The 288,358-nt window shown below is 33.2% G+C and overlaps 2 protein-coding genes and 2 long non-coding RNA genes across 8 annotated transcripts; 2 read left to right on the forward strand and 2 right to left on the reverse strand.

Moving 5' to 3' along the window:
* Positions 1-35,686: 35,686 nt before the first annotated feature.
* Positions 35,687-150,234, reverse strand: LOC143222834 (BCL11 transcription factor A-like). 3 transcript variants are annotated; one of them, XM_076449916.1, is made up of 3 exons: positions 148,832-150,234; positions 52,587-53,057; positions 35,687-42,190 (listed from the first exon to the last, which is right to left on the reverse strand). In XM_076449916.1, the coding sequence occupies exons 1-3, from the start codon at positions 148,881-148,883 to the stop codon at positions 40,092-40,094; spliced, it is 2,622 nt and encodes an 873-aa protein (XP_076306031.1). In that variant the 5' UTR covers positions 148,884-150,234; the 3' UTR covers positions 35,687-40,091. The 3 variants fall into 3 exon arrangements, with proteins under 3 accessions (XP_076306031.1, XP_076306032.1, XP_076306033.1); XM_076449917.1 differs by lacking the exon at positions 148,832-150,234 and adding an exon at positions 91,755-91,884; XM_076449918.1 differs by lacking the exon at positions 52,587-53,057 and having other exon boundaries at positions 148,832-149,402.
* Positions 86,850-92,471, forward strand: LOC143222836 (uncharacterized). Its single transcript, XR_013012527.1, has 3 exons — positions 86,850-86,963; positions 91,762-92,072; positions 92,203-92,471. It is a non-coding gene; the product is annotated as an uncharacterized LOC143222836 (long non-coding RNA).
* On the forward strand, positions 127,080-147,815 carry LOC143222835 (uncharacterized). The gene is made up of 3 exons (XR_013012526.1): positions 127,080-127,308; positions 139,970-140,011; positions 147,545-147,815. It is a non-coding gene; the product is annotated as an uncharacterized LOC143222835 (long non-coding RNA).
* Positions 150,235-214,034: 63,800 nt separating the features above from the next.
* Positions 214,035-263,667, reverse strand: LOC143222837 (uncharacterized). 3 transcript variants are annotated; one of them, XM_076449919.1, is made up of 4 exons: positions 263,446-263,667; positions 261,518-261,615; positions 220,081-220,210; positions 214,035-219,388 (listed from the first exon to the last, which is right to left on the reverse strand). In XM_076449919.1, coding segments are annotated over exons 1-4 (324 nt in total). In that variant the 5' UTR covers positions 263,447-263,667; the 3' UTR covers positions 214,035-219,293. The 3 variants fall into 3 exon arrangements, with proteins under 3 accessions (XP_076306034.1, XP_076306036.1, XP_076306035.1); XM_076449921.1 differs by lacking the exons at positions 261,518-261,615; positions 263,446-263,667 and adding an exon at positions 243,837-243,921; XM_076449920.1 differs by lacking the exons at positions 261,518-261,615; positions 263,446-263,667 and adding an exon at positions 243,791-243,892.
* Between the last annotated feature and the right edge of the window lie 24,691 nt (positions 263,668-288,358).

Below are 288,358 nucleotides of genomic sequence, written 5' to 3' on the forward strand. Positions count from 1 at the left end.
AAACTTTTGTATATAAACCATTATTTGCAATAACTATTTCTAATAAGCGTTTTTTTAAATTGTATTGTTTTTATATTAAAATGCATTTATGTTAAGAAAGAAAATTGTGTGTATCAATCTTGTTGGTAAATATCATAGCTGTTTTACACATCGATATTCATTTAACTTCTCAACTCAAATTAAAACTTCTGGCTATTTGAAATGGTAATACCTAACATCCAGAACATAAGAAATCAAAAACTCGTTAAAGATAAATTATAATATGAAACAGATGCTATGTTATTTGGAAACATATTTTTTTATATGTCTTAGAATATTGGTGTTAAACTTCTATAGGCTGTAGCAGACAACTTTGTGATAATACACAGTGATGGTGTTTAGGTTGTGCAGAATAGATCCTATTATAGGATTAATATTTGCTTGGGAAGAAGATACAAGACTAGTATTATCTGTATTACAGCTGGAGATAGTGAGGAAACTTCATGCAGGGATTTCATAAACAACTATGACGTATTAAGTCATATGAAAAAGAAAGACATTTAATAGTAATGTTACCACCAACGTTGGTTATAGTGTACAATACATGCATCACAGCTTTACCTGTAAAGGTAAACCACAACTAAAAATTACAGAATAAGATAGTAATATTGTGCATAATTTAATTAACGGATGCGAACAGCAGTCACATATAGATATTCACTGATGAGAAGTCTAATTACAGTTGCTGTCAAAAACAAGAAAAATATCTTCTTTTCATAGATATTTCGTTATTATAATGTTATTTTACGACTGAGAACCTAAATTTCGGTGACTACATGGTTAATGTATATCATTTTTAACATGAGACATTGTGTTGTTTTAGTTCTGACTGAGACAACACATTAAAAATTCAGTTAAATCAATTATTTTATTGAATTCCTTAACTTCAGAAACCTAGATTTAAGCGAAAAAGTGATTTTTATGTACTTCAGGAGATATCTGTTTTATAATTTATAGTAGCCATCTTGAACTCCATATTAACTATCTCAATTCCCCAAAAGTAACAAAGTGATATCCCATAAATGTGAAATCAGAGCCCTTGAACCATATAAAATTGGTCATAGAATATTTGGTTTCGGGAAAGAGATGCCATCCGGTGTGGTGTATGCAATTAATTTAAATGAGTTTAAGAGGGAGTTTAATAAATGCTTAAATGATAAAAGTTGGTTATAAGGTTGCTCGTTTTTAAGGGTTTATTTTAATTTAGTGGACAGGACAGCATAGATGGACTAAAAGGTCTCTTTGTGTCTTAATGTTATGTTATATATTATTATTTGCTAATGAAGGCAAAATTTACGTCTTCCTTTAAAAGAAGAAAAACGTACTGTAAGCTACTTAAAATAGAGATGACGACATGTTCAAAAGGTTAAAGGAAGTGGGCAGCAATGCGGAATTTGTTTGCCTCTGCAAAAGTGAGAGTCATAAAATTTACACATTAAAAAAATTCTTGAACGAATTTAGAATGAGCAAAGAAGTACTTGCCAAAAAGAACCTGACTTTTTACTTGAATACCAGGAAAATAACACCCACACAAAGTAACAAAACAAGGACTAACTACTGTGTTTGTAATAATCAGATTGACTTTCAGTACATTATTTCTTTAAAAAAAAACTCACTGTTTGATGAAACTTCAGGCCTACTAAAACTTGCTTAGTAGTTGGGCTTTAAAAATTTCTTTGAACCCCAGTTTACTGTTTTGGTACTAAAATTCGACTGAAGAGACTCATTTGATGAAAGCTTGTCAAACAATTTCAAATATTACATCGCTCCTTTCAAGAACTGTCTGGAACATTTCTTTTTGAGATATAATTATCAAAGTATTCAACAGTTATTTGTAATCGTCAACTATAAGATGGAAATGTAAAAGTGGCACTGATAACTATAACTAGAGAAACCAAACTTCACGTTAAAATGGAGGGATTCTTTGTTTTTTTCTGACGATAAAACTATGTTTCAAAATTTCATTGCGACTCCCTTTACCAAAGAAGCGAATATTTTGTCAGTTTCTAGTTACGCTAGTGGGTACATTATAGAAAATTGGTGATACTGGAGTATTTGAATAAACAAAGTGACACATGTGGAGAAATATCCCTGCCAAATAAAAAAATAGATCTTTGTATTAGTCTATACGTGTTGAATTGTTTGAAGTATGGCGCAGTATTGTTATTATCAAATAATGCAAATGTTTTAATAATTCTCATTCATTTTATAGTGCAGTTATAAGTCCTAGGCCACATACATATTGTTTAGTCGCGTACTGAATTTAAAAAAAAAACACTTCTGCATGTTATAACAAAGAGTGTTAAAGTGTTCATTTTTTGTACAGGTAAAATGGTTTATTGTACAGTTGCTTTTGTTGCAAATATCAGAAAGTTGTATTACAACGATATTCTTTTCATTTCCAATATATAAATAAAGCAATATCCCTAGTGGGGGAATTAGGTGGTGGAAAGGTGTTTAGGACCATCTCATACGTACTTATGATAGTTTTAAATGAAGTTTGATTCAAATGTTTTAGTTGTGCTTCATGAGACTTTGACTACACAACCGATAAAAAATAAAAGATAAACTACATGTTGCAGTTTTATCTGAGTTAAGGAATAATAGAGACAAATGTTCTAGTTGTTAAATATTTATGAAAAATTGTTTCATTGTTTGCCTATTTCATACATTGATAAAAATTAAAAAGGAACAACTACATAACATTTGTACTATTGCCGCGTTCTGTATTAATAACAACATTAAGAATAATATTTTGAGCAATATAGCTTTTAGTACTAAATGTATAAATTATTTAATCCTTATAAATAAGACATAGGACCATAAAAACTGAAAATTACTTATGAGTGACATATAGGTCACTAAAATTAACTAAATAGATTTATTTTTATTTACTCATATTATTTCGTTTGAATAGTTTATTAATAAGAAATAAATCATAATTTGGGGATTTTTTAATGTTATATTCATGTAAAAATTGTCCCTTACAATTCATTCCAATGTTATTAGTAGATATATGACAGCTACTATTTCTACAGAGTACTAGTCATGCAAAATGCAGATGAAATACGTAGACCACAAAAGTTCTTTTAATAGATAAAGTTATCAGAGACTAGTTATAGTAGTGACCAAATTATTAGAGAATAAAACAAAATTGGAAAGTGCCTCAAAATATTTCTTTTTTTTAAAAATTAGTTGTTTAACTAATGCTATTTTTTCGGCTTAACAAAGGTATATTTATTTGATTTTTAAATAGACCACTCACAGTCCTTTAATGAAAAGAACAACAACAAAAATCTGATTTATGTTAAATAATTTCACCATATTTCAGAAGTAGCTGATAGAAAAGCAAATATTTCTATAAAGAACAAATATAAACACACACAAGAAGACTCGAGAACAGTCGTTTGCACTCTAGATCTTTGACAAATTTATTTCGTACGAAAGCTTCACAAATAAATTAAGTTTAAATTCAATTTAATCCTATATTTAATAGTATTATATGAGGCAAACACTGATATTAACAATCTGTTGACTTGGCTTTAGGGACATAAATATCAAGAAATACGAGTCATACATGCAGAGGTTAACTTGGCATATACTTCATAATTAGAGGTTTCACATGAGATCGTTCTTGGGCCTGATCCATCTCAATATGTTTGGATTGAGGTGATTGTTATCTGATATCATAAAAATTTTAAACCTACTAACGCAAGAAACCTTTGCAATTGCTAACGTATGCCCTAAAGGCCAATATTTAGTTCCGCTAGCGTCTAGACGTCGCTGAGAAATGTTAGTTTTATCCATGCATTGCACTAATCTTCAACTGATCTTTTAATTCTCAGACGTTTTCAGCTTTTGGCGTTTTCCACTGAAGAACCAGACTTTTTAGATAGGTCAGATATGTTACTGTTGAATGATCTAAAATTGGTGGATGGAAGAAAAAAAAAATGATACGGATTACGTTTCAAATTTCCATTATTTACTTCTCGTGCTTTGAGATATAAGGTGCAATTACCAGTTGATGATCAGAAGTCTTTAGATTCTAAGTTTTTGAACGTATGAAAGCTGTGGGAGAAATTACAGAAGCGTGGCCACCAGCTAGAACTTCTGGGCATGAATGTGGAGTTAATGTGACTAGTGGCATTTTTTGGTTTTAGTAATTACTGTCAGCGTAGATGAAGAAACTCACATAGCAAATTCACTGATAACAAATACTGATAGAATTATGTACGTTTGTTGTTAATCAAAAAGTTACATAATGGGCTAATTTGGAGATTGCTCCCCACATGTAATGAAACCAGATTTGTTTGCGTTATAGGACCTCGGGCTTGTCGCTGAGCCACAGAGAAGCCACTAAAATAATAAACACTTCAATGACATTTTCATGCAACACTCCCTTTTAAATTTCTTAAACAATGCATTCCATATTATTCTGCTTTAAATAATATTGTAGGGACGTACAACCCAAAATTACTGGTTCGAATCTACATAGTGAACATAGAGCGAATAGCCTATGTTATAACTTTGTGCTGAAACAAACTGTTTTAAAAATCATTCCATGTATTTCCTTTTAGATCACGAATGATACTGTTACGTTCGATTACACTTCTAATACTTGATTAATTCAGTATATTAATTTTGTAGCAATACGCTGCCTTTACGCATGCAAGTGGTAACTGTAATTTGGAGATTTAGCACATTTTTTTTCCTTTGTTACTTTTCCTTTTGGATAATTTCAGAACATTTAAAAACAGGATACTGAAATACTCTTTATATGATGCCTTTTAACCTAAGTAGAAATCTGTTTGAGGCAAAAATATTTGAAATTTCCGTAAGTCGCTTGAGCCATACATGACATGGGTTACCATTTCGATCAATAATCTTTTGACATTCACGATTAAGATCAATTTCAACTGATTTGAATCATTTTAGGAATACACCCTTCAAAACAACTGACGGATAGTCACAGTTTCTGTATCATTCTAGCTATTGAAAGACACGATTACTGAGACCAGCATGGCCAGGTGGTTAAGGCACTCAACTCGTAATTTGAGGGTCACGGGTTAGATTCTCCATCACACCAAACATGCTCGCCTTCTCAGCCTTGGAGATGTTATAATGTGACGGTAAATCCCACTATTTGTTGGTAAAAGACTAGCCCAATAGTTGGCAGTGGGTGATGATGACTAGCTGCCTTCCCTCTAGTCTTGCACTACTAAATTAGGGACAACTAGCGCAGATAGCCCTCGTGTAGCTTTACGCGAAATTCAAAATAAATAAACAAACATACACGATCACTATATTAAATAGAGCTAAAATAACTCCTGAAAACATGAATATATGTACATTTTACTTGTCTGCAAAAGTAGAGCGTGTTTTTATTGAGCAGTTTGGGCAACAATAGAGTGCATTAAGAGATCTACATTGCCAGTGAAACGTGGTAGAACTCCACCAAAGACACTGGTCTTTACATAATGACTAACAAGATCACAAAGTGTAATTATCTGGATTACATGAACCAAATTCAGATTACAATGGTATTCAGATGCTCTGATTTCCTAATGGCAAGTGCCAATGTTCGTAGCATTCATTATATTCTAGGACAGGTAAAGCATATAGTAAATAAAACTCGAAATGTTAAAGCCCGTATGTGAAAGAAGACAAAATATTTTCAATTCTATAATAATGCAGTAATTAAAACACTGGAACTTTGCCAGACTGGCCAGCTTCTTTACTCGGTACTAGTAAACATCTAATGACAATTCTAGATTCTTCTGCTTAAGATACAGAAAGAAGTAAGAGCAAAGATATATTGTAATGTTAAATCATAACGAAAGTTGTTAATGTAATATCATACAAAATTAAATTATCTACATCACACTCTACTTTTGAAGGAGATACACTCAGACTCTCGACAACTAGTATGAGTCTTTAAACTGTGTTTGAGTACGATCTCCACTTCAGAGTATCAGTGATAGAACTCAGAGTTAAAAGAAATAAATTCCTTTGGTAAAGCATTATTCAATATTAAGATAAGTCAGGAAAATTTTCAGGCTTTGGTTTTCCTAGACAACAGGTAAATAACACTTCACAAAAAATCAACTATTTATAAACATGTACTTACATTAAAGTAATTGATTTTTTTGTGTTAAAATTCGTATTACTTCTTAAGTGAAAAGGTAAAATCGTTTTAGCAGGTAGATAGATAAATGTCTTACAAATGTAGAAACTAAAAACGTATCTTGAAATAAGGTACATACTGTTGTTGTATTAATTAATATATGTATGTCTAATTACGGGTTTGTAACGCAATATTTTGATTTCATAGCCTCTGTAGGCAATAAACCACAGTCTTTAGACAAGTTATCGTGGACAGTAAACCCAGACAGAGTTCTAGTAACCATCCACATATTTGTTAAAAGTAAAAGGTCTGAAAATAATCAACGTAATTTCAAGTTTAAAACACTAATATACAGTGGTACCTCGGTTCTCGAACTTTATCCGTTTCAGAAGGCTGTTCGAAAACCATAAAAATGTCAGGTAACTCTCCTTCTGGTGTTATTTCTCTTTTCTGTCTCTTTGCACCGCTACAACCTGCTTGAGACTCCTGGACCGATTTCTCACTAAAAACTTGTCTAATGAGGTTTGTTTCTGCCTAGCACCCTCCCCATGTCTCACCACACACTTGGTATGCCACTTCTCTTCCTAAATTTTTCAAACCACCTCCTACTAGCCTTAAAGGCATCACTTGCATCAGCACTCGTTCCAGGGGTGTTTTTAGGAGGTCAGCATGCAACTGCTTTGCTTTCTCACAAATGATGGTCTCATAAATGCTATCACCAGCTAACTGTTTTTCGTTTACCCAAATCAACAACAGTTTTTCTACCGCTTCCATTGTTTGTGATCTTTGTTTCGTAAGCACTGTCACTCCTTTTGCAACATCAGCTCCTTTGATGAACTCTTTATTTTTCCGTATGGTGCAGATTGCAGACTTTGCCATACCAAACTGTGTAGCAAGGTCAGACATGCAAACACCACTCTCATACGTCGCTGTGAGATCTTTTTCACCTCAATTGTGGCCCTAACAACTTTTTATTTTTGGTTTGCTGCTTTCATTATCCTTCTTTGACCCCATGGTGGCTTATTTAATCAAAATATTTAAAAAACAACAACTACAAAAACACAAAGAAAAACGAGAACGTTCACAAAAGATTTAAGCGGGGGTGTGGACTGAGTGACAGGTGCGGGTAAAATGTTTTGGGCAAGCTTGGCGTGGGCCGAAAATGGTCAAAGGGTTGTTCATTTCATCAGTCGAGTTATTTCGGGAGTTCGGACCAGGACAGCTTGGTTCGGGAACCGAGTTGATGTTCGACAACCGAATTGTTCAAGAAGGGAGTCGTTCGAGAACCGAGGTACTACTGTATTTGATATAGTATCAGGAAAATTATATCCTTTAAAAACTGACTCAGTACAGAGCTCATGAAACCGGATGGAACACAAACACAGTTGCAGTCGAATCACTATGTATAAAACCTAGTTGTTATAATAACAGTTGTTTGGGTATGAATGTCCTTTCTAAGCTAGCAATGCACGATTATAATTAATTATTCTTGTTATAAAATAATGGAGAAGGCAGACGAACATTATTATAAAGTCTTCTTTTGGAAAAAAACCCTAAGAAGTTGAAAAAATATAATAAGCCTAATAACAATGCTTTATGACAAGAATGATTTATTATTATCGTGTTACAAAAAGTTTAGCTTTTATGTCATTGTTCATTAATTTTATTGTCCTTCACTAATTATTTTTTGTGTGTTTTGTTTGTTTCAAAATTTAGACAGCATTGCTGTGGAAGGTTAAGTGAGAAGCAATAAGAATGATTCTGGCAGGGCATATTTAGAAAGCTTATATTCACGAGTTTTTTCAGTGCAAAGGAAAAAGGTAAAACTGTAGAAAGAATTTATAGAGTTAGTTTGAAGTATCTTTATTATATTAAATGAAAATAATGTGCAAAATCAGACGTTAACTCTTTGAAAAAGCCGAACACACCCCTTGTTCAGGCAGCTTTTGTTTTTAAAGTAGTAAAAGTGCAGAGTGAGTTTCTTTCAAACGTTTAAAGCAATTTTTTATACAAGTTTAAGAAAGTCTTTTTCTGTGAATTAGTTTGGTTTGTTTTTCACGTAAAGAAATGGCTTTAATGAACCTAACTACCCCTACCAAGTTGTTCATATCGGTTATTTTAGATTATTGTTGTGTAGTGTAACAACTGGTGCACTTGTATGAATATAGTTAAATCCATGCTGAGCCATTGCAAGTGGATTCAAGTATTACAAGTGGATGACGATGTTAACTCATTCCTCCTTTTCGAGATGTCAGTTAATAGCAGGTTAAACCCCAGCAAACAGCTGGTACCCATCATACGTCTGGGTGGGCTGAAACAAGTGGGATAAAGTATATTACTTTAGAACACAACACAACGACCTCCAACTCGCAGCCACCTGATTACGAGATTAAAGTAACAAGAATAATCCTGGCAGAACTTATTTAGAATAATAAGTTCATAAGCTTTTTCAGTGGAAGTGATAAATATGATACTGTAAAAGGAATCGATAGGTTAATTCGAAGCATTTTCATTATATTAAATGAGCAACGCTGCTTCTTCTATGTGATAGAGTGTGGTAGAAGTGAAAAATAGGTACATTAAGATATATTGGTGTACAGATTCTGATTATATGTTTAAACAGTTCCACTTAATGATCTCACTTGTTGTCATGACGACATAAAAATAGTATTTTGAAAATAGTACTTGCATCGTCCCCCCTTCCATTGGCACATCGGTGTGTGCGGAGACTTAAAACGCTAGGCACAGGGTTTCGATACACGTGGTGGGCAGAGCACAGATAACCCATTGTGTTGCTTTGTGCTTATCTTCAAATAAACAAATAAAGAAGATGCACCATTCTAGGTGCATATTATATGATGTGTCCTGATATTAGGCACTATGGGAATCCACTTTATACATGTAAAATATGTTTTGAAACTCTTTCTGTACCTCTGGAAAGCCACAACATGGTTATTAATAAATTCAAATACTTGCATGTACGGGAAAAAGATACTGTACTTTCCTTACTAACGTTTGTAATCCAAAATGTATGTGAACACTTAATACATATAACATGTAATGCTTGTATATACAAGTTCAATCATGAAATTTATAGTTTAATGGTGGATATAAAAATTGTATTATCATAAACATATGACACATGTTTGCTTCATTTACTATCATTCTTTAGATTAGCTATTGATCTATTTTCTTAGTAGGTAAAAATAAAACTGAAGAATATAATTTTAACAATATGTCATAAAATGTCCAGATAAAAATAAGGTGTCTGTTTTGTTGCGTTTGTTCTTTCACTTTTCCTTCTCTGCATATAAATCAAGAGTAAAAAGGAAAACTGTTTAGGCTAACAATTATACAATTGTGGAAATCTTTTACTGTAGATCAGAAATATAAGTGAGAAATGTTTATAATGTTACTTAAGCAGTACATCAATTTTGTGCTAATATATTGGTAGCACAGTGTCGAACAAGAAGCTCATGGATGCTAGTTTTGAACGTAGTCTGAATACACTCTGGAGAGGTTCATCACACTTGCTGTCTTGTATGGTAAAAATTAATTCATGTTGATAGGTGAAGCTCCAAACTGCGTTAAGTAAACATTTAGCAGTACAATATAACCACAAGATTTATTAAATAACGAGTTTATTCAATAAATACCAAATAAACATTACATGTTCATAACATGATCAGGAAGTTATGGCACTCGACTAGTAATCTGAGAGTCAGGAGTTCGAATCCCCGTCTTACCAAACATGTTTACCCTTTTAGCCGTGGGAACGTTATATTGTTACGGTCAATCCCATTATTCGTTGGTAAAAGAGTAGCTCAAGAGTTGGTGGTGAGTAGTGATGACTAGCCACCTTCTCTCTAGACATACACTACTAAATTAGGGACGGCTAGCGAAATTTAAAAGAACAAACAAAATATTCATTAAAATGTTTGCTGGTAAATCACGGGCCTTTTTTGGGATAATTTATCCCTAATTTAAATTATTTGTTTTACCAATATAGAATTCTCCATAATTTATACGTTATAAAAGATATATTTCGTTTTGATAATTGCATTTAAATCAGTTATTTGTTTTGATAGTTTTTATGTAGCCAAAATTACATAAACTACAGTTTTCTTTTTTCACAAATGAAAATACCTTCTCTAGAAAAATCTCTTTAATTAGATTTGTTCAATAATCTATACACATTTTTAGATTGCTTCTTGTTTTCTTGAAAAAAGAATTTTATATTTCAAGAAATATTTCAGTTTTTTTATCTACTACTTGTTTTAACTGTGTATTAACAAATGGAATATTAATATTTGGAGAATGAGTCACAACAAAGGGTATAACATTCTCTTTGAATGTTTTTTTTATTTTATTAAGTTATTCTCGGCAAATTTCAGAATTTCTTAATGTAGCTATTTCCTGATGCTGACACTGCGTTTAGCTTTGCGCTAAATTAAGGTATGTTTTTCTTATACAGCAGGACTGTATTTTTCTTATAGCAAAGCCACATCAGGCTATCTGCCGAGCCCACCGAGGGGAATCGAACCCCTGATTTTAGCGTCGTAAATCCGGAAACATACCGCTGTACTAGCGGAGAGCCCGCTAAATTAAAAAAACCAACAACAAACGATACTGTTTTTGTTTTGTTTTGAATTTCGCGCAAAGCTACTCGAGGGCTATCTGCGCCAGCTGTCCCTAATTTAGCAGTGTAAGACTAGAGAGAAGGCAGCTACTTATCACCACCTACTTGGACTACTCTTTTACCAGTAAATAGTGTGATTAATCATAACATTATAATGTCCCCACGGCTGAAAGGGCGGAATATTTTGTGAGACGGAGACTTGAACCCTCGACACTCAGTTTACGAGTCGAGCTCCCTGACCGCCTAGTCCTGCTGGAACAAGATGTTTTATTAAACTAACATCTGGACGGTCACATTCTCTGCTTTCATATGTCTGCTGCTGAAAATATGAAAAGGTTTGTTTTGTTTGTTTAAATAAAAATTTCTTTGAAATCTTCTAAAGGGTTATCTGTATATAACTTGAAGAACTCACTACCAACTCTCTTGTCAGACTGAATAGTGTAATTTTTCTGTCTGTTTTAGTAATGTGTTCATGGCCTCAAAATGCAAAGCTTATTTTTGCTGTAATTGGTCACAAAATATAAATAAGCTGTAAATAAAGTGTTTTACAAAGCATCTCTTGTACAGAAATTCTAAATTTGTACAAACAATACACCCCTTGCGTATAGATTTTGGATCTGTATAATCAGTACGTTCCTTCTGCATAATTTATAGATCGGTATAAATAATACACTATTTTCAAAAGCTTGAAAGTTTGCATAAACAGTATATTCTTTGCCTATAACTTATGGATTTGTATGGAATTTACATAGTATTAAACAAATCAATGCAAACTACAATGCCCGCTGGAACTTACGTGCTCAGTGGGTGACGGTGGAAAGACACTGTTTATTTTATACCATCAGTTAACATGAAATATACAAGAAACCTTATTAAGTGTTACCTCGTTACTTTGAAAACTCTGAAGTGATTATAATGTTTATATATATACATGTATATAAACTTAACACAGTCGACAGATGTTAATGTATTATATCTCATTATAAATGTTGTTAATAGGGAAGGAAACTTGAATTAAAACATTATTGGTTGGTCAGAACTTACTAATTCTATGTGTTTCATGAAATTTTGTAGTTTGAAACCAACGGATGCCTGCTATAAAGCTTTTTAATTAACAATTGTCTTCTCCTACGATCAACAGATGTTTCATTGTTTGTTGTTTTTGGAATCCGGTTTTTAGCGTCGTGAGTCTTCTGACTCCCCGTTGGCCCAGTAGAATGTACAGCAATAAAAAATAGAAGAAAAACCCCAGTTCCATTGTTTGCTGCACACGTGGTCTGAAATTCTTGGTTTAACTCAGTAATATATGAGTTTTAACATCATTTCACCACGGTGATCTGACTTTCGTATCAGAAAGAATGACCTCCTTATTTAGGACTAATGACTATCAGTTTGTTTGAATTAAATACGATCAAGCATTTAACACTACTATACTCGAAACTGTTAACAAATGAGATCCGTAAAGTGACTGCCTAGATACACATGAACTCATCTATACATTTATTTCTCTTTGTGTAAGTATTCCGTTTCTAGCTGAGATAATTTATTATACACTTGAACATAAAACGGTAGAATTCAGCTAAGAAAACCAACACTTATACATAATATTTTTCTTTAGAATGGTGTAAATGAAATGTGATTCTACTATAAACATTAACTATATTACAGACCACCACCTTTAAACGCACAAAGTACGAAGAGCGTGAACATTTGCTACCCAGAGTTTGGACGCAACAGCATGAGAACATTTAACCTTCATCTTTCACTACTCATTCAAGCTGTTTGTAGACTCAGAGATCAGGACGAGATTCTCTGAGTCATGCTCGCCCTACCTTCAAGATAAAAAAATTTAGTTTTTTCACATAAAACTACCTGTTATATTTGTCCCTTCAAGTCGTCACATTTCTGAGGCTGACTTCTTTTCTGTTTGTCTTTTCTTTTCCATTATTTAAACTTTTATTTCAAGTACATGATCTTTACCAAACTTACTAACTGGTTTTATTGGTGACCTGGACAAAAATGATTGTCTCAAGTTTGTTTCATACGTTGTTTTCATACATTAACATAAATAATCAGAAAAAAAACTGACGGCTTTGAAACTCTACAAACCAAAAAATAGGATATTTAAGTTAATTAACTGATGAAAAAGTGATATAACTTTACTAAATAATTACAAGAAAAGTAATATTGTCGAATGTTTATACTAGTCGTAATACATTTTATTTTTTATTTAGGTTTTTTTTTAATCTTGCGCAAAGCTACTCGAGGGATATCTGCGCTAGCCGTTCCTAATTTAGCAGTGTAAGACTAGAGGGAAGGCAGCTAGTCATTACTACCCACTGCCAACTCTTGGGCTACTTTTTTACCAACGAATAGTGGGAGTGACCGTCACATTATAACGCCCCCACGGCTGAAAGGGCGAGCATGTTTTGGTGCGACGGGGATTCGAACGCGCAACCCTCGGATTACGAGGCGAACGCCTTAATGTGCTTGGCCATGCCGGGCCCTTTGTGAAATATTTGTTCTCTAGAGCTATCAATATTACTAAAACTAGATATTTGGTAAAATAATGCTCATTTTCTATCATATTTTATTTTCTGCACTATTCAACTCCAGCTTTATGAGTTGTTTATTACATTTTACTCAATAAGAAATCTATAAAGAAAGTTTCTAAACTCTTCATTTAATTAAACGTTACATTTATGAGCAAAGTCTATTTACTTCAAGATTATTATACAGTAGTTTATTTTCCTTCAACACAAAAGTTTAAAGATACCAGAATTGTTATACGCAAAGTTTAATGTTTGTTCCATACTGGCTTATATATAGGAACCGCAATAATAGTAGACTCGCCTATCAGGTAAGTGATTAGCCTTCTACAGTAGACTAGCCTAGCAGGTAAGTGATTAGCCTTCTGCAGTAGATTAGCCTAGCAGGTAAGTGATTAGCCTTCTTCAGTAGACTAGCTTAGCAGGTAAGTAATTAGTCTTCCGCACATTCCTTTCAAGTTACCGATTTCTTTTGATCTATGAGAATTGAAATTTTTAATGTTTAGGGTTGAAGGTACGGAGATTACTGGATCAATGAGAATTCAAACTATAACAAGAACTAACGCGAGCATATAAAGACTTTATTGGATGAAACAGCCATAAGCCTCGCGCCACGCTTAACGTCACGCGATAGCTAAAAATTGTTTCAGATATATATATTTTTTTTAAATATAGCCTGAATCATAAGCTGGCTCAAATAGATCTAAATATAATAACATTATCTTGTAACAGCTAGATTGTGGAAGACGTAGTGTATTTATTTGCATTATAGAGAAAAAAACAACTATAAATAGACTGATGGGTATACTGAGAGTGAGCTCACCATACGTGCTTCCATCTTATCTCAATCACGTACCTTACCATAGGTAGCGTCGTTAACCATTGGCTCAATTGAATAATGATATCACGATCTAGGTGTTTATGTGATGATGAATCTTTCAGTAGATTATGTAACATTGCACAATGTATCTGAGAATGGCTGGTATGAATATTAACACTTTTTCTTATAAAGCCGTCCGAAGATACATTTTTACTTCAAGTGGGTTTTTCGTCATCACGAATAATATTGTACAATGTTCCATTCTCAATTGCCCCCCGCTAGTACAGCGGTATATCTACGGATTTACAACGCAAAATTAGGCGTTCGATTCCCCTCGGTGGGCTCAGCAGATAGCCCGATGTGGCAATAAGAAACACACACACACCCTCCTCAAACGACACTCAATTTCAGATCGTATTAGCTAGATAGAAAATATGGATTTACGTTCTAAATCAACAGACTTTTAATAAATTACATCAAATGCCAATTTGAATACAAAGAAAAATACTGTAAATAATTATCAGAACCAATGGACCCGGATTTTATCTCCCTGTATTAGGGAATGTTACAGCATTTATTATTCTATTTTTCAGAGTATTAACAATTAACCAAGCAGTAAAATAAGTTCATTAGAGTTACTCTTATAAGCTAGTATTTGTACTGAACAAGTTGGTTTTGAAAGTCCCTTATGTAGCTTTGTGTTTAACAATAAACAAAATATTTCATATACTTAAACTGCGACGAAAGAAGTGAATAATTCATTAGAAACTTTCCAGACGTGAGAAGTACAATTCCATTTTTATTAAATTTTCCTTTTTTGTACTTCAATGAACATTTGTTGTCGTCTTCGCTAAAAATATTCCTAAGAACTGATTATTGAGAGTGAAGCTGCGTGTACAGTAATTCGACCTTTAAATGTCTACTTCCAACATGGTCGTCGACTTTGAAAAGATTAATGTTCTCTGCAAAAACAGATTCATAAAACTGAAAATAAGATAATGTAGGCGTAAAACAATCGTCAGATTAAAAGTCACGTAGAGGTTATCACAGCAGTAATACTCCCAAGTGGAATAAACTGCGGCAATTGCTGTATGGCACCTGAGAATAAATTCCTGAAAAACGATTTTAGGAGAAGAATATGTTAAAATGATTGTCATTTATTTAGGTAGCAGTTGAGATTTCTATTGCAGCAAATAGAAAAACGCTGACCTACGTATGCAGATACACATCCTAAGACCTGGTCGTCTAGAGAAAACTGTTGTAAGCATTCATTGATCAAAAATATTTACGAAATGTAAAAATGAATTTGTCCTCTTGTTATATATATATGTGTACCATGATATTATACCAAGTACTCTTAGGATAATAATACGCACTCATATATTTTAGTTACACTTAAAATGTAAAATTATAAGCGGGGAATATTACTATACTTGCTATAGAAACCTCTATTTCAAGGAGAATGTTATGAAAATTGATCTTCGATAGATATTAATTAAAGTAATATAATAGTATTGTTTGATCTTGATATAGTATATAGTGTTAGCTCAAAATCGAGAATAGTATTGTGTTTGGTTATTGTTATCTTTGTGTAAAGGCACACAATAGGTTATTTGCGCTCTGGCCACATCTGAAAATCAGTCGCCGAATTTCAGCTTTACAAGCCCACGAAATTCACTGCTGACCTTCCGGTGACTAGATTCAGAACCTCCTCTAGCCCAATGCAAAAATTGAAATCTGATTTTTAGCGTCACAAGCCCTCAGAATTACCGCTGAGTCCCCGAGAGGCCGTTTGGGTGAAAATATATTTATCAAACAACTAACATTTGGAAAGAAGATACATTGTTCCATAATGCCGATGGTGTAGATATAATGATAAAACACTTTTATTCTATACAACAGTGTCAAAAGTGTTTCAATTATTTCAAAATAGAAAAAATAATTGGTTGAATGAAAACTTTATTATTTTCAACGATGATTCATTCTAGTACATCAGATGTTCGGTTCACTTTTAATATTTTGTTTGTTCTTAAGCACAAAGCTGCTTAATGGCTTATCTTCGTTGTCTACAACGAATCTAGAATTTTGCCTTTATAAGCTTCAGTGAACTTTAAGGAATATTGACAGAGAGCTCATTAGGAACAAATACAACCACGTTTTGTTTCAGCAACTTTTGTTGAGAGTAACGTAACTGGTATTCTTTTGTATGCCAATTATAATCCCATTGAGGTAGCTTCAGTAACTGGGTATTATTTGTAAAGTTTATAAACTAAATAACTCGTGTTATTCAAGAAGTTTACGAAAAGCTAAAACAGACATTTGAAAAGTGAAATTATGAACTTTAAAACCTAATTAAGATGTGAATACAATTCTCAATTCTGTCAATACCTGTATTATCTTACGATGACTTTAGACAGCTCCTTCACTCACACTTCCAGGCTATATATACTCTCTACGTATATATTAATGACATATAAAAATCCTGCACAATGTTCTATGACAGGAAAAGTATCAATATATACGTAGATCACTTTGCCATAAAAGAAATCGATATTTACATATTCAATTCTTGGTATGGCTTGAAGTGTTCATGCACAAGAATAGATACTGTCATTAACCCTATAACGATATCCATATAACGTTCTATATTGTTTACAAGCCTTGCTTTTAACTAAAAACATCACTGATACTTCATGTTAAAACCTGATGGCAAATAGACTTTATTTATTACCAAGAACACATGACTTAACGTTATCTGATTCGAAGATGGAATTTCAATTCAATAAATTATAGATCCCAATAACCGCTTTTGAGCAATGTATCACAGATAACGAGGTGGATGGATATACGCGACATCTATCGACGTTTATCGATCGATTCATGTCTCTACGAAACAAATTTCAATATTTGATGTTTTCTAACATGTATTGACAATTTAGAACCATTGTATATTGTTGTATTGATTGTGCATCTTCATAACATAATGACAGCATAAGAAGGAAGCGTAAAAATTGCGTTAAACACAAGATCTGAGATACACTTTATTTCGTTTCAACAAAATTTCATGAGATGACAAAAAACAAACAACAGAAGAATATACGTTTAAAACACATAGTACAATAAATGTAGGTTGTGTTTTAAAGTTATATGTCGGCTTAACGAACCTCGCCCAATACACACAACTTGTGTTAAATGATTTACATCCACTTTTAAAATCATCCGCACGTGAATCGTTTATTCGTTCATGATGTAACAGTAGGATTATATATGTACGAGGGAAAACATCAAATCTTATATTGGTGTCAAAAAATCAATAACTCATCATTAGTGTTCCATATTAGTATGAAATAGAAATCCATATCGTTTATGTACCAGTTTAGGCGGTACTACCCGTGGCGATCCCTCATCTGCAACTATAAAATTGAACGCCCGTTTTATTTTACCGTGGCATGTGATGAAACAAGATGCCAACTAATATCCTGTATAATTGATACAGCTAACGTTATGTTGATAAACATGTGCGGGGTTGTGAAAGATATGAGTTCCGGTTCCTACTCTCTTATCTATTAATTATTAAAATTATTAACACTTAGTTATTCCGTGCGCAATGCACTAAATGCAATAAGTAAACGAAAGGTAAAATAGCTTAATAACAAACGAAACGTAATTTTTTCGTTTTTCAAGCGCACTTTATGTTACGGTGTATGTATACATAAAACTTATGTAATCAAATACCTGATACCGTGTCTGATTGTGAAGTCATATATATGTTTTTATAAACGTTCCTGGCTTCTAATACAAAGCATCAATTAATTGTATTATAAACAAAGGTCTTCTGGTACATGTGTTAGTAATAGAGAGTGAAAGTAATTCAAACCATTTGGTAGGCAGAAATGCAATGTTTGTTGGTAAAGTACGAATATAGCTTCTGGCTGTTATCACAGAAAATTTCGAATATGGTCGTACATAAACTATAGGTAATGAAAATTAACTCACTATTAGTCCAGACTTTAATCTACTTCTGGCTTAGTCACTGCACTTATTTGTATATAAGAAATTTGAAACTTAACACCGGGATTGTCTGGTTTGAAAATATCTATATTTAGTTTGCTTGTATTTAGTGACCTAAAAACTTGATGTTCTGTAGTATTAAAGAAATATCTAGATCTCGATTATTCGTATTTACTGCTTTGAGAATTTTTTTCTTCACTGATATGAAAACCCCAAGGGTCATCTCTTTGCGGTGGATATTCCTGGTCTGTAACAGTTGATTTATGTGATTAATTAGCGATTTGCAACTTTTAAATGTTATGTCATTTTATTTTACAGCAGCTTGGTGAAGTTTTCATTGAGGATTAGCGATAAAAAATCTCAGAGTAAGTTTATCGTACTTTTAAAACGTCTTCTCAAGAAATGGTAAGGCAGCAGTGAGTTCATTGTTTTACAAATGCTGGGAATTTTTTAACTTTAGTGACTATTTGACTATTAGTGAAATTAAGTTTTTACTTCAACCAATTGTTAAATTTTTCCCGTTTTCCTAAGCGCTGCAACATTTGCGATTCATTGTGTTTTATACTGAACCATTTTGGCGAAGTCATGGATCGTTTTGGTGTACTTATCCGTTTGGATGTAAATATGTGTGATTTATTTATGCACTGTCAGTTGGTAATCATCACCCCCTCCGAATGTTCAACGTCTCTTACTGACCATTCACGTGAGTAGAATGACCAAGTTCCAAACAACTTCCTAACTGACGCTCGTCCACGTAAACTATTGGGTACTTAAAGTTATTGATTAAGCGCTTGAAATAGATTACCTGTTATGATTGGCTAAGACAACTATAGTAACCCCTCCTTCCGAAAAAATTATCATGTTCGTCGGAGAACAACATATAAAATAAAAATATACTATTCAGTGGGTTTCTGGTTTCGTTTTATAATTTTCAAAGTTACACAATACTGATGAAATATTCAAGGAATGATGGTTTGTCAAGATCAAACACGTAAATATGCAACTTATTTAGTTTGTGTTCCAACACAGTAATTAATAAACTACAAATGTGTTCCACTTCTGTAGATGACTTGATAGTTTTAGTTAATTCTTTAACTAACGATTGTAAGTGTATTGACAAATGTTGCATCTCTTTCCATGTTAAGACTTCATACACATTTAAAAGTTATTAATTTTATTGATAAAGAATACATATAATTAATACATATAATACATATAAAAAGCTAATTAACAGACACGTATTTTTGCACACACATTTCTTGTTTCCAAAATTTACAATAAATATAAAGTATCTTACAGCCACATGTTACAAAACTCAATTTCCAAAAATTGTAACACGTTTGGCTTGCAGATTACCAAAGATTGGTTTTCATGTTACCCACCAATTTGGCTAACGTGAAAAGTACTTCATTAAACGCTAAAATCTATTGTTCCTTTAGTTTCAACATGCTTACATGTTCCTACTTTTTAGTTTGTTTCTTGGCATCATTGTGTCACTTCATTATTCAGAAATGTTTTACAATATATTATAAAAATTATAATTCATATACCTTCTGTAAAAAGTTTATGGATAGTAGAATAGTTTGATATTAAATGTTCGAATATTAACCACAAACATTTCTGTATTATTTTGATTAACCAATGCCAGCATTAGCTTTGGTTGCTTCCACGCTATTTGTTGCCATTATCTTGAAGTAGGTAATGTTGTGCAGCTGCCTTCTGTCTAATACATATGTTAGAAACGACTGTATGCAGTGGTCTTTTAATAATTTAATACGAACAAACAATGAAGGCTAGATAAAAAAAAGATATGTTTTTAAAGTAATTATGGAATGAATATTGTTTAAACATACATATTCAGCTATTCTATGGTTATTATACTGTTAGAATCATACCAAATAAACTGTTGTTTCCACCTCTCACATAACGGAGAAGATTAATTTAAAACAGCTGACCTAATTATCAGCTAGTCTTGTGATTTCTTTAACTCAGTGAATGCCGTATACTTATAGAACACTCATATTCTAAGTATGGAAGTCATAAAATAAACTGTTATAACAGAGAATTATATACATATCTACAGATGTAATATATAAAATGAAAGGACGGGATATAAGCAAGATGTTACATCATAAGGAACAAAAGCGTTTAGAACAGCACGACCTAAGTTTCTAATGATAAACACTTATTTATGAAGTAAACAAATATTTTCTTCACAGCGTGAAGAAGCAACAATGTGAAAGATTATAACAGAACATATATATTTATATATAAATCAACAAGGAGCACAGAAAGTTTTTACACATTGTATTGCACATCAATACTTTGGTATTCTATAGTGCTGGCAACAAGAATTACATTTTTCTTTCAACTTAAAACGCCGAGTTTTCAGATCACGAACAATATCAGTATTGAAAAGACATTTCTTGCAAAGATGGAACTTGTTTGTTTTTTTGTCTGATCTGCTTCTGCTTAAAATAATAACATGACCTATTTATCACTCGGTAATTATATTTGGAGTTGTACCGAAAAGGGTAAATATGGATTCACCTCGCTGGATCCGTATTGCTATAACACTGAGACACAAGAACATTTTGACTTAAGGGAAAAATCGATAAATTTGTTTTGTTGTGCAAAACCTGCTTTTCACGATAAAAATATTGTGTTAAATAAAGTCATTTGGTGAATGCAGTCAGACTGACTAATGCTATTCTTCATGTTGTTCGGTAATGACCATGTTTATTGGTATTATTTTTTTATTTTACAAGACGTTTTGGTCTAAGTCATCATCAAACCCTCGTGAGGTAATGGAAAGGAACGTGGTAAAAGCAACTTACAAGATTGCAGCTAGCTTCTAGTCTGTAAGAAGGTGTTAGACATTGTAGAAACTAATTTTAAACATATAACTAGTATTGGCTTCAACCCAGTTCATCACATATTCAAACCACGAGAGCAATACAAACTGTTGAAGACATTAAGTAGTTGCTAAAAAGTCTAGGCTCACCCTATTTCACTTGTACTCCGAGAAATATGTATTTTGTTGTGCGTTTTGTTGAATATTTTAATAGTCACTGACTTATTATAAAAGGGTGAGACCGATTTGGTGTGTTTGCCAGTTTTAACCAACTTTCTAACTAGACTAAAAAACAAACAGCTACATAATATATAATTATTTTTATTTATATGCCCCCCATCATTAGCGCATCGTTTTGTCAAGGGTTATATTGCTAGAAACCGGGTTTCAATACGAGTGATTAAATTACCGATTACCCATTGTAAAGCTTTGTTTTTAACTTCAAGCAAATATTTATTTGTATTTAACAGTAAATGTTTAACTTGTTTTGGAATTAAAATAAATACATTACTAGTATCTTTCTCACTTTAAAAGCATTCATCAAGTGACAGTCAATTGTTCAATGCCATCACCAGTGAAGTATTTTATAACAAACGAAAACAACAAAACCTATGTAATTCATTCTCGGTAATACTGCCAGTATTAAAACATATATTTTATAAGTTTTTGAAATTTTCAGATATTTATTTCTATTATAGATATAATTTGATCATATACGGTTTAAACTAAACCCAGTTGATTGATCCCACATGTATGACAACAGGAAAAAAAATGAAGTAAAGAAATGAAAGTGAGAGAATGAGTGCACCGAAAAGTGAGAAAACAAGGTAGGAATGGGCATGATATAATGAATATTCCTCTGTACAATCTTACAAGAAGGCGTGTTTAACATCCTGGCCATGCCTACTGTATTCATTTTTTCTATTCTGTATACAATAAAGCTAGTTGGGTTGAACATATCAGACTTAGTTATGCTTATAATACAATGATTAGAAATTTCTTTAATCGAATTATTTGAGGCAGTACATGTATTCTAAAGTCCGATATTAGTAGGAAATAGACATTTATGTGAAACGATAACTTCTATATAGTTTGTTCCTTACAACTTGTCTCTCGTTTTGCAATTGTATGAGAAGGAAACAGGATTTTGTTTATTAACTATATAGATGGATTAAAATAGTTGTTACTGTAGAAGAATCATAGACACACTTTTAAATGTGTGTATAAGTTCTATAATATCATAGATTATATTAAAATGCAAAGGTAAAATATCCTAAGAGGTTTCTGTGTATCTATGTAACGCACTTATTAGTGTTTATGTTAAAGTGGAAGAATCAAAGACACTTTTATATGTACCAATCACTTGTATAATATCATGAACACAGGAAAACGAAGTAGGCATCTATCGGATGTTGGACAGGCTCCCTTATGAAATTGTACAGAGGAAGTTTTATTACACTGTACCCATTCCTACCTTGTTTCCTCACATTTTTGTGAACCAATTCCTGCACTTCCATTTTTTTAAATCGTTTCTTTACTTGTTTGAGCTTATTTGTCACACAAAGTGACACGGTATTAGACATCATTCATTCGTGTTGATATCCTTTATGTAATCGTCAGTGTGAAAGTGCACCAAAATATTATGGTATGTGCAAATAATTGTACGTGTGTGGTGTGTGCATTCTCTTCATCTTTGATGTATGTACGCATGTTGAATATGCCTGTGCGCTGCACACACTGGATGGTGTGCAGTGTCATTTAGGTGATGTCGTGCGAGCTGTGGTTGTGTGCATATGTTAAGGGTTGACAAGTTAGTTAAGATATTTTATCCAATACTTCACGTTAGCACTAGCACATGGTCTCTGTGCTAATGTTCTATTTGGTGCACTATAGTAAGTCTGTTTGTGACACAGTTAGAATCGTTCAACAGAGTCAGACAGTCAATGAGACTGAGAAATTTTTGGTTTGGCTAATCTTTGTATCTGCTCAGCTGACTTTCTGAAGTGGTTCTATGACTTGTAATTTTGTATGTTGTTTGTTTAGTTCCTAAGGGTGTTCTCAAATATTTTTTAAAGATTTATTTATTTGCAAAGGCGTATAAGATAAACAGTTTGTATCGGATGTGTTGTATATCTGCCCCATTCCTAGTATAAGTACTGAATTTCTGAGTTCGTTAGAATAAAATAAAGAGATTTGACAAAATTTCAAATACAAGTAAAAATGTGTATTCTTTCATCAACAAAGTATGTGTACTTTTCATTACTGATCAGGCTATCATCATCTACCAAACTATTTAATTTCAATGTTCCTTAAACTACGGGTAACGTGGCCCGTCATGTCCAAACGTGTTAAGGCGTTCGTAATCCGAGGGTCGCGGGTTCGAATCCCGGTAGCCGTGGCGCGTTATAATGTGACAGTCAATCCCACTATTCGTTGGTAAAAGAGTAGCCCAAGAGTTGGCAGTGGGTGGTGATGACTAGCTGCCTTTCCTCTAGCCTTACGCTGCCAAATTAGGGACGGCTAGAGCAGATAGCCTTCGAGTAGCTTTGTGCGAAATTCAAAACAAACAAACAAATACGGGTAACGTAGGGTTCGATCAAATAGACTTGTATTATCCACTTATTTAGTTATTTTCGTTAAAAAATAGAACCTTTAATCTTGAGATACCACTTGAGCTACCATTGCTTACACGGCTGTCCATCTTCTTCCATAATATGTAGAATATTAGCAATTATTCTATGGACAGAACAGTGTAAAATGACGAGTACCAACTATACAGCAAATCAGTAGTCAATGGATTACGATAAATGCACAAATAACCAAGTTATAATCCCTCAAAAGTTCTTTAACTTCAAATACGTTACACGTTACGATTTCATATAGCCTGAACCTGGGATAAATTGAAAAAAATTAAACTTAGAAGTTAACTAATTGTCGATATGTATCCGGTTTATGATATTTGCCAACAAGATGGATACATGCAGTTTTCTTTTTTAAAACGAGTATATTTTAATACAAAAATAATACAATTTATAATAACGATCATTACAAATAATTATTTATATACAAGAGTTTAACAAACGTACAAACATGATTGATTTTTCTATCCGATCCGGAACTTCCTTGATATCCTTTCAATGGTTCACGACTTTATTCTGATTCTGTGAGTGATATCTTCTGGACGTAGCTGGAGAACAATCTCTTCATTTATCTTTTTTTATCTTTCATTTACAGTAATCAAGCTTGTGCTACTGTCCCAGAAATCTACCATTGATTTGGCTGCTTCTATATTTGGCAGGAATACCAACACTTGCAGAAGAATTAGATACCCCTGAGAATACTGGGCTAACCATCAAATCTTCTGGTGCAACCTGCTTGTGGTCGAGTCCGATTTGAGATCCAGTAGCTTCCTAGGGTTCTCTCAACATTGTTTATTACCTGTTATTGGTTCTTCTGTACCCGCTGAACCGATGGCCAGAAGTCAATAGCCTTGTTTACCTTGCTGCTTTGCAAAGTGTTGAAAGTTCACTCCTCCTATTTAGGATGATGTCTAATCAGAGACATTATTTGCATAAGCTATGACGTATAAATCATGGGAGAAATGAAATACCCTTGCCCATTACCTGGATATCAGTGTTGTTGCGCCTCACTGCAAGGATGTATAGATGATTGTTTAATCTTTGACTGGGCTTGAAATTGGCAGAGCAAAGTTGCTTGGATAGGAAAGTTTGTTCAACGTGAAGGCACAACAGCTACCTATCATTTACAGCTGGTTCAAAGTGACTACTTCATATCTTGAGATCTATTTGATGTATTGCTTTATTTTCCATTGGGTCTCAAAGTTGTACTCTACTCAAGTGGTTGATGGAGACAATTGCTAAACTAACACCTAGGCATTTTATAGCCTATTTCAGAGTCCAGCTATTCCAAGCAGCAATAACCTCCCTGAAGTTCTTTATAAAATGGTTTGTGCCATATTTCTATGTTAAGAGATTTGCTTCACCTCACCCATGGGAACAAGGCAAAAATCTTCCTTTACAATTTCCTGTTTTTCACGTGATTTATACGTTCTTAAAATCATGATCACAAGATGGTAAACAAGAAGTCACCATCTGCTACTTGTTCATTGGCTTTGCATGATCCTAGGTAGGTTCTCTTTCTGATCCATGGTCACTTAGATAGTATACCTCCTGGCTCAGAGTCTTCTCAGTGACCCATGGTTTATTACGTTTATCGGTTGGTGTCTACTGTTTCCCTTACTGATGAGAAAGTTCCTGTTGAGCGAAATTGTCCATCCAACTGCACATCTAGTCTTTCTTTAGTAGTCTTGGATAAATTTGGTTCCTCTTGACGGATAAGTTATCTACATTTTATACACACCACCCCATATGATCGCTGATGTTGTGTGGCGTCTGAAAATTTTGAAATCGTATAGGGTGGTCTGTATAGAATTTAGAGAACTTATGAGGAACCATATTTATTCAAGACTACTAACAAAAGACTAGATGTGCGGTTGGATGGACATTTTCTGTGTCTTCAGAGTATGAAAAGGTGTTCTAGGAGCAACAAGCTGCTTCTTCTTTTTTTGGATAAGGAAATGTCGGAATTACCCAGAAAAACCATCAATAACCACATGAATGAAAATTCTCATTCAAACTTAGGGAACGCTATAATATAATGATAAAACCTGAAGCACACTGCTGTATATTATCTTACTTACTTCACATTCAATATTAAATCCATGCCTTCCAATAGGCAGAACTGTTGTGACCTCAATAAAATAAGAAGGAAGAAAGCCTGCTAGGACAACATCAACATAACGACTTTCTTGACTACATGCTACGTGAAAACTGCACATTTGCAGAATAAAATGAGACATTTAGAATAATACTGCAGTGAATAAGAAAAGTAGAAACTCAAGACATGTTAGAATTGATAACGTGCCGTCATAGCTGATAGAGCAAGGAGTGATCAGCGATATTTCACGCTTCACACTTTGAACCATCGGATCCGCAGTTTAAACTTTCTAAACGCTTATATAAAAAAACACGATTTGAAACAAAAATTCATAGAAACACAACAAACTCAAGACCACATCTTAATTGAAAATCCGCACATTCCGTACAATAGAAACCGTGGTCTTTGAAATGTATCAAGCAAGTAGCATTCAGTATATACATTGTAAACAGTTTAGACGTTGAATTTAGATGAATAATTTCTGAAAGTTTTGTTAAAAAAAGACAACTATCTGGAAGAATTTGTTAGAAAGATAAACGACACATCCAAAAGATATGTGTCAAACAAACAAAAGATACAAATTTCAGAGATGAAACAAACTTTATCTTTGTGATCACTATTTCTTCAGCAAAATCTAATTGAATTACGTAAACGACTCAATATGAAACAGTGCACTGGCATAATATCGTAGTCATGCAAAAGCCAGGTATTAAAATCATCTTATTACTAACAATTATCATACTGAAAATAAAAACAACTACAAAGCTAAATAAATATTGTGTGTGTGTTTCTTAGAGCAAAGTCACTTTGGGCTATCTGCTAAGTCCACTGAATATGTATTGTATTCAACTGATTTTACTAACAATACAAAGTTATCGCCATCTACAAATCTGTCCTCACTATCACGACTCTGTAATTTTTTTTTTTAATTCAATTGCCTTTTAATTTCTGTTACCTGATTATGACTTTATACTAGGAGTTGAAACGCTGTAATTATTGAAAAAGAAGTTGCTTACTGCAAAATTTTTTGCTACTTTATTTTGAATTAATTATATAGATGTTGATCCATTAGTTTATCAACTATATAAACTTGTTTTATGAGTTAGTGTCTATCTTACATTTCTTTCCTATGTTCTTCTAGTGGACGAAACTACAACAATGTTATTATGCTTGTTTTAATAGGTACCTGAGTCACTATAGTATTTTGCAAATTTCTGAATAAATATTAATTACTTCTTTAACATTGTAAGTAGTTTTTCATACCTACAGGTCTCAACACATAAAAATAGACTATTAATCTGAAACACTATTAAGTATTAGCAGAGCTAAATAATTCAGTCATGTTTAATTTAACTGTCTTTTTGCTTACAGGTATTTGCAAATAACCATTTGAGATGAAATATTTATTTAAATTAAAGTACTTTTGGAATTTTTACTCTTAGTTTAAGCCTAAAAAATTGTTATCTCAAAAAATAAAAAAGCAAGCATATTAAAACTTTATTCTGATAAGCTGATTTACTTAAATAAATTTTCCATGTGCTTCATTTTACTAATTTACACCAACTTCATAGCTGGTCGTAATAAGTTATTATCAATTACATTGATTTAATAATTACTTATATCTAATGACATTGATTTAATAATTACTTGTAACTTATATCTAATCGTCAAAACACACTTCCAATAAAAAAATAAACACCAGTGAAAATGTTTCTCTTTTTAGGCTGACACAAAATTTTTCGAAACTTTTTATGAAAGTATATAACACAAAAGTATATAACACAATTTCCGTATTTCTGTTTGTAATAAAAATTACAACACTTGGTATATCTGTGTTTCCAGTAGTAGTTTCAATGTAATATAGCATTTTGATTACGATTCTTTGTCATTAATATTGAAACAATTATAGTTAAATTATATGTCTTCTTATGCAACGTTTTATAACTTATTGGAAATTGTCAAATGACAAGAGAGATAATAAATACAAAATTAGCAAAAGATGTCTTATTATAAATGTTTTATTTATATTAAGTACAGATCTTTGTAAATTTACATGAACAATACTTTTGGTCGTTGTTGAAACGCTTTTAGATACAGTAGGCTGCTTAGCGAGTTGAATTTTTTCTTTCAACGATAATATTTGTGATCTCTGTCAACACATTCTGGTTGGTGAGTATATAGTTGGTGAGTATATTGAATAAAGAACGTTCCTTAACTTGTAACAATAATATATCTGATCGTTCTTCAGTTGTGTTCAGAGTTACAATGTTACTAAGTAAGTAAAATGTTTTTATTTTTATAACAATATTCCTTAGTATTTGCTAGAACCTGTCGAGACATACTGTGTTATTCTTTAAGTTCTAACGTATCCAAAAAACTACAGTAATAACATTTCTTTAGGTCTGTAGATAAGAACAACTAAGTCATCAAATATTTTTTCCCTGTTTTGTGAAAATTTGTTTGCACGATTACGATTTCTTACAAAAATCTTCTATTTATCGTCATTCTAAACTTGATCAAATTTTTAGTAGTAACAGATTCTGCAAAATTTGTATTTCTGTCATGTCTGCGTACTTTCGAATTATCTGAGTCAAAAAACATTGTTTGAAATTTTCTGTCGTGAAAAATGATATTTTATTTCTTATTTATTTCACATTTAAATATTAAATATTTCATTGGTGCTCAATAAAACCACTCTAATGGCCTTAAAAAAAAAGGCGTTCTTTTTAGTTGTCGGTGTTTCAAAAGATAGATAAGCGGGTCAACAGTACCCACAACCAACTCTTGAGCTATTCTTATATGACTACAGATTTGACCGTCAACCTTACAGCACGCTAACACCTTCTCTCCTACCCCACGAAAAATCGGAACGCATTTTCCGGCGACAAACCCCAAGCTATGAACGACCCCTCATATTCACAGTCCAAGCACACTAGCAAGACGTTATAGGTCATTCAAAGTAGATGAAAGGTTCAATAGGTGGCAGAAAACCGGTTTGGTCCTCTCTGTTTCTAAAGGAGTATAACCTAAATCCCTGTGAAACGCAATCGCTAATATTGTATTTGTGCGTAGTTGCGTATTATTGCATAAACTTATGAATATCCTATCATGTTTTTGTATATCGAAGTATGACACTTCGTTTGTTCCATAACTTTTTCTAAAAATGCCATCGGAAATTATCGATTGAAACGACCACGAGCATGTGTCATATAAAGGAAATCTGAACATTTTACACATAAAGGAAATCTAAACGTTTTACACATAAAGGAAATCTGAACATTTTACACATAAAGGAAATCTAAACGTTTTACACATAAAGGAAATCTGAACATTTTACACATAAAGGAAATCTAAACATTTTACACATAAAGGAAATCTAAACGTTTTACACATAAAGGAAATCTGAACGTTTTACACATAAAGGAAATCTGAACGTTTTACACATAAAGGAAATCTGAACATTTTACACATAAAGGAAATCTGAACATTTTACATATAAAGGAAATCTGAACATTTTATATATAAAGGAAATCTGAACGTTTTACACATAAAGGAAATTTGAACATTTTACACATAAAGGAAATCTGAACATTTTACATATAAAGGAAATCTGAACATTTTACGTATAAAGGAAATCTGAACATTTTACATATAAAGGAAATTTGAACGTTTTACATATAAAGGAAATCTAAACGTTTTACACATAAAGGAAATTTGAACATTTTACACATAAAGGAAATCTGAACATTTTACATATAAAGGAAATCTGAACATTTTACGTATAAAGGAAGTCTGAACATTTTACATATAAAGGAAATCTGAACGTTTTACATATAAAGGAAATTTGAACGTTTTACACATAAAGGAAATCTGAACGTTTTACAGATAAAGGAAAGCTGAACGTTTTACACATAAAGGAAATCTGAACATTTTACATATAAAGGAAATCTGAACGTTTTACATATAAAGGAAATCTGAACGTTTTACATATAAAGGAAACCTGAACGTTTTACATATAAAGGAAATTTGAATGTTTTACACATAAAGGAAATCTGAACGTTTTACATATAAAGAAACAGCGAAGCTTGAATAAAACGTCAGCGATATCAAGACATGATTTATTAAAAACTAAAACGAAACAAGTTATTTGAACGTATAATGTGAGAGTGGGTAAGATAAACACCTTAAAAATGGAAAATACTTGGCCTGCTTGTTATTGCAACTGGAATAAGCAGCAACCTGAATATTTAAAAGGGCCAACTTGGAAGAATTGTAGCAATACCCAATGATTTGTCGATCCTGTATACGGAATCAATAGAATGTTACTCTGTTCTTATAATTGAGTTGGTAACACTAACTTATATGCACATAAAGTTATGCTATCAAAGAATTGAAAGAAGATATTTTGTAAGTTTAGCCTTTGTAATAATACAGTGACATATTTTTATAACATCCACACACACATACAGAGGATACTTTATGATATTCTAAAGCTGTTGGTGTATCTTATGACATTATAAATGAAACGAACTGATACGGTTTCGGGTTTATTTTCTTTAAAGTGTTAGAACCTTTCTGTTATATACGACTAGTGTAGGTTGTCCTCGTGTAGCTTTGCCCAAAATTACAAAATAACAAGGAAACAAAGTAAAACACTTTATTACTCCTAGTTTATCGAATCTAGATTTATCAATTCAGTTTTGTAACACAAATAATTATATTAGATAGTGCCTGACATATTGCTTTTCATGAAACCTAATTGTATAAACTAAATAAGTACATACTTTACATAAATTATTGTAAATTTTACTATTTTTTTTTCTACAGTGCCCATTTAGTATGATATTAAGTTATTATCAACTTCTAATCAAAGAATTTCATAGATCCTAACTAAATATTGCCTCAAATTCTATTATGACCGATATAATATAGTATTTATACTTATAATGATTAGAATGTGTTATTCACCAATTGAATAATTTGAACAATAATCCTAAACTTGGATACTCTAAGAGATTTAGATTGCTTTTAGATCCATATAGTAAGGTCCTTTATTTTTACTGTTGAAAATACATATTGGAGGATTCAAATTTGGTAGGCTTTGGTTTCTTGTGATTTTTGACTGGTTGTTATACGTGTATATATATATATATTCGTTCCATAATAAATTGAACACATTAGTACGTTTCTAATTCACATTTCAGTAACGAGTTAAGAGCGTTGCTTAAATTGCAAACATTTGCGATTATTAAAATTTCCAAAGACCAGTTTGTTTGTTTTACAGCAAAGCTACATGGGCTATTAACTGTGTTAATCGTGAGGTATCTAACTCCAGATTTTAAAGTTGTAAGTCCTTAAACCAACGAATAATGGGAATGACCGTAAATGTATAACGAATTCGACCCTAAGTTCACGAATCAAGGGCACTAACAATCTGGCCAAGCCGGGCCACACCGAGTAAGGGTTTACACATGTTAAAATAATAAAAGAGAACTTTATAACAGAAGCTACCAAAGCTAAATGTTTTATTATTTATACTCATTTTAAGCTAATAATATTAGTTAATATTTTTATTATATTTTCTAAGAAGAACAACTTGTAGATTCCAATTATTTAATGCAGTACTAATAGAAAGGAGAGTAAACGTATTTTTCTGTTCAATTTGCAGACTTTGATTGAGTAAGATGTGACATTTCAAATGTAAATGAAAAACAACGTTAATACGGAAAGTTTTTGAATACTATTTTTGTTTTATTTTTTGCAGGTATTGACGTGTGTAAAGAATGTGCAAACTTATAGAAATCGATTAACTGAAACGTAAGCTTGAGGAGGGCTGCACTTAGACTTAAATACCACAGGTGATGGGGTGTTACAGTCTGTGGTCAATAGATTATAGTAGATACCAGATCACAGGAGAACACATTCGAAAACTACACCAGGGTCACATAAGGACTACAGGTGAGGTAGAACGGCCGATGTCTGCGGAATTTAGCGGTTAGTAACCTAACCATCAGGATTAGGTGACTCAGAACGAGTTTCAGGAAGTTAACGAAGTATATGTATCATGTTTAATGGTCAGAAAAGGCTTCACGAGGTTGTAATCATGTCAAGAATACCAGCTAGAGCTCTTGTACTAACCCAAAGGAGCTGAATAGTCCTGCTAGCATTTGCATAGAAACATGTCACTTAGATCTTCAAAAATGATCTCTTTTGAGGTATATATCCTGATTTTTAATTTCGTTCGTTTGTTTTTCTAGCATTAAATATTTTCACTGCACATTAGCCCTGAATGCCAAAGAAGTAAAATTTATTCAGTTTATCCTTTCAACTCTCTGAGCAGAAAGACCAAATCAAAATGTGCTTTCTCATCATTGTATGGTCTTTTCTTTATCCGTAGAAAACTACAAGGTAAATTATGTAAATAGGATAAACAGTCCCAGTTTATGTAAAATTTGATGTAAAATTTACCTTGTGCAAATATTATAATATTGTTCTTATAACAACATTATGTCAAATAAAACTAATAACTATCGTTAATATTGTAATATTGTTTTCGTTACAGTATATCAAAGGAAATTAATTACTACTGTTAATATTTTAATATTGTCTTATAACAATGTCATATAAAACTAATCACTATTCATAATATTGTAATATTGTTTTCATTACAATATGTTAAAGTAAGCTAATGACTATTGTTCAGCATACTTATAAAGAAAAGTCTGACAAGTTTAATCAAGTATAACATGTACTATGTTGTAGTACAAGCACTTACTGCAAAGACTATGCTTGTTATGGTTGAAATATTTTTGTTTAACTTGTATGTGATGTTTGTTCAATGTTGTTATATGCGTTTCAACACTTTTGGTGTGGTGTAAGAGCCCCAACATGAAAATAGTGTGTTTAATCATTCAACCATGCCCTAAAACTATGTGTTGTTTTTAAAGCATTCGATGAAAGGCTCACATATAAATTTTGAAATAGAGAGTGGAACTTCATATGTGTTCCTTGAACCCAAGAAGTAGATGTGAATGCTCAAACCACATATTGTTGTTTTGAATTAAACATAAAGCTACACAACGGATTATCCGTACTATGCCCATCATGGGTATCGAAACCCAGTGTCTAACGTTATAAGTCAGCAAACATACAGCTGTGCCACATGGGGGACTAAATAATATATAGAAGGCTGAGTACTTTATATTAAAACGATTTTAAATATGTAAATCAGAAACTCACAACATAATCATAGTTGATATCAGAACTAAGTGTGACATTGTTTAAAGGTTACATGGGTAATGTGATGCCACTGAAATTGGTCAATCTTTGCAAGAGTATGTATCAGAACTACACTTTGGCATTGTTTGGAGGTTACATAGGTAACGTGATGTCACCAAAACCCGATCTTTGTTTTGAAAAGTATAAAACAGCTCTTTCTGACGTAAAATATTTATACACTGAAATAATAAAGATGTCTTTAATTTGGAGACAAAATTTTCCACAAAGGGACATTCCTAGAATTTAATAACATTGGAAAATAAGATAAAATGTATAAACTTGTGCATCAGGACCATCCACAAAGAGAATTGCAACAAGTCGTATCCTTGCCGTGGTAAGCAAATTGCAGTGTATTTTAACAGCTGAGAATCCACGAACCTAAAGATCAATGGCAAATGTCATTCATAAGCTCCAGATAATATAATGAAGAAAATAGCGACACAATTCACAAATGCAGGAGTTGTTTATATGACATAGAATACTCGATACAACTGGACTCTGAATCTAATGTTCTTGCTATTCAATTCCAAGACATATCAGTAAAAAAAAACAATCACTGGACGCATCACGTAGGTATTCTTGTTTGACTTGACTGTTGAAACGAACCCTGTAAAAATATCATCCTAGTATACCATACAATTTATGGAAACTCCACATGAAAAATGGATGTGTGTGAGCTTTGAACATAACACCTCTACGGTAGAGCTGTTTGCTTTACAAACTACGCTAGAGGGCTATCGCCAAGTCGTGCGGGCGTCAATTAGATCATGACTGGACATGGTGTCAAGAACTGTCAGCATTTAGTATAGCTTCAAAATTATTTTACTATAATGTACTCAACCTCTACATCCATACGTAATTCCTTTTACATCAAATAAGAAATAAGTTTTTTAGCATGTATATGTGATATATGGGCATATAATATATTTTCTGTCTTTCTTATTGACATAAATTTTCAATTTGTTTGTGTTATTTAGTTTCTGTACTATAGACGTGGAAATACAGTATCGATAAAGTCTTTTGAGATGACCTTGTTACAGATGTTTTGCTTCTTTGTAGTAAGATGGATATCATCCGGGTTAAAAGATTTGACACTGAAATAGTCTTTACTGCCCCATTATAATGTTGATTGAATGCAACTGCAAACCAAAACTGTTAGGAAACTCAGGTTACGAGGTGACACCATCGACTGGACATAGAAAGTAAGCTTAACTGTTGAATTTTTACGTTTTCTTTTTTCAGTTTTCATCGTGACTAATTCGGCAGGTTTTCACCTGGAGGCGCTGAAAGCTGAAGAGCTACTCACTGATCAAGAAGAGGCGATCGTCCATTTGTGTATACAAGCACGCACACTGTTTTATTTATTATTTCTAAGCAAACCTTTTTTTTATAATTCTTTATACGTTTCTCGTAAGTATATTTGTTTCTCTGTTGTTAAACACAAAGCCACACAATGGGCTGTTTGTATCTAAGTCCGGAGAGCTCTCAAGTTAAATTAGTCAAGTTATTAACTACAGAACATTTCCCTTATTTCGTGATGGAATCTGTTGTTATTGCGGGTTTACCTGTGTGATACGTGTTACTAAATACGATTCTACCAGAAAATTCCACACGTTCAAACTAAAAAAGTTTTCCTGTGAATCATATATTTATTTAGAAAGGAAATTTAGAAATGTTATTTCAAATACGGATTGATTCTGCAAATTTTTTGAATTTATTTTCCGTTTAGCAACTTTGTTTCACAAATTGTGTTTAAAAGAAGTTTTTAAAAGATTATAATTTAGTTTAATGGCAAAAATGAACACGAGTCAGAACTATAGACACTTCAAATTGAAGGATATCACGTGAGGCCAATGTAATGTATACCAAACTTACATGAAAAACGATGATTGAAATTGATTGTTTTCAAATCCCAGAAGGCAGAAATAGAATGCTAAAAGTGTAGAGTGATAATAAATCTTAAAGTAAGAGACAAACGTTCTTCCATGAGAATATTATCATAAAATAGGATATTCTTCAGTATAGGACGTATTGAACACAGCAGAATTTTAAAGACAAAATCTAATAAGCGATGTGGATCTTGAGTTCTAACTAATTCAGAAGAGCTTTCCATATCTCGAAGCCTTTTAAAAGTAAGATCATTCACGCACCGCTTAGTCACTTTTATTCATTAAATATGTCAGTACACTAGTGAGACAGTTTTTACTCGGCACCTACGAAATTTTCAGCACTGAAGACAAAAAAAATGATTGCTCGAGTTTCACAAGCCGCATATTTTTTGATAACTTCTTTCAAAAATAAAGAAAAATTCCCTAAGTGAAAACTTGTAAGAAAGTTCCAATGTCGGAATGCACTTTTATATTTCCAACTAGAAAGATTAATTATAAACAGTAACATCTTTGCTATTTTGATATTTTCTTTATTTTGTGAGGCCACTGTAACAGTTTAAGAAAGAAACAGGCTTAGTGGTAAGTATAACTGACAAGAATTATATCTCACAGTTTGACAAGTTATTTTAGTACAAAAAATTATTTGCTAACTTTTTATTTTCTTGTACCAACAATTGTTGAAATTATTGTCTAAGTAATGTAAAAAAATGAAAAATAAAACATTCCAAAGAAGGCACATGGAAAAATTGACATTTCACCACAATTTTTTAATTTATAACTTCATAAATAAAATTTATCTTCACAACACATTAACATACATGAAAAACACATTCCATAAGTTGAAAAACCAAATATAATTACTGACCAACAGGAGAGAAAAAATAAACAAATGATGACACGGGATTTGACAAACCATAGCAACACTCCTGTAATGTGATATATAACAATATGGAAACGGAGAAAATGTAAAATGTACTATATAAGAAATCATTAATACTGTTACAAATCAAAAGTCGCTTAGTTGTGCCAACCACACACATTAAACACAACAATGACGTAAAAGCTACACGTAGAAATCACTTGATGTAAAAACAGATAAAATAGATTACAACAGAGAGAATAACAATTCTAGAAATACTAATCAAAAGGCAGAAATAACATTCATCACCAATATATTAAGAGTTCATAGTTTTAATGTCACTGGATTCAGTGATTATTTAGGTTGAGCAGATGTTTGTAGCAGAAATGGAGATGCTTTTGTTCACATAAGAAATCATTTCAGTTTCGTTACCTTTGTTAAAACTTGCATCAATTATGAAGATCTGAACAGCTGCGGTTAACAAAATAGTTGATAATTCACTGGTTTACAACACACTCCAATAATAAGCTTTATATTTGTGTGCCTTAACGCTTCAAGTACATTTCATCAACTAGAACTGAGGCACAGAAGATAGTTACATCTGGGCTTCTTCACAAAATAAGTTTATAAACTGTGATATGTTGCTATTGGATCTTACAACAAGATCTATACATACAGGATCATGACTTAACTTCAGCGAATGGGAACAATTTAAAGTAACAACACACACTCTACAAAATACTTCAACAAACTTTCTGTAATCACAGTATCGTTTTGTTTTGAGAAAAACAATTAAATAAGAAAATGGGGCAGAGAATTTAAGGAGGTCAATCAAACACTATTCAATTGTACGTTAAAGCTATGAAGGCGAGAGTAAGGGAGTGACAACTTGTAGACAGTAAATCCTAATTACTTTCCTTGATTAATTGACAACGTATTGCTGTATTCAAAATAATAAAATTAAACCGGACAGATGTTAAGAAAAAAAAGACGCAATAAGAAACAACATGGATATAATCTTAATAAGGTATGTGCACAATAAAGATAAAACAAATACAAAACATGTTTTTGTTAGTCCATATATATATAATATCATGTTCTATTATTTCTACAATGTGTTGAAAGGCACTAAATATCTTAAATTTCGTAAATCTACAGTTCAGAAAGTTCTCATGTCATACTAAGTTGTGAAAAAATCAATCTTCATTGTTGCTTTGTTAAAATTAAGCTGACTTAGTACAAAAACCTAAAAACGTAAGAAATCTGACAATGACACAAAATGTTTTTATACAATACATTCAGAAAATAACTGACGTTCATCCTGCTCGGTGATTTTTTTCTCCCCATGATGATACCGATTGTTTGTCGTAAATCGCTAAGATGTGTTGCACTAAAATATTCCCAAAACCGAAGAACCAACCAACCCTCCAGTAAACAGCACGCATTAAGCTTTACTTACAATACCAAAGGCCAAATCGTTGTCCATCTAAGTTGTTGCGGACCACTGGTATGCAAGCACAAAGAGAAACCAGTTAGATTTACATATGAATATTGTTTGTTTTCTCGAAAATCCATAGACAAACAAGTTGAATGTGACGAATCAGCAACATTTCCGCCGAGGGGTGGTTTTGAAACAGCGACCTATATCACCTGTGCAGTTTAGGAATCATTGTTTGTTTGGCTTGTAGAACAAAAGTCGTATGTTGGTTTGGTTTGAATTTCACGCAAAGCTACACGAGGGCTATCTGCACTAGCTGTCCCTAATTTAGCAGTGTAAGACTAGAGGGAAGGCAGCTAGTCATCACTACCCATCGCCAACTCTTGAGCTACTCTTTTACCAAGGAAGAGTGGGATTTACCATCACATTATAACGCCCCCACAACTGAAAGGGAGAGCGTGCTTGGTGTGACGAGAATTTGAAACCGCGAGCTTTATATGATGCAAACAGGTGGAATTCTATAAACCACAATCAGAATTTGGAATTGTCTCTTCATTAGCAATAAAAACTAAAATAACAGTTATGTGTGTGTACAAATGCACATTAAAACTATTTTCGTATACTTAAAAGTCAAAGAACAATAGCAACTTACATTTTTTTCTAAAACTTCACAAAACACAACACTAACCCAAAAACAACTCTTGTTGTGAGTCAAGCTATTGTGTAACTAAACAATCCAATTGTATTTCATCGATTATAATTTAAAAAGTGTTATTATCATTAAAAGTGACTAGTGAATTTGGTCTTAAAATTGTCATTTAACACTAAAAAAACCTTTAGCCTCCCATATCACCATGTCATGATAAATAAAAATATGATTACGTTTCAGTTTGAATTAACCTGAACAAACGTGCAAGACTTATAATTCATACTCTAGAATGAAATATATTGGAAACAAATTATCTACCAACTGAGAACTAACTAATTAGTTGAATTGTTTCAGGTTACAGCTCTGCAACTACTCGATAGGCTTAAAATAAACAATTAATTCATATTAAACAGCAAAACCAATCGAAAAGTAAATACTGTTGAGCCATTGACATTTACTATTTGTACTTTTAAATGTTATTTTAACAAAAACTATTTTAAAGTCAGGAACTTAATAATAATATAAGATTTTTTTTTATAAATTTAAGACGCTGAGACGCGATACTTTACCACATAAATACCAATTTTTACAGACTTAAAAGGAATATAGAGATATAAGTGAAATACGAGATTATCATAAATGTATGGAAATACACCCAGAAAATATAATTAATGCAAAATTTCATGTTTATTAAACCTATTGTGATGGTTTATAAAGGTATTATTGATACATAGTATTTTTAACTGTTAAGCTAAGAAATTATTTACAAAAATGTATACATAAAGTGTTACTACCGTCATTATAAAACTCAAAATGCTGACTTTTCTAAGGCTACTGAATATCATTTACGGACAACTGTCAAATATTACAGAAAAACTGAAAGTGCAGCTGAAAAGGTCATCAAACTGTGAAGTGGAAACACAAATAGTTGTTTTGAATTAAGCACAAAGCTACACAATGGGCTATCAGTTCTCTGCCCACCACGAGTATCAAAATCCGATTTTTAGCGTTGTAGACATACTGCTATGCCACTGGGGGGCAGCACAAAAAGACGTGGACTCTTTTTGGTCTTCAACTGATCAACTCCATGGCTTCCGATACTAAGATATTTAGTATTAATTAAACTTTATCTCCAACTATGATTACAGTTTTGACGAGGTAAATGCTGATAGAATAAAGATAAACATAAACATTTACATATACATTGAGTCAATTACTAACGGAAGGCAGTGAGTGCTACGGTTTTGAGATGACATTCTACATCTATTTTTACACTAGTTTTCAAGTTCCAACATGACAAAATTGAAGATTAACATCACTTAGAACGAAAACAATAGTTTTGTGCTGCATTTGAGAAGAGATCGTCTGTGTTTTTTATGTAATTAGTTAGATTTAACATTTATACGAGATTTGTAACCCGTAACATCTAGGCACTTGCTTAAATCATGGGGTAGCTGAATCCCTGCTACTTACGAAGGATATCGCATTGTGTACCCCGATTATGCAAACATTCACATGCAATGACATGACAGGAGTGGACAATTAAGGTATTATATTTTTCACAACTACAAAACGCTACCCTATTTTCTGAATCTCAGTAACTCTAGGTTAAATTGTTAGTTTACGACATTAGCCTGATTGTTAAGTATAGAAAAATTGAACAATAAGTGGATGTTGTCGTTCTACTTGTCAAACCGGAAATTACAGCTTTTAACTTTTGTGGCTTGGCTAAAGTCATATATATATATATACACACACGCATATATATATATATACTAAATACTTGTTTGCCAAATGTTAAATTATACTTTGACACTGCAACGAACTGACAAAGGAGTTAAACAAGTCTACGCATAATAATACTAAAAGTACTGAAAACAAAATATTTGTCTGAGCTTCAAAGCACTTTGCTTTATCGAAAGTGTTATAATAGATACACCTTTTTCAACTGAATGTGATGATTTAATAATTCTGTTTTAAATCCTATAAAAACAATAATGTAGTTTTCTCTACGAGGAACAGCTTGCTAAAAAAATTAGCCAATTCGGAACATAGCTCTTATTAGTTGTCTTGATTTCTCTTTTCCTTTATTTTTGGTAAGAAGACTGAACAGTATTCAGATTATTTCTATACATTAATTCGCTGGTTTGTAGAAAATAAAACTGAAATTTTACCGAAAATTTATTTAGAACGATTTACACGCTTTTACGAGGTTTCTCTGGAATCTAAATTCCTACCATTCATTTGTCCACGAGCGTGATCTCTATCTTCTAATACATCCGAATTGTTATTGTCCCTAGAACCCGTATCCTTTTCTGTTAGGAAAGCGCGTTGGTTGACTACACATTTTCTCATATGTTTCTCTAAAGTGCTGGATACCGAAAAAGGCATTCCGCAAAAGCGACATCTGAACACATCTTTTCCCATCCTACCGTGAGTTTTCATGTGTCGAGTCAGTTTGGAGCTCTGTGTGCATGCGTAATCGCACATTGTGCATTTATACGGTTTTTCGCCAGTGTGAGACCGCTTGTGCACTGTTAGGTTGCTGCAGTTCTTGAATACTTTTCCACAGTATTCGCAAGTATCATTTCTACTTTTCTCTTTAATTTTGGAAAAAATGGTAGTAGTTGGATTACTAGCTCCTGGAAGAATGGGCATCGTCGATATCAAGGCACTTTCACTGGATGATCTTTGATGAGATTTTGAAGATGTTATACTTTCAAGTAAAATGTCACTACGATTGGAGGTTACAGAGGGTAGCCAAAGTCCTGCAAATAAATTTTCTCTCTGGTGATATCTAAGATCAAGCTTCAGTCGTTTGTTGTCATCAAAATGGCTGCTAAAGGCAGGCAAAATACCTTGGTCTAAGTTTAGTGAAGCTTCATTGAATATGTTATTGGCTTTTTCCCTAGATGATTGATTCAGCCCATTTTCAGGTGGAACAAAAGGTTTTCCTAGAGAATATTTTTCTACAGGAGCAGAAGACGACCTTTCTTTCTTTAGGGATAATCTTCTAAACTTGTTTTCTTCCAAAGCTTGCTTATAGGCTTCATTATATTGCTGAATATTGCTAAGTCCAATTTTTTTCATGACTTCTCCGAGTAGAGATTTCTCCTCCTCAGGTGTGGTGGATTGTTCACTGTTTGAATTATTTTTGCCATTTACGTTTCCAACAGAAAGAATGGATGAAAACTTTGTAGTCCTCTTGGTTGTTAAGTCTTCTGCCACTATCTCTTCAAAATTGTCTTCTTTTAACTCTTCCTCATCTTCTAGTTCTTCAGTCTCGTTTTCATCTTGTTTCTCATATCCATCCTCGTCTTTTCCACCATTGTTTGGTCCAATAATTTTTGCATCCGAATTTGGAGTGGACATTTTTGAGCAGACACTGGTGTCTTTTGATGAATCTGGAAAAGGTTGCTTATGGGTTTTCATGTGTCGTTTCAGTTTACTAGCTCGAGTACAAGTATGGCCACAAATGTAACAATCGAATTGTTTCTCGCCTGCTTGAGATCTGCGATTTACATTGAGATTGCTCTGAAACTGGAGAGTTTTGTCACATATATTAGGAGACTTACATTTAGATGATTCTGAATTATCAAAAGCTTTTTGACTTGAGTTAGGTGTAAGGACTTGAGGTAAGAACGGGTTGAACATAGCCTGTGGAGTGTTTGAAGGAGTTGATTGGTGAGAGGAGGGCTGATTGGAAATCACAGAGTTGGAAAATAATGAGTTAACTTTTTGTGAAGTGTCTGGATTTGGGCTTGTTGCGCCTGCTAATTGTCTGAGTCTTTGAGAATAAAAATCAATATGTGGTTCAAATCCTAACCCTACATGTGGTCTTGGTGGAGTATGCAAACGAGTTTTAGTATACGAACGAAATGATTCAAAATGACTCCGACTTAATTCTGCAACATGGTTCAATCTGTAATATTCATCACTAAGTAAGCTCATTTGAAAGCCATGACTAGACGGATGGGGAAAATATTTGGGAGAGTTGATTGCAGGTCCAAACTGTCGTTCACCTAGTGGTATACGAGGCAACTGGAGGCTTAAGTATGGAACAATATTTAGGTCGTTTGCATGAGAAACTGATTGCTCTTGAAATATAGTGGATATAGGTGAAGAAGAAGTGTTTGAAGAAGAAACTGATCCTTGTGCCGGTTTCGGAACCTTTGTTAAGTGTTTGTCTTTATTGTTCATCTCTTCGTAAATCACTAAGCCGTGGATTCTCTGTACGTGTTGGACCAGAAGCCAAGCTGATGAAAAGTTCTGTTTGCAAGTTGAGCATACGTGGCTCGTCGGTTCTGAAAAGAAAGAAAAAGAGAAAATGAGACTTCTACCTAAGTTGTTACATCCCCAGTTCCTCAAGAATTATGAAAATGACAATCACTTGGGAGAAAACTAGCAGTTTCATTAACCAGTAGTTTATGTCTTGATAAGACAAAATTAATTTCATTTCCAATAAGTATCAGTAATCCAGAAAGTGATGATAAACAAAGTACAAACAATAAACTGTCTCCCATACTTTTTCTGACAAACCTTCAGCAATATGTAAAGGGAAACAAAATAGTTTCGCATCTGATATCACTTGAGTTTGCAAAAGTTTGCAAAATATATATCTACAAGAAAAAGGACCCATGTGAATTACGTCTATTATAATTTTTATGCTAACCTGAAGGGATCGAAATATTTTTCGAATTGGGACATACGTGTCAGGAAAGGTAAAAGGAACTCTAGATTACTTCTTTATCCACCGACGTTCGTTAGTAAAGAGTAGTCCAAAAGTCGGCGACAAGTTGTATTGCTTAGATGCCTTCCCTGCAGTCTATCACTTCAAAATTATGTATGGCTAGTGCATATAGCTCTCCAGTAACACTGCGCGAAGTTCAACAAAAAACCAAAGTAGTCAACAAAATCTACCACGAGTCAAATTTTGCAATAAGTATTATATATATCGTGCTCTATTTCAGTTACTATTTTAAATTACCACTTGTAATATTTATTATTACCTCTTACAATCTTTGTTTTGTTTCGTTTTGAATTTCGCGCAAAGCTACTCGAGGGCTAACTGCGCTAGCAGTCCTTAATTTAGCAATATGAGACCAGAGGGAAGGCAGCTAGTCATCACCATCTACCACCAAATTTTGGGCTACTCTTTTACCAACGAATAGTGGGATTGACCGTCACATTATAAGACCCTACGGCTGAAAGGGCTAGCAAGATTGGTGTGACGTGGATTCGAACCCGTGACCCTCAGATTACGAGTAGAGTGCCTTAACCACCTGGTCATACTGGGCTCTCTTCCAATCTAATCTTATGTATGCAATGTATATTTGTACACATATATGTTGGTTCTTGAATTTCGCGCAAAGCTACACGAGTGATATCTGCGCTAACCCATGCCCAATTTTGAGATGTAAGACTGGAGGGAAGGCTCATCACCATTCACCTCCAATTTTCAGACTACTCTTTTACCGACGAATAGTGATTTTAATCGTCAGAATATAACGCCTTACGATGGAGAATTTGAACTCGTGACCCTCAGATTACTAGTCGAGGGCCCTAATCACCTAGCCATGTTTGGACCGTCTATACATATATAATTTATATGCACATTGTAGTGAAATATAGAAGACACGTATACTGTACATATATTTCCGTAGTACTTTTACATTTCCTGTTACATCTGCTCCCTTTTATATCGCTGTATCATATAAGTTGTATATAATGCACTTCAATGATGTATCTTTACCTAATCGTGTATATACATAAGCCAGTTGTTTTTTGTTAACGCTCCATTTTTCTGTGTCACTTTGCAACAAAAATACGTCCTGTTATTGTTATCTTAATTATGTATATAATGCATCGAATGTTCGTGGAAAATTCCACTTTTTTGAATACCCTTACTTTTTATTTTATGCACGTGCATAGCTTGATGTAGACATTTCAAAATTCGTGGCCAGTTTTTAACACATCTAATTTAGAACGTAGTTACCATAATTTGTATTTATTAAGTTTACGTCAAGTTTTAAGTTTTATTATTACGTTTTTATATAAAACGTTGTGTTTTCTTTTTTCTTCCAAATGTATTGCCATTAGTTTTAATTAATGATATTGCTTGAAATTCATTATTAGGTTTAAACTTTGAAATAGAATTTTGATAATCTTATTTTAGCAGTAAAACCCTAATTTTTAGGTTATGTGACGTAATTTAAAAATTACCTTCTGGTTCGTGTGAAATAAAAAAAAAACATGGGTTTGTTAAATTCTGTGCTTATTGCTTATCACTGAGGTACTTGAATAAGACAACTTCATGAAATAGATAAACCTTATATTCCAACAATTTCCTCTGGGGCGTTATGCGTCAAGGTTTTGATTGTAATATTACGCTAGTGAGGCCTTGGACTTTTACCGTATAAAACTGTTTATTACTAACTCGAATAACTGGGGCTGCGCACATGGTCTTGGGATGAAGATATAATCTCAATATGTAATAATTTTTAATATATCTAATATATGAATAAGCTAGTTGTCATATTTGAGTGTGTAATACTATTATTATGAGTCATTTTTTAAAATTAACTTTGCATCATTCTTATTATTAATTTTGAAAATGTACTTGATTTTTTATTTTCCTCAACGTATGATTGTTTTTCTTTTATATATGATGAAAAAGGAAGATTAGTAAACTCAACTCGCTGAAGGGTGCTAATCCTTTTTTGTTTTGTTTTAATACAACCATAAACATTACAAGTCGGGCAAAGTTAATAATATAATATCTCGTTCTTACACAGTGCACCATTCTTGTTGCACTTTCTAAGAGTGGATAATTGCATTTCTTTTCTTTTTTTTTTTTGGAGATTTTATGAGTTGGACAAAGGAACTTTTATCATTCCAAAAGCTTGTGGTTTGGTTTGTTTGGAATTTCGCGCAAAGCTACACAAGGGTTGTTGAGCTAGCCGTCCCTAATTTAGTAGTGTAAGACTAGAGGGAAGGCAGCTAGTCGTCACCACCAACAGCCAACTCCTGGGCTATTTTTTTACCAACGAAAAGTGGGATTGATCATCACATTATAACGCTCCTACGGCTGAAAAGGCGAGCATGTTTGGTGTAACTGGAATTCGAACTCGCGACACTCAGATTACGAGTCGAGTGACTTTACCACCTGGCCATGCCGGGCCCCAAAAGCTTGTGACATAATAAACATTTTCATTTCTCTTCAATGAACGTACAATTTAGTTTTGGAACATTTTTCGTTACTATTAATTATTAAACATGACTGTTCTGTCAGTCTGCTAGTATTTAAGTCTAAGTCACTGTATCTATTTCTATGCCTCCCAGTGGCATAGCGGAATGTCTGCTAACTTATACCACTAGAAAACGGGTTTCGATACCCGTGGCGTGGAGAGAACAAATAGATTTGTTCTTAATAACAAAGGACAACATCAACATAATGTACAACACAAACCTTCCCCGAAAACACTGAGATGTGTCCAAAAATGCAGCAAAGAATCCGAACAAAGTACTTCTGGTGTAATATAATATAAACTAAACGTGTTACCTGTTTTTCTATCTTCAGTTTGAAATTAGGCTTCTGTTATACATCAATCAAAATCTGTGTAACCAATGTCGTAAAAGTAGAGGCCATCAAAGTAGACTAGCACCATTGTATTATATAATAGCATGCTCAGTGTTTTACCGACTTTCATAGCTAAATTAAATTCGCTTAATTATATGCGAAAACTTAAAACCTCACCTTTAATCGCTTCTGTCAAGCCTTAGTTTTCTTCTGATTATTTGTAGTTCTCATCTCAAACCAGTCTTTTTGAAATGGGATATTCATTATCAGCGAGTAATTGTTTGTTTAAGCTACACAAACACTACCTGCACAAAGCTATCGCGAGTTTTAAATTGGTAGTCTGAAAAAAAAGAGTTAGTCGACATTAATCACTGCTAATTATCGTACTAATCATGCTGTAAAAGTAGCCTCACTCTTATATATCCCTCACTCTACTAGGGACGTGCTTCAGTTTCGTCGCTTATCACCTTATAAATTCGTAGTCTCTCTTAATAATTTAAAACAATAGGTTAAAATACGCTTTGTTTCCTTAGGATTTCGTGTTTGTTTTCTGTTTTAAACTTCGAAATTCTGATATTAAGCATTTTCGAAGACATTTATTCTTCGGATGGAACTATATTGGCCATACATGGATCTAGTTAATTTATTACTGCATGATATTTCATAGAACTATTATTCCAGACAAGCTCAGATACCGTACATAGAAGAATTAATGTAACTAGAAAGTTTTCACCCGTTCTATAACGCTCTCGTCACTACACTGGAACACAGTTATGTTGCTGCATCTAGAAATAGTCTTGTAACATTACTTTACAATGGTCGTCAAACTCTATCTAAAATATATTGAGAATATTAATTCTGAAAACTGTTTTGTAGGAGAATATAAATCAAGCATATTTGGTGCGACTTGGATTTGAACCCGCTATTCTAAGGTGTCGACTAGAGCGTTTGTTTGTTTGTTTGTTTTGGAATTTCGCACAAAGTTACACGAGGGCTATCTGTGCTAGTCGTCCCTAATTTAGCAGTGTAAGACTAGAGGGAAAGCAGCTAGCCATCACCACCCACCGCCAACTCTTGGGCTACTCTTTTACCAACGAATAGTGGGATTGACCGTCACATTATACACCCCCACGACTGGGAGGGCGAGCATGTTTAGCGCGACGCGGGCGCGAATCCGCGACCCTCGGATTACGAGTCGCACGCCTTACGCGTTTGACCATGCCAGGCCACACGACTAGAGCGCCCCTTATCGTCTAATCATGCGGGTTCTTATAAATATTCCGTAACAGTTTTGATAAATAGTCAAGTTATAAGAAATGTTTGGTTGTTCATTTTATTCAATTCACCTTAAAATAGGCCAGTTCACACCTGGATTGTTTTAAGTATCTATAATATCTTCAAACGATACTTCCAGATTTTAGCATTACTTTAGAACTTTTTTAATACATGACTGTGTAAAGTGTGTTTTGACAATGGACACTGCCTTAAATGTCTCTACGCTCAGATCTGGTTTTTCGCCGCTCAAAAATGAGACTTAGAGAGTCTGATGCTGGAATAGTAAGGGTTACAACAGTGAGTAATTCAAATAGCATCTTACATTTGTGATTCGATGTAAATGACAGTTTGATGTCTTTATCAAAAAACCGGGACGTTTTGTACACTGGAACAAACTACCATAAAACAGAACTGTACCAGTAAACCCGGAACATATGGCCACCATATATATAAGGCCAAAATTATACGATTATGAAGTATTGTGTAATACATTTGTTTTTCCTAATTTGTGTTTATAGTATTAAAGTAGTTTTTACTGATGATTGTATTATTTATGTATAGATTCTAATAACTACAAACACCATTTACTAAATATCTATTGGAAATATTAGAGGAAATAAAGCACCATTTTGAAATACTTTTCACTGTAAAAGTCTCACCATACCTAAAACAGATCAGAGGGGTAGAACTGACATTGGGTATTTTAAAATCTCGGGTTGGGGCTTAGAAATCAAGTCAAGGATCACAACAAAGGTACATAACCTTACCTGTTGAAAATCTGTAAATGGCTTACAGCAATTTTCCGACATCACCCATACGTTATTTCCAACTTTTTTTATGTTGGTAATAGACCAAACATATCTGTGATAAGTTGTTGTCATCAGACAAATTTTTTTTTGTCCCATATAAGAGGACAATGTTTGGCCAGTACCGAAATAGTAACCTGCATTTTCTGGGTTTATGAATGTAATTTCGTAGGAAATTTTGTTAAATGAATCATTACAGTTGTACCAAAGCTTTACTTTACTTGATGTAATTAGCTTACAGAGAAGCAAAACTATTTAAATTCATAATGGTTTAGGAAAGTTCTAGGCGTTTTTGTTTTTGGTCTACTCACAGAACATAAAAGGCAACAGAACTAAAGGAAGGTTCATACTTTCCGGTGAAACTGTCTGGATATCATCCTCCTCACCTTAACAGCGTTAAAATGATAGTACATCATACGATCTAGTAACTGCTTAATTTAATACCAAATCTGCAGGAAAACTGTCTTATTTTTAGGTAGTGCTTTTGATAAGCAGATCTTCCTGTTTTAAAAGTGAACTTGGAAATATCAGGTTTTTAATCAGAAAGTGTTTTTTTAGTTCCATGAAGTACATTTATTTCCAACTTACGATAGTATAGTATTTATTTACTAAGAATTAGTTTGTTAGTAAATTAATTCACTTACTTTTTGCAGTAGTAGTTTTATCATGAGAAGATTATTATGTTAAGACTAACAGCTTTGTGTGAAGTCCTATATGCCAGAAAACCGAAACCTATTTATAGTTGCGGAGAAGATGAAATGTCGCTAATCATGACAAGTTGAAGCGTTCTTGGTGGAACATGTTGTACACGTGGCTTAATGTAATTAAATAACCATTACGTTGTTAGGCAATATAAAATTTAACGTGATACATTAAGATCCTTCTGATGCTATTATCACAAAAAATAAAGAAATGCGATTCATTTTATTACTTATACGTTCAAACTAAATTGCTATGGAATTTTTATCCCATCATTTTGTCTGGAAATTGAAATGGCAGTCGTTGATTCCCAAACGAGAGTCGTAAAGTGTTGGAATGTTGAAAGCATCTAAAAAAAAACTCATTTTACGTTTCTCTTTATTGAATTTGATACAGTACTTTTTATAAAGGCAAAAAAGCTCAAAAATGGCATCTTTTCGAACTTTGTGCTTTTAAAATCTTTTTTATATTGTCTGTCTACAAGTAACTAAAATATTTAAAACATTTACTACACTATATAACATGTTATCAGCCGGAATTTAACATTATGTATTGCAGTTAATAGAAATAAATATTAAGAAGAAAAAAGATAAACGTGGTGGACTTTTAGAACATTTTTACCACATCTGTGAAATAAATATTAAGAAGAAAAAAGATAAACGTGGTGGACTTTTAGAACATTTTTACCACATCTGTGAACACATAGTGTGTTAAGTATGAAGATTTTAAACCGGGTTGACTTGGCTCGGTCTAGCTTATTTTAAATCTAGTGCAAAGCTACAGGAGGGCTATCTGCGCTAGCCATCCCTTATTTAGCAGTATAAGACAGACAGCTAGTCATCATTACCCACCACCTACTCTTAGACTACTTTATTACCATGTGATTGACCATCACATTAAAATGACAATATAGTTGAAAGAAGAAGCATGTTTGATGGTACGGGAATTTGAACCTGCGATCCTCGGATTGCGAATCGAGAATCCGTGGTTAGCACATCACATTGTATAGCTTTGCACTTAACAACAAACAAAGAAACAAGCAAAACCACATATATATTTTCGTGTGAGAATAACCTGTATGATATAGTATTTTTTCCTGGTACTCTCAAATAATATACCCCTTTTATTGATTTTTTTTAAAATAAAGTTGTAAGATTAATGGTTAGTTGGAATAGCGTCCAGTAAAAATGGCGTCGGTTATAATGATTCCAGTAACTAATGTGAAGTGAAGAAAAAATAGCACATTTAAAAAAATGTAACAAAAGTGTTGATAAGAATAACTACGTTAAAATTATAATCACACGTCTTTGTTTCTTTTCTGTAGTAGCAGTGCCACATTTTTCTGATATGGAGAATATATGTCGTATCACTACATAATTATGATTGGTCAGAGAACATATTCTTTGAAAAGGAAAATTAACAGTATCTTTTAAAATTATATCAGTTATATAATATCACGCTTGTTTAATCAAATTAATTGTTTCGTAGATTAGATATTCACTCAAGTGTATTCTAAGAACTCATGAATGAAATAAGAAAAGAATATGTTATGTTAACCGAACTATACCTGCCATATCTATTACCGATGTGGCCTATCTCTCAGTTCCGTGGTTTGTTAGACCAGTTTGGATATTATAGACGTATTGGCAGTGTAGGCACTTATATATTAAATGCTCATTAGCTACTTCAAACTCAATAATAAACAAATATTGGGACTTGTATGATACATAACAACTCGTCAGGTGCACATAAAAAAACATTATCTGATAAATAATACGTGTAAAAGAACAAATTAATATAATTTTGGGTTCGTTATTTTTGGAACAAATTCACATTTGAGTTTTACTTTCATTGAGCCAATCAAACTATGCTACATAACCTAGTTTATAATGTGCTCAAATCACTGATTATCACGAATGGTAATGATATACTAACTTATCTCTAGCGGAAGAACATTATCACCGGTAACACTCAGGTGAGAGGACGGTTTTTCACAAGCTAATTAGATGTGCTGTAGTCATTATAGTGTTCATAAACATAACCTCGTAAAAATAAAGCACCTTCACACTAGAGATACTAAAGCGTTAATAACCTCATAACCTTGTATAGTTTGTACATAAAGTACAGTTCGTGATAGAGTCATTAAAACGTTAGTGAGTCATAACCTTACAAAAAAAAGTACGTTCATGCTAGAGTTACTAAAATGATAATAAATCATAAGCTTGTAAACATAAAACATAGCTTGTGCTAGAGCCATTTAATTGTTAATAAATCATAAATTAATAAAGGTAAAGCAGAGTTCATGATAAAATCATTAAAATGTTAATAAACCGCACGCTTATGAAAGTAAAGCACATTTCATGTTAGAGTTGTAAAAATGTTAATAAAGCATACCTCGTGAAAGTAAAGCACAACTCTTGCTAGAGTCATTAAAATGTTATTGAACTATATCCTCATAACCCTGTAAAAGTATAGGTGGGTTGTTCGCGTGGGTTACACAATCGTCCAAGTAAAAAAAGAAGAGAAATATTAATAGTTTTCATTTTTAGTCGTATTTGCCTTTTACTTTATAGGAATAAGAATGAACAATGAAGAAACGAATACTACTTTGAAGAATGAATCCAGAATTTACGTAAAATGGTTAAAACAGAAGTAGACAAAAGTGAATGATTCATGAATAGCCCAATAGCTATTCAATGACCCAAGAACCTTATCTTGAAGGCAGTGTTTCGTCAATTATCTTATTAAAAACAAATGAAAAACTCAGGTGAAAACTTCGAATTTATAGACTGAATAGACATGCTAAGGCTGTAAAGTATAAACTGTAGATATCATTAGTTCTGTTAACCTTTTAAAATAATGAAATGACTATTCTATATTAATCAGCTTGTTAGTGTGTATGCATGTTCAGCTAACTCTTCATAATTTCTAGAGCTAGTAGAACCAAATTCGGTAAAGAGACTCTAGGTGGCCTAGGTGGGTGTTCTTATCAATATGGAGGTATTAAGGGAGGTTAAAACAGTCCCAAAATGTCCTTCAGGTATAATGGAGGCTTAATAATAGGTTTTAAGGTCGTTGAACTAGAATGTGGAATTAGCTTGTGTGTTCCTGTTTTACTTCGGAAACTCGAGATGCCACGTCTTAAAATTATATTTTACCCTCACCTACAAACTAACGAGACCAAAAATGGTGTTCGAGCCCAGGTTCCACGGACGAATTTTCTAATTTTTTTTTTTCTGGTACAGATATCTTTGGGGTAGCTATATATGTAATTGTTTATAATACTGATTGGTATACTGGGGACTCTATAAATTATGAAAGAGCCATTAAAGCAATGCAGCAGAGCGAACATCTTTTACCCTAATATATTTTATACTGATGTCTTGGAGCAAATTAATAAAATGTACCGCTTATGGAACATTGTTTATTAAAAATAATGTATTTTAGATACCATACCCCATACACTTGACAAGTGTTAATAACATTAGATTTTATTGATAATAACTGTATGTGTCGGAATGCATTAAAATATATCACGTGCGTTTACTTCATCTCTCTTTTAAATAAGAAAACGTCCAAAAACTTCAGAAACATCATTAACCAAACCAAAGCTATTGGAAAATGATCTATACAAAAATTACCTATTTCGGATCGTAATTAAAACCTAAATCATTTGAAATAAGAAAAAGTCTAAAGTTGATATTCTGCTCAGAAAATAAACAAAACGTTTACAATCGATATTTTAATCAAATAGCAAGAGGTTTACAGCACCCAGTATTCGTAACGGTAACTTGCACAGAACTATTATAAGATTGTAAAAATTAGAGACAAGCCACTCATCGAATACTTTTAAAATTAAGAAAAATACAGAAACTAGAGCAAGAGTGATTTGAAGTTTCTTTTATAGTTTAGTTTATAACGGTTTACTTTCAAACAAACAATAATTAATTTGATTTCAGTTGACTTTGCAATAATTTCAGTAGTCCTAACCTTATAATACCAACTGCATAAGTATTACAGGTATAGTGACATTTTTCACACTCACTGTGCATTTCAAAACCGCAACCGGTTCATCGGAAACGCCAAATTACAGAATTATTCTCTGAAACAGTAAAGTCTTTCTCATCAACAGCTGTTTTTTTTTTTTACTTAGTTTTACCCTAAAACCAATTTGATGCCAAATACAATTGTTTTCTTATTTGTGTAAGAATTCACTTTAGTACAAACATTGTGGTATCTTCACAAAAACAAATGAAGACGCATGTTTAAAGCTTAGCCCAAGAGTATGGGTGTACACAGAAATACATATAATTAATTTACGTAAAATTATATTGGGCTAACCTGTGGAGGTCGTGTTAGTGTCTGCATCTATCACACATCCCTCTTTGTGCGCATCCTCTACAGGAGGTTCTTCTGAATTACTTTTCTTCTTCTTGAAATTTTCCTCTAAGTTGGAGGGCAAGTTGTTTTTTAATCGATCAGCATCAAGTCTGGTTTTATGTCTGGCGTCATTGAAAGAGTCTAAAGCTAATACCGGACTGCGACGAGTTTTCTCGAGTTTCTTTGGAAAACTGGACAACCCAAGGTCCATTTTACTAATCGTAGCAGACATGGTTGGCTGCTTTAATTGAAAGGCATTACTACTGTCATCATTTTCTTTAATTCCACCAATGTCGCCACCATTATAATATACACAGTTTTCCTTATTACAATTATGCACTTTGTGCTGAATAAATTTTACGATGTCTGATAAGACAAATTCTTTCTGGCACACGCCACATGTTAAAACGTCTTGGAGAATGACCGGGTCAGCTGTTGGAAACAAAACCAAATGTTAGTATTAAGGCTTATCTTATTTTCTTCTTTTTTGTTTGTTTATAAAGAATAAAATTACAATACGTCAGCGAAGAGAAGGTGACATCTATACGACTAAAAATATTTTGATAAGAAAATATGAGGATAATTGAAATGAATATTAAATTATGAATTTACGTATCTTAGAAAAGGTCCAGGAACATGATGTACGAACAGTTCGATCGAGTTAATTTTAACAAGATAATTGTAGTTTGTAAATTAACCTAGGGCAGTAATTAAAGTGTCGAAAAACGTAGGGCCAATAAAAATAATTTTTTATAAAGAATGCGTTTTTAGACACTTGAATGAATTTCAGATTGACTGTGTGTTTCCATTGTTACAAAATTGTCTTAATCACAATGTTCTTTTTATACATTCCATTTTTAAAAACACTGGAATGCTTTAAAAACAGACGCTAAGCTCTACACTGTTACACAGTGAAGTATGTGGTACCAACTGCCGCAGGCCCGGCATGGCCAGGTGGGTTAAGGAGTTTGACTCGTATTCCGGGGCTCGCGGGTTCGAATCCCCGTCACACCAAACATGCTCGCCCTTTCAACCGTGGGGACGTTATAATGTTGCGATCACTCTCCCTATTCGTTGGTAAAACAGTAGCCCAAGAGTTGGCTGTGGGTGGTGATGACTAGTTGCCTTCCCTCTAGTCTTACACTGCTAAATTAGGAACCGTTTTCGCAGATAGCCCTCGTATAGCTTTGCGCCCAATTCAAAACAACAACAACAATCTTTTGGTTTTTTTGGTAATGGATTTTCTATAATTTAGCTACACATATTTAAAAAAATATATATTAATTTCTTTCTATCATATAAGGATTTGCTACAAATTTGGAAGAAAAAAAACTCTTACTTAGATCAAGTTATTATTCGTTTATCTCTATGAACATATTTTATTAATATTATATTTGTTATGTTTGGAATCTAGAACAATTGATAAGACTCACGTCGCTATTGAGCTACAAAACCAATGGTTGTCAACGTTTTAAGTAAATTAAAATTTTACCGATCTCAATGAAAATATTTCACTCTTGTAAAAAAAAATCTGTGCATGATGGCAAAATACTTTCAGATTGAGTTTACAGAATTTGCTGTAAACATGTAAAAATGTTTATACAATAAAACCATTGCAGGTCTGTGTTATTGCTAGATACACGTAACAAGTTATAAAAATATATCACAGAAACTAAAGAAATAATATCCAGTAACAAGTTAAAGAAAAATTCAATGAAGTGAAATAAAAAAAATTCCGCTGAATTTTACCTGTAAAATGATGTTATTAGTTCTATTGTCTTTTTCACTACAAAATAGCGAAGTTCTCAGTTAGTGTAAAATCAATATCAAAACCCCATATACTACATGATTTTTTAACTTCATACAGTCAGTTGTCTTGTACAAATATGCTGAATGATATGTATACAGTTTTCAACTGTGCTTAATATTTTTGTCCTAATAAAACAGCTGTGAGATCTTTACCATTAGTGTCATTTCCACTACAGAATTTTTACGATCCTATTACCGGTACGACATGTTACCTAATTGGTGTTACTTAACATTATGTACAAGTGTGTGGCAAATATACAAATCAATCTAATTAATAATGAGTATTGATAATTTTGTTATTAAGCACATTTCAGTAGAGAAAGTTCAAAGATAATATATATGTATACGCGTGTGTGCGTGCAGTTGAGTGTTACATATACGTATTTGTGTTAAAAATTTAAGTATCTTAGTAAAGTGTCTTGTTAATATTATTATACTGAAAGCTCTTGACAATATAAGTTGAATAAAAATGGCCCAATAAAAGCCGTGTTTAAAACAGAGACGTAAAAGAAACGTAAAATCACATTTTACACTTAAATGCTGAAATATTCTAATATGAAGATTAATCATTAACATACACTTATTAAAAACGATTTAAAATTTGTATCGATTTCTTTCGTAACTCAATGTTATATCGGTATGGAAGATAAAGAATTGTAAGAAAAGCGGCTTATTATAAACATCTGTTTGTTTGTTGTTAAGCACAAAACTACACAAAGGGCTGTCTATGATTATAGCGGGTATCGAAATTTGATGTTTGTAGTTACAAACATTCAGGTTTACCCGTTGAGCTACTGAGGAGTTTTGATGAAAACAAACATGAAATCAATAATATCAGTAAGATTGCTTTTCAGTTGCCACGGCAGTTTTAAGAGCTTATTGTGATTTAACTCAGGAAAGTGAGCAGGTTACCATAATTAAACTGTCCCTAATTATGTTTTAATTAAAAGAAATAATGACGCTGCTTTTCATTTTGAATATAATTACAGTTCCGTATTATAACTTCGATACTAATGTTACGAAAATAATAATTATAATTTCAAATGTACACTAAAGCAAGTTATTTGTTTTTCATTTGCATTTCTCGTTTTGGTCCGATTAAACCAAGAAAGAAATGTTTGTTTAATACAGATAGCCATCTCAAAACAAGATGCTAAATGCAGTTGTTAAAAGAAGGAAAATTAACAGATGTTATTTTTATTGTGATCATCATATTCCATTTTATTTTTAATTATGGTGATTTCTAACAGTTCTCAGCTGAAATTGGCCCTTTACCGTTTTTCTCTTACCAGATATACTTTGTTATATTGCATGTATTTGATAGAAATTTAATACAAATTCACATATATTTGTGTTGTCACTTTTATTTTCTTCACTCAATGCCCCCCGCTAGTACAGCGGTAAGTCTTTGGATTTATAACGCTAAAATCAGCGGTTCGATTCCTCTCGGTGGGCTTAGCAGATAGCCCGATGCGGCTTTACTATAAGAAAAACACACGCTCTTCACTTAAATAAGTTTCATTAAGAATAAAACACTTTTGGTGAGTTCGTTTCCTCGCGGTGGACAACAGATAGAGAGTTATTGTGTAACTTAACGCGAAAACAAGACAAAGAAAAACCTCAAGGAAGAATGACAGGTGTAATGTTAAATAAGTATTAATAAACTTAAATATCATTTGTATTTACGTAAACTCTTTAATAGAACTGCAGTACATATATATATATATATGTGTGTATTTATATCCTGAGCAGTTTGTAACCTTGTACTCTATGTACTACAAATATAATGTGTGGCTGGTTATTTGGCAGTATCTACTATTGTAAGATTGCCCTTTCATAGCATCTGTCAGGTAATTTATTTTGTGCCTGTTATTTTGTATCTCACGTAGTGCACGCGTGTTATTATTATAAACTCTGATGAAACATGCATGATTACAGGAAACTCAGGTTATGTATATTGTTGAAACTTGACGTGGGTAGAAGTGGTGTAACAGAGATAGAACCTTGGCCAACAGGTTTATGAGAAGGAAACACAGGACGAAGAAACCTAATGTGTGAACCTTTTAATATGGTGTTCCTACCCTACCTAATAACGGAGAAGTCGTAGTGACAAGTAGGCTATGAAGACAGCCAGTTACTTGTAGATCACTACTCCGAGTAGACGGGTAGAGTAGGGGAAGGTGAGAGGAGGTGGAAAGTCAAAATGAACACAAGTTCAGCTGGCTTAAAGTGCCCCACCTTTGAAACGTTGCAAAACCTTTCGAGCAGAGATCACCACCTCAGCAGATATACCCAAAATAGAGAAAATAAAACGGTACAAAAACGACTACCAAATATGTTGCTACTCCCACTTCCCAAGCCTCCCACTCTCGTATTGCTTAGGTTGAGTTCAGTGTCTGCTGACCGACAGTGGGTTAACTGAGATGATTTTATCATAACTATTGCTAATGGTACATGTTAGATACAAGTGTGATGACTGCTTTGTTTGATCATTTAAAACTTGTGTTTATAATTATTAGCAAGTAAACACAAATCTTGTAACAACAGTTTTACTTTCATGATGTCTTTAAGTGAATTATAACCAAAAACCATGACAGGTTTTATGTTCTAAATCTTTGATATCTTTATTTTCTATTAAAATAACAATTTAAATATTTATTAATAGCATATGCATTGATGAAGTCGATAAAATGAGCTTAAAGCACTTACATAGTGTCATAAATCCAACCATCAGAAAACTAAACCCTTGCAATGATTAGAATTCATTAAATCATCAGTTGAATACCATTGGTATCAATAATAGTTTCAACCGTAATACGAATAAAACTGCACGAGGTCCAGCCACTTTTGAAAGCTTAAGCTAGTCCTAAGTCTATAAACTAAGCTAATAGTTCAGAATGATATTCGTAAGCATAAAGTTAATAAAAATAATTAGTACTCATAATAACGTTTAAATGCATTTTTAGTATTACAACCAATAACATTAATGTCATTGAGTTTAGAGAAAGCTGATGTGTATGTGTGTGTAGCGTCTTTAACCTTAAGTTAAGTTAGGTGTGTGAATCATATTATGGCATTACATCTAATTTATTGTTTATTGTTGTTTATTCTCACAATAAAAATGTTTGTGGGTCTTTCCCCACCACTAGACTTTTGTAGAAATTTTGTTTGTTTATAACAAAAACACACAAGGTCATCTGCTGTATCTTTCACCAGGAATCGATTTCACATTTTAACGTTGTACATGCGCAAACCGGAAAACACGTTGTGACGACGAAAGAAAAATATGAATAAATTAAACTGTTGTTGTTTTAGTGCAAAACTACACAGTGGCCTATCGGCAATCTGTTCAACATGAGGAATTGAGCATCGTATTTTAGCGTTATATATCTGTAAACTTACCGCTAATCCATCAGAAAAAAAAATATGAATATCTTGGTTCAGTATCGCAGACTAACCCCAAGGCCTGGCATAGCCAGATGGTTAAGGCACTCGACTCCTAATGTGAGGGACGTGGGTTCAAATCCCCGTCGCACCAAACATTCTCACCCTTTCGCCCGTGGAACGTGATAGTGTGACGGTCAATCCCACTATCCGTTGGTACATAAGTAGCCCAAAAGTTGGCGGTGGGTGATAATGATTTGCTGCCTTCCCTTACTTGCTGTCTTACACTGCAAAATTAGAGATGGCTAGCGCAGATATCTCTCGTATAGCTTTGCACGAAATTCAAACCAAATTAACACGAATGTTATACAATTTACGAAATCAAGAAATTTCCGTTTTTACAGCGTATTTTTTCTGACATTCACAGTTTTTGTACATGTCTGTGAATCACACCTTAGGATTCTACGTTCTTTATCTTATTTGTGTCTGCTTTTTGCTTGTGACGTCGAATATAACAAGATAGAAACTGGAACACAGAGAAATAAATCAAAATATATATGACATGTTTAAATTATTATGCATAAAACACAAATAAGTCTTCTTTTAAAGTCTGAGTATACACTGCTGGCCAAAATCTTAAGGTCAATGAACATAAAGAAAAAATATGCATTTTGCGTTGCTGGACTCAACCACTTATTTGAGTAGAGCTTCGAAATAAGAAAATAAGAAAAGGGAAAATAAAAATAAAAAACTTTTTAGCATTTAATAGGGAAAATATGAACACTATGAAATTAGCCTAAATACTAGTTGGTCAAAATTTTTATACCATACCAAAAAGAAGTCCTAAACAGGGTAGGAAATGCCCAACAAGAGGTCTCAGTAGTGAGTTGCACGGCCGTCATTGCGAATAACTTCAAACATTTGCTTTGGTATGGTCGATATAAGCGTTTGCAGAAGGCTGGCTGGAATGCTATTCCAAGTGTTGAAGATGGTTTCATGAAGATCATGCACTGTTTGGAATTGACGTCTATTCCTATAGACTTTTTTTGCCATCCCCCCCAAACATTTTCAATGAGGCTCATTTCAGGCGAACTCGCTGGATGGTCCAAAAGAATTACATTATTCGCCATGAAAAAGTTATTTGTTCTGCGGGCATTGTGGATTGCAGCGTTGTTCTGCTGAAAGATCCAGTCATTTCCACACAAGCGAGAGCCTTCAGTCAATATGGATGCACTCTCCAACATGCCAATGTAGCCAGCTGCTATTTGACGTCCCTGTATAATTTAAAGCTTCATTGTTACATGGAAGGAGAAAGAACCCCAGATCATGATGGAACCTCCTCCACTGTGTCGTGTAGAAAATGTCTCCGGTGAGATATCCTTATCGTGCCAGTAACGTTGGAAGCCATCTGGACCATCCAGATTAAATTGTTTCTCATCAGAGAACAAAACCTTCGCCCACTTTTCTATGTCCCATGTTTAATGCTTCTCAGCAAAGTTTAACCAAGCTGTTTCGTGGTGTGGAAGGAGGCATGGCCTTTGAAGACGTTTACGGTTTATAAAGCCTTTCTCTCGTAGATGCCGCCTTATTGTTCCTGAGCTGCATTCTGCGTCCGTAAGGGTCTTAATCAGCTGGTGTCTTGCCGGACGACCCGTCGAATCCTCCTGCTCAACGCCGGCGAAATTTTCATGGGCCAACCTCTTGAAATTTTTGTTACGTATCCCTCAGGGTCTTTTAAGAAATTTGCAACAGCAGTTTTACTACGCCCAATCTCAGCAGTGATGGCACGTTGAGAGAGACCTTGCTTTTGCAGTTCGACAATTCTGCCACGTTCAAACTCTGTCAACTTTTTAGCCTTTGCCATGTTTTTACCCAATGTAACACAGGAGATGTCAGTGGGAGATGTTGACAACGCTAATGCTTGAACATAGATGACTAAATTTCGTTACCTGTTCACCGATTAACGCTTCGTTTCTGTATGGTCTTAAACTTTTGACCAGCTAGTATTTAGACAAATTTCATAGTGTTCACATTTTCCCTGTTAAATGCTAAAAAAGTGTTTTATTTTTATTTTCCTTTTTTTATTTTCATCTTTCGAAGCTCTACTCAAATAAGTGGTTGAGTCTAACAACGTAAAATGCATAGTTTTTCTTTATGTTCAGTGGTCTTAAGATTTTGGCCAGCAGTGTATTGTTTGGCTTGTTATTTATATCTTGTTTTTTCTGTTTTTACTCTCCTGAGCTTACTTAACAACTTTTCAAACTAGTGCTCAGATTTCATTTTTAGTCTATTATCTCTAATAATACCTAGAGTGTATAGTCTTTCATGTGGTACTAGAGCTAAAATATACACGCATACTTTCTAAACATCTGAGGTCAGTTCCATAAGAATTCAGGGTTGTTACAGATCTAAAACACTATAAAAATCATATCAAATCGCAAGATCTTAACGACATTAAAACAGTTTTATAAATTCTGCGGTTGAAAGATAATAAAGATACACTACTGCTGGTACAAGTATTCTCTTTGCGACTGAAATTAAGTTTTTTCGCGAGTTTTCATCTTAAATATTACACAATATTTTCGCAATTTCAATAAAGTTTGACTCTAGTGACAATGATTATTAAGAATTTCTTATTATAAGTAAACTAAATAAAAATATTAAAATAAATAACATGCTTGAAGTTCTTATGTAAATAGGTTTATATCTAACATATATATATCACCAATGAGGGGACATGTTTCTTATTTAGTCAAAGATGAAACGTCAATATTTTCTAGATTCGTGTTATTAATTACATGAGCGGTTAAAGCTTCGTGAATCATGAAGAAGCTTTTAACAACATTTTGTACTTCTTGTGTATTGAAGAAAAGAAGTAAATGAAAGAAAGAAAAGTATAATTGCAGGTATACACGTTTTACAGTTCCACGTCTTTTACTTCATGTGCAAGGTTTAGTGTAAACGTATTTCTACTTTTAAAGTAGGTAGCTAATAATATGCTGGAATTATAAACCTTGATGCTAGTTACATCGAGTTCGATTGGATAAAGATCTGTTTCACAATGAAAACATGAAATAACTACTCTTGCCCATATAACAAGATCACAAGACAACGATTAACCGTTCAGTCTTTATGCATGTCTATTTTTATATTGTTTGACTGTATATCTTGAAGACTGTGAAGTTAATATATATCAAGTATTCTGAACTTCATACAAATGTTAAAATCAATGAAAGGCACAATAGCTCCTAAGTAGGTAGCTAATAATATGCTGGAATTATAAACCTTGTTAAATTATTTTTCAAATAGTTCGACAAAATGGGTGAAACTAGAACACATTGAAGATTAACTGTGTTATTTGCCGAATATAATTAATGAAATCAGTTATTTGACACTATATCTCTAGCTATAACTCGTGAAACACTTGCACCTTTTAATTCAAAGTAATGACAAGAAAAGCCGTGTTGAATAAATTCGTTAAACATTTGCAAAACGTTGAACGACCGAAATGTTCAACAGCACTAAGTATTTTGTTCACATTTGGTTCCCCCAGATATGGTATTGTTGATCATAGAAAAGAATATAATATCGTGACACATCTGTGAAGAGTGCAGACATACTATTGCGTTACATCCAATTCTCTGAAGAGTACAGGTTTCCTTTTGTATTACTAGAAACCCCGTTAATATTTACAAAACTCCAAACGTAGTTTACGTTATTATAAAACCGGTTTTCTTCATCTTACACCTTAAGCCGGGCTCGCAACTTCTATTCCTAACACAAATTTTTGTCAACTTAAGCAGGGTTAATGAAATTTATTTATTACCTTTGTAATCAACCCATCTTCCTAAAAAAAATCCACATTAAGTGCATGGACAGTGGAATGGCATTTCCTGATGACCATATGGTGTAGAAAATGATACTTGTATAAAGTATTTGTTCTGAAGTTGAGCACAAGCTAATTATCTGAAAGCAAGTCCACATACAACATTTCAACTATGCACACAGATACAAAAATATGAGACGTAGCTTGTTTTTGACTGATTTGACTTACAACATTTATAAAGAGATCTAATAGTTTACACTTCCATCACCAGTAGGCAACATGGTCATAAAATAACATAAATAATTAATGATTTTATCAAAACAGCAAATATCCGAACTTACTCGTTTCCCTTTTTCATAATTTTTGTTCTTCTGATCATACGTGTAAATCACGTATGTAGTATTCAAACCTATGACCACTCGTGAAAATGAAAAATAGGCCATAAATTGTTCCAAAAAAGCATTAAAAGTGTACATTACAATAGAATTCAGCTACGTCAAGGTTAAATGAAAAAGGTTTAGTGGAAATACCAATGGTTCCGCTAATGGTCTGTGTCCACTAATGTTCTGTGTAAATTCTGAAATCATAAAACAAAATCAGTGTCTAAAATAAAACCTACTGATATGAAAATATGATATGAAGACAATGCGCTCTTTAATTTGGGAGTAGAAAGACCTGGCGAGCTTGTTGAGTTGAGTTTTAATAATACAGTTGTTATTTCTTACAAACTATTTTTGTTAAAACCTAATTCAAACAAGTCACTCAACACATTATTGACTTTTGGGTTATGTATCTACTGTTCGTCAATGTAACTTTAGTTCAAAAATGTACTGATTTGAAGGTAATACGCAGTTTAATTTGGGGGTACAAATACTTGAGTAATGTTCTGGATGGACCTTTATCAACTTTGCTATGAAGATTTGTTAGTTTCATGGAGAGATACATACATATTTTCAGTTTTGCATTTTGCGTTTTGTGGTATTTATGGGCATTGTTGCCTTTTTACTACGAGTTCGTCCCCTTTTGAAGAATTTTCACCAAATTTGGCATGGACGTTTTTTTGGGGGGTCCATGCGGGGATATGTGTAAATTTTCGCTTTCATATTTTATGTATTGCAGTTTTTATGAGCATTTTTTTTTACGATTACCTATAAAGGAAGCAACTTTTCATGTCCTAAGATAACTTTTCAGTAATTAGGAATTTACAAAATTTCCACCAGGGAACGAATACTTCAGCTGGTACCAAATTTACTGAAAGATAATGATATTATATATATATTAACTAGTATAGCCATATATTTGATAAAAGCCACAATAAACAAGAACAATAAGAGAGATCACATACTTTTACCTCGTCACTTCTTTTTGAGATTGCATGTGCTTATATTGGATTAAGTCAAATTTCACCTTCTAAAACTCAAAGACCCCTTCTCAGATCCAGAATTATCAAAAATTTGGATCATTTCTTTCTTTGGGTGATGAGTAGTTTTAACCTTAATGTGTTATAAAATTTGTAACAAATTCGATTACACTTCACAGAGTTATCGACCCAAACTGCGAAAATGCCCGATCTCCTCATTACAGAAAATACTTTAAAGTGATCCAGAACCCGGTTCTGGATGAATCCAGACCACATTTGAGGAGAATTGTTCCTTATTAACTTCTCATCTTTTGTAAGAGTTACATGTAGGTTAGTGTGTTTGTTTTTGAGATATGAACCCGAAAACACGGACACGCACACACACCGAGTCTATTGTAATGTTCTCGCCTTCCCGAGGGCAAAAAATTAATATAGTACACCTTTCTTAAAGAACACAGAAACACTAGCACTTCTCTTAAATTATCGCCGTAGAATTAGATTTCTTTGGAAATTGTGATCTCGTTCTTTGTAGCACATCTCTTTACCACATAAAATTCGTTATGTTATCCCTTCTAAATTATGTATGGTCAGAGGCTATTAACATTTTTTTATCTGTAACAATTTATGCCATTGTTTCATGTTAAACCGTGTTGAGTCAGTAACATGAACTTGCTCACAATACAACTAAAAACTAGTATTTACGAGGATAGATAATAAAACATATATCTAACATGATTATTATAATATAAGAATGTTTCATAAAATGATGAAAAACATCTCACTAGACTTAATAACTAGTGTGCTTAGAAACCTTAGAAAAAGCACTAATCGTATTTAACTGTTTCCTGTAACAAACATTGAAAGCCAGGTACAGAAAGTGTTAATAACGTTCAATAATGTGTAAAAGTGGTAAAGGAGACATGATACGCCTTTAGTTTTTAAAGAAACCTGAAGCTTTAATATAACAAAGAAAATAGTAAAAAATAATGTAACCAAGCTTATGATACAATGTGAAAGAAACTGTATACAGAACAGAGTTAGTTTTGATAGATACATTTTAAGGCTGTGTCTAAAAACATCTTGTTAAATTGGTGTAAGAATATCATCTATATATTTTCATGACTTATCTAAAAAGCTTTACCATAGTCTTTCTTAAGTTTGTAACGGAGGTAAAGTGTAGTCAGAATAGCTAGGTTTAACTCACATTAAAGTGACTTGCATTTGTTAGAAAACATATTGGTCAAAATGCAACACTATTATTGACATTGTTGTCTAAATGTCTGTGTTAACTGATGCAGAGTAGTAATTCGCCCAAATTCATTAATGACACTCAAACTGTTGACGTCAGAACCTCTTCTTTTAATTTCAGCAATGAGAAGGCAACTGAGATGAACTATTTTTATTATTACAGATTCAAAACATTTATTTTTTGCTCTATATTGAACTGAATTACCAATTATTATGCATGTATTAATACTGGTTATTCCTTTGATAAATTTACAAATCGTGTCAGATGCTGTTTAGATGAGCGATAGGGAAGGTAACAATAACAGTTAGCCTTAACCGAATGACACTTACTGTTTAGATGAGCGATAGGAAAGGTAACAATAACACTTAGCCTTAACCGAATGTCACTTACTGTTTAGATGAGCGATAGGATAGGTAACAATAACACTTAGCCTTAACCGAATGTCACTTACTGTTTAGATGAGCGATAGGAAAGGTAACAATAACACTTAGCCTTAACCGAATGTCACTTACTGTTTAGATGAGCGATAGGAAAGGTAACAATAACACTTAGCCTTAACCGAATGTCACTTACTATTTAGATGAGCGATAGGAAAGGTAGCAATAACACTTAGCCTTGCCTGAATGTCACTTACTGTTTAGATGAGCGATGAACAAACTAAGAGTTGTTTTACAATGCAAACTTGGCTGGTATGTTGGCAAATCTCCGGAGAGGATCCTACCATGGGTCACATTACTTGTTTTATTTCTAAGATAAACTGTAGGACTGTGAATTCATTTCTTGCTTACAGATGCAACAAACAGTTAAAAGTTTTATAATAAGGGTTGTTTGATATATTTGTGGGTTTTAAATGTTCACTAGTCGACACACCAACATAGATATAAACATGTAGACAACACCGATGACACAATTTAATTTTTTCATATATTTAGCTGACGTACGGCTCAAAATATTTTTGTTTTTTCATAATTATAAAATTCATTGAAACTATGTTTCATATTAAACACGTAAGGGCAATGTTAATTTATGTCTGAAATTCCTTCATCTGACAACGATAAGAGCTTTAATTAGCTAATATATTGAAATCCAAAGTTAAAATGGAAACGAAGATACATGAGGGTTGATAATAATTTAGAAATTAGGTTGACGTTTAGTAAATTGAGCATTAAAAGTCTTAAGTTTGACTTGACTTTGTACTATATATGAACTTGTCGAGCTTGTTTGTAAGACAAATTTGTCTTCTGAAATTAACGATTTTTTCTGCAGGTCCTATTCGGATGCAATTAATTCACGACCGAGTATGAAAACATCAACTGTGGATTGTTCTGCAACTTAATGAAGACCTTTTGAAAATTAGATGGAGTAAATTGACTTATTAATTTAACACGCTGTACGTTTAAAACAATTCAGACCAGTTTGATGGCGCTCTTTCAAACTGAGACATTTTTAAAATAGTTCTGACCAGACTTTAAATATGTACTTCAAGATACGGAGTCTTAAAAACAATCCTCAGTAGTTCTTGAGTCATAATTTCTGTCTACAAAATAAATATTTAAAACAATTTCAACTGTTTCTTGTTTTGTTGCTGTTTTTGAATTAAGCACAAAGCTACACAATGAGCCCATTGTGCTCTGCCCACCACGGGTATTGAAACCCGGATTTTAACGTTGTAAGTTCGAAGATATTCTGCTGAGCCACTGGGGGCCAACCGTCTCTTGAATCGTTTTTTTCTAGATATGATGTTTAAAACATTTCTGACTGTTTCATGCCATATGTTAATTTTTACAGATATAATATTTTTAAACAGGTCTTAGGGGTACCTTAATCAGTACTTCCACATACAACATGAAAAAAAACAGTTTTGACCAGTTTTGTTTCAATTTCTTTAGATATAATATATCCAAAATTGTTGTGACTGGTACTTGTGTCAGTCTTTCTGGATGAGATACGTTTAAAACAGTTCTGAACGATATTGTGTTAGGATTTGTAGAAAAAGTATGTTTAAAAGTGTTTTTACTTTATTGAGAACTGTTTTAAATTTATTGCATCTTATAAGACTGACTAAAGAACTGATCAGAACAGTTTTAACATAATGTGACAAAAAAGACTAACACAAGTACTTGTACGTAATTCTTAACAAACACCATATCTAGAAATTTTGACCAAAGAATCGATTAAAACTGTTTAGAACATATTATATTGAAAGATATTGAAACAAATATTGACCAGAACTGTTTTTTATCAGAAAACACTGTCAAAACACTGACAAGAACTGTTTCAAATGTATTTTACCTAAGGAAACTGACACAACCACCGGTGAGAACTATCTTATATTATATTATGAATAAGAACAGATTTAAGAACCGATGAAAACGTTTAAAGCATCTTGTGTCAGTCTTTATTACAAAAAGAGACACATATATAGAAAATATGCAGCTTCGAATGACAGGTTTGTTTTTAACAAACAATGAGAGTTATAATGTCACACTATTCGCGTATTTCACCTCAGAAACATTTTGGCTACCTACAAACTGATGCAATAAAACTCCAAGAACCGGATTATAAAAATGATGTCAGCTGCTCTTGTCACTTTTAACGCGACTTGTTTCACACTCATTTTGGCGAAGTCTAAAGTGAGGCAAGAAAGCTTCAAGAACGGGACTTCAAAATTGATGGCAACTGCAGTCACTTCTTTTGTGATATATCATCGTCACGAGTTCGTTGAGAGAACTTTACTCTAGCCTGAGCTAACTTAAGTCTACGAACAGCTGTAAGAGATACTTGTCTCACTCAGTTTTTTAGATAACCTAGAGCAGTCTAGCTATTCTTATGGCAGAAGATGAAACCAGCAGCAGGAGCATGTCTGTCCCATCAGGCCCCTCAGTACCAACCCCACTCTTCTACATTAGATCATTCTAAGTCGACCAGTAAGGTGGGACACATAACCGTTATTTTTAACTCAAAACATTAAAAAAAAACACGCTAAGTTCTCTTAATTTGTATGAAGAATCTAAGTTAAAAAGGGGGGACATTTATCTACAAAAAAAAACTTTCTGGGTAAGACTTATCGTCACTACCAATATTCTCAGCTATTTCAGTAGACAAATATTAAAAAGTGTTTGCTCTTTGTTTATCAGACTAGGGAGAAAGTGAAAAAAAACACTTGCACAAAAGATTAAAGAAAGAACAAAACTAATGCTCCTGCAACTACTGGGTGCGTTTAACAATATGTGTATTATATCACGTTTTCGTAGTTGTACATTAATCAAAACAAACCGAACTTAAATTTATTTTCGTCGATATATTAAAACTATTTTGTGTTTGTTCATATTCGTTCAGATCTTGGGACAAAAACATTTTAGATAAAGTGGTAATGAAAAAAACAAATAAATATAAGGGAAAAATGTGGGCAAAATATGGTAATATTAAAGACAGATGATGAAAATCTAGCATACGTAGTAGATTATGTAACTAATATATGCATATAAATCACCAAAATAGTTATGTAACTAATATATACATATAAATCACCAAAATAGTTATGTAACTAATATATACATATAAATCACCAAAATAATTATGTAACTAATATATACATATAGATCACCAAAATAGTTATGTATCTAACATATACATATAAATCAAGGTTTTTATCATTCAAGTAGTAAAAACTTGAGGATTTAATTAATAAATTATTATTTAACTAAGTCACTGCTCAATGTTTAAAGTATGAAAAATTCAAATAATCTTAAATGTTATTTTAAATTATTTGATTTTCCAAATTTAAATACAAGATACGCCTGTTTTGAGTATTAAACGATGCATGTGTTTTCCTCTAACAAAGCCACATCGGTGTGACATCTGAGTCAACCGAGGGAATCGAACGCCAGAGTTCAGTATTATAAATTCAAAAACTTACTGTTGACCCACCGAGAGACATATTAAAAGGTAAGTTGCTCCTACATAATACATTTAATCTCATTCTCAGCGTAAAATGATTTTTCTTAAACGATTAATACTGTGACGTTTCAGTCTAAAGGAGTGAACTATCTTACTGCAATGTATGATTAATAATAATAAAAGATTTAAAGTGTAATAGTTATTCTCGGCAGTGCATAAGATCAATTACAAATGTTTAATATAAATTACAATAATTATGTACAAAAAATCAGGTTCACTTCATAGAAGTTTAATGTTTTCAGATACGGATTTTTTTAATGTTTATAAACACAGAACGGTTAATTAAAGCGATATTTTTTGTTATCATTATGTTCAATTTTTTTCCGATTCCAAATAAATAAAATAATTCACATTTGTTACTTTTGGTTTTAAAGTTTACTCTGTTTGTGTCCTTTCGTTTCGAATAATTTAGGTTTCGATTCCCTTCTGTGGGACCCTCAGTGGCTCAACGGTATGTCTGCGGACTTACAACGCTAAAAATCGGGTTTCGATAACCATGGTGGGCAAAGCATCGATAGCCTATTGAGTAGCTTTGTACTTAATTCAAAACAACAAATTCCTTTTGTAGATACAACAGATAGCATGATGTGGCTTTGTTATAAGAAAAAAGAAACACACGAATAATATATTCCAAGGATGTTTTTTTATTTTCATTCTTGGTTTTTACATGATTAAATAATTTATGTTAATGTTATGGTATTAATTTTTACAATGTTTCTAGTTTTGTTTGTTTTTGAATTTTGCGTAAAGCTACACGAGGGCTATCTGCGCTAGCTGTCCCAAATTTAGCAGTGAAAGACTAGATGGAAGGCAACTAGTGATCACCACCCACCGCCAACTCCTGGACTATTCTTCTACCAACAAATAGTAGGATTGATCGTACCATTATAACGCCCCTACGACTGAAAGGGCGAGCATGTTTGATCGATAGGGATTCGGGAACCCGCAACCCTCGCATTACGAGTCGAGCGCCTTAACACCTAACCATGTTGCTAGTGATAATCATTGAAAAGAATAGTGTTTGTGAGAATGCTTAGTGGTTTTTATGTTTGATTGAATGTCTCATGACTTCTTGTTTTGGTTCATCTAATTATTTTACAAATATTTTTTGGGGTGACCATTTTTATGAAAGAAATTTTCTATAATCTCTTTAATTCACCGTTTAAATTGTTGGGGCTCGTATGTGAGGTGCAATTTTAATTAGACATTTTGACCAATAATATATTAAGAGTGTAACAGTCTACAATAATCAAGACGTTATCACCTCAAATTGAATTACTTGTACGTAATTCATAGGCTCTTAGTCACACTGCACTGATTCCTATCCTGACATTACAACACTATAATTACAGTTAAGAATGCATAACTTTCAACTACAGTAATATTAAAAGTCAAATAGCGGTATCAACTTTTGTTACTTGTATGCAAAAAAAAAAAAAAAAATTACGTGAAAATTAATCATTCAAAATTTAATTATATGTTTCCAAATTTATTTGTTGTTAAACAGAAAGTCGTACAACGGGTTATCTATGCTGTACCCACTACAGTTGTCGAAATCTGGTTTTTAACGTTATAAGCGTTCAGATTTATCGCATTTCGGCTGGACGTGGCTAATTGTTAGCGTGCTGCGGTTATGAATCCCATGATTCGTGGCTCAGAATCTGTTGCCACTGAAACACCCTCTTCACTTTGGGCGATGAGCGTATTAAAAGTCTGACAGTCAAATCTCGCTATTTGACCACATGAAAGTTGGCGGAGGGAGTTGTTGACTAGCACCATCTCTTCAGTATATAAGCTAAGAAGCTGGGACTGTGTGTACAAAGAGCCTTGGTCCAGTTTTGGGAAAATTTTCTGAAACAAATGTATTATGTTTCTTATGTATTAACAAACACACCCTCTGATAACTCAAATAACTAGCCTCATTCAACCATTACATCATGGACCTGACATGGTCTGGTGGTTAGGGTTAACATATTATAACATGCGAATAGCGGGTTCGAATCCACGTCACCGCACATGCTAAATTCTTTCAGTCCTGGAGAAGTTACAATATGATGGTCAATGCTATTATTCGTCGTTAAAGAGTACCCGAAAAGTTGGCGGTGGATGGTGTTGACTAGCAGCTTTCCCTCTAGTCTATTACTTTAAAATTGAGGATAGTTAGTGCAGGTACCCATGAAATATTTTTGCACAAAATTCGAGGAACAAATAAACAAGTTATTACATCATAACGACACTGCGTACATTTCAAATAATCATAACTTGGAATGTAGCAACACAAAACAGAAGGGGCCCGGCATGGCAAAGTGTGGTAAGGCGTTCGACTCGTAATCCGAGGGTCGCGGGTTCGAATCCAGATCGCACCAAACATGCTCGCCCTTTCAGCCGTGAGGACGTTATAGTCGGATTGACTGTCACATTATAATGTCGCGTTGGGTGGTGATGACTAGCTGTCTTCCCTCTAGTCTTACACTGCTAAATAGGGACGGCTAGCGCAGATAGCCCTCGAGTAGTTTTGCGCGAAATTCAAGAACAAACAACAAACAGAACAGAAGAGTCCTACAGTGGCATAGCGGTATATATAGGGACTCACACCATTAAAAACCGGGTTTCGATACCCGTGATGAGCAGAGCGCAGACAGCCCAATGGGTAGCTTTATGCTTAGTTCTGAAAACAAACTTACAATCAAACGGAACACAAGAAATGAACAATAAATTGAAACAGAGTCGTAACGGAGTCTGTCAAAATAAATATATATACAGTGTTTATTCTCTTCATTAAATTAGTCATGAAGAACATAATGTATTACAAAAATGATGTTATATTATGAGATAATAATATCATTATATGTTTGTATTATCAGTGAATATTTATACTACAAAGTAAAAGTTGCCAAAATATTTAAATTTTCAAAAATAGCCGGATCGTTTCAGGCACCGGATCGTTTCAGGCATGACAGACTTTAACAAACTTCTACATCTGTGTGTGTGCGAGTTCCAGGTTTGAGTTCCTATCCTTTAACATAGCTTTATTCTAGTTTTATGATTTTTTCAGACTGTGATAATTTCAATTAACATTTCACTCGAATCAGGAGCTCTTTTTCACTAAGTTTAATAAACCCAGACAGTGAAGATTGTGCTGTTGATTAGATCAAAATAAATCATTCTGTCGACGTAAAACGTTCTACGTAACAAATTTGTTTGCCTGTAAAGGAAGGTCGGTGCTTGGGAGTACTAACTCTTAGGTTAATCATGAATCTCTTTGTTGGATTCAGTCTTTATGTTAAGGATGATCAAGAAAAGAATAATTTATACAGTAAAAACAGTAAGAATAGTCTATTAGTTAATTGTTACGTTTCTAGAAAGAGAGACACATAAACATGCTAATGGCAAAACACACTACTTCTGATAACATATTCCGAAAATAATGCTTTATTTACAATAAAATGTCACATTATTTTTACAATATGTGTGTGTGTTTTTAATAACAAAGCCACAGGTATTGAATCCACCGAGGGGAATCGAACTCCTAATTTTAGCGTTGTAAATCCATAGACTTACCGCTGTATCAACGGGAGACAATTTTGACAGTATTATTTTTCTATTACTGTCAATTGGATAATCTTAACTTAAATATGAAACTGGTAACCGTAAGCATGGTGAAGTCATGGACATAAACAAAATCAAATATGCTTTGCCAGTTATAATGGCACACATTTTATAACTGATCAGAGTTATGAGCAGGTTAACGTTTTAGCTAGTAACCGTTTCTTACATAATTATGAAATCTATAACCCCATGAAACAACCTTTAGTTTATTGTAGTAGCGTCAACCATGCTAATCAACAGTGTGAGTGCATGTGTCTGAAAGAGGCTTCGATTTGAGATATCGATTTCTACGTCTACATAAACCCATTCTCTAAGCTGTAAGAGATACTAGGGGATGAAGTTTATTCCAGTAAGGATGGGTTATACAATTAATTCTTTGGTCTAGCTACTACTTCATTCGACTGTACCTCATTGACTTATTCCGACATAATCTTGAAGCGTTAAAAAGCACTAAGGCCGTTCTATTAATGACACTACCATAAATTTTTTGTAGCTGCAAAATGGTAAATGAAACAGATAGTAGGTGTTTATGGAACGGCAGCCGAGTTTTTAACAGTCATTTATTTACTAATAAGGATTTACGGTGTTTTTTTCTGTTTATAGTATATTACTTCTTTGCGTTCTTTACTCACCAATAAACATTAATTTAAAATGAGATAGGAGAAAGATATTACACTGGAATAATGATGTATGCGAACTATTCAATCTTTGAAAACATTTTTCTAAATTACTTATGCATCCATTACTTTGTGAGTCTATGGTTTTATTGGTTACAACTACCTTATTAAAGTTTGAGTTACACAAAAAATGTGAGTAAAATACTTTTAACATGGCAATTGATCCAATGAAATACTACTGGAGCCCTCTGGATACTTGATATAAAATATTAATTAGTAATTTTACTCAGTTGTTTTGGTCAGGTCTTTACAATGAATGATGTAACAAGCAAAAACATAAAATTGCTCAAGATCATAGTGAACAGGAAAAACACAGCAACAGGTCATCAGACTAAAAGTTTAAAACTCCATAATTTAACTTTCAATAATTTTTCAAACTATTTAACTGTTGTCACTTTTGCTCTTTAGGTGTCTCAGAATAAGTTTGAAACATTACAGAGATAAAAATTAGGTTCCCATACCTGCGATGAACAGAAAACAGTTGTGTAACTTATGCTTTATATAAACAAATCGTCAGCTCTAATAATACCAAATTATGCCACTTTAACTACCTTGTATTAGGCACTAATAGTGATGTATAATATCATGAAATGTTTCCCAAACATTTCATTACAATATTCATCATAATTAAAATAGACAAACAATACAAATGATTTACAATTTCATTCATATATAGTTCATGATTTACAAAAAGGAAAAAAATCGCTACTTATTTTTGTCACTTCTTCTATCTATAGATAATTATTATATTTCTTTAAATTCGTTTTGAATCAACTAGGTTTTAAAATGACTCAATTCACACTTCACGAAATTCAGATAACTAATTAAATATTTTATCTCCTGCGTTTACAATTAATTTCAGCCAAATTTTCACTGTCTAAAAAAATGAAAAGGTTTTCTAAGTTTATGACAGGTAAATTAAAATTGTACTTGTTTGTTTTATGTTTTCAAGAATAAAAATATCTTTCATTTAGAACTTCAGATGCAATGTTTATGAAGAATTCTGGAGATTTAATGTTGATATACTTAGATAATTTGTCTTTGAAATAAAACTAAATACACATTAGTAGGACAGATTTCATCACAAACAAAATTTTATCACGTTTTTGTTTGTTTTTGTCATGCGCAGAATTAAACAACAGCTACATACACTTTTTTAACGCCTTAACTGGGTCTACATTTTGCGTAATAAGCCTTCAAACGTATCGTTTAATCACCGATAGGGCCCCGCATGGCCAGGTGGTTAAGGCACTCATCTTATAATCCGAGGGTCGCGGATTCGAATCCACGTCACACCAAACATCCTCGCCCTTTTAGCCGTGAGGGTCTTATAATGTGACGGTCAATCCCACTATTCGTTGATAAAAGAGTAGCCCAAGAGTTGGCGGTGGGTGGTGATGACTAGCTGCCTTCCCCTAGTCTTACACTGCTAAATTAGGAACGGCTAGTGCAGATAACTCTCGTGTAGCTTTGCGCAAAATTCAAAACAAACCAAACCACCGAGACTTCACGTGTTCTTGCGTTAAATAATTAGGCTTAAACCTACTTTGCTAAAAGTGAGTTTTCACACACACTTTGTAAGTACTTTGTATATTTTGATTTTTCAATAATCATTTAAAAATTGGTCAAGAATATCATTTATTACCTGAAATATAAATATTCATGCTAACATTTCTTTTATAGAGGTCATTTGGTAGATAAGCGATAATTTAACTGGATGATGCTAAAATCCGGAGAGCACATAGTATAGTATGACAGATATACTATCATATATTTATTTTAATATCGATGTTTGTGTCCCTTAAATGTATATTTAGAAATGCATGTAACATATACTGTTATATATATGCTGCGAAATTCCAGGCCATTCACTAGTATGCTAGTATATTTGTTTTTGCTGAAATTTCTAGAATCTCGCCTAACGCTTAGAAAAGGTAACTTACGCAACTCACGGAGAGAAAGTATATGTTGTTGGTCTGCTATGTTTGATAAACTATAAACCTCATGAGCTATAACTGTGACTGGCGCTTATTAATCGGGAATTTCAGATATTGATCAGAAACGTTTATCGATTTAGAACAACACAAACCAATTAACTTCAGCGGATTAACATCAGACGTTGGTATTTTTACAAATACATTGTATAAGTTCAGCTACGTAATACATTAACAATAATTTCGTTTTCGTTTTAATATAAAGTGTCTCTATCATGAAAGCAAATAAAAATTTATGTTACACAGATATGTGTACGTTTTGAAGGACAAACATAGTTCAACAGTATTATATTGTTATTGCTTTACAGGCTTGTATATTTGATATTTCTTTGACCATGAAAGTAAGCAACACACTCCAGTAAAAAAGAAATAAAATAACAATCATCAAAATATATTGCACGTTTTAACATACTTAACTAACTATTAATGTAAGCTAAACATACACCATATAGAGAAAAAAAGGTTAGTAAAGTATGTTGGGTGTCACTAATATACTTAATTAACACTGACTGCAAACGACAAACAGTCCAATGAAAAAACCCTTCAGTAAAATATATCGCACATTTTTAACACTCTTAATTAACTATGACCTAAGCAAAATGACCTAAGTTCATCAGCAAAAAAATTTAATAAAACACATCATATGTATTTAGTTTACTTAATTAACAATGACAATTATTGAAACATATTCCAGTAACAAAACACTTTAATAAAATATATTGCACGTCTTTAACAAACTTAATTAACTATGACCCGCACCCAATGGCTCATTCGCATATCTGCGGATTTATAACGCTAGAAACGTGGTTATAATAACCAAAGTCAGTAATCATAGATGCCCAATGTGTAGCTTTGTGCTTCAATATAAACAATTAATTCTGACCAATGAAAAACCGTTCCATATAAATATTTCATGTTTTTGATATAAATAATCAAGTGTAACTGTAAACGAAACACTATACAGTGACGAATATATCCCATATCTTTAACATAATTAACTATGAACAAAAATCAAACAATTGACGCTTAGAATATGTTTCAGTAAAATGTATTTCTCGTATTCAGTATACACTATTTTCAAATATTGAAAGATAATTAGATTTTGTTAAGTATGCTGTTCAAAATTTACATGAAAAAACGTCGAAAGACGTTAAATATTAACAAAAATTGTTTATTATAAACAATGCAAGTAACAAAATGCCTCACAAATATTAACTACATCTATAAGTAATGAAAAAGTAAAGTTAAAAAATATATTAATATTTGACTGCAAAGGTATCAACGAAAAAATAACTTATTAAAATGAATAAACTCATCAAAATGAGTCATCAATAGCTGGTAGGTCCTCCACTATGGTATATGACTCCTCTGTACCTGTTGCTGATACTGTTGATGGCATTTAGTATGTTTTCTGAATCAGCACAGCCCACTCCTAATTGAGGGCAGCTTTGAGTTCCTGGGCAGTCGTAAAAGCAGAGTATCTGTCTTAAATCGCTATCTTAAGCGAGTTTCACACGTTCTCCACCTCATTTAGTTTCGGTGATTTAACAAGCTATTTCAGTACCTCTGTTCTTTTATCCCGAAAAATTGCTGCGCGATTCTGGCGATATGAAAACGGACGTTATCCTGCTGATACACGAACCCATCCCCAACAGTATCAGCAAAATGTAAACAATGGGTAAAAGGATCTAATCTACGTAACGTATTGTTATCAAATACCCTTCATCCACCACATTGACGTCTGTTCTAAAGATGTCACTTTAGACCATGACTGAATCATCCTCAAAGACATCATGGAAGGACATGTTACAAGCCGAATACTGCTCTTCTTCAGGTCTTCATACGTCGACCACTTACAGGTACATAGAATGTATTCTCATCTGTGAACAATACAGGGGGCCTGTTGCTGAAGGGTTTGAGTGACATGTTCTTGAGCAAACGCCAAATGAGTCGTTTGGTGCCTTGGAGTTAATAAAGAGATTTAACTGATATTCTGGAACTGAGCCCAGCTTCATGGAGCACGTGCTGGTGCGATTTCTAATGGCTGAATTCCTCAAATATCTGCCATCTTCTGCACCTGTAGCTGTCCTACGAATCTATCCTGGACTCTTAGTTTATTATCCTGTGGCCTGGTATCTGCACCACTGGCTACTGACCCTACATATTGCGAAACCTCTACTATCCTGCCACCGCAGTCTGGGTGAGGCCTCCTGAAGGAATGTAAAAGCTCTGTTGGTTTTAGTTAATGTTATCTAAGGGTTTGCACACTTTTTGGAAAAGGCCAAAATCTCCACAATCAAATCACATTTTCTAAAAAAATATATATCGTAAGCCGCTATACACCTATTTAACCCTAACAGTTAACTGTTACAAAATGTACCCAACACAGCGAGAGAGAGAATCTAAATGTATAATAAAAAATCCTCTATATAAATTCAATTAATTAGGATAATTCTTGTTTTCTGCGTGACGTCACAGTCTTGTTATTTTGTCTCATAACACGATCACCATTTTGACAAAGGGACAAATAAGAGTGAAGCGAGTACAGCTGCGTGTATCAGTTCATATATGTCTACCACATAAACATGTTATTACTAAAGTTGCTATGCGAATTCTTCAGTTATCCTTCATATATTATTGTTTGATAGTCGAATTACAAAATACAATGTCTTATCAATACGTAAAAAAGTTGTTGGCTGAGGTATTGGCGATATAACGAGTACAATTAATTGGGCATGATTTTTGTTCTTACAAGCACTCTTCCGACTGGTTGATCAATGATCTGACATAATGGTCCAGTGTGCAATACCTGGATGAGTGCAGTTACGTTGCGTTAGAAAACAAAACAAATGAAAACCAACAGGTACATGATATAACAAGAGTTTAACACATATAGATATGGTAAGACTTTTGTTTCCACAGCTTTCCTATTGCCTCCTGTGTTTATAGCTTTCAGTTACAACACTTTTCTCTCCTGTAGTTTGTTCATATCTTGTTACTTGGATTTATAAATATTTGCCTGGCCCTGTTAAGGCTAGTTTGTTGAAGTGTTTGCTCGATAATTTTTCTTCTTGTCGGTGAAACTGGCTGGTCTTGACTTCTCTTTATTGGATGTCAAGTCAAGCTTAGGTATTTTTGTATTGTTATTGGTCCCATAGAGCACACAACAATTTTTCACCATATTCGAAGGTTTGCTGCACCAAACGTTCGGCCTCGCATGACAAAGTTGGTTGAAGCGTTCGATTCGTAATCCGAGAGACGTGGGTTCGAATCCCCGCCACAATAAACATACTCGATCTTTCAACCGTGGGGTGCGTTACAATGTGACAGTCAATCCCATTATTCGTTGGTAAAAGAGTAGTCCAAGAGTTGACAGTGGGTGGTGATGACTAGCTGCCTTCCCTATAATCTTACACTGCTAAATTAGGTAAGGCTAGCGCAAATAGCCTTCGAGTAGCTTTGGGCGAAATTCAAAAACAAACAAAGAAAATCAGATGTTCATCATAAACACAAATAGTCGTTACGGATACGGGTCTGGACAGCTGGTAAGTGTATGAAAAACATTACAGTGAAATATATAGGAAGTCTTAAAAAAAGTAGTATGGCATAGCGTTATTTCCTATGAACTTGTAACAAATCGGGTTTCGATTTCGATACCCATTGTGGGCAGAGCACAGATAGCCTAATGTGGAACTTTATGTTTAAGCTACAAACAACAAATTAAGTATGAAATTAAGACATACACACTCCACTTTGAAAATATTTTAGTAAAATATATCATACGTCTGCATTACATCTAAAAACTATCACAGTGATAAAAAATTTCAGTAAAATATATCTCAGATCTTTAATATATCTGGGTAACTATGAATTAAAGCCATTGCAACTAGTTAACCAGACTAATCCGAAGAAAACGTCTGATTTGCTATTTCAAGCGATAGGAAAATAAGAGATCTTGAGACCAAGAGGTCACGTGACTTCATAATGTCATAAAGTGACACCAGAAGACTGGTTATTGGGTTAGATCATTTCAATTTGTGTAATAGAGTGCATTTGGGTAACGGGACCAAAGTGTAAGAAGATGAAGACGTCTATGACACATGGGCTATTAAATGGCTCGCGAGCAGACCACCAGAGGATGTTTTAGATCAACAGACATCAAGGTATCCCAACATGTGATTACGTCATGAACTTCATATACTTTTAACTTCAGTAATAATTAACATCTAAAAATTAATATTATATTTTTGTAAAGCGTGTTTTTTTACAGTTATACCAGTTTATTAATCAGTCCTGTAAAGAACCATTTGGTGTTTAATGTGTAAAACATTCAAACTCTAGATATGTAATACATATTTCGTCAATTATAACGTAGCACAAGTGGAACTTATAGCTTAAGTATTTTATTGTATTTTCCCTTTGCCTGTTTTTACATTCTACTCACACATTAATAAACTATATACGGTATTTTCGGTCCATCTATGCCTGGTAACGCTCGTAGTTTTTTCCAACGTAAGAATTACTGTAGAACAAAATTACATTTACTTATGTACATTGTTCAGCTTTTATAATATAATAAATTGGAATATCAACATTACCAACAATTTGAGACAATTAAAATCATTACAACCAATGTAAAATATGGTAATTATAACGTTTTGACATAACGAACAACTGAAAATAAATATTCTATATATCTTTTCACACATACAATATTAGAGTACAAATTCTTTTTTAACTGCACGTTATTGTTTCCACAGTCTGTAACACAGCACGGTAGAGGTCAGCTCCAAATATTTACGACAAAGTTTATTAAAACTAGGTCTGTACATAGAGTTAGTAACATTAATGTCCGAAACTCACTGACCAATACTGAAGAAAGACACAAAAATTAAAATTCCAAGGACTTGATTAAAGTTTGTTATAGTCGCAGCAAGATTATTTGTGCATGCTTGTTTTATAAGTAGAACATTCCCACGAAATAGAATTTACAGTTTTCACTGCTTAGAATAAATAGTTCAGTTTATTTGCGGGATCTTATGTGAAAACAAATGTTGATTTTTTTTTAATTCGCGCAAAGCTACTCGAAGGCTATCTGCGCTAGCTCTTCTTAATTTAGTAGTGTAAGACTAGAGAAGGCAGCTAGTCATTACCATCCACCGCCAACTCTTGGGCTACTCTTTTACCAACGAATAGTGGGATTGACCGTTACATTATAACGCCCCACGGCTGGGAAGGCGAGCATGTTTGGTACGACCGGGATTCGAACCCGCGACCCTCTGGTTACGAGTCGAACGCCTTAACACGCTTGGCCCGTCAACAGATTTTGAAAGTATCGTGAATTAGTTACATTATATTACATAGTACATATTTCTCTATGGTTTGCTATATCGTTTTTCGTGTTAACTTCTAATCGCTAGATATAAATCGCATTCATATACACGTATTTATCACACCACATTTAAGGGTTTCCCTAACCTTTTCTGTCATGAAGGTTCCAACAAATGCTTATTTTTCATCTCAGTGCCGACGTGAAAGTAACAAAAATAATTTCTTCTTTTACACAGAGAAAAAAGATAATTTCCCTTGACGTCTTAAATGAAGAATTGTATGACAGAGTTTCTTTGGATGAATGCTTTGAATTTTAATAATCCAAAATACGAATTAAGATAAGAAAAAATCAGTTGTAATTATAATTAACTGTCCAATATGATATTCACAGTACTTATTATTCCATTGGTATAATGATGTAACATTGCAATACCTAATGTATTCTCCATCTTTTATGTTGTACAAGAGTCTTGTAGTTTTGGCTGTATCTCCATAGAAATTACCACAGACATCAACTCGATGAAATATATGACATGAAAGGAATTATAATAGATCAATATTATTTATATTTGTATTATGTTAAAAAATGTGTTCCCATTTAACAACAATTTAGTATTTGAAATCTTTATGTTGTCTCTTGGGTGCATTTTATCAAGATCCACATTGGTGTATTTAAATTAATATTTAGTCTAAAAAACACCATGAGTTCTACAGATATGTTTTGTTGTAATATAAAATGCAGTTAAAATTTAAACATCACTGTTATAATGATCAGCAGTCCATACAGTAAAATTGTTTTTTAGCTCTGGGTTAGCGTTATTTCCTATGAACTTGTAACAAATCGGGTTTCGATTTCGATACCCATTGTGGGCAGAGCACAGATAGCCTAATGTGGAACTTTATGTTTAAGCTACAAACAACAAATTAAGTATGAAATTAAGACATACACACTCCACTTTGAAAATATTTTAGTAAAATATATCATACGTCTGCATTACATCTAAAAACTATCACAGTGATAAAAAATTTCAGTAAAATATATCTCAGATCTTTAATATATCTGGGTAACTATGAATTAAAGCCATTGCAACTAGTTAACCAGACTAATCCGAAGAAAACGTCTGATTTGCTATTTCAAGCGATAGGAAAATAAGAGATCTTGAGACCAAGAGGTCACGTGACTTCATAATGTCATAAAGTGACACCAGAAGACTGGTTATTGGGTTAGATCATTTCAATTTGTGTAATAGAGTGCATTTGGGTAACGGGACCAAAGTGTAAGAAGATGAAGACGTCTATGACACATGGGCTATTAAATGGCTCGCGAGCAGACCACCAGAGGATGTTTTAGATCAACAGACATCAAGGTATCCCAACATGTGATTACGTCATGAACTTCATATACTTTTAACTTCAGTAATAATTAACATCTAAAATTAATATTATATTTTTGTAAAGCGTGTTTTTTACAGTTATACCAGTTTATTAATCAGTCCTGTAAAGAACCATTTGGTGTTTAATGTGTAAAACATTCAAACTCTTATTTCGTCAATTATAACGTAGCACAAGTGGAACTTATAGCTTAAGTATTTTATTGTATTTTCCCTTTGCCTGTTTTTACATTCTACTCACACATTAATAAACTATATACGGTATTTTCGGTCCATCTATGCCTGGTAACGCTCGTAGTTTTTTCCAACGTAAGAATTACTGTAGAACAAAATTACATTTACTTATGTACATTGTTCAGCTTTTATAATATAATAAATTGGAATATCAACATTACCAACAATTTGAGACAATTAAAATCATTACAACCAATGTAAAATATGGTAATTATAACGTTTTGACATAACGAACAACTGAAAATAAATATTCTATATATCTTTTCACACATACAATATTAGAGTACAAATTCTTTTTAACTGCACGTTATTGTTTCCACAGTCTGTAACACAGCACGGTAGAGGTCAGCTCCAAATATTTACGACAAAGTTTATTAAAACTAGGTCTGTACATAGAGTTAGTAACATTAATGTCCGAAACTCACTGACCAATACTGAAGAAAGACACAAAAATTAAAATTCCAAGGACTTGATTAAAGTTTGTTATAGTCGCAGCAAGATTATTTGTGCATGCTTGTTTTATAAGTAGAACATTCCCACGAAATAGAATTTACAGTTTTCACTGCTTAGAATAAATAGTTCAGTTTATTTGCGGGATCTTATGTGAAAACAAATGTTGATTTTTTTTTTAATTCGCGCAAAGCTACTCGAAGGCTATCTGCGCTAGCTCTTCTTAATTTAGTAGTGTAAGACTAGAGAGAAGGCAGCTAGTCATTACCATCCACCGCCAACTCTTGGGCTACTCTTTTACCAACGAATAGTGGGATTGACCGTTACATTATAACGCCCCACGGCTGGGAAGGCGAGCATGTTTGGTACGACCGGGATTCGAACCCGCGACCCTCTGGTTACGAGTCGAACGCCTTAACACGCTTGGCCCGTCAACAGATTTTGAAAGTATCGTGAATTAGTTACATTATATTACATAGTACATATTTCTCTATGGTTTGCTATATCGTTTTTCGTGTTAACTTCTAATCGCTAGATATAAATCGCATTCATATACACGTATTTATCACACCACATTTAAGGGTTTCCCTAACCTTTTCTGTCATGAAGGTTCCAACAAATGCTTATTTTTCATCTCAGTGCCGACGTGAAAGTAACAAAAATAATTTCTTCTTTTACACAGAGAAAAAAGATAATTTCCCTTGACGTCTTAAATGAAGAATTGTATGACAGAGTTTCTTTGGATGAATGCTTTGAATTTTAATAATCCAAAATACGAATTAAGATAAGAAAAAAATCAGTTGTAATTATAATTAACTGTCCAATATGATATTCACAGTACTTATTATTCCATTGGTATAATGATGTAACATTGCAATACCTAATGTATTCTCCATCTTTTATGTTGTACAAGAGTCTTGTAGTTTTGGCTGTATCTCCATAGAAATTACCACAGACATCAACTCGATGAAATATATGACATGAAAGGAATTATAATAGATCAATATTATTTATATTTGTATTATGTTAAAAAATGTGTTCCCATTTAACAACAATTTAGTATTTGAAATCTTTATGTTGTCTCTTGGGTGCATTTTATCAAGATCCACATTGGTGTATTTAAATTAATATTTAGTCTAAAAAACACCATGAGTTCTACAGATATGTTTTGTTGTAATATAAAATGCAGTTAAAATTTAAACATCACTGTTATAATGATCAGCAGTCCATACAGTAAAATTGTTTTTTTAGCTCTGGGTTAGAAAATATGGCTGATTTAACATTTGTCAGCATCATTCTCAGTAGTCTATGTCTAAGAGTATTGAAAGGTACGTCCAGTTAGTTATGAAACTGACTATTTTTGTCTTTTATATTAGTTTTTGATCTATATATTTTTCAGGTAGGTCTATTAATTAAAACATTGTCTGTCATTTTTACCCTTGACAACTTTGTTAATGGTGATGATTTTATCGACTTCCTTTCTGTCAAGTTTACCATACATGTTACATGATACACTAAGTGTGTCAATATTCGTTTTTTAGTGATGTCGAGAAAACCCACTTGTAGAGAAATATATATGTAAAAACGGCTCGTTTGGATTGAGAAAATATTTTACGTAGAGGAGCGGACAACGTTTCGACCTTCTTTTGTGTACCTGACGATGACCGAAGAAGGTCGAAACGTTGTTCTCTCCTCAACGTAAAATATTGTCTCAACCCAAACAAGCCGTTTTTACATATAATATTCGTTTCTCTTAAACTTACAACGTGGAAGTCGCAGTGCAACTCATTATGCAAGTGACTAAAGGGAACAAAGGTCGATCTGTCTAATCACATGAAACACATAAGATTTCCTTAGTTTTTATATTATATCATTTTAGTCATGAAATTCAAGCGTATTGTATGTTCTGCAGATTTTCCAAATGAAGTAAAGATCAATGAATGTCTTACATTCAATAATTTTGATGAGTGTCCTATATTATTTCTTTTTTTAGAATTTATTTTATCAGATCAAATATATGCCCTGAAAGGCCAGGTGGTTAAGATGATCAACTCGTGATCCGAGGATCACGGATTCGAAGCCCCGTCACACCAAATATGCTCGCTCTTTCAGCCTTGGGGATGTTATAAAGTGACTGTAAAATCATACTATTCGTTGGTAAAAGAGTAGCCCAAGAGTTTGCGGTAGGTAGTGATGACTAACTGCCTTCCATTTAGTCTTACACTGTTAAATTAGAGACGGCTAGCGCAGATAACCTTCGTGTAGCTTTAGACGAAATTCAACAAAACAAAGGAACAAACTGACCAATATATATAATTGAACACGACAGTATTTCCCAATTATTTCTGCTTTGAGCTGTTGGCATTCGAATGAAACAATATCAAAAGTTTCGAATGAGAATCTGTCCAAAAAATAGTGCAGAGGAATGATATCCCTCATCTGAAGATAATGATTTTGCACAATCATTTGAGTTATAATTAAAAGGTCTTCTTCAAGACTGTCAAATTTAAGAGAATTCCATAAATGCACATTTAGCAATTGATAAAGTTATGTAAAGCGAAACAGTTAATAAGTTTACTTTATTTGAACGTTAAAGTTCTGCGATACATAAATACGTTCATCAGCCAGTTAGGCTAAAATTAATCTTCATTGTCTAGTGATTATTATATTTTTTTTTCGTTGTAAAGTGTATTTTATTTGGATAAACGCCTTATATTAAACGTGATACACAATAACTATGCATTAAATGAACATTGGATTTCCAAACGTCTCATATTAAGTACAACAATTATAGGATGATAATGAATATACATAGCGACATAAGATATTTAAAATATATTATAATGTTACTGACTCATGATAAATTCAATGAAATTTGCAAATAACATTAAATAAAAGAGCAATAGGGATTATTTTAATATAACAATCAAGAGAAGTATATACACTCTTTGACTATCTGAATACTAGAAACATTTAACTTTCACACGAACGATGAAAATTGAAAATAAATATAATTATCATTTACCTAAACAGCTTTAACTAAACGTATAAATGAATTACATCATGATGTTAAACAAAGTCAAAGTGTATACATATAAAAAGTGTTGTATTATGAATATAAAAAAGTGTATCTTATTATCAATTGGATTTATTGTTGTGCAGTAAGACAGAAATGCATTGATCGTGACGTCACTATTTCCTGAAATGAAACCTGCGCACTCCTCAGCGTAATATGCAAGTCAACAATGGACAATTAAGTTGTACTGTCAGTAACAGTTCGCGTGCAAAAAATAATTCGTTGACTGTGTGTGTGCATAGTTCATGCATGTTGTAGTTCATTTATAATTGTATATCATATAGACTGCATAGTAAAATAACAAATATATAACAGTTTAAACGTGTATTGTCAGTTCCTTATGTCAAGGCATAAAACTTACCAACTGCTTCAGTAATCTAATGTTTTGTACTTTAAAGTGAATGTTCTACAGAGAATCATAATGACTAAAATGCATAAATTCTTCAGAGCAAAGTGACTAGATTTGATCCTGCAGTAAATCAGTTGTTTACCTCATATTGTTCAGGTGCAAGGTTTGAATGCTTTTCGCTAAAACAATTCTCTAAGTATCTTTAATACAATTTAGTACGTATTTGTGTGTGTACATTTATGCACATAAGCCATAAAGTCAAACTATACTACAATACAGTTAATCTGATACAACATTCGTGTAAAGTTTGAACATTTTATGTCATAATCTTGTAAAAGGTACTTACATCACTCTCTAATAATGTCAGAAAGATATCACGTGAATAAATGCAATTTATAAACCATAAGATGCAATTCTCGTATTTCAGCCATACTTTACAAAAGTATATTACGTTTATAACTCAGTATTTTGCCCAACATTGTTTTAAATCACAGACATGGTTATTTGGAAAATATAGCTTATAATATTTTTCAAAATTATAAGTAGTTGACTGTGACCAATTCAATTTTGATTTTAATGTTTCTTAACATCTATTAAGAAGTACAAACTGCTCCAACTTTACAGACATGTCAAAGGTAGGAGAATTACAGTTTTATTATACAGCTCAACGAACTATGTATTCGAATGATGATAGAGTTAATTGTTTTTGGATAGTGTTGATAAGCTCGGTTACAGGTTCAGACATATCAATTTACGACAAATAGTATAATTTTTATTTTAAATATCAAGAAGCTTTTGATCACTTGTTGTAACTGTTAATGAATGTTTCAGGTTCACAAAATGTAATTTTCCAAAACTGACTTAGATTTGAAAACAATGTATTATATCATAACATGTATACTTTTTTCACCTAAGATCATTATTCTGATAGCATGCTTACTTCTTTGGCTTCATTTGGATGTAATTATTTAATTTCACTAAAATGTATTCAGTGTATGTGAATGGTCACCGACTATGTCGTACCTTCCATTACATTGTTCAAGCTATATGAAGTTAGGTATAATAGCCTTAACTAATGACATATTAAATTGAAACTAATAGCCTCATAAGCTAGCTTTAATATTTTTAAATAAAGATAAATTAAGTCTCATTTTGAAAAATATTCTAAACTACATTTTCAAAACTGCCTGAACTTTTGACCAATATCATGCACAGTATTAAGCAGTATAAATAAAATGTCTTTGTTGTAAAGTATGGTTGAAATAAAAGAATTGCAATTTAACCTTTATAAACCAATTGTATTCCTGTTAATCAATATCTAACAAGTTTAACTGTTACAGTATAACAGAATTTCTGATTTGCTAAGAGATATATACGTACATGTGTTGGAGAGTGTGCAAAATTTAATACTTTCAACCTTTCAAAGGTATTGAGTTTTCAAGAGATTCTGTTTTGTGATAAACCTTTAGATTCTCAGCAGACATGAATCTAGGTCACGTCAGCTACGTTTAGACAGGTGCGAGAGTACTTCTTTTGCAGAAGAAAGTTCGTTTATACCTGTACTATAAAACAACATATTTCGTGAATTTTGTTTTTTATAGTATGTTTTGTACTTCAAGTGAATGTGCTATAGAAAATGGTAAGTGATGCTCTTTCATGTAGTTGATATAATGATAAAGCGTTTTCTGTAAGTTTCAATCTGCTAAACAAGCTCTCGTGAAATATTTTGTGCAATTGCAATGGTTAAACATAGATCCTTTTATAGGTTTAGCGTTAAGGTTTAAAGAGATTTAAATAAGTTGCCTTTTTCGAGAAGATACTGTAAAAGTATGGAAGGTAAATTTTTGGCTATAGTATTCACCTTGCTAAAATAATGGACGCTAAGTGTTACAAAAACTGACATATGTAACAATGTTATAATTTATTTGTTTGTTTGAAAGTAGACACAAAGCTACACAATGGGCTATCGAAAACCCGATTTCTATCATTGCAAGTCCGCAGACATATTGCTGTGCCACCGTGGACCAGTGTTATAGTGGCTGTATCGTTAAAATAATGAGCTTTACTTACGACTTTTTGAACATAATTAAACGTAGATACTGATGACATAATCACATGTTAAGATAACCTTGGATGAGATTGTCATCTTCTGTTTATACAAATACCAACCTCAGTGACACAGTCAGCGATTGTAAAATGTATTTAATGATTTACTGATCAAAAGAAAATGTAAACAATGTCAGGTAAGTTAGATTAAATTGTTAATTTTAAGAATTTGGTTGTTACCATGAAGCAAATGTCATTTTGATCTACCTGCACTGTCATTATACCAACATGCCCTCTAGTGCTACTTTGTAACCTTATCAACCCGCCCTTTGGCAGCAGACGACTTCCGCTTGCAATAACTGCCTAGCAACATCCCCTTAGCGACGTTGGTGAGTAACATTCAAACTGCAGCTATTTAACCCTCAGGTGGCGTTCTTTGTTTATCATTCACATGGCGACCCCTCACTGAGGCAGTTTCCTTTGGATGATGAACAATGGTGTAACAACTAACATTTTTAATTTACTTTAGTAGTTTTGACGGTAAACTAAAGATACTCCAGATACAAAACATTTGAGTAAAATATGACATTGATCTTCAGTACAAATTCAAATATACACTATGTATTAAGAAGCAATGTGTCAATAGCTTTTATATATTTAATTAACTATGAAAGATAACTAATACACGCATTCTGGTGAAATACATTGCACGTCTTTAATGTACATAGTTGCAAAAGTAAATGAAACACATTCAACCGATATCACATTTCAATGCACACATTTTTAATATATGTGTATTTTATGTATTTTAATAACTATTAATGTAATCAAAATATACTCCAGGCAGTGAGTAAAGGTTTCAGTAAAATATATCTCTAGTAGTTAATATTATTAATTAGCTATGAAAGTAAACTAAACACATTTAACACTCGATAAATTAGAATGCAATGAATGGAGGGGAATTTGTTTTTATTATAAAATAATTCAAAATGTGCGCTCCTCAAATTTTTGCGCTCTAAGCCCATGCCTTGAAAGCTTATTGGCTAATATGTTCCTTCATGTCACTGGTCTTTATTACACTTAACTAATTTAGAATGGTTATACTCTCTGTTGTGAGAAAACAATGAATAAGACATATGGCAGGTTTTTAGAATACTTGATTAACTTTTCAAGTAACACAAACAGGTTTTACTGAAATAAACTTTTCGTAAAATGCATTACACGTCATTAAGTACTGAAATAACTATAAATGTAAACAAAACACTCTTAAATGAAAAAAAATATTCTACTGGAATTTACTACACGTCTTTTATGTGCTCAATATAATGCTCCAGTGGCATAGCGGTACGTCTGCGGATTTACGGCGCTAGAAACCGGTTTTCTTACCCGTGGTAGAAATAGTATTGATAGTCCATGGTGTAGTTTTTACTTAACAATAATTAAATGTAATATAATATGAAGGTAAACAAAACAAACGTCAGTGAGGAAACATTCTACAAAATACACATCAATGGTTTCTAATAAACTTAATTCTTTGCGAAAGAAAGTGAAACACATTTAAGTGGGAAACATTTCAGTAACTACACAGCTGATCTTGAATGTCGTTAAGCAATTATGAATATAAATCTAGTGTACTCTGCGTAAGGAGAAAGAAGTCAGTAAACTGTGTTGCATGGCTTTAATATACTTATATATTTTTAAGTAATAAAACACATTCCAGTTACAAAATATTCCACTAAAATATATCGATTGTCCCAAATATATTTAGTTAACTAGAAAAAGTAAAAAACAACAACACTAAAACACATCACTAAAATACATCATACGCCTTTAATATACTTAAATAACTGTTCAAGTGACTCTAGTGATAAATCATCTTACTGTGTATGTAGGTGTTTTCTTGAAGCAAAGCCATATCAAGCTATCTTACGTGTCCACCGAGGGGAATCGTACCCGTGATTTGAGAGTTGTAAATCCGTAGATTTAGCGCTGTGCCAGCGGGGGATACATCTTAGTGACACCCATAGGTGGTGTCTGATATACATAATTAACTATATGAAAAAGTGAACACACTTCAGTCGGAAAATATGCCAGTGAGGTGCGTTGTATATCTTGAATACACTCAGTTAAGTGATAAAGTAAGCAAAAATAATACAACAAAAACAAGCCTTCAGTGATATATTATTTAAGTAAGTTATATCCCAACACTTCAGTATGCATAGTTTCGAGTATAATACATCGCAGGTCTCTAATATCCATAATTAACTATAGAAATAAATCATACACACTCCGGATGAGAAAACATTTCTGTAAAATATATCGTGCATCTTAAAATGCTTAATTAACTATGAAATTAATTTAAACTCTAGCTAGAGAGACAACACTCTAATGAAATGTACATATTTATAAACTATTAAATTACACCAAACACACTCCAGTGTGAAAACATTCCAGCAAAATACGTCGCACGTATTTAACGTACTTAGTTAGCTATGGAACAAAACACATTCTAAAGGAAGACTATTTAAGTAAGATATATCACAGGTCTTTAACACATTTAACATGTTTGTTTGTTTGTTTTTTAATTTTGCGCGAAGCCACACGAGGGCTATCTGCGCTAGCCGTCCCTAATTTTGCAATGTTAGACTAGAGGGAAGGCTGCTAGTCATTACTATTCAACGCTAACTCTTGGGCTACTCTTTTACCAACGAATAGTGGAATTGAAAGTCACCTTATAACGCCCCCAGGGCTGAAAGGGTGAGCATGTTTGGTGTAATGGGGAATCGAATTTTTGTTTGTTATTGATCACTAAGACACACAATTGTGTATTTGTGTAATGGTCACCACGGGTATCGAAACACATTTATTAACGTTATAAACCTCCTGACTTACTGCTGAGCCACAAGAAGCTTATACTTAACGTACTTTGAGAGAGTAAGGCTAGTGCAAAAAATTGTTAATTAAATACATTGCAGGTCCTAGATATAGTTACTTAACAATGAACATACTCGATTGAAAAAACGTTTCAGTAAAATATAATGAAGATATTTAATACACTTTGATCAGAAAAACAATATTGCTGACGACAGCGCTTAAACTCGTACATATTAAAATATTAACTATTCGACATGTGTCATAAGATTACAAACTACAGTAGTTTGACATCTACTCTGAAAATAAGAAAAAATACATATCTCCACTACATTCTATTTCATAAAACTATAGCTACCTAATTTATATATAAATATACATACACACACAAAATGGTATTTATTAAGCAGTAACAACGCCTATTGGAAAGCGTGAGCCTATACTAGTTTATTCTTTCTCTCAATGAGCGAATCGATAAACGTTTTTCTCGAGATATGTTTAACTGTACGTACAAATATATATATGTATACTATTCATGGTTATATCCTTTTAGCACCACTTCGATAATTCCCTGACACGCATCTGAGCGTTGTGAATTTCTCAGTTCACGCGTGGACCTTCCTAATTACATTAATCATGAGATCTCGAACCTTGCCTATCTATACAAAACGTACAATTACTCGGAATTAACACTCGTTTATTTATGCCGTCAAAGAGAATCTTAAAATGTGACTGGCAGAAAGCGTGAACGAAAGTCGTTACACCTCACCGAAATTTCTAAGTCCATGAAACCTAAAACTCAACATCGTAAGTTTGTTCAACTGAATTTACTTATGTACCTTTTATTTGCTTCTTTGCAGTTTAGCACAAAGCTACACGATGGGCTATTTATGCTGTCTCCACCAGGCATATCGAAACCCGTTTTATAGCATTATAAACTATCAGACTTATCGTGTCATTTGAGGTGGGACACTTATGTATTTTAATATAGAACAGCAATGTCATGATACTTTTTATACACCCAAATCACTTATACTTTATTGCTATTTTATCGTTTTATCTATCGATCTCTTTCTTGACCAGTTAAAATACAATTTCAATCCAGTGAAGTGTTGTTAAGAAGTTAAGCTCAAAGCTACACAATGGGCTAAATGTGCTCTGCCCACCACGGATATCGAAACCCGGATTCTAACGTTGTAAGTTCACATACACACCGCTGTGCCACTGGGGGGCGAATCAAGTGAAATACACTGCAAGTGGAAAAATACAGACCAATACCGTTTGTAAATTTGTGAACAACTTTCAATGATTTACATATCTGACAACTAGAATATATATTTAACACTCAAAGTATAACCAAGTGACAATAAATTTAGAGAGAAATACTAAATAAGGAATATTATAAACCTGGTTACTGCAGCGTCTGATGTATTAACGTCAGTACGGTCTATAATTATTGTAAGTCGTATCTTTGTCAGTGCTTCAATATGATAAAAAGACATTGTTTATTTACATGTCAGAAAACTGCTCCACTCGTTACTGGCTCATAAGCGAGGAAAATCATCACATCTTGAACAGAGTAAGACGGCATCCTTAATCCGTACAGAACTGAAGAAAAATCATGTAAAAAAAAAGAAACGTCGATCTTAATATCAGCCTCTGATTTCAGCGTGAATTCTTCCACTTACGGCGATAAAAGCTTGACAAAAGATCCCAGGAACTCAAACAGATGGAGACGTTTTTATCAGCTCAGAACTGAGAAGATAAAGCAGCATACACTAGAGTCCTGCGATAAAAGAAGATACGATTTAACGTCAATATTTTAAACGAGGTCTTGATAGTAACTTTTCTTTTTCTTATTTCTTTTTTTGCATCTCTTGCTAAAAATCTTCTTTATAAGTTGCACTTTTTTATTTTCTAAATCCTTGATTGAAATACTGCTCTATTCTTTTCCTATTCAGCCCTTTCGATTCCATTTTAACCTACCGAGAAGCACTCCATTGCAACTGCCTTCTGGCGCGTGAAGTTAATGATACAGCCTAGAGCCTGAGCGTAGACGAACTACGTACCACTTTCTTAAAGTTGGGAGAACTTTACGGTTAGATTCTCTTAATATATTTTTTTCTGAAAAAACAACGACAACAATCTCCCTCACCTAGCACTTTGAAGGACATCTCTCCACCCGTGGAAAACAAGTTACTAATTCTTTTTCTCCGTTCCACCGTATCCACTGAAGGTAGAAAATGTGACATAGGAACACTATTCCTTTATGAATATTAATATAAAAGTATCTAAAGAAGCGTTAATATTGTGCATGGGCAATTATCGCTTCACACTATGTAACTTACCTAGATACACTCAAACAAGTATTAAAATTCGTATTTTTTGCGATAGTACCACTCAGAAGTAATTATTTGTGTTTCTGTTCTGATATATTGGTACCATAAACAGAATTTTTTCATTCAAAACTATTAAGAAATAAATTATCAATAAAATTTTATCTTTAGAAAACAATAACCGAATTAGACTCTCGTTAGATACCTCTTATAGAATATGAAGGAAAATCATTTTTTACGACAGAAACCTATATTTATTTGTAAGTGCTTTCACGCTTTTCTTACCTTGGAATCCGATTTTTTATATATTAAATTTATTTATGGAGTGGTGTTAAATTGGTTAATTTAAGCATATACCGATACCATATGCTAACTTCTTTTTATATAGTTAAGAAACAGCATGAGGTACCATGACAGTTATTTCAGACACTAAATTTGATCAGTGTGTTCCTTCAAGCAGAACTTTTATGACATGTCCTTGATACAACAATATGATAATTCTAAAGAATAATAAGTATTCTCACACTGAGTCATTCATTTGTGAAAAGGGTTCAGTGAAGCATTACCGTAATGTTGAAATTTATATTTTGTACTGACATGTAAGAATTAGTCCAATAAAATGAAAAGAATGATAAAAAACATTATGTTGTTCTAACACTTTTACACAGTACTGCAGCTTGGAAAGTATTGCTTAATGTTTCATTTTTTTATCCATGTGAATTTGATATTACAAGTGGCATTTTAGATTTGATATTAATTTTAAGTTGTTTTGCATTCTTTACCAACTCTGTCAAGTGTTACAGATATTTCTGTCGTTTTGGTTTCGCTGAGGAGATTCGTAATGTGTAGTTAAAAATAACTGATTTTTGAAATTAAGCAATTAAATAGTTATTATTACTGTTAACTAGCTTTAAGCGTTGTAATTAGCTTATAAACAATTTCTTTTCGTGCTATATTTCCACGTGCGATTGTTTACTTTAGAGGCTTGTTGGTTTTTTACCTTTTCCAACTATTTATAACTGATCAGAGTTATACATAACTACGTTGGTTTAGCTTATTTTATTATTTCCTTTATTTCATTCCTAGATTGATTACACTTTATGGTGCAATTTTTTTCTTAAAATTATTTTGACCTAAAAGTTCAGAGCAACCTACCTGCTTGTAGAGAAACTAAGCTTCAACTTAATGTTGATGATGTGCATAGCTAATTAAATATACTTTACTTTCGTTCTTATTTAAAAATATTTAAATGCATTATTTGATTATTTCTATGTCATTACTGTTAACGAAGGTGAAAGTTAGACGATAGGTTACGTTAAAAGAAATAGTGGGAACGATTACAAATTATGGTATTTGCTAGAACAAAAGTTCTATAATCTGAGGTTTTATACTCGGCGATACAGTCTTCTGAACACAAGCTAACCTTTACATACTATTAAGCGTGTTCTACCCCTCATGCACCTACCTTCCCAGAAGACATTTTCCCATTCGATTCGGCTCCGCATGGCCAGGTGATTAAGGCACTCGACTCGTAATCGGAGGGTCGCGGGTTCGAATTCACTTCACACCAAACATGTCCGCCCTTTTAGCCGTGGGGGCGTTATAATGTGACGGTCAATCCCACTATTCGTTGGTAACAGAGTAGCCCAAGAATTGGCGGAGGGTGGTAATGACTAGCTGCCTTTCCTCTGATCTTACACTGCTAAATGAGAGACGGCTAACGCAGATGCCCTCGTGTAGCTTTGCGCGAAACTAAAAACAAACAAACCAATCCCATTTGATCCCTTTATATAAAAAAAGTCTAAGAAAATTTTCTAATATTTGTATTGTTCATGTTTTAAAAAGTATAACTTACTCTCATTGTGCAAAAGTTAAGACTATGTACAAGTGTCTTTTAAATGTCCCATATACGACTAATACTTCCTGTAGGAAAAGAAAACCTGTTGGTTAAAACAGTCATTTTTCTTAACCGGATGTGTAGTTTAATTATTTTATAAACTCTTTATTTGTAATTTGGTATTACATAATTGATTCTGATAACCCCTAGCTAAAGTGCAAGAAGCTGTTAAATTGTGTTATTTATTTCTTACTTCACATACGTTGTATATAATTATTAATGTTAAATTACTGATGTATTAAACATGGATTGTAATATCTTCCTTTTAGTTGGCATTATGAAACTAACCTTTCTTATTGCAAATTTCTGCATGAGCTTGTTTATTAATATTCATTGGTTCTGTTTTTGTATATTTAATTAGTTTTTTAAATATTTATAGTATATTTTGATATTATATTCTAGAAAACAAACGTATTTTACTTTGAATTTTTATTTGTATAATCTAAAGAAAAACTTCAAAATTGTGCATAATAATTTTTTTACCACAATTTCATAAAACAGCAGTTAAATTATATCCGCGTATGAGTTACTGCAAAAGCACAGATTAAATAAAATAATAATTTTAATTTATTTTAATATGAAGACATATCTTAAATGTATAAGAAGAAACATTTACTCCAATTAATTTCGCTCCCCGCTAGTACAGCGGTATGTCTCCGGATTTACAACGCTAAAATCAGGGATTCGATTCTCCTCGGTGGGCTGAGCAGATAGCCCTTGTGGCTTTGCTATACGAAAAACACACACTAATTAATTTCGTTTTTGTCAGCCCTAAATGATATATATATGTGTGTGTGAAAACAATGAACAGTTTTAAAATTAAAAACTCCTTCCAAATAACGCAAACAATAAGTTTACTTACTAACTAACAGTTCTGTTTGTTTGCACATAAAAAATATCATCAAACGACGATCGATTACAACTAAAAAGGTGACTTTTCGTTTTGGTTTCCACAGAATATTACTTTATATACAAACACGAAGTAGTTTTCATGTACTTATTATGAAAGGATTACCTCCGATTATCATATTTGTTATGAGTTTAATGTAGCATTAATTATCAACTCGAGAAATACCTTATTTTTCTTTAGTTTAATGTGACGTTGAATCTATTTCCAGTTGCATTAAGGTGTTAACTTCAAGTGAAACTTGCTAACAGTATATTTTATAAAATTAAAACTTTTCCTGCAGACAATGTAAAATTAAAGACTATAGCTCCCTTTCGATATGCGTTCGTAAACTGAAATGAAATTTTTTCACATGAAACATTATATTAAAATGGTGTTCTTTAAAGTACACGTTGTTAATCTAAAGATAAAATTTCTCAAAATATGCATGTTATTAAAATGAAATTGCTCGTAGTATCTTTGTTACAGCAAGGCTTACAAAATACATTGTTAATTTAAAGTGAGACTGCTAACAATATGTAACAAGTGAGGCTTACAATACAAACTATTATTTAAAATGAGAATACTCGCAATATATATTTTAAATATATAACTTGTTTACAGACAGTGTTAAATTAAGCGCAAAGAACAAGAGCTGTTTGAGACCGCGTCATGTCAGGAAGAGGATGCAGGTGAATCCGAAGAACGGAAGGATATAGCTTCACCTTGAAGAGGTAGGAAGTAAGCGCTTACATATAGTGTGTTATGGTATATTTAATCATAAGTTTCCCTATAATTTATGGAAATTAAAAAAGGAACGACTAAAATAGTGTACAGACGCAAACCTTAATTCTATATGTGTTAGGATACGTTTATATTATAGATTGGTATGATCTAACAGTTCATTTGAATTAAAGGTTGTAAAAATTTGTTATTTCTTTTTACACCTCCTTAATTCTATACGTATTACGTTATGTTTATAATATGAATAAATATGATCTAACAGTTATTTTGAATTAAGGGTTGTAAACATTTTCATTTTTTATCTACACCTTCTTAATTGTATATGTGTTAAGTTATTTTTATAATATGGATAAATGTGATCTAACAGTTATTTTGAATTAAGGGTTGTAAACATTTTTATTTTTTATCTACACCTTCTTAATTCTATGTGTTAAGTTATTTTTATAATATGGATAAATGTGATCTAACAGTTATTTTGAATTAAGGGTTGTAAAGATTTTCATTTTTTATCTACATCTTCTTAATTGTATACGTGTCACGTTATGTTTATAATATGAATAAATGTGATCTAACAGTTATTTTGAATTAAGGGTTGTAAACATTTTCATTTTTTATCTACACCTTCTTAATTGTATATGTGTTAAGTTATTTTTATTATATGGATAAATGTGATCTAACTGTTCATTTGACTCAAGGGTTGTAAACATTTTCATTATTTATCTACACCTTCTTAATTGTATATGTGTTAAGTTATTTTTATTATATGGATAAATGTGATCTAACTGTTCATTTGACTCAAGGGTTATAAAAAATTTTACTCTTATTTAGTTTTTGTGGTGTGATTCTACGTACAGAGACTTTTAAAAAATTCACAAAATACCGTTCTACGGAAATATGCACGTCTCTAATATAATCTGAAAAAAAGTTTTTCGATATTTTGTAACTTTTGCAATTAGAGGAAGAAGAAGACCAAAAGTTACAGTTACATTTATTTGTTTAGTGAGTGAAGGTATTTTATCTTTTTAAATATCACTATAATGAACTTCTGCACCTAATGAGCTACAAAATGCAACGAAACATCCATAACGTTAAGTGCAACTTCACAACATCTCAGAAAACTGTAGCCATGCAGCTGAACATCGTAAGATAAGCTTTAACACTACTTATAGAAAATAAGGACTGAACGTTTGAAACATGTGTATCTGTTTTGTTTATAGACATACTGCTAGACTAAGTAGAAAGTAATAAATGTATGTATAGTAAGAGTGAAAATGTAGATGGACTCTCACGGAAGAGAATCTTTTAATTAAAACACAATATTTATGTAATGAGGGATCTCTTGACTCTCAAATTATTCATTCTTTTTACATACAGCTCCTGGATATTGAGGGTCACACATTTATTATGTTCATACTTGCATGTTTTTGCTTGTTACAAAACTCAACGTAATGAACTAGCCTAAAAGTTATTGTTTGTTCTTGTTTTGAGTTACGCACAAAGCTACACAATAGGCTATCTGTGCTATGCCCACCACGGGTATCAAAACCCGGTTTTTAGCGTTGTAATTCCGCAGATATACCGCTGAGCCATTGGGAGGGCTAACCTAAAATTAACAGACAAACTTTACAGTAAAAGTATTATCTAATAAAACAGCATATTATGGAAGTTACAAGGCAAGTTGTTTTTATTACATATCACGTAATAAAACAACATATAACTGGAAGTACCAGGTAAACTTGGCAGTAATAAACCATCCTGGTAAAACAGTGTGAATTTCAAGTAACCACATGTTAAAGTGTGTTCCTTGAAAGTCATATCACACCCTTAACAGTTATATAGTCTTCAAATGGTTAAACAACAAGGCTGAGGATTTGTAATGCTAAAACCTGCTTTTGGATACTTGTGGTGAGCACAACACAGATAGCCCATTGTGTGGCTATGTGTTTAACAATAAACAAACAGTTATAAAATAGTTTGATAAAACAGCTTATTCTGATAGTAACAAGATGACCTGGTAAAAAACAAATTTCTTGTAATGACAGGATAATATCATAATGCAATTAACCAAATAATAAATATACAGTTTGACAGAACAGAATAACCTTGAGATAACAAGATACTTAAAAACTTATTAGCTCTATAAAAGGTATAAAGAAATTTGAAAATATGAAATGTTAAAATATGGTACAAAGAAATTCTAATAGAAGAGAGTGAACGTTAGTTCACAATTGTGATTTTTCTTAAAATTCCTTTCGACAGATATGTACAAATAATTTTAATATAATCATCTAACTGGTCACAGAGTGTAATTAGATAAACTGCTGTCTACAACGTAGTGACTGTTTTACGTGTAGAAGTGTCTGTTTTATTCAGGCTTTTCACTCATTTACTCCCTTTTTGCATCAAATAATCTCATGTTACTTATTCATTAATTTCTTTTATACATAACGATACATATTTATTATTGCTGATATATATAATACGTGTGCACATACGTACATATATAGATGTAGTACTATATATGTAAAGCCATACCTGTGAAGGTAACTAATCATTAAAAACTACATACATGCACACACTCATATGCATTGTTGTAACCAATGTTTTTTTCCCACTTACTCAGTAGTAATAATGTACACGTAGATAAATAAAAGGCAAATGCATTTCGAATGTATTTATCCATTCTTGTAATAGGAGTTAATGAAAAAAACATTTTCCACGTGAAAAGCTCAACAACACGCTTTTTAAAAAACAATGAAAAAGTGACTGTTGTGAGAAGGAACATTAACACTGTTCAATGAGCTCTCAAAACAGTCCTATAGGAACTTGTTGAGCAAAGTTTGAAAAACGAGTGATATTTTGAAAACCATGTTGCTATGAGAAAAGTGTTGCATCTATATCAGATGGTGTTTCCAAGTCCAATCGGCACAAAACTGACAGAGGTATATAACTTTTCCTCTCATGTTGTTTCATTATCTAACTGCATGTAGTTAAAAGTCTAAGTATTATATACTTAACTCTTTTTAATAATTTAGAAATAACATTATTCTCAAAACCTAAATATTCTTAGAGTTAGTTCAACTACCTTAAGAAAATCATAAGTTTGGGGCTTAGGAGAGACAAGCTGAGCACAAGCGCAGAAATTGTTCTAGAACCGAAAATTTTATATCATAAGGGGAAAATGTAACGATGAAGAAAATTCGAAAAAAAAAAGATTTATCAGTATTAAAATAATAAGTCAATCAAGCTTTAATTGCAATTTTGCACTTAGCTACACGAGGGCTATCTGCGCTACCCGTCCCTAATTTAGAAGCATAAGACTAGAGAGAAGGTCATCACCACCCACCACCAGCTCTTCGGTCACTACTTCACCGACGAACAGGGAAATTTATAGTGACATTGTAACGCCCCATGGCTGAAAGGGGGAACATGTTTGGTGCGACGAGGATTGAAACCCATGATCCTTGGATTATGAATCGAGAACCTAAACCACCTGGTCAATAAAGCTTTATCTGCATATTTATTATTTAACGTGCATTTTTTAACCTTCCAAAAAAGGTCTGTTGGCTTCTAGTGTTTAGCAAGTTTGAAGCGTGTAAAACCGTATTTCTTAAGGTATTATGCCATAATAGTGGAAAAAGGAAGTTATATGATAAATATTAAAAGCAGAATAATACCAAAAACATCTTTAATACTGATCTTTCTAATTTTTTGAAATTCCATCATCAACGTTACTATGTCAAAAATTAGTTCATGAAATTTGAACTTCAAAGAACAACACTAGCATTGTGCGAGTGTTCTCATTCGATCGCAAATCTCGAAAGAACAGGTTTAAACTGTGACAATTTGATGGAACGTACGATCATGGTGTCAGAAAGACACATAGAGTAGTTGTTGTTTTGAATTAAGTACAAAGCTACACAATGGGCTATTTGTGCTCTGCCCACCATGGCTATCGAAACCCGGTTTTTAGCGTTGTAAGTCCGCAGACATACCACTGAGCCACTGGGGGGGGGAGCATATAGAGTAAAGAGGTTCCAGAAGCTCAGTTTGTACCCGAGGAAGAAAGGTACACTTTTCTGAAGCGCCAGGGTTATAGGGTTTTTATCACGTGAAATGTACGATAAAACGTGCGCTATACACGTTTAATAAATAATATTGTTGAGGGAATCTTGTATTGAGAACGGTTTAAATATAAGCATATTTAAAGTAATAACAAATGTCGAATAAAATTACTGAGAATCTGCAACTGATTACATTAATGACAACAGAGAGAAGTTAGTGTTTTTAGTTAGTATTATTTGATATTTATTATTATTTTGAAGATACAGTGTTTATACTCGTATTTAAACCTTTCTCTATAATACTTTCTCATTACCAGTGACAATTAAATAATAATGCTATTGTTAAATATGTGTATATATACAGCAAGTTTTAACGTACATTTTATTATATTGTTACCATTTATATCTGTTCTTTCTAGATTTACGATTGAATACAAACATTCGTTCACAGCTAAGGTGTTTTTATAGGTCGAACATTATGAACTAACTTGTTGAGGTAGTAACGCTGATGATGGAATTAACGGAAGTTCCAAAACATCCGTATTTAAGACGTTTTTTTGATATTAACGTATTTTTTAATATTTATCATACTATATTTTTAAAAGTGCACCATAGAATTTTTTTCTTTCATCATCTAATTCAATCATCGAGTCCTAGTATTAAACGAAAGGCTTCTTGTGTAGTTATTTGAGAGAAAAAAATAATAGATTTACACTTTTTTGTTACTTTTAAACTCCTCTGAATTTTAATCCGAAACAGACAATATAACGGGAATGTGCGAAAAAGAACCTTTGCAGTTTACGTGCTTTTATGATAAATTCCCGGCCTATTGGATTTTATCTTTTCTGTTGAACTGTATTTTGGGTAACGGTTACATGATAAGATCAGAGTTTTAAAAACACTACAGTAAATTCACGTGAAGAGCAATAATGAATTACGAATAAAGATACAGGAGTTGAGAAATAAAAACTGTTATTGTGTGTACGCTTTTTACAAGCCAGAAAATTAGTATTTGTACTGTACGTTTCAAAAGATATTAGCGTTAAACATATTCAATTTTTAAACATTAAATTCTTTATCAAGTCTCTTTTGGATCTTCAAGAATTAGAATAAAAATCAAGTGTTGTATTCCAGCTGGCCTAATGGGAGCAAACCATCTGGTCGGCAAAGAATATGACAAATAAGCATGGATGGAGTATTATCATAATACATTTGATAATCTGTACTAATAAAAAGGCGTGTGTGTGTTATCGCGATAACACTCGCATTTAACAAACTCTCAAATTGTATTGAGTCGTCATTCCATTTTTAGCACTCAGATGTTTACAGACTTGTTCTATTCGGTTTTCTTTACGATTGGACCCAAACATTACGTTAAATTTGGTAGTTTTATGCAATTATGTTTGGTTTTTGCCTGTTAAACATTCAGTGTAAATAACTGAGCACAAAGGTTGGGTGGAATCGTTACATTTGTATGTAAAATGTATAGGAGATTCCGTAGTAATAATTAGTGGAATCAGTTCATATGATGATGGTATTTTTCTTGAATTTGGTTTTTGTGACTGAATTGTCTTCAAGGACCTTAAAACCAATAAAGGTGTTAACGTTCAAGTAATTTCGTAAATAAATAGGTAAAAACATAATTTATTATTTGGAATATTGATTTAGTTTGTTTTGATTTTCGCGTAAAGCTACACGAGGGCGATCTGCGCTACCCGACCCTAATTTTGGAGTGTAAGACTAGTGAGAAGGCAGCTAGTCATCACCACCCACTGCCAATTCTTTGGCTACTCTTTTACCAAAGAATAGTAGGTTTGACCGTCACATTATAAAGTCACCACAGTTGAGAGGGCGAGCATGTTTGGTGTGACGGGGATTCGAACCGGTGACCCTCAGATTACGAGTCGAATGCCTTTACAACATGGCCACTCCGAGTTTGAAATATTGATAGTATATTCATTTACAGTTTTGTTTTTTGTGACTTATGAAGAAATAGGTTTTAAAATATGTTTAAGTCTAAGGTTAAGAAACTCATTTTCTCACGAGTTATTTAACCTCCGTACAAACATTTTCGCATAGGTATCCACCAAAAGCCATGATCTGGTCAATACATCTATGCCTTTGCTGTGAGAATTTCATGGCATAAAATAACTGTTTGTTTCGGAAGTGTTTCAAAATAGGGATTTTTATCTTGCCAGAAAATGCTTTGAAAGATAAACAGATAGAGTGGAAATATTTAACTAACTTGTAAATTTTTGACTGTTATCAAAAGGTCTTTTTATAATTTCATCTTAATATTGTTGTTATTTACAATGCGGATCGTCACTAAGACCTTGATTATTATTTTCATAAACTGATTACAATATTAAAACATTCTAGATGTATATATATATATATATATCCAAATATATATGGATCTTCACCAAAATCGGTATGGCGGCTAGCCTGGTCAATGGAAAGGCATATACAAATGTTCGGTTTTACATTTTGCATTTTTCGGTTTTTATAGGCGTATTTGTACAAGTATGTATAAGAGAAGCAACTTTTCATATCCTAAGATAACTTTTTATTAATCGTGGGTTTACACAAGTTCCGTGGAGGGGGCAGATATTCCATATAATATATATACTGACACACGCGCACTCATTATCCATACCTGCATCGTGTATCACATTTCAGACTATAATTTAACGTAACATTTCACAGCAAAATTATTTTACCTTTCACTCGTCGTAACATACTCTGTTATTCAACATGATCTTAACCATAACAGCATCATGAATCGTTTAGAACTTCCTTAAAAAACTCACATCTTTTTTTCACACACATATTGTTGAAGCTACGATGAATTCGTACTGTAGTGCTTAAATGAAAGGTACAAATTTTACGTTAAAGTTCTCATAAATCAAACTAAATGGATGAAGTTAATGTTAATATTATGATAAATTGATGCTGTAATATACCAACCAAAAGATTCACTATTTTAAGGTTATGTAAATCAAACTGCAGAATTTGAAAACATAAAACAAATTGTAAGAGTACAACATCAAACATGATTTTCAGTAAAATTATGTATTACAAAACATTCATACGACATGGGCCGGTAAGTTAGCGCAAACACAAAATGGCATATCCTTTAAACCTTTTCTTATTAATCGGAGAGTTTTTCTAACAATTTTGCATCATCTGCAGGCTAAACCTCATCAGGTATTCACATTACAAACAATGTATCTCACAACACAAATGGTTCGCATGTGGTTTTCAGTTAATAAAGTATTTACTAGCAGCTGTATTCAAGACACGAAAATTGGTGCCACATATTAAATTAGATACTGTATGCAGACGTGTTTAAAACGATTCAGCTGCATAGGCGGGGATTACTCTGTCCAGCACTTCTGTGATATATTTCTTAACAGCCCCTTAAGGCTAAACTTTCCTACTGGTGATAATCCTGACTCACAACAAAACATACGAAGTTTATTACGAATTTTCATTTCGTTCTAATTTCACGAACAGATAATTTGTTCGTAAGTGCACTATTGGTGTTATAAGAGTTGTTACGTTAACTTTGTATATTTACGTAACACGATATTTTCATATTATGTAAAACTTTCAACGCTAACGTTTGAACGATAACTGTTAAATCATGTGAAAATTGTTGACAAATGTTTCGTTTATAACCAATGAACAAGAATAAATATTTCAATCAGTAACCAAGTTTAAATGTAAAAACAAACAGTTTCAAGTTAGCTTCAACCCACGGAATATCTATGACGTCATAATAACACTATAAGTCACAAACGCTCGAGATTGTGATGTTCTTCACCAGAGTATTTTAACAAGTAATAGGTTCTCATGATCATGGCAGTTTGCTTTTTTAAAGTTGGCCCGGCATGGCCAAGCGTGTTAAGGCGTGCGACTAATAATCTGAGGATCGCGGGTTCGCGTCCCCGTCGCGCCAAACATGATCTCCCTTTCAGTCGTGGGGGCGTTATAATGTGACACTCAATCCCACTATTCGTTGGTAAAAGAGCAGCCCAAGAGTGGGCGGTGGGTGGTGATGACTAGCTGCCTTCCCTCCACTCTTACACTACTAAATTAGGGACGGCTAGCGCAGATAGCCGTCGAGTAGCTTTGCGCAAAATAAAATAATAACAACCTTTTTTAAAGTAAGGGACCGTTTATAATGTTTTATACAAGTGTAAAAGTGAACATTGATTAGAGGGTTCAAGGTCGTCTTTTTTAGGAAAAACAGTCATTTGTTTTTTTTATTTCTGAGATATTGTTATATTATAAAATTAGGGCCATTAATTACACCAAGAAAACAAAGCATCAAAGTTCTATAGCAAAGTTATTCAACTGTTGTATTAAGAAAAAGATAAAAACCAGTTAGGATTTACTCCACATTCGTAAGCAACGTAGAACGTATTATATAAAGTAACGTCAGTACATTGTACAAATTTCGTAATGGACTAGTGATTTAATATTAGAATGGTGTATCTTTTAACGTAGTGTTATTAAGTTTTATAAATGTTCACAGGACAATGCACAGAGTGTTATTTAAAATAAAATTACTATGCATTTAATACTGTTAGTATGTGTTTTTCTTATAGCTAAGCCACATCGGGTTATCTGCTGAGTACACCGAGGGGAATCGAACCCCTGATTTTAGCCTTGATAATTTTATAAAGTACACTATTTTAAATTGTGGTTTTACTGTTGACGCGTGAAGACTAACCTTTGACAAGCACCACAAATGCTAATTTTTTTAACTTTATTTATTTTTGGCGGGGGTGAAAGAGTTTGAAAACCTACGCTTTGTACACTTTGTACGCAATAAATATTTCATAAATATTATCAACTTAAGGTAAATGCAAAAGCAAACATAAAAATATTTGCGTGAGCTAATTTACCCTGTTACGTATTACGAAGGACAAGCGGTGGATGGTGATGATTAGCTGCCTTTCCTCTAGTCCTACGCTGCTAAATTAGGGAGATCGAGCGCAGATAACCCTCGTGCTTTGCGCGAAATTAACAAAATAAAGAAACTATTGTTTTAAGTGTATGTATGTATATTTTTAGTATCCAAGTAGCGTAGTACACACTGGAATGTAATCACGTATATGGTGTATTTATGATCGTATATATATCCTGAATGATGCATAAAGATTAGAAAATACATATATTTTTAGTTTTGTTAAGAATGGTCTTTTATTCAGTAGGATGTTTACTTCAGGGTAAAAAAGTCAGGTGAAACGTTGAGTAATTAAATAATTTAGACAGGATACTGGTCTTAGCATTACAGACTGTTGACGAACTAGAAGGGGTATAAGCATCTGCAATAAAGATAAATCCTGGCACAGGTACTCAGTTACATGATATCGGCAGTTTATGTAACATCTACAGAAAATCTACGTAAGGCATCACCAATCCCAAAACAATCGAACAACGTATATATGTATATATATTTCTGCACACACTCGGATATATGTGTATTTATGCCTGTATTCGAGTGATGAGTGATATACACTAGTTACAAGCATTAAAAGGTCATGAGGTTTATTTATACATTTCTAGGTTATCAACTGATGTCACACTTAGCGTGCTTATTGTAGAGTGTTTTGTTTGTTTGTTTTTGAATTTCGCACAAAGCTACTCGAGGGCTATCTGTGCTAGCCGTCCCTAGTTTAGCAGTGTAAGACTAGAGGGAAGGCAGCTAGTCATCACCACCCACCGCCAACTCTTGGGCTACTCTTTTACCAACGAATAGTGGGATTGATCGTCACATTATAATATCCCCACGGCTAGGAGGGCGAGCATGTCTGGCGCGACAGGGATGCGAACCCGCAACCCTTAGATTACGAGTCGCACGCCTTAACACGCTTGGCCATGCCGGGCCGTAGAGTGTTACAATAATCTTACCTAGGGTTTCCAAGTTTATGTACCATTGATTCCTTATATTCTTCAAGTAAAAATTTAGTTTTGATTGATTAGGAAAAATGTTTACTGTGTAGGTTGTTTGTGCTGATATTGAATTTTGTAACGAGTGTGCAAGTTGTTAGTAACCAATTAAATGAATCTGAAGTTTGTTTGTAGAAACGTTGCACTGCTACAAGAAGGACACACCCAGACTGAGATATCACTGGTCACGTGATGTCACAATCTGTGGTCAGTAGATTGTGATGGAGATACTAGACCACAGAAGAATACACCGTCAAGATCACAAAAGGGTCGCAGATGCAGCAGACGACCAATATTTAGCCTTTAAAAACCTCTCCAACAGCACTAGGGCCTCAGAGTTTCATCAAGTCACTAAAGTGTGTGTATCACGCTAAACGGTCAGAAACGGGTATAGTCGACTGATGTCCAGGATATCAGTTAGAGCCTCTGTGCTAAACAGACCGACACCGAACACTTTGGCTGGCGCTTGCCAAGGAACATGCCACTTGGTATCTTCAGCAATGGACTCCTGCATTGTTTAGAGATAGGAGCCAGTTGTGAATGATTTCAAATAATAGATGTGTGAGGGTCTAGAAGCGTCAAGAATAGCGATATTCGTGCTGTAACATTGTCCACCATATGGAAGTTTATAGTCTTGTTCGTCCTATTACTGGTACTGTCAGAGATTGGTTCATATATTAGTAGTGTAACTCTTGTCTTTACACTGCCAGTATCACGTGAAGATATAGATGTACTAGACTAGCCTGCTGAGTTCCCAGACCTACACCCAACTGAGAATGTGGGACTTGCTATAGAGATAGATAACCTGCTTCTATTACTGTCGAAGAGCTAAGAGCTGCTCTCATCCACATACTAAATATCATTTGTAGCATAGAAAAAAGGTACAGAGAGTTATAAGCACTAACTATTAACGACTTATTTTGTTAAGTTTATTCATCTTAATAAAATATTTTTATTTGATATTTGTGTACCCAAGATTTGACATTTTTTGTTAATTTCGCTTTTTTTGTTACTTGAATTTAAAATCTCGACTTGCCCCGTATTGTTTAACTATGATATTTGTTATAAACAACTTTCGTCAGTATTGAACGTCTCTGTGCTTCTTTCGTCAAGCTTGAATAGATATCAAAACCTCATTGTCCTTTAATGGGCTAAATAGTTTGTAAAGATTATAAATATACAGTTGGTAGTAGAGTTGCAAACGTTTTCGAGATCAATATCTTAAGGGGTTTTAACTTAACTAATAATTTATTAGAGCTTTTCTCATGTTAACTCGTACTTTAGTATCACCAAATAACGAAGTTGTATTTTAGTTTTAGTTATTGAGAAATAGAAAGAATTATTAAATAACAGTAGCAAGAGATGAGAGCATGGCAACCTTCTACCAGCAACATGTGTTCGAACTAATGTACAGTCACAGTAAACTTATTCTGGATATTTGTTAAACCTGATGTGATCGTGTTAGTTTTAATCTGTGTAAAATCGTTTACTAGATTAAATTTTTTTTCTGGAAGAACTAACTATTTTTTCACGATATGCACGAAATTACTACAGTAGGTTATTTTACGGGTCATTACTCATTACTCTTGTAATGATTTGAAATAACAAATTAAAGGAAAAACATTTCGTTGATTTCTTGTACACAATCCAATGTGCACGTACTTTTGAACTACTTGTACAACAATGAAACATGCACATGACGTTAACTTCTCGTATATAATGGGAGCAGCACATGTGACAATTTTTTGTACCCAGTAAAACGTGCACACGCGACAATTTCACGGAAACAAAATGACCATATCGATATTATTGCTTTTAATATTTTTATTATGTTTGGTGTACACATGTTATTTATCTCTTGTCAATTGGGAAATTTTCGTAACAGTGATTGTATAATTTGCTCATTGCGGATGATGTGCTCCATTAAGTCTCTCATTAGATGGAGCTAAAATTTTAAATATTTCACTCACAAAAACTATAGCTTAAAAAACGTGAATAGGTATCTAGGTATTTAGTTATCTATGATCTGAAGTCAAGATTTACTTATCAAAATATAAAATTCTAAAAATAAAATCTGAAAATGTTGGTGACTAGTTTATGAGCAACTGCAGGAGAAGAATACGAGGTATTGAAGCCGCTATGCTAACGTTCATTATAATGCAAATAATTACTTTTATGTAAGTAAAAGTGTGTATAAATTACATGTTTTGAAACAGATTTACTGTTATACATATATTATAATACCCACCTTTGTTTCATTTTAATGCATGTAACGTATGTTGTTAAATATGTATTGCACAAGTCCCACTTGTTTTCTAAATTTGTAAAATATTCTCGAGAGTAAGAATCATCAGTATAAGTTTTACGAAAGCAGTAATGTATCTTCGAATATTGTTGGACCAACTAAATTTTCTCGAGCTTTGCTTAAAGTAAACAAATCGACACGCTGAGAGACGGTTACAGAATATTGTTGGTTAGTTACACTCAGTATAGTACAGGCCTCGGAAGCTATAATTTTAATAAACGCTTATTAATCGGAAAACTACAGATATTTGACCAGGAACCGTTCAACTTCAGAGGATTAACTTTATACGTTAGCACTTTAACGAAGATATTGTATAACTTCGACTGTCGTCAACTTATGTGTGCCTATGAAGCAGCTTGCTGGCTTTGCCGTCAAATGAATTGTATATATGTATCAACATAAGATGAATTCGCTCTCCGAGAAGAGTCGACAAAAAAATCCAGTTTCAGACCAGATAAAAGACTGAGTATTGTTTGTAAGTTTGTAAAACCCTTATATATAAATCATTTTTTCTAATAACTGTTATTATCAATTATATTATTATTTGTATATTAAAATATATTTGTGTTACAAAAGAAATTTGTATGTATCGAATTTGTTGGAAAATTCATAAATTTGATACATGATAACATTTAATCAACTTTTAAATTAAATTTAAAATTTCCGACTGTTTAAAATCGTAATACGTAACGTACTTAACATAACAAATCAGAGACAAACGTAAAAGATTGAACATCAATTTAATTCATGATTGGTATAAGTTTTTTGATACACATGGAATGTAATATACTGAAATAAACATTGCAGCAGACTGAGGGAATCTTTGTAATAAAGCAATAAAATAAAGACTAAAACGTATTAGAACATGATACGTATCCCCGTACACACAGTCACCATGTCTAAACCAAGCTAAATACTCGTCATGTTTGATAAAATCTGTATATATTTGTCTGTATGGAAGGAATTAATTTTCTGTTACGTAATGTGGGTCCGGCATGTATAGGTGGGTTAAGGCGTTCGATTCATAATCTGAGGGTCGCAGGTTCGAATCCCGGTCGCATCAAACATGCTCGCCCTTTCAGCCATGTGGGTGTTATAATGTGACGGGCAATCCCACTATTCGTTGGTAAAAGAGTAGCTCAAGAGTTGGCGGTGGGTGGTGATGATTAGCTGCCTTCCCTCTAGTCTTACACTGCTAAATTAGGGACGGCTAGCACAGATAGCTCTCAAGTAGCTTTGTGCGAAATTCCAAAACAAACAAACAAGCGTAATGTGTTGGTGACACCTATCACAGTTTCCGGTCTTTTCGTAAACAAGCATACTTATTGAGGTGAAGATTCCTCAAGTTTATCCATGTACAGTAACACGAACCTTACAATCAATTAAAAGCCCTAAGAACTGTTTAATCGTTATAAAGATTTTCGCACTAGTATTTGTTTTTGCAAGCATTGAGTTATTTATTTCTAAATATTACCCAGCATTTAGACTAATCTTTATTAAGCATTAGAGCAGCACCTGTTTACCTTTTCTTATGTTTTAAATTCATTTTTCAGACACCAAAGTTATAAAGCAAAGATAGGTCGCACGTAAAAGACAGACAAATAAAATAAACATACAAACTATAATGCAAAAAGAATAAAAATGCATTATCTCAGTAAGGGAAATGTCTGTGAAAATAAACCTGACACCACGGTAAACATACATCAGTTATACAATTTAATCTGTATTGCATTAGCTGCTTTTAATATTTTGATAAAAAAATTAAATATAACTAATAAATCAGAGTAACTGTATGCACAATCCAGAAGGCTTCCCATGAGGCATTTGTATGAACCAAGAATAAATTATAATAAAACGTTGGTAGAATAAATTGATGCATAAACAACCTTGTAATAGATGGTGTTCGAAGGGAATGTTCGTTATTTTGTTTAAATAACTTTGGATTTATTCAAATGTACAATAAAAAAAACGTAATACAATACCCGTAAAGCTGTTTTTTATATTGTGAAAGCATACAACGATTTGCAGGTTATTGCTAAAACTCGCTTTTCAACAATAATCGAGACACGTTTGTTTTTGATTTGTATTTAGTGTGTGTTTTTTTCTTATAGCAGAGCCACATCAGGTTATCCACTGAGTCCACCGAGGGGAATCGAATTTGTTTAGTGTAAAGTGTTTAAAGTAAATAAGAAAATATAACATAAAAAAATGGATGAATTATAATAACAGAGAGAAAACTTCGTATACCAATTTGCAAAGTATTCCTTAAATATTAGATGTCTAGCTGATGTTTTCAATTTGTGCTTTGTTAATAAAGTTGACTTTTGATTTTCCGAATAATTAAAAAAAAAACTATTTTGGGTGCAATATTGCGTTTAACATACATACAATAATTACAAGGTACGTATAAAGACTACTAGAAAAACCTACAGTGGTTCTTGATTTAAAAATCGATTATCAAGCAGTGGTAAATGAATAACAACAAATGCAGCAGATGGAAGTTGAAGACGTTTTTAGTAACGAACAATTAGGTTTAACAAGTTTTATCATATAAGAGCCTCAAGGCTATAACGGGAATAGGAAAGAAGAGCTCATGTTAAACAAACATTCCACTGAGACCTAGTCACCTTCTTGGTCAGCTGTCGGATCAAAATTTCTTGGAAAGACTTTGATGAATTTGTAGCTCACGTGTTTAGTACTGTAAACAACTAAATATCCAGCTTCAGCCCTTAAGTTCTAGAGAGATCTGAATGTTCATGTGACAAAATGTTTGCTTATGGCTGTTGTGTGATATGATATTTCTTGACCTACCCCCTCCTTATCTCTTATGGAACATACAATATCGTGACCTGACCATAGCAGTTCCTGTAGTTATCGTTGGTCCGGTTTGATGACCGATAATATGAAATCTTATTCGCTAACTATATGCAACGTGTCATCAAGAATGAAACGGCTACTGAGCAAACCTGAGAGCGTTTATATATTTTCAATCGTTCATGCAGTCCATATACACTTTATAGTTCCTGTCTTACTATGATTTACTATGATTAACAATATTTCACGTGTTTCTCGTGTTTTTATGAAATATATTACTTTACTGTTCTATAGAAGTGGTTGTCTTATGCGAATCAATTTTCCAGAGGTTTTTTGATACTAACTTTTTTTCGGACTTCATAAATAGAACTTCTATACGTTTTCTTCTCCGTTGATAGCATGCTAAGCTGAGGATAGTGCATTCTTCCCATAGATGAAATAGTGAAAAATAATGCTTAGCAGTGGCGAGATTTTCATGTTTTATGCGTCAGGATAAGAGCTAGAAGGCGTATCAGAATGTGACGGAGAATATTTATGACACTGAATTCATGGTAAAGACTAATTTATAAATAATTTAAAATGACACTTGTGCAATACATACATATATACTATTAAAAGGAATGCAACGCTAAATAATTACTCGAATAATTTATTAACAATAGGGACCAGCTCTAAAATGACTCAACATGTAGAGTTATTTCAGAGTTGGTCCCTGTTCTTAATAAATTATTTGCTGTGTTATTATTTTAGCGTTGCATTCCTTTTCATTGAATATGTAAGTGATTATATGTAAGTTTATGAATATTAGTTGTATAGTTGTATTAAATGTGTTGTTGAGATAAAAAAAACAACTAATATACTTGAGAAGAAGTAAATGTTTTCTGGTAATCATTTTACTGAAGTAATCTAAAGGTTTATTCACTTTCGTCTTTACTTCATTCGTTAGTTCTATGTGTCTAGCTTTAAAATATGCACTTTTAAGCCACTGAATTTTTTTATATATAGAATGATCAATTCGTCAGGTTCAGATGACCGAAGAAGGTCGAAACGTTGTTCGTTCCTCTACGTAAAAATTTTTTTTTTTCCAAACGAGCCGTTTTTACATATATATTTTTCCTACAAGTAAATTTTCTCGACATCACTGATTGTTGTGCAAATACTTGTGAGGCTGGTGTATATCCGTTTATAATGAGAGGGCAACCAGTTAGCAGCACTTAACCTCTTTGAAGCAACTCTTTAACCGAGTAGCAGGACCGAATGTCTAAACCCTACAAATGAACGTATGAGGTGAAACAAAAGGCATATTGCAGCTGGGATCTTTTCGTGCGCAGCCCAGCACGGTAACTATTAGACTGTGCTACATCTTATAACTTACAACGTGGAAATAGGAAGGCATGCAACATGATAGTAGTTTTGCTCCACATCCAAGACTATCTGCAGGTTTCCTTTTACTGTCCCATCTTAACTGTAGGAGACTTAAAATATAATTCATGAATAATATTTTAAAGAAGCAGATAATAAGTTTCTTAAAGTTCCTATATAGAGACACAGGCTTGAAATTTCGGTTGTTATAATATAAGGCTAGACAAAATTTAAATTCTCTTGTGTTTATACAGTAAAACGTAAAACTACGCTTACTGTAGCCTTATATCATAAAATGTAACGTGACTGAGACCCACAATTTCCAAGTATTTATCTTTCATGATAACATCTTATGTCTTCAACCAACCCTCAAGAACAATCCAAGAATTTAAAGATTAACCAACGACAACTGTTGACATTTCTTAACTTTCAGACTTAAGCAACAAGTTACAAAGAACATGTAGGAAAATACACATGAAATCTTAATCCAGTTGGCATATATGACTGCTAGTCAACTAACAACATAATGAAAATAAACATATTCATGGGGAAAAATATTATGGTGGAACAAATCGAACTGTTTATGTTAGAATGAAATAACAATGAAGTACAACGATTTCTATGATAAATAAAACTTCTATTGTCTAAGACACATCATCTCCTGATATTGGTAAAATAAGACAACGAGATACTAGGCTTACGTCAAATTGAAAAAAAAAAAAGGGGAGGAATAAAGTAACCTACTTGGATCAGCAAAATATTGGGTAGATTATCAAGGTGTCAAACTCAACAACACATTATCATCAGAACTATCTAAATGTCACAGCCTCATTCCTACCGCTAGGACACGAGAATAATTAGTTTTGCTTTCAGGATCAGAAATTTCAAGTACAAATAGGTCAAGAGTCGATTAAAAGGTCACTGTTTTTTCTTTTTTTAGAGTATTATATATGAAATTATTTGGTTTCGTATTTTTCATAAGCTCACTTGAAATTGACATCTTATGTTCAAAACTAACGTATTTCTGAATTATACCAAAAATATTCTTATGAACAATTTATAGAGTCTACGTATAAACAAACGTTTGCTCTATACGTGAAAGGAGACAAGTCCAGGATATTTTAAAATACCACTATTTTAGTCATAAATAAGGACACAACCTACCAATAAGTTTATTAAATCTGAAGCTAAAGTAACTTGTGTCTATCTATAATTCTATAATGCCATCTCTAAAGGCAAATCTATTTTGTCTGTCATAATCTTCCTGGGAAACAGGTTAGCTAGAGACCCACTTCAGATATCATATATAAAGATAAGAAAAATATGGATTGGTTTTACTGATAGTATGACATATGCACAACACTTAGACAACTTTATCAGTAATCATTCAATAAAACGGATTTTTCTTGGTAGTTAAGTAATATGGAAACAAAAAAACTAGTTATACCGTATTATCGGCCAGTGGTGTTCCATTTAGAAACAGAAAAAAAACTGTTTGTGTAAAGTAATAAATAGAGTGTATAAACATTTTTACTTCTGATTAATGCTACATCATGCTTCCATCTTTTCATGTGGGTCGGATTCCAGCGTTAAAAGTACCATAGATATGATTCCGGGTTCTTTGATATGAGTGTAAATCTCTTATTTGACTACAGAATGAAATGTAAGTTATTTTCAAAAAGAATAATGGTCCGCATGGAGTTCGTTTGCTCGACATTGTTTTTTTGCTTCATTGCAAACGAACACTGACGTGACTTCCTACGAGCGGAATTCACTTCAGTTGGTATTTGTCCTTCAGGTCCATCCTTTATGAAGCCTGTTTTAAACCGTTTCTATAGCGACATGGTGTACGTTTTCGGCTACAAACATCAAAATCTGTCTCGAAACAAATAGAAATTTTGCGATTCTGTCGAAATGTAATCAACAAAAAAAGGTTGTCTGTTTGTGTTGGGTCGAAGTAACTACAGCAGTAATTTGGAAAGGGTTATACATTATGCTAACGACACTTTGAGGCACCCAAAGCAAATTACTAACAGCTAACTCTGATTGAGCGCCTTTCATTCAACCAATATCACTCCATATATAAATGAAACATCCAGTACCTTAATTAAGGTCTAAAGCTTCTTTATGTATGATTTTGAACACGTTTAGGCTCTATGGTTCACTATCAAATGACAAGTGAGGCAAGATTGTGTAACACCAATTTATAGAGCATAGACTGAATCATTAATGATTTGTATTGCCCGTCACGTGCTTCATCATCAGTGTCTAATTTGCATAACAACAAACTTTTTGATAACTATAATAACTGCATATTCCAATTATCTTTGAACTTTTTTTTGTTACAATGTATATTAAATCTATTCATAAAGGACGTAGCAAGCTACTTGGTAGTAAAACAAGAAATCAAACTGACATGCTGCAAACTATATGATGTTACCTTTGGTTTATTAGTCCAAATATAGTAAGTGCCCCCAGTGGCTCAGCGGTATGTCCGCGGACTTTCAACGCTAAAAGCCGGGTTTCGATACCCGTGGTGGGCAGAGCACAGATAGCCCATTGTGTAGCTTTGTGCTTAATTCAAAACAACAACAAATATGGTAAGTGTTGACACACAAAGTAGCTGTTTCGAAGTGTTCAAAAGCTGTACTTGGAAGAATTATGTTATACATACTGATCAGTTGGCCAAGTAATTAGAGTACTCAGTTGCACCAAACATGCTCGCCCTTTACCCTTGGTGGTGTTATAATATGACAATCGTCGGTAAAAGAGTAGCGCAAGAGTTAGCGGTGGGTGGTGATGATAGCTGCCTTCTCTTTAGTCTTGCATTGCTAAATTAGGGACGGCTAGTACAGACATCTATCTACTCAGCTTTGCGCGAAATGCAAAACAAACAAAACCTTTCTGATGTAATATTAAGACATTCGCTTACTTCCAAGAAACTGGAAGTTTAATGACGTGTTGAAGAATGCTATTAAGTGTTCAGACAATCGCTAAATACATTTATTGATGAGGTTAACTTGGATATCGTCTCCTCCTGGTACTTTGCTTTCGGTTATTTTTCCTGTTTGTATGACTTTTATTATTATTTTATTTGTTACATGGCGGTTGTTATAACTGTCTTCGTCATATATTTCGCTATTTATGTGTGTTGGGATAATGATTTTTTACACGTTTAGCTTCGTGTTACGTGTTTACTAGCTTGATTGTAGAAGTATATGTTGCATCCGTGTCTGAATGTGTTTGAAAGGTGTTTTGGAAATGTTGATTAAATGATTATCTTTTATCTTTATTGGTATGTGCTAGTGTATTATTAATTTCAAATGTTGGTAATGTATGTGATGTGTTTCAGCTACTTGTCAATTAAGTGCAACCAGAATTAATATCTGTTTTGTCGTTTAGTTCAGTGCAGTATTAATCCAATTGCTGTTGTTTTATCTAAATCACCAGTTTTATTATACTGTTTCTGAGAGTGTTCATCGTTTGAATTTCTGTTACTGCATTGTTGTCATCGTTTTTGCGTTCGTTGTTTTTAAATGTGTGTCGAGTGGTCGTGTTTTGTTATTGATGTATGTGTAGCTTTGTTTAGCAACTCAGTGACTTATTTCACATGAACTTGCAGTACTGTGGGTTATATATATTTGGCAACTTTTTTTGTAAATTTGTTGTATAATCAGCCCAGTAATCTTCTTTTGTTATAATTCAATTTCTCGGACTTGATAGGTTTGTTTTGATGGAGGGTGGCATTGAAAACTCACAAAATCTGGGTTGTTTTCTTGAGTAATGTCTTTAATGTCGATTTTCTTGGAAGAAAGTGCACCTTGGATTTTAACATGTTGGACTGTGAATTTATTTCTCGAAATGTCCTGTGTTGTATGACATTATTTCCGATAATAGTGGTGTTCTGTTTTTGTTATATCTATGAATATGACTATGGGCTGGTTGTGTTGAGCCACCATGGGTATCGAAATCCCATTTTAAGCGTCGTAAGTAAAAAGACTTACCATTGAGTTACTGGGGAATATTGACTGTTATATTTACGTAATTTCTTCAAGTACTGATCGAACTGTTCGAAGTACCAGTCCACACAGTTGAAGTATCTCCTGAATTCTGCTGCTATAAACTCCTCTCGATTGTAACAATATACATAAATCTAGCAATTGCAACCACACAAAAATTTGGCCTTGGTTTCTTTATTGTTTGAAGTTCTAACTGTTACACGGGATAATAAGATAGAAAATTAGTACTTAAGAGTAGTTTTTTTGCGATCAATGGTCCAGTAAAATGTTATAACCTTTGACTTTTGAAAATAATTACATGGTAGAAAATTACTACTTACAATTCTCTTTCGCGACCAATAGTGCAGTAAAATATTATTCAATTTTGGAAAGAGAGTAGAATATTTTGTTAATATACAGTTATAAAAATTTATTAATTTCAATTTTTCTACATCTTGAAAATCATTACCACAACAAAGTTTGTTTGTTGTTAAGCACAAGACTTCGCAATGGGTTATATGTGCTCTGCCCAAAATGACTATCAAAATTCAGTTTTTAGCGTTAAAAGATATACCGCTGACCCAGTTGGGGAAGGACACAGAATAGAGAAATGTATCACTAGAAATATTATTTATTTAAGATTATCTGAAACGATAGCTAATTGTTAAAACTATTATGTTCAGATATGTTTTTATTTCTTTAAGGTTACCTTTTATTTTATTTTAACTCGTGATTTGTAACTTCATCTGTGGTGTTAAGTTCAGAACAGTTTATCATTGTCTCAAGAGTCCACTTTAGACGTACACTTACAACGCTAAAATCAAGGATTCGATTCCCCTCCGTGGACTCAGCAGATATCCCGAATTGATTTTCCTATAAGAAAATGCACACGCTCTCGCGTGCGCTACTCTTAGATATTTGACCTGTTCCATTCTGAAAACACTATTCACTATATTATATACGTATGTATATATAACATACAAGCTGAATTCGCTGTTTCCTGCAAAGGTATCAAAATTACTTGAAATTTATATTTAAAAACAAAATGAAATTAATTTTAAGAACATTATAAAAATTCAGTTTGCATATCATTTTAACCTTTACTTAAACGTTCGGTTTTCAAAAAAAATTACATGAATTAAATTAAAGCCTATTGGTGTACCACGATGACTGTTGTTCTGTTTTCTGAAAATATAAACAGGTTTTGATAAGATTCAACTCTTTAACGTGCTGTATACAACAACATTTAAATTTTGACCTTGTGCCTTATTAATTGACATTACAAAACAAGCTGTAACTGAAAACCGGAGCCTTTTAATTTTAAAGGGGTAAACACTTGGTAGCAAATGGATTATTGCAATGAAATCGTCTTCACCTGTGGCATGTTCAGTTGTTTCAATAACATGTGTTAGTTAGGTCTCGTTTGTTTGTTTTGAATTTCACGCAAAGCTACACGAGGGCGATTTGCACTAGCCGTCCCTAAATTAGCAATGTAAGACTAGAGGGAAGGGAGCTAGTAATCACCACCCACCGTCAACTCTTGGGCTAATCTTTTACCAACGAATAGCGTGATTGACCGTCACATTATAACGCCCCCACGGCTGAAAAAGCGAGCATTTTTGGTGTGATGGGGATTCAAATCCGCAACCTTCAGATTACGAGTCCTCAACGTCTTAACCACCTGGACATGTCGGACCAGTAAAGTCTTTACAACAAAACTCATGCTATTACATAATCTTGGAGGATCACGATTTGTTAACGACATTAATGATGAATCAGTCTTTAACTTCTGAATGTGAACTGGAATCCCTGTTGGTTTAGAAATTCAGTTGGGCAGTTCAGAGCATCAACTGAGACACTTACACTGGACGTGTAGGGAAATTCCTGTCCGGGAACCTTTCCCAATACATAACTGATAACTTAAATCATGAACAGTATCATACTGAGGTGCAACAACAGTTCTTTTACACATCATTAATAATGTTTACAAATATTAAGGAAAAATCTTTGCTTTTAGTTCTTCTGTATCCTTAACCAAGTCGTCACATTTCGTTGTAATAGTAATGGGATTGTTTGATTGATTGACTGAAACTAACTGAATAATACTTCGTAGAATGGACGGCAATTACCTGTTGTGGAGGCACAACTATAGAGGACGACTTTTCGAAAGTCCCTTAGTATTACGTCTTCAAATCAGTGGGTGTGTTTATTTTATTTTAGACTTGGCACTAATTTTGGTTTTAAAGACCTTAGGGAGAACCCTAAGGTAAACCAGGGGCGCTCAGAAACTTTTGTTTCTCTTCAGCCCCGCACGTGGCTGAGGGTTAAAGACCTCTCGATGAGCAAATTGGATATTTGGATAGTTTCTGAAGAATGTCTTGAAGTTGGTTGATTATAGTCGTGTAGGAGACAAACGAAGTCGGAGGAGAAAGGGAGGGACAACGCATGAAGTAAAGGAGTGTAGAAAGATATAAGAATAGTACAAGACAGGATAACATACCTCTTTTTCAGGACCTGGGTATTTCATGCAATCTCTCTCGGCCACTTTCCTCAGTGGGTGTGTAAGTACTGACGGTCTTTTATAGTGTCCTGGTGGATTGTAGAAAACGTGTTGTGATTGGTTGGATTATCACTGTTTCTGATTAAAGGAGAGAGTTCCTGTAGATTCAACCAATGGTTACTCATCTCTAATATGAAATCTCTGTTAAGTAAAGGTTTAATATGGTTGATATAAAATGATTCTTTGATTTTTCTTAACTTTCAGTTCCCCCCACCTTAATCTCTGGCATTGTATCTCTAGATCCTAGTCAAGGTAACATACTTGCCTGGTCCTAACAGGAGCCGTATGAATTAATTAATTCTTACCACGTGCTTTGGCTTGGCTTACTTTCATTGTGCCGTTGTTGTCCAACTCTCCCTCCTCACGCGTCATTTCATACAACCCACTTCGCTTCTTCACCTTCAACAAGTCAAAACAAAATAAAGACAAACTCCCACGCAAAGTTAAATACTCTTTCACGAGAGAGGACAAAGAGGAACCATAACGTTTCTGACCACCACTGTTGGGGATAGAATTCTTTAGACTTCTCTCTCTCTGAACTAAACCACTGCCAAGTTCATTTGATTTTTCTTGTCTTCCAGAATTTGTCTGTGTCGATGATTTTAGTTTTCTCCCAGTTTATTCTGTGTCCAGTTGACGTGGCGTGCTCTGTAATTGCTGAAGTTTGTGTTTTCATGAGTCTTGTACTATTTTCATGTTCTTTTATTCTTGTCGCGAGTTTTCTTCCCGTTTCTCCAATGTATGTATCGTTGCAGGAACACGGAATTTCATAGATGACGTTTTGAGTTTTTTTTGGTAGGTCGCTGTTTGATTTTTACCAGAATGGACCTTAAGGTATTGTAGGTTTTCACCGTACTTCTATGTTGAATTTCTTGGCTATGTGTTTGAGTTTTTTAGTGAAATGTTATAGGTTTGGTAGATAAATGGTGGTAACGGTAACTTTCTGATCTTTTTTCTTCTGTCACGGTCTTCTTCAAGTAGTTTTTGATGAAGGTGGAGGTGTAACCATTCTGGTTAAAACTCTACGATCTTTTGACGTTCTGCTTCAATAGATATATTATCGCAAATGTTTTCTGCTCTCTTGTTTAGGCATTGGATTGTATCACCTTTTATCGAGATTGGATGATAGGACTAGAAATGTAGGTATCTGTCCCTGTGGGTGGGTTTTCTGTATACAGTTGTGGTTATTTGTCTTGTTTGTTTGCTGATGAGTATGTCAAGAAACGATAGACTGTTTTGTTCCTTTATTTCTATAATGAAATGGATTCTTTCGTTTACGGAACTGAGATGTTCTAAGGAGCCTGGTAAGTTTTCGTGGATGTGGGGCCAAATAACGAAGGTGTCGTCGACATAACGTCTGTAGAAACTTGGTTTTATAGGTGTGGATGAAAAGGCTCTTTCTTAAAGTCTTCCATGAAAATGTCTGCTAGGATTGGAGAGAGTGGTGATCCCATGGATAGACCATCTGTTTGTTCGTAGAATTCCTCGTTGCATTGGAAATAGGTTGATTGTAGACAAATGGTTGTTAGTTCCATTATGGCGTCTATTTTCATATATGTTCTGTGTTGTAAAGAGTTGTCATTCATCAGTCGTTATCTGCTGATGTGAAGGGTTTCTGAGGTTGGAATATTGCTAAATAGATCTGTGATGTCAAAACTGACCATAATATCCTGGGATTTGATGTGTAGTTTTCTAAGTTGTCCTATGAAATCTATCGAGTTTTGAATTTGATGTTCAGTGTTTCTTCGTAGTGGAGATGAGATAGATACTAGGAAAATAGTCAGTTGATGGCAAGGTGAGTATTGAGCACTGACGATAGGCCTTACAGGTATATTAAGTGTGTGTATCTTAGGTAGTCCGTAGAACTGAGGAGGAAAATTTTCCTTGGATCTTAAGTCTTTGGCTAGTTTTTTGTTGATTAAGCCTTGTTTCTTTAGTTTGTTCAGCGTTCTATTAATGAGTCTCTCAGTCTTTCCTGTAGGATCACCGGTGATCTTTTTATATTGGTGTTTGTCCAGTAACTGTTTCATCTTCGTGTCACAACCATTCACGTCTAGAATAACTATACTGTTTCCTTTGTCTGCTGGTAGAATTTTGATGTTGTGGTCTCGTTTTAGACGGTTCAGTGCGCTGCATTCGTGTTTAGTGATGTTCGGTTTAGATTTTTTGGCCTTCCTGAGGATGGTGTAAGTTTGATGTTGGAATTGTTCAGCCATTTGGTTCGGTGGGCTTTGTGCAGTAAATTCTATGGTTGCAGCTATGTCAACAGTTGGAACTGTGCTAGGTTGGATGGTAAAGTTTAGACCTAGGTTAAGGATCTTATTTTCTGTAGCACTTAGTACTCGAGAACTGTAATTGTGAACTGTGAGACTCAAACTACTTTCACCAGAACTACTAAGACAAAAAAAGATTCTCGACAATACTAGCAGACACCTCCTAAGACTGCAAATAGAAGAACAGAGACGAAAGAAGCACCATCTACCCAACAAAACCGGAATAAAATATACTGAGCTTCAACAACTTTTCTCCACAAACATTAGAGCACTAGATATCCTAAACCTCTATATCAAACGTTATACAGCCAACCTAGAAAACATCAAGAAAAAACAAGTTCAACAATTTAACAGACTGATCAAGACAGATAATCCTACGTCTGTAAACACAGTTCCCAATTACAGCTCGAGAGTACTATGTGCTACAAAAAATAAGATCCTTTACCTAGGTCGACCTTCGTTATTTGGCCTCACGGTCATGAAAACTTACCAGCCTTCTTAAAACATCTCAATTTCGTAGACAAATGAATCCACTTCACTATAGAAATAGAGGAACAAAACAGACTATAATTTCTTGACATACTCATCAGGAAACAAGCAAAACAAATAACCACAACTGTATACAGAAAGCCCACCCACAGGGACAGATACCTACAGTTCTAGTCCTATCATCTAATCTCGATAAAACGTGATATAATCCAATGCCTAGACAAGAGAGCAGAAAACGTTTGTGATAAGACATCCATTGAAGCAGAACACTAAAAGATCGTAGAGTTTTAACCAGAATGGTTACACCTCCTCCTTCATCAAAAACTACTTGAAGAAGACCGTGACGGAAGAAAAAGATCAGAAAGTTACCGTTACCACCATTTACCCACCATACTTACAACATTTTACTAAAAAACTCAAACACATAGCCAAGAAATTCAACATAGAAGTACGGTGAAAATCCTACAATACCTTAAGGTCCATTCTGATAAAAATCAAACAGCGACCTACCAAAGAGAATCTCAAAACGTCATCTATGAAATTCCGTGTTCCTGCAATGATACATACATTGGAGAGACGGGAAGAAAACTCGCGACAAAAATAAAAGAACATAAAGATAGTACAAGACTCATGAAAACACAAACTTCAGCCATTACAGAGCACGCCACGTCAACTGGACACAGAATAAACTGGGAAAAAATTAGAATAATCGATACAGACAAATTCTGGAAGACAAGAAAATCAAAGAACCATTTTATATTAACACTATTAAATCTTCACTAAACAGAGATTCCGGATTAGAGGTGAGTAACCTGTGACTGCCATTGGTTGAATATAGAGGAAATCTCTCCTCCAATTAGAAACAATGATAATTAAGCCAATTACAACACGCTCAGGTCAGCCCCTACACACATACTGAAGCCATAAAATTTCAAATCCAGGCCAAGTTACATGTTGTTCATCGAATTTTCTCCAGAAACACTAATCTTCCTACGTACTTCACGAAGATAATGACAACGTCGAAGTACAGCGCTGACTGTATTTTACGTGACGGGTATTACTATCGCATATTTCACTTTAGAGCCGAACGCCCGCATCGCCGATCCTCCAGCTCATTGTCAAACAAAGTGCCCAGACAACACAGACAATCAAAGGACAACTTTCAACGGAAAACTACAGAAATACCCCCGAGTCCAGAACTAGCCAGAAATAACACGAATACAGATTCAGGCAACTCAACACCGAAGATGATAACTCCCATTGTTAACAATACGTCAAGACTTAACAGTTCAAGGAAAACAAGTGATAGTTCCTGCCAGACCTCAGTTCCAGTTTTACGGAATACAACCACCAGCCAGACTCAGACCATCTACATGACAACTATCGACGCATGAGTTCAAACAGAGAAACAGACCACAATCGCTCAGAAGACACAAACGAAATTACAAGGAGAAACAAGGGATCCCAGACCAGTGAAGAACAATTCACCGAAGAACAGCCAGTTGATTCACCACCAAGCTCACGTTTTTCTCTATCACCACTGGGCATCAGGTGTGAGCGCTAGCTTAACCTGAAGTTTCTACCTGTTCTACAAGACCGCAGCTAGCAGTTTCCCTAGTTACCAGACAACCAGCCACATGTATACCATTGCTACAATCCATAAGTTTTCTTTTTATTCCAAAATGCTTCAAAAGCCACGATTTTCTTCCCAGCTACTTCCGGGCTCGGTCTGGGTAGGTTTCTCGGCGACCCGGCTGTGAAAGTGGGTTTTCTCTGGGTACCCCCGTTTCCCCCTTCAGCTAAATTTCTGGCATTGGGTCTGTAGATCCCAGCCAAGGCAACATTCTTGTCTGGTCCTGAAAAGAGCCGTTTAGGTCAATTTTAAGTCAATCTTAAGTCAATGTCTAGTAATCGCCAGCCGTCATGTTATTTTGACCACGGGCTCTGGCCTGACTTACTTTCCTCATGCCGCCCTTGTCCAGGTCTCTCTCCACTCGCGTTGCTTTCATATCCTCCACCTCACTTCTTCACCTTAAACAAACTAAAACAAAATAAAGAAAAACTCCCACGCAAAGTTAAATAATCTTTCACGAGAGGGGACGAAGAGGAACCACAACATTCCTGTCCACCCCTGTTGGAGAGAAAACTCTTCACACTTCTCTCTCTCCAAACTAAACCTCTGCCAAGTTCGTTTTTCATTTTTCACACACACTGACGTCTGTTCTGTGAAAGTGGGTTTTCTCGGAGCACGCCCGTTTCCCACACATCCAAATCTCAGACATTGGATCTTTAGATCCAAGCCAAGGCAACATATTGCCCAGCCCTGAATCAGGTCGTTTCACGTTGATATTTGCTTGTCGGGCTCACTTCTTCGGTGCCGTCTTTGTTTCGCTTTTTCTCACCCGTTAATTTTATAATGTCCCATCGCACTTCATCACCTTAAACAAGTAAAAATTAAATACATGCAAAGTTTCAAGTACAGTTAAATAATCTTTCACGTAAGGGGACGAAGAGGAACCACAACGTTCCTGATGACCCCAGTTGGGGAGAGAATTCTTCAGATTTCTCTCTCTAAACTAAACCCCTGCCAAATTCGTTTGCGTTTGCACACACACTAACTTGAATAAAAAAGACGGAAGACTTATGTCGTACTCTATACTCGTGTCTCCACAACAGGCGGTTGCCGCCCATCCTACAAGATTGTTTGTTTGTTTGTTTTTTGAATTTCGTGCAAAGCTACTCGAGTGCTATCTGTGCTAGCTGTCCCTAATTTAGCAGTGTAAGACTAGAGGGAAGGCAGCTAGTCATCACCACTCACCGCCAACTCTTGGGCTACTCTTTTACCAACGAATAGTGGGATTGACCGTAACATTATAACGCCCCCACGGCTGAAAGGGCGAGTATGTTTAGCTCGACGGTGATGCGAACCTGCAACCCTCAGGTTACGAGTCGCACGCCTTAACACGCTTGGCCATGCTAGGCTTGTCCCCATCCTACAAAGTTTCATCATAAATACTCTGCCTAAATAATCTATCAAAGAACTGAAAAATACGTTTATGAAGTAAACTGGTTACTTCTCACGTCACTGCAGTTATAAAAAGGAGAGAAAATAAGGAGAAACCACAACTTAATATGTAAGATATAAACAGCGTTGTTGACCCATCAGTGATATCGTGATAATTTTGTTGCTAATGGATGACTTATGGTGTTGTGTTGAGTACTTATTACCAAAGGGAGTGCGAACGATAACAGAAACTGAATTGAAAGCTTCAAAATTATTTTGTGGGAAACCTGGTGGGAATGTTGTCCCTTCATATTACCGCTGGGGCAGCATGAGCCACCATGCGAAGTTTGGCGGTAATTAGTCAAGAAGTGTGCGAGGAGTTTGCGTTCAAACAAAAACACAATTTCACTCTTATGTATATATATATTTATGATATTAAACAAGCCTTAACCAAAACACTAAACAGAAAAAATAAAGTATCCAGGGCACAGGTTATAATGTAAAATATAAGATGTGTCCTTGTTTTTGTAGGTGTGTCTTACTTCCGCAGTAACCTCCAAGCAGAACAGGTATCCCTTGTGTAGTTTTACAAGAAATTCAAAACAAACACCTCCAAAACCCATGACCCGACTTACATCCCACTTTATAGCCTATACTGTGGTGAGTAAGTTTGTTTTGGGTAAAGCTTGTTTTATATTATGAATATGTTCTATATTGTTTTGATCTTGCTATTTGTTATATAGTTCGCCCTTTTGACGTAAATATTAACTGTTTAGATAATGTTCATGTTTACATGACATACATATACTCACATCGTTTCAACTTTCAACTCCTTGGTTACCAGGAAACATCATTCCAGTACTTATGATAAGCACCTCATGAAACGTTATTTTGCGACAGTTTAAGCTCACATGTAATATACACTTCCAGTTTAATTCCTCTAATTATATTTTCGTAATTTTATGACTCTAGCTGAAGTATCATCTCTTACCTTTCACATAGCCACAACTACCTTACTGTACATATATATACAAATAAACCTCTTCGTAACCAAACATTTCGAGATCAGACATACAGCACTTCCAAGACCGAAGATATATTTCTAATTAATGCATAGGTTCTTAAAGATATCGTTTTACCACAAAGTCTACTTGTCTTGTCACTGACAGTTGAGAAAACCACTCAGCACGGTAGAAATTTTAAACATAAACATAGTTCTAATGCACTACAAAATCCTGATTGTTCACTTACCGTTTTCTTACGATCTCGTTATCTAAAGGTTCACATGAGTGAAAAAGAACATTAGAAAATTCCTCACCGTTCACATTAGTTCCAGGTTATTAACACTTTAACAGAGACAGGGAAACATCTTGATGCATAGAACGAAAATAAACTACCTGCTGTTTTCGTAAACTGAAGTTACCAGGCAGACAAACGAAAAACAAAAACATTTAGAAGTTCAAGAGTCTTAAAAATGGTTCTGTAGAGGGATATTAAACTTAGCTGTAAACAGCAGAGTTTTGTGATATTAGAAGCAGTAAAAACAAAGAAAAGTAATGTGTAATACGAGTAGTAATGTTATAATAGACTTATAAATACACTTAAAAAGGAAAACAGAGTACCTGTTGTTTTAGTTAATTAGAGTATTAAACAGACAGGAAAAGCAAAGTAAATACCCACAAGAGTATGAAAACTTAAAGCTAAGACAAGAGAAGAATTAAACTCAGCTTTAAAGTGTTTTATATTTTGGATAGTGTATGTCTCCTATTCCTCAGGAAGCCATCCATTTTAATCTTTCCAGAGACGAGTAAAACTTCATCATAAAATAATCAGCAGATCGCCATGTGCTAGAAACAGTTCACTCTGGAGCGGAGATCGATACAAATCTAAATACTCATTTGTCATAATGATTAATTAAACGATTAACAAGTTGTTATAGATATTGTGAAATGTTATAAGAGTCAACTCGTGACTCACACAGCAGATTATAGAAAGGTTATCAATGTATCATAAATCTGCATTCCCATGATATGATTGTTTGATAATACATTTCAACACTTCCAGCGTGTGTATATAGACTAGGAAAATCAAACTCTTCGAACGTTATCTCCGGATATAAATACTCTGATTGCTCTAGAGTATATATCGTATCTACTTCAAGAAGCTTGGCAGGTCAAGTCAAGAAACATTGTTTTCCTAGATACGTGGAAGTTTCTAATATTCTGAAACATTGGAACAGTTTGTAGTGAAATTCTGGTAAAAATCTAGAAGTTTAAGATTACTGGGACTGCTGAACATGACTAAGTCTTACGTATAAAGGAGACATTGGCTATTAAGATCCATAAACCGAATCTGAACAAACTGTCAAGAACTGGTGAGCTATTGTTTAAGGTGTAATAAAAATTAAAAAGCAATATTAAATTCTGACCTACACACTAAAAAATTTCTAGAAACATATGGAGATAAAGAGACGTAAGTCACGATGATTGTATACTTTTAGTCTGCATTTGTAAAATCTCACTCTCACAAATCTTTATATATAAACAACAATATTTTGAAATATTCAAAATCTCTACGTATAAGTGATTTTCCACACGCCCCTTAGAATATTCGTGTACATAAAGTGTGTTGTAAAACACTCTATTACTTATATTTCTATTCTGTGAAGCTGTCACCTGTTTAACATAACTTCTAAAATAATATCCGGTCCAAAATTACATTGTTCCTTACATTTTTCAAGTGTGATAGTATTAGCAAAACGTAAAGATGGTCTCTAAATCAAGTCGAAATATATTTCCTTACCGATGTGCAACAATTTTAATAAGAAAATGCATGGCAGACGAAATTGTGTTCTGGAATACAATAAGCTTAAATATACAAAAGTATATTCAGATGGGACGAGGAAGGTTGAATGTCATAGGTGGTAATTATCACATGAGAGAAGTATTGGTTGAAGCTGGTAATTCGGAGAACACATACCAGAAGTGACCGTGTGGAACATAAGATCTTTTGTACATTATAAAGAAAAAGATAAGCGAGGAGTGAAAGAGAGGTATTTAGAAAAAAAATGACTTCAAAGGCCAGAGGGCTTGCGGCTCAAGATAACAGACGTCGTCACCCGTGGTTCGTCCTGTGCTTCACTTTGGCACGTAAGTCCCTGTTAAAGTCGGCCGAAACATTCCGTTACTGTAGATTCACGTTGGCCCATTAAAGTGCATCTGGCCTCTTGCCTGAAGGTTTAAAAAATGTATCGTAGAAAACAGGAACAAGGGAATGACTTCCACGACCATGAGTACAACATTCCACGAATAAACCCGGGCATATGGTCAGATCAATTTACACTTCCCACACACGTCCTACTGGAAATAACCTCCCGCCCTCTCTGAAGCTTCTTTTCTTAATGTTTCCACCACAGGAAGTTCAGGATAAAGCAGTGCTCTCCTTTTGAAAATCATATAATAATTGGATATGGGTTAACAAATGATAATTATAAAAATGTGTGCCTTTTTTAGATTAATCTTTTCAACTATTGTGATCAGGACATAAGAAATAAAGGACTAAAAAAGAAAACCTGTAAGTGATACATGAGCACTTGAACATTTCTTATGTCTTCTTAGAACACGTCCAGCGGTCACTCGTCTATCAAACAATAACTCTACTTGTAAAGTAATTAGATTACTATAAACAGTGATGTGTCATACATATAAAAGAACAAAATATAGAAATTATGAGCTCAAAGATACTTTCATTTCATATCGTTATTGTTATTTCTGTTATAAAATAAAACACATTTATATCACAATATCAACTTATCTTACATATTAAAAGGACAACTTGTTATTGCTGTTCATTTATTTATTTGGTAAACTTTCATGTCGTTCAATATGCAAGTCTTTTTCATTTCCAACTCTTCTGACCTCGTTCTTTCATTTTCTATTTCCTCCGAAACGTCTTATTCCTTTATGAATATTTTGTTTTTGTTTTCCTTGTTGGCCCGGCATGGCCAAGCAGAAATATTAACACCAACCAAACAAAACAATCTACTGATATCACACGTTTAAAAACAACTTTAAAACTTTAAGTAAGTTAGGGCCCCGGCATGGCCAAGTGTGTTAAGGCGTTCGACACGTAATCCGAGGGTCGCGGGTTCGAATCCCAGTCTCACCAAACATGCTCGCCCTTTCAGCCATGGGGGCGTTATAATGTGACGGCCAATCCCACTATTCGTTGGTAAAATAGTAGCCCACGAGTTGGCGGTGGGTGGTGATGACTAGCTGCCTTCCCTCTAGTCTTACACTGCTAAATTAAGGACGGCTAGCGCAGATAGCCCTCGAGTAGCTTTGCGCGAAATTAAAAAAAAAGAAAACAAAAACGTTTTCCCTGTCTTCTTATTTGCTACTGTATCACATTTTAATTAAACAAAGATATTACTACTACAAAATATAATAGAGTATACAAAATAATAATTACAAACTTACATTAATACGGACTTTTGTTGGATATTTAACAATTAATTTGTCAATATCAATAAACGTTATGGTTTCCGGCTAAACTCGCCTAGTTGTCATGCAGACACAATTTCAGATACAAATCGCTATTTAAACTTTTCACATGAGAAGGTAACATTACAGAATGTAATAAATACGGAAAACAATATTTCTTTATTCTGAATGAAACGGTGACAACAGCTTATTTTTGAAATTAAGTTTTTATTAATTAACAGGAATTATTCGTTCACCAACAACCCTTAAGTACCATTTTAATAATGGCTACATTGGGTACTACCAACTGATGTTTGAACAGTGTAGTGTAAGTGACAATGAAATGGATTTTGTGTAATTGGATCATCAAATCATGAAATTTAATGAGAATAATGAAGCACTACAAGTTGTTTATATCTCATACAACAGGATGTACTAAGAATTCTGAGCCAAAGTGAGCTAACTGAATCAAAACATCAAAGTATCTCATGGATTCGTGAAACTGGGCTTAGGTAATGAATTAACCCGAACTTTGTAATATTATGCATTGTATCGCAACAAAATTAATACTTCTAACAGTTAAAGAATGTTGAATTACGGGGTGGATACCCCCTTAAATTAAAGAGATTTTGCTATACATAGCGGTGTTTTCACTAGATAACACATCAATCTATTACTTTGTTCGCTTAAACTAACAGGATATCTTAAAATACTTAAAACTCTATATGGAGGTCACTGTGATAATTCTTCTGTTCAGAAGCTCAAAGATCCAAAGAAATCACAATGACGTAATCCTTGTAGTCAGAATTTCAAAATATGAAGAAAATTACAGTGATAATCCTTGTGGTCAGAAGCTCAAAGTCCAAAAAGTTTAATAATATGTCGTGATACAAAGAAAAATGTTAATCTCAATTTAACATACATCAGAAATTGCTCCAGTGAGAATTGTGAAGCTATATTTTCAAAAAGGACAAAATTGATGTCACGAAGACCATCCTTTAAAGAACAGTATAAGCGAATGTTATAACTCTCAAAACATTACAAAATCACTAACCCACCTTAAGTCAACCGAAATATTCATCAAATTTAATAAATGATTGAATTATTCACAAATATCTCTTGACATTTAACAGAAGTGTATTCATCTTAACTCGAATATGTCGAAAAAGACACATATAATAGTCTGTAATAAGTTAACTGCATCTTAATTACTTGGAATTAGTAATTCACAGAAAGATGCTTTAGTATACTTTCCAAACCATTAAAAATGTTAACTTGTAAAACAGAAAGTATAACTTTGGCCTAAATAAAAGTAAATAATAGCAATTGATACTGGGAAAGCTAATTAAGATGTGTTATGGCACTTAACATGTTCATAAAAACTGGTGTATTTGTGCTTCCAGTATAATGTTAGAGGACCATGAAAGATATACTTAGTAATAAAATGCTTTCAATAAATTAGATTGTCAGTACAAAGCAGTTTCAACAGTTCTTTAATGCATGTCAAAAACTTTGTACATCTTTGTTTGTACACGAGCTTATCTGATGTATAGAATAATTTCAGTCAACCAGGCATGTTCGAAACCGGACTTTGATACTTATGAACACCCTTATAGGAGTGGTAATTCAAAACTTGCTGACATGACACCAAAAACATAGATAACACACATTATAGAAGTACAGTATATTGGGGGAATAGGGGTATAAGTCTGCAAACATGTAGATGAACAGGTAAGCGTGATGAAATCGTGTTGTGCAAAGCTGGAAATTAGAATTTTTTTATTTATGTAAGGTGGTTACACTACTTCTGTACAGCTAGTTAACAATAGTATACTCGTTTCTGTGGATGTATTTACATGTAAAATATAATTTAATTGGAAATATTCAGTATGGAGCTTAACAGACTCTATTTTGAAAACATTTATAAGTATTATATTGACTTTTATTTAGTTGTGCTCTTGATTACAATCATTCGAAAAAGAAACGTCAATTTGACTCGTCTTACAAAATTTTATTATTCAGCCCTCTGTATAGGCTAAATACGTTATTATAATCGATTTTGAATATGCAAATCACCAAATTGCGTGAGAATTACAACCGATATAAAGTAGCCGTTGTTTGCTAAACGTCTTTTCTGTTTACTCCAAGTTAATCACATATCTATATTGGAATGAACTGAAAAGTTCCTTGGAAATTTCTATCAAAATCAAGTAGTTTATTTATTTGTATTTATGTACAAAGCTACACAATGGAGTATTTGTGCTGTGTTCACCATGGGTATTAAAACCAGTTTTCAACGTTATTAGCATCCAGACTTATCGAGTAGAAATAACAGTGAAATTGGTTTTGGTTAGTTATTAGAAAACAATTTTAGAAATTATACGTTTTAAGCTGATTTAAAAAAAGTTAATATTATCGCACAAATTTGTTGATACATGATATAAATAGCTGTTGAAATTACGCATGACATTATGCAGTTAGAGCATATAAAATAACTAGTTATTTTCTTATTGTGTGACCTTGAGATCAATTATACATTATTTCGATTCTGCTAGTACAGGCTGCAAAAATATCGAAATACGATCCGATTTTTCATTCAGAGTAAACCAAATCTGCCAATCATGAAAATTTACCTTTAAGATTAATAACCTAGTCATTTGACTCTGAACAATGTTTCCTACCCAGTGGCTTGGAAGTTATTGTCCCACACTCCATGTCTGACATATGTTGCTGCTACAGTGGGAGTGCATTGCAGACAGATCTTTTTGTGCTTTCGGACAGGGTCATTATCCAACCATGTGAAGAATCTTTTGCCCTCTATTGTTGATAGAGTTGACGGGTCAACGTCTATTCCTATCTCTGTTCCTGCCATTCCTTCCAGTGGCTCTTCAAATGTACTTACTTAGGTCCCCGACGTCTGGCATCTGCGTGGATCCTGTGTCTTCAGCCCCGAGATGCAAAATGATTATTCGTTCACGCCCTCAGTCGCTGAAATCTACGTCTACTGATAGAGACCTGTGCACTCAACCCAGGAGAGGATCATGGGGTCGACAGACCTTCTTGTACTAAATAAATATTGCATGGTTGAAAACAGAATGGTGCTCCAGTCATTTCTCCTCCACCTACGTAAAAATGGTCGCTTTAATACAATGGAACTGTCAAGGTTTTCATCCTAATGTGGATGACATTAAGGCTTTGACTGATTTTTATCATCCTGTGTATCTTTCCTTACTTGAAACATTCCTGAAACCTACTGATAGTCATCTTTCTGCAGTTTTCTTTATGCTAGAATAATAAATTTTGTGATGGACGAGTGCATGAAGAGTTAGCATTGCTAGTCGATCAGCACATGCTCACTCTATTTATGCCACTCGATACATCCTTGGAGGCCATAACTAACCATGTTTCCTTGGGTCATACCATCACTGTTTGTTCTCTCTACCAGTCTCTTGGGGAGACTTATGATCAATCAGACTATGATGCTCTCATTGAACAGGTGCCGCTTCCCTTTTTAGTCCTGAGGAAAGTTAACGGACATAATCTCCTCTGGAAGACATTAGTGGCACAACAGTATATTTACGGACTTACAACACTAAAAACCGGTTTTTATACTGTGGTGGGCAGAGCACAGATAGCCCATTGTGTATATCTGTGCTTAATTCAAAACAACAACAACTTCTCTGAAATGGTGCTGACAATGATGTAGAACGCATGCTCTCAGATCACAACTTTTCTTTCTTTAGTACCGCTTCTTATACTTATTTTCATGCACCTAAAAAGTCGTTTACTGATCTCCCCCTTTACTTTTTTCTCACTTTTCTTGGAAGATCCACAGTGATCATTTTATTATCATTTTGAAGGAGATTAGTCGTGATCAAAGCCACCCGACCAACATGCCTCTGCGGAAGTTGGACCAGGATAATTGGCCAGCTTTTACTGGCCGTTCGGAATTTGACCCTGCCATCATATGTATGCTATCGACAGACGACTGCCTGGTAGCACTGACTGACTGTATTGTCCAGCCAGCTGTATTCCTAAAACCTCGTCTATGGCGGCGTCCAGCCTAACAAAAGGCATGGAAGGCTCAGAAATGGACCTGAAATACCTTTCATAGGTATCCCACACTTTCAAATTACATTGTTTTCCATCGGACCCATGCCCATGTTCAGTGGGTAGGACAGATCAAAGTCACAAGAAGTCTTGGGTTACGTTCACAACTAGCATCACTTCCACCATCAGTTCTAAATTCAAATGGAAAAAGATTTGGAAGGTCAGTGGGCAGTATACTTCCCATTTCTTTTCGATCTTACTCTGGGCAAGAAGCTGCCGATGCTCGGCAAAAGCTTTCCTCGTAAATCTAGCAGTTCTTATATTTCCAGCCTTCTTGTCCATCAAGTCTTACGCAGAGTGATCTTTACTTTAGGGCTGATCGTCTCTTCGACTATAATCGCTCGTTTACGCTGGTGTAACTCAAACTTGATATTCTTCTATTTGTTTTTAACCAGATTTGGGAAAAAATATTTTTCTTATGCTTGGAGCAGAGCTATTGTCCTCCCCTCTCTGAGCCGAGGAAGGATTCCAAGAGTCCTTCTAACTATTGTCTATTGCTTTGACGAGCAGTCTCTGTGGGGTCTTAGAAAGGATGATTAATGTTTATTTTGTTTGAGTTTTCGAATAAAACAATCTCTTCTCGTCCATTCAGTGTGGGTTTTGACGACAGCGTTTCACCACGGGCCACATGATTCGACTTGAAACATTTACTAGGGAAGCCTTTCTCAAGCGACAACATTTTTATTCCATACTGTTTGACCTTGAAAAGGCTTACGACACTACGTTGAAATACTGCATTTTGCGTGGGTTGCGTAACCAATTACCCAGTTTTATCCATAAACCTGGTGCAGCTTTACTCGAAACTAAAAACAAAAACTCTTACCATAATATTACATTTACGTATTTCTTTTTTTTTTTCTAGAATTGTCCTCAAATCTAAGCAAAGAAAAACTTTCCATATTTATCAATCCTTATTTTGTAACTAATAGATTAGAAAGAAAGCAAATGATTAACAACACACACAGTAGACCAACACTAGGACTACTATTGTCTACCCAGATTATTCTGCTAGACAGTGACTTTTATAATGTACACAAAACTTTAAAATGTAAATCGCGTTTTCAAAACAAAGGAAACGAAACATGATTCCACAGATTACAATTTGGACAGGGTAACTAATAATATGACCAAATTTGGCCTATCTACTTGTCGTTTCTATCTCTACACATTCTTTCTAAACATAGTATCATAATTCGTAGTAAGTCAATCTTGTCAGCAGTTATTTCCAAATTTCACTGTGTCGGTATTTGGGTATTGATGTTAAATACCCAGGATGGTCAGGTACATTAGACCTCTTCCTCCCAAATGTTATTTCCAAATAATTGGTGTCTTTTTGTTTTGAATTTCGCGCAAAGCTACACGAGAGCTATCTGCGCTAGCCTCCCCTAATTTAGCAGTATAAGACTAGAAGAAAGGCAGCTAGTCTTCACAACCCACTGCCAACTGAGATTGACCGTTACATAATAACGCTCTTACAGCTGAAAGGGCGAGCATGTTTGTTGTGAGGGATATTTTAACCTGCGACCCTCGGATCATGAGTCGAGTGCCTTAACCACCTGACTATGCCGGACATAGTGTCCTTTTTCTTGTATTATAAAAACTCCATGCATTAGTCTTTGAGATGTAAGTTTTTTATTGTATATTACTTAATGTTTCCAAAGTTAGATTTGTTTTCCTTTTTAAAATGTTAATTGAGACTTTCTGCGTCAGGTGGTGGAAGATTTAGGCTTCAATTTTATCATAATTACATTTCTTTTTGGTTGGTATTTCAAAATTTCATGTGCAACTTTTAAAAATATTATTTTATTATTAATTGTGATGTTTTTACACCTCATTATCTTATTTGTAAGCATGAGCTTCTGTTATCGATATTTTATTGGTCTTAAACACGTACGTAAACCTCACGTTTGTATAGATTACTTTAATATTATGAAATAACAGTTCAATTATGCTTGTTCAAACTATTTTATTAACACGATGTTTTCTAATCTTTTAACAGCTCAACTTGATAAAGTAAAGTAATTCCTAAATAGCCTATCCTTATTTTGAAGACACGCATCACATATTTAGCCTCGATGACTTGACAAAGCATGTATCGATCCTGTACGTGGTAAACACGTCTACTTCCAATCCTTCCTACATATGTCAGACATTACGTTCATGACTGTCATGATTCCACACACACTATTATGGTATGTTTCAGTTTAAAACACCTTTAAAACAGCAATTGAAACATCGTAATGCTGAAATGATTAAAACTTTATAGGACTTTTATAAATTGTTACGGACATCAAGAAATTATTTCATTAAGAGACTGGTTCTTCTGTAAGAACAACATGTTTGAAACACAAAACTCTGTGGTAATTAACGTAATAATAAGCTTTACAAACTCTGACCACATCAAACAAATGTACCATTTAACACGTTTTCGCCATATAATATGAATATACTACTAGCATGCACACACGATAATAAACCAAAGTAATATCAACATATCCTGGCCACGTCAGTTACATGTACGTAATAAAATGTCTTTATAACGTACAAATACATTTAATAACATGCATTCACCATACCAGACATATTTACTACCAGTATGCTGTAGTCACCATACAAAATGAACGGTGACTAACATGTCCTCGCCATGTGAGATGAGTATATTTCAAAGCATACCTTCGCCATGCCAGAGCAAATTTACGGTATAAAATTTCCTCGCCATACCAAAACAGATTTACAGTATAAAATGTTCTTGCCATGCCATATAGACGTATTTAGTAACATGTTTTCGTATTATGAGATACCTAGGCCTTTCGAATATTACTTTATTATGCTACACTTTTCCTAAAGGTTACTATAGAAGATGTGACACATAAAATTTAGGTTCAAACTAGCTGTTGATCTACAGGAAACCCCAATTATGTAACTGTTTTGATTTCAGAGTGTATATCATAGTGACTTTTTTGGATTATACAATAATAAATAAATGGAGTCTATGCATCTCGAAAATACACAACACTTAGTTAGGTTTTGGCTAAAATAACTCACAGAGCACGTGCTCACACCTTTTTTATCGTTCTTTGTCTAATACTGTTGATGTTAAAATTATAAAAAAGAGAAATTAACAACGAATATTCATATACATATATATTCAACATCTTTGTGTAAAATATCTCAGTACCAGACCTGCAACAGACAATACAATTTTGGTTACTATTTGTTTGGACTCTATCTGTTTTAGAAGTTTTTTGGACGAGGTTTCGAATTATTGGTACAGGGCTTTCGCAGTTTTTCATTCATCTTCTCATGTATATCTGCGTCATCAACTCCAAACATCTTCCATATTACTTCTAAAGCAGATGCAGTCCTAATATCCTGATGCCTTTATCAGACTATTAACTCTTCTAATTGTAGAATTACTGTTCTTCATAAGAGACTGACTATGGTTTATAGGTAACCACCATAAGTTTTTTTTTAACTTCTATATCAAAGAACGATAAAGTTAGTAAGGATTAAAGACGTGTTTTAAATATTCTATATAAGCAATTAAACATACGAAACATGAAAACTTGAAAAAGATAAATTAATAGAATTGACAAACGAATAAAGGGTTCAGACATAGCGTTGCCTCATATTCTGTGTACCTTTCTTCAGAATGATTTTCTTAGAGTAAAATGTTCACGGGGGATCGAAAAGAGAACGAGAAAGAAAACCCCAACTGAGCCCCCATTCTCTGGCCACTGGGACTACTTTTACTCCAACAAATCTTTAACAGAGACGACGCTCTAGACAGGACAGCTGGTTTTCAGGTCTCAACGTACAAATGTATTGGTAGAACGAACGAAGGACGTTCCTGGTGACGTGATTTAAATATCTTTGAACGTATAGTTACGGCACTGTTGTATATAGTACTGTATGGAACTTGCATCTTGGGTGGTTATGTTTCATTCAGATATTCAAAAACACCGGTTATTTATATTTCATAAACATTTCCCACACACATTCTTCATTCAACAGTTTTAATAAATCAGTCAAAATAACCTTACAATATACAGATATGCGACATTTCTTCACTTTACTTTTATTACAAACTTAATATTTTTTTTCCTGATTTAAATCGAGTTAATAGCTATATGTTTTAATTGAATATCTTGTTGATATTCAACACAAAAGCTGTAGAATAAACGCCAGTGGAGGAAAATATCACTGACTACTTCTCAAACTAGTGGAATACAGAATAAAACAATTAGTTATAAATCACATTACCAATGTCAATTACATTCCTGATAAATCGCCAACTTTCTTATTCTATAAAGTACACTTGTACATAAGTACTGTCTTGTATAGAGAATAAGGAATGTTTTTTCCCTGGTGAAGTTCTATAAATACATCCAATGTCACATGATAAACAACGTAAAGTTACCACTAACAAGCGGATAAGCCTTATTTTCCTCCTTTTAATATAAACTAAACCTCTGAGCCTCTAATTCACCATAATTTCAGCATTAGATATAAAAAAAAGCTTTGCTCGTGTTTCATGTGTGTACATATATATGATTATTTTTATAATCCAAATACAGTACAAATTAGCTAAGGGTATGGGAAGAGGTGACCAATAATTGACCTTCATGGATAGCCAGTTTCTTATCTAGACTAGAGGTGGTAACTCCATCACAGAATGGCTCAGATGCAAATTGTCTTTACGCAATTTATCATAATTTACGTCATAATGTCTATTTTTTCAACTGACCAATATAACTTGAAGGTCTATCAGTTAATTGAAATTGATTAAATTTCAATCCTTCTAACTTAAGTTAATGTTTAATTGTTAAACATTGCTTTGCATTTGATACATTCAACTGATTTCAAAATATGCCTAAAAAAACTTGAAACTTTAGTATGCAGATTACAATTATAACTTGCTGCAGCTAAACTTTCCAAACTATATCGAACGGGAAGCTACCAAATATGTAAATCTCATCAAATTAAATAAATCTTTAATACTTAAAGCAATGACATTTGTTTTTTTAACAGCTAGATTTATTTTGAGTTCGAAACTCAACAGGATTAAGGATCAAGTTAAATTTTCATAGGAAGTTGTTTAAATATGTTTTCATGACCAGTGTTATCATACTTCATCATGTAATTCTATTATATAATTTTTATGAAGCCTCTTGTTGCTTATAAGTACAGTTTCTACACTTTCAACATGCTGTTGTGAGAGTTATATAAAATCTTATCTCATTTGTCAATCACTATCATTTATACTTGAAAAAAACTTTATTTCGATATAAGAAATAATTAATTTATATAAATCATCTTCTGGTGATCAGAGATCACGTTCTGCTAGATCTCTACCCAAATCTGGAACTTTTTTATCTTTTTATAAACGCGGAAACACTACAATCAGTTTTAAATCTACTTTGGTTCTTTTGCGAACTGATGTTTGATAAATTTAGCTAGTCAACAACGTTACTGTCCTAAAGTTCCACTCAACACTTTAACCTCAGTTACGCTTAAACTGTTATTTTCCATCAACGTGGACCAGGAGTACTTCTTGTTAGAAATTAAGCGCTTCTAACAACAGTTTCTAATATCTTGTTTCATTTTCACAAAAGTTCTCTTTTCCCTTTCTAATATTATTTGCATCTTCAAATGCATCTACAGTAACATCCTCAATTTTTCTGCCATAGAATGCAGTTTTAAACAGCATCAGTAACTTATATGTAACAGTTTTTCTTAACATTAGGTAACCGTATAGTAACATTATACCTGTACAGTTTACATGTTTACTTTCCCAGTCTATCACTGAACTTTAAATGGTAGCATTATACCTGTACAGTTTACATGTTCACTTTCCCAATCTATTTCTGAGCTTTAGATAGTAACATTATACCTGTACAGTTTTCATGTTTACTTTCCCAAGTTATTACAAAGCTCGAGAGTGCAACCTTCGTGAATTACATATTGATGGCACAACGTATTTCACAAAATTTACCATCAGGAATTTTCTTATTAACAAGAAACAAGGAAGCTCTTCCCCTTATAAAAACCTAACTCATAAACTATTTAAATTACTTATTTTTGATACATAAATTTATACTCTAAATCTTTAATAAAAACATAAACGAGAAATGTGATGTTTATTTAGCAATAACAGGATTATGGTGCACAATGTATAAAAGCAACAAAAGTTTTATTCAGTCTGTTTCTGTATTTCCAATAAAGGTCAGTACTTTACTTTGTATTTGATTATCAACATTCGGTTAACATCGTTTGTTCTCTTAAAGAATATTAATATTACAATAGCAAACACAAGGAAAATTTGTGTAAAGTCTAATTTTGCAGAGGTTTGTGAGTCGCAATAACAAGATTGTCGTGATCCTATAACTATTGTTCAGCTAAAATTGTAAATTGTTTTAACATTAATTAGTGCGTGTTTGATAGGACTGCAAGTATTCCCAGAAGTGACTTGCTTCTCCTCAGATTGTAAGTACATTTCTTTAGTATTATGTATCTGTCTTGATTACATATCTACCTTTCAGTTAATTATGTAATGTTGAATGTGCTCTCTAAAAGGCGCAGACTGTTTCTGCTTTCTACCTATAATACTGATGTTTGCTGTTGTTGTTTTGAATTAAGCACAAAGCTACACAATGGGCTATCTGTGTTTTGCCAACCACAGGTATCGAAACCCGGTTTTTAGCGTTGTAAGTCCGCAGACATACTGCTGAACCACTGGGGGGCATGATATTGAATTTGAAATATCAAACTTCATATAACGTAAACATACACTTACCTTTCATGACTTATAAAAATTACAACCCATTAATAACCTCTCATTATGTTTAAATGTTTGTCTAAGTGTGAACTCGCCACTGGTAAAGTTTGCACCGCCCAAGGTTTACATAAAACCACAGAGTAAAATATTACAATTTTCATATAGTTTTTATGGAAAGAACTGATAGATGATACTTGAACAGTAAACGTAACACAGATAATGACAAGCAGAGAACCTATAACATAGATTAAAGTTAGTGTGCTTGTTCTAATTAGAAAAGTAAACGTTTAACCATTGAATCAACCAAATTTCATCATCTTAATAACAGACATTTAAACAGCAGTATAAGTATATTATTTTATGTATTGGTTTGTTCATCCTAGCAATGCCACATTGGATTATCGGCTATGGTGTCCGAAGAGAAACGAACCCCTGATTTTAGTGTTAAAATCCGTAAACTTACTGCTTACCAACTGGAAGATTGTTTTGAGTTACACATAATTTCATAGCGATTTCCATAAGTCTCCGTCTCGAGATGGTAAGGATGCTTGACTCGCAATGTAAGGGTCGCAGGATTGAAAACCTGTTACCGAAATTGCTTCAACTGACGAGGGAATAATAATAAAATCTCTTTAATGCCTGCAAAATATTTGTAGTCAGTGACGTACGTCATCTTCACGACATACATTTGCCCCTTGTCGCACTGCTTCGCTATTATTCGCATATTTCCTTGGTATACATTCTCTTGTTGATAATGAATCTCTATTTAATACTTCCTTTTGTATTTTATTTAATGCTATAATACTACTAGACTGAACTAAACGTATTTATCATAATATTGTATGTTGGATAGTTTTAACATGTTCTACTTTTGATGAGGTTTCTATTTTATTATTTTTTATATAACATTAATGTTCATGCAATCTGTATTTTTAATTTCTTTTAGTTCGTCCAATATAAATACCACCACATTGACATTCTATTTTCTTTATACCTATTTTATCTATTAATTCTGTTTTATCTTTAGTATTCCTCATCATGACAGTTATCTTTTTTATTGGTTTGAGGATAAAAATTATGATGCTTTTAATTATTTTGTTATTGTTTGTAATTAAACACAAAGCTACACGATGGGCTATCTGTGCTGTGTCCATCGTAGGTACAGACATCCAGTTCGTAGCATTGTAGATTCGGCACGGCCAGGTGGTTAAGGCGCTCGACTCGTAATCTGAGGGTCGCCGGTTTGAATCCCCGTCATACCGAGCATGCCCGCCCTTTTAGCGGTGGGTACGTTAAATATTACGATCAATCCCATTATTCGTTGGTAAAAGAGTAACCCAGTAGTTGGCGGTGGGTGGTGATGACTAGCTGCCTTCCCTCTAGTCTTACATTGCTAAATTAAGGATGGCAAAAGCAGATAACCATCGAGTAGCTTTGCGCAAGATTGAAAACAAACTAAACCAATTGTAGGGGCCCCGGCATGGCCAAGCATGTTAAAGCGTTCGACTCGTAATCCGAGGGTCGCGGGTTCGAATCCCGGTCGCACTAAACATGCTCGCCCTTTCAGCCTTGGGGGCGTTACAATGTTACAGTCAATCCCACTATTCGTTGGTAAAAGAGTAGACCAAGAGTTGGCGGTGGGTGGTGATGACTAGCTGCCTTCCCCCTAGTCTTACACTGCTAAATTAGGGACGACTAGCGCAGATAGCCCGCGAGTAGCTTTGCGCGAAATTAAAAAAAAAAGAGAGAAACAAGCCAATCGTAGCTTTGTAAGTCCGCAGACACTTCGTTGTGCCACTGGGAAGCTTTTAATTCTTTCTATAATTGGCTTGTTAAACTTGGAACATAAAGTAAACTTAAAGTTTCTCTTTTGTTCATAAATAGATCTTAATGTGGTATTTTAAACTGCGTTTGCACTTTTCTTATATTTCTTCAGTGCTTTGTCTACTATATTTGGTTTATATAACTTAATTAATAACAATTTGTTATTCATGAACATGTTTTTAAAGCTCTATACACATATATGAAAAATGCAGAGATTGTTTTAATTTTTCACGACAAAATTGTTCATGTGGAGGCATAACAACAACAAGTTGTTTCCTATAAACTGATGTTTATTTTTTAAGTATTACGTCTAAAATATTGATACTATTATTTTCTTTAATTTCACATGTGAAATTTAAATAACTAGAAAATTCTGGCAGCATACTGTTGAAGATTGCGTCAAAACTTGTGCAAGTAGAATGTTGTTTTAAAGTGGAAGCCGTACAGTGGAATAATGTTTTAAATTGTGTAAATAAGAAACGTTTTTAATTACTTATTATAAATTTTAATATCACACAAATGTCGGTAATTCCTTAATACAAAATAATTCTAATCGCAGGTACAGAAATCTATAAATTTATTTGTTTTAGTCCTAACGTTAGCAAAGCATTTATTTAAAATGGCCTATATTCGACAAAGAAATGAGTTAGCACAGTAACTTGTGTACGCTTAATGCTTTAGTGTAGTTAAGGCTAACCTTTACCCTATTTAATAGTATTAATAAATAAAATTATTATGTTAATTCTATAACGTATAGTTGAACCTTTTTAAAACGTGAATAATATTTTAAAATATCGTTTTACAAAATATCTACCAAAGTGTATTTACATCTGCCTCATGTTTTCAACCGTTGAAATACGTATTTAGATAGTAAAGTGCTAGCGTCTTTTCAAGACAGATAAAAACTGAATATGATTATAACAGACAGTTAAGTTAACGACGTGCAAATAGAGGGTTTGGTTTGTTTTGAATTTCGCGCAAAGCTACACGAGAGCTATCTGCGCTAGCCGTCCTTAATTAAGCAGCATAAGACTAGAGGGAAGGCAGCTTAGTCATCACCACCCACCGCCAACTTTTGGGCTACTCTTTTACCATCGAATAGTGAGACTGACCATAACATAATAACGTCTCCACGGCTGAAAGGGCAAGCATGTTTGGCGCAACTGGGATTCGAACCCGCGACCCTCAGATTACGAGTCGAGCGCCTTAAACACCTATCTATGCTGGACCTGTACATCGAGGGAAAGTGCTCAATGGTTGCTGTGAAAATACCTTCTGTTTCTCAGAGCTGAAGTGATATTTTCATCTTGCTAAAAGGTCAAAAGTACGCGAAAATAAGTACTTTAATCATTTGTTTATTGTATTTCTTGAGCTCACGTTATCTGTTAACAGCAAAAGAAAACTGTTAAGATACTGATTAAGAGTTTCGTCAATATTTGTTGTAGAAATCAAATGCGTTTTAATATTCATTAATAATAAAAAAATATTATTTTAGACGTACTTCTATCTGTATATAAGATATACAATAATTTGTTAATCTTAAGTTTTTGTTGTTGTAAAGAAATAAAACACATATTTACAAAAATGAAACAATTTATCAAAATGGATCGAATTTGATAATTCATTATTCCTGATCACGAGGATGATCAGCTTTGTTATATTTAAGAACATAATGCTGTCATTCACTTCAGTAAGCTTTCACTAGAAAAAAAAAGAAAAAGATTTTTAATTCATACGATGTATTCAATCATACTAAAATGCTTCGTTATCTTTAAACGCAAAGCTACGCAATAGACTATCTGCGCTATGCTCACAACAGGTATCGAACACACATTTGTAGCGTTATTAGCTCTCACGCTTCCTTTTGAGCCATTGGTGATGACGACAATACTAAAACATATTTGATGAATAATTAGAAGCCTATTTGCAGTATCTCAGCAGAGGCTCATTTTAGAACATACAAATGTTACATACACAACGTATTCTGCCACATGAGGTAGAGGCGTGAGATATTAGTGTAATTAGGAAGGAGGACTTTCACAGTGAACCGATGTCAGAAATTGTCAGTATTAAAATTTGTCATTAAAACTAAAGATTTAACATATACATATTAAAGAAAGAAGATTAAAACTACTTGAAATGCTTTCAAGTATTTAACTAGTATGCATACATAACATTTTAAAACTTCCCCATTTCATACGTAATTTTGGTAGAAACGGAGACCTTACCAAACAACATTTGGCTTCAAACAAAGTTATTATAACCCTGAAAATGGCTGTATTCTAAAAGTGCATTTAGAAAACCTCAGAGATGCAATATTTAAAATTAATTTTTTACCTCAAAAATGTGATGATAAGTAATTCCGAAAAGTCAAGAAAAACAGTAAGTTTCTTCTGTTTTCTTAAGATCTCTGGGAATATTAGCTTTGATTAGTTATTACGATTACAGTGTAAAGGAAGAAAACATTATGATGAAATTTGTTTATATTGAGGAAAAAAAACAGTCAAAGTGAAATCAGTTCGAACAACTTTGTTTATAGTACTTTTACATTTTTCTTATACATTTTGTGGCCAGAAAATACCACAGTTGTTGGCCTACAACGTAACATTTTATAGGAAAAGACCAGTAACCTTGTAATTAATTAGGTAAACTTAACACTGTTAACATTGGCCAGGTTGCGCATTGTAAAATTCAAAGGTCTCGTCAGTTTTTAGCTGTAAATGTGCAATATAGAATGTCACACAACCCCGTTATTTGATTTAAGTTGAAATTGGAATACCTTTTGTGGCAGAGGGTGCTGCTAATTGTCTGTTTTATTTCTGATTGCTTGTTAAATATTAGAGATGGGTATACCTAAATGTTCTTTGAAATGGCCGTTTAATCCATGCGCACAAGATTAAAATACCAATCGCAAATTAGCTAAAATAGGATTTAATTTAACACTTGAAATATTGGTGACTACCAATCATTATTTTAAAACATTCAAATATCGAATGAAATCAAATAATTTGTTTTCCTGTTGATTTTGCTGTTCAAACAGAATAATTTAACACGATTTAAAGCATCAACTGTGTAAGTCAGGTGGGGGTACGAAGATAAGTATGATCATTTCCAGATGAGGAATATATAAAAACATAGAAGTTGGCCCCAGTAACATAATTTAAAGCATTGCAAAAATCACGATCTACATTTACAGTAGCTTACATGAAGATCGCCTAAAAGTGTTTTATATATATATAGGATGATTGATTACACAAGCTGGCATCAGGAACCAATTATCTTCACAAAATAGCCACAAACCGAAATTTGAATTACGTTGAATACCAGGTTGAGATTAGACATCATACTTTATTGTGCAACTGAATCAAAAGAACACGCTTAACACTCTGGGGTAAAACGTATCTCATAGCAAACGATTTAGATTAAACTATATACAAACACATACACATACATACACACAAAAAACATAAGCAAAAGGAAACTATGTTACACGTTCCAGAAACATAGCTATATATCTAGACAAGTCCAACGCTAGGACAGCGGCAAGTCTACAGATTTACAACGCTAAAATCTAGAGTTCGATTATCCTCGGTGGACACAGCAGATAATCCGATGTGGTTTTGCTTTAAGAAACATCAAACCAAAACACACAATATCTAAAAAAATAATTTTATATAACGTATAAATACTAAAATTGAGCCAGTTTTCTGTCTCTTCTTTGTTTAAAAAAGGCTTAGTCAAACTTCAGTTATGTTGAAATAGTTTGTTTGATTTAAAAGATCTAGTAGAGTTTGCATTCACATTTCTAACTGCTGTTAGAAAATGAATGACGACTTACATGTATGAGTAGGTGTTTATACAACTGTGTCTGCTAAAACATTCAAAAACAGTATCAGTTTTACTACCAGTAAGATACTGTCCGGTTTGGGCGCTCAACTCGTGATCTGAGGGTCGAAGGCTCAAATCCCTGTCACACCAAACATACTCATTCTTTCAGCCGTGGGAAGCGTCATAATGTTACGCTCAATCCCACTATTCGTCAGTAAAAGAGTAGCTCAAGAGCTGGCAGTGCGTAATGACGACTAGCTGCCTTCCCTTTAGTCTTACATTGCTAAATTAGAGAAGGTTAGCGGAGATAGCTCTCGCGTGGTTTTAGGCGAAATTCAAAAACAAACAAATCAGTTAGATTATATTCTTCATCGAGAATGTTTTAACGGAATAAATTCATTTTTCTCTTTCGAGTCTTTTTCAGGAAAACTGTTTCTATCTGCCACATGTTAGTTTGTTTTAATTCGCGCAAAACTACACGAGTGCTATCTGCGCTAGCCGTTCCTAATTTAGCAGTGTAAGACTAGATGAAAGACAGCTAGCTAGTCATCACCACCCACCGCAAACTCTTGGGCTACTCTTTTACCAACGAATAGTGGGATTGACCGTAACATTATAATGCCCCTATGGCTGAAAGGGGGAGCATTTTCGGTGTGACGAGGATTCGAACCCGCAACCCTCAGATTACGAGTCAAGCGTAACCACCTGGTCTAGTCGGGCCCTGCCACATGTTTTGAAGATTATTCCAGAAAAAAACGTTTCGATGTGCTTCTTGTTTAATTCCCGATGAAAATGATTTCAACTTGGTGGGTCATATAAAAACTTTCTCTAGTAGATCGAAACGTTGCCGTAAAACAGACGTTAAATGAGTGGATTAAGTCTGTTAAACCTTTTCTAATGAATGATAATTCTATAACAGAACCTTTCCGAAACAGTATAACATAACTTATGCTAACGTACTCCATTTTTAGTGTACGTAAAATACCAATAAATAAAGCATCACATTTTTTCTTATCAATAGAGCTCTCCAGTGGCACAGTGACATGTCTGTAGACTCAGAAACTGGGTTTTGATATCTGTGGTGGGCAGACCACAGATAGCCCCTTGTGTAACTTTTTGACAACGGCTAAATGTTAACAGTAACGAGTATAATATTTTTTTTGCATAGTAAAAATGAAAGTTATTTTACAGTGTTGAAATCAAATGTGTAACAAGAGACGGTTGGGTATTCTCTTAGCACGTTTCTTTTTTTTAATTAATTAAACGGAATTTATTAATTCACATACTACATAAGTTCAAAATCATATATAACGAGTTCTTTACTCACAAAAAATTCTAAACTATAATATACATTTGCAAAAAGTGTATTAAAATGAGTGTTTAAAGTTAAATTTACCCTTTATAAACGGAATCATATGAAGTTATATCATTGTGAACTAAAAATACATTTATTTAGAACATATAAAATAAGTAATGTATTTGAACTATAACTATATATATATTTATTTTAGTGAAAAGTAATACATTTTGATAAGTAAACTTTTCTTATTCTTATTTTTATTTCAGTTATATTTTCTTCTTTACTTTAGAGAACAGTTACCTTCCCACAACTGTCAGCAGGCAGTGAAGGATGATATAGATATGGGACGTTGTGGGGTTGAGCACCCACATCCTGCTCGCCTAATTTCTATTTCTCTATCTATTGCTACTCTTTTGTTTCTAATGCAAAACTGGCGAATGGAGGTTAAGAATGATAGATGGTGTATCTCCACCGCAAAGTAGATCCTACTTCTCATTCACCTCCAAAACATAGGGTACATTTTATAATCTACATTATAGTTTGTACCCTGGGATCTTTTCAATTATTGCAGAGTTTATTGTTTAATTTAGTTTTGTTTCGGTTTTTTTTTTAAAGTTATGACTTTCTCTCTCTATATATATATATATGTATATGTATGTACTAACAATTTTTATTTTATCTCGCGTGTAATGTGTATATACCTATTTGTGGGTCCTAATTTTTCAAATACATTTTACCCTTCCTACCTTATAATTTGTATCCAAGTTTTATTTGCTTCTGTTTCGTTTGCAACCCTTTCTTTGAATGTGCATTGAAATATATGTGTAAGCAAACGTTTATGACCGTGTATTAAGCACAGACAGCACAGTTGCATCAATAATAATGTATTTTAATGAAATTAGTGATTAATTTATTTTCAAAGTTAATTTTCAATTTACGACTAATATGTTTACTGATTATTTCAATCTGTACATACCAGTATAATCTAATCTTATATATCATGTGTCTCAACTGTTAGTTTATATAATATTAAATTATAGTACATCTTAAAAAGATTCAGTAATCTGACAACTTGCACTGATAGCTAATTATCATAATGCATGACTACAAACCGTTTGTCTGTTAACTTAATTGGTGAACTAAATACACGCTACCTATCGGTCAGTATAAGTAATACAACGATTATGAAAAATGATGGGTAAGTTAAGATGTAGTGTATCAGAGTCGATGTTTTATCTATTTTTACAACGAACATGTTTATCGAGGGGTAGAAGTTGATCTGCTGTGTGATTTCGTGCACAACAATAAATATTCATTCGACGATATAGTATAGGTTATTTTACACCTTATAAATAAATAATAAATATATGTAGTATAACACGCACGTCTATGGAGAAGCTACGATATGGCTAGACTGATCGACATTTAATAGGTGATCTTGTTAGTAGCCGTTTAACTGGATACATCTTGGTATACTTATATTCAGATGTGTTTTGACGACGTACGTGATCTTGGGTGTCAAGCGAACACAACCAACCCAGAAAAAACCAGAAAAAAAAAAAAAAAGTTAGCTTACCTGTGACTAGTCGCTTTCTAGGTCGCGGATTTTCCTGTTTTCTCCGTGACATGTCATCAGATTTTCGATATCAAGGAAAGATTTAGAAAGCTGCGTAGACACCAGGAAAAACAATCATGGCAAATACTACTGCATGCTCGTTAGTATATCTCAACACCTGTGTCGGTTCTGTTACTTTATTCAGTAAATGGCTAACCTTATTTACACATAAAAAACACACTATCCGACAGGATATGATGACTTGATAGCGATTTCAGAAAAAAAATTTTTGGTTTCTAGGTACAAGCCACAGAAAATACTAGTTCTCACGGCCAACGAGACATGTGCATGCGAAGGAAGCGAGACGGTAACTAAGCACGCGAGGACAGGGATGCGAGATACATATACTGGTCTTTGTGGGTTCTCCTCTCTCGTTTGGGTGCGCCACACGTGCTAATTAATAATATTGTCTCAAGACCCGCAAATAAACATCATAACAACACTCTGGTCTTTTTTTTTTATAATTATTTTCACACTTACGGTTGATTCTAACCTAGACGATGAAAACTACACACGAATATTAAGCTAAACTGACAATTATTTCAGGTCAACATTTCTTTTTAAAACTTATGAGCACAAACTTTGCATGTTTTCTTACAATCTTCTAGTAAGAGCGTTCTATGTTCAAATATCGAAAATTTATAAACAGATAGAGTGAATTGCCTAAATAATAGTGTAGCAGTTAAATCCATAACAGAAAAAAAAGACCCGACATGGCCAGGTGGTTATGGCGCTCGACCCGTAATCTGAGATTCGAAGGTTAGAATTCCCGTCGCACCAAACGTGCTCGACCTCTCAGCCGTGGGGGCGTTATAATGTTACGGTCAATCCCACTATTCGTTGGTAAAGAGTAGTCCAAGAGTTGGCGGTGGGTGGTGATGACTAGTTGCCTTCCCTCTAGTCGTACACTGCTAAATTAGGGACGACTAGCGCAGATAGCCCTCGTGTATCTTTGCGCGAAATTTAAAACAATCCAGGAGTAAAAACTGGAACAAATGCGCCTCTAAAATAGTCCCACCACACTCTGACCTAATTGTAGTCTTCCAGGTTCAGAAAAAAAAAAAAAAAATTGGTAGGTAAATTTTGAGCAAAGGCGGCCCGGAACGCGAGGACATGGAAAACCATAACGTGATAGAAACAGGAAGAGTAACTTTTGTCCTTTCAACTTTGATATAAAAACCTTATATTGAGTCACTACTGCGTCACAAAGTAAGCGGTATCCTGAGTGTCAGTAACAAACTCTCTAAGTGTCGTCGCGTAGTGAGACAATCTTTCCAACAAAGCTTTTTGCAGCACGTTCTTTGCCGCACCCAAATATTCGCGTCATGGCCACAGAGGAGTGGTCATGGATAAAACCTCGACCAGAGGTCAGCCCACTTTAACTTGATTGGCTGGACAGGTTGTTTCGGAGTCGTTCTGCTTTCTTAGTCCTAAACATGGTCATTACAAAATCAGTTGATCTTGAGCCTTAAGATTGAATGGACTAAAACATTAATCGAAGTGAATGAGACATTAATAACAATTCGATTAGCGGTACCAAGCAGTCCGCGTCTTTCGTTTGTTGGTGCCCTTTGCGAGTATTATATATAAAGCTAAATACCTCATTGTATTCTAGAATGCTGGCAGTGTTTCTGTTTAGATATCCAGTCTGATTTATTTACGTTTACGTGCTTTCAATGTAAATATTATACCGTATGACCACTAGTTTTCCTTGTGAATCTGGTGAGTATATAACGGAAAAAAAAATAAGTCGTAAAACATGTAAATTATGTTCGTTTGCGGAGTAAATACGATGAAAAGCATAAACAAGTTTGCTAATATAACAATATAAGATCCAAAGTTATGAATAATACAGATGTTCCAGCTTCTCCGGGTTTACAGTTTTCATTATGGAATTATAACATGTTAACTAAATAACTCAGCCTTATTAGGCAAGAAATGTTTTTATAATCTCCGACAAGTGCACTTACACTGAATCTCCCTGCACGTTAATCATTCAGACTCATTATTGTTTAATGTAATTACTATAATTTCAATATACACATTTAACTTTCTACAATACTCGCGTACACATTCACACTTTTGATCCGTTTAGATTATAAATATTGCTTTTTCACTGTTATATATATATATGCAGTCATCACGAATATGAACGAACCAGATGTTCATTGCTTCTGAGATTTATGTTGTCGAAGGACCTGTAACATTTCACTTCCAGTAGAGTTTTGAATATATATTATCCGCTATCTTCCATGTTTAGAATGAATGAAATAATAATAGTTTAATGTCATCATTGCCCTCTGTTGGCAAATAAATGAATAAAAATTCTGATGCAAGAAAATTTTGACGATTAAATTTACCTTTTATTAGTAATCAGAACGAATAACAAGAACATGTTATCCTAATGTGTATTAGTATATACATAATTTTACATATACAGAATTTAAATTGTAAATAAGTTTTATATGTATGCCTAGGAAGCCTATGAAACTATGAGTTATTAAAACGGTTTATATTCAGAATTTAATATTCAGTGTGAGGAAGTTCTCATATCATGTCTTATTTTATTGGCCTATGGTAAAATAGAGTGTAAAAATGATAATCTTTCCATTGTGTGATAAACTGAACTTTTACTACGAATCATCGTGAGTAACAATATTCACATACAGATAATTCTATTATAAAACAGCTAACAATAAATTACATAGGTGTTTTGTATTCAATAACGTTGAAAAGGTTTTTAACTCACATCAACATCAGAGGAATGTTTACTGAAATGCGTACTACCTCAAATAGGAAAAGATCAAAGATATACGCATGTATCTATGTGTTACAAAACGGTCATATACAGCAATGTATGCCAACAACATGGGCAAGTTTCAATGCTAGAAATCTGTTTTTAATGTACGTTTTTCATCTACATTCTCGTGATGTCCGGAAAAGAAACCAGAGCTGGTATGTGGGTGAGTGGCTAGATTTATGTGTGTACATGAATACCATACACAGGTAGGTAAAAAATATAACAATAGACAAAATTACGTACAGATAGTTGGAAATATAGATATAATGGTTTAGATGATATCCTGGTATAAAATAAATTATATATATGTATGTATAATAGTTTGAACATAAACGATTATCTGGAAATATGAAACATCAAAAGACAAATATACTTAAGTCGAAAAGTATGTTAATGGAAATACAAATAAGTTATATTTTCATTTTGTGTAGATTTTATTATAACTGTTTAGTTTTGTTTATCGATTTTTCATTCATCACATTGAAAATGGAATACAAAAAGTGAAAAAAACAACTATGAAATAAATGTAAATATACATGCCATTGTTTCAGTATTTCATTACACTCATAGGTTCAACATCTATTTAAACATCAAGATTTAGAAGAAAATGTAAATCAATTAGTTACATGTATTAAGAAGCCTTACAACTGGGTTCGGCATGGTCAAGTGGTTAGGGTACTCAACTTGTTATTTGAGGGTCGCTGGTTTGAATCCCCGTCCCAAAAAGCATGCTAGTCCTTTTAGCTGTGAGGAAGTTATTATGTGACGGTCAATCTATCTATTTGTTGGTAAAAGAGTAGCCCAAGAGTTGGCGTTGGGTAGTGATGACTAGCTGCCTTCCTTCTAGTCTTACACTGATAAATTAGGGACAGATAGCCATTGTGTACCTTTGCGCAAAATTCAACAAACATACAAGCCTTACAATTGTGGAAAGAAAACCTAAAGATTGGATTACGAACTTTTTATCAAAATACGTTTGATCCGATGATAACACAATAAAACGATCATAAAGGTTCCACAAAATAAAGAAATATGGACTTCTTTCGACGTCAGTTTGTGCACAAAGAAACCATCAAGAAATAAGAAACAGAACGGTTTCTAATAGTCACCTAGATTTGAAAAAAACAATACAACAACTTGTGAACTACGACCTATTATCATATGTTTTAATATGCCGAATCAGATAATCCTACTAATTTTGAAAAGTAAGTTTTTCTTCCTTCTGAGGTCATTCTCAATGAAGAAATGTTTACTTCTGAGATTCCCTGGGTCATCAGATACCTTGTAACATATATTCACTTATTCAATCTTCATGCTGTTTTACTCTTATGAATTAATCTTCGTTTAGAAATGGTTTCATATAATTTAAGGACTTGCTAACAATCACCTTATATTTATGGGTGGCTTTACACAAATTAGTGACTTGCCAGCGTTGACCTAGAATTACAGGAAATTTCCTATACGTGTCATTCGTTGGTAATCTTGAAAGTAGGCTTATACAATATTTTAAACAATTAGATGTCTCAATATTGACTCAGATTTATAAAGTTTCACTGAATACAGTAGTTTCTCATCAATGGTTTAGCTACAAACACGATTTTACTCAATCTTCAATTGCTTAGCAACATCGATCTCGGTTCATACGTAGTTTCACAATGAAAGGTTTGCGAGTATTAACTTAAGTTTATAGACAGAATGGCGTTATATAGTGCAATATCTTTCCAACAATAATCTAGGGTTAAATATGGCTTTACATAATTCATTGTATTGTTAACACTGACTCACTTCTTTACATAATTGCGTGTAATTTATTGATCTTTCAACATTAAACTAGGTTTATGGATATTTTCATACAATCCAATGACTTATGAATATTGATTGATATGGATCTAAGGATGATTTCACACAATTTACAATGACTTTTCTGTATAAAGAATAGTGCTCCACCTGTAGTTGTATCATTCCTTGTTGTTCTTGGAATCGCCGCATGTGAATTGTTAACTAGATGTGGCTGCAAAAATCTTATTATGTCCCAAAACAAGTATCCTACTGCTGCTGCAAGCCACAATTGCCAAATAATGATCATTAGCTTGTAGATGGTGTTCGTGTTATCGATACTTTGAGACACTTGTAGCCAATTCTAAACAGCCTGCTGATTGGCTGGTCTTCAATTGTGTATGATGATTCTTCATTAGAATGAAACTGGGAGTGCTCTTATGTTATTTGGTTCATTCGAAGTGTCATCTTTGACAAGACTTTGTAGGTAATTATGTACAGCACAAAATGAACTACCAGTTATTTGTTTCAGATCACAAGTTCATCATCAAATATTTGATGTACATAAAAGGAATGATGAAGATGATTGGCATCATTTTATATGTCAGTGGTTTTTGCTTCATCTAGCTATTCTCATTACATTTTAATTGTTTTGTGTAGAATATATTGGATCACCATCAATAAATTAAGCGTATAGGTTATTAATTACTTAAATAAAGATGAAACAAATAAATTTAAGCTTATTTAATTATTTATTAATCAATTATATGCAGACTTATAACGAATGATAAACTCAAAACAATTTAGAAATATTTTGTACAAAAAATAAGACTATCCGCTATCTACATCTCAATGAATTGAGAGTAAGTTTCAGAGTTTCACTTAAATTAAAGTTTAGTGGCTTATGAACATTGCTTGCTTAACGTTAACTTTACCGACATTAGCATAAACTTTATTGTTGCACAAAAAGCAATAGCTTGCCAACAAAAACCTATGTTTATAGAATATTTTATATAATTTAGCGTCTTTTTAACTTGGCTTAGTTTTATACAACGTACTGGCTTTCCAACAATAACCCGCGTTTATAAGTTATTTCACTTAATTCAGTATTCTGTCAACAATGACGTAATTTATAAATAGTTTCATACAATTGAATGATGACAATTTAGTGTCTTTTCAAAGTTTATCTATCATTATAGATGGTTTCATAACATGCACAGGCTTGCTAAGTATGAATATGGGAATGGGTGGTTTTATACAATTCAGTGATTAACATATATCGATGTTTATAAATAGCTGAACATTACTTACTGGATCTTTAACAATGATTTAGATTTTTACTTTATTTCACGTCGCTCATTGGCCTACGTTTACAAATGACTAACAATTAATTGGCTTGTTAACAGGAACCTATACTTAAAAGATGGAATAGTTCGTAACTAACTTATTAACTTTTTCTGATATTGATTTAAGTTTCTAAGCATTTTCACGTTATTTCAGGGTTATTAGTTAGAACTTTTGAAACTGCTCCGATTCGTAGTTGTTATGATAACTTAATATGACAGACATTTCTTTTCTAAAATTTCTTTCTTCTACAAAGCGTCTGAATTTACGGAAAGCTGTGCCATACTTATAATTTATGCACTCAAAATCGCTGTATATTCCACCTTGTTTCGAAAAGTCAGCTTCTGATTTTTTTATGTTGTAGAACAGTTATTTGTGGAAGGAACGCCACATTCTATTAAATTCAGTTGTATAATTTTTACGCAAGAGAAAGTGAAAGTTTTTTTTCATAGACTTATTGACACTTTCTATTGAAGTTCATTCTTACCTGTTTTATTCAATAAATAATCCAAAGTTGTTTTTCACCCTGCTTGGTAAAACTTAAAACTATATCTACATATTTAAGGTGATGACCCTAGCTCTCATGTAGTCATATAAACTCTGCTGTTGTAACACGAAACAAAATTTAACAACTAGAAAAGAATAATGTTATAGAAGAGTCATGTATAACTCTGTGATGGTAATTTATTAAAACATATTTATTCTATTTTTAAACAGCGATAAATTATTACAAACTCAATTGAAGGAAAGTGTTAAAATAATACTCATGACACACACTGTATGGCTGATTGACCGAGTATTTATTTGCCTTTTATGTGACATTACTTATTATCAAGTGTGTGATTTGTATAACATGGAACTGCTAGATGTAACTAACATTGTTTTATAACAATGGTGTTTTTCTTGTCATAAGTACCTTATTAAAAATTACGATTCCCGTTTGTTTTATGCATTACACCTGTTCCGATATATGGAGTTGTCTTATTAAAATCAATATTGCATTGATAGTACATCTATGTGCAAATATATGCAATTAATTTGATGTACAAGTTCAAAATTGGTATATAGTGTATTTCGTGTATTAAAATAGTATCAGAGTATGAGTGAATCAGAGTACACAGTATTTCTAGGAAAAAAATAAAGCAGATAACGTGAATAGAATATGGGAGTTTGAAGTTTAGATCACAAAAGTTCTTTATGAAGACAATATCAGGAAAATGTTTACGCCAGTCTAATGTAGATTTCAAAGTTATATTAACCCATTTTTCACAAATATTTCAAATGCTGATGTTATATTGCGTCAAGCATTGATGTAACTTCGAAAGCTGTGTAAGTTATAAAAATATAGAAACTTAAATACATTATTTCAGGAATTTCGATCTCTTAGTTTAAGCTACGTAATGTCTTTGACATTAATTTCTGTATGTTTTTGTTTTACGTAAGCTCATGTCGACACTATTTGATCTTTTAGTTTAAGTAACGCAATAATGTATTCTCAAGACGGCTGGTATGGGTATTAGCACTTTAATTAAAATAAAGTGTTAATACCCACACTAGCCGTCCTGAAAATACATTTTTACTTCAAGTGGGTTTCTCGTCATTACGAATAAGCTACGTAATGTTTTTTATCTTAATTTCTGTATGTTTTTGATTTACATAAGTTCCTATTGACACGATACTGTACAGCAAAACACACAGGGTGTCCTGAAGTTATCAGCAGCTATTTCGGAATGTGTTGAAACATCTGACTGGCTGATATCGTGCATCCGTGACATCACTTTCATGCTACGATATGCTTCTGTTATTGATCTAATGGAATTCCAGCAGGAGGTTCCTCTCTCTTATACACCAGAAAACAAATGTATTAGAATTATTTCAAGATGGCGTGTATAAATAGTTATGTAGGTTTGCTCACAAATTATCTGGCCTACGATTGAATAGGCAGACTCATAAATTATAAAATGGCAATGGGTATTAGTTAAAGTGTGCCAAATGTTTGTGCTTAACAGTATTTGTTCTTACTTTATATGTAGGTTGTGCTTATGACAATCCTACACCAAATGTTTTTTCGTTACGAATTACTAATTTATTGCTAGTATGATGTCAAAATGACACGCCACGAAAACGTAGCTTATAAAATTTCTAAAGCCATATTTATAGAAACATGTATTATTCATTGGTTATTTGGAGATGTGTTCTTATGACACGTTTTGTTATGTTAGCTAATGCTATTACAAACTGAAATTATCAATTATTAAAGTATTATTACTTTAAAAGGAATACAGACTATAATATTAATAAGTTGTTTACTTATACTGTTATTCAGTACGAAACGATAATATTCAAAATACGATATATTGTTGCTTAAAACAACACATTAACACCAACATATGTTATATTGTTACTTAATACAAAATGTTAACACCCAATATATATTATATTGTTACTTATTTTAAAACTTTAACACCTATTTTATGTTATAATGGTATATAGCATAATACGTTGTTTATACGTACATTTTTGTATTATGACAACATATATTACAAAATACCTTAAAGGTAGAAAAAGTTTCATCGTAAACACAGGCAGCGTATAATTTATAGTCAATATTGTCACAACACTAAAACCTCTGTAATCCAATATTACGTTGTGTTTTTCATATATATAAGTATAAATTGTTGGTGAAATACTAAGCTTATTACCCATACAACATAACTTTATTTTATTTATACTACATTAAAACAGAGCGTTATTCTCATGTATTTTGGGGTAAAACATTGTTCTGTCAAGTTGTTTTGTCTAAAGAAGTCATAAAATAGTAATATTGTGATATCATAACAATTGATATGAGAATTTTTAAAGTGGGAAGAACATATGTTAAAAGAGCCCGCGGGGCCAAAACATTGACTCGAAACTTCTGACAAATAAGAGCATTGCTGTATCTAGGTCAGAGTCGAATGACCTCAATTCTCACTTAATCCTAAACTCTGTTTGTGATTAAACGTATTTAATCAAAATAAATATCATGATCAGATGATGATAATATAATCACAATACTACGTAATTTACACAGGGACGAGACACAGTAGTTTTTTAATGACGTATTCCTGAGTGGACATCGCTATAATCATTTAACATCAGTAGACCTCAAGCTTTGTCAGTCCAACTATGAGGAGACCATGATAACCTGGACTGTTTTGGTCAGCACTTTGAGCCAAGCAGGCATTTCTTTATGATGGTCCTCTGATGTGCTGGTGATTTATTATGTAACGGAAAAATGCATTGGGATCAATCAGCAATAAGGAAAAGAAAAACGACCAAATAGTTTCAAAATACGATAGCCAAACAGATCGAGAGTTCGGTCCTTCATATAACAATCTACATACCAGAGTAAGGTCATGCAGTTTCTATTAGTGAAAAATTTAACTAGTGTTTAATTTGGAGTAGGTACTGGTCAAGTAACACAAACCTGAGGTTTAATGTGTGCTCATGTTCGTCCTTACCCATAGAACGTGGGACTAAAAAATCCGAGAACTTTACAATACTTGAGCTTCCCAACTAGCCACATTATGGCCATGCTGTTCTCTGCTCTCTCTTGTCCCTGATGAACAAATGGAACATACACACACACACCAAACTCTCCGAATCGACATCACTTCTACTCTATTGTCTGATTTTTGTTTCGACAGATCCCCTGTTCCAGTAGGAATGAATGGGGATTTAGATTGCTCAGGTTCTTAACAATCGAGATGGCTCGAGTTTAGCCATGATTTCCATAGATTTAACTGTTAGCTTTAGCCAATGCTATTATTTTCTTCCCTTAGTAACGCTTTTTTTTTTCCATTTACAAGTTGTGCACTACTTTTTGGTATGAATTAAAACGTTTTACTCTGCAAATGTCCCTTTATTCTTTAATCTAATACAAGTGCAGTCTACATTTTCAAGCTACGTAATGTAATAAAACAACGCTAAACAAATATTAATTTAAAATTTTTCTTTCTAAATATTCTAGCTTGCATGATTAAAAACATTCTTGTCACAAACAAATAAAATATTGGGGACATCACATGTATATATATATTTTTATGATATTTTACTCATTGTCTGTGAATTTCATTTTCTACCGAAAATTTCACATGCTCATAAATTTTTCAACTTGATCAAGTCAAAATATTTCTGCACTATGCTACAAAAAACAATAGGTAAAATTATACTGTTAAAACCATTAGGGAAAAACTGTTTCCTTTCTCTTGCTGTAATCGAACTTTAGATACTTGTATCTCTTCCATGAAAATTCACTATCTGACAAACATTCATACGTCAAAAGTGAAACCTTCTTTAACTAGTCTTAATAAAAGTTGCAAGTATTTTCCAATAATACTTCCATGTATGTTTTTCACAGTTAAATTCGTTCTCATCGATTTTAACGTCAAAATAAAATCCTTTGTCTCCATACTCCTGCTATTGATCGTTCTGCTTTTAAGAGGAAATAATTCATTCCGGCAAAGTTCATGGATCAATAATATTCCCCATGTTAAAGATGCCAACATATAGTACGTACAGGGTGACATATTCTATATAGTTGTCATCAAGATTATGGGAGAGATTCTCTCGAGATGTCAGACGATCTTTCACCTCAGAAAATTTGCTCAGTGTCTAGGTAAGCATGGAGTCACAATAACTCTTCAACTACACAGTTGTCTTACCTATTAATCAAGTGTAAATTGCACAAAGTAGTGCCTTCATCATTGTTTGAATCATTTGATAGCTTAGATAAAAAAAAAACAAAAAAAATGAGCGCAACTCTCTTTTATTCACCACGTGTTCAGCTTAATGATTGTTGTGGTTTTGATGACTGAGAAGCACAGTTCATGGATATTACTAGGCAATAGCTCAGAAAGCAAGAAATGTTCAATCAGTAGTTGCACAAAGTAATGACTGTCCTTTACCTATGAGTGCCTAACACTGTCTTATCTACTTCTATATACTGTTATTATCTTCTGAATTTGTTAACTACGTGTAATATTTAAAACAAATAAAATACTTCTATGTTTAAGATTTAGTGTTGAAGATATTAACTGTATATAGCACTGCACAACAAAGTTTTGCTTCTTGAACACTGTTGAGTGTTTCTTATAGATTTTTGGCTGCTGATCACGAAAATCACATTCAAATTTGCCCTTCATGTACCGTTTTATCGAAATCTTCAGTTTTACCAGGACATTGTTACAATGTAAAAACGATATCAGGGCAACTGGAATCCGTCAATGCTTGCTGACTACTGTTGGACACTGCAACGTGATGTACCGGACATTGGATACAAATGAAAATCAGGAGCAAAACACTTTTAATTATGTTGAACTTAATAGTGTATTAGAAACATAAACGCAATTAAATATTATATTGCCGGTAAACAGTTAACTGTCTATTTTTCAGATTTTCTACGTGATGAAGCAAAACCAAAGCTATATTTGTACATAACCACCTGTCACAATCAGCAAAAACTTTTCAAAAAATTTTGTGCAGTGTATAGTTGTCAAAACAAGATAACGTTTCTATTTTCATTATGACAAAACGTATTAATTATATTTAAAACATTTATTAGTTCAGTGTGTGTTTATGTGTTTTTCGTATAGAAAAGCTACAAAGGGCTATCTGCTCAGCCCACCGAGTGGAATCGAACCCCTCATTTTAACGTTGTAAATCCGGATACATACCGCTGTACTAGCGGGGGTTTAGTTGTTTAGAAGTTGACTACATATACTGTCATTATGTCATGAATGTGTTAACTACTATATACTTTTGTCAAAACTAGTTACAAGTTTCTATTTTCATGATCTGTTTTTGACTTGAAACATTTTTATGTCCATATCTAACTCCACCGACGAATTCTATACCTTAAAAGTGCCAACTATACAAAGATTTTTAAAAGCAAGTAAAACATTTCTATGTTCAGATCTAACTCTATATAATGTTATTATATCTTAAAAGTGTTAACCATATAAATAAAGCGAATAAATCTGTGCTATTTTCAGGATGTAACTCTATATACCAACTTTATATCCTGAAAGAATAAAATAAATAAGATGTCTTTTTAAGAATGTAAACCTTTTTTATATTGTTATTACATTCTGAAAGTAATAAAAATATGTATAAATGTAATAAATATTGTTGTGTTCTGTATTATCACTGTAATTATTTCTTAAAGATGTTATCATTTAAAAGTACTACATATAAGTATATGATTGAAAGCGTTAGGATATTTACCCCTTCTGGCTGTTACTTGTATTTTTGTTTTCCTGATGTTAAAAGTTAGTGAAGAAAAAATAACTTGAGTAACAAAACTAATTCATGCATTAGTTTTGTCACACATTTGAAATAACAGAAGTATCATGTAACCCTTACTATTTGTTCAAGATATACACAACCTATATATTTCTAGCAATTTCCAGAATATTAAATCATATTATTTCTCATCGTGTGTTAGTGTTATTTTGCAACAAGAAAGTTTGTTGTATGGTCAACTTTTCTTTCAACCAACACCTAAAATATCTTCCATGTGACTGCTTGACATCTTTTAATTTTTCCTAGCTACGTTTTCTTTTACAATCGTTTTTCACTCTGATTTTTTATTAGTATGCTCTAGTCGTGCATCAGGCTATCTATTATTTCTTCGCCAATATATAATCTAATTATTCATAGCTGATTCATACAGTTTTAATAAGTCTAAATGTATATACAAACCTTTTTCATGATATATATATATATGACTTATTCAAGTCTTCAAAAGCACGTACCTTGTACAAGTATACGGATAATCTTATGAGGGGTACAATTTTGTACAAACCTTGAAATTACCCGTAAACATATTTTCCACCTCAGGGCTTAAAATGGCAGTACAGTACACATTTGTGATAAAGAATTGATCTGACGTCACTATAATACATCCTGTTGCGTTACTATTCGACTTATGTTAATAATCTCTTGAAAAAATAGAGTAAGAAAGTTGACAGGCAAGTATCTTGTTTCCCTTGTGTTGCACAAGGATTTTCTTGGGTCTGGTTTGAAGAAAATGTGATATATTAGTGTTGAAAATTTTCTATGTCATAATTTGGAAAGGCAGCCTTTCATCCAGTGGAATTAGATTGAGTTTATTCGGTTATAACCCAGTAATTATCAATAACTTCTTATTATAGCAAACTAGCTACAAAATACAGTAATATCAAAATAACTTATTAATCGGTGTAGCCACTTCTGTGCGCTAGTCTAGTTATGAGCATTTAATATCACAAATCTTGTAACGATTGGGAAGTATTGATTTATCAGCTAGATACCCTTACTATTATCGATATTACTGGCAGTAATCCTAGTAATATCTCGTGAGACTCGCCTAGCTTAGAATATTTAAATTAATCTTATACTCATATTTTAAACTAATAACGTAAAAAAAGGCTTTATGTGTATAAAAAACACTCAGTAATTAATCTGTAAGATCCGTACTATTAAAGAAATTAATTTCGAAATAAAGAATTTAATATAACTTGGCTTGCAGGAAATATAAAACTACTTGTTTACTTCATGTGCTGGCATTTACTTTCTGTTCCTAAAATAAACACTTTTATTTCATTATTTTGGAAAAAAAAACTAAGTTATAACGACAAAATACTAATGCAATTATTAATTGTATCAGTTGAGTACAACGTATTTTCGTAAAACTGCAGTGTTTAGTTCGGTATTCAACGGTAACACTGATCCAGTTATCAGCCGTATCAGCTAAGTACAACGTATTTCAATAAAATAACATTATTCAGTTTGGTATTCAACTGTATATATGTATATGCATATTGAGATCAAATAAGCCCACGAGTCCAAGATATTTTAAAAGGATGAAAGTAGATTTTACAAAAATATATTTATATAAAGAAAAAACCGAAGTTCACTTTTTTAAATGTAAAAATAATAAATTATCAACTATGGGAACTATTTTTATATGAATATTAATGTTGATTTCCTTTCTAACATTGTTTTATGTAAAATAATGTAAATAAATGTTGAAATACTGGTATTGAAACATACTGTATCGCAGGTGAAAGATTCATATCATATAAGCATGGAAGTTTGATTAAATCTATAAACTTACAATAGACTGAATCTTAATGACAGGAAACAAATATGTAAGTGAATACATTAGTATTTAATGTGTAAACTCTCTGATATACTTAGAGCAGGACAGCTGCTCAACATAGTGAAATGTATAAGTTACTTATGCAAGTGCTCAGAATATTATTTAAATACTGAGTAGCGTGTAACCTAATATTCAAAACTGCTTGACTGTCTTTTGTATGCTCTAATTCTTATACTTACATATTGTGATTCCTTCAATGACGTTCATATGTAAACTAAAGGTAGGAAAGCAGAAATAGCAGAGTCTCGATAATTTATTTTTTATCTTTATAGACTATTAAAATAGTAATCATATATTTTTATACCATTATCCTATTAAAACATAAACCTCTGGTTAGTTAAATATGCTCCTATCAAAGTGATCTGTTGGATGTCTTTGTTGTCAGTGTGTCCTCAACGTATGCTGAGACTGTAAAATCATGGAGAAGATATTACCTTAATTCCTCTCAGATTTACCTCAATCATGGAGGAGATATTACCTTAATTCCTCTCAGATTTACCTCAAGTTTCTGTTAAGTTTTTGTATTTGGATATTAGTGTTATGATTAGACATCATAATAATCTAACCTTACATAAATAATATGAAATATATCTTTCTGTAGATATACTTGTATCAGTTTTCTTAATTTTCGTGTAGGTGTTCTACGTGTAGCTGATCACATCCTTGTTGAGCATGTGCTGCAGTGTTGTAAACATATATTAATCACTTTACATTTCGAAAGGTTACACGGGCAACTTTTATTCTTACCCCTTAAAATAGCACGTGCGCATTTTTGTATGTACTTTCCTGGAAGATTGCCTATTCAGACAAGTGATACAGAAACCTAAACATGCTGATTTCGGAAGGTTAGAATCGTACATATGGAATATGTATGTTACATAAATATTGTGGGATACCACACAAAAGCTTTGATGTAAGTTTAAAAGTGAGTAGTTCAGGGGGTTCTCTTTTTTTTAATTTTGCTTTCTCAATTGGAGTTTCCTCTCTTGACTCTGCACTTGTTTTTCCCATTTTTATTTTAACCAAGTCTCTTCTTTTAAGTAGCCAGTTTGAGCGATAAGAAAGCAGGAACCGTCTGGTTTGTTTAAAGACATACACATACATTGTAACTACAGATATATTATTTTATTTATCAACACCTATAACTCATTTTTATACATTTTCCTTATTGAGTTTATTCTCTACATAACATATCCCACACCTCCATTTTGTGTATTTTTTTATTATCAAAAATGGAATATCAGTGTACTCGAATACCATTGTAGTATTGTACCCGTTTCCTTTTTTGGGTATGCTGCTACTAATGAGCAATTTGAACTTACACTCATTGATAAACAACGTATTTGTACTTTAAGCTTGTTTAATGATCCGATATCTACTGGATCGTCTCCTATTTTGTAAATACCATATTCTGTGATTTTTGAAATCACTGGTGGAAAGTTTGACTCTTTTTTTGTCTCCTATTGAGTTTGATTTTAACAGCACCAAATTTCTAAACCTACAAAGCGGGTGACATAGAACAATCCTTACATTCGGTCAACAGTTGCTACACGTCCTTCATACGTTTCTTTTTTGCTGAAACCATGCTATCTTTGACACAGATGCTGAGGAAGTAATTATGTTTATGCAGACACTAAGCTGATGTGTCACTACCCAACCAATCAAAGAGTATCACACTAAAACAGCTGCTCAACTCTATTGTCATCAATAATATTTTTAAAATGTTATACTTGCAAAGGTACTTATATAAGATAAACATTAAATATAAGGATTAGGAATACAATTCATAAGTAACATGCTAGAAATCCACTGATTAGTTCATTATATATCATTAATGTGTTAAAGGAAGAGATGTAGCCTAAAAGAACCTTCGTTTAAGGTACGTCCTTACTGGTTTTTAAACGATAAAGAAAATGGAAAAATAGTACGAAAACTATTTTATAAATAAATCTAATACAACACATAATTACTATCATTTAAGATGTATCAGATTTTAACAAAGAAAATATGTTAAAGTCGTCTTACTCACAAAGTAAATTGTTTTATTGCTTAAACACGTCTGAATTAGTGTATATATAAAAATATATACATAATGACTCAAAGTTCGTTCCTGAAGAAGAAAGGTTAACGTTTGGAAAAACGCTCGGGTTATTGGGTTGTTATTTTATTTCTATCAAGACTTGTTGAACCTTCACGTTTTTCTGACATTACGATATATATATATACACATTACCTCAGAAAATGTTCTGAAAATATGTCTCAACTCTTACATTTACCCATTGGTAACAAAACTGATAAACAGTCTTCGACGTCAAGGACTAATATCACATGCGTACAGTAACGTCGTTAAAAAATACACTCACTATCACTCAGCCTTTTCTATCCAAATCATTGGTGTAAAATATAGACAAGATGTAACACATGATTATCGTCACGAAGAATGCCAATATTACCTGAGGGGCACAAGATTTTCAATATTTTGCGCATTTGTAATTTATTATACGTTCAATAGACTAGTGAACATTTTTACATGATCTCGTGGCTAGATCGAGTTGTGACCGGTTTTTATTTTTACTTAATTTATAATATGAAGAATATAAAAAGTTGTACTTGATAATGATAGAGGTATAAATAAAACATTTCAATGTATAACGAATGAAAGTGTTAGGTATGTTCCAGGCATTGAATAACCCAATCATTAATAGAAATTATTAGATTCCACGTAAGAAACGTTATGGAAAGCAGTACTACATACTAGATAATGCGGTTATTGAGGAAGACATTAATACGGTCTGAATGGGTGAGGCTTTGGTAAAAGTATTAATTATTAATGGGTGAAAGTTAAAGAGACATGTTGAATTTTTCATTAGTGAAATTACGGGGAGCATCATTTAGTACTTAATACCGAAGGATGACATTTGGTTGTGTATTTTACAATGTTAAAACTACATGAGTAACTGAAAAAAAAATGTTAGATACATAAAATATAGTGATTACTTGAAAAATAAAGACTTTAAATACATCATACGTGATGTAATGAAAAGATGTTTTAGTTTCTAAAGAATACAAATTAGTATTAAATTTAGAATAAACGAAAAGTTTTAACATGTATTCTATTTTAAGTACTGATAGGAGATATGTTTACATTGCTGTCACATGGAGAAATCCAACAAATTGTATGTTTTCTTTATATTTCTTCCTTTTTCTCAGTGAAAGCTCTAATATCAGTCGTGCGTTTAAATTTTCCTAGATTTCGAATTAAATTGTTTTTAATATATTGGTTTTCCAAACGAATTGCACTCGACTCGTAATCCGAGGGTTGCGGGTTCGAATTCCCGTCACACCAAACATGCTCGCCCTTTCATCTGTGTGGGCATTATAATGTGACGGTCAATCCCACTATTCGTTGGCAAAAGAGTAGCCCAAGAGTTGGCGGTGAGCGGTGATGACTAGATGCCTCCCTCTAGTCTCACTCTACTAAATTAGAGACGGCTAGCACAGATAGCCCTCGTGTAGCTTCGCGTGAAATTCCATAAAACCAAACCAAAAGAATTGTTTCGGCTTCGTCGCGGACCGCTTCCTGTTATGTTTATTGTGATTATGCAGTAAGGAGTAACACGTCAGAAAATTTACCAATTCCTAGAAACGTGTACAAGTAGAGGAAACAAAATTTAAACTTAAAGCCTTGTTAAAATGTTCCAAGTACTTCCTAGGATTGTATAGTTCATTATAAATAATGACTGAAAGAAAGGAGAAAGTAGGTACATAATGCAAATCACACATGAGAGAATAATATTTGAAATAAAACATAGTTAATGCAGTGTTATGTTGGCATGGACGAATGTAGTGATTACCAGGCAACCAATCCGAAAATGTCAAACCAGCACAAGTGTAGGCAGTGATACGATTTGGTTTAAATTTCGCGCAAAGCTACACGAGACAAAATTGCTTTAGCTTCTCTAGCCTAGTTAGATCATAATAAAGGCAGCTGGTCAACACCACTCATCACTAACTCTTGGACTGTTCTTTTACTTACAGATAGTTGCATTGTCCATTACATAGTGCCCTCATGGCTGAAAGGATGAGCATGTTCGTTGTCGTGGGTTCGAACCCATGACTCGCAGGTTGCGAGTTGAGCATCATAATTATCAGGTCATACAAAACCTAAAAGTTATTTGTTTGATTGATTAATACAGAGCAAAGCAGCATTTGGCTATATTTTGTGTCCATTGCGGAGAATCGAATCCCAGATTTTAGCTTTATAAGTCCGTACACTTACTGCCGTCCTAACAGGGGGCATAATTATAGAATTTGAAACTTGTTGGTTTCTAAGAAGGGAATTTCAAACGATAAACGAATACAAAGTAAACTTACACTAAAGAAGGAATATCTCCTAATCACAGATCGAAAACCTACTTTATGTTTCACTCTGTACTATGTGTAATATCCTGAAGAAGATTCGTGGAACTGATATTGTTGACAATAAAAGTATTTGATAAAGAAACCCAATCAATGAATGTAGAACTTTCTCGTTGTAAATTATATGCGTGATAGGCGACGATTCCATAGAAAACTTATAAATCACCTTACTGCATGTACTTATCTAGCCCAGAATGGTCTAAATGGGCGTGTAGCTGCTCGAAAACCTATATTTAGAAAAGGTAACAAAACAGATAGACCCGAAATAGTTAACGAAACAGTAGGATGAACAAATCTGAGCTGTTTTTATTTCATCATTGGTACCAAAAGCTAACTAACGTTTCACTAATAACACCTACAAAATGTATTGATCCATAAATATAATTTAGTTGGATGTATTCGCAATTTGAATATACCTTTACCTTTTAGAGACGAAACATTGTACGGATATAAATCTATAATTCCACAAATAGCTACTTGGAAACTTTATAATATGCTTCCCAGTGGCTCAGCGGTATGTCTGCGGACTTACAACGCTAAAATCGGGTTTCGATACCCGTGGTGGGCAGAGAGCAAATAGCCCATTGAGTAGCTTTGTGCTTAATTCAAAACAACAACAACTTTATAATATACGTGGTTGAACATTGAAAGGAAGCAACTGTAATTTATAAAACAGCATGTGTATAACAGTTGCAATTATTCATTCAGAATAAGTAATTAGTGCGAGCCGAATCCAAAACATGTTGCGTTTAGAACTGAACAAACATAGAATTCAATGCTGGTTCTAGTGCTAAAACAACAGAATTGCCAAAAAGCGACACCTCTTGTAAAAAAACATGCATAATAAATATTAAAATAATGAACAAAAATAGATATCTTGTACTGTTTCTTAGTTATTTTTGTTATCATTAGTTTTCCAAATAGTCTCACTTAGCTAAATTAATAATTTGTTTTTGTTGGTAATAATAATAATCATAAGTTTTTGTTATTTTACTAAAAAAAATAGGCCTAAGCCTCTAGAAAGTGTTCAATCAATGTTAACGCCGAAAGTATGCTATATTGTCACTTATTACTACATGTTTAGACCCAAAGTGAGTTTTATTGTTCCTTAATAAAACACATTAAACATATAAAAAAGGATATATCCTTACTTAGCACAAAATGTTACTAACCAATATATGTTATTTTGTTACTTAATATAAAAAATTTTACGCTCAACGTATGTTATACTGATGGATGTTAATATCCAAAATATGTTGTGCCATTGTAACTTAATATAACAACATTTACATAATGGAAGTACGTGTATGATTTTTTGTTTATTTGTTGAATTTAATGTAAAGCTACTCCAGGGCTATCCGTGCTACCTGTTCCGAATTTTGAAGTTATGGAGAACAGGAAAGGCAGCTTGTCAAAAAAAAACCACTCGCTGACGGCTCTTAGGTTACTCTTTACTAACGAAAAGTGCGATTCATTATAATGTTATAACATCGACACAATTGAAAAGACGAACATGTTCGGTGTCAAGTTTCATGAACTACAGATTGCTAGTCGAAGCCTACAAAACAGATGAGTAATAGTTGTTTTCAAAATGTCCTTGTCTTTACATACACAACAATAGAGCGACCAAAGAAACGTTATATGAGGAAGTTGTGCACTCAGTATGTATATAATTATATGAAAAATAGATGCAAATCCTTGGTGATCACGATAAGGAACTGTTGCACGAATGTTGCTTAAATTCTGTTCTGATTGTGCTACCTGTCTTCATTTATTACAGTTGTATCTCAACGATGAATCAGAGAGTTATAAAACGCTTTGTTCTCTAGTACGTACTTAGATAGCTGTCTGTCATAATTACGAGTACTTGACCAAAGATAATTTGTATAGAATTCATGTGTCGTTACGTTGTCTTTTTTTTTCATAAACATCTGTTATTTTTTGTCTGATCGGTTTATCGCTACGAAACATTAAGAGAATTATATTTGTTATATATGCATGCGAATTCGCATAATGTAATACTTAAATGCTTCGTAATTATACTGGCTGATACACAACATATTTGTGTATTGTATAGACGAACATATCTTCATTGAATAGCTAGAATATTATAATAAATAAAGACTTGTAAGACTACCATTTCATTAGGACTGATAGTTAGTCAAACCCAGCTTGTAAAGTAGGAACCAATGAATTAAAATGACGTCATATTAGAATTTGAATGTTAAAGATTGAATACAAGTCAAACATTAGTCCACGTGAGTTACAGGAAGAGTCTGGAATGGTGTGAGATAAGATGGAGCTTCACTTCTGAATGATCTATTAAGTTCTCTTAACGTGTAGGAAATACAATAAAGTATAACACGGTTTAAACCAAAGGCACGGAAAATAATTTGATTTTATACAAAAGAAAAAGGGTGCGTTCTAAAGATATGCTTTGTATCTACGTCTCTGACTTTGTCTTTTTCACGTCTCAACACAAGTAAATCAGCTAAAAGTAGATTTAGTGCTATATTTTCATAAATCACACAAGTTTATTAGTAGTTTAGATTCATTAATTCAAGTTTCCACTATAATTCTATTTCATTTTTAGAAATTTCAATAATTTTGTTTGTTTGTTTGAAGTTAAGCACAAAGCAAAACAATGGGCTATAAGTGCTCTGCCCACCACGAGTGGGAAAGAGCAAAATTCAATGAAGTCCCAGTAATTTTCTATCAATATTAATCTATAATTTTCCTAAATCGTATTAAACAACTGCTGTAGTTTACAGAAGTTAATAAGACAGAATGAAAACTGAAACGAAAGAACAGATGATCAAATATCTCCTTGTATGACTAAAAGCCTTCGTTGCCTTGATAACCTCACTTAGATTTGACACGTAATCTTTTCACATCCTTTATTTGTGACGAAGATTCAAGTCATGAAGTGAACGTGCCCCGTAAGTTTTATAGAATCGATTTTACCTTGTGGTTTCAAAACCCTATGGTAAAAATACGACTTCAGCGATGAGGGAAGGGTAAAAGTAGAGGCAGCTGTCGAGAAATATCAGGTTATGCTTCTGTTAGTTTGTATTCAGTGTTAGTCATCTTTCTATTTCATAATAAGTACCTATTGCGCATATATATTGAAGTTTTCTAAATTATTATTATGTATAACTCGAAGTAGATGACAATAATCAGAAATTAGAAAGAGGCATAGTGACGAAACAAAAACAGGATCAGACATTTTCTGTTTCCATGCCAACAGATATTAGTTAACAGTTCGAGAGGCAAGAAAACAAACATACTTAATATGATAGAAATAGATCTAATCGGAAGGCTTAATAACTGGGATTTTGTACGTTGCAGAAACAAAATATAGGATTGATGCAACTGCCTGTTAGGAAAGCTTTACATTTTATATCAGATTATAATGCTCTATTTTCTTTTCTTTTGAGGCCTAATGTTCAAAGTCATACTTGGATCATCTTACTAAATGTCACTGAAACGTAAGCTTATTCTGTTCAAACAGTGCACATTTGAATTTATCCAGAGTACTTATAAAGCACAGATACACGTAAGATTTGTTTGACTTCCCTCTCAAACGAGCCATGTTACAGCTTAATAAAGCAAAATCTAACCAACCAGTTTGTATATTCGTACTCACCCTATAACATCGTGTTACCATGAGCATGAAGTCAGAACGTAACAATAAAATTTTGAGAACTTTTAGGAGACTTGAAAAAGAATGTAAGATATTACGTATCAGATTAAAACTTCAGCCTAAGACCTTTTCCATAGCGTTTAACTTATTAAATATATTTTAACTTCTTATACGCTGAAAGAAACAATTTCCTGGTTTCAATTTCATAATCAGATTTCTAGAACATATTCTAACGCAATGTCATCTGACAATAAACGTCCATACTTACATACTATATTATCAAACGTTTAGGTATAGTATAACGTGAGCAGTAGATGTCATATTTTGTCGTTTTGGCTCTTGAAAATCCGGATAAGTGAGACAAATGTCAACATTCCTCACAATCTAGATTTTGTTACAAACACTTGCCACCAACAGTTGGTGTACATTTCGGGTCAAATAGATCGCCACTATTCTTCTAAAGCAGTTCATAGAACTTTAATTGTGTTAAACCACTAGACTGGATAAACAAGGAGACACCGCAATATTGTTCAAAATGTGACAATACAACAAAACGTTTACGTTTCTCTTAACTTGTGCCACTGGACCTGATAAACAAGAACACATAGCAGTATTGTTCAGAATGTGACAATGCAACAAAACGTTTGTGTCTCCCTTAACTTGTACCACTGGACCTGATAAAGGACATACATACTATGATGATGTAGCCTTCATTAGCTCCATTCTTCATGCTATATTATCTCTAATACAGTTTCAGGGGATTTATAGGCTAAGTCAGTGGGCCTATAACTATCTGAGGAGGAAAATACATTTGTAATAATATTAGTAATATAGTGTACAAAATTATTCCAGTGCTACTTCCCTTTATAACTTGAGACACATAAATTCACAGAGTCATATACAGATATTTTAATGTTCTAACACGTTGTGCCTAATACAGGTTTTTATTTTAACATTAAGTAATCGAGAAAGCAGATTACAGAAGCATGGGGGTTGAAGGTATAATATGTTACTTTCAGTACATAGTTAAAAACAAAGTTTTATAGAAGGGTTGATCGAACAGTAAATCATATTCAACATATCGTAATAAAAATTCTGTTTAAAGCATTTATTTATAGTGATCTTTGATAATTTTAAAACATCAGGTAATAATAAGAGAGTTTGTTTGTTTGTTTTTGAATTTCGCGCAAAGCTACACGAGGGCTATTTGCGCTAGCTATTCCTAATTTAGCAGTGTAAGACTAGAATAAAGGCAGCTAGTCATCACCACCAACCGCCAACTCTTGGGCTACTCTTTTATCAACGAATAGTGGAATTGACCGTCACATTATAACGCTTCCACGGCTGAAAGGGCGAGCATGTTTGGTGTGATGGGGATTCGAATCCGCGACTCTCGGATTACGAGTCGAGTGCCTTAACCACCTGGTCATGAGAGCCTAAAGTAAAAGGTAGGTGAAATTATATATATATATGTGTGAAATTACAGTCTAAAATATAAACTAGAATAAGCCAACTCAGTTGAAATTGTTTTCTTTGTCCGGAAGCATTTGAATTATTCACCCTTTCTAAAGTAATTATCCCAAACTTTAATAAATAATATATAACATGCTGATGATAAAAGCATCGAAACTTTCACCCAGGCAAAAAAATCGAGAATGTAAGTCTCGCACTCTGTTAATAAATAGTTTTGTTAGATTTGTCAAACAGCTATTACTATCAACAAAATAAGGATGACTTCCCTTTAAAACTATCAGGTGATTTGTTCAGAAGAGCAAATTGAAATGCTTGTGGAAGTTGGGGCTCAACACCCAGTTTCACTTATCTTCCTGATATACATTTGACACAAATTAAAATATATGAAAAGAGCTCATATATAGCAAGAAATTGACATTTCTGACGTTTAATATTGTCGTATTGCTATGAGAAACAAATTCGAAAACAAAAAAACAACTATCAGTTGTAAGGGAAACGCAGTATCTGTCTGTAAAACTTAAAACCCAATTAAATAAGATAAACTTAAGTTGTCAGTATAGTCGTTACATCACGTCTATATTGTAAAAGACACTGTTAAAATTTCTGATTAGATTAAGAGAAAAATAAAATTATATCATTCATATTTGTCTCACTAACATGAAACAATGAATAATTTAAAAGATAATTATTTTTTTATTGGAATTAGAAATAAACAACCTGTTGGAGAAAACAGTTATAAAAAGAAAAACGGTTACGTATTTCTCAAAGTTATAGAAATCCTATGAGAAATGACTTTGCTTCAATATAATTTGGTAGAAAGATTTGAAACAAACACAAAAGATGATATTTATAAGAAGGCAGTAGAGAAAAGAAAGAAATGAACGAATAAAAAGCCAAGTTGTTATCAAATTTACTCGAAGCAAAGGGAAAGGTTGATCAAATCTAAGATTTGCAAACCTAATCATTGATTCATATTCTGCTGCCGCGAAATCGCACTCCGCACGCAGGGCATGTCGGAACATCATAAGAGTGACGATCAAACATCAATATTCAACTAGAGTAGCTCAATAGTTGACGGTGGGTACTGTTGATAACTTGCCTTTCCTTATAGCTTGTCAGCCAAGATTGCTTTACCATACCATTCGAAGTAAGCAAGCAAGTGTCGGATATAAGCAAGTAATATTTTTAGCATAAAGAGTAATGAAAGTTGAAATACTATTTAACACTAATTATCTCGTTTGGAAAAACTATTCATGTGAATTAATTCTTGTGTTTAAGTAAAAGTTCCTCTTTTTATAATGCGAACAAGATAATTTTTATAACCAGATTTGTTTGGTTTGTTTTGAAATTCGCATAAAGCTACACGAGGCTACCTGTTCTCCACCATCAACGGGTATTGAAACCCAGTTTGTAATGTTGAAAGTCTACTGGGAGGGGAGTAGCATATTTAGCAGGACAGGAATTCGAACCCGCGACTTTCGGATTGTGAGTTAAGAACAATTAAACTAATAACGCAACATGTAATATCGTAAGAAGTATTGAAATTCTGAAAAAACAACATTTTTTTAAGAAAATAAGAACAATTCAGATTTGAAGAAATTCTATGATTTCTAAGACCCAGATAGTACAGGTATATGGAAAGTATGAAATTTTAATGTAATATACAGTAACAAAATATAATTATAGTTTCATTAGTCTTCGTTATGAAATATATGTTTCTCTTTATTAAATAATAAAACACCATTTAAACATTAAACATCATTTATTTCATGTGGTTAGAGGTAGCAAAAGGTATCTGTATATTGTAAGTATAAGAACAAGAGCCAGCTTAATTTTGGAGTAATTACGGCAGTATTTTCCACTCAACAGCACAAGGAAGGGCTAGTATTACTACATTTTATACAATCTACAGTGGAAATTAAAACTTTTTATGGAGAGATATGTAGTATTTTCCGTTTCTCATGTACATTAGTTAAAAGTTATTCCTATGTTCGGTTAGGCATGGCCAAGTAGTTAGGTCGCTCGACTCGTAATCTGAGGGTCGCGGATTCAAATCCCTGTCGCACCAAACATGTTCGCCCTTTCGGCCGTGGGAAGCGCTATAATGTGGCTATCAGTCCCATTATTCGTTGGTAAAATAGTAGCCCAAGAGTGTGCGGTAGGTGGTGATGACTATCTGCCTTCCCTCCAGTCTTTCACTGCTAAATTATGCTAGCGCCGATAGCCTTCGTGTAGCTTTGCGCGAAATTCAAAAACAAACAAGCCTTTGCTGTCGATAATCTTATCATTTTGTATATTATTTCAGGAAAATTGTTTACTGGAAATGTAATCAACTATCTACATTTTCCTCAGGTTCCACTGTAAGATATTATGTAAATTTTAAGCTTTGTTCATATCTTTAAATTAATATCTGTTTATAAAACTCCTTCAAATGATTAGTAAATATTTATTAGTAAGAAATTTTGCATACGTTTGAGTAGCATGGATCTTTTGATCCACAATACACCACATTAATACCTTATCAGCAACGACGCCAATTGTGACTTCTATGTTTGCATGTCGGTCTGCGTATCGGAAGATCTAGAGTTCGAGCCATAATACGCTATCGAAAACAACTTATACTTTTTTCTATGATAGGTTATAATTGTGACGTTACTTCCCACTCTTCTATTAACAGTCGCATATAGATGACACTGCTGGCCTACCCTCTTGTCAAAACTTCTAGATCAAAGATATCTGTCTGAATCTTAGAGTCTAATCTAATATTTACTACATGTGTTACACCTGACGTTTTCTCTTTTGCTCATTTAATCATGGCTTAAGTTTTAATCAGTACTTTCTTTTATACACAGTTGTCTTTGCGAATGAATATAACAGCCAACGAATCTGACTGTTTATTTGATAGTTATTTATTTGACGAAACTAATCGTATTGCTATGGATTCTAGAAAATGTAAATGTAGCACAAAGAAATATGTTGCCTTAATGGATGTATTTCCCAGTTTAAACGAATGTATCATATAATGTGCACTTTATGTGGATCATACTTTATTTTCAGGCCCGGCATGGCCAAGTGGGTAGAGGTGTTAGACTTACAATATGTGGGTCGCATGTTCGAATCCCTTTTCCACAAAACATGCTTGCTCTTTAAGCCGTACATGCTCAGTAATTTCTAAAAAAAAAAAAAACACCAAAAACTGTTATTCTTAATTGGTCGAAAACGAAGAACTTGCGTTTCTAGCAGGTACTGTAACATTTGGTTTAAACTACAACACAAGAGATAAGAACAGAGCATTCTATGGTATGTTATTCAATCATCGCATTTTGAGGAAGAAAAATTTCTTTGCAGTTAAGAACTTGTTAGTTACTTCGATTAAAATTTGCGTTGTTCTCCATAGCCTTTAAAAACTTTTGCATAGGACATTCTCAGGCTGATTTAGGACAATATCCTTGACTCTGGATAAATATTACAGGGTCAAACTGGTTTAAATTTAGGACAACATTCATCGCTTCTGGAGAACCTCTGGCAGAATGTTGTCTCAAACTGGTCAAAGAGAATGTAAACTCTTTTCTAAAATCTTGGGAGAGGGCATTCTGAAAACTAAAAAAAACGAATCAAAAATATTTATTCGAAGATTCATTGAAATTATTAGTAGTAGAAATGTTTTCATTTCTTATCAACTACATGTGATAGAACAAGAATGTGGAAGTTAGTTGGTTATATTTGCATTTATATTATAATAAGTATGATATTAAAGCAATCGTATAAATATTTAAATTTTATCATATTCTGTTCAAGATCAATAGCTGCATTTTCAAGTAGTTTTACACGTGCATGCAAATAATCAAAATAGAAAGTTTTTATTAACAGCTCCTGCCATCTAGTGAGAAGTTTGTACTAGACATTGTTAAATAGTAAATAATTGATTTACTCGAGAAAATAATATTGTTACGTTTTTTTAATATACAAAGAATAGCCAAGCGCATTAAAGCGTGCGACTCGTAATCCGAGGGTCGCGGGTTCGCATCCCCGTCGCGCCAAACATGCTCGCCCTTTCAGCCGTGGGTGGCGTTATAATCTTACGGTCAATCCCACTATTCGTTGGCAAAAGAGTAGCCCAAGAGTTGGCGGTGGGTGGTGATGACTAACTGCCTTCCCTCTAGTCTTACACTGCTAAATTAGGAACGGCTAGCACAGATAGCCCTCGAGTAGCTTTGTGCGAAATTCCAAAAACAAACAAATAATATACAAGGAATAGAAACAAGAGGTTACTACAAAATCAAATTTGCATTTGTAATATAGAAGATTTTTATTAACATTTAGCGTCAAAGCAATTAAAAATATTTGCGATTTTGGTAAGTTAATATTTAAATATAATCTCTCATGAATAAAGAAACAAAATATCTACAGAATACTAATTGTGATTTTTAATTGGCTATAAAAGCACTGAAACACAAAATATTAGCTAATGGCAATCTGTATGAGAATTTTATGTTCATAGGTGTTGTTTTTAAAGAACGGTTTGTTTGTTATTTAATTTCGCTACAAAAAGGGTGTCTGTGTTAGCCGTCCCTAATTTAGCAGTATAAGACTAGAGGGAAAGCAGCTAGTCATCACCACTCACCGCCAACTCTTGGTCTACTCTTTCACCGACGAGTAGTGGGATTTACAGTAACATAACAAAGCCCTCACGGATGAAAGGTCAGCATGTTTAATGTGACTTGAATTTTCTTTACCAACTAATAGTGGGATGAACTGCCACATTACATCGCCCCAATCGCTGAAAGGACGAGCGTGTTTAGTGTGACGAGGATTCGAACCTGCGTCCCTTGATTAACACTTATTAACTGGCAACTTCAGACACTTGACCAAGAACGTTTATAAATTTAGTATTTTTATGAAGACATTATATAACTTCATCGGCGAAACACTCGACGTGTGATTATCGAAGAGCAAAGAACGCAGAGCTATCTCCCTGATAAGTGAGTTGTGCCTTTATCACCTCAAAATTAATTCGCTCCTCGTGAACCATCGATAAGACATCAAGGAAGTTCCAGACCAGAAAGAAGACTCAATACTATTTGTTAGTTTGTAAAGATTTTGTAAATAGGTCAATGTTTGTAGTAACCATTATTGTAAATTGTATTATTATTATTATATTAAAATATATTTGTATTAAAAAAGAAAATTGTAGGTATTAATCTTCTTGCCGAGTATCATAAACTTGATACATGTTGACATTTATTTACTTCTAAATCTGTATAACAAATTTAACTCAGTTTTAAGCTATTTGAAATTGTAATACTTAAAAAAAATTCAATAACATACAATTGTTCCAAGTACTTTTAACTACGTGATACATCACGATTTTATTTACCTAGATAGGTATGCTTGCAAAATATAAACTGTTGGATAACTTTTGTATGAAAAAAATAACAATTTTTGTATTTGTGAGTACTATGCATATAATAAGATTAAGTGCACCTAGATGGCAACATCATCGAACGAAGAGTTTATAAATATACTAGTGTGCAGTACGTCAAAATAAACCTTACCTTATATTTCATAGTTAATTTAAATAAATAAATATTGCAAAATCAAGCTTAACCAACTAAGAGAAAGAGAACTACAGTCTAGGCAATCATAGGCCAGCAAATTCCTTGAGAGCCAATCTAAGATAAAATAATTGATTAAATGAATTCATGGCGTATTCATAAAATAACTGTTAGTAAAAAAAATTAGATTAAAAACTTATAATACATAGAGAAGCTAGCATGTTCTCCTAAAACTACGTTCAAACAGTTGCTTTTATGTATCTTGTTTAGTAAAAAAAGTATATTCTAATATTGTTTTTAGTCTAAGTTCTAAACGTATAAAGTGAAATGTATAGACAAGAAAATTGCATAACAGTTACGCATTTCTTAATTTATAGACTCCATTAATTAAATAGACTAGTTTATATTAAATATATTGGTGATATAAAAACAGCTTAATGCAGAATTGATTTAAATTTAAAATTTAATCGAAATTTTTACTTTCACGATAATTTTTATGCACTGGGCTCGAGGCTATGTGATCTCACACTACGTTTTTACTTTAGGATTATTATACCAGCGCTCACTACACAATGTTTCTCAGCATCTCCTCAAACAAATATCGTAATGAACAGACAGTTTTGGCTTTTAAGGCTCCTCCTATTTCAAGAAATCGAATGTGACATGACGTGACACACTCCAGTTTTTGTATAGGTTAGATATTATTCTTCCGTGTATTTCTTCTTTATGAACTAACAAGGTTTGTTATTCGTTAACTGGCCTACGTGTACCAATAATAATCCAAAGTTAAGGTATATTAACCACGTATTCAGATGTGGTGTTGTTATTTGTTTATTTTTGAGATGCTCTGAAGCGTTGGTTTTTGTCGGAAAGTCAAAATGTTATGGTAAAGATGAACAGATGTTTCATTGATGTTTTAAAGCGTTTCAGCTATGAAGCCAGTAGAATATAGTTCCAACAGAGTAGTATTTAATGACATTGTAGTAAAATCAAGAGCTTTAGAAAGAGATTCCTTAGTGGCACAGCGGTATGTATTCGGGCTCACATCACTAGAAACCGAGTTTCGATATTTATTGTGGGCAGAGCACAGATAGCCTATTGTGTAGCTTTGTGCTGAATTCCAGACAAACAATAAAAAGATTTGAATATTTTTACTCAGATTAAACAGGGCACCATGAAATAGGTGTTGGCTTGATCTGAGAAAAATGTAAGCGTTTGTGGACTTTTCAGATTTGAATTTTCTGATATTTTCCATTTCTTTCCAATACACCTATGTAACTATATTACTCGCATTTGAAAAAAATATAAAAGTACTTAAGAATCTCTATTATATCATTAATGTTACAACAGTTTAGGCTTTCGATAAATTTATGTTTCAAACATCATAGTAAAAAGTTCGAGAAATAATTTAGCTAACTATTTATTATTAATGTGTAGCTTACGCCATTTAGTACATGCGAATCACCCAGTCTGTTTCAAATATACATTATTTATTTTTATTATACTTCTAACTTTAGGTATCCGGAATATTTTCGGTACACGATTCTTTTGATATGACATCTTTAGCTTTAAATACGTTTGTTTTAGTTAATGTCACTTAACAGTAGAACAAGCAATATATACAATATTATTTTGCAGGTAACTTTGCCATTGTTTTTTCCCTCATTTCCACATCTCGAAGCGTTGTGAGAGAATAAATATTACGTACATATAACATTGGACACTTTTGAACGATATTTGCAAACGTAGAAATTTCAGCTTCACGATAAAAAGTTGGTATTTGTATATAAAGTTAAATATTCAGTACATTTCATAAGTTGTTAATAAAGTTGATTCATTCTAAATAAAACATACAAAATACACAAATATCATTAGCTTAAATTTCTCACTTCAATTGAATATTCATTTTATAAAATATATTGAAAATTAGGCCTTCAAAGTGTTGTTAAAAGAACAAAATTATAGCATTTAACATGCATCTCTGAATAGTTTATTTGTTTGCTTCTTTGTTTGTTTTAACACAAAACTTTATAATTGATTATTTGCGCTCTTTTTATTGTTGGTTATTCAATACTATGATAAGTCCGTAAACTTTCCGCTGACCTGACAGTAGATGCAAATAGTTGATGACTTAATGATTTAGAATATATACACTATAATAAACGATGCATAAAATATGATTTTTAAAGCAGTATCATATCTTGTCGTAATTTGATAAATATGAAAGGTGTTTCTATATATAAATCTTATTGTCGTTAAACATCACATGCGTGGTATTAGGTCCTCATGACTTAGAACGACATTTCCAATTCAAACACATAATTCAGTCACAGAAGACCTTTAGTAACCGGATCCGAGTGGATGGTTAGATCACAGTACTAGAACACCAAACAGCTGTTTGAAGCCTTGTGTTTTACACAAGCAGCCTAAAAGCATCCTCAGTAGGAGACCACTGAGAAACAACAAGTTAACGTGCTAACCTGTAATGTAGTCCATTAAATGCGGTCACACAGTTGAACCCTACAGAAAAACAAAGTAGTGAAGGACATCAGGTAAGTTATTGTTAACCTATTTACTCATTTCAAAACTTTCGTGCTGCTATAAGTGAGGCTTGTTTTTAACAAGTTTCAGATAAGTTTTTCGCTTTGCAATGCCACTAGTAGTATTACAACCAATTAAAGTATGCATAGATAGTAGACATCTAGATGTATTTCTTGGATTGGAACATATCTAACTGGAATAAGCATTTTATGGTTGATATTTTAACCAGTGTTGCTAGTATGCATATAGACTGACCAACCAAGCATTCCCACTTCTTTGTAAGTTCAATCTCACCCAACATTTTTCTCACATCGGTATCTTCATAAGTGCTTTCTAGGATGATAGGTCTTGAAACGTTACAGCTCTTGACTGTCGTTACTCCTGCATAACCAACATCTAGAATTACATAATAATATTTCTTTATCACACCATCAACTACTAGTTGACAAACGATTGTATAGAAGTTTTGAAGTTTGGAGCAGTACAAGCTCCAGCTCCATTATGGTTTGCTGATTTTTTTACTGCACCTTCCTCTTTCAGATTGTTTACTTAAATGCCTACTAAGTATCCTGCAATTACTTAACCTCCTAGCTATCCCTTGAATACATGCTTGCTCCTAGTTATTCCTTGAATACATGCTTGCTCCTAGTTATTCTTTGAATACATGCTTGCTCCTAGTTATTCCTTGAATACATGCTTGCTCCTAGTTATCATTTGAATACATGCTTGCTCCTAGTTATCCCTCGAATACATGCTTGCTCATAGTTATCCCTCGAATACATGCTTGCTCCTAGTTATCCCTCGAATACATGCTTGTTCCTAGTTATCCCTCGAGTACATGCTTGCTCACAATTATCCGTTGAATACATGCTTGATCTTCCTAACTACGCGCTTACTGAAATCATTGAATGTAGTGAAGAGTTCTTGAAGAAATTACTTTAACGTTGTCACATCATCAATAATATGGACAGTCTTCTGATCCTGAGATGTTGTTAATCAGCATATTTGCTTCACATCGACTATAATTTTCTTAGTTAATTCTTACTTTTGAGTGTTTCTTCTTGCTTCATTCTTACACAAAACGATGGAGAAACAGCAGCTAATACAGGTGAAAGTACGAGTTTCCTTCTAAAAAGAAACTGTCAGAAGTATTTTGAATAAAACATCTGAATCAATCGTTAGTTTATTTTTGCCATCCATGGTTATTACACTTTTCTTCATATTATAAAAAGTCAGAACAATTAATCCAATAATTCAAAGTTCTCTGATCTGGAAATTACCCTCATGAAACATACAGAAGACTGATAGAAGTTAGTGTCGTGATAACACTTGTTGATGACTGATGCTAAATCTAAAATTGATACTTGGTGAGACTGATAAAAGTTAGTGTCTTGGCACTAGATAAAAACAGATTGAAGTTATTTTCGTGAAAAAGATTAGCGAAAATTATCATCATGGCACAATTCAAGGAATGATGGAACTTATTCTTGTGACTCCTGTTTAGGACTGACCCTAATTATCCCTATGACACGTGTTAAAGACTAATAGAATTTATTGTAATAAGATTTGTTAGTATACTAAGTTAGTATTTATAGTATACTAGCTGGGGTACCTGTATCCTGGACGAAAGTTACGTAAATTCATTATTAATGAAAGGTTATCTTAGGACATTAAAAGTTGTGTCCTTTATATATAATCCCATAAAAATAGCAAAACAGAAAATATGAAACCATAAATTTGCATGTATCTCATCATGGACCTAAAAACCTTCCCGCCAAATTTGCCAAAGATCCATCAACAGTGACGAATTAATGGTGAAAACCCACAAACACATTCATAAAAATCGCAAAATTTAAAATTTCTGTATTTTTTTATGGATCTAATGAGCCCCAATACCAAGTTTAGTAAAGATCCATCCACACCCTGCGAAGTATTTACAGGGACAAACAACAAATAGTACCATTATATTTATATAGACAGCTTCAGTGCTTTGGATCTACGTATGACGTATTCATCACATCATATCTGAACTCTAAGAATAGAAAAGTATAAAGTTCTCAGTGACCGAAAACGGTGGCGAAACGGGAAAATCATGACCCCTATTGCAAATCTACATGCGCACAAAATAAAAATTTCGCGAAGTTGGGAGTTACATATAGCATAATAAAAACGTTTTTTCCAGTATCATATAAGCAAAAATTCCATTATAGTATGATATTATTGATATCGTTTTCCTCACGTGCTTATTCTCTGGTGAAAAGAGTAACTTGGGGAAATGAAGTATTGTTAATGAGTGTAATAAATATTCTCCGAGGATTCAACCATCATAATCTGAGTTTAGTTTAGTAGTACTTTATAACATTTGATTTTTCACGTGGCTGAAATATCAGATAATTAAGGGTAAAAGTATTTGGTGAAAAAATATGTCTTTAATAAAATAATAACTAAAAGAACAACACGTCCACGTTAACTGACTATTATAGTGTCTGCTTTGTTTTGTGCTTTTTTATTTCTCGCTCGTCTTTGCTAGTACAGCGGTAAGTCTCCGTATTTACAACGCTAAAACCAGGGGTTCGATTCCCCTCAGTGGGCTCAGCAGATAGACCGATATGGCTTTTCTATAACACACATATATTATCCTCGCTTTGTTTATTTCAAGAAGGAGATCTAACTAATCCTAATACATGCAGGCAAACGTATGAATAAACATAAGTAAAATATATTTGAAAATTTGTTGAAGACGTCTCTTTAAATCACAGTTTTTTAGATGGTATGACTGTTAATTGTATAAAATTAGTGATATTTTTTCATGGAATAGATTAATGTACATCTTGGTAATTACTCGGAAACTTGATGCTAGATTCTTATTGTAAATACGTAATATCTAAAGCAGAAACTGACTTATTATATGTATTTACATGTCTGCTGTAAATTAAGTCTTTATCTTATCTATTTTTTTAGCATCTACTTATAATTGTCTTTCACTAATGAAATCTCAGAAATAAGAAACCAGAAACGGTTACCCTGAAATACTGCTCCTCACTCTAAAAATAAACAGAAATTTTTACCAGGAAAAAAATTTAAAATTAAATTAGAAGAAATTTTGTTCAACTATAGATAACAAAAATAACAAGCTCATATTTAATCATCTGTTAGATTAATACTTTACTTATAGATGGCGATAGTATAGAGAAGTGTTAAAGGAAGCCAGACTGAAAGTGGTCTAGTGTATCTTTCTTTTACTTTTGTTATATATATATATATTCTCGAAATGCACTTTATCAATTTGGGTTAAAGTGATTTTGGAACATTTTTGGATCATAACACAGTCGGTATAAAAAAACACAACAAAGTATTGTTAACTAAAATCTCCATTATATTTTCAGTGGTAAATCTGAAGGCTATTAATACTAAAATCCAGTTTTTGATACCTGTTGTAGGCACAGCATGATAGCTCATTATATAGTTTTGTAGTTGATACCTAAGAAACAAAACTAAAACTAATAAGAATCTAGAATATAACTATCGCCATCTATTGCAAGTTGTGTACAATCCATGTATTTTAGACCACTATCTACTTCTTATCCATTGTAATCACGGAGAACGTGAAACATATTTTATCTTGGAAGCTACTACGTCATAGCAAATGATCCTTTCGTATATTCATTATATAAATTATAAAAACATGATAATTTCTAAAGTAGTAGTTAACTGATACAACCAAGAGAAAGTACGTCCTCTCGAAGAGGAAAACGTGAAACTACGTTAAACCGTGTTAGAAAAAATCCCCTCATAAAGTTGAAATTATAATAAGCTTCTGAATTAATTAATTCTAATCAATTACATTTTCACTTCAGAAATATTTTGAAAGAATTTCATTTTGTTTCCGCAGAGTGTTTTGCTGGGTCAAAAGTAAGTTACTGCAAAAACCACATTAATTGTAATTAAGCTTTCTATATCTTTATTATATATACTGATAATTGTAATTTACATAGTAGAATTTATTTAAATATACGATTTTCAAGTTAGTGAAATCATAAACTGTTAGTAATAGTTAGTTTTTAAAACAACCGATTTTCAGTTTATCTCTAATGACTTTATAAGTCTGTAAGGAGAAAATAATTTCGACAGGAAGCAGTTTGTGTTACAGCTTTATTTTCTAGAATATTATTTTATTAATTATTTTTGTGCGCATTAAACACTACTTATAAAACAATATACATTTTTTAAAACGCAGAATATGTTTGTTTTTTAATTTCCCGCAAAGCTACTCGAGGGCTATCTTTGCTCTAGCCGTCCCTAATTTAGCAGTGTAAGACTAGAGGGAAAGCAGCTAGTCATCACCACCCACCGCCAATATTTAGGCTACTCTTTTACCAATGAATAGTGGAATTGGCCGTAACATTATAATGCCTCCACGGCTGAAAGGGTAAGTATGTTTGGTGCGACGGGGGTTTGAACCCTCTACCCTCAGATTACGAGTCGAACGCCTTAACTACCTGGCCTTGCCGGGTCCTGCAGAATATGTAATAAACTTTTTTCTGAAATTTATTTCCCTTCTGAATAGGTAAATAGATAAAAGTCTGATTTTCTATTTTATTCAAATAATTTTAATTTTGTTGTACTAAATTTGATGACAAATTAAGAATTTTATGCGTAAAATTATAAATTAAAATTTAGAAAAAATCAGTCTTTTGGGTGAAAATATACATGGAGAAACACTCATGATGATTCAAAGTTGAGAAGATTTTCGTGAAACTTGATTTAAAATCTTTTTTGTATGTAAAACAACTGATTTTATTTCTGGTTTAAAATACCCTATTTTTTAAGAAGAAATAATTTCATTTGAAGTACTTTTATATAAGTTTGAAGAAAATAAAGTAAATTCCTTTTTTATTTTACTGTCTGATAAATTTGTGTTTGTCTGTTTTTGGAATTTCGCGCAAAGTTACATGAGAGCCATCTGCGTTAGCCGTCCATAATTAGGCAGAGTGAGACTAGAGTTAAGGCAGCTAGTCATCATCACCAGCTCTTTGGCTACTATATTTCCAACGAAGAGTGTCATTGGCCATAACTTTATAAGGCCTCGACGGCTGAATAGGAGGAACAGGTTTCGCGACCTCAGATTATGAGTCGAGCTCGCTAGCCAGTTGGCCAGACACATGCACATTTTATTACAGGTTACTATCTAATAAATTATAAAAGCTGGATGAGTTCATAAAGATTAACCAATATATTTACGTTTTTCCTAGTTTAAAACTGACCTGAAACACTTCTATGTATGTTTCATATAGAATGGAATATATAAAGCAGGATGCAATTTTGGTTTGGTTTGTGACGTATTGTAATTAATGAGCTGAATTATAATGAAATTTTTTTTAGAATATAAGCAAATAAGGTGAACAAGTTACAACTAATATTATTTAAGCCATAAAAGCACCTTGTTACATTTTATAGTAGGATAAATGTAACAATTATTAGTATTATATGTTATACAAGAGAGGTTGACATGCCCAGTTTAATACTTTAAATATGGAAGAAGACTTTTCTATATTTTATATCCAAGAATTATGTTTATGTGTGAACACATGTATTCTATATGAACAATACACTTTCTCAATAAACACATAAATACAACATTTAGATTCACGTAAAAAAATCACCTGATTTTAGAAGTTATGTTACAGTTTAAGCCTTAACGTTAATAGCATTCCTTAGAGAATCAAAACATATACAATCATATATGATGCATTTTACAATACAAGTAGTAGTTTCTAAGAGAGGGTAATTATGTCTCAACAGAGAGACACACTTATCAATTGCTTCTTTTTTCTTATTCCAAATGCTTTTCAATCGACTACTAATAGTTTTCGTATCTAGGCGAATTGATTTGAAACTTAGTAGAAGTTACCAATTTGAAGTGCTATTTAGAGACCAGAGCTCACAAAAAGTCAAGCATATATTTTATGATCCAACACGTTGACCTGCAAAACCAAGATGGTGTTACTAATTTGAAGTCAATTAATAATTTTAAGGGTTTGGTCATATTTTGATCAATGTACCTGAAATTGGGTACAAAGATATTTTTCGCCAAGTACTATGAATATGGAATGTGCTCATTTTTGGCCATATTAAGAGAGTTAAAATGTCACAAAGACATACTCTTAAAGATTTTGGTACAGTTCTTGACCTTATTTTGGGAAATGTATATGGGAGTTAATATAAAGATACTCTCTGCAAGCCCCAACAAGAGATAGAGACAATTTCGGAAGTTTTGTCTTTTACTTTTTTTTTAATTACAGCGATAAAAGCCTAATTTGGAGTTTTCTTCAATTATTCTTGTATATGTCAACCAACTTACATGGGATTTGGTACAAAGATATCTTCTTTCAAGTTTCAGACAGTGATGTAGACTATCTTTTATTTTTCTAATATCAAAATTGGTCATATTAGAATTGCGTGGAAGAGATGTTAGATTCGCCCGCTAATGTTGGATTCTCGAATTTTACTTTTCAGGATAAAAATAGACTTAAGAGCAAATGTAACACTGCTTGATTAACATTTAGCTCAGGACGCATCTTGTGTCAAAAATATCACTTCAAACAAAACACTTTAACATCTCGGGAGTATGGATGGTAAAGAAGTGTCACGCACTAAAAAAATGCGTGGATACACAAGATGCATTCTGAATTAAATGTTAAAACATAAAGATAGGCATTATTGTTTAATACACACGGCAGATTTATTAATTTTATTTTATTACAATTTTAACCACTTTTCCTTCTTTTATAACAGTACTGTTAACCCTTAAAATAGGATGCAAAATTTTAACCACGCGTAGCTCTTACTTATCGAACAGCTTAGAAAGATTGTGCGGAAAAAATTGCATATGGTAGACCATCCTCAACTTAAGAATTAAAACATGAAAGTCGCCTCTTGCTGATTTTGTTCACAACATTTGTGTTAATGTATAAACGAATATCTACCGTATAAACGAATATCTACCGTATAAAACGAATGTTTTCTTGGTGAACAGGGGTAAAAAGTACGATATTTCGAGTCATGGCTCTTCGAGTTTATGGATTTCCTCCATCTAATAGTAGCATTCCTTAAACTGGAATATTTCCATTTAAATCCTTAATATTCATAATATTTCTATTATTCTTAACTTTTTTTTTGTAAGCACCTTACTTTCAAAAGAGATACAAGCTTGCGATTTTGCTTCAGGGCGAACGATTATGTATGAACACCGCCACCTATTCCTTGTTTCTTTTTACCTTTAATAGATGGCGCTACATTTGTAAAGATAATCGTTTAACGATTATATTGACTGATTATTTGTAATTAAGCACAAAGGTATACAATGGGCTATATCTGCTCTGTTCACTACGGGTGGTGTCGAAACCTAGTTTCCAGCAGAGTGAATTCGCAGATATACCGCTGTGTCACTGGGGGCGACAATTATGTAACTATTAACGAAAAATACACCGATATTTAATGTCATAAACTTTTCCCGTGTAATGTTGAAAATTTGGAGATGATTTTTTTTATGGCATAATATTAACAAATTTTAACAAATACCTTGATTACTTTCTGAAGTAAGGCTACTTAAACATTTATAAGGAGCATTACCCAAAGTTTCAACTGATTATTATGATTAAATAAAATATTATTTAAAATAATACTAGGTTTATCATTAAAAACCGCTAGTGCTGTTGGTGTCCTTTTTAAGCATAAATAAATTGAAGACGAAGGTGAGATGTGACACCTTACTATTTAAATATGCATACATTATCATTTGTATAATTTTAGATTTAAAGTAAAATTAATTATGATAAAAGTCTTAAACGAAACAAGTAAATGTTTCATACCTCTTATTTCTTGGTCTGATATTGGGGTATTTAATTATGCTATTACGTTACCAGTTAAACCTGAGGTGAGCGTACCATTATGAAACGAAACCAATTGTCGTAGTTAAAAAAAAATCATAATAAACAACAGGTTTCTCTGTGCTCTGTTCACTGTAGGGAATCTAATTCCATATTGTAAAGCTGCAACTTATCGGTGACCTACCGAAGGACTTTTAAATATCCGTCAGTCTCTTTTATCAGAACCTCTTTATGTAATATACAGTAATTACATTTGAAACTAAAGCAAACAGTGTCTTGAAACGACACAGTATGATGACTTGAAGTTAGGTATGTTAAGAAATACGTGCAGCTGATTTTATTAATTCATCTCCAGTTCATAAGTTAAAAGATGTTTGCAAAAGCAGTAATTTACTGCCAGAGAAATACTCTAGAATAAATTACTGCAAAGCTTATAAAAGGAAGAATAAATAAAAGTTATAAGCAATGCCTTAAACTGAATAATGTCCTAGGGGTATACTATTGAAAATGTTACTATTACCAGATAAAGGTAGCCATCTGTAACCTGGCTGAAAGAAAACACATAGATGCAAAAAAAATACATTAAAGTATATTTTATTTTTTGAAATTCCTCAGAGCAATATATCAAACATATTTTACTTATTTGCTAATTTATTTTATATAAATATTATTTATACAGTCAAATAATTTCTTGCGTTACATACACAATTTAATGTTGTATGTATAGCATTATACTTTTGGAGTATATGAATACAAGATAAAACAGCCTAGCCACCTGGCTACTTTGTGAAGGGAAATAAATGAAAACGTTTGATATCTAAGTTATTCACAAAACAATACGAAAAAAAATGACAAATTAGTGATGAAAAACCAAGGTCGAGCGATGATCAAAATAAATACAATGCTGAAAGTTTGGAAATCAGTTGCTTGAGAAATCAAAGAAATTAATTTGTCGACCCTGTTAACTTTTTAAAACTATTTTTGTCCTGTGGTTATTAACAGTTAAAGTTGTATCGTTAAAGATAGTACATTTTAATTAATCTCAGAAATTTAACTTACTACCTTTAAAGAAATTATCCCATTTCCTTCAATTACAATTTTTGTTTTTTCATATGTTATATATTTCGGTCTAACTTACATAATTAATATTACTTGTTTTTACGATCATCCTTGCTTAAACTGTGTTGCTTTATGGAATTATGCTATCGGTTTAGCAGTTTGTTTGTTTTCAAAACATTATATTTTCTTTCAGTAGTGGATTAACTTAAGAAAATATCTCAGATATAAAACATCAGAGTTAAATTTAACCAATTTATAGCTTCGAATGACGAAAACCCCTGATATATTTTAGCGAAACGAAGATTCATTTTCTTTGTTATATGAACAAATTTATTTACTTTTATCGATATTTTAATTCTTGAAATATTTTTAACTAGCTGTACTGTTGAGCCGTTTTGAATCATTTTCCTTGTTAGTTATCGACTAAGAATTTTCTTTGTTTTTTGTCAGCATTTCCATTGATAAGTACAGAATGTAAGATGAAAGTGGCTTCATCCCTTCGTGTCCATCAATGGAAACAACTCATCTGTAATTCATCTCAATAGGTTTTTGTTTTCATTCATGTCGTAGCTCGGAGGAAGATGACAGGAGATAGCTCTCAGCAAAGTACTTAGGTCTATGCTTGATTGTGTGGATTGATTAAACAAGCTGATCTATTGTTAAATAATGGACGTACAAGCCATAATGATATTTTAATGATTTGCGATATTTAAAATACTGGAATTATCTTCATGTAAATATTTAAGAGCTTACTTAAACAATGTAATTTTAGTCCGCTAGTCTACCAAAACAATATTTTACGTTCAACCACTGAGGCAGTCTAATGAATCTCCACTCAAGTATTTATAATTTATAAACATATTGTAGCAAGTTGTTGGCGATTAACAAGTAATGGGAAAGTATTGTTAGAAAATAGTGACATTTCTGTTAAAGAAAGTAAACAATAGACTACACACTGTCAAAGTACACTTTGAATTAGGCTCGTGGATACATTGCAGTGACTAGGGCTTTAAGTATTCAAATGAGGCGAGTTTTGTTGTCGTAGTATACCTATAATTTAGGACTAAATAACAAAGAAAATGCATCTTGTGCACGCGACGCTATTTGTTTGCTTTTTGTGTTTTGATGTTCTTAGAGTATTAGCATTTATCTAGCACGGCATTGTGCTAATACTTACTATAATAGGCCTATCTCTGAGTTCAAATAAACGAGCGAAATTCGCGAATGTGGAAACAGAATTTGTAAGAAGGTTGATGTATTACAGGTGTGGCCAGTGAAATGGACAAGTAAAAAGAATAAAGACCTAATATAGGAAGTGTACATAAAAGACAATTCATAAATAAACCTTTAGCATTTCGAGAGAAAAATTTCAAAATAATATAGAGTGAGGGTTTAGAGAAAGACATTTGTTTATGTGAGGTCTTTTCAATCTCTCCGAACAAAGAAGTGTTGAGAGTGCTTAGAAAAACGGTTGTCTTTGTATAGGTTAACAAAGATGCGCTAAGATCTTTCGTACCTGTTTCTATGAAATACAGAAAACTATAATCACATCGAAACGTTTCTGTACAGAGACGATGCAGCGTTTGATTGTGAAATAACAAAACCTGTAGCTTAAAAAATAAACAGTGACAGCAACTGTTTCACCAAATAACAAATTACTTCTAGTTTAAATAGGTCAAATCGGATGTAATAATGTAAGAGAAAAACGTTTTATGTTTGTACATGAATTATTCAGAGACCTCAATACGTTCTTCTGGCATTAACTTAGTTCCTTTTACAAACGATAGTAGTAGCACTTCATTCATTAAATTTCATAGTTCGCACAATACCTCAACCCCTGCCTCTCAGTGGCTCAGCGGTACGTCTTTAGATTTATAGTGCTAAAAATCTGTTTTCAAAACCAGCGGTAGTTGCAGTACAGACAGTCATTATGTAGTTTTGTACTTCATAGCACACAAACTAACGACAACTCTTATATTATTAGATGTATCTATTTATATCTTATTTTATTATCTGTGTTGAGACGCTGTTTCAACTCGAACAGCACAGCACAAACTTGAAGCATGTGTTGAGTAGGCTTCCTGTGCACTAACAACATTTTAGTTAACATACCACACACAAAGAAGCATTTACTCTCTTTTCTCTGAAGAATAAGCTGACAACTCCCGACTTACTCAGCAAACAAACAACAGTACTGTGACTAAGTCGTCTGCATCAGGGCAACAAAACTAGAGGAAACATAATCACTGTTTACCGCCAACGCCATATGGGGATCAACACCCCAACCCCCACTAACATAACGGTCCATCAACGAGAAAGTCAAATATTTGAAAAAGGGGGGAAAAGAACAGAAGATAGGCTGGATGGAAGACTCTATCTGTCTGCTACGTAACTGAGGAAAATATCATGGTGTCAGTCACTGTTGCTAGTAGTTATTATGTAACTAAGTGAAACAGAAGGCCTAAAAATTTCGACGAAGTTCTTAATATCAGATATTAAAGGTTAAAACCATTACACAGAAACGTATTAACGACTTCATTATATTTAAATGAATAAAATATATTTCTGGAGTAGAAACCTGATATAATGTTTTATGATATAGAAGTTTAATTTTGTTTTTTTGTGGTATTGAAATTGAAAAATGTTTACTTGGTGTGAAAAATTTAATTCAAGTTTTTGCAGCTTGAAACTTGACACAATTTTTTTATAATATGAAAACCTGATACCAAATATTTGTGATCCAACCCCTCAAAAAAATTAGTTAGAGTTTTTTAAAAATAAAAACAAACAAGGGTTCCTCCGTTTTGCTTCGATGAGCATTGTTCAAACTTCCTCCTTCATCATAAAGTAAAAACAATACAGTATTGAGAAAATAAAAACAATTTTCAAACACATTCATAGAACCTCGATAGGAATAATGCAGTTTAAATTAAAAATGAATCATAATATCAGCATTTCACACACACAAGAACTGACAACTGGCTTATAAATATTCTAAACCAGTTATTCATGGTAGTAATTAACAATTATAGAGAGTAAGAGTCCAAGGTCTTAACAAACGTAATCTTATCACCCACCATAAATTGTTGAAATGTACTCGATATATTTATTTTATGAAATAGTATTATGCAAGTGACTAAGTGGAAAATTTCACAAATCCACGAAGATGGTATGACATACAGTCATGTGAAAAAGTTAGGACACCCTATGAAAGCCTGTGTATTTTTGTAACATTTTTGGATATATAGATATTTAATCTCAATTTTAACAATACTGAGAGATTATAGGAATATAACTAAAGAATTGCAACTGAAAAAAAGACTTTTCAAGATCTTCTGTAAATGTAATTCTACAAAAATGCATATTCTGACTGAGGAAAAAGTTAGGACACCCCCACATTTATTCCCATTTAAAATGGCTCACCTCACACACAGGTGTATCACACCAGGTGCATGTGATTAGGAGATCGTTACTCAGCATTGCGAATGAGGCTTGCCCTATTTAAACCTCAGACATTTAGTTTGGTGTGCTCCTGACTGTAGCAGCTTATGAGACTGGTAAGGGATTTAAAAAGATCTCAAAATATTTTGAACTCAGCCATTCCACTGTCCGGAAAATAGCCAACAAGTGGAGGGCTTTTAAAACAACTGCTAACATGCCCAGGTCTGGTCGTCCAAGCAAGTTCACCCCGAGAGCAGACCGCAAGATGCTAAAAGAGGTCTCCAAACACCCTAACATGTCATCACGGGACCTACAGCAGGCTCTGGCTACTGTTGATGTGAAAGTGCATGCCTCTACGATCAGAAAGAGACTACACAAGTTTAACTTGCATGGGAAGTGTGCAAGGAGGAAACTTTTGCTCTCTAAGAGAAACATCAAGGCCAGACTGAAGTTGGCTAGAGAGAATGTAGACAAAGACCAGGACTTCTGGAATAATGTTTTTTGGAGAGATGAGTCCAAAATTGAATTATTTGGACACCAGAACAGAAGACATGTTTGGCGTAAACCGAATACAGCATTCCAGGAAAAGAACCTCATATCAACTTTGAAGCATGTAGGTGGAAGTGTCATGGTTTGGGGCTGCTTTACTGCAGCAGAACCTGGACAGCTCACAATCATAGAATCCACCATGAATTCTACTGTGTATCAGAGAGTGCTTGAGGAACATCTGAGACCATCTGTATGAAAATTAATGCTGAAGCGGAACTGGACCCTGCAACACAACAATGACTCAAAACATACCAGAAAATCCACCAAGGACTGGCTGAAAACTAATAAACGGAGAGTCCTGGAATGGACGAGTCAAAGCCCAGATCTTAATCCCATTGAGATGCTGTGGGGTGAGTTGAAACGGGCTGTACATGCAAGAAACCCCCTGAAACATCTCAAAGCTGAAAGAATTCTGCATTGAGGAGTGGGGCAAACTTTCTTCAGACCAATGTCAGAGACTGGTAGATGGCTACAAGAAGCTTCTCCCTGCAGTTATTTCAGCCAAAGGGGTAACACTAGCTATTAGGGTGTAGGGTGTCCTAACTTTTTCTTCAATTCGAATATGCATTTTTGTAGAATTACATTTACAGAAGATCTTGAAAAGTATTTTCTCCAGTTTAATTGTTTAGTTATATTCCTATAATCTCTCAGTATTGTTAAAATTGAGATCAAATATCTATATATCTAAAAATGTTACACAAATATACAGGCTTTCATAGGGTGTCCTACCTTTTTCACATGACTGTATATAATTAAAATATTTGTTGTGCCCGTAAGCTGATGTGAACTATATAGTTAAGATAGTTTTTGTTCCTGTAAACAAAATTATTGAGATGAAAAAGTTAGTATATCATTTTAGGGATAGGAAAACTTAAGTATTTTTGAAAATTAAACAGGGTAAGACGGTTGTTTCGTTTTGATTGTTAAGCATGGGTAAACGTATAACTTGTTTGTTTTTTTGAATTAGGGTTTTTATTTTGTGATTAATGTACGACTGGTCACTCCACGTACTTTTGATGTGAAGAAAATGCATATCAGACAAGCGCCGGCTGTGATATTTTTTAAAATAAATCTTCTATATACATCAAAATTTTATAATTTAAGTATTTATTTCACAAGAATTCTTAAATATGATCATTTTGGTGATTCAGTTATGTTTTTTGTATATTTAACCACTACTTACGATAACTGCTGTCGTAAAAAAAACTCAGTACATATACAATCCTATCATGTTTTATAGAACTCTGTCTATTTACCATTTTCATTAAACCTCATCTTACATGCAAGATACACCAAAAAGAAAAGAGTTGGAGCTTTGACCATAACTCGAAATGTAAACAAAGACAAGCAAAGGTGATTAGATCAAACTGTGAAAACGGAATTCTAGTAACTAGCATATGCATAACTATACTGACCGTCAGGAATGTCATGTAATATCTTGAATTCCCATAAATGCTGTCACGGTTAGCTTATGGTTTGATGTGTAATAGTAGAGGTACCTTGTACTTTATAAGTATGATATGTGTGTTTGTCTAACGTAAAAGCCTTTATCAAAGACTGTTTCTTTAAGCGGCTGTTCAAAGGCATCTGTTACAATATAGTACATCAACAATGGTAACAGTAAGAGAATAAACTGTCCCTAACTGAAACCTGCAACCGCTAGCCCATAGTGACTAACCAAAAATAAAGGTGGTTGGACAGTCAAGTGCAACAAACTTCACTATGGCATGGATAACAAAAATCTCTTCACAGTGGTTAGAATTCGACTGCACAGAATGGAGGTCATTATATTATTCGAAAATTACAAGCTGTTCGAAGTATTGAAATCAAGTCCATGTCACAAAAATGATACACAAATGCTCTTCCAAACTGTAGTTTTCGAAATTAGTTGGAAGAACACAAAACTAAGTTCGCTATCTTGCTTGACAATCATAATACTTTGATTTCAATCACTTTAAACACCCATGAGATTAATTTTTGCGTTATATTTGCGTTACTGTAATTGACTGTTAGACCCGTAGCAAAAAAAAGAAGTAGTGAATTTTTATTTTTCAATAACCATGCTTTTACTGTGTAAACACGTCATATAGCATTTACTTGAATAAACGTTTCGTTTGTTTGTTTGTTTGTTTGTTTTTGAATTTCGTACAAAGCTACTCGAGGGCTATCTGTGCTAGCCGTCCCTAATTCAGCAGTGTAAGACTAGAGGGAAGGCAGTTAGTCATCACCATCCACCCACTGCCAACTCGTGGGCTACTCTTTTACCAACGAATAGTGTGATTGACCGTCACAATATAACGCCCCCACGGCTGAAAGGGCGAGCATGTTTGGCGCGATGGGGATGCGAACCCGCGACCTTCATATTACGAGTCGCACGCCTTAACGCGCTTGGCCATGCCGGCCCGAAACGTAGAGCATCGTAGTGGTAAGAAAATACGAAACATTATAATTTGTGATGCAGAAATGTCGAATAATGTCATGTAATTTCGAACACAGATACAATACTTATTTTCTCTGTATTTTTGAACAATCACAAAAATCGTTTCTTAAACTTTCAGAAATCAATTTTCCAAAAAAAAAGAGAACGAATTAAACATTTGAACGTTAAGTATTTCTTAGTTAAATTATGATAAATTATCTCTAGCAGTTGATGAAATTTATAAGAGAATATACTATATCACATGCGCAGGTATACATATATGTACACCTAAGGCTGTACGATTTTTGTTTCTATGAGTTTAAACATTTAAATTAAACTTGGAACCCTCGGTCGTAAATGTGCATATTAAAGGCACAGAAGGTTATTCACCGATTACATTACTATAAAAAAAATGAAAACATTTTTGTTGTGACTATATTACTTTCTAAGTGTTGAACGGGGAAGTAAAACGCAAATTTCCTTTGTTCACAGATAAGATTAGCTGTTGGAACTTGCATCAGTAACAATAGTATAAAATGTGTAATATTGGAAACAGACGATGTAACCTGTTATTTGAATAAATTTGGTGTAAAACTGTCTATCTGTTGAGTATTACCTCACTGGTTCTTAAGTTCAACAATAAGTTGTTAGTAATGCATGCAGTTTGTCTTACAAATAAAATATATATTTGTTATATCTTAAGTTTTATATAAAATCTGTGTTTATTTTTAGCTAAAAACGTTGCGCTTTTTGAGGCCAGTATGTGGATTTGAACAATGCAAGGAGAGCAGTGGTAAACTATAGTTAAACTAACATAAAATAATTTTCTTATAAATCCTAACGCTGGATCAGAACATATAATCAAGCTTAAACCATTTCTCATTTTTAAACTTGTAAGGTTTTTGCATCAGAGAAGCTTAGCGCTCCAAAGCAATATTGAAGATTACACGAGCCAACACAGAGGAGCATAACAAGTCACGAACAAACCTAAAGATCTGTTAGATTTGAAACGGGTTTGCTAAAACTGTGTTCAATAAAGAACTTGAAACGAAAAGTCTTAGAAAAGATACGCTTGATGGCATCAACAACGGGATCGCCTAAAGTTACACTTCAACAGGAAGCTTAACATTCATTTTAGAGCTCTAAGTGTCTCGGTTGGCGACAGCGGCACTGAACTGTAAGGCGCTACCTACCGGGAACAAGTCTCGCATTGCAGTTTCTATTTCGATCATTTTAGTGGCTGAACCGATATCTTAGTGGTTTGTTGTCTGTTGTAAACCTTACGTTTCTTCAAAATACGTGTTTTAGGAGCTAGTTTTTTTTTTAGCTGGAAATTTGAGAGGGCGTGAGATTACTGGACTTAAGAGTTCAAGTCACCACACACACCTTCTTAGCTCGGCTCGCCCCTCTAGCAGTATAACTTTTAAAAACATTACATTATTTTGTCACTGATTGACAGTATAATGACTGCCTTTCATGCCAGTGATGTGGTATAGTGACCATAGAACAAGACGGTTTTCCGTCATTGAAGAAAACAGTCCGCAAAGAGCACACATGTAGCTAGACATCAATGCAAGATATTTAAACAGCGTCACGTTCCACAGCAAATACCATGTTTAAATCTTTCCCTGAGGGAACTCCATGGTTTGTCAGTCTGCTTAGATGAAAATGAGGGTTGTGTTTACAATAATCTGTAAATAATGGTCTAATCCGTCTAAGAACGGACGGGGTAGACGACAGGGGCGACAGAGAATTATCTTTTACTTGTGACTTCATTAATTACCTCAGATTGTAACTTCTCAGGATGATACTAACAACTAGAGATGACGTAGGTATGAAGCAGATGGTCGGTTTAAAATGAGACGTACAAACATACATACATCATCACGAAGCTCTAGTACCCCCCTCTCTCTTTCCTTTTTCTAATTTTTGGCATTAGTGAAGTACAGCAGCTGCTTATTATGTTCTGTTCTAAGTTTCTACTTATATTAGAACACGGTAATATGAAATGTGTTTGTAGATATAGAATATATAAAAAACGACTCTACAAATATAAATTGAAACAATAACATTCAGTCATCTATTACAATTCTTGTTTGGCGTTTTAATACTGACTTTAAATCTTTAACCTATCTGCACCTATCTCAAGTTTTATGAGATGGTATTAAACGTTTTTCCACAGTAAGAAAAAACATACAATTAAGTGGTATTCGATAGCAAACTTGTCTTACATGGTATCACTCATATATATATACTCAACTCCATTCACTGAGTTTTAAAGTGATTTGATATTTTTCACAGTTTTAACACCATTGCTGAAGTTCAGATGTATATAGTGTTGTTGCACTACACGTGGATATACAGTTAAAGTAAAAAACGCTGGGTTATATATTTAATATTACATTACGGTAATTGTCATTTCCTTAAGTGATGCATTTATACATTGTTACCTCAAAATATTGAAAGAGTAATTGTTTTGATATTTAATTTCTCTTTTAGTTGACAGATTCAATAAATAAACCTGTCACGCTTTTCTCTAGAATTTAATAGTGACATTCATAAGAGAAATCATTCTTAAAAATTCACTTACAAATGAGATTGATGAAATATGTCATATTTTCAATAAATGCTATGATATATGATACTGCTAAAGTTATTGACTTTGATATCAATGAGATACGATATTGCTGAACTTAGCTCTAGATTGAAGATTCCACTGGTTTTTTACATCTCGTAAAGTTTGTTGTCTCGGGGACTCGATGGTAAGTAAGTCTAAAGTTTTCTGACACTAAAAATCAGGTTTAGACATCATTTCTAAAAACAAGACATTTAGCTCCTTGTGTAGGTTTGCGCTTAGCAACAAGCAAACAAAAACCGTGTATTATTTTATTCCAATGAGCTGCTGCTAATTTGAAAATTTATAATGTTTAATTATAGATATAATCATCCATAAACTATTATAATCTAAATCAATATACTTTTTACAGATAGAAATTATTTGCTTTTTCAAACTTGTAATTAAATCAAACAGCATTAAAATATTCATGAAAGTGAAAGTGTTATAGTCTTAAATAAAAGTTAACACCAAAACTTTATTCTCTATTGTTTTTCCACATTGGAAATTAAGTCATAATTTTCTGTAGTAATATTGTAGTTTTATTTGTTTGTTGTTAAGCACAAATTTACACAGTGGACTTTCTATACTAAGCGTTTACTGCAGGTTTCGAGACCCAATGTTCAGTGTCACAGTCCCCTGGACTTGCCGTTGAGCAGTAGGGAACAAGTAAAAGAATGAAGATCAATTACCAAAGGTCTCTTAACTTACTATGACTCTGTACTCGTTATATTTATCTCAAGCTTTCGGCCCCACAGTGCTAAAAACCAAGTTTCGATACCCGTGGTGTGCTGAGTACACATAGCTCATTGTGTGGCTTTATGCGTAATTTTATAACAACAACATTGTTTCGATACTTTTAATTTTATTATAACACTAACAAGTTGGGGCTAGCGTGGGATAGTTGTTAGCTATTCGATTGAGAAATAAATGTAGGACCATTAGTGACGTTGGGTGTTTTGTTTCTTAATTCAAGTTTGAATTACGTTACTTTTAGTAGCAGTCTTTCACGAAAACATCGATTATGCAAACCAAAAAGAACAGAAGTCCAAATACTGAGCTCTGAGTTACCCCACTCATGACACTAATCTATCATTATAACACCCGGTTTGTCTGTCTGGACCTCTTTTATGTGTCTACACGAAAGTGTTGAGCACAAGTTCGTTTTAATATAAAGGAAAGTTTTCGTTGCTGGTTGATCAAGAAAAGCGAAGTTTTCTAATAAGTATGTTTGTTTTCGTATTTCGCGCAAAGCTACACGTCCCTAATTTTGCAGTTTAAGACTAGAGGAAAGGCAGTTAATCATCACCACCCACTACCAACTTTTGGGCTACTCCTTTACCAATGAATAATGGGATTGATTGTCACATTATAACGCTTCCACGGCTGAAAAGGTGAGCATGTTTGCTGTGACGGGGTTTCGAACCCGCGACCCTTAGATTACGAGTCGAATATCTTAACCACCTGGTCATGCCGGACATTTTAATAAGTAAGTTGAACAACTATTTATAATTTAATAAACTCAACGATAACTGTTGTTTTATTCTAGTTTTAAGTGATTTCAATTAAACACGTTTCACTAAAATTACATTCACAATGTTTGTTTGTTTTCTAATTTTAATATTTTATTGCTTGTTCAAAGCTACAGAAGAGCTATCTGCGCATATTCGTATCTAATTTTAAATTTGTTGATTAGAAGAAATTAGTTAATAACATTTACCACCATCTCTTGGGCTATTCCTTTCTAAAGAGAGAGAGAGATATGACAGCTACTCTTTCAGCACACTTACGGCCCCAAAGTGTCGAGCACGTTTACGTTGCAACAGGAACTCTCAGATACACAGTCTGAATCGTACATACTTACCACTATGCCACGCCCAACCAAGTGTTTTATGATCAGACACAATCAATTTCATGTGTGTTCTTTATGACTATTATTTTTATCACATTATTCGAGGGGTTTACGTTTCGTTGTTGTTTTTTTCTCACATTATTCTGATAGATTTTTGGATTCTATTTTAATAATTTTCTATATACGTGTTTTATCCAAAATTATTTCCATATTTCTCTAATGCTAAGTAAGTGGATATCATAAAGACATACTATGACTGTGTGAATATAACGTACAATTTTTGTCACCTCAGTAAGAACTCCTAACATTAATTCAGTCAACATACCTCTTGTTTAATTTCCATTTTAAATGCCTTCTAATTCGACTTTCTAATTTTAATTTATATTTCTTTAACTAATTCATTCCTTGAGCCTCTTTAAAGTAAACTTCATGACTACTAATAATCAATAACTACATAATAAAATCAAGTTTCCTGAAGACACCTTAATTACAACTCCAAATCTCTCCCTTAATCTCTTTCTATATGTAATTTGTGGTGCACTAAAATGCTCAAGACGTCTTTGAAGTTGACGTTTTCCAATAAGAGTACTGAAGTAACAACCAACAGCACAGGAAACCCGTACATCTATATTATTTACGGTTATTAAGCATCTAATGTCACATCACTGAAAGCTATTGTACTACCATTCGTTAGAGCCACTCCATGTAGAGCTAACAATGTGGCTTTAATTGCTAGCTGTACACATTTCCTCTATACTTAATTCTATACACGTGTTGATAAATAGTAGGAGCGTTGTGTGTATAAGTGTACGAACGATAATACATAGAGATGTTGAAATATATATATATATTCTTTATAACAAATAAGAGACAACGACATGAATAGCTATTAACAATATTCTTATGTCGTGGTCGTTGTAGGAAATGAAATGTACCTATCAATGGTGTTTTACCTATAATGACAGCGTTTAAGGTGTTGTTGACATAGCAAGGCTTAACATCTATTTTTATGAACAATTTTTTATTGTTATTACTCCGTTTTTATGGTTTCGTGTTTGCTAGGTCTATATAATAAAATGCATTCAAATTTTCCAGTTAGAGTAAACTTGAAAACAACTGGAATGACTAAACTAAAGTTCCTATCTATCTACTATACCTGTGCTTAGATTATCTACCAACTGGTATCTGTTGATTATTAACTATGATTCAGCAAGGTATACATATTTATTTCCCATATTGAGATCAGTGTAAAAAGACACAAAAAAAGACACGTTACCAATTCTGTATAAATATAAATGTCTTTAAGAAGTTTATAAGTAATAAATTTATATATATCACTACATTTTATGTCATTTATGAAACCTATCTTTTAAACGCAGTTGGTCTGAATAAACTTCTAGCCCTTAACTAATTCTGTTTAAGTCTACAAGCAGATTAGGTGGAGCTACAAACACCATTGATTTTAAAGAGCACTCGTATGCAACATATGTTACAAACGACGACACATTTTGCCTCAAACTCAAATGTATGGAAAGAAATGTTAACTCGAAAAAGAAAATAATATGCTACAAATAATACACATAAGCACTGCGCATGACATGGATTGGAAGCGCTCCTAGGTTTGACCGCATGACTGTTTACTAAACACATCCAACAGAACGAACATGGATATTATGTAATGTTCAGTGAAGTGTATGATTTTCTCACTTGGCACATTTCCCTAATTGCTATGAAAATAGATAACTAAACTAAAAAAAAACAACGAAAAACATGTCAGAATGAAAAAACCAAGTTATTTTTTGAATATTTTAAATTGACTAAGACGATGACACTACAAGTTATGTTTTTAATATGTGGTTTCAAATTTCAGTATATTTATTGACAAAAAGTAATTGCAAACCTTTAAAAACAAGGATAAGTTGCTTATTTCTCCGGTAGGAGCAAAGGCCACCTGTTTTTAACCACTCGTTCAACTATAGAATAATGTGTTGTCTGTCAGTCAATCAGGAGACAATAAAATTATGTCACATAAAGGACGTTTGACGTTGCAATTTCAACTGTCGTGACGTCAATAAAACGTGCACATGCCATAAATCACAAGAAGAATTATGTATTCTATAAGCTATAACACAGCATGATACATTAACTACAAAAACAAGAAATAAAAGTATTCACTACTCTTAATTTTGATTTTATTTACTCTTGAAAACCGACAATTTATAACCTTGTGGGAGTACATCTAGTATATACGTACGTAGTCCTATAACTATACTAGTGGAGAATCCTTGAGCATGTATATATACACACACATCTGTAGCTGTAAGACAAGTGATTCTTTTAATATATTGCAATCTATAGTCGAAAGACTGAATTAACATAACCACAAAGCAGCTATTTTTGCTGAAAACTAACTTACACTGTTTCGTCAAAACAACTGAATTTAGTAACATTTGTCTGAAGCTGACAATAACGTACAAAGCCAAGGCTAACTACTGTACTTGTTTGTTTGTTTGTTTTGAATTTCGTGCAAAGCTACATGAGAGCTACCTGCGCTAGTCGTCCCTAATTTAACAGTGTAAGACTTTTGGGCTACTTTTTTACCAACGAATAGTGGGATTGAGCGTAAAATTATAACGCCTCCACGGCTGAAAGGGCGAGCATGTTTGGTGCGACCGGGGTTCGAACTAGCGACCCTCGGATTACGAGTCGAACGCCTTAACACACTGAGCCATGCCGGGCCGTTTCTGAAAGAAAAATCTAATTTAGTGAGTGTCAAAAGATATAACAAAAGTCACAATGTTGTACAAATGTGTTTACAAACATCATCTACAATTTTAATAAAATCAAGTCAGTTTTTATATACACACATCTGTAACAGATCGTTCGCCACGTTTGATTTATCTTTCTATTCGTTTGTCTGCCCACTGATCTTTTTCTTTCATTCATGGATTTCGTCGTCAGGATACCCAACGAGCCATTTGTGAGAGTCCGTTTAATTTTATTACTCAGACTTTTAACTCAAAAGGTTATCAGGAATCTAACATTCGGAACAGAAAGTACGTGACTCATGCTTTAAGGCATTTATGTTATTGTATATACAACGTCATAGCTAAATGCATGTCTAATAATCCACAGCGATCACAGAGATTACAAGGTAACTTATCTCTAATGCTATTGTTACGTAGCACTTTGTATCAAAAAGAACAACGTGAATCTACTAAAACCATTAAGCATATAGTAAAACAAGTAAAATATGACATTTTCAGGGGGTGAAGGAAACTTTTAAAATTCTTATCAAAACGACATTGTGATGAAAAGTAACAAAGAAAATTTTGAAATAATAGTGAAACTTTAAGTTGTTTCTTTACGTTTATTATTGACAATTCTTTTAGAATTTATAGATCCCATCAGATCAAGATAAAGAGATGTAATAAATTATTTGCTGCATTTTACTTTTATTTTCAATATAAACGATTGTTTCTTAAGGTTCTGAAGTGCAGTTAAATATATAAGTCACTGACATTCTAGGCTTAGAAAAAGTGTTTTTTTTTGTTTTTTTACTTTAACAACACACAATTCCATCCTCGCAGCGCCGAGACGAACTTTAATTTTGTGTATCTTTTCAATCAAAAATCATTTTGCGTGCTGTGGCCGAACTAAATAGTTCCTGAATTGCACCGTTGTATCCATTTTTATTAGGAGAACATGTTCAAGCAATTTTGAGCTAATTATATTCTATTTCTATACAGCTTCCATGGTCTCCTTAAGGCCTTGGTTCTTTATAAGACAGCCAATTAAGGTTTGTGTGATCCATCAAAGGACAATCACTTGGGCGGAGTTATTTTTCAGGGATATCACGCTCTCTGATTTTGTTTATCTTATAGTTGAAGAAGCGTTATGAATGGTAATTAAAACTGAACGACCATCAGATCCAATATGAACTCAGAAAACTTTAGAGCACTGCTACGTTTCTCCAATCTGATAACGAGTGTGATAAGCATGCACTAAAATATTCTCAGCTTACTGTTGTTGAACACAGGACTTCATATTGCATTATTTATTGTAAAAAACGACATCCAAACAATAACACTAAAACTGATAGCTTAACGATGTAAATTGGTTTGAAAAAGAACCTTACGAAACCACAAAGATAAGAAAAAATTGTTTCGGCTATATCGAGAGTAAAATCCCATACCCAAACCAAGTATCAAGAAACACATGTGCAAATATTACATTTCATTCAGATGTGTATGTATGTCTTGGTCAGGCGGGCCTGGCTAGTTTCAATATATTTTACAAGTATTGCACCTTGATTTTCCAAGATCAACTGACGCAACATTTAATTAGCAGCTCTTCCCACTCAAAGAAAATGAAGTTCTTGTTAATATGTTGTCTCACATCCTAAGAAAGCCCTTTAATCAAAACATTTTCTTGTTACCTACTAGACTTTTCACATAATTAAGAGTTTCTTAAGTTAAATTTTTACCATTTCAATATACTTGATTCAATTTAGTTTCAAGTTACTTGTGATGCGTATCTTAAGGATTAGACCATTTGGAGGTTTCTACTTTATTTGTTTATTCATTCTTACCCTCCTTATTCTACTAATGTGTTTCCATTCTTACCCTGTTTATCGTCTCATTTTATTTCATACCACAATTGTTCTTCAATGTATTTATTCTTCTTTTCTATCTCAGTTTACTTTAAGTTCAATTTTTCCACTAAATTTATTATTTCACGGTTTCAATTTATTTCATACCACGGTTTCTTGCCTTAATTTGTATTTGTTACATTAAAATCATTTTGTAATGGTTTTCTGCTTAGTACACTTTATCGCTTTTTATTATTATTATTTTTACTCATTACTTCTCGCTCAATTTACTCTTTCATAATATTTATTCTTCATATATTCGTACTCAAATTTCTCATACATTTTTACATTAATTTGGATCCTCCTCAGTTTCCTATTAAAAATACTTTACTATTTATTTCTGTTCAGTTTTCCTCCAAATTATTCAATCGGTGTTTGTCTCTATCTTGATCTCTCCATTGTTCCCTATTCAAGCTATTCCAATTTTCCACAGTTCTTCAGGTTCAAATGAGTAATCTTCTGCTTCCCACTCCAATTACCCCCCACCCAGTTTTCTATTCACAATTTTCAATCTTTACTACATAACTATTTACTCCTGCACTGTTTCCTCTTCAAGAATGTTTCATCCATGTTATATTTCATAAAAATCTCTGCAGGAAATTGAGTAAAGCAAACATTTCGATTACTTTTCAAGAGATACTTTATGGACTTCATTGTTTGTTAGTCAAATAGGGAAAACTTGAGGTATTTAGTTTACCAACATAGTGAACATAAGTAAAACGCTATAGTCTCAATATTGCCAATAAAACGATTCTCTTCTTACCTTCGAACAAAGAAAACATTATTTATTTTCATGTTATCATATCTCTCCAATGTTTAACAAAGAATTTCAGTGAAAACAAAATCGGCGTAAAGGAATTATAATGTGATTATCGATTCCATTGTTCATTAATAAAAGAGTAGCCCAATAGTTAGCGGTGAGTACTTGAAAATTAAAGACAGTTAGAGTCGATAGCTTTCGAGTAGCTTTGCACAAAAAATCAAAAACTGTTAAGTTAAAAAAAAGGTAGAAAGAAATATGGAGCTTGGAAAGGAAAGTATCACACTAAAAGGGACATGAGCTGCGAGATATGTTTTAAACTTTGAAACAGGTGACGTAAAACTTAAGTTCAAAAGCTTGAAAGATGAGAACAAATTTTGCCACTGATTACGAAAAGTCCATCTTTCAAAAATGGCAGAATTATGTGTTTTCTTATAACAAAGCCACATCGGACTATCTGCTGAGTCCACCGAGGGGAATCGAACCGTTGATTTTAGCGTTGTAAATTTAGACTTACTACTGTACCAGCGGAGGACTTTTCTTTGTATGAAAGAGGGAAAAAGATAAAACAAAAATATTAGAAACAAAAGAGAAGTGGTGATAGAAAAACTGGACAGGAGTACAATTGATAACAACTTCAAAGGCATCGGAAAAAGAAAATAAAATTCGATTGTCCAGACAGAACGCTATTGTGTTGCATCTGATACTCGATGTGTATTTGGAAACCATAACAAGATTTCGACGAGTGTACAGATTTGACTTTTAAATGAAGTAAATAGAACCTGGAATTAAGCCCAAATCACACGAACTGACAACTTGAATTTCTCGTGTTTACGTTTCTTCTACATGTGCGAGTGATCATCTGTATGACGCACACAAAGTGTAAAGTTTATACTTCAGTGAGCATGCGTAGTCCCTTCTTTTCTTTTTTCTTTAACTGATTATTTTAAATTCTGTTTCCTGACAACGAGAACGGAAATTTGTTACTTGAAACTAGCCTTCCTTCACTATTATTGTAATAAGACGACAGTGACGCTGACTATCTGCATACTATATGGTTTGTTATTTATACAATGTCACAATGTTTCTGGTTGATATCGAATGGCACGGATAAAGGCTGTTTCCAAAACGGTTTAGTATATAAACTGTTTTTCTCACCTCTATGCATCTTAATAATCTTGATTAACATATTCATTATTCCAGAGGTATAAGCACTCTGATTCTTTGAATTATAAATAATGTTTTATTCAAAGGTAATCTCAAAGAGAAGTCTAGCCAAGTATGTATCTATTACACTATGTTATACAATGTTTTTCCTGGATAGTATGTGTTATTTCTTAATTGCTTATGTTGTAAAAATACAGAAAATGGCCATTATTTCCTTCAAACTTTGTGACCTGGATAACGAAATTTACAAATTATCCTATTTTCTATGTATAAACGGGCAAATTTGAACATTTTCATTTACATAAGGTCAAAATAGTCCAACATATGAATCAGGATTTACATGTATTTGTACCGAAGTTATACAAAAATGAAAAAAAAATGTTTAGAAATGAGTAGTTTTTCGAGATTTGCGAATGTAATGTAAATCACTCGCTTTGCTCCTCTGAGTATGCTCACATGTTATCCATGAATTTATCAAGATGAACGTCAAGGATATGGACTTTCAGGGACATCCTGCAGCCCATTTTGCCATAGTTCTTCACCAGAGCTTCAATCAGTTTCACATAATTTTCGGCCTTGTGATTGCTCAGTAAGTCTCAAACCACTGCGACAAAGCTACCCCAAGCTTTTTCTCCCTTCCAACTGAGCTTCTTGGGGAACTCTTTGCACTCCAGAATCTTTTTTTATTTGTGGCCCAACGAAAACACAGGTTTGCCCTTTACCTCAGACAGTTTAGAGAAGAAGTCACGAAGGTATTTGAAGCTCGCAGACTCCTTATCAAGAGCTGTGACAAATTGTTTCATGAGACCCAAATTTATGTGCAATGGTGGGAACAGCACCTTCTGGAGGTCCACTAGTGGCTCACACTTGACATTGTGCCTCCCCACAGAGAACTCGGTCCGTTGTGGCCAGTGCTTCCTGTTGTAGTGTGCTGCGGTGTCCCTGCTGTCTCAAAGGCAAAGATAACAGGGAAACTTGGTGAAGTCTCCTTGGAGACCCATCAGGAATGCCGCCATTTTGAAGTCTCCGATAACCTCCCAGCCATACTCATCATACTTCAAGGCTTCTAGCAAGTTATTCACGCTGTTGTATTCCACTTTGAGATGCGCCGAAAGATATTAAAATTTGTATAATATAAAATCTTTCTATTCAAGCAAGCAAACATTGTTCGTCTTACCTTCTAGAGGTTTTTTGCAGTGCTCGCAGATAAAATGAGGTGTCTAGGATTTGTCTTGATCTCTGACAGGCATGCCGAAATATGCCTTGTATGCTTCACACATTTTAGCAGATGCTGTCACAGAGTACGTTTTCGCTCCTGACTTGATAAATTAGCCACATACATTGCAGAATGCGTCTGAAGAATGCTTGCAGCTTCTTGATGCTATCTCTGATGAAATCAAATAGGTTAATGTGTTCACTTAGGTAGCTAGAACTAAACTGAAGTAGAAAGTGGTGATTCCCTCTCTATATATATTACTATGGAAAGTTTTAGAAAATTCTAAAAGGTTCTTAAAAATTCTCAAAAGTTCTACAACATTTTGGAAAGTTCTTGAAAATTCTTGTAAGTTCGAAAAAATTCTTTATCAGCTGCTCAGCACTGAATCCACCTGGAATGTTTTGAAAAATGGGTAAATTTGAAAATTTCGTTATCCAGGTCACAAAAGCAAAGTTTGGAGAGAAAAACAGGTTCTTTCCATTTACTTTAGGCATAAGTAATTGGGAAATAACACTTTCTGCCCAGGAACAATAAAAAGTAAAACTTTTGTTACATAGTGTTATAGAAACTTTATCGTTAAATTCCTTATAATACCTAACATATCACCAATTTGTCCAAAGAATAAAAACGTTTAGTTATGTTACTGGTTAAGAACATAGAGACGATTCAGCTGGTGGTTATTATAGTATATTTATATTTCACTATAACGCATATTGCTTAAAAAGTACGTACGTAAATCTGCCGTTGCCCGTGCTAACTTTATGTTCTCGTATCAAACTTGAAAAAGAGAATTATTACTATGTTGCATATATATATTACCTATCAGACTATGCAGTACTTTAATTCATAATGACCACCTCAGCAAAAACAAATACATTTTTGATAGGTAGGATTTTTTTTGCATGAACTTTATAAAATAAACACATCAATTTGTTGTTACCACAGAGATTACATACATCAACTATAACTGTTTAGTGGCACAGTGTTGTGTCTGCGGACTTACAATGTTGAAAACCGGGTTTTGATACAATTGATGGGCAGATCACAGATAGCCCATTGTATAGATTTGTGTGTAACTACAAAAATAAATGTTTAGTAACATTTTCTTTTACTGACTTGATTCCATTTTCTTCAGCTGTTGTTTTGATTTCAAGTCGTGGCTGAAATCTTGTGAATTTTTATGTTAAACTTCTAAACCTCATCTGTTATATATGTCTAGTTTTACGATAGAGATTTAAAGGTATTTGTGAGTTGAAGCCTGTTTGTCATTTTTATCATAACCTTCTTATTTTGGATGAGGATGTTAATCGGGTTTGGATGAGTATATGGCTTTAACGTATATAGAAAACATGAATATCTTTTTCTTCAAAATGTTGTTTCGATTGTTGTTTCGAATAAAATTATCTTGTTTCCTCTCTATATGTATCATATAAAGTGTTGAAAAGTCGTAGATTCTATGAACATTCACTAATTTTATTAATCTACAGTTACGTCAAAACCTGGTTCTGTGAGACTAGTTTCAAACGCAACGCTCTCAATGACTTGTAATAAAATTATATGTCCATTGCTCATGGTGCTTAAAGATGAATTCTCAAAATAATTATATTAAAAGCAAGCTATGCCTTTTTACTGAAAAGATGCTAATGAATTATTCATCGCTCTGGTTATTCGAAAAGTGAAATACACGAGACCTCCATCTGAGTTTTGTCTTAGAACAGTGATAGATGACATGGCTTTCTTAAGTCGTTGGTAATATCAGGGTCAAGACCCTCTGATGCGAAGGAAAAGCTATCGGTTACGTAATGATATCACAACACAAGTAAAATAATCCAGATGGAATTGTCGCGAGTAAGTTTATTCAATACCCCTTGGCAGAGACAAGGACTAAAATTCGCCCCTGGCATTATTATATACACCAGCCTCGTCGAGACTGTCGCACATGAATACTCATTACCATGGAAATTTGCAAAGTTTGTGGACATAAAGAACTTCTATGAACTACAATGATCGAATTCGTCTTAAATGTTTCAGTGTAAGCACCAGTGTCACTTCGGCAATGTGCACGATATTACTCCATTGTGTTTATTTGCTGTATATGCTTTAATTGTGTATAAACATATTTCAGTAAACTGTTTACAGATGTTCGGACTTTTTGTAAATAAAGAAAACTTTTGTGAAACAGAAACTTGGAATAATAAATTGAAACTAAATTATTTACATGTGCCCGAAGTTTTCTTTTCTTATTATTCGATCTTTGGCAAATACGCACTACGAGAGACCTACACAGAGATGCTTTGAATACAATGTACCAGCACTTTATATATTTAAAACTATATCATTAAATGACGGTATGGTAGTGGTAGGTTTCGACTTGATTAAAAACACTAACTGTTCGAATAAAAAAACATCTGATATATATATGTATGTGTGTGTAATGTAGCTGGAAGAACTTACAACGTTTAACTGTAATCACAAGAACACAGACTTTTATAGATTTTATTAGATATTTTCTTTTGTTTGAAAGAGTGGAATCTTTGATGATTACTGAAATACGTTAATATACTTTAAATAAGGCTCATTTCCTAATTCATATTAGTGCACTCACTAAATCAGTTTCCATACATGCATGATTCTATACTGACTGACTGATCAGCCCCATATATATTTATAAATAACACAAATACATTTATACTGGCTGAACGTACGGCTAGGTACATCCTTATAAGCCACACAAATAAAAAAATATTGATGTATTGCTTTATGAGATGAGTAGAGTTTGTAGTACATCACTACTACGATTTTGAAAATAATTCGTATATCTTCTCAGTGCTACATCCTTGGACCACTAACGAGTTTCACCGATCGTAAGAGTTTTGACTAACATTTTCCCATGAACTCGTCTGCTGTCAAAACTCCTGAATAAACACTGCAGTATCGTTCCTCCAACTGAATAACGATGCTTTTAGAATAATCATTTTCAACAAGTAATAAATATAGTGCCTGTCTATTATCATTGTATATTTACGTTGTGTTGTCAGTATATTCATGCTTTTCAGTTCTCAGGACTTGAAAATACATATTATAAAATGAAATAATTTTTTCTCGCTGCAGATGCACGATCTACTACCACAAGTAACTTTTCGTGAATGTGAATCATTACGTATGGTAAGTATGCTGAATCTCTCGCGAGTATGATCCGTTACGTATTGTATGATAACAGTACTGAATTTTTCGTGAATGTGATCAATTACGTATTTCATGACATCAGAGCACTGATATTTCGAAATTATATTCCTAGTTGCGTCAGTTTGCTCTGATAAAATCCCATTTTCCCTCACCATACTAGTAACAGTCTTCTGAGTACGTTGTTGAACTGTATGGATAACAGTGTTAACTGTTATTTTTGAGAACAATGTTATGAATGATCATCTGCCTTCCTTCCCAAAGAATGCAATTTGTTTTTTCTTTACGTTTTACTATGTTTTTATACAAAACCGATGAGCTTGCTAAGAATTAGGACAAACCAAAATAACTGCCATGGTACACAGGATATCCTTTAAAGTATGCACAGCCTTTTTCAGTGTATTTCACTGACTCATCTACTTTCTGTATCTTTTACAGTTGTTCTTGGTAAACGGTTATTCGATTATTAAATATTATATATGTTATCAATATTTGTGTTGCTGGCTGTGATAAATGCATTTTTCTACCAGCCTTTGGGCATGACATGTTTTCAAGTTTTGTTTTTGATTCGCAGATGTGAGTACCTCCATTCTTTTATTTCTTGGTAAATGGGTTTGTTACAAAACTCTCACAACTGCTAGGCAGACTGAGCAAAATACATTTTGTTCGTCGTAGCAGGTCAGCCACTTGCGATTGGCTCAACTCTTTACTATACGAACAGTTATGTTTTGTTTTGAGAGATAATTAAAAACAAAATGAGCTGATGTGTATTATGACGGGCAAGTTAATCGAATGTATTTAAGAATAATAGTTTAACTTAGACATCTGTTTTGCCTGAATGACTTCTTGTGACATGACAACCTGACCAAATATCCTGCCCTGTGATTAGCCCAGATAAGAAAAGAGTCACTGCTAACATCAGTATGTGAAACATTTATTTTTAAATTTAAGTTTCTGATAATAAAGACCAATCAGTCTAGTATCTATTTAATTATGCTTCCTAGTAGCACAGCGGTGTATCCGCGAACTTACAGCACTAAAAACCGGGTTTCGATACTCATGGTGGGCAGAACACAAAGAACTCATTGTGTAGCTTTGTATTTACAAATTGTATTATTTTATTTTAATGTATTTTTGATGTAGTGAGGTGTTTGAAGACGTTGCGTTTTGTTGATTCTGAATAGACATAATATATGAACCACACGAAAGTAGTTCGTACTTGGTTATGTTTACTTTTTTTATATAAGGACTGACACTAATCGTTTAGGGAACCGGCCCCTTTGGCATTTACTAGAGATGCCAGATGATCAATATTGGAATATTTCCAAGCTTTTAACCTTGCCATATGATCAGTATGAAAATATTTCCAAGCTTTTAACCTCTAGAATTTATGATCCCCGTCACTGTACTGGTGCGTCAAAGATGTAGTCTGGAGAGATATAGCTGGTAGAGATATGTTACCAATCACTACTACTCTGATAGTAAGTGAATCAGAAGTAGCATGTCACGAAATAAGGAACGATCCAATACTAGATGTTGAAATCTCCCAAGTAGAGAGACCATCTATTGGTTTTGAGGTTCATCATGACATTCAGACAAAGCTGAGACTGTCACAAATACATACATTGCAGTAACGCGCTTTCTAAGCAAACCTCAATGCATCATCATACTTGCTTAGATGCAGAGGTGAATTATCGTAGCTCTACACTTTAACTGTTATTAAACTAATCAGATTAACTTGACAATATAATTATAATTAAATGGTTGTCCGTTACAAACCTTTGCAGGGTGTAGTGCGTTCAATCCTACTCAGCAGATAGCCTGATGTGGCTTTGCTATAAGAAAACACACACTCATTGTTTAACTGTCAGTAAAAAAGAATTTTAATTAAAATATCCGAGGTTCTAACACGCAACTGTATTAATGCCTAGACATAAAAAATGCAACATTCCATGTTGTTTCTGAACACAGTATAGCATGTGTTTGCTTTCTTATAGTAAAGCCACATCTGTCTCTCTGTTGTGTCCGCCGAGGCGTAAACAAACCCCTGATTTTAGCATTATAGCTGTACCACCAAGGAGTCCATAGTAAAGCAATGCAAGAGACCCAGTGGTATGTTTTATAGTTGGAATGCTATTGTGGGAGAGCTAAAATACAAGTTGTGCTAAGTAGAGAAACGACCTGTATACTGAATTGAAGGTAAAGCTTGATGACTTTAAATATTTAACTATTATACTGATAAGCTGTAGTGACTTTCTGTAAAAGCGTATACGAGCCTGTTGCCTCAAACTATGATGACATTTTCGTGATAAGAGTAATAGGATGTGGAATCTCTTAGGCTTAAGAAATATTCTGAGTGTCCTGAGTAGTAACGAACGCTTTTTCACTAAGATAAAAAAGAAGGAAGAGAGAGAGGTGTGAATTCCGTAAGAAAAATAAGTTTTAAAGTCAAACTAACACAACATTTATTCTTAACATGAGTGTACGTAGCAGCAGGTTAAAATACATCTCCGTTTACATTTTGATAAATTGACATATCACAAACGTAATTTCAGAAATATGCATTTAATACATTTCTCAAAACAAAGAAATTGGAAACATATCAACCAATCACAAAAATACACAGAAACGTTTTTCTATAATTTTGTTTCTTTCTTAATCGAATCTTTGTCCAACTGGTCATGGAAACTTCTCCAAAACATAATCTAAAAAATAGCTCAATTTAAAAATGCTTAATAGCAATAAGTAAAGTATGTTTTACAACGAAATAATTTGCTACGTGTTAATAAGTCTCAGTAGTTACTATTGTAACAGATGTCATAAAGTACGCAACGCAGCGGAAACATGTTCACAGTTTTCAGCTAAGAAGAAAAGAAAAAAAAAGCAGACCTGACACTAGCTGGTAAAGTATGATATTTATTTACAATGTTACGTATTTAATGCAAAAGCCTCAGAATAGAACAACACCATTATACTGACTTAAATGTTTCAGGAGAAAGTCTGTATTTTAAAAATATACATAGATAAGAATAATGTTATTCTTGTTCTGGTTTATATTTTAGAGCTCATAGAGTTTCAGTAATAAAATAGAAATTAAGACCAGAAATCAATCCAACCTGCTCTTTGTGTGAGCTTATATTTCCATGATTGTGTTTTAAAAGTACAATTTATGAAAACTTTCAAATATACTCATTAACCTTTTCTTATATAACTAAAGGCTTACTAAACCTTATTTTAGTCTTTTTCCAGTAACAATAGATGTCGCCATCATGATCTGGGATAAAAGTGCATTTATCAAACTGAAAATTATCGTGTTTTTTTGCTTTTTATGTTCATTCAGTTTGTTCTCATTATTTTAGCTGCTGCTTTTCCATTAATCCACCGGTGGGTCAGAGGTAAGTGCATGGACTTGCAACGATAAAACCATTGGTTTGATTGTACACAATGGACAGAGTACAGACAGTCTAGTGAGTGGTTTTGCACTAGAAAACATTAACTTAACAGTAACAGTAGAGATATTTGCTATTCAACTTTCATCCGTCCTTTGGTTCTCAGTTTCATTCGAATTGTTCATTATCGATTTGTAAGGAGTAAACTTATTGGTTAAAACGCTCACATCTTGAATGTTTATCCATTTGAGGAACACAATCAGCATTCTCACGCTAGTCTAAAATTTAACACTACAAATTATTAAAGGAAATCTAATTATAACTTAGTGTTCTAGCTTGGAGAACCACATGTTACTGTTACACGCTTGTTGCGAAGTTGTTACATCTCAAAACTGGTTTAAAAAGAGGCTATAGGATAAACGTGATTTTCGTTTACTTGGAGAAAAAATATAAATAATTTTGTGTGTTATTGAAAACAAAGGGATGGGTGTGTGTGCTGTTCTCACTGCGAGTATCGAAACCCGTTTATCTATCTGGTTGAATGAGTTCGCAGAGAAAACAAATAAGATTGTGGAGTTACAAAAATATTCCTGAAATTGGTTTATTTATTTGTAGTTAAGCACAAAGTTACGCAATGAGGTATTTGTGCTGTACCATCAAGTGTATTGAAACCATCTTTATAAGCGTTATAAATCTCTCGACTCACTACTGTGCCACTAGGAGGCTCCTCAAATGGAAAACAAATTTGCAATTCCCTTTATAATGGTATATAAATAAATTTCAAGATTACAAGGTAAACACCATTAAGGACCGAGGTTTTATATATCTGATTTCTCTAGTGAAATTATTCTGTTTACATTCCGTATGTTAATAATAACTAACGAAATTAAACTAACAATAACTGATATATTGTGTTCCTTCATTATTTATCAACATTTTGAGAATATTCTGTTATTTTCTGAGCAAGTCATAAAAAACCTCAATACAATATATAATGAAAATTAATTTGAAATATTAGAAACCAATACAATAATTTCTATAACCTGTAGCCCCCCGCTAGTACAGCGGTATGTCTACAATTTACAACGCTAAAATCAGGGGTTCGATTCCCCTCAGTGGGCTCAGCAGATACCCCGATGTGGCGTTGCTATAAAAAAACACACACACACTCTCTATAACCTATAAGGAGACAATCTAAAGCACTAACATATCTTTTTCGCAGTGCTAGGTTAAATGCAACGATAGAAACCGGGTTTCGATACCCTTGTGTAGCTTTGTGCTTAACTTCAAAATAAACAAATAAACCGTTCGAAATATGTGAAGAAACACATATAGAATTAAAACACTTTTGGAATATAGTGTAAGCCTCTCCAAGGTGTTACTATAGTAATTTCGCATGATTCACACGATTTTCATAGTGTTTCACAGGGTGTTTTCTATGTATTTTTTCCGGTAAAAAAACTTTACATTCCCTTAGTTACTTGTTAGACAGTTTGTTTTAATTTAATTTACAACAATATTTTCAAGATGTTCTGTTTATTATTTTGTCGGAGGAAGCTCGTAATTTAAGTAGATATAATTACGTGTAATTACTTTATTAGTCGACACAACTTATTTTTTGCAGTACCCACTTTTGGAATAAATTATTTAAAAGTAATATTTAAAATATTGAAATTTTTGTCAGTAATATAAACCTCTTCGTTCAAAACATGATTCCCTAAAAGCAATGTTGTGATACAAAACATCTCATCGTGAGAATATTTGGAACGTTTTTGTGCTGGTTGGCAGCCATTTCTTAGGCCTAATATGTGTAAACCACATATGTATGTTAAATACAAAAACGCTGGATAGTCAATATACTAAAATTGTGAATAGCACAATATAAGACTGAAATATATTCATTTATCAATTTTAATGATGTTTTCATTTTGGAAATAATTGAATGGTGAGTTTGAAGTCAAGATTCAAAGTTTTGTTTATACAATCTATTAAATTCCCATCATAATCCTATATAAAGTCTTTGTTAGAAGATGTATTATGATAAATGTTTCGTAGCAGTGAATAAAGTTGGGCATGTAAAGAGAAACATCATGTACAATATGTCATACTATCACGGTAATTTGAAACAAGAAATTACAGTATTTATTCATTTTGGTAATCAATTATAATGTTATTTTATAAAAGGCCCCACGATAGAAAATGTCGTTGCTGACATGTAAGTTTACCATAGCGATATAACTGTTTAGCAGAAAAGCTTGAATCTTGGCGCTGATGCTTAATTTACACACGTTTCTCCAAAGAACATTTTTTTCAATTTTCCACAGCACCGCATCTAAGCCTAAATTAAGTTAAAACTAGCAGCCCTTATGCAAATGTCCTGGTTCACAAATCTAATTAGTATAACTTAACAGAATTAAACTCATGTCTTGACTAAAGCTACGCAAGCATGAACAAACAAACGGTTGATGCGTGATATATTATACTGGCTCCAGGAAGAAAGGTTAAGGTTACAGTCCATATTTACTTTTATATTCAACTTTTATTGTATCATAAGAAAATTTTGAAGACTTTGGTTTGCGTGCTGTTACCAAGTCCAGAATTAAATTATCTCAGCGCGTGTTACTTTATCTAAGTCGTCTTACATAGATAGCCATACTAATTATATTCTCTATCGTCTGAATCTGAATTTGCTACTCACGAGGAATAATCCATTAAATCACGGAACTGCTGGTCTGATTCGCATAATTATCTTAAAGTCTTCTGTCAATATTGAAACTTTAAATTATTCTCATTAGCTGAACTACGCCTCTCATCTTTAAAGTCTGGATAAATCTAATTACTTGAAGGCAATAGAATCCAGAAGTCCAGCCAAGTTTTTGAAATAAATAAACTTATCATTCAATTTTCGTATGTTATTATTTGAAAAATCTTCGTTAATCTCAACTCTATGATTCAAAAACAACTAATAGCTAATTACTGGTTAGTAAGTCCACAAAAAACTCTCTGGTTGTGACACACAAAAAGTGATTGATATAACACCTGGCGACGACCGAAGAATTCACCGGTCGAAACAATGTTGAAATTATATTATTATAATGTAGTTAGCGATGTATACGTCTAAAACTCCGATCTCGGAAACTACTGCACCATTCATCACCGTACATAACTGTGTAATATTTTTGTAAGCAGACAGTATTATTATAGTTGAGTAATAAATAACACAACTGAAATTTCCACACAAAAAAATGACATGTTTCAGATTTACCGAACAAAAATTGCAAAAACGGATTACGTTTGAAATATAAAACAATAATGAACAAACTTTAAAAAGTTATTTTATTTTCATAAGTGTTGCAACAGAAAAGCAAGGCTCTTTCATTGATAAATACTTCAATAGAATCTACTCTGTGGTGTAATAATGTGATGATATCTAATTTTAATACTAGAATTGCAATAAAATTACTTCTCTCCTGAATGGTGAATATTATTGAATGTCAAATATGAGTACATTATTATAGAACTTCCAGACATTTTCAGAAAAGGGCAAAAGCCTAATAGGCTTCAGCAGGAACTAGTAGTTATACCTGTCCAGAAGGTGCGTATTTTTATTAATACACGTAATAAAAACAAAAGTAATAGTCAATACAATTATATCATTAATAATACTAACTCTTCATCTTCATTGGTTTGAAATTTGCGCAACGCTACACGAGGACTATCTGCGCTAGCCGTCTCTAATTTAGCAGTGTAAGATTAGAGGGAAGACAGCTAGTCATCACCACCCATCGCCAACTCTTGGGCTACTCTTTTACCAACGAATAATTGGATTGACCATAACGTTATAATGCCCCCATAGCTGAAAGGACCAGTATGTTTGGTGTGCCGAGGAATCGAATCCCCGACCCTCAAATTACGAGTCCAGTGCCTTTACTTCCTGGCCATGCCTAGCCGCTCTCATCTTAATTATTCCGCAAAACCACAAAAATATATGTGTATTACTACATGTTTAAAATAATCATTAAACATGAAATAGACTATTAAAGTTGTATTGAAATATTCACATAAGAACAATTTTAACACATCTTGAAACTATCGTGTTTTCGAACAATACATAGTCGTTTAATACTTAGAAATTTTATGTTTTGTGCATTTAATACAACATGGATAACTTATACCGTCAGATCAAAACTATTATCATTTTACTGAAAGGTTCTTATCAAATTAATTTATTGATATTTCAATACTTTCTTTTGTTTCTTCTAGGATCTTTGAAGCCAGAATTGAATTTATTTATAAATGCCAGAGATTAGTGCTTCAACTACCAACAGTGCTTATAGGTACAAAAAAGATCAAAAGTGCATAACTAAGATGTCACGTAATCACAAGATTCCATTTTCACGAGCTGAAAAGTTTGAAATGTATTTTCCTTGAATATTCCACTTATCACGTCACCTTTTTGCGACCATATTTTTTAGGACGTCATCGTATTTATTTAGTGCTAGTAATCCAGACAAGACTTCACATCCTTGGATTTGAAATTGGACTCAAACTTTGCACGCGAACTCAAAGGCTGTTCGTCTCTTTGATCCTGGGCTTGAAGTTGGGAAAATAAAAATAAAAATGTCACATGGACTGAAGCTCAATACATGTCAATTGTGCAAAACCAGATGTTGATAACCAATGATATATTTATTGAAATATCAAACATAGCAATTCAACAACTGCTGAAGAATATTAATGTACAAGCTGAAGTATTGATTAGCTAAGAACCTATTATTACTGTTGTATTATTGCTCAACAATAACAAAAAATGGTTGCGTTATATAATAAAACATTATGTAAGATTCAAGTCAAAAGGAATGGCTTTACTGAATGAAATACAAGTAAAAAGTTACTTAAATTTTGAAATTTCATACACAGATAATTTGCAAATAACTCTGACAAAACAACTTCTGTGCATGTGTGTGTGTGAATAAGACTACTAACCAAATAATAAAAAAGTAATAGGTTAAAACATTTCATCGGTAAAGTATATTTTTAGATAAATAACATAGTGTAGCATTAATTCTTTACGAATGTTTTGAGATTAATTTGACATTTCAGCAATTGTTGAAATGATGCAAGAAGCTAAGATCCATAAAAAAGTGATTGTGTTAAGTTCATGTTTCACTGTGAAACATCTACACTCCTTTATGGGTTTAAATTCTCAGATTCTTCACACATAAGTTAATAACCAAGGAAATAAAAAAACAACATTATTAATCCTTTTGTTCACTTTTTCTTACCTGGAAAACACTTTCTTCTTAAATAATTGCGTGGTAATGCTTCGGTTTTTATACACACCAAAAGGAAAACAAATAAAACTTGACATAAGCCCCTCATGTTTCCACATAATAATTGCTTCGTCCTTGACTTCTGAAAAGGATCAGAATGATATATTATTTGTATTATCCATATTCTAATTCACAAGAATCGAATATGGATTCATTATCTGTAAGTCTTCGTTATTAATTTAAGAAAAATAGCATTGACGTGACAGTGACCTTTTTACTGTTGAAATTTCATTGAAATATTTCACAGAACTCCTGAAGGTGATAAAGATATAATCAAATGAGCAAACATACTGAAAAGTGGACGTGATGGTTTACAGTAAACTTTAATTATCACGACAGACTGACTTAATTAGAGTAATGTACTTTAAAAAATGGATTATTTATATAGGAATGATATTACATTATGAAGAAGTTGGTTGGCTACATTCAGCTAAAATAAAACATCATAAAGACTTCTACAACCTTTATGTAATGATCGATGAGTCAATATGTGTTGGTGTCACTAACAATTTCATAAGATAATAGAATAACTTAATTAAAATAATGTATAAATTATCTAAGTAAATTAACTAATAAAAAACAATTACGAAACTTTACAAAATTTATTTTGGTGACTTGTATCATGTGATACAACATGATAATAAACAGCACTTCACCTTGGTTACGCTACTTTTATTACACCTAGAACTTAGAGAAAACTCTACTTTACTGAATTAAGAAGAAAATGTTTCTTTAGGTTTAATGTTTAGTATAAATGTGAGGAAACATATTTAGAGATATTGAGCTGTTTCGAAACTAAAAAATCCCAACTAATGTATGACAATAAAAATAATATTCCTATATCAAAAATGAGCCCCAAAGACAATCTAGTCGACAAATCATAATATATTTATTTTCATTTTCTGTAGCTTATGTTTATTTATTTGTAATTAAGCACAAGCCTGCACAATGGGCTATCTGTTTCTAGCGTTGTGAGTCCGCAGACATATCGCTGTTCTACTAGGGGGCTTTTCTGTAGCTACTCTTTAAAATTCTTTTCTTTCTGTTTCCATAACATCCCTCTCTGTGTGTTTGTGCCTGGAGGCATGTAGGTACGATCACTTGTCTATTAGTGTGTGAGCACATTCGAGATCAGATGTAACGCACTTTACCTAGTTGGGCCAAAAGGTCATAAATTCATCATAGTTCACACACAATGACAGGCATATGGGAAGGACGTCAGATAGAAATGATGAGACATAACAAAAGAATTGAAACATGTTCAATTGTATATCAAAGGGCGACGTTTATTATTTAATATGTTTTCTCAGTTATATTCATTATTTTTTTACGGTAAGCTTTCTAGCCTACGGAGAGATTGCAGACAAATATAATAACCTTTGGCCTAACGTGCTCTCTCTCACCCTCTAAAACACATGATTCAATTGTTAAAGATATTTATTCAATACACAAAAGATGGGAAAAACACAAATGTTTTTAAAAAATTGAAGAGAAATGCAGACGTCGATTGGACGGCAAATTTGAGATTATTGTATTGTCTAATAATTAAAAAGTATTCATGATTTTAAGTTTATTTCTATAATACCTACAATACTAGGATCCGTAATGAATTATATTTACGACTGTTACACGTTTTTTTATTTGTTTTGAATTTCGCGCAAAACTTCTCGAGGGCTATCTAAAAAAACACTCCCTAATTCAGCAGTGATAAACTAGAAATAGGCAACATCACCCATCGCCAACTCTTCGGCTGCTTTACAAACGAACAGTGGTATTAATCGCTCATGATAACGTCCCCACAGCTGAAAAGGAGCGTGTATTCAATAACATAGGTTCGAACCCGCAATCTACAAAGTACAAGTCGAGAGTCTTAACCGCAAGGGTATTTCAAGTCAATTCTATATGTGAAAATACGGTTGTTGTTTTCTTAGTTCAAATTACACAATGAGCTATCTTAACACTACCCACCGTCAGAACTCAAACCCTGGAGCTTGTTGTTGTACATATACAAAATTACTTGTAACACGTCAGATAATAGAGGCGAGTTTTGTATCTATATGAACACATTACTGTTCGCGAATGAGACATGTTTATTCCCTCACGTACGTTACGGCTAAGCCTAACCAAGAATGGTGTTTTTTTAATTTTTTAGCCTCTAGAGAAAAAAAATAGTGACGACAGATATGTCTTCATTACCAGTAGCTTTCTTTATAAGTTAAATTCTTCCGATTAACACTTGCATCTTTATTTCATTTTTACGTTGCTATGTTAACTCTGTCCTTAAATATGACGTTATTATTAATTCTAAGCTTCCAAATAAGGTATTTCATGCTATATATGTGTATATATATGTATAAGTTAGGTAAGCCATTAAGTAAGTTACAATTTTTTTCAACAGACTACATTAAAAAGAAATGATATAATGAGGTTTACACAACATATCTCAGTGTTAGATGAAATATAAATATATTTAATTATGTAGAGAAGGAAACTTAAAAACTTGATAAATAAGTAAATAGATAAATAATAAAAACTACTTGAAAAAAGAAGAACGCATTTTTATTTTTTCAAGTATATTCTTTTATTTGTATATTATTTCCTATCAACAAAATTGAATTATACACACACATACATATATATATACCAGATAATTAAGAATTTCATATTTACTGCGTATTGTTTTTCACGGTTTTCGGGACTAAATATTTCATGTTACGTGAGTATTAAAGAGATACAGCAGGTTACGTGGTTTTTGTATGCATAAAAATAAGATATGACATGTTCATTGAGTATTGGGAATAAGATTTATATAACTGTGGTATATTCAAGACTCACGTGCTTTATGTTCTACACGTATAGATTTAAAAACGGTACTTCCCAGCACTATGGAGACGGAAATGTGTCATTTTTCTTATTTATATGACTGGAGTATTTATGGTTTAGTTTATAATTAATTTTCCTTTTCTAGATTAATTTTACTTGTAAGACAATCCAAAGAAAAATCTAATTTCATTTTGGAAAATTATTATTTTATTTTAAACGTGAAAATTTCGTGGGTACATGTGTAATACATATAAATAACTGGAACGTAACTAGTTCTTGTCCTGAGAAGACCTGACAATAAAACTCGCTAGGTCTGAGAAGAACTTTATAAATATACACTTCAGTTTGTCAACTACTATCTCGTCATATGATGATAAACAAAAAAGAAATTCATATCTATCTTTACATATCGTTAGATGATATGTTCAGATTTGCAGTTTATAAAAATCACCTGAATCCTAACGTCCAAAGAAACAGTAAATACCATAGTATATTATACACAAGAGATTCTTATATAACTTGTATTACAGAAACAAGATATCATTTTCTACACACAAAACATGTTAGATTACTATAGTGTTGAGGAGATAGGCACTTAAAAATAACGTTTCAACATAGGTACGACCTATTTTTCTCCGTCGTTCCTAGAACCTCATCATAATTGGTCAGTAACATTTTGGTGGTAAATTATTTTCATCCAACTTCAATTATAATCTAATCTAATTGAAAACCAATGTCGCCCGCAGTCGCCATTTTATAAATGTGTTCGTTCTCTATCTCTCATGTAAACAAGAACATTTCATAGGGATAGCGACAGACGAATATTGAACTATTAGTATGGTTATTGGATGACATTAGTTTATTAGTATCCCCCACCACATGCTCAAATTTATTGATTCATTTGTGATATTTACCAAAATGTTTTATAAATATAATACTTTAACATGGGTTTATATATTATCAGTTACAGTTGTGTTTAGTCTTCTTTAAATTAACAAATAAAGACATAATAGATCACATTTACGTGAAATGATCAAATACTGTTATGCTTGAACAGAGAAGTTTCAACTTAAAAAATATACAAAATTGACTTGTATTCTGTAAAATTAAAAGCTGTCTATTCAGTGAACAATAAAGGACAATGTTAATCACTTTAACGTCTTTCTAGATTGTGAAATTATTTTTGTTCCCGTCTAGCTGTTGGCTTATTAATAGTAAATTAACAATAATGAGAACAATAAATATAAAATTTATACAAACAGGACGTTTAAAATGCCGTCGTTTATTTTTATAAACATTCGAGAGTGTCATGTTTATTTTCTATCATCAAGTTACGTTTTTAAGTGAGTGAAACCATTCAAGTCATTAACAAAAATATTTCTAAATTAGAGCATCGTATCAACTTTCCTATTGCTTCACAATGCTTCTCCAGCTTTTAGTGTTTAAACCGTAACCTTATTAAGACTAGTTTCCATGTTTACCAAAGTTGAACGTACTTATTGAAGTATAAATAATAAGGCTTTCTTTTACTTTTATTCTTTACAAACACAAATTAAAGCCATATAGAACGGAAACGTTTCTCAACATGTATCTGATGGATTAAAAAAAATGTCCATCAATTCAGTTCTCCCACATAATAGATCAGCACACTCACGTGTTTAGAACTAGGACAAACTATCGTGGTAAAAGTTTAGATCGAGGGATCTAAAGTTGTTTGTTTTGAATTTCGCGCAAAGCTACACGAGGGTTATCTACACTAGCTGTCCATAACTTAGCAGTGTAAGACTACAGGGAAGGCAACTAGTCACCACAACTGATCGACAACGCTTGGGCTACTCTTTTAACAATAAATAGTAGGATTGGTCGTTACATTATAACGCCCCCACTGCTGAAAGGGCGAGCATGTTTGATGTGACGGGGGTTCGAACCGGTGACCCTCAGATTACAACACGAGTGCCTCAATCACCTGGCCATGCCGGGCAGGATCTAAAGTGACAGAACTTCCAGTTTCAAACGAGCATGATTCCAAGCGACGTAAACTTGCTACTGACATTGTTTTTTTCAGGCGGATTTCGCTCAGCGTTTCCCACTGAATCTGTATTAGTTTCAGGGTAAGAATTTTATATATTGTCAGCATCTGTTTCGTCTCCAAGCATTAAGATATATATATAAGTGTGTGTATTTTTAAGCATCGTTTTCTTAATTGTTGTTTGTGTGTGTGTGTAACCTGTTAAAAGGTTCCTTGTCATTTAACGATATAATCTTAATAATTGGTGTTCCATAGAATTTCTATTTAGTTTTTATAAACAACATCAGGTTGCTATAAGCAACATGGGGTTGCTAAAAAGATATGTAGATAACCATGATTAGTTTAACTTGTATAGTATTATGACTAGTTAAGTAATACTTTATAAGAAAACGATAAATATTTTTACCAGTATGATAGTATAACTAACTAGTTCGTACATTAGAAAGAACTGTGTAACCAGAAAACGTTTAAATAATGCACGAACACAATATCCTCATGTACAGTCAACATGAGTTCCCGTCTCTACGGTTTTTTCGACGGCTTTAGCAGTGACGGCGTGCTCTAACTGACGGCAATATGTGTGTTATTTTTCGTGCATTTTTCACCCGTGCTCAACCGGCGATAATATTCCAAGACGTTCGTGCGCGATATGGCACGGGATCCTTTTCGTGTGAGAAGCCTGAGATCAGTCTAACCATAAGGAGAGTCTGTTCAGCGCCGGTTAAAGAAGCTAACGTGTTCCAGACAATACCATCAACTAACGAGAAAAATTTTGCCGATTTAGCTTTCCCCTTTTCTACTAGTTTGAATTTAGGGTAATTGTAAAGGTAAGTATTCAGCTATTTGTTTATATGTAGGTATAGGAATCAACTTACTTCGTGATCCAGTTTTATCACATTTGTCCAATGAACTAATAAAGAGCGGTGTGTTCTTACTTTAATCCTGATTTAATATACATTTTTGTTTCAATATCACATATACAAGCTATGAACGAACAAGTTTTACGTAATTAAAAATATCCTTTCGATAAATAGTGAGATCACAACTAAGATAGTAACTTTCATTTAAGCCGATTCTATATACCAAACTGAAAGTATGTAATATCTTAAATCAATACATAACAAAAAGAAAAGTCATGATGCATTGTAACACCAGTTGATGATTTGTAACACCAGGTGAGGATATTTTCAGCCAAGATTTCCAAATTATTCAATTTTACATCAAACTTAAAATTTTATCCGGATAGGAATACTGTCTTTTCAAATTGAGCTAAATCGTGTACGAAATAGGCTAAACAGAAAATACAGATCCCTCTAGTGTTCAGTTAGAGCCGTTCCGAATTTTTCAACTGCTTACTGGCGGAGAGTCAGTTACTCAACAGCATACCTTGCTGCAAGTACTTTGAATTTAATAACATGATTGACTCTTATTCTTACAAAACACCCACAGCAGAAAGTACGGATCCAACACGTTAACCAATAGGCCAGGCGCCACCATTTCTCTTAATTTCTTAAAACATTTAACTAAAAGAGATAGAATATATTTAATTAATAATTAAACCAAAACATAAGTACTTCTATAAAATTTTTCAGTCTACTGTTCATAAGGAAACAGGAGCTTTTCATTCAATGTGGTGTTATGATAAGCTGGTCTTATAATTTATATTAAAAAAGGCAAATTTGTTTATCCAGTATGGTGTTATCCTTATAATATTTTAATCAACAATAAAACAAAACTTAAATATATTTATAAACGGTTTCGATTTATTTAACTTATAAAAACTGTTCAACACAGTGCGACTGAAAACAGTCTACACACACACAGAGAAACAGAAAAGTTACATGATATATCTGTGAATTTGTGTATTTTATGGATAGCTTAAAAAGGTAAATTGCTGGAATGTTTGAGCTCGTAGATGTGGTAATCAATCACGTTGATGGATTTTTAGTGAAAGCAAAAACAAAGTAACCACACAAATGTGAAACGTTGGTGCTAGAAATTCAAGAAGGTGGAATAAAAGATAGAAAACACATATATATATATGTATGTATATATCCATGTTTTATTAATGTTATTTTTATACATCTTAAGTGCACAGTTGACTTCACGTCAAACGCACATTGAGCACTATTGTCGTTTCTGTCACTTATAAGAGCTGAGAAATGGACTAAGTCAGGTTCTTTCAGCGGACCACAGGGAGACTTAACGCTGGTGAAAGCCGCGTATTTACCCAGTTTTCAAGTGTTTCACTCGAGGGATTTCCGTTACGTTCACAGAGGGATAAATTATGATGATTTCAATTACTTCAGCAATAATCTGGTAATACCCGGGCCCGCTAGCATCAAATTCCCAGAGGCTAGAATGTGTTAGAGCTCTGGTGATGCGCCGAGAAGAGCTGAAATATATGGCATTTTCGCTGTATCAACCAGTATCGTCATACTGAGAAGACGGGAGAAAGATGCCATAGTGGTATCTCCTTGCCTCTCTCGAACTTTTCTACTCAGAGAGACAGGATTACCTTCTTTCATCAGTAACATTTTCTTTTCAGAGAACTCATTCATTGAAAAAAAAAAAAGACCTCGGGCGAATGGAAATACCATTCGTCGATGTAGAAAAAGAAATATTCTGTCTCGATAAAGAGGAAGAATGACAATTTGGTAGCATAATGATGTAACACACGTAAATATTAACTGGAGAAATTTACTGTACGATAAATGTGTTTCCCCGCGTTGACACTTCAAGTAGTTTCAATTAATGTTTTATTGTTCAGGAGAAGTCGTATAGAACTTTTGCTAATATCGTTCTTAATGAGGAAGTTCTATCAGTAATGTGCACGATGTTGGAAGAGACTGTTTCAGTCTATGCATTTTATACCTAATCATTATTATTATTATTATTAAAGTCAGTGTATTGTTATGAAATACGTTCATTATGAACTCACTGACTCTTACCAAAATATAATCCTCCGCTGGTACAGCGGTAAGTCTACGGATTTACGACGCTAAAATCAGGGTTTCGTGGACTCAGGAGATAGCCCGATGTGACTTTGCTAAGAGAAAACACACACACCAAAATATATTTTAATGATGTCTCGAAGATGTCATTAGACCAAGAGTAAAATAATCTTAGCTAAAGGTTATATACGCTGTATAACTCCGAAGAGTAAGTTTGAGTTTTTAGACGCACTAACCTCGAATGTCTATTGTACAATAAACTGATTCTTACGATTGTAGGTACAACACGTTGATGGGGGGAGGGGACATTCATGAAATGTCGGGTATTAACATGCTCAATCATTAATTTATTTTGAAGTGCAGCTGGAGATGTTTTGTTGCACAATTCAGTCAGTAGCTGGGACAACATTGGGAATAGAAATGTTTGCGAAAATTATAGACAATGTACAGTGTGTTATGACAAGTTGAAAAGCGCAGCAAACGTAAAATCTGGCGGCTCGTAACATGTGCAACAATGTGGCTGTTTTCTTACATCACATAAAGTCTAATTAACATTGGCTTCTAAATAATAAGTGTACGGTAACGAGTTCCTTTATCTTTTTCTTTGTGTTAGCCTTATGTTAGACTTTTTTGTCATTGAAATTCATTTACTTTTAGCAAATGTTGATACGTCCGTCCGTCCAAGTAACTGTTGCATGTGTTAAAAAGATAAGCATTAAAGTTGCTTTGTACCTATAGAAAGTTCGTTAATAACAGGGGCTGTTAAACTTCTTGCAAAACAGATAGTTTTAAGAACGTGTAAAAGTTATAGATGGACAGTTTAATCCTCAAGTTTCGACTTGTTTTATACCTTTTCATCGTGGAGTCCACTTATTTTATTATAATGGGTAGTTTACATTTTTAGCCTATTACATTACCCAGTGTAAGAAACTAACTAAAACAGTAGCGTGGATTCAGAAGTTTTGTATGTAAAATATACAAACAAATCCAGCAAAAATAACAGAATTAATTGCAATACTGCTAGTATCTTTGTATGATTCACCAGCAAATTGATACTTCAATGGTTAAGAAACCTTTGTTTGAATAAACTAATCCAGTAAGTAAAATTTGCACGTTCACATTTTACAAGCTGAATGAAACGAAATGTTGATTTTGAGGCATATTCACTTTTGGTACTAAGTAGAAGAATACAACATTTTCACTTCATGAAAATAAAACATGCGTAATCGCACTTTTTAAGGGATGAGTTAATGTTCTGAGAAGTACGTTTACTTCATATAACTGTAAATTGTATAAGTAACACGTGTATTGGTATTATTATTAAAATAACAACACTGGGTATCAGGAAGATAAACAGCTGATGTAAAAGTTATAAATATTACCAAGTTATCAAACCTGGGCAACGGCACAACTGAAGGAAATACTCTATTACGAGTTATGTAAAAAATCCACAAATACAATAAAAGACAACAAATAGGGCAAGTTTCACATGGTGTTTTGAGCAAGAATTTAAAGTTACAGCAACTGCTACAACAAGCCAAGACGTCAAGTGCAATTGACCAACTAGTACTGTAGATTTTGTCAACTAAACAGTTAACGCTACCGCTGCTTTAGATAGCACCACCTAATGCCATAGGTTCTATCAACTAAACAGTTAACGCTACCGCTGCTTTAGATAGACTGACCACTTAATGCCATGGGTTCTGTCAACTAAACATTTAACACTACCGCTGCTTTTGATACTGACCACTTAATGCTACAGGTTCTGTCAACTAAACAGTTAACACTACCGCTACTTTAGATAGACTGACCACTTAATGCTATGGGTTCTGTCAACTAAGCATTTAACACTGCCGCTACTTTATATAGACTACCCGACCACTAACTACCATTGACTCTATCAACTAAACAGTTAACACTACCGCTGCTTTAGATAGGCTGACCACTTAATGCCATGGGTTCTGTCAAATAAACAGTTAATACTACCGCTGCTTTAGATAGACTGACCACTTAATGCCATGGGTTCTATCAACTAAAACAGTTAACACTACTTGCTTGTGCTGAGAGATTAACTGAATAACAGTTGCTGCTATCAACATATTAACCCGATGTAACCACTATTGTGGTCAATAGACTGACCATCTAAAATTATTGTTTCTGATAACAGAGTGACCGCTTAATACTGTCGCTGCTATCGATAAGCGATCAATTACTCCTGGCAGTAAACACCATAGTTATAGTAGCTGCCAATAAACATTCAGATTATAATGGAAGCTAGCTGAGTGCTAATTTAAAACTAGTATTTTGCACTGTCACTTCATGTGCATCGCTTACCCGTTTTAAATCATACATAAGTATTTTTCATGAAGTCATTTGCATTCAGAGACTAAATAAGTTACTGATATTATTTTTATATTACATTTTTACGGAATATGTATGAAACTATCAACGAGAATTATGAACAAGTTGCACCTTTACATTTCGCGCTGCTAAGAACAATATAAGAAATACGAACTGCTGTGTAAAAACATCAACTGAAACTAGTTCACTGTATAAGTGTAATATGAGTGAAATAGTATGTTATTACGAAGGAAGAAAAATCAGACGGGTTTACGCTATTTTACGTATAGAATTTAAATTTATTGTACAATTTCGCAAGATTAGACGTGTCATTTGAGATAGGATGTGTAAGACATTTACTCTTAAAATTACACAATTTTAAACATAATGTAGAACAACTTGCATGACAAAAATTAAAATATACAGAGCCACATTGTTATATGTATTACAGAATAATTTGCTGATGTGAAATAATTGAATCGTACGCTTTCACACTCATAGATGTAACATTGAAAAATTCGTAATTCCGAAAATCGTGGAACGTATAATACTTTCATAGCACTGGATATAAAATACAATAAATCGCTTGTTTGAAAGAACTTCTAACATATAGTTTCTATTGTTATACATAATACAGAGCGATTTACATGTGTGAAAAAATGAAATGTACAGTTTAACGTCACAAAATGTAATAGGCAATAATATTTTTTTTTCTGTGTGAAAAATAGAACATAAATTTCATAATATTAGGCAAAATATTGGCAAATTTGTTTATTTAAAATAATTTGGAACACAATGTTTCATAATATTAGGAATAACATCGTAGTAATTGTTTGTTGTAAAAAAATTGGAATATAAGTTTCATACTGTTTAGACAAAATAAGGTACATTTCTCTGTTGTAAAGAACTGGAAACAATTACGTGGTGTTTGACATAATAGAGAAGAAAGTACTTATTTTAGAGGCTTAAAACATACAGCTATGTACTACTAGAATATATGAAATAATACTGATTAACATTTAGAATGCATTAAAACACACTAGAAAACACGATTGTAGATATCTATTAAAATCTTTTAAGTAATTAACCAATTATTATCTAGCATAATTCTTACTTTATAACATGAAACTCTATTTCAAACCTCGTGATCTGGATACCTTAAAAGATATATCTTTGGTAAAAAGAATGTTCATGTATAGATGTATTATATTATATATTACAACAGTAAAGAAAATTTATTATAATAAAGGCAGGATTCTTAACTTAGTAACGGTATTGTTGAAAATAAAAAGTTTAGTTTTTTGACATATAAAAGATAAAAGTAAACAAGCTCTGTTGATTATATGCTGTTTCAATTTTCACCATCTCTGTGGCGGTAGAACGATCAGGAAGGCGGAGTCTTTTAAATAAGGACACTTTAGTGGGTGGAGACACGGCTCATAACCCTAGTTGAGGCGGTGCTGAGTATAATTGTAAAGAAAGTCGAGCGTTCAAGAATGCAGCTGTATACCTCTCTATAAACTTAACCTGATCAGAAAAAATTGGGGGTTGGTATCGAAGCTGGATGTAACGATAAACTCGTAAAACAGAGCGAAAATACACAAAAATATAGATCAAACTTTACTCATTAAGAGTAGCAAAATCAAGCGACGTTATAACTGCATATCTATCTTATTAGCCTATTCGCTACCACCAGTTTTCGGCGTCTGTTAAGTTTACTATAAGTTTGATTCATTCAAGAATTATGTTCTTAAACTTTGCTGTTCCAGTTTATGTTTAAAAGTCCGTGAAATTGAAATGTGTGTTTAAATTTGCACGAGAAGCAGTATTTTATCATTTATATAATAATCTCTCTCTTTGAGGGAAAATAGAAAAACACTATCACAGTTTGCTTGATAACGTGAAGTTTATCGAGACTCGAAAATAGAGAAACACTTTTAAATGTATTTTTGTAATTATTGTATTTATTAAATCTGTTGCAACGAGTTAACGTTTTATAGGAATTTACTTACTCGTCGATAATAGATTGCTTTAAGACTTCCGGTCGCTAATTAAGTAAATTAACTTTAAATAAGATGTTTTACAGACGGCTGAGTCTTAGCTGTCAATTCACAACCAGCGCATTAGTTTGAGATATGTTATTCAGTAGGTAAGGGATTGATATCATAGTAACAGTATCACTGTTATGAGAGTTAGAACAACTTATAACTGAAGATGTTAGGCATATAGATTACAAACAAATAGAAGCGGTTTCTATGTGTATTTTTTCACAGTTTGGTATATACCGACCAGTATGCAATTGTAAAATTATTTTTACTAAAAGAAGTAAAAGAGCAATCTAGTTTAATATTTATCTAACAGATTTTCTGAACAAGTGACAAACGTTAATCTAGAGCAATCTAGTTTAACATTTATCTGACAGATTTTCTGAACAAGTGACAAACGATAATTTATTGAACTATATAAGTCTTCAAATGTGAATAAGATTATACGATGTGTTATACTACTAACATTATATATGCTTTGTTAATAAACAATTTATAAATTCATGACAAATTATCATCCGATTAAAACTCTAGCAATAGTAATAAAATGTTAATATGTTTGAGATAAATGACTTATTTTTATTGCTGTCTTCAATTTGTATAAAGGAGCATTGATGGAATTGTGCTAATGTATCAGAAAACAGTTAAAATGCATGTTAGTAAGCCTATTTATTTAAATAATCAGTTTTGCTCTTTGATCCTTCAGTATGAATTCGATTATTTGCCACTTTTGAACCTGCGTTGAGCAAATGAATAAACATTTATAGATTGAACGATATTAAGTCCCTTGAATTTTTATGTTGCGTATATCTTGAAAGGAAACTAGTTTATTTTTTATAAAGTTAGTTTCGTAGGTATTATTGGTTATAATGTTTAAGACAATTTTTGATCAATTATCGTCAGTTAGTTTCTTTTCTTTATCAAAACATGAATTTCATGAACAGAAGATAAAGTAAGGTCTAACTATATTTTTGATTCGCTTTTTCCTCCATAACAGATTAATTTCGCAGAATTCACAGCTGAAAATAAATAAAATAGGTCTCACATAGTGATGGGATATAAACAACTATTATTATTATTATTATTAGGCTTATGAACAATATTTTTCATTATTAACTCAATTCATGGTTTTATAAGTTTAAATTAAATAGCCTAAATTGATTTAACCTCGTGAAATATTAACTTGTTAACAGTGAGAATAATTAATTAATGATTCAGTTAATTCTAAGCTTTATAGTTTTTACTTTTATCGTGTACTTGAATTTATGACATTAAGCTCTTCTATTCAGTTTCTTGTGAAAAACAGGCTTGATTAATATATAACTAAATTTATAAGTTCTGGTATACATACATACATAAATTTTAATTTCCAACCACCGTGACAAAAAATTATAATTAAAACTTGTAAAAAAGCGGTGATTACATCATTAAACCAGTATTTATTTCACTGCATAAATTTTAATAAATTATTAACATGTTCAACATATGTAACATGATTGTTCTGTGTTAATAGAAAGGATAAAATAGCATAAAACAACAAAAAATAAACATAATATTCGCCAGAGTAATATTTATATAGTGTAAGTAAAAAAGGTAATATATAATTTTAGTAACATTGTAAAACTTTCATTAAAGTCTGTTTTGTTACAGCGAAAAAAAAAACGCATTAACTTTGCTTTCATTTTTGACTTGTTTGAATAGTTAGGATTAAATTAGTAGGAATGCCTAAAGATCAATGTACTGGGCTGAGGAACGAAGGTCCAAATTTCAAATCAAAATATTTCCGTGAATAGGCTCTGCACTTTCAAGAGAGGAGATATTACAACTCTAGCAGTATCTTCCACTATTCACTCAAAAGTAACCGTACAGGCAACGGGCCTTTCTGACTGGATGCCCTCACTTTGGTCAGTAAATCTACATTACTGATTTTCATGCCTGAGCCTTAGGGTTACTTAACTCATGTGTTATACAATGCTTAAAACATAAAATACCCAATCAGGATCATTCTTATAAAAGTATTAAAGGCTGAAATTAATACGTTAATATTGATACAACAGTAGACAATTTATACTAGTATAAAAGGATATAAACCCAACATAAATTGTTTTTTATTGCTAATAGTAGGGCTTTATTTATTTTTATATTTCTATGGGAAGTAGTCACCTCCCCACACCTGCCTGGAGTCAGTGAAGAGTGACCCAGATGTAGCACATGGTGGGCTAGAGCATCACGTTTTACTCTTAACTTATTTTTTTTTATATTTTGTGTTTACGCTTCTTTCTTTAACGTGTGAGGCTAGCAAACAGAGGTTAAGGCGGTATCTCTCCACCGTTGTGTGGGTGCTGTTTCCGCAGTCACCTCCGGGGTACATCTTAAATCTCCCATTATAACACGTGCTATGATGATATTTTTAATAGATGCAACACTTTTGTTGTTAAAGCTGATTTTCATAACTAATTTTTTTCTTCACAAGTTTAGGGTTACATTTCAACGCAGTTCTTCCTTTTCAAGTTAATATTTATTTAACTGTTGAAATAATGTGTATATATACATACAGTCAATATCGTGCTTGAATTAATTTATTAACATATACCCAAAAGTAATTCTCAACCAATTTCGTATGGAGTTTGAGGAAGTGGCTTATTCAGAAACAAAAATCCTTTACAGTGTATGCTGCTTTGACATGTGTTCTTTTGTTTAATGCTTAATGTATTGTGAATTGTGTTAAATACCCGTCCAGAGTTTTTGTGATACGCGTGATCGTGCACTGTTATCGTTTTACCACCACAAAACTTTGCCATAAATATCTATCTATGCTTACGAGGCACTGAACATTGAAATTCTTAGAACACTTGCAAACACACAACCCGGAAATTGATGTAATTAATACCACGTATTACAAAACGCTGTAATTACTTTTGCATATATGTAACGTGAAATATGTCATAAAACATTTAATTGCAACCTTTGTATGCCATATAACGTTATTTTATGTTTATAATCTAGCCAGTTTTGTCATTCTTGTCATTATACAACATATGTTATCAAACACTTAACCACAGCTTCTATTTCTAATTGTAGAACATAAGTTGTGTTATTTGCAAACATGCAACACAACTTTAATAAAGAACTGTAAAATACTATTATGATATCAGAAGCATACAATGTAAAACGTTTTACGTTATCCATGATTCTGAGTATTATGTGTAGTTTGTTTATCCAATTCACTAAATAAAATGTAACTACAGATTAACTGGTCATATTTATCATTAACATGAACTGTCTTTGAGAGGAACTATTGCCAACTTAACTACTAATTATCAACTATAAACAATAACAATATATGTTGAGCTTCAGTATTCCAATACATATACAGTTTCTATTAACTAAGTGACGTACATAATTCCCAACACTTTAACCTTGGTGTTAAGTTACAGTTTGTTCTTAGAGGCCACAGATTCTAGTCTCATATCAACAAATTATGATTTTCAATTGGATTACTAAAACAAATGACAAAGTGTATATAATTGTGGTTTGGTTTCCAATTTCCCGCAAAGCTACATGAGCGCTATCTTCGCTAGCCGTCCCTAATTTAGCACTGTAAGACTGGAGTGAAAGCAGCTAGTCATCACTACCCACCGCCAACTCATAGGCTACTCTTTTACCAACGAACAGTGAGATTGAACGTTACATTATAACGCCCTCACGGCTGAAAGGGCAAACATGTTTGGTGTGACGGGGATTCGAACCCGCAACCCTCGGGTTACGAGTCGAGTGCCTTAACCACCTGGCCATGTCGGGCCATATAATTATGAGAATTACACTTACAATATGTAGAGCAATAATCATTGTATCTGGACTATCTGTATTTATATTTTGTTAAGAAAGTCGTTTTGGTTTTAATTTACTACAAAGCTACAAAAGTGTTGTCCGCGCTAGCAGTTCCTAATTTAACAGTGAAAAAACTAGAGGAAAGAAAAAACTACTTATCACCATCCACCGCCAACTCTTGGGTTACTCTTTTATCAACGAAGAGTGTAATTAGCTATACCATTACAACGGGCATGGATGTTTCGTAGGACAAAGGTTTCAATCCCCGAACTTTAGATTGCGAATCAAGCGTCCTAACCACCTGGCCATGAAATTTCAAGGAAAAAGCCGTTTTTAGAAATCCACTAGAAAACATGGAATATAACGTTCTTCGACAAACCAATTACAATGTACGATGGTCTTTGATAAATAATAGTTCAGTTAATAGCAATACAATACTAAAAATAACACTTCTCCAAAATCGTTTCCAGTAGCATAGCAGTATGTTTGCGGATTCAGACTGCTAGAAACCGCGTTTCGATAGCCGTCGTGGGCAGAGCACATATTGCCTCTTGTGTAACTTTGTGGTTAATTCCAAACAAACCGATCAAAATGATTTTTTGAAATAAAAAATTATAATAAGCATGTGTTTATTTACACACACACCTAAAATATTTCGTTTAAGCTTGTTTAGATATTAGTACAATGTGAAAACTGTAATTTGAGCATAATTGCTTTCATATTAACAAAAAATATACTTTGAATATGTTTTAGTAAAACATGTTGTATGTCTTATGGATGTGTTTGGTATAAGAAACACATTTAAAAAATATTTTTATCTTGGTTAGAGCTTCAGAATTATACGTTCTTATAAAATTACATTTTATATTTCAGTACAAAAATGTTTATGTACAAAGTGTTTTATAAGTTTCTTGCAAATTAGAAAACCTGAAAGCTATCTTTTAGTTCTGATAAAATATTTCAAATGAGTTAAATACAAATAATATACCCACTCGTCATTTTATTAACGTTTTTGTGCTACTTGATTTTATGTGTTTCAGTCTTCCTAGGCAGACTTTTCTTAGTTTAAAATTTATATGCGTAGAGACGCAAATATTTGGCTGGTTGAGAGAATATAACTTAAACAAAAGTGTTAACTAAACTCAAGTCCTTATACTAAGATCCGCATTAATGACCTCTCACCTCTTCATAACGTGTTGACAACCGTGTGACAGAACAAAACACATCAGGCCTAACAAATCCCCCAGAACAACGTCGTAATCCTTACAGATTAGTGCTCACGTCGCGGGCACCACGGATTATTAATTGCAACTAACTGTAGGGACTTAGAACGTCGACGTTATTGTTCGGTATACGTAGAGACGAAAGGAATGTGACAGGCAGAATGATATTATAGGAAAAAAATATGGTTACAGAACAATGTTTACACGTGATAAATAAAATATTGAACATTGAACATTCTCCTTAGTTCTTCTGTTTCGCTTCCATGATTATGAGAACTTGATATTTGATTCGTCGTCGATAAAAAAAAACCCAACAAAACAGTAATTGAACAACAACAACGTTCATAAGTAATTCACTTAAATCTTTCTAGATTTGAACATTTATATATGTATTTACAATTACTTTCGTCTAGTAGAATGAAGAATCATTTGATTGTCTTCTGCGAAGCCGTGCCTACTTTACTTCAATAATTACGTTACATAACTCTTTACTTGGGAGTTGGAGATTGCTTTAGAAAATACGTTACACAAAACACTGATTATAATCACCGTTTGAGCTTTTCGAACAATACCTAATACAGCGCATTGATTTTACTTACATCTTTGAGATCATTTTTGAAAAATACATTACATAAGTACCTTAATTTCACTCATATGTTTGAGACCTCCTTCGAACTATATGAAGACATTAATTTTAATTTGAGACTAATTTCAAATAATAATTGTATTTTCTGTGCATTTGTCTGAGATAGCTTTCGAACAATATATTACACGCAACTTACTTTTACTCATATGTTTGAGAATACTTTCAAAAATACGATATAAAAATATTCAGTTTTACGTATATTTTTATATTTCCTCAGAACAATACAAAAACCCTTCCATTTTACACGTTTTAGACCAGTTCTGGACATCATGTTCAACCAGTATATTACTTTAACCTTTAAGCTGAGTCTAATGAGCTATACATAAAGCCTAAATTTCACCTATAAGTTTCTGAAACTATTTTAAAACTATAAGCTGAATAAGCACTGTATTTTCACACAACTTTGAGCTGAGTGAGGCTGCTTTCAAACAATAAGTCGAATGAGCGCTTTATTTTAACTTTAACAATGAGTTTAATTTAGTTAAATAAATTGTATATAAACTATTTATTTTGACCATAAGCCTACGACTCATTTTAAGCAATAATAATGTGGGTAAGTGCTTTATCTTCCTTACGTTAGAGTTTGTTTGTCGTTTGTTACTATTCACATAGCTATGCCAACCACGAATATCAAAACCGGTTTTTTTTTAGCGTTATGAAGTAATACAATTACCGTTGCGACCCCAGAGGGCCTACAGAAAGATAAATACTTCGTGTAAACAGTTCTTTCGTTGATGTGTCTCTTGACTACGTTTATAAACGTAGTATTTGAGATGTGTTAATCATGCCGGAAATGGGTTCTCCTGAGCTTTTCAGAAGAAGTTTGTATCGAGTTCCTATCATATTTTTATATCATCTGTATCACACTCATTAAACGATGATTTGTCCTTGCCATTGGTTATTTCACACAGGCTAAAGCCAATCACATTCTTGTTGCAATTCATTTAAAGTGTCGTGGCTATATTGCAGTACTTTTCTTCGCGAATTTCTATTATTGCGCGATTATATGGATGTGGGAAAAAATTTTCGGCGTTTCTACGATAGAGATATCTATAGAGTTGAGTCGTATCAGAAATGGAAGGATAATTACATGGTGAAAAGTAGGTACTTCAAAACCGCCTGAAAGCCGCACAATTGGAGGTAATGAAGAAAGTTGGACAGTTTTTCACCGGAAGTAACCCAATAGTAAAATGATCAATTTATGCTAAAGTAGAAATTTTCCTTTGAACGTAAACAAAAACGTTTACGCGTATTTAGGTCTGCATAAGAGCCACAGGAGACATGTCCACATGCTTTACCTAAATTATAATGTACAACGGGATATAAGCTGTTGAAATCTTTTGAGATGTGGAAATTTGAAGTATGTTGTCACAATGGACGAAGCATCTCTTAATGTAATTTTCTATAAATGTCAGGGAAATTGATTATAATATTTCCGTTGATGAAATAGATTATGTTGAAAACAGTTTTACCTAAAGATTTATGGTAGTTACAGTATGCAGTTACAATACTTAAATGAATAGAAATCCGAGAAAAATACCAGGATTAATCCTAGCATATGTGGTGCAAAATAATGTGTTCACACCTTCATGCTGCAGGGAATAACATTTTCATAAGGAACGGATTTCAGTAATGTTGAACTCTGTCAAAACATTGCATCCACCTACACATAATATGCCAGTTACCCAGGAATATAAATTTGTAATTTCATATAATATAAATCATTTTCCCTTGATTACTCTGGTCAAACAGACCCCCGAAAAATGTTTCTTCGCACATGAATACAGAACGTTTAACAGCATGTAAAGAGGAGTAGGTTAACATTGAACTTAGTATCCTGCACAAGAACCTTTTGCAATAAAAAATTGAGTCACAGAGATACGTCTCATAAACAGGCGACCGTAGACAACAACATAAATGGTGGAAGAAGGGGCCATGATGCCTGGTCACTCATCAATGTGTCTTTACCATAGATCGTGGAAAATCGTCGTTGTTTTTTTATTCTCTATCAGGTTCGCAGGTTTTCTGTCTGCTTATTATTTATATGCCTATGTCTAAAATAGCTTGCTTCATTTTTAGTGATTGTAACACAAAATAATAGTTCTTACACTAGGAATCCACATCTTGGCTAGTTCGAAGTTCTTTGACAGCTTTCGTATCGGTTGTGTTATCAAGTTTATATTAATGTGTCTTGTAATCCATTTTACAAAGCTGGAAGGCATGAGATACTGATCTATCCTGAAAGTGGATATATTATTACATATATAAACAAAATAAACAAACCTGTTTTTTGTTTCTATCTGTATATATTAGCGCATAGAGTTGCGACGTACATGGGAAAATGATTAGAAGGTCACAGACTCCGTTTTACACCATGTTCATAAGAGTGATCAGTTGTAATCATTCACTACACTAATTACGACAACATGCTTACATTGCAGTATTATACAGACAATATATATAAATAATAACATTTGTCTAGATAGGTGTGTGTATGTGAAATTGAACTGTTAGGTTGTTTGCTTTATTGAATCAACAAAAAACTTGGAATGTGCCTGTCTTCGCAGCTTCAGAAGCAAAATATAGGCTAGAAGTAAATATAAGATAATCACAAGAGAATGAAGAGAGCGCCAGTTACCTCAAACCGTCAATAACAATCTATAACCCAATGGAGAGGAGTGAATAAGTGATAACTTGGAGGTGTCGAATTGTGATTGGACCTCTCTTCCGTTTTCAATTTGTGTAGACACTTTCTGAATAATGGTCTTTGTAATTGTCACGTGGTTTCGCTGATTGGTTGGGTTCCACATTCAAACTTGAAAGACCCACATACAGACGAGTAACCCATAATAAGCACTTGGCGCTTTCTCTTTTTCGCATTTGCTCGGAGTTGATATTGTGGTTGAACGCCGTTATTACAAATGAATTTAAAAACCAGTCAAACGTAAACATAGAGACGGAAACGTAAGCGGACGAATGAAACAGACAGTTATACAGACAGACTGTTAAATAGATCGATAGAGACAGAGATTGACAACGAGTCTGAACACGTATGAACAACTTTAAATAAGAACTTATGAATCATGTGTCATCTGCTGTTTAATGCAAATGGAATTAGAACACGAAATATCCATTATGCGACGAATGTTGAATAAAACACACAGTTATAAGTCCTTTTATCATTATCATTTTACTGTATATTATAAGAACACACTTATGAAAGAATGAAATTACTAACAATTGTATGTCTTAATGGGGCGGAAATGCGGCTCTAATGACGGTCGTATTTAACATAACGATTCAGACTCGAACATAATGTTTAATAACTTGAAGCAGACAAAAGCCCTAGGATACAAACATCCTTATGTATGAATGCGTACTGTTTTTATCTAAATGTGGATAACAGATCTCTTTGCAGGAACCACCTTGGCATTATTGGTTAGCATTCTTTTTGTGAACAAACTTCAATAATTTGGCAAATGATATATCGTTCAGGAAACTCAGTCTTTGCGTGCTATAACGACGGCGGCCAAAATATACATCACGATATTTATGATGCAGTATCGCGCGCTGCTACCTTTCTTTAAAACCTCGTGGCATACGCGAATTGTTCCATTTAGACTGGATTAAGCTGTGACAGAGGGAACTACGAATGTCAGTGTAACACAAGAAAGTAATTTTTAGAGTAGCAGGATAGGTGACTTCGCACGTACCCAGCTTATATGTACTTAAGAATGATTAAGCCATCACCATTACTAAAAGCTTCTGACAACTGCATTAGCGAACCCTGAAGTCTTAACGCATATTGTAACGTAATCATTACCTTTTTTAACAAACAGTCATGCCTAACCTGACAACTGACGTGAATTGAAAATAAGTAACCATTACCAAAGCATAAACGTAGGAATGATTTCAGTTCTCTCGATGTGCACGCAATAGCAACATACAAACAGAAATAAAGATAAAAGGTCCAGTATTTGTATAAGTAATATACAAGATTTTTATGAAAACACCACATCGTAATATATTAAAAAAAAGTTATAATATCTCAGAATTTCATCCGAATATGACTGGGTTTTACATATAGAAAAGAGCGTAGAGTACGTTTGCTCGATATTAGTTTATTCATACTATCCTGTTTATTAGTACTATCCTGGGTTTATGAGACAATAAAATGTTCGCATAAGTCAAGCAAGGAAACTCCTGTTTTCAAACGCAGGTACTAATCCAAGTTGTTATTAATGTTAAAAAAATTATATATATATATATATTTATATAATATCTATATGTTGGGTCCGGCATGGCCAAGTGAGTTAAGGCGTTCGACTCGTAATCCGAGGGTCACTGGTTCGAATCCCAGTCGCACCAATCATGCTCGCCCTTTCAGCCGTGGGGGCGTTATAATGTGACGGTCAATCCCACTATTCGTTGGTAAAAAAGTAACCCAAAAGTTGGCGGTGGGTGGTGATGACTAGCTGCCTTCCCTCTAGTCTTACACTGCTAAATTAGGGACGGCTAGCGCAGATAGCCCTCGAATAGCTTTGCGTGAAATTCAAAAACAAACAATCTATATGGTAATTTAATAGTTATTGTTAAAGATTTTTGATATAAATGATTTAAAAGCAACATATATATTAAAAAAATCAATTCTGTACAGTATATTCGCTTGGATAAAATCTGTAATGATTAGGTTATCACATTACTAATGTTTCACTAACTGTTACTTTGCTCACAATATGCACATTCATATAAAACTTGTACTAAGTAATTGTTAGATACAAATTAATACAGATAACAATAGGAAATAACCAGTCAGAGGAGGAACAAACAACTGATTTTTATATATTTTATAAGCAGTGGCATACTCTGTGTTTCGTTAGTTTTGCTAATAGAATTCATCATAATTTTGGAAATAATTTGGATGTTTTTTATTATTTACTTTTATACTTAAGAACGTTATTTTACATATCATTGTTTAATAACAGTGGTTGAACATCGTTAGCATTGGAGGTATCCAACTGATAATGAAATATGTCGTAATTATTACACGTTTAGTTTTGTAACTTATAGCGTTATGAACTAGTCTATTGTTATGTACAATTTGATTTATTAATTTATAATTTGATTTTTAGTTTTGATCTGTATATTTAGTTAGAGTAATATAAATAACAAGTTTTTGGTAACACCACATTATGTTTTATGGTAAGTAATAAAAACATTATTATTTTTTGAACGTAGCGTCTTATGAACATTGATGTATATGCTTTCATAAGACTTTGAAATTTCAAGATGTTATCTTTTATTTTGATTATCTATCAAGCTCAAAGATTTATCGTTATCACATGATTTGAGTGACACGGATCAATGATATGGTAGGAAGGAGATACACAAACACCTATGCTTTCATTTGTTGTGTTTCATTATAAAATTCTTTATGGCTGCTCAGCTGTCCAACTGCATTTCTATTTGTTAGAGTTCATTCGCTTCCTATCTTAGTGTTACAACATAAATCACATGATACCACTTTAAGTAAAAAAAAACTTCACCATATTAGCTAAGAAATATAATATAAACACTACCAATTACTATAATTTTGTAGACATAAAACTAGGTGTCGTTGTAAGATCATTTGTGGCATGGAAAAAAAGGCTTTATTATCATTACATAAGTATCTGCGGTTTAGCACAAATTTTAGATGTTATATGATCAACTGATGTATACTTAATTGGCATTGTCTTATCATAGAAATATACAAAAGACTCATTAATTACCGTTATATGGTTGTAACTAGTAGAGGGAACCATTGCTTTTGATTACCTTTCTCACTGTGGTGTCGAGTGGAGCCTGCTGTAGTTTCTACTGCCTTATCCATCTATCAACACATACGTAGTTTTTACTGCCTTTATTGACATATCATGCTTTGAAATATAAAGAGATAGAGAAAAAGTCACTATTTGTTAAAATAATGTTAATATATGTGACAACTTCTAATATATGTGCACCTTCGTGACAAGTTTTAAGAAAAACACTATATTCAGGTTTTTTCTCACCTTCCACTTTAAAACAACCTATTTAAAAAAACAAAAGAATTCCATAAAGATGCAGTATCGAGATGCTAACGGTGTTGGATTGACTTTTAAACGTAAGCTGTTATACTAGATGTTACAAAGTAGGCAGTGTAAATTACTTTGTAACTAAGCTGTAGCGTTAGAAAGTGTTTGTTAATCCTATGCGAAATTAAAAATGATATTAAACTATCTGTGGTATTAGAGATCACTGTCGGAAAAAATTATAATATTACCAGATAAATATTCTATTTTATAACAAACATATCTTAGATATATAGCAATCTGAGACTTGTTTTATACCGCATATAACTTATAATCAACTGAAACTACACATAATAAGTGTTACATTCAGACCAGTGCAGCATGAAACCATAATATATGTGTTGTATTGATTAACTTTTTCGACACTTAACCGGTAACTTTCAAAATTACTGTATCTAATATGGTTACTTGTAGTATCACAATTTAATCGGCAAGTTTCAAAATTATAGTATCTATTGCGTTTACTTGTATTATCACATGTTTTTTCGTTAAACAAAATGTACAGGTCGTTCGTTATGAGATACTAAATATGTTAAATGTGAAAAAAGCCTTGTTTTCTTTGAAAGCAATTACATTAGTCAGTACTTGATTATGGACGTTTAAGTTTTCTTATGAAATTTCTTTTACAAGAGTTTAGTCCAGACTCTCAGAGGGGAAAAAATATCGAAAATTATTTCCTTTATGTTCCAATTTACAAAGCATAAAATCATGTTGTGGAAATAAACATACTTTCTTAAACTTTTCGCGAGTAATGTAAACCAAAAGTGACGAAATTAATTTGAATTGAAACCAAATGATGTAATTAAAGTGTATGTAAGTAAAACTTAAAAACCGGTTTTAAAGCTGCTGTTATATAGATTAAGTGTATACGATTGGTTTAGAAAATTACATATACATTACAATTCAGTGTATAATACTAGTTTTATTTATTTATATTTTATTGCTGTTGTTCTAGAGCAATGTTACACAACAAGCTGTCTGTGTTCTACAGATCTTAGAAGAACATTTTGTAATAAGTTATTTTTATTTTCAGATAATAAAAAATATATTGGTTGTTTCTTTAATTGGTTGTTCATAAATATTGGTTGTTTCTTGAAGAAAGGTCTCAAGGTCCATTGAAATTTGACTTGAAATTTTGAAATTAATTTTTGTTCTCATTTCGTAAAAGTGCATTTATCTGTTTTATCATTTTATCTGCTCGGCTCGTTCCTTGTCGTTATCTTTATGCAAATACGTAAGTTGCGTGTTGTTGTGCTTGAAGAACCTTCCACATATAGTTGGCAAGCTTGAAGCTAGCAAGAGAAACTGAACATCAGCATTTGTGAACACGAATGATAGTATGTTTTATGTTGACAGCAACCACGAGCATGGCATTTAGCAACCTAACAAATTAATGGTCGCTTGTACCATTACTAAAACAAGACTTCAACTGACATTTATTAGCTTTCAAATATATTAGAAAAAGTGTCGTTATGATGACAGAGACGTATTTGTATAGAAAAAAAAACACGAAAGGAGAAAAAATAGACAAATATACGTCAAGCCGTCGTGCTCGTGATACAAACCGCAATGGTTGTCTATAAGACAATGGAATTTCTCTGCTGATTGATATTCTTAAACAAAGTATGAAAACAGCAAAGACATGACATTTTCATGTAAACATTATGATGTTCTTGGTGGTCTAACTTCCGGTTGCTGGCTTGGTAGATAAAATGTTTGCGTGTTAAAAGGACATTAATAACCAAAATCGGAAGTTTACGCTGAGGAGACACAGTCATTACTACATTGTGCGAGCGTTAATTTACATGCCGGTTTTGTTACTTCATTCTATTTCTGTTGTGGAGGTAATAAATTCACTCATGGTCTTCGAGTCATTTTCACACACACACACACATATATATTTACTGAAATCATTTTTACAAAGCATATTTACCGAAATTACTTTCATGAAAAATAAGTATCTATAGGTATTTTTTACAAAATATATCTATTTTGAAAGGGTGTCTCAAACATATTAACTAAATTTATTTTCATAATTTCTTTTCCTGAAATCATGTTAGCAGAACATACCTAATTAAATAAGTTTCACGAAATATATCTAACAAAACCATTTGAATATATTTCTAAAAAAAAAACGTATTAGCACCAAATATTTACGAAAATCTTTTATGTAGAACATAATTACTGAAATTATTTCACAAACGTGAAATTTTCACAATCAAAAGTATTTCAACAAAAGGCCCGGTATGGCCAGGTGGGTTAAGGCGTGCGACTCGTAATCTGAGGGTCGCGGCTTCGCATCCCCGTCGCACCAAACATGCTCGCCCCTTCAACCGTGGGGGCGTTATAATGTGTGGTCAATCCCACAATTCGTTGGTAAAACAGTAGCCCTAGAGATGGCGGTGGGTGGTGATGACTAGCTGCCTTCCTTCTAGTCTTACACTGCTAATTAAAGGACGACTAGCGCAGATAGCCCTCGAGTAGCTTTGCCCGAAATTTAAAAACAAACAATTTCCATAAAATATTTTTCTTTAAGCTATTTTCAAAATGATATCCACTGTATCACGGAAGGTTAATATAGCAAAGCCACATTGGACTATCTGCTAAGTCCACCGGAAGGTATCGAACCCCTGATTTTAGAATTGTAAATCCGTAGACTTACCGCTCTACCTGCGTGGGATGTTCTTAATATCTTACACAACATAACTTCTCAAGTATCTTTAACTTACATTCTATTTTGGGCCTATTTTCGTGACGCGTATAATAGATGTCTGACAGATATGTTTCCAGACTCAGATACTGCTAAGTAATAATAATAAAAGCATTCAGATAAAAATGTAAAAATCCGCCCAAACTCTAAATCTATGATTGTCGCTCTATGTTAATCAGTGTTCATTATAGGAAGAAAACAAAAAAGTCACAATTACTTTGAAAGTCTGATGTTCTTGTCTATTACTTAGAGGTACAAATTTTAAGATGAAGATTACGTCATTGGAAAATTATATATCACTTCCTGGTCAATATTCTCTGGCCCTAAATAATTTTGAAACTTGAACTTGTTCTAGTTTCAAGTATTAAAAGTGACAAAAATACACTTAGGTAATAAAAATTTTCTATATATATATGTATGTATTGTAAATTGTACATTGTGTTAGTGGACATGACCTTTCAAATATTTCAATGTCTAGGAGCAGACAAAATCAGATATCTTGTTTACTGAGATCAAATAATATGCTTTTCTTTCGAAATTTACCCACAGAATCAAGAATAAAGATTTTAATTATGATTTCAGCCAATATAAATGGTTATGATCCGAATATCCACTTTTCGAAGAACAAATTCAGGTAAATTTATAATGGTTTATCCATTGCATCCTATATAGAATTTAGAAAGTTTGCTAAAAAAATATAGAAAATGAAAGAAAAATTAATCTCTAGCTTTTGAAAACGTATCTGATAATGCTTCAATTGAACAACACCTTTCTCAACGTTGTGTTCGTGCCCTTAAAGGCCGATTTGCTAAAGTTACTTCTAACAGTATTTTCAGTAACTGACAAACACGGTTGAACAAAGTTCGCAACACGAGATTCTTTAATGCTACTATAAAAAATAGAAAGAAATTGGGTTGGATTGATGAGATTAAACATTAGTTGAAATAGTAGTAGAAACTATGAAGACGTTAACAAATAAACTCAGAGATACTACAAGAAAATGTCAGTTGTCTGCCAGTATACAGAAATACAAGTCTAAAACCCTAACATTAAATAATGGCATTCGAACAGAAAACAATCTCGTTTCTTGTACAGAATGTCACTGTTGGATGGTTTTAATAAAGTAGATCTTCAAATTAGACACAAAAGTGTTTTTATTTTCCTTGAAATAATCTTGTAAACTCAACAAATGTTCCGAGCTTGAAGTTTCAGGGTTCCTATGTTTCCTACCTATACAAGCATTCTAAATGTGTGTACAGTTTCTTCAATACTGCTGTGTTCTTTAGATTCAATTATATCCTTAGTTAACAAAAGACAAATGTTGAAATATAGTAAAATTTACACAGTCTAATTATCTAGATGGATAAGCACGTTTTCAACAGTGTAAGAGCGAGGGAAGATTGTGGAAGCGGTAACTGTTTAACATTTAAATAATGTTTCCAAGCAAATAATACGTCGAGAGTTCTGTGGTGACGTGAGAAATTTATTTACATAACAAGGAAGGAAAACGCTAGTTTGTAGCTCTCTATATAGGCCTAGAAGTTATTGTTACTTAAACTGAATATTTATATAACTTGTATTAAGACTCGTCGTGCTAGGTCTAGGACCATGGGCGAAATATGGTCGTATGGTACACGAAGTATCAGTTCGATCGAAGTTCTAGTTCAATTGTATGCCACAAGTTCCGGTTATTTTGTGCTGAGCAAATATTTGTCGGCCATGAAGAAGCGACCGCTTCTTGCAAAAGATAAAGCAACAAAATTATTTAACGTTTATGATTGTAATGATGTAGCAGGAGAGATGTAGGTGTTCATATGTATCTCAGAACGGCTGGTATGGGTATTAACACTTTTTGTTAAGTGTTGATAAGCGGAGAACAACGTTTTGATCTTCCTATTTGTTAACCTGAAGATGATCTAGGAAAGTAAAAACGTTGTTCTCTGCTTAACAGTAAAAATGTTAATACCCATACCAGCCGTTCTGATATACATTTTTATTTCACGTTGGTTTCTCATCATCAAGAAGAGAGGTATTCATATGGTGTGCGCGTGTGTTCCTCCACGGTATAGAGAAACAGTTTATTAATGGACATGCATTTCATACAAGTAACGCTCATTTTAAACTGAAAACGTACCATATTAAAATATTTTATTGATGTTGCATTGGACATAGAACAGTGATTGTATTAGGCTACGCAGTACGTTAAGAGCTTTGTATAATTCAATATTTACTAAATAAACTGAGGAAGTAAACAGTGCCTGACTATATTTACTGAATTAGCTTTCCATACCTAGCAAGTTCAAAGCTGATGTCTCGTTCAGACGTCCCTATCATGTTCCATCATTGTCATAGTTAGGTTTGGTTAAGACTTTTCAAACTTACGTTAATGTTACGAACTTAAGACTCTGGTTTAAATATTACTCTGTTTACACCTTGTGAAGCTAAACAATTAAATAGCAATTCCTGTCATAAGAATAGAAATTAATAACCGAGCATCGTAAACTTACAAGTGTTTACAAATTTTAAATAAAATCTACGAGTAATTATTTTTAGTTATGGAAGAAGACACATTTTGACAGTGAATTAATTTTTAATCATCAAAGATAATTTATTCTATATTGTGGAAATTACAAACCCTTATTATTGCGAACTTGGAATGTTTACTGATTTATATTAATAATCTGACGAGTTGTTTGTATAAAATAGTTCTCGTTAAACCAGGCCTACCATGAACAGGCGGTTTGGTTTGTTTTGAATTTCGCGCAAAGCTACTCGAGAGCTATCTGCGCTAGCCGTTCCTAATTTAGGAGTAACTTATTGTTTGTTTGCTTTACACGACAGTTTTAATTCGTAAAGTTAAATATTGAAAAAAAAAATCGATCATGCTGTAAGAACCAAAGGCACGGAACCCCAATTATATTGTTCAGTTCGTATTTTTGTCTAATTACATTGTATTCCCCGGAGATTCAGCTTTCAACTAATATATATATATGTTCTGAATTTAACTGACTTGGAGTCTCTTTAAAAAACAATTTACACTCTATTTTAAACACATAATAATACCTGGCATTTCTTTTATTTATTTATCTACCATGTATTGACGTGCCGTTTATTTAATTGTTACACTTGTAATGAATGATTGTACTGACGTGTCGCTTCTGTTTATCTTACTATTCCACCCCGTTTATTCGTTTGTTCTGTACTGGCGTATCGTTTCTATTTGTTTGACTTCTCCACGTAATATGAAGTTTCTGTTTGCTTAATTGCATTTTCTGGCCTGCCAGTTTTCTCTGTTAAACTAAACTATTGGCCTGATGCTTTCATATATCTGAGTACACTATCTGGCTTCTATATTCTTTTTATTTAAATAGACTCAACGAGCAGGTATTTCTATTTGATTTACTGCAGTCCTTGATCCGTTGCTTTTATTTGTTTAGCAATGATCCTTGACTTTATGTATCTGCTTACTTGTCTGTCCTACCCAGCTTGAAGTTTCTCTTTGCTTACCTATGTATTTTTGACAGCTATTTTCATTCTTTAACTAAAATTCATTTTTGGTTAACTACATTATCCGGTTAGGTATTTCTATTTGTTTAACTACACTATCCGGTTAGGCATTTCTATTTGTTTAACTTCACTATCCGGTTAGGTATTTCTATTTGTTTAACTACGTTATCTTGTTTGAGTGTTTCTATTTAGTTAAATCTTTAATGCCTAACATTAGTGCTGTTTTAACTGTATTTTGTTCTAATGTTTTACTTATTTTTATAAACTTCTCACTCTGGCCTGATATTTATGTTTATACCATTACACTATTTGATTTGATGTTTCAATTTGTTCTACTGGTCTGAAGTTTACAATTTGTTAACTACACCATCTTTACTGCTACAGGTTACAATTTGTTAACTACACCATCTTTACTGCTACAGGTTACAATTTGTTAACTACACCATCTTTACTGCTACAGGTTACAATTTGTTAGCTACACAATCTTTACTGCTACAGGTTACAATTTGTTAAATACACCATCTTTACTGCTACAGGTTACAATTTGTTAACTACACCATCTTTACTGCTACAGGTTACAATTTGTTAACTACACCATCTTTACTGCTACAGGTTACAATTTGTTAACTACACCATCTTTACTGCTACGGGTTACAATTTGTTAACTACACCATCTTTACTGCTACAGGTTACAATTTGTTAACTACACCATCTTTACTGCTACGGGTTACAATTTGTTAACTACACCATCTTTACTGCTACAGGTTACAATTTGTTAACTACACCATCTTTACTGCTACAGGTTACAATTTGTTAACTACACCATCTTTACTGCTACAGGTTACAATTTGTTAACTACACCATCTTTACTGCTACATTTTTCTAAAAGTTTAATTACATTGTCTAAAGTTTTGTTTATATTTGTTTCATTTGTATGAGGTTCGCTTTGTTTAAATGGCCAAATATTTCTCTCTGTTTAACTATACTCTCTGTACTGATTTTTCTACTTCTTTAAGTGCACTATAGCTTTTGATATTTCTATGTTTTAGCCTATTTTGTTCACTAAAATCTGAGAGAGTTGTTCGACTAAAATAATTTCTGATATTTCTAAGTGCTATAATTTCTCAATAAGACTCTAATTAATTAATGTTCCTGATGTCTAGACACTGTATGGTTCTTGTTTATACAGTACTTTCCCCGTCCTAGTACTCCTAGTTTATTAATATTCTCAAAAATGACAAGACTGCTTGTTTACCTAGAATTTCGAACTATTTTAATACAAAGCTCTGACACCATATTTATTGTCTCTAAACCATACTCATTGTACAACTGGTTTTTATTTATTCAAGTACGTATTCAGAAACGGCTGGGCCTCGCAAGGTGGATAGGGCACACGACTTGTAATCTAAGAATCACATGTTCGAATCCACTTCACATCATACATTTTCTCCCTTTCAGCCGTGGGAGCGTTATAAGTTACGGTCAATCCCACTATTTGTTGGTAAAAGAGTAGCCCAACTGTTGGGCTGCCTTCCCTCTAGTCTTACACTGCTAAATTAGGGATGGCTAGCGCAGATAGCCCTCGTGTAGCTTTGCGCGAAATTAAAAAAAATCAAATCAATGTATTCAGACATAATATTCTAATTTGTCGTAAATATGTTGTTTCTTTTCACTTAACACACTCCTATTGATATTTCGTCATTTTCACATATCTGATAGTTTAACAGTTTACTTCTAACTACTCTAAAACTAATTAATTAACGCTCCTAAGCTGAAGCCGTACCAAGGAATTAAAATTTCATGGTTAATGGAGACACGTTAGGCACACACACATTTGATTTTAACTATAAATAAGATCTCATCACACTTTCGTACACCATATGCATAGAAATAAACAACATTAATCTCACCAAAATGATCAAGCTACACAGTAGGCTATCTGCATATCACGGGTATCTAAATCATGCTTCTAGGAGTATGAGTCCGCAGACATACTGCTGTGCCACTTGGAAGAAGGACTTTAGTTAACTTACTAATTCCATTTCACTCTTGATGAAAGTAAGAGTTAAGTATTTTCCATGAGGCGTCGCAACTAAGAGTTGTATTTACATTTTAAACTAATACACAGTTCACGAATAATTTTTTCTTCAAATACTAAAAAGACTTAAATTCTTTTATTTGCCAAAAGAATAATAAAATAATAAATTTTACAGGTACAATACAGGTACGTTTTGTAGTATATTATAAATAAAATAATAAAACTGCCTACACACAAAGCATCGTCAAAACTGTTAAGTTAAGAGCTCAGTAACATGTTTCTTCTAACGTTTTAATAAATGATGCTTCAACGTTTATCAAAATTATGTTCTTGTAACAATGAAAACGTTCTTGTGTATTCTATTACTTAGTCTCTAAGTGAGCTACTCGAACTTATCTAGAACCTAAGACTCAAGTTTTTTTTATACTAAACGTGTGTGTTGCAACAAAACTGACACTACAGTATTTATTTGAGCTAGTAATCTATTTTCTCTCTAATCTTCAGATACCTTTCGTGCACTGTATTGATAACTATAAGAAAGAAAATAAAATAATTTATTATTATTCTTTTTTTCAGAGTACGATTTCGAAGTTTAAGATTGGAAGCAGATGGCATCTCCAACAACAATGGAAGTCGGTTTGTAAAAGAACACTTGATAAATGATAGCAAAGCTTTTGATGGCATTCATAGAAAATGAAAGCTTCTTTATTACTGTATTAAGACCGTTCATTACCTTTGCTAAACCTACCACCAGGTGACAATTAGTCGTTCCTTTAAGTGACATGTAAAATGACGCATACAAAATAGGCGCGGAAAATTGGGACTTCCTGCTGCGCGTGTTTCACCGTGTTCCCTCACAGATGACCACAGAGGGGTGGTCCCACAATAAGCAAATTGTTTTGCTGTCAAAACTAGATTCACTTGCTGTAATAAGAGGCAGGCAAACAGTGACGACAGGATAAGAATATTGCACGCTCACGTGAGGGCTCTTGTCCCTTTTCATTACTACCATAAGCTGTATGCTGGTGACAGTTTGTTAAGGAAGCTGGGAGGGACCACGAGACACAATGTCACGCCTTCTTCAAGTTGGAAACACGATGTCAATTATTCTCAGAGAAATAACATTGCATAGGGCGTCAACACTGCCATGCTTCTTTCTAAATGTTTTTATTACTGACATAGAAAATTCTACGCAAGTACTTCAGTAGTGGAGATTCTTCCAATAAAACTTGCAACACTGCTTTTGTACGGACATTGAAGACTGAAAGTTCTTTATGACGCTTGGAGCGTAAACACCAAGAAGAAAAATAAGTTTAAATAAAGGATTAATGCTTTGATTCTCTCCTTACCTTTCATAAATATCTAGTTCAACATTGTGCTCCACAGGTTTAAATTCAATCACACACACAGATGGTGGTTTTTGTTAAATCTCGTTGGTTGGTTGAAAACAGTAAGTATGGTTAAGTGAAACTTCAATTCTAATACACAAAACATGTCCGCACAAAGACAAAGGTGCAGCATGACAAACTATTCATTAAGAACATAATATTATTTTAAGTAAACACATTGAGACTACTATGTTTCATCGTGTTCTTCACATTGACAACAGGGAAAACTAACAGTTTTACACTCACTAACATTATATTATTTTGGCTAAACACACTGACATTTCTACATGATTCTAGAATTTTCTCTTATACACTCAAAACACAACAAATCACACACTTACACATTGACATCATCGCTAATACGATCTACTGGCAATACTGCAAATAGGCGATTTTACCTACCGATAGTATTATATTTTGATAATTAATCACAACACTCAGTTTTCCACTCTCACTGTACTACATATAAACATAGCCACACAACAGCATTATTATTTACACCACTCTATGAACATGTAACATACAGATTGAGCAACTCAATTTATTGTTTACATTACCATCCTAGCTAAAACTTTAACTCTCAAGTTTTATTTATGATGAGAGTGAAGACTACAAGGAAGACTATTTGTTCAGTTATATGGAAATAAAATATGCTTCAAGGGTCACAGTTATCGTTGGCACTGGAAATTCATGTAATAAGTGTGAAGAACACAGAAGCTGTAAGTTTATGTGCACATATCAACGGATGTGTGACGTGACAGCTTCTGGTTGGTCACGTTTCTGAACCACACTTCCGAGGCAAGACTAGAGTCCATATTTTTATTTAAATTTTTCAGGCATATGATAGCGCTGCCTATACATGGATGGTGACATGGTATTCTAAATATCTCCTTAATATATCATCAGAACTTTGTAATACTATCAAGTGTTTACTTTTATAACAATATCTATGTAACGAGTGTGTCACAAGTTCTGATTATGTCTGTAAATATAGCAAAACATTTAGATTTCTTCTTATCCTTTCTATTGCTTCTTTTTTTTTTAATTACATGATAACTCCAAAGCCAAAACAGTGGTGTCAACCATTTTCACTGAAATGACATAGTTTACCTTTTATAACTATTAGTAGTTTTAAAAATAATTATCCTAGTGTAAACGATGTTATCATTACCCCTTGAAGTTAGGTTTCTTACACAAATTTGGTGTTCCTTTAAAACGCTTAATTCAGGGTAAAACAAAAGTTACCAGCCAAGAAAAAATAAACAATAAGTATTACAGTGATAAAGTATTTGAATTTAGAACTTGAATACAAATATAACATTCCTATATATAAATATGGTATTAAAAATGAAACAAACAAAAAAAAATTTATCAGAAAGGAAGAAAGTATATATGATTAATATAAGTCTTCCAAAACAATACAGTATGGCTGGTATTTGTTTCATCATTACATGATAATAACATGAAATAATATACGTAAAACAATCTAATCACAATTGAGTTTAATTTATCCTATTTTGTTTGTTAATTTTTTACTACAGCGTGTGTGGATGCTATTTTGATGGTTAGAAATAGACTAGATAAATTGCTTATTGCACTTTTTGGTTTTGGAAAAATGTTTCTTATCTCAGAATAATTTTAGTTTCTCAGATTTAAATAAAAGTAGGCTAAGCTGTGTCATAAATACTGCCACCTGCATTTAACTAAACTAACTATGACACGGAGCTAGTGATGTTTGTCATTTATTCAAGGCAATATTGATGTGACAATTACTTTGTTTTCGTAGCGTATTGTTACTAAAGTATTAGATGAGGGACAGTCGTGATATAATGGTTAGTGCACAAGGACTGTGGATCCGAGGATTAATTATTCCCGAGCTTTCGCCGCAAAAACGCTCTCCGCATTCTTGGGTCGTGGGTACGCTCTTATACTGCTAAATTAGGGACGGCTAGCGCAGATAGCCCTCGAATAGCTTTGCGTGAAATTCAAAACCAACAAAAAAGAAACGGGCACGTTCTTATTGATCGATCAAACAGGCTTAGCTCAAAGGCTGATGAGGAGTACTGCCTTCCTTCTGTCCATCGATGAGACAATGATAAATCTAAGGGCTCGCATTACTAAAATCCAGATTACAATATCTCGCGATGAACACACCAGATAGCTCAATTTGACTTTGTTTTAAAACAAGCAAGTCTTTCCTTTAGTTTATGAAACCGAAATTAGAAAAAGATATACGAGGAGATAGGCTTAGTATTACTTCGCGCAAAACTGAAAGAAACAAATAATTAATGGTCTTAAATCCTTTCCATTATTCGTTTCTCTTATTACGTTTTTATTTACTTCTAAAATTATCAATATACACTTTACAATATTTAAGAGTGTAATGTTGGCGTCGATGTTACAAAAATCTCTGTTTTAGAAAGTTAAAGCCGTCTTTGGTCGTCCTAGGGATAGGCTTAAACACAATACAAGTAGTAAGTTATCCAAACATGATTTATTTTTTATCTATGCAGAACTACTATGTAATGGGATTATGACGTCTGATGAAAAAAATGCACATTTTTTTACACCGACTGACTAATCAGTGAGGTGAGTTCTATCAAACATATGTAAATAATGAACATAAATGAAGTTAAACTCTGTTTAAAAAAAGTTAAATAACTTAGGTGCTAAATAAAACCCTCAGATCGCCTTTCTTGAATTATATTAACCAGCGTTATTTTCTTCTTGTTGTTGCAGGTTAACAAGTAAATTTTATTCCTTTTTAAACAAAAAAGAAACTAAAGACATGTGGTGATAAAACTATGGGAGTATGTTACAACATTGCGTCTTTACAAATATCTATTTACGTTCTACAGCAAGATGTGTATACACATGTACTTGTATTTTTACTGTATTATGCATATGAGGTACTGCTCTAAGAGTATATAAATGTACGTGCAATATTTTTCTATCTAATTAGTTTTCGACGAGCCGTCTATTCATGTATCTCTCGGATACTACTATTGTGAAATACATTTATGCAATGTTCAAAACTTTCACGTTGGGTTCATTAACTTTACTAACGTTAAGGACGCCCAAGATTGGATGAAAGTCATTCTAAGGCAATTTAGTCAAAATATTGATGAGATTTTCTCTCTCTTTTCACGAGAACCTTCAAGATGGAAGGGAAGGCGAGAACAGAAGAAAACTGAATTTCACCTCTGGGAAAGTTTTATAATAGGCTTTGACGTTACAAAAGACGTCAACGAGTGTTCTGCACGCACGGTGCGTGCTAAAGATTCGTTCATCTGCACACTAATAAATTTTCAGTGCCATCTTGCACATGATTCGTAACACGATAACTTTCCAAATTGAATTTCCTGTTGTGTAGGAATATTTTCTTCATAGCAAGTTGATCATATGAAACTTAATACATATATATATATATATATATATATAGCAGGATCTGATCTGCCTGTCTCTGAAGAAGTATTAAAAGGTGAAAATTTTCATAACAAACGTAAAAACGATTGTTAACAGGTGAGGATCTTCACAACAGACATGATAATTTGTTACTACACTAAAATATGGTTGTAGTAAATAACAGGCGAGCCTTTTCACAACAGATATAATAATTTGTTACTATACTAGAAGAAGTTGCAGTAACTAAACTATCAGGTGAGGCTTCAGTAATTCAGTAATTAACCTTACCCATATATATTAGAGAAACTGTAGTAAAACGTCATGAAAATCAGCAGTTGCCATCTTTCTTCAATATTTTCATTAAAACATCATGGCCATTATACTATAGCAATAGAAGATATAGTTTACTCACAAAACACGTAAACAAAACATAGAAATATTTCTGTAGCTCAACCTAAGTAAAGTTACAGGAACTGTTCTAAAAGAAAGAAAGTAAAACTGTTGTATTTTCACATATATGAAGCTAAACAAATTTCTCTAACGAAAAGAAAGTAAGGCTGTTGTATTACAATTTTCATATAGCGCGAGATGTAGCATTTCTACCGTGTTTTGTTTTAGTTTATATAGAAGCTTGTGCAGCTTTATGAAGAAAAGAGTTAAAGTGCTTAAGAATAAGTTTGTTGCACTAAAGAAATCTTACTTTTTAATTATGTCTGTATTATGGATAGTGAAAAACGACGTTATTAGGACTTTGATTATTTCCTAATTCTTACCTCTATCTAGATCTTCAAATATACACAAAAAAGTAAATAACCCAGGCAGTATTAACCATAGGATGGCATTTTACAAGTATACTATAAATACTCTTTTAATCATCAACTCACGGAGAGCCCGCCAATGGCACAGCGGAATGATAACGGATTTGTAACGCTAGAAATCAGTTCTCAGTACCTGTGGTGAGCGTAACGCACATAGTTCAATGTAACTTTATACTTAACTACAACAAACTGTGTGAAGCTAACTTTAAAAAAATATCTAATTAGTCAATTACTTTTAAAAGTAAAAAAATATAAATGTTCTGCCTTAACTTGCAGTGCGAGTGGATTATCTAGCAAAGATAAGGAGGAAGAGAATTACAAATAAAGTGTTAGTGTTAATAGTTAACATTAATATAATAATTTAAAAGCAGCGTTATGATTACACAATAAGAAACTCCTTCAAAGAATCATGTGTGTGATTGATAACACGCAAATCATGTTAATAAGCTGAGAGAAGAACGAAGCAGTCCAGTCCATTTTTTACTGTTATGATGGTGATTTACGATAGTTTTTTTGTGATTCTTTTACTGATTTCAACCATTAGTTTGTTAACGTTTCGAGTTCTAACATTACACACGGTAGATATCCCATTAAGGTGTTTCAATAAATAAAATGGAAATAATCTGTTTCGTAAAATGACAACACGAAATAAACAATGATTAATCAATGTCTAAAATACTGAACAGTTATGAGTTTTGTACGAGTAAACACAAAAAATCATTGGCAGTTAGAATATTTAGAAGTTTTTATGTGTTATGTACGTGAGAAAGAGAAATTTTTGTTTCATTAGCTCTACCTGACATTCTAAGCGAGTTGTTATGTGTGTAAGGCTTTATTTTTATAGAGTTTAAGCATTAGGTTTCTAGAATGTATAATCTTCAAAGATATATGCTATAAAGTTGATAAACTACTTAGACTCATTAATATAGAAATAAATATAATAACTATCATGTGATTACAGTCTCAGTGGAATGCATCTCAATAGTCAACACTCATAGAAGTAATATTGGTTGTAATATAGAAACAATCGTGAATCCAAAAATGAAACAAGACGATACAGTAAAATAAACACGTAAGATGGATTACAAACAACTTGTATTTCAAGTTTACAAAAAGTAAACTTATCTATATCTATTTTATTAATACATAATGTTGCCTCTAAAACTTCATAGGATTATTATTTTAACATCATTGACATTAATATTTTCTCGAATCTCATCGGGTCATCACAAGTTTCCTTATATATTTTCGTAGATGATTAGACACCATGTAAATGAGGACTAGAATAAAACCACCTATAAATTCCACTATAAAATTATCTAGAAAGGTACCACCAAATATCAGTTTTTTCTATACAGTTCAAGTTTAAAACAACCTTCAAGTCTGAGAAGTGTCTATCACTTGAAATAAAATATTTGATTACATTTTCAACGTTATTATATCGTGTACATGGGATGTTCATAAGTTCCTTACGACGTCACAAGAATATTTCACACAAAACATAAAAGAATGAAACAAGTTACTTATTTCTCTCTGAAGCATCATTACGAATGTGTTGTTTTACTTCAAAGCTTAAAGAATGCATACTTCTTAAGAATACTTAATGGTCTTCCTTTGATTTTGAATTCTACATGAAAGTTTTCGTGACCGTAAGGTTGTTTTGAACAGCAGTTCTAGCACATTTAGTATTTCCTTTTTGTTCCAGAATTCTGTCAGTTCGTGCGATTTATAAATTAGAAATAAACACTACTGAGGAAAATCATAGACCTTGTTTACTATTACGTTTATCTTTATGAGTAAGGAAGGCCTTCTAGTCGAGTAATACCGAAGACGAATCTATTCTTCCAAGACAAATGTTAAATCAAAAATAAAAGTGATTCAACTTGAACGATAAATAGTTTCTCGACTTAGCAGCAAACATATTAATCTATCTACGGATGCCCGGAAAAGGAATTAGTGAAACTAATTACTCATGTACAAACATGAGTATTTGTTAAAGTAAATACTTGAAACCAAGTGCTCGTGCTGGTAGTAAATAAACACATACCAGTGTTTAATAAATAATCTAATAGCTGTGCTGATAATGATAAACATATCAGCGTTTCAAAATAGTCCAGTACTTCTGTTGGTAATAAACAAACATATACCAGAGTATGTCAAACAAACCAATAGTTGTGTTGGTAATGAATGATCACGTAATAACGTGTATCAACAAAACCAGTACTTGTGCTGATAATACAGAGACATATACCAGTTGGCATGAACAAAAATCCAGAATTATTGTTGGCAAAATAAAACAACAAACACATACCAGTGTCTAATAAAGAATCAGGTACTTGTGATGGTTATGAATAAATGCATAGCAGTGCGTATTAAACAATTCAGTCGTTATGTTGATAATAATAAACACATACCAATGGGTACTAAACAATGCTGCAATTGTGTTGGTAAAAAATAAATAAATACCACTGTCTATTAAAGAATCTATTGCTCTCGCTGGAAATAAAGAATCGTATATCTGTATGTATTAAATAATTCAGTATACATGTGGTTATAAAGAAACATTTAGCAGTATGTATGAAACAATGCATTTGTGCTGGTAATAAAGAAGCTTAGGCAAGGGTATATTAAACAATCTAGTACTCGTGTTTGTAATAAAGAAACATATATCAATGTGTATAAAATAATCAAGTACTTGTGCTGTTATTAAACAAACACATGTCAGTGTGCATAAAACAATATGCTGCAAAAATATTGCACGGAGTCTTCTGACACTTGTAAAAAAAACACGATTTGCAACTCGTGTTTAATTTATTTATCGTATTGAGAATTGCACTCTGAAGCTTAAGACGATCTTTCACTCATTTTAGTAATCCTTTGAACTTTTAATGTACTTATAGAATAAACCAATCACTGTCATCTTATCTTTAGTATGTTTAAATGTATTAATGTGTTGAAGAAAGTCTCAAAGTAATATTTTGTCTGTTGAATCAGCTAGGAATTATTTAAAGATAATTATTTCAAGTGTAAATGAGAAAAACAATTAAGATTCGAACCGAGGTGTTAACATAAGTTTTACTCGATTATTACCTAGTGTTTAATAAAATAAAGTTCTGAAACTCGATAACAAGTTTTCACGGGTAGGATGTTAAAATGTGACGGTCAATCCCTCTATTCGTTGGTAAAAGAGTAGCCCAACAGTTGGCGGTGGGTGGTGATGACTAGCTGCTTTCCCTTTAGCCTTACACTGCTAAATTATGGACGGCTAGGGCAGATAGTTATCTTGTAGCTTTGTAAGAAATTCAAAAATAAACAAACAACCATGTGCATGCTCGTTTAGCAGTTCTTATACATGGGTACGACAAACTATTTACTAGACTACTTCTTACATCTCGCAGCTTTCAAGATTACCAATATCTTGGACATGATGTACGATGACTGTAGAATTATCAGAACCGGGAGGGATTCAAGCACTGTTTCTGAGAACTTAAGAAGATTACAAAAGAATACCATCGTACCTACCTTCTTCATCACCTGGGGGTCATCCAGCAGCAGGGTTAAAACACCTTCTTTTTTCTTGGTAAAGCACATAGTGAGAGCATGAATAAAGGTGAGAATCACTAAGACAGAAAAAAAGTTTTAAGCTACCTAGTATGCTCATGACTGGTGGTAATACATTAGCGGACTCGGTAAGTCCAAATGGTTAAAAACGTTATTCGTGATGTTCAGCTTAAACGAAAACGTTTCGAATAGAAACTTTAAGAAAGATGTATAAGCCTAAACTAGAAACTGTTGTAGCGTGTAGTGTACATGAATGTGTCAGTTTGCCTGTTTGTTCCTTCACCTAGTTGAAATCACCTCAGAGAGATAATAGTAGAATTGTCTCTGTTCCTACAATTAAGGTCAGTGCAGTGTTTACAAGTATCTTGGAAAGAAACCACAGTCTGCAAGTCTGGTTTAAGTGTTTGCTTTCCCTGCAGCAATAAACCTCACGTCCATCAAAGGAAAACAGTTGAAGTGCATTGACTACAATAAACTAGCGAATAGCACGTCGCACGTCGTTTTTGTGCCTCATCTTCAAATGTGACATTAATGGCTAGAGCTAACGGCTGGGGCAAACCAACTTGAAACGTCGTGTTGATGAGTGACAGCTCGAGGTGTGAAAAGCATGACGTTTCTATAATGAAATACCCAGGCCTACACCCTAGGGGGTTCATCACAAACATTGTGTCCACTGACGGCTATTTATGAAAACTCAGTCTTCAAGTTCAAACATTGAAAACTAACATTAGTGGGCTTATGCTGTGTTTGTTCATGACATCGCTTTAAAAACAGTTCTTTAGAAATTATGACGTAAACCTTTTTAACCGTGAGGTACAAAAACGAGTTGAGTACCAGCATACATCGTTCCAAGTGTGAAAGTCTGATTTTTTTTTATTCGATGGCAATTGAAAGAAACAAATAATTTATCATTCGTAGCCCAGTATCGTTGTAGTTACAAACCTCTTGAAAAACTCGAAGCCTCTTTCAAGCCACCATAAATATTTATAAACTTCCATATGCAAACATATACGTACATAAATGTGTGGTTGTATGTCTCTGTGTTGCATTTACATTAAAAAGAACTTACGTTAGGCTTAAAGAATGTGTTATTTATTAATACCACTGATTTTATGAATGTAAAATACATCAGTGTATACACTAGCATTAAACACAGTTTCATTATATGTAATATAACATCGCTATACAAGTATAAAATATATTACATGGAATCAAGACTACAAAAGTAATCACGTTAAGATTTAAGTTGTTACTGTACACATTAATATTTGAGTGTAAAATATTTAGCGAAGACTATCAAAGTAATATTAAGATTTACGTTGTTAATGGAGACACCAACCAAATATCATGAAAAGGATAATACGGATAGTATGAGTTATAGCGAAATGAAATCAAGTTTTCACATTTTTATTACATATTAGATATGAATACGCTTATGCCCTTGACGTATCTCTCAATATCAAACTTACTACGGCTGTAGCTTATTTACATTATATATATACAAATGTGTATACAATCTGTAATAACCAGAGAAACTAGTTATAGATTACATATAACATTTCGAATACAAACATTAATAAATAAATAAAATTATCATATGAATCATTGGCAAAAGTAGAAACTAAAAGATGAGCAACAGATATTAAAAATAATAATATTATCATAACTGAACTTATAATTGTAGGTAAGCATACATAGTCAACAAATATACGAATACACGTCATATTAATATATATATTTATAAACATCTTTCTAACTACATAATATAAAGTCAACTATGACAGAGATTAAATGCACTCTCTGTGTTGTAAATAATCTCTGCGTGTTCTTTATAATTAAACTAAGATGATAACATAGGTAATCAAAAACCGTTCGATATTTAAACTTACTGCAAGATTACTTTAAACGTGAATAGCGTGGTCTAGGAAGTAAGATGGCGGGCTTTGAAATAGAAAAACCAAGGCTCGAGCTTGAGATTTGCACTTGCTACTGTGGACTCATAATAAAAGTGGCGGTTAATCCTGCAAACAATTAATATATATATAATCGCCGCTCCCTACATATGAGCTGATAAACCAGAAGGAATAACCACTAGTTAATAATACACACCACTAACTCTTAAGCTATTCTTACCTTGTGGAATAACCGGATTTAACTGCACACACAACACTAAAGTGTTGAGCGGTTTTGTTTTTTTTCCGTAACAGGTCGCAAGCTGTGATACTAGTCAGGTTCAAAGTCAAGAAACACTAACTCTACGACACGCATAGTTCCATGCGGTTAACAACTGCCGTATACTGGTTCCTGGTTGCTTCTTCCCGTCGGTCAGAAGGATTAAATTAGGATGGCTATAGATGAGACTAGGAGCCTCTGGTCTAGACATTAAATTCTTGTATCGCGTATGTATGCAGTTTGACAAAGATCTTCCACTGATGTTTGAATGTCTATTGTTAAATACTGTCTTTCGTATAAACATTCTTTCCAAGAATTCTTACTGTTGGGTCTGGCATGGCCAGGTGGGTTAAGGCACTCGACTCGTAATCTGAGGGTCGCAGGTTCGAATCCTCGTCACACCAAACATGCTAGCCCTTTCAGTTGTAGAGGCGTTATAATATGACGGTCAATCCAACTTTTCGTTGGTAAAAGAGTAGACCAAGAGTTGGCGGTGGATGATGATGACTAGCTACTATCCCCCTAGTCTTACGCTGCTAAATTAGGGAAGACTAGCATGAAATTCAAAACAAAGTAAACCAAACCAAAATCCCTACTGCCCAATGCTATCCTTACGATAAAGCTACAATCACAGAAAGCAGTAATTTTAAAAGCAAAGGCAGGATAGCCGGATCTAACTCTTTTTGAGTGTATGTTATAGAAAGATTTAAAAAATGGGAACTGAGGTTTAATTTATTTCAGAGAAACTTAGTCCACTACGTGTAAAGAATATTAAACAGCATATATGTTGATAAGCGTATATTTATGTACCTGGTATATAATAGTTAAAAACAAAAGAAACAAGTGTAAAATAAAACCACTTAACCGATAACGAAGCTTAAACATTGAACCTACGTGGTTCATCGCGAACTTCTGAAGTCGAATAACACAAGTTTGAAATGTTTAAAATAACATTCAGTATACTATACAATTTGTGATTTTACCATTTGTTATATTTTTCATAAAACAATAAAATATTATTTTGGAAAATAAAAATTCAGGAGACAACCAAAGTTATCAATGTTGTATCGGTCAAAGATCATAAGAACAAAAAAAAAAAAAAAACATCTTCACTCATTTTTGTTTATTTGTTTGTTTTCTGACATTCGCACAAAGCTGTTTAAACCGTGCCTAATTTTTTATTGATAGGTCAAATGGCGAGTTGTTAGTCAGTACCACCTACCGCCAAATCTTGAGCTACTCTTATCTGAACGGATATTGAAAATGACTCTCATTCTACTAATGCATCCCGGCCCCAAGGAGCAGAAAGCGATATTTTATCCTTATACATATATTTTTTGCGGTAAGGAACTGAACAATAGATTAACAGTTCTAAAGTCTAGCATGTGAACCAATACGCCACGCATGGTACATTTCACACACAAAAAAACTTTCTATAAAAATTTAACAAAATAATAGACAAACGTAGTGACTTAGCTTGCGTGATCATTCATGTAGTTCTATATTTGTCCGTTAGAATGTGTGTAGGTAATTCTTGTAGTAATTTAATTCAAAGACTTTCATATTTCACGTTGCATATATTACAATTCTGAAATATAAATATAGAGTTAGTTGTTGAGTTGTTTCTTGTGAAATTCTCTTTTTTTTTAAACCATCTTCTATGATAAACAGCCTATCATCAGAAGAATGGACGTGTAAAATAAAACGGTTACTATTGTAACGGATTTCCATTTATTTTAATATCTGTGTTTGTTTCAGTTTGATGCATGTGGCGTTTTTTCTGTTGAATACGTAAGACGCAAGTCCTGCCTGTTCTCTAAATTTGTAGAAGATTCTCGAGAGTAAGTATCAAAAATATGTTTGACTAAAACATTAGTGTTCTTCGGATATTATTGAATCTCTCCTGATTGGTATAAAAGCTAGCTCAGAGATAGTAACAGAATTTATTTTCGGTCAGCTACAATCAGTACACTATAAGCCTCGGAAAATATAATTGTGATTAACGTTTATTAATTGGAAAACTACAGAATTCGACCATGAACGTTATAGATTTTGAATATTACAAACCGTTCAACTTCAGTAAATTAATTTCAGACATTAGTATTTCTGCGAGGGCATTAAATATCTTCGCCGGAAAAAGTCACCTTGTAAGCGGCATGAGGTCAGCCAAGAAAAGTCAACTAGCTAGCTTAAACGACGTGTAACAATAGCCGTCGATAAAATATTCAGTTCTAGACCAGAGAGAAGACTCGGTATGGTTTGTAGGTTTGTAAAACTCTTGTATATAAACCAATATTTAAAATAACTACTTGTAATAACCGTTATAATACTTTGTATTATTATTTGTACATCAAAATATATTTTGTTAAGAAAGAAAATTGTGTGCATCTATTTTTTTTTGAAAATATCTTAATTTGATACTCATTGAGATTCAGTTAACTTCTAAGTCAAAATTAAAATTTCCTGTTATTTGAAACCTTAATACACAGTGTACGTAGCACAATACATCGGAGACTCGTCCGAGATTAATTATAATACGTAACGCTATAACGACTGGATCCTTAGTAATCAACATGTGATGTGACCAGAGTGAGCAATGACTTGTCATAACGAGAGTTACATATGTAATCAACGGCTTGGTGTGATGATACTGACATGCGTGATCATTCGTTTGTCATAACGAGAGTTACATGTGTAATTCACAGTTTGGTATAACGAGAGTGAGATGCGTGATCATCTGTTTTGAGTGTGTCGAGATTGGCATGTTGGTGTAATATTTTTTTTTTTTTTAGTGAATACACATGTGAATAAAGAAACGAGACAAAATACTGGTGGACGATGTAGCTGTAAACAAGTAAACTACCGTCCGTTATACCAAGATGGGGTTTATGTAGACAACGATTTACCTTTATGGAATGTCTCAATGTGTGAATAAAAATGAAACTAGATTCTGGTGGACGACGGTTCATCATGACGTGACTCTATATGAACTACAGTCCACCATAACATGAGATCCTTTTATCAAAAGGACTGGGTAGTCTATTACAGCGAGGCTAGACATGTGTTTAGAAATGCCCACCGTGAAGCTATATATATATAGGTGTGTGTGTGTGTGTGAAATGGTGTAATATTAGGAGAATGAATACTTGTGAAAAGTGTCCACCACAAAGAGATTTCACATGTGTAAATATCAGCCCTGTATTGTTATTATGGGACAAGTTTTTTTTATACTATTATCTTTAATAGCTCAGTCAAAAATAACAGGATTTTGATGAAACGTGGTGGATTTGTGTAGAACGTTACTTCTCGTTGTCTTGCCAGAAATGGTCTGTGTCCGTTGTATTGCACTCCACTGTGTTCCCTTTTAGTTAACATGGAGTCTGTAGACTTTATACACTGAGATGGCCAAGATACCCCATATACATAATACAAATATGCACGGTAGAAAATCACCAATGACAGATAATTTTGCTTTAAAAGATGACTGTCACTCACTTTCAATTGTTTCTCTTCCCAACAACTCCCCTCCCCAAACAAGGCGGGAAACCATCGCTAAGATGAAGATATCAAAACTAAAACCTTTTTCTTGTTTCAATTACAACAACTCTATAAATACATTATCACTAAAGTGAGTTTTAAGCTAAATCCAATCTCTATATTTCTGGGTAGTTCATGACGACATTGCTTAGTCTTAATAACTAGTAGTAATTTAAAATATCATAATTCTAGTATGAACGATGTTAGCATTATCCTTTGATGGCTGTGATATGTAAATAATCAATGCTTTGTGCACTATACAGTATGTGTCTTTAGAGGGCCAACGCACATATTATGTGCTAGCGAAAGTATTGCATTCTTATATCATAAGAGCATATGTGATTTTGTTCCTCCTTTACGGGACATGGCCTCAGATTTTAAACTTAAATAATATAAGTAAACCTCTTGAATTAATATTAAACCAAATTATAAAGCAACAATTTTGTTTCCAATGTTGTATTTTATACTTTTAGCACACAGTAATAATATTAGTTTATACTTTTATTTCTAAGCAACATGATATAAAAGCCATTGCTGGAACGCATTGTTACCAAAACGCATTAGAAGTTGTGAAAGCACTTCGTTTTCTATGTGGTTTTCGCTAAATAGCTTAAGCAAAAGGATGCGCATGCATATGGGTAAAATAAGTAATAATTTCCAGGTGCAAACCCTCAGGGTCCACTTAGTGTGGTGAAACTTTTCAATTTTCTAGTTTCTTTCCTCTTAGAGTTGTGGAAGTAACACAAACAAACTCATACACACGTCCTTTTATTATTATAGACAAAGTGAACGATCAAAAGAAAATTAATGCACATAATATCAGATCTTATTACGCACATTAATAGAATACCCTAACTTTGAGTTAGAGGAAACACAACTAATAAAAACATTTTGTAAAAGTAAAATGATATAGAGATGGCAGTATTATTAAGGATGCAAACAGGAATATAGAGATAATATAGTTTTCAGTTTTAAATTTAATTTTACACGAGTAAGAATTGCACGAGTAAGAAAACGGTTATGAGCTCGTTCAAATTGATCCACCATATACCGAAACTGTAATCATCTATAATAATCAAGACATGTTCTGACTCAACTTGGTTTTCTTTATGCGTAAGTCATACGCTTTTTGTTACTCTATTTTGATGCTTACCTCAACATGACCATCATATTACAATAAACAAACTGCACTCTAACAGGCAGGAATATATAGCTTCCAAGTACAGTAATATTAAAATTAAGTGTGCATTTTACAGTTTAACATTAAATTTTAACATTGCTACTACGAGTCAGGCACCCAGGATTTGAGTTGTATAACAAACCTTAATATAAAACATTATTCCAAAATAAGCTAAAACTCTATTTTTACCTTTTTCAGGTTGAATTAAAATTCCACATAAAGTTTTATGAAAAACTTTACAGACACAGTGACGCTATCGCAATTTTTGACTCCAATAATACACACTAGTAACTTAGAAGATGTATGTATGCTGTTGATTTACCCTCTCAGTCTGTTGGCTAAGATCAAACATAGTTTGTTGTATTCTTGGCTATTTATTTCCGTTTTTTTTTTATTTTTAGAGTAGGCGCGAAATCTTTGACTTTTTCGTCAATGGGATAATTCTCATCACCTTGATCAATGGTTCTCTACCGCTTTCAGTGCAGCTCACCTACAGTAATGCTAGATAGATCATACTGTAGGTTCTAGTTGAAACCCAGACTTTGATCGACAAAAGTGCCATCTAGCTGTTTCAAACATTTGTCATACAATCTTCAATCCCTCTTTCTTTGAATGTCATCGACTAACACAGCAGTACAAGTATGACTTTTATTTTAATACATTTTTCTGGCTACTGTTTCGCATCTATTTTCCATATCATTTTGACCTCTGGGTCTAAACTGTTGCATCAACTCTAACATCGAAATCACTTCTCACAAGTACTTCAGGCATACGCGTTACGTGCGCTTGTAATCTGAGGGTTGCGGGTTCGCGCCCGAGTCGCGCCAACATGCTCGCCCTCCCAGCCGTGGGGGCGTATAATGTGACTCAATCCCACTATTCGTTGGTAAAGAGTAGCCCAAGAGTTGGCGGTGGGTGGTGATGACTAGCTGCCTTCCCTCTAGTCTTACACTAAATTAGGGACGGCTAGCACAGATAGCCCTCGAGTAGCTTTGTGCGAAATTCCAAAACAAACAAACAAACAAACACAAGTACTTCACATACGTACTTTGTACTTACAAGCTACTTTCTTCTTTTCCTGTATTAACATTGCTTTATCAATACAAGATCAGTACACTTACTCACTGAATTTTGTGTCTAGCCATGGATCCGGTTTTCGCCTACATTTTGTTCAATCAGGATTTGATAAATGTGTTAGCCAATAAACAAACGATTCGAAATGACTTGTAAAATTAAGTTCTGTAAAATCCTGGGTACCGTTGTGGACAGACGACAGATAACTTATTGTGTAGCTTTTTGCTAAAACGAATACTTTATTGCTTCCACAAGTGAATAGTCTGCTATATTTCGTTCTTATAAAAAATAATAGCTGAAAGATCCATTTAACAAAGCAAATTGTAAGATATGGGCTTCAAACTGAAAAATAATTTCAAGTTAATAGGATTCGCAGCGGCTGCGAAGCGTATGTACATAGGTGCGTATATGCAGAGCCTCACATGTTATCTTACGGTTTTAAAATACATGAGAAAAAAAAAACTTTAAGAGAAACACCTGTATTTAAGTAACTGCTGCTATTGTAAGCTGAGCCGGTCCCACGAACAGTAATATACGTATTTTACAAGCGTAAAGAGATTGCTGCATTGTATATAACACAAGGAGATTACTGTACTGCATTGCATATTAAAACAGAATAAATTCTCTGGCTGCGAAGGTAGAGGTGTTTATTTCTGAATATCACGAACGAAACATAAGTATCTGGAAAAATGTTTAGCGCAAACTAATTGCTTCCTCAGTTTATACCTACACGAAAAATGGCGGAGTATTGAAAACCAATAGGCCTAACTCTATAAAAAATATCAGGTGAGAATGAAAACATATGTACATATAAATATACAGGTACAAATATAAACCTTTTTATTCTATTTACATCTAAACTATTTAATATATTAACAACAAATATCCGAAGAGTTGCAAAACATTTACGTGATAAGAAACGTCGTACTGAAAACATAATTATTTTACAAAATGACATAAAAATACAGAAACATCAACAAAACGAATCTCTATGACGACATGACTCATAAAATTAATGGATAATGATGTTCTGATACGTTTTATAAAGCTTGAAAAAATCACAGAGAGATCTACAATACTCACAAAACTTGTTTATTACAAATATCACAAGTAAACAATGATGCCAAGAAAGCTAACAAATTCCTTTACAAAGAACAAAGAAGCAAAATTAACGAAAAAAATACCAACATTTGGCGGCAGAAATATCTAAGAAAAAATAACATAAAAATGAATAAACTCATCAAAAACGAGTCCTTATTAGTTGATAAATCCTTCTTTATTGTTTATGACATCTCTTCACCTGTTACCAATACTGATGATGACATTTTGGATGACTTGCTAGGACAATAAAATCCTCTCCTGGATGACGGCAGTTCTGAGCTTCTGGTCAGTAGTAGAAGCAAGTTTTCTGCCTCTAACTGCTTTTTCTGCTTTACATGCTCAATCGGATTTCCATCCGGAGATCTAGCAAGCCAGTTATTTCATTATGAAAAAAACATACTTGTAACCTTGGTGGAAAGAGAGCGAGCGTTATCCTGCTGATACATAAACTTATATCTGACAGCATGAGGAAAATGACCAACAGTTGGTAAAATGATCATCTATGTAAACTCTTCTTCTCAGGGAACCCTCATCTACCACATAGAGGTCTGTACACCTGTACTTGCAGATGTCACTCCAGACCATAATTGAGTCACCTAAAAGAGATCATGGCGGACGATGTTACTGGCAAAATATAGTTCTTTTTTTTCACATGTCGATTGCTTAAAGATACGAAAAATCTACTTTCATCTGTGAAAAGTGCAAGGGTCCATTGCTGAAAGATCCAGGTAACATGTTCGTGGGCAAACTTCAGTTGCTTTTTCTGGTGTCTTGGAGTTAGTACAAGAGTCTCATTGGTATCCTGAACCTCAGCCAAGCTCTAACTTACCGAAGCTTTTTTGTCGTGAGAGTACCATCACTGCTTCTACAATTTTTGAGGGCTAAATTACACAATTATCGACAATTTACTACTCCTGTATCCCTTCTGCAACCATGGCCTGAGCTCCTGGTGTATTTTCTTATCACTAGGTATCTGAGCCACAATCTACTGACCACAGATCATGACACCTCCACGAGTTATGCCACATTAGTATTACAGACCCGGCATGGCCAGGTTGTTAGGGCAGGGGTTCTAATCCCCGGCACACCAAAGATGTTCGCCTTTTTAGCCGTAGGGCGTTGCAATGGACGACCAATCCCACTATTTGTTGGTAAAAGAATAGCCTAAGAATTGACGGTAGGTGGTAATGACTAGCTAGCTGCCTTTTCTCTAGTCTTACATTGCTAAATTATGAAAGCTGGCGCAGATAGCTCTCGTGTAGCTTTGCGCGAAATTCAAAACAAATCAAACCAAAATATTTAGGTTAATTGTTCTTATCTTTTTCATAATTTCATATCAACAAACAATGAACTCTATAATAACTAAAGTTCTTTCTTTCTACCACACAAAAATCTAAAATTTGTAAAACACCAAGTTCATACAGGACTCTTTTATATCCGTAAGCGTATGAAATATTCTAATTTGTATTAAGTAATAAAATATTGTAGTACTATTTATTCTGTACTAATAGTTCAATAAAAATGATATTAAATGCTAAATATTGTGTATAATACATAAATAGACATTTAAGGATATTGAGTGGTTTTAAAGATTGGCCATGTTGTTTTTTGCTGTTTATTAAGCAGAGAAATCTGTTACAATAAACTGCAGAACATCTTTTCAATTAACTTATGATTTAAGATAACAACAGAGAATCACAAAACATACATAACATATACATTTCTAAAGAAGCTTGATGCAGTATAACTGAAACGTTGTACAGTCTTATGTTGTGCAACTGTAAATTGTTTCGGTATAGAATTAACATTGGTTTCTACTCAACTATAGAACTTATACCGTTCAACTCAACTACTCACGAGTGTTAGGGCCCGGCATGGCCAAGCGTGTTAAGGCGTACAACTCGTAATCTTAGGATCGAGGGTTCGCATCCCCGTCGCGCCAAACATGCTTGCCATTTCAGCCGTGGGGGTGTTATAATGTGACGGTCAATCCCACTATTCATTGGTAAAAGAGTAGCCCAAGAGTTGGCGGTGGGTGGTGATGACTAGCTGCCTTCCCTCTAGTGTTAAATAAGGATGAGGTTTGTTTTCATTTCTAGTCTTTTAGGTTGTCATTTGTTGTCAAATTTAGCTTGCTTATTTTAGAGGATAACACTAATCTTACCTCGGGTGTGGAAGTTGATGCACCAATGATTCTTTACATAAAAAGCCTTTATGAGAAATCAACCAAATTCTGCAAAGTAAAAAAAAAACTAGTTTTGATTGATTAAGAAAAATGTTTACAGTTTAGATAATGTTATGTATGTTGATAGTTTTTACAGGTGTTGACTTTAATAAAGTGTACAAGCTGTTAAAAACTAATTAATTAAAACTGAAGTTTGCAGAACCGTCAAAAATTTTCAAGGGCGCCGCACCCATATTAAGGTTTGTTTGTTTTGAATTTCGCGCAAAGCTATACAAGTCATTACCATCCACCGTCAACTCTTGGGCTACCATTTTACAAACTAATAGTGGGATGGACCGTAACATTATAATGGCTCCACGGCTGAAAGAGCGTGCACGTTTGGTGTGAATGAAATTCGAATCCGCGACCTTCGGACTTTGAGTCGAGTGGCTTAACCACCTGGCCATGCCCAACCTACCTAAATATTTAGAAACACATTGGTAAATATTAAAATATAATTCAATTTCTTTTTATATTCTTTAGTCTAGCTTATTCCTTAATATATTTTAGGAACACTTTATAAGTTGTTTTTATTACTGCCTATAAAATTAATATTAACGCACGGAAAATAATATCTTCAGATGAATAACGTTCGAACTCGTTTATTTCATAAATATTATGAAAAATTACGGAATACAAGATGCGGCTGTTTTCGTAATAAACAACACTACGATGCTACTAGTAAAATATCAAAATAATGAAAGAAACTTAAACAAAAGTTACAAACGTTTGTAAATAAGAAATTTTATACTTCGTCTTAAAATGATAGTATAGATATCAGAAACTACAATTTCTACTGGAACAGATATCCTAAACCACAATATAGACTTGTAGCATACAAAGAAAAAATACAATGTACACTGATAGCACATAAATCTGAATCACATTTTCACTTTCAGTATAGAAATCAGAAACAAAAATTTTAGATTAGCATTTCAGACATTCAACATCACAATTTAGACGAGTAACAAAAATAAATCATACATTAGAAGTTCGAATAATAGTGCACAAATATTCAAACAACCCCGTACTTGTAGTTTAAAGATCATAAACTACGAATTAGACTAAAACTGCAGAGATCCTTGAGAGTAAGTTTAACTGCTACTAAAGACAATAGTAACTAAATTCTAAGTTAACATTGCAAATATCCTAATTTACAAATTACGCTGGTAATATGGAAGTAAGAAACTACCACCTAGACTATGCGTACACAGATTCTAAACCAAGCTATCGACTAGTACTGTAAAAATACAATACTAACTCTCTCGATCTTCTATAGTCCTTCATATCTACCATAATTTCAGTGAATTTAAACTTCTTATATTTATAATGATTTTATTTAATTTTATCTTTTTTATCTTTTGTTAGTCAACCTGGTTTTTAGTTACAGCCACATTTTTATTTTTTAAGAGGAATATGGTTATCTTTATTATTTAAGAATTTATGTTTTCACTTGTCCTTATTCGATCAGTAGCTCCAACTACTTCAGTTTCTCAATTCATAGCACATAGTTCATGTCTCATCTCTTCAAAATTTACTTATTTGAAATTTTGAACCAAAATGTAAATATTCCTTATCTCTATAAGCAACAAAACACTAAATGTAATTCAGCAATGATCACTTTCACACAAATGTTCTCCAAACATTAAACTAATGACCATTTCTTTATTAGCAGCTAACTATAAACTTAAAAAATATGGTAACAGGTTGAAGAAATCCATCCTCAATAGTTTCTATAAACCTATTCCCCTCATAAGTTGACCATACCATTTCATGTATATAAACTGGGAAATGGTAGGGTCAACTTATGAGGGGAATAGGTTTATAGAAACTATAGTTTCCCTATCATTTCCCAATTTATATACATGAACTTAAAATCTTCAATAATTGTAATCTCATTAACAGCTATTTTTTATATCTTCCTGTACAGTTTGGCATCAGTTTCATCTGGTGGTATGTATAACAAATCCCAACTAAAAGCGTTTACAACATACAACCGCAAACAGAAATTCAAATGGATTCAAACTCGCTGTTATTAACTTTAGTATCCTTAACTTCAGTAATCTGTAACCTAAATTTTAATACCCAAAACTTAAATAAACTACTTTTTATCTCTACGTGCATTATAAAGAATGTGTCACTACATCATTTATTCCGTCAGTTATATCCTTCAGTCCTGTCTCTAGATAGCATAATTTAACTCCTTTCTCCATATTCACTTGACAGACTATCCTATTCATATGTCGTAATAAAGAATCTCATACAAGAAGAACATTCTTAAGTTCTTCATTCCCAGTCATATCTGGTCCTCTTGTTGTTTTGTTGTTGTTTTTTGAATTAAGCACAAAGCTACACAATGGGCTATCTGTGCTCTGCCCACCACGGGTATCGAAACCCGGATTTTAGCGTGCAAGTCCGCAGACATACCGCTGAGCCACTGGGGGCCTGGTCCTCTTGTTATACTTCCCTCCTCAAGTTTATTGTATACATAAACCAAAGACTAAATATGTTCCTTAACATATTCTACTCTTTATAATTAAATCAACAACTACTAGTCCAACTGCTTCCAGTTTCCCTAAAGTCACCATTAGCAATTAAACCATTCTCCTTTTTCACCACTTTATCTTAATTAGAACAGCCTCAATTGTTTGTTCAACCCAGAAACGTTAAGTACAAATTGTACAACCTCACTCCTAAATTCATTAAATGTACAAGTCAGCCCCGAATTTCCAAATAAAACTCACTCCTTGCACCTATCGCACTTAACATATTCTAAGTGCTTAACACGTACAGTACTCTTAACAGCTGTAGCCTCAGAATAAATAATTAACATTAAACACAAGTAGCTTACTGACAACGTTGTTAAGCTTAATATTGGAGTTAAGTATATTATATTGTTTTATTACTGCCTTTAAAATGAAAAGCGATAATTTATTTAGATTATTGTTGGTAATAATTATTTATTTAACCTGTTTTATAACTTGCTAGCGTCATTTCCACAGGTATGAGATACAACACGTTTTTAACACATTCAGTAGATCCTAATTTAAATATTTTACTAATGTAATGATGTCTTAGCAGTTATCAAGCAGAAATGTAAAAAATAATCTAATACTTGAAAGTAAACAAATTATCCGTTTGGATTAACCAATATTAGTAATAGTAGTTAACTGACAATGCCTGATAATCTAGTATTAGGCCTAATGTTGTAACTTTAGGCTTAGCTGTACATTAAAGCTGCAAAGTTGTAGTATAAAGACCAGAGCTTACACAGATAGAAAACTATATCGAACCATATCTTAAACTTATAGTATAGAGATCCTTAACCATAACTTAATATGGTAGCGCAGAAGCCTTACCCATAGTTTGCACAGTTAGTATAGGTATCAGAAACTACAACTTAGACTAGTATTTGAGTCATTCCATAGCGCAAATTAGATAGTGGTATAGAGATTAAAAGTATACATTCGACGAGAACTGCGCATATCGTAAAGCTACACTGATCAGAAACTATGAATTAGACAACTGAAGCAATCATTTATCGTAACTTAGACTGGTAGTACAAAGTATCACATAGACTATCAGTGGAGAGATTATATAACACAATTTAAGCGGGTATTATAGCTATCAAAAACTAAATTTTAAACTACCATTGCAGAGATTCTCAACCAAATCCTAGACTATACTATAGAGATGAGAAACTATGATTTAGACAAGAAGAGAATCAATATTAAATCACAGCTTAGACGGGTAGTACAGATATAACTATAACTTAGACTAACAGTGCAAATATTCTTAAGCACAATATACACAGGTGGCAATGAGATCCTAAGCTACAATAAAGACTAGTAATAAATCATACCTTTTCTAATTCACATCTTTCACCAGTAGCATAGAGATTAGAAATTACTTAATATAGCACTGCAGAATTCCTAAACTACAAAATGTAATGGTACTAGAGATATCTGAACTAACAATTGACACTGGTGATAAGAGATCATAAAGTAGAAGTTACACTGCTGACAAAGAGACCTGAAGCTACCATTTAGTCTAATAATATAAAAGTATCAGAAGCTATATAGACTAGCATAACACAGATCCACTTTGTATTAAGACTTCTCAAACCTATGTGTTTTTCAGATATCATGAATATATTGCTGCGTAAGAAACGTTAACCCAATTCAGATAAGCAACTTTTACTGGTAGCCTAAGGATAGAAACCATTCAGTATAGGCTAAACGTTGACGTATTCCAAACCACAGTTACAATGGTAGAATAGGGATCAGAAATTGTAACTCAAACTACCAGTGCATAAGTCAAAACTTCAAATTATATTGGTAGCCCTAGAATTCGGGCTAGTAGCGCAGAGACCCTGAACCATAAGCTACTTACACTGGTAGAAGACAAATCACAAACAACTTAGACTAACAGTGCAGATTTCCTACACCATTTTGTTTGGTAGTACAGAGACCTTTAACGACAAATTAGACTGGTAGTACAAATATTAGAAATAATAACTTACATTTAGATTGAAGAAATCTCAAACTAAACATTGTAATAGAGTATGGACAGCAAAAGATATAATATAGATTATTAGTACAGTGGGCCTAAATCACAATTTACCCCGGTATTAGAGATCTTTAATTTTTATTTTATTAATATGTATGTATAAAAACTATCAGTATCATTTTACGATTGATGCTTAAATCGATCGACTCGTGACCTGCAGATGACCAGTCCAAATCCTGTTACCGCATATACTCGTCTTTGTAGCTGTGAAGGTGTTATAATATTACAGTCAATCTCACATTTCTTTCATAGAACAATAGCCCAAGAGTTCGCGATTGTTAATATTGACTACCTTCCTTCCCTCTATTCTATCATTTCTAAATGAAGCAAAGCTAGTAGAGATAGACCTCGTATAACTTTGCGTAAAATTCAATAAATATACAAGCGACAAAAATATTGACAAAATATCTCCCTTAGTTTGTGAAGTGTCACACAGCAGCTATTCTGTCAGTGAAGCACCGCACTAACAAACACAGGAGCCATTCGGTTAGTGAAACACTACACTAACCAACACAGGAGCCATTCGGTTAGTGAAACACTACAATAACCAACACAGGAGCCATTCAGTCAGTGAAGCATCACATTAATCAACACAGCAGCCATTCAGTCAGTGAAACACTACACTAACCAACACAGCAGCCATTCAGTCAGTGAAACATCACATTAATCAACACAGCAGCTATTCGGTTAGTGAAGCACCGCACTAATTAACACAGCAGCTATTCAGTCAGTGAAACACAAAATTAACTAACACAAGCATTTAAGAGTGATGTTATTTTACCCAAGCATTCTTCGAATCCGTCGTAGATTTCTTACTTAATATAAGATACTCTTTTAAAGGTTTTCATACCCCCTTTCTGGGCACATATTTGCGGTTTTGGCTAAGTTGTGAACTGGTTGTATTACTTAACTTCTACTATATACGAAAAATGTGATTTTCAATAAAGAAAGTTATTTAAGAAGTTGCATACACATGAACGTAAGAGTGTGTATGTAAAGAAATACCAATAAATACTAAATTGGGAGAATATAAGTTTTTTTTGTTTTTTAATGTACTTAGAACAGTTTAGGATATTTTATCGTACATAGTAGGTACTCATAAAGTGTAAACGTTTTAATCAAAACGTATCATAGAATACACTGCACAACAATTTTTTGAAAAGTTTTTGCTGCTTGTGACAGGTACCTGGTAGTTATGCACAAATATAGTTTTGGTTTTGCTTCATCACGTAGGAACTCTAAGAAATAGACAGTTAACTGTTTACCGGCAATAACGTATTTAATTGCGTTTGTGGTTCTAATACGCTATTAAGTTCAACATAATTAAAAGTATTTTGCTCCTTATTTTCGTTTATATTTAATGTCCCGTGTATCACGTTGCAGTGTCCCACAGTACTCAGCAAGTATTGACGGATCACAGTTGCCCTGATATCGTTTATCCATTGTAGCAATGTCCTGGTAAAACTGAAGATTTCGATGAAACGGTACATGAAGGGCAAATTTGGATGTGGTTTTCGTGACCAGCAGCCAAAAATCTATAACGAGCACTTAACAGTGTTCAAGAAGCAAAAATTTTGTTCTGCAGTGTTATCAGTTAGTTTCTTCTACCCTTAAGATACGTAAATAATAAAAATAACGTTAAGGTCAGGGAACTTTTAACGTGTAAGCGATTAGTTTATGAAAGCTCTCTGCCAAAACTTAAACTTAAACAAATGCAATGGTTAAATATTACAAATAGTATTTGTGATCTTTTAACTATGGAGACATATCGCAAGTCACAGGATTTCGATTCTGGTACATAGGATGATTGTACGTAGAATGATTTTAATAGTAATTTATTTTTTTGCAAGGGGAACGTAAATGACACTCATTCATTTGAGTAATTTTGTCATTATGTATTCTGCATACTGGTGCACATTTTGATTTAGTCAAGTAACACACAGTCTGTAAACGATAAAAATCACTGCCATTACCTACTTCGTTTGGAGAGTTATTTGTTAGAAATGTAGGTTGTAAAGGTTGTCAACTTATACAATATATTTATAACCGTTGTGACAAAAGATGATTAAATATAAGCTTCTAAACCGCTTAGGCTCATCTTCGGTATCAGTTAAATTATCCATTACTCACCATAATAATGCAATCTAAGACGTGTCATGAAGGTGAAGAAAGTTTGATTTGTGAAACAAAAAATAATTATAATTTATCGAAATAATTATGTTATAGTTTCATATATCGACACTAGATGGCAGGCTAGTGAGAAAAGGTGCAGAAAAGTGTTGCCTCAAATATAACTTTTTGGTATGATATTACTTTTGTCAAGTTTTTATAATGATAACACAACATACTTTTATTAAGATATTTATTGCTAGCCCTTATTTTTATTACTTTTCATGAACACAACATTTTCTTATACCAGGAAAATATTTCGATAGGGATACGTTTTTAATTAATCAAATGAAAAAAATATTTCGACAGCACTCTAATGTTTAACTCAGTTATAGCTGTTTTAGATCATACTATGTTAAATATTTGAAACTGAAATAGACAGTGCTTTTCTATGATTATAGTGTTTAGGAAATACAAATGTATATGATTCTGAATTCAACTAGTTAATTAATGGTGAACTGTTGTAGCATGATTTTCTGCTTCTGAGTCATACCTTTATATAGGTTACGTGGTGTAACTTGAACCGATTTGGAAAATACTGCTGAAGACACGCAAGGTTCCTTTTTCACGTCATACCATAGCCTTCGGGAGTAATCGTAAGCTGGTTATTGTTATTATTATTAAAGCAGCAAGCGGATGATGGGTCGAGAAAAATAAGGGTCGGATAGTTAGTAGTCAAGCGAAAAAAAATTGTCTTTTCGACATAGGTTTTTACTTGCTCGAAATCACCTAAGAGCAAAAAATTCAAGTTTTTAATCGCAAAAAATATTTGCATTGGTTATAGTTTATTCAACAGCAATTAGGCTACATATATGGAACAATATTGGTGTTTCATGAATTAAAAAAATGGGTTAGTATATTTATTTGCACGAATCTCTTTTAAACTCCGAGAAAATGTGTTATTAGTAATGTTTTTTGTTACTTTACGGTTATAAGCTATGTATTACGCTACTGCCTTTCGAGCATGCCTAATAATAATTTATAAATTTTGCTCATCCAACTTGAAGCTTATTAAAAATAATTATATATATTTTTTCTATCATCGGTATTAGTTACGTAGCATCATCTATTCGGTCGGGCAGTCAGTCGGTCACACTCGATTTCTTCGAGTTTCGTAAGTTATCTAAGTCCAATTCTACTTTCTCTCTTGTAACACTCTCTCTTTTGGTCACCCGTTCCCATTTAGTTGAATGTAATTCGTAATGTAGGGGAAATGGTTCCTAAGTTTCGGCACTTTTTCTGCCACATAAAAACTTGCGAAGAAGGGACTTCTCAGAACCAGATCAGACATTACTCAGAACCAGATCAGGCATTATACTTTAAACACTGTTTTTTTAGTCCTATAGTGATTTTTAAAAATTAAAATAATGTATAATAATAGTATTTTAAAGAAATATATTCGCCATAACCATAGTCGACGATCTTTTCGCTTACTTCGTAGCTCATCAAGCCAGCTGGAACAACATGTGCACAGTAATTATTGTAACCTTATTTATACAACCCATTTGATACAACAGCATTTCTTTCCCAAGTTAATGAAGCATTATTATATTGATTACAGTTGTTATACAAATACTATCACAACTATTACATTTCTAATACGGATTTCTTTACGGATTTTTTTTTTAAATGTAACAAGTGTATAATAGCAGTCTTTTAACAACACTGTGTTTGCCACACCTATTCTCTATAACACATTTTGTTTAATCTATAGCTCATCAAACTAACTGGGACGCAACAAACGCAATAGTTATCTGAATGTTATCAATACAAAGTATTAATTACAATGGTAATAATTATGATATGAATGTCTGTTTCAATCCAGCGAAGTTATAAGTAATTATATTTGACCTAAAACGTTACCATTAACCCTATTTTATTTTATAACACTACATTCTTCATTTATTCCCTTAGAGATTTTAAAGAATTAAAAGGGTAGGCAACAATAGTATTTCAATCAATTTTATATTCGACATATTCATTACCAGGGAAGCGTTTTACTAAATGACACCTTTAAGAACACAGTAATGGTCTTAAAAACAATGTACGTTAGCCAGTTGTTACAACAGAAGTATTTACCCAGCTGTTGAATAATGCTTACAGTTAATTACAATATCATAAGAAAGTACTATTAAACCTATCACATTTTGAACATAAAGATTTTTCTAATTCCGTAGCGATTTTCCAGAAGAAAAAGAGTATATAATAATTGTATTTCATCCACACAGCTTTCGTCTTATATATCTTGTCCACAACGCATTTTGGTTAATACACAGTTCATCAGGTCAGCTGGGATGCAACAAAACCAGTAGCAGTGAAAAGAATATTTATAAAAGCTATTTGTTGCAACAGCAGTTGTTATCTTGTCAACGAAACGTAATTATAATAAATTATAATTGCCATAAGATATTATCATTACCACTTTAATATTTTTGACATAAAATTCTTTATCTAGGCTGACAGAGATTTTCAAGAACTAATGTAATGATCCGTAATAGTATTTCAACCAAACTAATTTCGCCATATTCATTGCTGACCACGAGTTTCGCTCAATCCGGAACTCGTCAGATTGGCTTGAATTCACAAACACTATTTATTTAAGCCCTTGCTACAACAGAGTTTATGGTTTTAATCCTTTTTATAAGGTGGCAAAGAATGATTATATTTAAAATGATGTGCGAAAGCGATAAGACAAAAATATTTTATCATTCTTAACGTTTCATGGGCTAATTATTTCATGTCATTACAGAATGTAAATCTCAACACTATGGTAATCCTTCACTGACTCTTGTTGACAATTGAATGAGCCAGGGTGAGAATACTTATTATTCTTTAGAATTTTTATATATTTGTACCAAGGGCATGTCATAATGGTTCTGTTTTACATGAACATACTTATCAAGTCTAAGATCTGATATAACTATCATGATACCCCATGCAGTGTTTTAACTACATAGAAAGAAGGTAGCGTCATCAATGGCACCGTGGTATGTCTGCGGACTCTAGAAAACCTAAACTCAACGATACTGATGTTAAGGATCTTCGTTTCTGCAACATTCGGATCAGAAAGAAAACTGAAACTGATGTAAAGCATGAGGTAAACGACCATGCACCAAACAGTACAAAGGTCTCCAGATTTACAGTATCGTATAGCAGTTAGAAGAACATTTACTTCGATCTCCAAATATTGTAAAGAGGATTGAAATTTGTTAAACAGTACAAAAGCTGAATTATTGTTGATTGAAAAATAGTGTTATGGAAGGATGAGTCTATGTCTGAAATATCTGGTTCAAAGCATAGTTTTTATGTCCGGCGGAAGAAAGACGAAAGATACTTACCTTATTCCATAAGCATCTATGATGAAGCACGAGGTAGCTAGTGTGATGGTTAGGGGTGGTTTTCTGCTGAGACGACAGGATATATTTGCAATATAGATAGTTAGTTTAGTTCTGTGTAGTTTTTTAATTTCGCACAAAGCTACTCGAGGGCTATCTGTGCTAACCGTTCCTAATCTAGCAGTGTAAGACTAGAGGGAAGGCAGTTAGTCATCACCACCCACCGTCAACTCATGGGCTACTCTTTTACTCATGAATAGTGGGATTGACCGTCACATTATAACGCCCTTACGGCTGAAAGGGCAAGCATGTTTGGTGCGACCGGGATTCGAACCCGCGACCCTCAGATTACGAGTCTAACGCCTTAACCCACCTGGCCATGCCGGGCCTGCAAAATAGATGGAACAGTGAACCAGCACAAGTACCATCAGATACTGTTTCATCATGGTTACTCAGTAATTTATGTAGTATTGGTAAAGAATTCTACTACCAAGAACATAATGACCCCAAACAATCATCCAGCCTACGAAGAAACTACTTAGCTAAGACAGAAGCTGCCTCATCATTCATATAATGCAATAGTTCCCATAGTCGTCCCGATCTCAGCCCAACTGACGAGACCTGGGATCTCAAATGAACTTTAAAGAATTTAGCATATTATTCAATGATAGTGTTTGAACCGCATTATGTTTTTCATAAAAAAATACCACTAACCCGTTTCTTTAAATCCAGTCTTTTTCTTATATGGTTGGAGCACGAAAAGCATGTTAATGGTAGGACCTCCATTAATATAAGTCTTTTGTTACACGTCTAAGCTTGCGAAGTACGATTATGATTAATTACACTTGTCATGATATATTACTGTTAGGCTTATACGTTTTTTAACATTAAATACTTTATTTAACTTCTTATAGACACCCTCAGTGACACAGTGGTAAGTCTGTAGACTTACAATGCTAGAAACCAGGTTTCGATACACAAGATTGTGTGGCTTTGGGCTTAACTGCAAACAAACAAACCCTAGGACAATTTGAAAAATTCGAAGAATGTATAATATCATTCTTTCAAACACACAGTACTAACTGGAACATTTTGTTAAGAAAGCAGTTGTCATTGTTTTAATACCTTTCCCAACACTGCTATAATTAATTATTATTTTAATAACATCTTGCATTAGGTTTATTATAATTTTAAACAATACTTTCTTTACCTATTATTTCTTCAGAGATTTCCAAAAAATTAGGATAGTGTATAATAACAGTATTTGGACAATACTATGTTCACCATATAACAGTGTTTTAAAAGTAGAAGCCTGATTATAAGTAATTATATTTGTTATAATACATTGGTGTTATGCCTATTATATTTTGTAACCCTACATTCTTTACGTAGCCTCTGAGGAATCTTCAAGGACTAGAATAGTGTATACTAATCATATATATATATATGCTACACTATGTTTGTCATATACATTTTTGACGGATACGTTGGCTTGGTCCAAAGCCGATCAGGAAAGGCTAAGACACATGAAAAACATTAATGATCGAACATTATTCGTGTAAGACATTTGTTGCAACAGCACATTTTGTGGTGTGAAAGTCTTGTCTGAGTTGACGACGTGTTATTGCAATAGATTATTTCTGTCATACTATTAAACTTATTATATTTGTTAAGATTAAATTATTTTCTTGTTTGTTTGTTTGTTTTTGAATTTCGCACAAAGCTACTCGAGGGCTATCTGTGCTAGCCGTCCCAAATTTAGTAGTGTAAGACTAGAGGGAAGGCAGCTAGTCATCACCACCCACCGCCAACTCTTGGGCTACACTTTTACCAACGAATAGTGGGATTGACCGTCACATTATAACGCCCTCACGGCTGAAAGAGCGAGCATCCAGAACTCATGGATAGGATACAACAGACAGATTAGAGATCAGAACACTATTTATATAAGGTAAAATATTTGTATAACAACTTGTATTTACCAGAAGACATTAATATAAGACCTAACATTTTATAACCATATAATTCTGTATCTAGTCTTTCTGGTTTGTTTTTGAATTTCACGCAAAGCTGCACGCAGCCTATTTGCGCTAGCCATTCCACGTTTAGCAGTGTAAGACGCCAACTTTTGGACTATTTTTTACCAACGAATAGTAGGATTGACCATAACATTATAACGCCCTCACGGGTAGAAGAGCAAACATGTTTATTGGGACGAAAACTCGAAACCGTAATCATCCAATTACGAGTCGAACGTTTTAACCGTCTTTCTATGCCACGACACTCTTTTGGGATTTTGATGGACTTAAAGAGCGTATAATGAGAGTATTTCATCACACTATGTTCAACTGGTTTTGCTAAATCCAGTGTTAATTAGCTAGGACACAATAAACACACCTTTGGTAGAAACCCCGTTTATATTGTTGTGAATGTTTTCTCTCAGTTTGTGAAGCATAGTTATAATTAATTATACTTCTCATAAGACACCACTATTAGGGCTATTGTATTTATAATGTTACATCCTTTATATAGTCCCTTTGAGATTTTCAAGAATTATAAAAGTAAATAATAATAGGTCTTTCAACCACATTATGTTCGCTATACCCACTGCTGACGACGCGTTTTGCTCAATCCAAAGCTCATGATGATAGCTGGGACACAAGAAACATATTGTTTATCTACTTCTTTAGGGACTTTGGAGAATGAGAAAAGCACATAATAACAGTATGTCAACTGGACAAGCATGACAACTTTTCTATATGTCATACCTTATATTTTAACATTGCATTACTTACTTCTACCTTTAAGTATTAAAATAAAATTAGAAGAGTGTTATAACTTAAGCTGAACCACACTAAGTTTACGTCCATTTTCGACGACTTCTTTCACTAAATCCAAAGCATGCCAGGTTGAACGAATTGGTCACGACAAACGCAATATTAGTCGGAACATTGTCTGTACAAGCCATTTCTAACAACAATAATTTTTATGGTCCTAAAACCTTTAAGAAGCTGGCAAAATATAATTATAATCAATTATATTTGTCATGAACATTAATTATAATCAATTATATTTGTCATGAACATTAATTATAATCAATTATATTTGTCATGAACATTAATTATAATCAATTATATTTGTCATGAACATTAATTATAATCAATTATATTTGTCATGAACATTTATATTAGGCCTATTAAATTTTCAACATTAAATTGTTTTAGAGAGATTCAAGTACTAGAATGTAGCATAATAATTTTATTTCAACCACACAATAATTGTTATATTTACTGCTGAAGTCACGTTTCGCTTAATTCAAGGTTTATTAGGTCTGCTGAATTTAAACAAACAGTATTAACCGAATAGTTCTCCGCTATTACAGCGCTAAGTGTACGAATTTACAACGCTAAAATTAGGGGTTCGATTCCCCTCAGTGGACTGAGGCTTTGCTACAAGAGAAAACTCACACACATATGTAACCAAATAACTATTTGTTTAAGCACTTTGTTATATCAGCAACTGTTATGCCGTGAACGTTTTTTTTTATAGTTATTAAAAAAATCAGTAACAGGCAGACTGAACTGATTATCTTATCAAGTTGAATTCAACACGTGTCTTATGAGTAACAAAGGGATGTATAGAAAACATTGATTATCTCGTGAATAAACAACATTTCTATAAGACACAGGAAATAATGTGAAGGTTGTACATTCTAGTTAGCCTGAGAGTAAACAGGTCATTCCTCGAAGGTGAATAAGAAAATGGCGTGCAGAATTGATCTATTATTTTGTAAGAATACAAAACATTTATTGGATATGTATCGCAGGTAGAAGCCATTGATTACTAGTGAGTAAACAAGATATTCCATTAACATTCATGTACGTTACAAGGAGAATCTATTGATTGTATTATGAGTAAGCAAAACATTTCTTTAAGATACATATAAATGAATTGGCACGTGTTTATGTTAGCTAAACAAGTCATTCCTTAAGAAATACAAAACAAAGTGACGTGTAAAATGTATCTGTTTTCTTAGCAGTAAGCGATAGCATTCTCTAAGATGCATAAAAAGAAATTGTCTGAAAGAGTCCATCGATTGATTTATGAGTAAACAAGATGTTTCTTTAACACACGAGAAAGAACGAGACAGGTAGATGTCATCGATTATTTATAAATAAACAAGACTTTACTTTCAGATACATAAAACAAAGCGACAGATAAACTCCTTCAAATATTTACCAAGTAAAGAATACAGTATCTTAAAATCTAAAACATATAGAATTCTCCTGTTATTTTATTGATAAAAAGAATATTGTTCTAAAGTACATAATTTCCTCTGTTATTTTATAATCAAACAAAACATTTCCTCAGATACCTTGCCTTTCAAAATTCTTCACCCCTACCAGTAATGTCACATTTTGATTAAGTGCAAGTAATGTAAATGAATTTTTTTAATGACCTTCTGTTTGTTCAAACTGTTATGTGTGAAAGACGTTGAATCTCAGCAAAACCTGCAAATAATATATACATATATATATTGAAATTTGTTGATTGCATAAGTATTCAGTTCCTTAATTTGGCACTTGTCAGCAATTACTATTATGAGTATTCCTGGATAGGTCTTTACCAGTTTTGCATAATGGGATGGTGTAATTTTAGCTCATTCTTCGTGGCAAAAAATTGTTCTAATCGTGATAAGTTCGATGTGGATCATTGATATACTGCAATTTTTCGTTCTCACCATTAATTTTCTATTAGGTTCAACTCAGGACTTTGATTGGGCCACTCCAGGACATTCACTTTCTTCTTTTGAAACCACTCTAATGTGACTTTGACCTCGTGATTCGGGTCATTTTCCTACTGAAATGTGAATTTTCAAAGTAGTTTTAGATTCTTTCCTGACTGAAGCAGGTTTTCCTTTATGATTCCCCAATACTTTGCACCATCCATATCTCTCTTATTCCTGACAAGCTTCTCAGTCCCTGCTGATTAGAAACATTTCCATAACACGATGCTGCCAACATCATGCTTATCAATTAAGATGATGTTGAGTGGGTGATGTACTGTGTTTGCACTAGAGGGAACGCTCTGAATTTATACCAAAAAACTCAGTTTGTGTCTCTTCTGACTATAAAACCTTGTGCCGCATTTATGCAGTATCATTTACATGATTTACGTTTACATAATTTACATGATTTACGTTTTGTCGCAAACTCCATAAAAGATTTAAGGTGATTTTTTTTTCAGTAATGGCTTCTTTTCTGCTACTCGTCCATACAGACCAGCTTTGTGCAGAGACCGAGATATTGCCGATGTATGAACACTGACTCCCATCTCATACATGGAACTTTGAAAATATTTCAAAGTAACAGTAATATATACTCTTCAAAAAAAGAAACGCAAAAGGCAAAATTTGAGACATATTGTTAACAAGTTTATTC

Source organism: Tachypleus tridentatus, chromosome 8 (genome assembly GCF_004210375.1).
Source record: "Tachypleus tridentatus isolate NWPU-2018 chromosome 8, ASM421037v1, whole genome shotgun sequence".
In the NCBI taxonomy this organism is placed as follows: domain Eukaryota; kingdom Metazoa; phylum Arthropoda; class Merostomata; order Xiphosura; family Limulidae; genus Tachypleus; species Tachypleus tridentatus.

Excerpts from the sequence above, each read along its gene's own strand:
- LOC143222834 (XM_076449916.1), bottom strand. The coding sequence starts at position 148,883 with ATGTCACGGAGAAAACAGGAAAATCCGCGACCTAGAAAGCGACTAGTC. Across the intron at positions 53,058-148,831 it reads TAGAAAGCGACTAGTCACAG|CTGACCCGGTCATTCTCCAA; the intron begins GTAAGCTAACTT and ends TGTTTCCAACAG. Across the intron at positions 42,191-52,586 it reads CACTAACACGACCTCCACAG|AACCGACGAGCCACGTATGC; the intron begins GTTAGCCCAATA and ends CTTTCTTTTCAG.
- LOC143222837 (XM_076449919.1), bottom strand. Across the intron at positions 220,211-261,517 it reads ACCCCCAGGTGATGAAGAAG|AAGTCAAGGACGAAGCAATT; the intron begins GTAGGTACGATG and ends GATCCTTTTCAG. Across the intron at positions 219,389-220,080 it reads AAGAAGAAAGTGTTTTCCAG|CCCAGGATCAAAGAGACGAA; the intron begins GTAAGAAAAAGT and ends CCCAACTTCAAG.